We start from the raw sequence: 220974 nt of genomic DNA on the forward strand, positions 1-220974 counted from the left end.
AATGATATGCGGAGAGAGATGGGATCTGTGAAACACACGAACGCGTCAGCACCAACTGCAGTTTAGTTTTAACTCATAAGTAGTAAAGGCACCAAGAAAGTATTTCAGCTAAAGTTAAAAGTTCAAGTTCAAAGAGGATTTTATTGTCATTTCAGCTATAAGTACACAACAAAAACGAGACAGTGTTCCTCCAGGACCATGGTGCAACACAAAACAACAGTGCAACAGACAACATGCTACACAAGTGCAAAAAAGCTTCAATAAACTATCTTTTGTAGATGCTATTTTCTTATTCCCATTGTACTGTGGGTAATCCAGAAAAAGCAGGCAAACCTGATCCACTGCTGTTATAATAACCGAAGGCAACTTTTAATTATAGTGTCATAGTCATAGAGTCATAGTGAGATGGCACAATTACACGGTATGGGAAGATGTCGGTGGCTTGTCACAGGTAAAAGTTAAAAGCTACCTGCTGCTGCAAAACTTGTCAAAATTTACATTTATGACATTTAGCAGATCAACTTTCTTTGTCATGTGACTATTCCTTATATAGAAAGGAAATTAGTTTAAACCAAGACACAGGTAATATACATATTAACATTGCAATTGTCAGTTGATTAATAAACTGACATTTTATGGAAATCAAAAACAGATTTTGCTTATTGCAAAACATAAACTGCACCAGAAAATAAAACATTGTATACACAAAATACATTATAGATATGAACATTCATTCTGATGCAGCCAAGTATATTCAATAATTTAAGAATGGACTTGGGGTTTATTCTAGGCGTAAATTTAATTTGTGTTTAAAAAATGGTTTTATATTTTTGAGCATATTTAAAAAGTGATTAATCTTCACTGTGATTGTGCAAAGATGAGGGAGTGTGAAATGATGGTGCTATCAGTGAACAATAGAAATTCAGTTGTATGAACTTATTCAAAAACAATTTCTCCTGACATTATTTTCTTGATTTATAAGACTTGTGCATAGTTTCATCTCATCTCTTCTGTTACAGTAAAACCAGTCTCAAGCTATCATCCAAAAACCATGTAGGCATGTTATCATAGTTACAAACCCCGTGACACAGGCCGGCGGAAAACAGTAACTGCTGAGTCATAGTGACAAAGCACAATGTGAAGACAGTGTTTCCAGTGTGTAACTAAAGCATTCATACAAGTATTCTTAAGAGATTAGAACCTTTCATACATAACTATTCAAAGTTATCACCTCAGAAAAGACATACCAACTGATCACTATTAAAGAACAAAATCTAGGCTCAGAATTAAAGAAGTTAACATGTAAACAGACCTGTCTTATGAAATACCAATGCAATATTTACTCTGCTGCCTCTATCAGACTGGATTTAGAATTACATTTGATTAAAAGTACTCAGAACTTTGCAGATTTGCCAATATCATACGTTTTTGTATAGAATTGTTAGCTTTTTGTGTAGAATTGTCAGCTGTTTCCGGTACGTTTTAACATTATTAGATATTCTTAACAGCAGACATGTGACAGTTCTTTATGGATTTTGTTGACTAATGATGCGGTTGTAAACCCCCCCCCCCCCTTTAATATAAAAGCATATGAATCATGAATTGTAAATTCGCTCACATATATCGTTTTTCATGTGGGAAAACATAATGTGAAGTTTACCTAGACATACAATACTGTTTCCCCTCTACAAACTAAGCAAGTGATCTTTTTCTGTGGATATATTGGCAGACGACATGGACCAAAGATCAGCTCCAGCGAAAGTTTATGATTCAGAGTGGTTCAATGTGTCCCGTTGTTTTTATTGAGGTGGCTTAAGAACAAAGTCCAAAGTCTGATATATTAGACTAGGTATGTGAAGGGTAATGTGAGACTTGGAACGAGAATGAGTTTATGGATGCCTGGCAGTAGGTTAATGTTTTATGTGTCTGTTTTCCGCTCCACCATTTATACAGTTACACTGTTACCCTGTAGTGCACGTGATATTAATTTACCAGTAACTGAAATCTGTTTAAAATGATCTGAATTATAACGTTTGCATCGACCTGAAAGAGATCACGTTTCAAACCTAACAAAAGCTCCGTCACCGTCCCATCCATTCCGCTTGGACAGTTATGTGGATTTCCAAATTATCCCAGGTTTGAATTTAGATCTATTAAAATTACAATTTACCACACTCATCTGGTGAAGGTTAATTAAATTTCAATATATGACATTTTTTATATTTTCATTTTCTTGCCATTTGTAATCGAAAACACGTTGTTTTGGAATACCTTTTACTTCGTGTTATCGGTAAACGTGCCACGTTCATGACTGGCCACTTCAGTTTGTGCCCGCCTCTTCTTCTTCATTCCTAAATGCGATTGGCTGTTCTCAGAGCTGTCGTTTTGCATTTTGATTATAAATACTGAGAACAAACGCCACCATTTCAGAAGATTCAGAGGAGTTCTTGCTTCAACAGTGCTTGAACGGAGCTTCTTTATTCAGCATTGTCTCGTTCCAGATTGTCTACGAAGTTAATCTAGATTCTATTTTTGTACGTTTTGATAATAAAAAAAAAGAAAATCCGCCGAAATGGAGACTTCTCAGATTCGTCAGAACTACCACCGCGACTGCGAGGCGGCCATCAACAAGATGATAAACATGGAGCTTTACGCCTCCTACACCTACAGCTCGATGGTGAGTGTTAAAAAAAAATCTTAATTTCACGCAATTGGGTAACGTCTAAGTAACACGTTACTTACTATTAGCTACATTACGTAGCTAATACGTAGACGTAGGCAACATTTAAACTTGCTAGGGGGCATTTAACTATGATTCATTTTTTACTACTGCCTTACTTTGTTTTCCACATTAAACAGGGTTTCTACTTCTCTCGCGATGACGTCGCCCTCGAGGGTTTCTCCCATTTCTTCAAGGAGAACAGTCACGAGGAACGTGAGCACGCGGAGAAGTTCATGTCCTTCCAGAACAAGAGGGGCGGCCGCATTTTCCTCCAGGATGTCAAGGTACCGTTGTAATGAGTTTTAACCCCGTAATGGTGACACACAGTTTGACAGCTCGTTGATATGATTAGCGCCATTGTTTGTCTGCCCCATCAGAAACCTGAGCGAGATGAGTGGGGCACCGGACTGGAGGCTATGCAGTGTGCTCTGCAGCTGGAGAAGAACGTGAACCAGGCTCTGCTGGACCTGCACAAGATTGCCACTGAGAAGGCTGACCCTCATGTGAGTTGTTTATGCTTAAGCATATGCCCACACCCATGTCTGTGTTGACTCAGATATACAAGTCATGCTGGTTATGCAACAAGAGAACCCTCCTTCACATTAATATTAAATGTCAGTATTTTGGTGTGTTGGCTTGTATAGAATGGGGTATTTGTTTTATGGATTTTTTTTTTTCTTTAAGCTGTGTGACTTCCTGGAGTCTGAGTACCTGAATGAGCAGGTGGAGATGATCAAGAAGCTGGGTGACCACATCACCAACCTCAGCAAGATGGACGCTGGCAACAACAGGATGGCCGAGTACCTGTTTGACAAGCACACCCTGGGCAGCAAGAGCTAAATCCAGCACCAGGCTTTGAGGGCCCCAAACTCCATCAGCTTTTACTGTGTAGTGCAAAATTGAACTTGCGGTCATGGCTAAATAGCTTCACTAAAACTCTGCACAACTTGATATAAATTGTGCCTGAATCTGTTGAATAAACATTTGTGCTGGACATGTGACTTCTGTCTCTTATTCCTGCCTCAACCCTTTGTATGTGGTACTCTGTGTGGCACTGGAATTGGACAAAAAAAAGACAAATATTCCATCTGAAGCTTGTCAAATGGGCTCTTCAAAGTAGTTTATATAGTACATAAACCAAACACAAGTTGGGTACTAGAAACCTATGGTGTCCTTGGGCAGGGATGCTGTTTCTGTAATGGAAATAGGCTCCTTCTCTTATCTCATGATGGATCATGTGGCTGCCAGAGGTCTGGTAATGTGACTTAGCAGCACAGTGTAAAAGGGGAACTGGGGGAAATCCACTTCACAAGTTCCTGAAATGAAACATATAACCATTCCTGGTGGTAGTGTCAGGAGGTTAGGCTGAGGTTTAGCCATGTAGGCAGACTCTATAAAGCAGCCATTATTTTTGATCTGTTATATTTATAAATGGAGTGGAATGGTTTTACCTTAGCTCTGAGTACCATTAAACATAAACTGTTCAAAATGTATTTTTCAATATTTTGTCAGCAAGTTCTTGAGTAAGCCATAATGTAGGTTAAAGACATTTGTGTGTTAACACTATGGGGCTTGTCCCACTGGGTGTGTAATGCTGCAACATTATGTACCTTCTTGAGCTTGGATCATGTATTTTGGTGATTTTGGATCTGCACATTTGGTGCAACAAAAGAATTTAATGTAAATTTGTTAGCGCCAGATGATAGTCCTAGAGAATCATAGTTATGTTACTGTCAGTGGATGATATGATTACTGACAGTTACAGAACAGAAAAGGAAGCCTTTAGATATTCTGCAAATCTATTTAATTGCAACGACAGAGTCTTAGCTAGCTCAACCCTTAAACATTGTATAAGAAGGAAACAACAGAGTGTAAACCTAGTTATAACTCAGTATATCATTTTCGTTGCTGCAAGAAACTATAAGGCAAAGATTTTCATGATGTGTCATTCTGCTTATTGACTCTGTTCAGTAGGTCTGAGATAAATACTGTTTGGCAGATAGCATACTAAGCACCACACCTCCTCACAACATCTGCCACTTCACCCAACCTCTTTGCAGCCAGCACACGTGGTCTGGCCCTTACATGAGTGAAAAAAAAATGCCTTGCTTGCTATGTGTAGCAGCGATTGGGCAAGTCATGATAATTTCCTAACAAAAAATCCAGCTTGGTGACTCACAGATCATATAACGCTTCAGTGGTTTGTTAAACACCTGACTGTGCTGCAGAGACAGACTACATTAATTGAGTTTCTGTCTGGCATAATACCATTCAGGTCAAAAGAGCAATCCTTAAAAAACTAAGCTAACATCTTTTTAAAAGCCTATTTTATCCAATAGAAATAGGTTATATTACAAATCCATGAAAATGGACAGGACAAAATTCATAGGATAAAGTAGAAATGTAAATATATAATAAATATAAAATAATATGTGCATTTGTTATAGTAGTAATAATTGAAATTGTTTTGGGAAAGCCATTCTCCTATGAATAGACAATGCTGATTCAGAATACCTCATCAAATCCAGCTCAGCACATGAATGCGGGGGTTCTACACTGTGTAAGTCTGCTAGGCCAAGGGTTTTGGATGTCATTCGTTGTCCCCAAGATACTCACAACTCTGTGTAATGTGACTATTTATTTATTATTGAGTAGTTCATGAGTCAGAGCTCATCAAATACAAAGTGGTACACAGAATTTAAAATAGCTATGTTGTACACATATGCGGCACTCTTACTGGATAATCTGGTAATATATAGGGTCTGCATAAGCAAATGATAAAATAAATATTCACAAATAAATAGTTATTCACAAGTTAACCTGATTTTGCATACTTTCCATACATACAGAACTTGATTTTGCATATTTTGCATAGATATAGATCTGCATAGTACAAAGACAGTTGTGAGGACAGGCAGAACCACACATAACACATAAAATAAAAGCCAGCACCTTGAGACTACACTGACTACTTGATCCTGGCAAATTAATGTGCAGCAAAGAATACACTTTTGCTATTTGCCCAAAAATGTTTGTAATACAAAGTTGTTTCATTAATGTTGACCCCTTGTTTCAGGGTCCATGAACACTCACACTCAGCAGTTTATTATTACTGATAAGGTTATTCTTGGTTATAAAGTTTTAGTCTATTTTGGCTCTTTTCCCATATATGCATGTTTAATCTGTTTAGGTTTTGAGGGTATTGAAGATGATCCTTTTTTATCTTGTCAATTCAATCAATCAAAATAAGAAAAAGCAGTAAAATTACACTGGGACAGCTTTTTTGATCAATAAACACTTACTGCACTGATAAATGGCTTTAAACATAATTTATATTGGTGGCCTTGGACATTTTAGATCATCTTTTATTCTGTCATACTAAATACAGTCTGAGAGGTCATGTTGACTGCCTTTGGATTCCCTGACGCAACAAACCTGATGAATGGTGTTTTTCCATCTAAGAAAATCTGTAATGTCCTCCAGGACCAATAAAATGTTAACTCTTATCTCTCTGACCAACAGGTTACCTCTGCTTGTAAAACAGCCCAGGTCACGTACATACTGAATACATGTCGTGCTAATATAATTATGTTTAGTTTTTGACTATGCACTAATGATGCATATTTAAATCATAATTCCATGTAATCAAACTATTTCATATTTGCATTCCAACGTCCACGAAATGCTTCTTAAAAACCGATTTTGGCAATGACAACTTTAAAACTGGTCCACGAAGACATGTGGGTCTCAGTTTTTATAAAGATTATTTGAGAAACTTTGGAACCAACATTTTGTTCGATTTTTGATCAGTCATTACAAATTAAAGTGTTCGATCAAATACAATTATTTTTTTTATTAATTAATGTGTCATGCTGATGAGATCACTTTTACCATGACAAGGCAACTTCTCTTGTCGCCTTAGCGCGTCATTAAATTCTTGTGCCTGATTGGCAGTTTACAGCCACCGCACCTTTCCGTAGAGACAATAAATACTGAGACCGAACACATCCATCTCACATCCTTGGGAAGACTTGGGAAGTTCTTGCTTCAACAGTGATTGAACGGAGCTTCTTCTTCGTCTCGCTCTATTATCTTCGATTTTCATTTTTGTATTTTAATAAGAAACAAATAAAAATCAGCTGAAATGGAGACTTCTCAGATTCGTCAGAACTACCACCGCGACTGCGAGGCGGCCATCAACAAGATGATAAACATGGAGCTTTACGCCTCCTACACCTACAGCTCGATGGTGAATAATTAAGAAATGCAAGTGGTTGGTTTGCTAAAATGTATAACTGATATTGCGAAGAAGTGTGTTCCTTCCATTTAGCCTATAAACTGAATACTTTGAAATACAGGTTCACCTACCTAAAACACAAGGAAATTAGGTCGTGTATGTTCATTCACTAACTACACCTTAACTACTTACATTTGTTAGCGCTGTAGCCTGCTTTATCCCCCAGAACTGGTTAAATCGGATTTTATCTCGCATGTTAGTCAGCTGTCACATTTTAGAATGAACTGTAACTGTAAAATATTGTTTTAAGCTCTGGAAAAATTACAAGCCCAAGGAATTAAAAAAAATAAATATAAATAAATTATATATAATATGCCTATGCGACTCCAATCAAGTTCTGAACAGAATACACCTAAAATGTTTAACATAATTGACATCTTGGCCAACAGGGTTTCTACTTCTCTCGCGATGACGTCGCCCTCGAGGGTTTCGCCCATTTCTTCAAGGAGAACAGCCACGAGGAACGTGAGCACGCGGAGAAGTTCATGTCCTTCCAGAACAAGAGGGGCGGCCGCATTTTCCTCCAGGATGTCAAGGTACCGTTGTAATGAGTTTTAACCCCGTAATGGTGACACACAGTTTGACAGCTCGTTGATATGATTAGCGCCATTGTTTGTCTGCCCCATCAGAAACCTGAGCGAGATGAGTGGGGCACCGGACTGGAGGCTATGCAGTGTGCTCTGCAGCTGGAGAAGAAGGTGAACCAGGCTCTGCTGGACCTGCACAAGCTCGGCTCTGAGAAGGCTGACCCTCATGTGAGTCCACGTCCCTACAGCACTTCCTGTTTTTATCGCTCCATATAGAAAACACATTGAGGGCCTGCATACAATAAGCTTTTAATTTAGCTGTAGTTTGGTTTTCACACTGGTGGCTTTGAGGCATTAGGCACTGGTCAGTGTTCAGTTTTTATTTATTTATTTATTTATTTATTTATTTATTTATTTATTTATTTATTTATTTATTTATTCCTTCTTGCTCGGTTTGACTTCCACAGCTGTGTGACTTCCTGGAGTCCGAGTACCTGAATGAGCAGGTGGAGATGATCAAGAAGCTGGGTGACCACATCACCAACCTCAGCAAGATGGACGCTGGCAACAACAGGATGGCCGAGTACCTGTTTGACAAGCACACCCTGGGCAGCAAGAGCTAAATCCAGCTTTGAACAGGGTCTACAGTGTTCAAACTCTACTAAGAAATCAGCTCTTGCTATGTAGTTCATGCAAAACTGAGTGTAAAACTGTCGAATGGAAATCTTGCAGAGGATCACACTGAATATCTGGCTAAGACTACTTTTTCTAAACATGTGCACTAATGAATTTTAACTGAGTCTGGTGAAGAATAAACATTTTGAGCTGGACATGTTGCTTGTCTTGTTTCTTTACAAAAAGGTTTGGGAGGGCTGGTATGTTTTCATGTATAGAGACAGGGTTGTGTGCCTTTTTAAGGTGACTTTAAATCCATAAGGTTCTCACAGGATCTTTCAGGATATTCATGTAAAGGCTCTTCTGACAGGAGGTTAGGTGTGTGGTTGTGTGTGGGTTTTTTTTTTTTACACAAACCAACCTTTTCATATTCCTGAACTTTACTAAACCAACCAGGCCACAGGGAGGCTATTTGAGATTGAATATTGTAAAACGGGCCTGATTAACTCTACACAAAGCTTAAAAATATACCTTTCAAAACCAGAGCATGAAAGCATGAGCCCTTAATTCTCATTTTTTGATGCCATTTTCTTCAGATGTTCTTTTACTATTCATCCTTACTACAGTCCATTTCTGACAATGTAGCATTTGCCCTTGTGATGACCCAGTCTAGGCTCAGTCTGTAACTGAATGGGGGTGTGGGAGAAATGGAAGGGAAAAGGATGAAATATATACACACACTGCCAGAAATGGTGATATTTATGATGTTCACATATGGGTTTCAACTTCATGTAGAACCCTGGCCAAAGCAGAACTAGAACTGCCTGTAATATTGTGCCACACAAACAAAATCACAGCGCTACCTTTACTCCCTAATTTACGTCAGAAACAAGCCCACACTCAGACAAGGGAAACAATGAACCAGAATACCTGGTGGCTGGAATGGAATGGTATCTTGACAACATCGAACAGACAACAACTTACAAAACACTAGCAGACGTGACACAAAACAGCTTCACCCCTGCCTGGAACGCTGTCATATGAGTCCTGAGTGGTGTGAAGCATTTTCTGAGCTGTTATTGCTGACTAAGTGTTCATATAAGCAGAGAAAAGTCTATATATCCACGGAAGCCAGTAACAGAAACAGCAATACAGACAAGAATGTCTCAGAAATGCTTACTGTGGAAATGGCAAGACTTTGCCACTACAAGCAGACCAACGCTGGGTTAAATGGACACCATATATTGAGTCCAACAGTCCATAGGTGAGCATGGGGAATTGTTATGGCGACTGATCATTATTCAGGTGAGGGCGACCCCTGGCGGTGAGGACTGATACTACAACTAAGTGGTTGGGTAAGGACAGACCTGACAAAAACACAAAGAAGCTGCAAATTTGATTTGACTATATTTATTGATGGACTAAATGTATCTAATAAGGTCTATTAAAAATACATACATTTTTGAATGTGTGTGTGCAAACCCAGTAAACAAGCATGGCCAGTCTTAGTGGTCTGAGTGAACGCTGACAGAATGTCTCAGCACATCTCTGACCATGAGGGTACATCTGACACTCTCCAACATCATCATGTCCCTTGCACAGTATACACAACTCTTTGTAACAGTTATTCAGTATTTTAAGTGGGAAGAGGTCATGTAAGAGTTAAACTTATGTAGGCATCTTAAATACATAAATACTGACTAAATGATATATTTCAAAAATGATTGGATATTTGAGGACATTGTTTTTTTACATTAACTAAATGAGTGTTTTGCTATATCCAGCTTTGCAGAACAATTGTTCAACAACATTGTGAGTCATTAATGGTGGCCTCATTCAAGCTTATTTGGTTTGTGCACATGAAAGCTCTACTTACAGATTTAAGCAGTCAAAGTTGTTTACCTTCGCTTACTTTTTTCTTGTCATTTGCCCACTAAAGTTTCCACGGCACAGTTTGTCTTACAGGTGCTGACCCCTTGCTTCGATGCTTGGTCATGACTACTTTTACAAGGCTGTAGAGCACACCTGATCAAGTTTCCTTCATGACACAGCTATTATAAAGTCTGTGCGATATATATGCATGTTTAGTACAGGTTTCAAGGTCTGCCGTCTAAGAAATGACACCTGCTGCACTATTTTGTCTAGCGAATAATTGTTTATTGGCATGTAAATATATTACACATACACAAATGCTAATACATTCATAATAGGTCATAATAAATGCAGACTGAGCAGTTATGTGTTTGGCTTCCCCAACAGAACAAAACTGCTTAATGTTGCTTTTCCATGTAAGGAAAATCATGACCATCAGATAGACAATAGGTTGCCTGGACTTATTAAAACAGCTGAGTCACAGTGCATGCTGAAAACTGCCCCTACAAGCCTTTGTTGACAATATGATATTACACAAACATGAATGCTAATACATTAAAAATTCTAAAGATAAGCATTAATTTAATGAAAAGTAACAAGGCCTTTCTGTGATTTTTCATAGGCTATTGATATAAAGAATAATGTACAGCATAAAACTGCCTTATATTATGTAATCTATCATATATCTTATGTAATAGTACATCCCATTATAAAGTTCCAAATACCTGTCTTTCATCATGATAAACTCAAACACATTGAAACCCATTAAACACCTACTGAGAAAACAATCACAAATCAACGGAACAGAGACCCACCATCGACATAAGCGATGCCATGGGAGATCAGAAACAAACAGGAAATAATAAAAAGAAGCATTAAACTTTTTTTTTTTTTTTTTCGGGGGGGGGGGGGGGGGGTCACATACACTTACTGCTCTGATAAATTACTTTAAACATAATTTGTATCGGTAGCCACATTTGCACAGTTCTGTGGGTTTTGAAGACACTGAAATAGATCCTCTCTCATTCTGTCATAATAAATGCAGACTGAGCAGTTATTTTGACTGTCTTTGGTTTCCTCAACAGAACAAACTGCTTAATGGTTCTTCTCCATGTAAGGAAGATCATGAACATCAGCGGGACAATAGGTTACCTGGACTTATAAAAACAGCTGAGTCACAGTGCATGCTGAAAATATTTGCACCTACAAGCCTTTGTTGATCTGTGAATCATGTTCACATTTTGACCATCAACTTATAAATACTACTGTTTAAGTGTCACTGAATAAAAATCTTTCAAAGGATATTTGCATTTCAATGTGCACTGTTCCAAAAGAGCAGTTTTGCAAGACATATAGGCTTACATATAATGTTTAATGTTGCTTTTCACGAAGACATGTGGGTCTCAGTTTTTATAAAGATTATTTGAGAAACTTTGGAACCAACATTTTGTTCAATTTTTGATCAGTCATTACAAATTAAAGTGTTCGATCAAATACAATTAATTTTTTTAATAATTAATGTGTCATGCTGGTGAGATCACTTTTACCATGACAAGGCAACTTCTCTTGTCGCCTTAGCGCGTCATTAAATTCTTGTGCCTGATTGGCAGTTTACAGCCACCGCACCTTTCCGTAGAGACAATAAATACTGAGACCGAACACATCCATCTCACATCCTTGGGAAGACTTGGGAAGTTCTTGCTTCAACAGTGATTGAACGGAGCTTCTTCTTCGTCTCGCTCTATTATCTTCGATTTTCATTTTTGTATTTTAATAAGAAACAAATAAAAATCAGCTGAAATGGAGACTTCTCAGATTCGTCAGAACTACCACCGCGACTGCGAGGCGGCCATCAACAAGATGATAAACATGGAGCTTTACGCCTCCTACACCTACAGCTCGATGGTGAATAATTAAGAAATGCAAGTGGTTGGTTTGCTAAAATGTATAACTGATATTGCGAAGAAGTGTGTTCCTTCCATTTAGCCTATAAACTGAATACTTTGAAATACAGGTTCACCTACCTAAAACACAAGGAAATTAGGTCGTGTATGTTCATTCACTAACTACACCTTAACTACTTACATTTGTTAGCGCTGTAGCCTGCTTTATCCCCCAGAACTGGTTAAATCGGATTTTATCTCGCATGTTAGTCAGCTGTCACATTTTAGAATGAACTGTAACTGTAAAATATTGTTTTAAGCTCTGGAAAAATTACAAGCCCAAGGAATTAAAAAAAATAAATATAAATAAATTATATATAATATGCCTATGCGACTCCAATCAAGTTCTGAACAGAATACACCTAAAATGTTTAACATAATTGACATCTTGGCCAACAGGGTTTCTACTTCTCTCGCGATGACGTCGCCCTCGAGGGTTTCGCCCATTTCTTCAAGGAGAACAGCCACGAGGAACGTGAGCACGCGGAGAAGTTCATGTCCTTCCAGAACAAGAGGGGCGGCCGCATTTTCCTCCAGGATGTCAAGGTACCGTTGTAATGAGTTTTAACCCCGTAATGGTGACACACAGTTTGACAGCTCGTTGATATGATTAGCGCCATTGTTTGTCTGCCCCATCAGAAACCTGAGCGAGATGAGTGGGGCACCGGACTGGAGGCTATGCAGTGTGCTCTGCAGCTGGAGAAGAAGGTGAACCAGGCTCTGCTGGACCTGCACAAGCTCGGCTCTGAGAAGGCTGACCCTCATGTGAGTCCACGTCCCTACAGCACTTCCTGTTTTTATCGCTCCATATAGAAAACACATTGAGGGCCTGCATACAATAAGCTTTTAATTTAGCTGTAGTTTGGTTTTCACACTGGTGGCTTTGAGGCATTAGGCACTGGTCAGTGTTCAGTTTTTATTTATTTATTTATTTATTCCTTCTTGCTCGGTTTGACTTCCACAGCTGTGTGACTTCCTGGAGTCCGAGTACCTGAATGAGCAGGTGGAGATGATCAAGAAGCTGGGTGACCACATCACCAACCTCAGCAAGATGGACGCTGGCAACAACAGGATGGCCGAGTACCTGTTTGACAAGCACACCCTGGGCAGCAAGAGCTAAATCCAGCTTTGAACAGGGTCTACAGTGTTCAAACTCTACTAAGAAATCAGCTCTTGCTATGTAGTTCATGCAAAACTGAGTGTAAAACTGTCGAATGGAAATCTTGCAGAGGATCACACTGAATATCTGGCTAAGACTACTTTTTCTAAACATGTGCACTAATGAATTTTAACTGAGTCTGGTGAAGAATAAACATTTTGAGCTGGACATGTTGCTTGTCTTGTTTCTTTACAAAAAGGTTTGGGAGGGCTGGTATGTTTTCATGTATAGAGACAGGGTTGTGTGCCTTTTTAAGGTGACTTTAAATCCATAAGGTTCTCACAGGATCTTTCAGGATATTCATGTAAAGGCTCTTCTGACAGGAGGTTAGGTGTGTGGTTGTGTGTGGGTTTTTTTTTTTTACACAAACCAACCTTTTCATATTCCTGAACTTTACTAAACCAACCAGGCCACAGGGAGGCTATTTGAGATTGAATATTGTAAAACGGGCCTGATTAACTCTACACAAAGCTTAAAAATATACCTTTCAAAACCAGAGCATGAAAGCATGAGCCCTTAATTCTCATTTTTTGATGCCATTTTCTTCAGATGTTCTTTTACTATTCATCCTTACTACAGTCCATTTCTGACAATGTAGCATTTGCCCTTGTGATGACCCAGTCTAGGCTCAGTCTGTAACTGAATGGGGGTGTGGGAGAAATGGAAGGGAAAAGGATGAAATATATACACACACTGCCAGAAATGGTGATATTTATGATGTTCACATATGGGTTTCAACTTCATGTAGAACCCTGGCCAAAGCAGAACTAGAACTGCCTGTAATATTGTGCCACACAAACAAAATCACAGCGCTACCTTTACTCCCTAATTTACGTCAGAAACAAGCCCACACTCAGACAAGGGAAACAATGAACCAGAATACCTGGTGGCTGGAATGGAATGGTATCTTGACAACATCGAACAGACAACAACTTACAAAACACTAGCAGACGTGACACAAAACAGCTTCACCCCTGCCTGGAACGCTGTCATATGAGTCCTGAGTGGTGTGAAGCATTTTCTGAGCTGTTATTGCTGACTAAGTGTTCATATAAGCAGAGAAAAGTCTATATATCCACGGAAGCCAGTAACAGAAACAGCAATACAGACAAGAATGTCTCAGAAATGCTTACTGTGGAAATGGCAAGACTTTGCCACTACAAGCAGACCAACGCTGGGTTAAATGGACACCATATATTGAGTCCAACAGTCCATAGGTGAGCATGGGGAATTGTTATGGCGACTGATCATTATTCAGGTGAGGGCGACCCCTGGCGGTGAGGACTGATACTACAACTAAGTGGTTGGGTAAGGACAGACCTGACAAAAACACAAAGAAGCTGCAAATTTGATTTGACTATATTTATTGATGGACTAAATGTATCTAATAAGGTCTATTAAAAATACATACATTTTTGAATGTGTGTGTGCAAACCATTCTCCCAGTAAACAAGCATGGCCAGTCTTAGTGGTCTGAGTGAACGCTGACAGAATGTCTCAGCACATCTCTGACCATGAGGGTACATCTGACACTCTCCAACATCATCATGTCCCTTGCACAGTATACACAACTCTTTGTAACAGTTATTCAGTATTTTAAGTGGGAAGAGGTCATGTAAGAGTTAAACTTATGTAGGCATCTTAAATACATAAATACTGACTAAATGATATATTTCAAAAATGATTGGATATTTGAGGACATTGTTTTTTTACATTAACTAAATGAGTGTTTTGCTATATCCAGCTTTGCAGAACAATTGTTCAACAACATTGTGAGTCATTAATGGTGGCCTCATTCAAGCTTATTTGGTTTGTGCACATGAAAGCTCTACTTACAGATTTAAGCAGTCAAAGTTGTTTACCTTCGCTTACTTTTTTCTTGTCATTTGCCCACTAAAGTTTCCACGGCACAGTTTGTCTTACAGGTGCTGACCCCTTGCTTCGATGCTTGGTCATGACTACTTTTACAAGGCTGTAGAGCACACCTGATCAAGTTTCCTTCATGACACAGCTATTATAAAGTCTGTGCGATATATATGCATGTTTAGTACAGGTTTCAAGGTCTGCCGTCTAAGAAATGACACCTGCTGCACTATTTTGTCTAGCGAATAATTGTTTATTGGCATGTAAATATATTACACATACACAAATGCTAATACATTCATAATAGGTCATAATAAATGCAGACTGAGCAGTTATGTGTTTGGCTTCCCCAACAGAACAAAACTGCTTAATGTTGCTTTTCCATGTAAGGAAAATCATGACCATCAGATAGACAATAGGTTGCCTGGACTTATTAAAACAGCTGAGTCACAGTGCATGCTGAAAACTGCCCCTACAAGCCTTTGTTGACAATATGATATTACACAAACATGAATGCTAATACATTAAAAATTCTAAAGATAAGCATTAATTTAATGAAAAGTAACAAGGCCTTTCTGTGATTTTTCATAGGCTATTGATATAAAGAATAATGTACAGCATAAAACTGCCTTATATTATGTAGTCTATCATATATCTTATGTAATAGTACATCCCATTATAAAGTTCCAAATACCTGTCTTTCATCATGATAAACTCAAACACATTGAAACCCATTAAACACCTACTGAGAAAACAATCACAAATCAACGGAACAGAGACCCACCATCGACATAAGCGATGCCATGGGAGATCAGAAACAAACAGGAAATAATAAAAAGAAGCATTAAACTTTTTTTTTTTTTTTTCGGGGGGGGGGGGGGGGGGGTCACATACACTTACTGCTCTGATAAATTACTTTAAACATAATTTGTATCGGTAGCCACATTTGCACAGTTCTGTGGGTTTTGAAGACACTGAAATAGATCCTCTCTCATTCTGTCATAATAAATGCAGACTGAGCAGTTATTTTGACTGTCTTTGGTTTCCCCAACAGAACAAACTGCTTAATGGTTCTTCTCCATGTAAGGAAGATCATGAACATCAGCTGGACAATAGGTTACCTGGACTTATAAAAACAGCTGAGTCACAGTGCATGCTGAAAATATTTGCACCTACAAGCCTTTGTTGATCTGTGAATCATGTTCACATTTTGACCATCAACTTATAAATAAACTGTTTAAGTGTCACTGAATAAAAATGTCTTTCAAAGGATATTTGCATTTCAATGTGCACTATTCCAAAAGAGTAGTTTTGCAAGACATATAGGCTTACATATTTAAGAGATGATCCATTTTTTAAACTAGATATGATGTTCGTTTACACGGAGTTGAATCAGTCATTACTGTTTGATATTTGACATTTTAAATGAAATTTAAAAAATACAATAAAAATTTTAAGAATCCTCTTTTATCATGACAGGGCACTTTCTCCGGTCGCCTTAATTTTTCATTAAATTCTGGCATCTGATTGGCTGCAAACAGCCGCGTCATCTTGCGGTACAGACAATAAATACTAAGACTGAAGCCACCTGTTGCACAGTCTTGGGAAAACGCACAAGAAGCTTTTGCTTCAACAGCGATTGAACGGAGCTACGTCTTTGTCCTGTGATTTGCTATTTTTGAATTTAGTGTTTGTTTTTTGATAAGAAAAACAACGAACATCTGCTGAAATGGAGACTTCCCAGATTCGTCAGAACTACCACCGCGACTGCGAAGCGGCCATCAACAAGATGATAAACATGGAGCTTTACGCCTCCTACACCTACAGCTCGATGGTGCGTATGAGATGTAAACGGTCGCTTTGCTAGAATATAACTATTGTTAAGAAAGCACTGTCTGTCCAATTAACTAATTTAAAGTACGGATTACATCTTCGTAAAAAGGGGAATGGGTCCTACATAATAGTTTACCAACTACATCTTATTTACTATTTGAGTCTATGACCGTAACATAGTTGGTTAAAAATGGTTCGTCATTAATTGGTAATCATTTGGTTGTTGTCAGTACATATCGGCATCACATCCAGAGCATGAAATACTTTTGAAGGTAATCATTTGGCTTAAGCTCAGCTGAGGAGTGGTAATTCAATTTAAATTAATATTTAGGCAAGCTGCTGGGAAAAATCAGCCATCTCCTGCTGCTGATATTCAGAACACTAACAACGTGTAATTAAAGTACCTTAGTCTACCAGGCACCTCCAGAAGCTCTGGAGCTGGTGTGTGGTGGCTTTTTTTATTTATTTTTTTAAACTTCATATTGGCATCGTCATCTAAACTGGACCAGCAACCTGGAGAATGTAAACACTTTGGTGAGTTTTGATTAGAATCAAACCTGATTGGGCAATAAATTGACACTTATTGTGGCCAACAGGCCTTCTACTTCTCTCGCGATGATGTTGCCCTCGAGGGTTTTGCGCATTTCTTCAAGGAGAACAGCCACGAGGAACGTGAGCACGCGGAGAAGTTCATGTCCTTCCAGAACAAGAGGGGCGGCCGCATTTTCCTCCAGGATGTCAAGGTACCTTGTCATTATTAAATATAGTTGTGTATATTTCCCTCAGTCTTCAGCAACAGATATCTGCTTTATTATTTCTAGTATTCCATGTTTGTGGTTGCCCCATCAGAAACCTGAGCGAGATGAGTGGGGCACCGGACTGGAGGCTATGCAGTGTGCTCTGCAGCTGGAGAAGAACGTGAACCAGGCTCTGCTGGACCTGCACAAGCTCGCCACTGAGAAGGCTGACCCTCATGTGAGTCCACATACTCCCAGAGTTTATATTGTTCCATGTACCAGACACATTGCTGAAAGCCTGTTTTTAAAAGTCTGACTTTTGCTGTGGTTTGGTTCTCATTCACTGCTTTGAGGCACTAGGCATTTGCAGTTTACTTGTGGTGTTCTCTACAGCTGTATGACTTCCTGGAGTCCGAGTACCTGAATGAGCAGGTGGAGATGATCAAGAAGCTGGGTGACCACATCACCAACCTCAGCAAGATGGATGCTGGCAACAACAGAATGGCCGAGTACCTGTTTGACAAGCACACCCTGGGCAGCAAGAGCTAAATCCAGCACCAGGCTTTGACCCAGAGTGTGTTCAGACTCTACTTGGAAATGAACTGTGGTGTTCATGCAAAATTATAGTGTGAAATGGTCCCATTCTCACTTTCTAGCCAAGACCAGCTTCTCTAAATGTGTACAACTTGATTGTGACCATGATGTTAATCTTGAAAATAAATGTTTTCTTCAGCATATGGCTCATCTTGTAAACTGAAAATTGCAGTTTAATGGTGCAAAAGATCTGTGGCAGCTGAGGTGTGTGCTGCCCCTTGAACTTAATAAATCTCTAGCTTCAATAAGCTAGATGCAAGTATTGTGACCTACTTACACTTGAGCAACAGCATGAGGACTAAATCTAAAAGAACTCTAGCAAGTGCTTAAAGAAACCTAGCATAATACCAGAAGATTTTCAGGACAGTCTCCCCAAAAGAAGTTGAGATGGAACACAATGGTTTCAAAAACTAAATTGGTGTGTGTAGTCATTAAACCAACAAATCTAATGGTGGCTTAAGACTTGCACAATAATGTAGTTTGATGGTACATGCAGAGGTTTAATTATCGGAGTACACAATTCTCAGCACATTGTGCATAAATGAACCATTTGGACTTTAGATTTTACTACACAATACAAGTCAATCTATAGTCCAGTCAGTGGGATTGACTGGTATTGGGGAACTGAACAGTGTTTAAAACAAGGAAATGAGCCCTTGTCACAATTGGCTCTCTGCAAAGAGTATGTCTTTTAAGAACTTTTCATGAGGGATGTTGCAGCAAAAGTTTAATTCTGCACAAAATACTTTGGTCTTATTCCCCAATGTCTGTTGAAAACAGACAGTGGGTCACAAAGGGGTCCCTAATCAGTTACAAAACTAAATGTCAAAAGGAAGGATCTAGTTTCTAGCAATAGAAATTTGCAGAATCTTGGATAAGAATATTGTTTTAATTCCAATCATGATTTGACAAAGAACTATCCAATAGAGAATATATATATGGAAGAGAAGAGCATCTAACTAAATTTGATCAGGTTCTCTTGTAGATCTAAGTGGCACAAAAAGAGAAAATGTTTGTCTTCCTGTTTAAATGCTTTTTCCTTCTTAATTTTGTGAAGAGTATTGATGAGGTATATATCATACTTGCCAGTTATATTTAAAGATAGACTTCAATATAACTACCAGCTGTTAACTTCAGTAACTGTTTCTGACAACAGGAGCTGGTGTTAGCTAAATATTCTCTATATGCACATGTACAAAACACCAAATATATTCACATCAATCTAACGATATATTCATATCAAGTACTTGCTAATAAGCAAGGTCAGTCTTCATAACAACTTCACCCCTGCCTGAAATGCTTTAATACAAAACCTGAACTATTTTTAAAAACAGTTAATTTCAAATTCACTCTCAGGGCAGAAATCGCTGACTAAGTGGTCTCTCAGAAAAAACATTAAAATGAAAAGTCAGAAGAAGTGATTGAAGGAACAATAGTGTTTTTGAAAATTCAAAATACAAATAAGCAGCAATTTTGATTTAGCTACATATGTTGAGGGAGGATTTGCCATTTCTAATAAGATATGTTTAAAAAATACATTCATATTTTTGGACACACGAGTACGTGCTATTCTCCCAGTAAACAAGTATGGACAGTCTTAGTGGTCTGAGTAAACGCTGACTCAGAGTGCCTCAGTACATCTCTGAACATGAGAGTTTCCACTGGGTACATCTGACAGTCCCAAACAAAATCATGTCCCTTACATGCTACAGCCCTTTGTAACATGACTATGTAGTAACTATTTATAGGAGTCCATCTGTTTTAGCAAGAAAAAAGCCTTTGAAGACAATTAGCAACAACAAACAACAAACAAACACCCCCCACCCCCCATACCTGTGTTTATGGTGATAGCACATAATGCACCACAAGAAAACTCCTCACGTATGTATTATTATTTTTACTTTTACACCTGACTCAAATGAGTTACACCTGCTGACGTGTTAGGATACTTATCCTATAAGAAATCCCTCCATGAAGACATGTTAAATCATTAAAATGATACAAAAATAATGTTGTTTATTTATTTTAGATACAAAAATTAACGCTGTCGTTAGAGCTTGTATAGGTTCAGTCATTATGATTTGATATTGAAGTTTCACATCAAATAAATAAATAAATAAATAAAACGAATCTTTAATAAGTCCAGTCACACCTCGTTCTGGCTTCAGTATTTTAATACTATAGGGTATCCTCTCATGTGGACCAACATTCTTCAATCTAATTGGCTGTTTGTCATCGCGTCGTTCTGTGTTAGCGCTCATAAATACCGAAGCCAAGCGCGCATATCTCATATCGTGGGAAGGATTCTTGCTTCTACAGTGATTGAACGAAGTCTTTTAGATTTGTTATAGTCGCACTTCGTCATTTTCATCTTAGGTGTGCACTGTGTATTAGTTGCGTAATATATATATATTTTTAAAAATCGCCAAAATGAATTCTCAAATTCGTCAGAACTATCACCGCGACTGCGAGGACGCTATTAACAGGACGATTAACATGAAACTTTATGCGTCCTACACATACACTTCGATGGTGAGTAATTCATAAAACTGAATTACTACTATTGAATTATTAGTAACTCATAAAAATATACATTCTTTGCTGAGGAAAGCTGTTAGTTGCATCGAAGCTACTGTGTTTTCCAGTTAAAATGCATATATTTTTTATTACTGGTGTAACCCACAAACTAGTCCTACTTAGGTGTCATGTTATATCCAAATTATATTCCATCTATAAGAATAACAGACTTTATAAGAGCTGGTTACAATGCTTTGAGTGTGTGTTCAACATACCTGCTAAATTCTCTGGTGGCTTGAGGTTAATTGCAGTTAAATAAAACTTTACCAGAAAAAATAGCACCCTGTAAACCTCTGGCAGTAACTAAAAGTCTCATGCATAACGTAGTACCTAGAAGGTTGGATGGCAAGCCTGTTGAGCCATTCTGTTAGCATAGCAGCAGACCTTTTGTAGTTTACTTTCTCTTCCCAAATGACCTGCATACTTTGTTTGTTTATTTTAGCAATACCAAATGACACCAGAACGCTATTCTGCTCACAAAATCCACAATATACAGGAGACTATGCTCTGCCTGTTAGCAATTATGGATAAATAATTGAGGATAATTTAAAATTAATAAATGAATGCAACATTCTTCCATATGAATTTGGCAACAATTTTATTTGAACTTTACAGACTACAAACAAGAGAGGTTAAAGCCCTGGTCAAAACTCACCTGACCAGGCAATAAGGTATATGTGATGTTAAATTGTAATTATAAATATAACTGAGATCTTGCACAGAATGTGTCTTAAATGCTTAACCAATGCCATTCATCTCTATGCTTCTGTTGCGCACAGGCCTTCTACTTCTCTCGCGATGACATCGCCCTCGAGGGTTTCTCCCATTTCTTCAAGGAGAAGCGCCACGAGGAACGTGAGCACGCGGAGAAGTTGATGTCCTTCCAGAACAAGAGGGGCGGCCAAATTTCCCTTCAGGACGTCAAGGTACGTCATGAACCAACTTAGAATAGTTACTTATCCTTTTGTCTGTGTAATCACACATTTGGTTGGATGTAAAAACTGGATATTTATACACTACTGGAACTGAATTACTCAAAAAAAGTTTCCATCAGAAACCTGAACGTAATGAGTGGGGCACTGGCCTGGAGGCTATGCAGTGTGCTCTGCAGCTGGAGAAGAAGGTGAACCAGGCCCTGCTGGACCTGCACAAGATCACCACCGAGAAGGCTGACCCTCATGTGAGTCTTTATGGGCTTGATGTGCTGAGACACCCTAGTAATGTGCCGATTGCTCAACTGGTGTACACACTGTTTTCTGTGTTGATTTGGCCATTTTGGTTATGGTGCCGGCCTTGTTTCAGTACATTCACATCCATCTAAGATCATAAGTCTCTAAACAACTCTAATATTTAAGAATTTAGTGAATAGGGATCTGGTGAATTTGTGTTGCTGATGGTCAACTGTTTTGTCAATTTGTCCAACAGCTGTGTGACTTCCTGGAGTCCGAGTACCTGAATGAGCAGGTGGAGATGATCAAGAAGTTGGGTGACCACATCACCAACCTCAGCAAGATGGATGCTGGCAACAACAGGATGGCCGAGTACCTGTTTGACAAGCACACCCTGGGCAGCAAGAGCTAAATCCATTGCATTACTTGTTTCATGACATGTATATCAAACATGTTTACAAATTCTATATCTAAATTAAATATACCTCTCATACTTTTAGTTTTGAATTAGAAGTTGGACAGTAGAAACAAGACCCCACATATTTTGTGACCATTAGCCTTGCTTTTTCTCTTCAGTCATTTATCACTTTGTGCAGACAGCTGTTTTCTGAATGTGAACACTAGAATTAAGACAAATTAATCTGATTAAGATCAATCTGATTAATAAACCTTTTGTGGTGGATGGATATCTGATTCAGATTTTTTTTTTTTTTGTACTCACTGCAGCAATTCCAAAACTTCATGCTCTTACATCTCATTGTTTTGCAAGTAACAAGTTCAGATCGAGTCCCTAGTCAAGACAAGTGTGAATTGTTAATGGTAGTAAAAATACTGCAACAATCATGAATGATTTTGAATGAAAATGTGTTTACTTCTTTTTGATCTGAGTGCTGTAATTAAAGCTGATCTTTGGGAGCGTTTCTAGAACTCTCCATCATGGATGGCCCCCTAAAAAAAGTACTATCTGGCAGGAGAACTGAACTAATTGTTAGGTGATACAAGTCGGTTATTTTGACCTTTTAGAAATAAATCATTGTCAAAATTACTGCCTATGTTTTCTTGTGATTGTGATGTGACTTTCAAGTTAATCGGTTAATTAACTATCGATATATATGTATGTCTTTATAACTACAGTCAATGCAGTTCCGGTGGAGCTATGTAGTTGACTGTGCAGAGAGTCCAAACTGTAGCCAGACAAGCTTACAAAGTTTCTTCTGTTTTGGGCATGTGGAGGGACAAGTCCTTGAGTCATGAGGCCCAAGACCTAGTCATGCAAATTGTGGACTTAAGACCAACTAAACTTGGTCTTGAGTCGAATACATGCCACTGAGTCAAGAACACACTTCTGCTGTTTGTTGCAAGAGGCTTATGATGAACACAATGCAGCTTAAATTGAAATGAATGTTCTGTATGCATCTATAATGATTCTTACCTCTGTATAAACTGAATTTTATCTATGAATTATAAAAAAAAGTGGGTAGCTAAAACCCATTCTGTCATCCATGTATGGGTGTGCTCATTTGAAAAGTGGAGTCACTCTGTTTATGTTCGATTTTTGTTATATATAGTGTGTATATATATATTTGGTGAGTGGGGAGTACATCATCCTACTGGTGATCTTTTTCCTTCAAGTTTGGGTCCTGTGTAGAATCTTGGCTGTTCCCAGGACTGCACTCTTCTGGATGGAGATCTTAGATGTTGTTTCTGAGATCTGGTGGAGCCGTTCTCCCAGTTTGGGGGTCACAGGCCCTAGTGCTCTGATTACTACAGGGACCCCTGTTGCCTTCACCCTCCACAACTTTTACAGCGCTTTTCTCAGCCCTTGGTGTTTCTTGAGCTTTTTGTGTTCCTTGTTCTTGATGTTGCTGTCTCTTAGGATTACTACATCCATCACCACGGTCCTCTTCTGCTATTTGTCCATCACTACTATTTTGTCAGTCTCTGGAAGTCCCACAGGACCTTAGTTTGGTCATTCTCAACCACCTTTGGGATTTGTACTGGATTTAGGAAGAAACTTTCCATGCACTGTGAAGAGTTTCCTTGTCTTGATGTCAGTGACTTCTATCTCCTCCTTTGGCCAGCTGATTAAGCCAAAGGGGTATCTGATGACTGGTAGAGCATAGGTGTTGATAGCCCAGATCTTGTTCTTCCCATTCAGACTTCTAAGGACTTGCTTCACTCTTTGCACATATTTGGCTGTAGCTGCTTTCCTTGTAGCTCCTTCATGATTCCCATTTACCCGTTGAATTCCAAGGTACTTGTAGCCACCCTCAATATCTGCTATGTTGCGTTCTGGTAGTACAATTCCCTCAGTTATAGCGTTCCCTCTCCTTGTAACCATCCGACCACACTTATTCAGTATGAATGATATTCTAATGTCATTGCTGTACATCCTGGTGAGACGGATTAGTGATGTCTCATTCACTTCTGGCATACAGTTTGATGTCATCCATGTAGAGGAGGTGGCTGATGATTGCTCCATTTTTTAGCCAGTATTGATATCCACTCTTGGTGTTGATTTCACTGATGGGTGAACCGAGGGGGTTCACTCTGAGACTGTACACTAAGCAGAAGGAAGGGGGCTGAGGACTAGTAAGCATCAGAGCCACTGTCCAGGATGAAACAACCAAGATCCAGGAGTACACCAGCGTGATAGCCCCAAGTGATGAAATGCTTAGTGAGTACCTTTTGGGGGCTATGACACCCAAACAAGGAGAATGGCTACAGCAGATTCCAGGAACATCCATCCACGAGAGTGCAGTCCTGGGAACTGCTAAGATACTCTACAGGGCCGAGCTTGAAGCAAAGAGACTGCCTGGAGGAGGGCTGTCACGGAACGCCCCCCCCCGCCACTGGTCACGTGGTACGGCCTGCCATGTGCAGTGGGATTCACATTGTCTAATTTGTAACCACACCCTCCTTGATAGCACACACCTGCACATGGTTTAGTGTTGTGTGTTTGTATATATTTAAACCCCTGTTGGTGTGTGCATCATTGTTGTTCATGGTTCATGTAACCTTTGTTAACGTTCACGTTGTTTAAGCTAGTTATATGTGTAGTCTTGTTCACCGTTTATGTTATGTGTGAGCGCCACCATTGTCTGCGTTGTATGCTAATAAACATCTGTCTCTGTCAAGGGAGTCTGTGCATTGTGCTCTGCGTCCTGCAGCACTCGGGCTGGTAAAGTCATGGTAAAGTCTAATAAAGAGTCAGAGTCACCCTTACGTGTTCAAAGAAGATTTACAAAAGAGAAGAGGTGAAAGCATCAGGAAAGCAATGAGAGTGCACTCTGCACTGTGAATGAGGTGCACCTTAAAAAGATGTAGAAAAACCTGGATCTAACTGGTTTATCTACTGGTTTATCTACTGGCATGTAGCTTCACTACCAGTAACACTTTTGTTCTATATCAAGGACAAATACCTGCAGACAGCTTCAGGGTGTGATTTTCAAGTTCTGAAAATAAGTTTCTACTTACTGGCACATTTAAACACAATTCACAAACTACGACAGTACATGTTAAAATCAATCTCTACATATTTGACTCATTATATATGAATTTCTTCCACAGCTGTTACAAGGGCAGTGGGGAATTGAGCCATTCTTCCAGTTTGTGGACCACAGCCCCCAAAAAGTGTAGCTTATATAAAAGCAGAGAAAATTTGTAAATATAGCTTTTTATGCTGGGCAATGTGGTATATCACAATTACAATTATAGGAACAAGTGGACTAAATAATTTAGTGGCTGTAGCACTATAGTGGTTGTTGTGTTTTTTGAACACTGGCATAGAAGGATTAACTACTGAAAATGGTCCATTTAAAAAACCTGATTGGTTTACACAATTAGAATTTATCTAAATGTTAATTTCTAAATGAAAATGGAATGAATTAATCTAATTCAGGCCATGGTTCAGTGGAATAATTTCTTTAAAAAACATGCTTTCATATCCCATTGTAACTATGCAACTTAAACCTAAATATGTCTCTTGTGAGGTAAGTGGAGATATATTGGATCTCTTTTCAGCACACAGAGATCATTAATAAGAGAAGAAGGGGATTGTACCCTGAGACCTCATTAGTGTTACTGACACCTGAGCACGGGCAAGTGTTTGATAAATAAACAGAGAGCTTATGTACTTCCAGGAAACCAAGGTGCCTTTCCTAGAATGAGGATACAGTGCACATACAGTGTCACCTATTGGACAGTTACTTCAAATACAACCTATTATCCAGAATTTAATTTAATTTTAAGAAAATGTATAATATTTATTATATATAAATGTTAAGGGTCATTCATCATCTGTGCAGCCTATATATGTATGTGTGTGTATTTGTATATTTATTTGTCTTTAGAAATTGTGCTGTAACCAATTTACCATTTTGAGGATAAAGACATTACATTGTAATTAAATAATCTGGAAGTTATTTGCAACTAAATTTGGCAGCATTATTATTTTTAACAACAATTGTATAATTTATTATCTTTAATATAATTCCAGTCTAATTTCCTCACTGATGTTGATGTGAGTCACTGTGACAGTGCAAATGTCCATGTCATCATGAGTTTCTGCTAAGTACCTTTCATGACAACTGAGCCCTTTGGTCCCAGATGTTCCTGTCACATGGTTGAATGTGAAGTAAGACATCACAAATCAAGCATCATTCAAAGTGAAGGCATCCAGCTCAGTCAGTCACACTTAGTTCATTTTGAATTGTAGCTGGAAGCTAGATTGTAATTAGCATTGATTTGCATTTCAAGGTAGTGGCCTGTAAACTTACTGTCCCGAAAATTAACACATAATCTCTTTGCACATCTTCTCTTTGTAACATGACTATTCATCAATTATTTAGAAGGGACAAATATCTCAAGTCCATCAGCTAAAGAGAATCAGCAATGAGCTGAGTCATGTACAGTTTTCTGACATTGTTACATATTCTTTTTGCCCAATGTAACTTTCAGTTAACATATACTGTTGAAGTGCAAAGACATAAACAATACATGCCATTGAGGCTAATGTAGTAACATAATACTAAGACTCATCACATATGTTAGTAGTTTAAAGCAAGTGTCAAGGGTTTGTGTGTGAAGGCTAGGGTAATGGTAGCTCATTGGTTAAGCTACTTGACTTATAATTGAGAAGGTTGCTGGTTCAAGCTCTGCCACTTTTGGGCCCCTGAGCAAGGCCCTAAACCCACAAGTGCTCAAGTTGTACTCAGTCATAATTGTAAGTCGCTTTGGATAAAAGCATTAGCTAAATGATGTATAGATTTTACAGGGTATTTTTTAAAAATATATTTTTTACAGAAGAGTATTCTTGTTATTTGAGACTTTGTATTTCTTCAGTCATGCAATGAAGATGTAGATGTTGTAGTAACAGCAAATAATACATGGCACAGACAAAGATTAAAAAATGAACATTTTAGAAGTGTCAAAATTCATTCTTTCTTTGCATATATTACACTTTTTATTTTTGGAATTCACCAAAGCAATAACAATGACACTTAAATGGAAATAGATACAAAACAGTCACAGAGAGGAATGTTACACATTGGGAATGTTACTGTGGAATGTTACACACTCGAACATTACCCAGTGAATGTTACCCAGTGAATATTACCCTGTGAATATTACCCTGTGAGGAATACTAAAAGATTATGACAATATTTTAGCTGGGAAAACATCTTTTCTGTAGTTGATGAGGCTGGTGTTGTAGTACGATGTGTGAATTTGATATCATACCTGTCACCCACAAGTTCAAAGGGAAATTTATTACTTAATGAATGTTTAACCATAACTCATTGGTAATGGTAAGGCTGTGAGATATCTGAAATACCAAAACATTAATTATTCTATACCCGTATATCCTTGACATGTCTAATAAACAGATTTACAAATATTTTATGACTTCCTTAGTATGTTCTGTGGAATAATTTGAAATAACATTTTTATTTTACTACAAGTTTAATTCTTAATGTTAATTTGTCATCTTCACAGAGTAATTGCATATTTTATTCTTCTTTACTAATATACATTGTGTTTATACAGTGAGTAAGAAAAATGAGTAAATACAGATTCAGTAATTTAAATATTAGAAGCCTCGTACATATTATTTACACATTTTGAAATAATCAAATACGACAAAAACCTTTAAAAATATTTCAGATATTGTACTGTATTGCAAAATGTAAAATGGGGTTTTTGATTTATAAATCTGATTAACTGTAGGTTGTAGCCGAAAATATGACAAGAATTAGTTTGAATTTGCTCGTTTAAAACCTCAGTTCTAAATAAAAACACTTTCGGCAGCATGAACAATGCAAACTTCCTTTTCTAGATATTTAGTGTCATCCGTGGTGTAATTTTACCCATGTTGCATTGATACCTTTAAAATGATCATTTTGCACTTTATATTTGCACTGTGTACATGTTCATGACTGTGAAACAGTTAATGGAATTTTTTGGACTAACGAGTTTTGGTTGATTGGTCGCATCTATGTCACGCCCACGTCGTTAACTATCTTTTGCATGTGGTTGGCTGGAGATGCCACCGTAGAGTTGCCCGGTGCAATAATAAATACTGAGCCCCACCACTTTTGGGAACTCATAAGAGGGTTTATCGTTAGCAGTGCTTGAACGGAACTCTGTCTCGTGCCGTCCAGTCCAAAAATATATTTTGTACTTTCGTGTCGGTAAGAAAAGGAGCTAAGTTGCTGAAATGGAGACTTCTCAAATTCGTCAGAACTACCACCGCGACTGCGAAGCGGCCATCAACAGGATGATAAACATGGAGCTTTACGCCTCCTACACCTACAGCTCGATGGTGAGTGGAACTGCAGTTATCGTCTATGGCTATGGTGAGCGAAATCGTTGCTACGAAATCCCGCGTTCGCTGTTTGAGTAAGAGTAGGACCGTAGCAAAATTAAACCGAGGCTGTAAATTAGCCCCTCAGTTAGTGGAAAGCTGTAACCAGATGTCTTGATGATAATTGTTGCGGGCGTTTGAAAATGCATCGTTGTAACTCCATGCTGGCTATACTTTCAACAGGCTTACTACTTCTCTAGGGATGATGTTGCCCTGGAGAACTTTGCCCATTTTTTCAAGGAGAACAGCCATGAGGAACGTGAGCATGCAGAGAAGTTTATGTCCTTCCAGAACAAGAGGGGTGGCCGCATTTTCCTCCAGGATGTCAAGGTAGGCTCAAAATTCAGAAGTACTTATCATGGCTTATATTGACTAAGAGACTCTGCTTTGTTGCATCCTTGTTTCCTGCCATCAGAAACCTGAGCGAGATGAATGGGGTACTGGACTGGAGGCTATGCAGTGTGCTCTGCAGCTGGAGAAGAAGGTGAACGAGGCTTTGCTGGACCTGCACAAGCTTGCCACTGAGAAGGCTGACCCTCATGTGAGTCATAATGGGTTTGGTGCACTCTGGTCTGGACAACATTATGGCATGGAAATGTTTTTTGCAAACTGTCAGTAAATGAAGTGTTTTCTTATAACAGCAGTAGACATGAACTTGTGGAATTGGAGTGCTGCTTTTGACCTCTGCCTCATGCATCTCCACAGCTGTGTGATCACCTAGAGTCCCACTGCTTGAAGGAGCAGGTGGAGATGATCAAGAAGCTGGGTGACCACATCACCAACCTCAGCAAGATGGACGCTGGCAACAACAGGATGGCCGAGTACCTGTTTGACAAGCACACCCTGGGGAGCAAGAGTTAAATCTGACCGTGGGCTTCAACCAAGGCCTGTGATTTTTGTTCAGATTTGTTAGGGATGTCCTAATTTATATCAAGTCCAAACAAGTTGAGTGGTTCTGTATTTTGTGCATGCTGCTCTCTGGTCAATAGGATCTCCCAACCTAATCATGGGGATTTCTGGATGTGAGCACTTCATCTCAACTGAATCTGAATAAACATTTGAGCTGGATACGTCTGTCGTCCTTTTTTTTTTTAAAGGAATCTTGAGCTTGGGGCATATGTACAATATTGTAACTGAGCACTAAGCGAAGCATGATGCTTGAAGTAATGATTTACTTAGAAATAGTCATGCAGCTGCCATGTCTGTGGATAAATCTATTTTATGACCATTTCCAAGTGTCTTCAAAATATTGAGGTGCAACTCGTAAAGTGTCTACAGAAGGATCCTATTTCTCTCGCTCTCGCTCTCTCTCTCTCTCTCCTTCCCTCTCGTTGAATCCTGACCTGATTCAGCTTATGTCAGTATATTGTTATATTTATCAAGTCACAAATTTGCATCTTTGTGTCCATGATGTAAATGCTTCATTTATAAATGTACAATGAGCTGTTTGGCATGCTTTAGAGTATTGACTTCTGAACCAGTAGAAGAATTGAACTTGTCAATGACCTACAGAAGGACAGTGAGGTTAAAGTGTGATGTACGCGTCTATTATACAAAAATATGACTGGTGACTAAAGGCAAACCTTTGAGACATATTGTAGAGTTATTTAGTGTAGTGGATATGTTTAAATTTCAACTTCATATACACAACTTATAGATTTATAATTAGCTGTTTTGTACATTTTAGAGATTGATGTATTTGATTTTTAATTTGGTATTCATATAACAGAGCCGAAGTTCTAGAACTGATCAAAAGTAACTCTAAACCCTTTTTGACTTTATCAGATGGCATCACATGATTGATACCTCACTTGAACATGTGATTTCCTACCATTTGTACAATTACTCCAATTAGTTTCAGACATGATATACACAATTTAAATTGAAAAAGTGATTAAAGTTGTTTATGGTTCATTTATTTTTTCTTTTAACTGCAAAAAATCATTAGGTCAGTTTGTTTTGGTTTGAATAGTAAAGAAATTGTAAAGTAAATGTTTTTTAAACATTTGCTTTATAAAAAAGTGTATATATTTAAATATCCCAAGGTTTCAGACAAAAAAAACAAAACAGCTTTGTCACTGTGAATGATGAAGAATCTTCCTATTCTTTAGGATCTTTGAGTCCTATTTAGGCTGTTGATTAGGTTTGTTTAAAATGAATTCTATTTTGGATTTACTATTAATGTCTAAAATACTGTTTAAACATTTTGGCATTTGAATGCTATCATTGAAATACATTTTAAAATATTCTAATAGTGTTTCTATAGACTTGATAGTGATGGCAATTTGAATTTAAAACAGTTTCTCCTCCTTCCTTCTTCTACATGCCATGTGGTTGGCTGGCGATACCATCTGTAGTGATAATAAATACTGAGCTTGGATGCATCCATCTCACAACCTTGAGAAGACTCACAAGAGGTTCTTGCATCAACAGTGATTGAACGGAACTTCTTTGTCTTGTGCGATTCCAGACTTTATTTCTGTACATTTCTACTTGTACGAGAAGGAGAAGTTTAGTTAAAATGTCTCAGATTCGTCATAACTACCATCGCGACTCTGAAGCCGCTATCAACAGGATGATAAACATGGAACTTTATGCCTCCTACACCTACTCTTCGATGGTGTGTTATGTTTAAATGGCTATTAGGCTGTCATCTACTAAATAGTGAGCTAAATCTTAGCTATGACATACAGCGTTAACTTTTTAAATGAACAATATTGAAAATTGGAAGTTTAACTTCCATTTAAATAAAAAAGATGTATATCATATTTCATGTTCTGTACAGAAGAGTCCATTTAATATGTATAACTCATTTGTACAATTTCTTTCCTATCATGTAATTTTAAACAGGCCTTCTACTTCTCTCGCGATGACGTCGCCCTCGAGGGTTTCTCCCATTTCTTCAAGGAGAACAGCCACGAGGAACGTGAGCACGCGGAGAAGTTCATGTCCTTCCAGAACAAGAGGGGTGGTCGCATTTTCCTCCAGGATGTCAAGGTACCTTGTTATTATTAAATATAGTTATGTATATTATTTCCCTCAAACTTCAGCAACAGATATCTGCTTTATTATTATTTCTAATATTCCATGTTTGTGGTTATCAACATGGAATCCAGTCGCAGAGCTTAAAATCAGCTTTACCTTTAACATGTTGAAGGTAAAGTTTGCAACATGTTGAAGGTAAAGTTGATTTTAAGCTCTTTACAATACAAACAACTTGCAGATAGACAATAATGAAGAACCTTAGTGAAAAAACTAGGTTAGATTGTATCTTGCTTATGAAGTTTGGGTAATTGGCTAAGGTCCATTGTGGTTTCCTCCATCAGAAACCTGAGCGAGATGAGTGGGGCACTGGACTGGAGGCTATGCAGTGTGCTCTGCAGCTGGAGAAGAATGTGAACCAGGCTCTGCTGGATGTGCATAAGATCGCCACTGAGAACGGCGACTCTCATGTGAGTTACAATCAGGCTCAGCCGTGTACGCACTTGAGTTTCAGCTGATAACAAACGTTAAGTAGATTGCCCATAGGAACAGTCGACTCAGAACAGCAGATAACTTATGAGGCTGGTGATTCTTCTGATAAATTGTCTTATCATATTTTCCCCCAGCTGTGTGACTTCTTGGAGTCCCACTACCTGGATGAGCAGGTGGAGATGATCAAGAAGCTGGGTGACCACATCACCAACCTCAGCAAGATGGACGCTGGCAACAACAGGATGGCCAAGTACCTGTTTGACAAGCACACCCTGGGGAGCAAGAGCTAAATCCAGCACCAGGCTCAACCAGGGCCCGCAGAAGCTCATGTGTGTTCAGATTTTGGTTATGGATATAGGAATACTCCTACATAAATTAAAGGCTTTATGTAAAAATATAAGCGTGACAAATCATTAAATTATCATGTGTGGATACACATGGAGGTTGCATTATCTTGGTAACAATAATAATTCAAAATGAAGGATTTCTGTTTGACAACATTAAATTTGAATGTCTGCTGAATCTGAATAAACATTTTGAGCTGTACATGTCACTGCATTTTTTTTCAACACTAATATGAGCCTAGTGCAAGTATATGTAAAGATTAAGCTTAAGAAACCAGACAAGAAAAATGTAAGAAACTACACAAACATAATATTAAAATTAATATAAATGAAATCATCACTTTAAAAAAATTCTTAGATAGTGCAGCTGAACAGCTAAAATTAGTGCAAAATCAAGTTGTTGAAAGCTGGAAAGAGCACGGATAGTGAAGAAATGAATGTGACAAAGTGATTAATCATAATCTTAATGTATCACATGGATTTTACATTTACAGCTTTTAACTGACATTTCTGTCCAAAGTGAATTACAATTATGATTGAATGAGCAATAGAGGGTTAAGGGCCTTGCTCAAGAGCCCAACAGTGGCATCTTGGCAGCGGTGGGGCTTGAACTGGCAACCTTCTGATTACTAGTCAAGCACCTTAACCAGGGTTGCAAAAGTCCAGTGGCAAAAAAATGAAATCCAGAAGTTCCCATTACAACTTAAAACATGTCTAAACATTTTTCATGGAGCAGCTAATGGATGCTGGTGGAATGGAACCATATGCTGCGAGCCCAGGTTTTCCTTCCAGTGTACACTGTCCACAGATGAGGGCAATGCAGAATTTGAACTAGAAGAGGAGAGTTTAACCTGTTATGACATGCTGATGAAGGACAGGTCAAGGTGTGGATTCTGCAGTGTGCAGCTGTGGGCATTTGCAGTTTATTCGTATCCTTTTACACTGTACTCAAACATGAATGTGAGAGGGTGTTTTGGAAAAGTTCACATTTTATAAAAGTACATATTCAAGTTTAAATTAAAAGTATTTGTAATTCAAAACAAACAATCGGTGTTAAAAGATTAGGTTTAATGATGTGTACTACATTAGATGAGTTGTGTGCTGTAATACACACTTTTGGCTTCCACTGTTGTTCTAGCAGACTAACTGCAACATATCTTAGATATTTCACAAGTCACATCAGCTTCATGGTTCATGGACAGCTATAAGGTGCTAGTGTACACAATAGGCAAATGAAATAAATATAAATATATATAGTTTTTTTAATGAAATGTGAGTGGATTGCTTATGAGCACATTTAAAATGCTGTTCTTATCAAAGAAAATGATCTTTGCTTCTCCTTTTCAATATCTATCATGACCTGTTTAGTGCACATGCAGGATAGGGGCCATTTTTGTGGACTCAGTGTGAATATTTGATGATCTTTCTTGTTCCCATGTGCTAACCCTTGACCCTGTTACCAGATACTTGACAGCGATGCGGGGGAGCGAGTGAATGCTAAGCCATAAGGCCTCAGCATAACTTCATGTCATGAGAGTTTCTATCAAAGGACCTTCATGAATTTTTTTAAAACTTATTTACTTAATTTTATTCTCTACAGATACTAAATATATATTCACAGCTTATTTGCAACAGAAAAAAGACCTCATCAACATAATTATGATGAAAGGAAACGGAACTTGCGGTCAGAACAGATATCATCACTTTTTTCCACTCTTGTGGTGCTTCAAAAGTTAATAAGCTCTACCCAATAGAAAAGACAATAATTATTTAATTTCAGAGTACAGTGAATGATGAAGCCACACAGAGATGCATCTCAAATGGTAATACATTTTAACATTGATTTATAATTTAATATAAACATATATAAATATTAATGGGCTGCTTTCATATCAGTAGCATTTTTACTTTAGAAATGGCACAATCAGAGCCCCTTTTCAAGGATTCAAACAATAATCAAGAAGGAACAGACAAGGAAATAAATCATTCCTCTTTTTGCCTTAAATACTTCCAATGATATGAAACAAACCCAGCAGTGATTCAATAGAACTTCTTTGTTTTGTGCAATTTCAGAAAATACAGTTTTGTTGCCAAAACCATTTACATTTACATTTGTGGCATTTAGCAGATGCGTTTATACAGAGTGATTTATAAATGTGACCAGATTAGAAGTTATTACATAATACATTCAGTTTTAATATTAGTTTTAATGGACATATTAAAGCAATAACAAAGTAAGTCTTTCATTATCTTGAAAGGTGTAGCCAAATTTAGAAGCCTCCTGTCCAAACTAGACAAACTTATCCATATCTTAATTTCCTCCTAACAGACTTCCAAACATATTTTTAGAATTGCAGTTCATTCAAAATGCAGCTACAAAATTAACCAGGACCAAAATAAATGATTCCATTACTCCAGTCCTTCACTAAACAACAACAAGACAGGATCGGTAAGTGGCTTATTTAGTCACAGCATAACTAAACAGCCATTTTTTTTTATTTTTTTAAAAATTTATTTATTTATTTTTTTTTACATCTGAAGAACACAAATCGAACAGGTTCTCCTATTAGGTACAAGTCAGCTAGTTGTGTCTAGAATTACAGCCAACCATAGGCAAAAAAGCTACTATGAATTTAGCTACTATGCTACTGACAGCCATCTAGAAATTCAGATTTAAAATAATTCTCAGTCAATTCCCAGGATGACCACTGCATTCCACTTTTCTTTTCATGTTTTTCAGTTAAGATTTTTGAGATTTTTAAAAAACTTTGTGTTTTCTCCTTGACTCAGCAAAGAAATAAGGATAAAATAAAAAATTGAAAAATGAGAAAAAAATTAAATGATTAAAAAAATGAAAAAATGAAATTAAAAATGATAAAAAAAACTTTTACCTTATTATTATCACTTATTATCTCTGAATTTCTTGTGTGTATTCAAATTGCATACAGATAATGTTTTGCTGAGTCACTTTTAGTCTACATCAGCCCGAGTCCGGAGTGAATGTGATATGCCCTTTTTTCAGCATTTTCTTTGAAGTGTCTCGTAACAGCTTCATAATCACTGGAGGACAGTTTTTAGTGTGCACCTTTTTGACCTTTTCACAGTTTAAAATTAAACATTTGGATACTGAATTGCACTCAAATCCTAAACAATTTTTAATTCGTTCACAGCTATGTTCGCTGATACTTTACATTAAATGGTTAGAAAATGATTTATTATCAATTCAATTTTGAATCGTGTGGTTTGGACCAAGTCCAGTCGAATCCAGCATTTTGTTATCGTCTTGACGTAGGCTTAAATGGCTTTATTCTCTAAAGAGCCCCTTGAAATATCGCAACTTATAAAGTTCTACAGGGTAACAACAAACAAGGTGCTTTGTTTGTTTTTTATTGGTGGTACCAAGACACTATATCCAGTGATACTTTTGTCTTTCAGTGGCAATAAGTAAGTAAATAAATATAGTAGTAAATATACCAGTGATAGTATGAATAATACACCTCTCTTTATGTTTTCGACTCAAAGGAGGCCATTGGGTTATTGGGGATTAATGCCTACGCGCAGTTAACAAGCTCTGGAATATAGACAACCAAAATTGTTCAAAGGTTTAACGATTTAACTTTAAATATAATATTAATGTTAAACTATTATTGCCTTTTGTAACTTGCCTAATAACCACTTAATGAGTCTTTTTGTCAGCAGGTTTTTTTTTTTTTTTTTTTTTTTTTTTTTTTGCCCCTCCACCTGCCCGCGTGGGTCCTCATTGTTTTCTGGCATTTCACTGGTTGGCTACAGCCGCATGGTTTTCCATTGTGATAATAAAAACGGACCAGGCGCTCTTCTATCTTAACCTTCGGAAGACTTGTAAGAGGTTCTTGCTTCAACAGTGCTTGAACGGAACTTATTTCTTTCGCTGTATTATTAACTCTTTCAAATTTAAACAGAATAATAGTTTATTTTTGTACTGTTTCTTGATAAGAAAAAAACAAACAAACAAAATCGGTCGAAATGGAGACATCTCAGATTCGTCAGAACTATCACCGCGACTCTGAAGCCGCTATTAACCGGATTGTTAACATGGAGCTTTACGCCTCCTACACCTACAGCTCGATGGTGAGTGTTAAAAAATATCTTAATTTCACGCAATTGGGTAACGTCTAAGTAACACGTTACTTACTATTAGCTACATTACGTAGCTAATACGTAGACGTAGGCAACATTTAAACTTGCTAGGGGGCATTTAACTATGATTCATTTTTTACTACTGCCTTACTTTGTTTTCCACATTAAACAGGGTTTCTACTTCTCTCGCGATGACGTCGCCCTCGAGGGTTTCTCCCATTTCTTCAAGGAGAACAGTCACGAGGAACGTGAGCACGCGGAGAAGTTCATGTCCTTCCAGAACAAGAGGGGCGGCCGCATTTTCCTCCAGGATGTCAAGGTACTTGACAAATTGTCAATATGGAATCCAATCGCAGATCGTAAAATCAACTTTACCTTCAACCTATTGCAACTTTTTGCAATGTGTTGAAGGTAAAGTTGATTTTAAGCTCTTGTACAATACAAAAAGCTTGCAGATGGACAATAATGAAGAACCTTAGTGAAAAAAAATGAGGTTAGATTGTATCTTGCTTATGAAGTTTGGGTAATGGGGTAAGGTCCATTGTGGCTTCCTCCATCAGAAACCTGAGCGAGATGAGTGGGGCACTGGACTGGAAGCTCTCCAGTGTGCTCTGCAGCTGGAGAAGAAGGTGAACCAGGCTCTGCTGGACCTGCACAAGCTTGCCTCTGAAAAGGGTGATGCTCATGTGAGTCGTTTCCCCCCCTTGCCTCCCTTTCGTGTGCGTGTGTTTCCCTCCAAATAGGCCAACTCTATTTTAGAAATTTGGATTTATTAAAAATGTAGATAATGAAGAATTCTCTCCATTTGACTTGTATGCTTTTATCCATTGTAATTTTCAACCTGGTTAAAAAATGTAATGCAGTATTTGTAGCAATTCATGCAGCTTGCAGTAGACACTACTGCATGTGATCATCAAATGGGGAAAGGTGTCTGTTCTACTTCTGAGACAAAATGTCTGCTTCTCAGTGTGCCACTGATTGCATAGTGCCTCTTTATTTGCCACAAATATGTACTTTTTATGTCTGACTTATTTGCTGTCCTCCAGCTGTGTGACTTCCTGGAGTCCGAGTACCTGAATGAGCAGGTGGAGATGATCAAGAAGCTGGGTGACCACATCACCAACCTCAGCAAGATGGACGCTGGCAACAACAGGATGGCCGAGTACCTGTTTGACAAGCACACCCTGGGCAGCAAGAGCTAAATCCAGCACCAGGCTTTGATCAGGGCCTGCAGAAATCAAATTGGAAGTCTACCAAAAATGTACAAACTAATACAAAATGGCAGAAGTTACAGAAGTCTTTGAGCACTTGTGTCTTATTGTCACATTGCCTGGTTGGCTTTCTAAGTATAATGTATGATTCTGAATAAAACATTTGAGCTGAGATCTTGTCCGACTTAGTATTTTAAAGACTTGATGTTCTCTAGATGTACCTGTATTGGACTGTAGGATGCCATTCAGATAACTGGGATTTGACTGTCTCTAAAAGGTAATCCAATCCACCCCCCCCCCCCTAGATGGAAGAGAGGTCTGGGATCCATTGGCTTCATAAGATGGTATTCCTATAATGCATTCCCATTAATAGTTTACCCTTTTCAGACAGAAAAAGCTTTAGAAGAATGGTTAACATTTATACCCTGTTCAAAAGGCCATGATTTTGCAGTACAGTATGCCTTGGCCAGGATGCAAGAGCTTTTTAATCTCAGTGAAATTATACTAGGTAAATAAAGGTTAGTGTGTTGAAAATCTGATTTAGGGTGACTCGGGAGGGCTTCTGTACACATGACAACCAGGTTGCAGTTAAAATGTGTAGTTATAGCATACATTTAACACTAGAATGCCCAAGGTTGAGGCATACAAAATAATCTGTCTTTCTAGCTATTGTTTATGGGTGCAATAACCATGTATGCAGTTGGGGGACCTACACAGCTTTACTGGCAACTGAATGAGAGAAAAAGGAATCTGTGTGTGAGGGAGAGATTATAGGATGGATAATAAGTCTGTCATGGAAGGGCATGGCACGGAGATTAAGGGACGAGCGTGGGTGGCGTGGAAAAATCCTCTTCGGTGAAAGCAGAGATGTCCAGTATCCATCTGTAAAAGACAGAGAGCGACAGGAGGCCATCATCAGGTAAAATGTTGTGCTTGAGAATTAATAACTTATAGAGTATCTCTATAATATTATGTAAGTATTGCATAGGCCTATAAATGGAGATCTAATTGCAGAGCTTACTAGGAGTGCAGACATGTCGCTTGTGAGATCAGTCATGATATGTTGATCTGAATATAGAGAAATCTCACAGTAACAGCCACCAAATTATCCCTTATAAAACTGGGATAAAAAAAAAAAGATAGTTTAATAAGTCTTTAATACGTCTGACTAAGTCTTTGTCATATAATGGGACAAGATACAAATTATGTTCCTTTTACATGTTTTTGAATATTAGATCACGCAATACCTGCAGCGCCTGTGTAAAGTTTTACCAAGGAAAAAAAAGTCATATGCATGTGCATAAAACGTGTGCGTAAACGTTTGTCGTGGTAACGCGTTATTCCTGCGATGAGCAGCATCTGCATGTTACGCCTCTTTGCCTTCTTCCCTCCATTTCCTTCTTTACACTTTTGGGGCTTACAAGTACTTTGCATTGTTTTAGCCAAGGGTGGACTAAGCATGGAAAACAAACAACAGAAACAAGCTCTGTGGATTCATCTGCTGTTGTGAGGCTACTGTTTCCATTAGAAACAGCTGCACATGATACATGATCATCCCTACAGTTGGGGATTCTGTGAGAGCTGGGGCTTGCTGGAACCTGTACTAGTTTTGTCTCTACATGGGAAGTTAGTCAGAAGCAGTGAACTCTCATGAGTTCCGTTTTGCGAATGTCCTTAATGTTCAGCATCTGCATCAGCATGGGTCATGAATAGGTTGACCTTGACTGCTACAATCAGCATTTCATCTATTTCCAATGAACAATCCTTTTATACTTTAACTGCAGGCTCACTTTTGCAGTCTTCACAGTTACAGGGTTTGCATAGAAGATCACTGTGGATGAGGCAAACTCAGGCAGAGCATGTTGCTACGATTCAGACTGATTAGCAATTTGGTGGTGGCCAGAGTGCTTAGCTTGGTATGTAGAAACATAGCCGGAGCCAAAAAGGGACCGAGCTATTCTTCATTGACTTAATCCTGGGATTTTTGGATTACCTTGAGCAATTAATCTCATTATGTGTCTGTTGGAAGTGAAAGAAGGATAGTGTGGTGTGGTGGGACATTGCCTAAGTTTGTGTGTGAGAGAAAGAATACACATTCATGCATAGTTACTGTATTTTTGCTTATGTTATTATCAAATGTCTTACCAAATGTTCTTTTGTGCTAATGTGCTTGTTATATGTGTGTCCTGTGTTCATCTACCATGGTTGGATTACTAGCATCTGGGTGTGTATGTGGACTTCATAGTGTGTCTCTGAGAATTGACAGTAGGACTATTTGTACCAGCATTGTTGGGTGAGATAGGTAGAGAGGAGAGAGGGGCTGAAATATGAGGAAAGCAATATCAGGAGGGATGGAGAGAAAGAGACAGGGCAGAGAATAGAAGGATAGAGACAATAACTTTGGGCTAATATGAAAAAAGGGGTCAAGTTAAAACAGATGGGTAGAATTTTGGGTCAGAAGTAGAAAATGCAGTGTGTAATCTGTGTAATCTTTTGCTTTGTGACTGGGACTTTGAATGTGCTCTGTTTTTCTTCCACGTCTGATCAGCCATGCAACTGGTCATCCCGCACCACCGCATGCAGCGGGCAGCTGAGCATGAGGGGGAGCTTGAGGAAGAGTTCACCCTTCCCCCATTTCACCATCTCCCTGCTCACCATTCCCACAACTTCATGGAAATGAAGAACAGGTTTTTCAATGAGCTTGGGCACCTTCCAAGTGAGTAACATGCCTAGATAACATAACTTCTTTAAATAAAGAAGTTTTTCCATTTACCATTTGCAAAAAGGGATATACCATATTTTACCATACCATATAAAGAAAACCTTTGATTCCAAATGAAATATTCTTGATTATTTTGTATATCATTTAAAATTATGCGTGAGTTTCTGTCTTCATGATAACTCTCACTTATTTCTTTATTCCAATAATTGCATGTATTCTATCCATCATCACAGATCACAAGATTAGATGTAAGTCCTGATAACTATTTCTTTTCATTTTTTTCCATTTTCCTTTGCCATTTCATACTTATCCATCCATCATCCATGTATGCATGCGTGCAATCAATCACTTCTTTATTTTTTTCCTTTCTCAGTGCCCATGTGGGCCGTTGGGGCTATAGTGGTTCTGGTCCTTGCCCTGGTTGGCTGCTTTGCCTTTTGCATGTATAAGAAGGGCTTAGGAGGGAAAAACCCCCCCAAGAAAGCAAGAAAGAGAAAAGCTGGGCATGTGCAGAGGAAAAACGAGGGAGGTGGTAAGCCAGCTCAGGTGAGATAGTGAACAAAGTATAAATTAGTGCTTTGTGGGAAATTCTGGCATAAATCAAGTCTGTGAAGGTTTTAGGATTCTTTTAGACATGCAGGATAAAATCTACAAGCCAGGAATAAAAACTATAACCTGGGAAATGTCATCGACCAGGGGTACCATCTCTGGTCCTTAAGCATCCAAGCCCAGCGGAGTATGATCATTTCTCTGCTCCCCTGAATCTCTGACTTAAATGTTTTAAATGATAATAATGCAATCTTTTCAGGAGGAGACTAAGAAGGAAGCGGGGGAGGAAAAAGAGCATGCATACTTTGGAAAACTGGAATACACACTGGACTACAACTTCACAGAGAATCAGGTGTGTGAGTGCATGAGGAGAAAGAGAGAGAGGTGATTTTTTTTTTTTTTAATGGCACTGACTTAGCAGTAAGTAATCTATTTTAAGTACATGGCTTGTCATACTCTTTATTCTAGCAAATAAAATCTGGATAATTTCAATTTAACCATGATGTTGACTTGAAAAATGGAATGTGATTGGTTCAGGGATAAAGAATCTGTCTGAAAATGTGTGGCACTTCTGAGTGATGTCTGATTTATTGTATTTATATTTCTGTTTTACATATTAATGTTGTATATTTTGCCATCCTAAACATTCACTTTTCACCCTGTTTTATTCAGTTTATCGTTGGCATCCTTCAAGCCCAGGACCTTGCTGCTATGGATATAGGTGGAACCTCTGATCCTTACGTCAAAGTGTACATGCTCCCTGACAAAAAGAAGAAGTTTGAGACAAAAATTCAACGCAAGAACCTGTGTCCTGTTTTCAATGAGACTTTCAGTTTCAAGGTGTGGGCTCCATTCACTCATTTCATTTGTCTGACTGTCTGGCTGGCAAGTTATCATTTATCATTTAGACTCTTGAAAACAGAGAAGTATATGAAGAAATATAAACCACAGATGTCCAGCTCCAGTCTAGAAGAAAAATTATATTACCAGTAAAACACACCCAATCCAGATACTGTAATTTAAACCTTCAGCATCAGTATATGAATATAAGAGTCAGATTAATATTCTAATGTCAATACAAAATTTAATACACTTATATTCCCATGAATGTTATGATATCAACATTTGTGAATATAAAATAGTTTAATCTGCTAGAGCTTCAGAATCACACCCACACAACCCACACAACATATACATTATATATATATATATATATATATATATATATATATATATATATATATAAAAAACCAGCCATGTGGCTGACAACAGCTACATGCCGGTTCTAAGCCCAGATAAATGAGGAGGGGTGGAGAAAACAATGGCAAACTACTCCACTATTATTGCCAATATACTTTATGGAACAAAATCGAAGATACTCAGATATGCTGCCGGAAGGTGGGCCCCCTGGGCTGGAAAGCACCCAACAATCGACCAGGGAAGAAGAAGAACAAGGACGAATTTCAAGTATCCTGGGATTTAATGATGTGAGCTGGACAAAGCGTTTTGGACTCCAGTCTGCTGATGCTACCCCAGGTGAAAGAAATTGCTTGCATTTAACGAAGACTCACAACTTTGGAATGTCCATAGCCTGAATACAGGCAAACTGGAAATAGTCAAAGCTGAAATGGAACGACTCAGCATTGATATTCTTGGTATTAGCGAGCTACACTGGAAAGGCACTGACTATCTCAACAGCGATAATTACAGAGTTTACTACTCTGGAAATTATAACATCAAACACAATGGAGTAGCCCTTATAGCAAATAGGAAAATCAGTAAGGCCATCCAATGTTTTAACGCCATCAGGGACAGAGTAATTTCTGTTTACTTCAATGCAAAGCCTCACTCACTTACGATCCTGCAGGTTTATGTGCCACCATGGATGCAGAAGAAGAAGATGTAGAAAAATTCTATGGGGATCTCCAGCAAGCAATTGACCAAGTCCCTGCCAAGGACACCATCTTCATTGCTAGGTATTTCAATGCAAAAGTAGGTACGGGACAGGAAAAACGAGTTTATAGGAAAATTCAGACTAGGAGAATGGAATGAGGCTAGTGACCATTTGATTCAATGCTGTCAGGAAAATCATCTGATTGCAAATGTGATTTGAGCAACCAAAACGCCATCTATATACATGGACAGGTCCAAATGGACAACCCCACAACCAGATTGACTACTTTCTGTGTCAACAATGATGGAAGAGCTCATTGCAAGCAGTCAAAACACTCCCTAGTGAAGATTGTGGTTCTGACCATCAGCTGCTTGTTGCACGAATCAAACTACGATTTAACATCATCAAACGGTCTCCTGAAATGCGACATTTTGACGCAAATAACATCCCAGTTCAATATGCAGTTGAAATAAAAAATAGATTTCAGATACTGGACACAAACGCAAAAGATCCAGATGAACTGTGGGAAAGAATGAAATCAATTATAACAGACACAGCAAAGCAAACTGTTCCACAAAAAACCCCCCAAAAAACAGCAATGGCTCTCAGATGCGACGACTGAAATTGCCAACAAAAGATGTGCAGCCAAATCCACAGGAAAGAGCATTGAATTCAGATTGCTGAATGTGGAATTTCAAAGGGAAGTCAGGCGTGATATAGAGCACTACTGGAATACTCGGTGCACTAAATTGGAAGATACTAACAAGCATGGCCACACTTGGGAGCTCTTTGTATATATTAAACAGGCACGGGCACCCTTTGCACCTCACAAAGCAGCGGCGATCAAAGATTTGAATGGCAAAGTATTGCAGAATGAAGATGAAATAAAGCAAAGGTAGCAAGAATATACAATAGAATTATTTGCGGGCAATCAAGCAAATCAAAAAGCTGTTCAGGAAGACATAATTGAGCAAGAGCCAGATATTTTGTAGGAAGAAGTAACCTGGGCTCTGAAACAACTATCAAACATGAAGGCACCAGGCACTGATAACATACAAGCTGAATTACTCAAACTAGTGCCAACCAAAGTGTTAACAACACTCTGCCAACAGATCTGGAAGACTAAATCATAGCCCAAATATTGGACAAGATCTCTTTGTTTCATTAGACAAAAAAAGATGATATGCAAGAATGCGGCAACTATTGGACCATCGCACTCATATCACATGCAAGTAAAATTCTCCTGAAGAGTATTCAGAAATACATGGCTACATTAACTGAAAGGGAGCTCCCAGACGTCCAAGCTTGATTTCGTAAGGGACACGTAACTAGAGATCAAATTGCAAACTTGCTCTGGATTATGGAGAAGACCTGTGAATATCAAAAGGATATGTACATGTGTTTTATTGACTATAGCAAAGCTTTTGACTGTGTTGAACAGAGTCAAGCTGTGAAAATGTCTGAAGGAAATGGGCATCCCAGGACATCTGGTAAAACTAATTCAGTTGCTCTATACAAGACAAGAAGCTAGAGTCAGAACAGCTTTTGGTAACACTGACTGGTTTGAGATCAAGAAAGGTGTGCAACAAGGCTGCATTCTATCGCCAGTCCTGTTCAATCTGTATGCCAAAAAGATTATGAGGAGATGCCATTTGGATGAATTATCAATTGGAATGAAAATTGGTGGGAGAAATATCAATAATCTTCAATATGCTGATGACACAACTTTGCTTGCAGAAAGCATAAAAGTCCTAAAATATTTGATCTGACTTGTCAAAGAAGAAAGTGAACGCATGGGACTGTACCTGAATATCAAGAAAACAAAAGTAATGATGACAACAGGCAATGGTAGAGTCAACATAAAAATCGACAATGAAAAAATGGAATCAGTTCAAGACTTCATCTTCCTAGGATCCAAGATCAACTGCATTGACGAATCAGGGCCAGAAATCAAACGAAGAATCGCACTTGGCCACAGTGCAATGCAAGGGATGGCAAAGATATGGAAGAGTAAAGATATTACCATCGCACCAAAGATCCGCATGGTCAATGCAATCATATTTCCAATTTTCATGTATGCATGTGAAAGCTGGACCCTGAAAAAGGCAGACAGAAGGAAAATTGATGCTTTTGAGCTATGGTGTTGGAGGCGAATGCTGTGCATCTCGTGGACGGACATGGTCACAAACAGAACGGTTCTAGAGCATCTCAAACCAAGAACATCATTAGAGGGCAAAATCACCAAGCAGCGGCTCTTCTATTTCGGACATGTCATGCGAGCCAATTCCTGGGGAACATCATTAATGCTCGGCATTGCCAGTGGGTCCAGAAGAAGAGGACGCCAAAGAACACGTTGGTTAGATACAATCAAGGATGACATGAACATGCAAATGAAAGAACCGATAGAAGCTCTCAGACATAGGAAAGCTTGGAAAATTATGTCTCAAAGTGTCCGAAAGTCGGGTCCGACTGAACGGATAATCATCATATATATATATATATATATATATATATATATATATATATATATATATATATATATATATATATATATATATATATATATGTGTGTGTGTATGTGTGTGTGTGTGTGTGTGTGTGTGTGTGTGTGTGTGTGTTTAAAACAAGAAAGCAGGAAAAAACGGACAAACATAAGGATCCGAGTGACTTTGTCATGGGCCACACTGCAAAAATTGTTCAGGAATGGTTTAAGGAATGTGATAAAGAGTTGAAGGTGTTGACTTGGTCTCCAAGTTCCAAATATTTTAATCTGATTGACCCTCTGTGTGATGTGCTGAAAAAACAAGTATGATCTCACAACTTCTGGTTCACAAGGCCTCAGCTCACAACTTACACGATCTGCTTCTAACATCTTGGTCCCTGATACCACATGACACTTATAGAGTCCATGCCTTGATGGGTTAGATCTGTTTTGGTGGCACGAGGGGGAACTACACAATATTAGGCAGTTGGTTTAAATGATATGGCCTACTTGTACTAGAATAAAGATTTGAAGGTGACAGCTGATTTGGACAAGACTGCCTACTAAATGCTGTAAATGTGTGAATAAAGTACACATAAATATCTTATTGACTCTCATTATCTGTTTTCAGGTCCCATTCAATGACCTGGCTGGACAGATTCTGGTCTTGCAAGTCTTTGACTTTGATCGCTTTGGTAAGCATGATGTGATTGGAGAGATCAAAATACCCATGAACAGCATAGACTTGGCTCAGCCTATCCATGAGTGGAGAGACCTGATTGGAGGAGACAAAGAACAGGTAAGTCATCTTTTTTCCCCCCCATCAGTGCAAAGCTGTCACTCTGGTGGAGCAGAGTTCTTAGTCCAGTCCATAGTGTTCATCATCCAGACCAGGGTTTTCAGCACAGCCAGGTGGTCAAGGACAGTAGAACTACTGATCAACTAGCTGAGGGAGGGTGGGAGCTGGGGGAGGAAAGAATGTGGCCTGACTGCTGATCCTTGAGTTTTGGACTAGTAAAAGTAGTAAAAGCATGAAAATGTGCAGAGCAAGGGGTCAAGGGCATTTGCAAACCAATGGTTTGGAACATTCATTCACCTACTTTCCTGCTTTCTTAACAGCAAGAAAAACTAGGTGATATTTGCATCTCCCTGCGATACGTTCCTACCTCTGGAAAGCTGACTGTCTGTGTGATGGAGGCCAAGAACCTGAAGAAGATGGATGTGGGTGGTTTATCAGGTCTGTGATGCATTTATTTCCTCTGGATGTGCCTGGTGCAGCTCATGAGTTAAATCTGAAGCACTTGGTAGAGTTAAATATGTTAGAGTGGGGAAAAGCCACAAATACAAAGTCTGTGGCAGGGGTCTCCAACTCTGACTCTGGAGATCTGATCCTTTGCAATGTTGCTCTTAAACATGTCTTGCTCTAAAATCCAAATTGTACTGAATACTTTAACTAACTGGATGTTTTTTTTTAGATAAGAGAACTAAACTTTGCAGAATAGTAAGATGGTGGTAAGATCTACAGGACAAGAGGTTGCAATCCATGTTATATGGGGTCCTTAACACAGGGATGATGAACCACAGATATGTCTAAAGCATGCTGTGCTTTGTGACTGTAACGTGTACTATTGCTCTAATTAGGCCTTGAATCATTTAATGGCACTTACATTTCCTTTTCTTAGATCCTTTTGTGAAGATCATCCTGCAACACAATGGAAAACGTCTAAAGAAGAAGAAGACTACAGTTAAACAGAACACGCTGAACCCGTATTTCAATGAGAGCTTCAGTTTTGAGGTCCCCTTTGCTCAGATACAAGTAAGAACACCATGAATCTTCCGTACGAACTTAAAGCACTGAACCTAACAAATGTACTAATGATATACACAAAAATATTTCACATGCCCAGAGACATGCCAAAATGGTACAATTTTTAGTTAAATTATTATTACTAGAAAATAATTTTGAAACAGGTTAATAAGTAGATAATCAGCCCTAATAGTTCTAACCCACTGTCTCTATCATGTCTATTGCAGAAGGTCCAGGTGATGATCACTGTGTATGACTATGATAAACTGGGCAGCAATGATCCCATTGGGAAGTGCTGGATTGGCTATGGGGCCAGTGGCGTGGGCTTGCGTCAGTGGTCCGACATGCTGGCCAATCCAAGACGTCCTGTGGCCCAATGGCACACCCTCCTGCCGGAAGAGGAGGTGGATGTCGCCCTGAAGGCACCTGTCCACTAGACAAACAACTACAGGACACAAATCCTTACACCAATTTACTTATTCATTACCCCCCCACCACATGCATGTGCAAAACAATTTAGAGCTGTAAATTGTTGCAAAAACATCCACACATAGATAAAGAATATACACTTACAAAATCACATCAACTTGTATTGCTATCCTTTCCATTCAAGTATATATGCAGTCTAATAGCTGCTTGCTAAACACAAACCTGAGGACCTAGCAAATGGAGTTAGACACCTGTGCAGAGATTTACATTTACGGCTTTTAGATGATGCTTTTATCCAAAGCGACTTACAATTATGATTGAGTACAACTTGAGCAAGGGTTAAGGGCCTTGCCCAGAGGCCAAACAATGGTAGGGCTTGAACTGGCAACCTTTTGATTAATAGTCAAAGACATTAACCACTGACCTACCACTGCATCTCACCCAGCAGACATCTTCAACTGGACTCAGAACTACAATTTTAGCAGTGCATGTCTCTGTCCCTTCATTAAACCCTTTGTGAAGATTCTGCTTGTCACATTCCACTGTGTCCATCTGTGTCTCTTACTACCCAGAACAGAAATGTCCACACATAAGGAGCTTTCTTAATTTCTATTTCTATTGTGTTGGGGTTTATTTAGGGCATTTTCTTGTTTGAGTATGTCTATGTATGAGTGATGTATGCGTACATATAGTTAAGGGAAAAAAATGATACATACACTTGGACAAAAGACATTCAAGCCTAATTTTCTCACACATTTCATGTTGCCATAAAATCTCTTTTGAGAAGTCAGTTGTGACAACTTTCTTGTGGGTAACTTTAAAACTTTAAAAATTGAAATAGCTTGGCCATGTTGAGCTGCTGAGCAATTGAACTGTTATAAGCAGTGATGTGTATGGAGGAAAAACACACAGGTGCAGCATTGTGTTGTTGGGTTAGGGTTAGGGCTATTGTTAGTGTTGGTGTTGTACCAAAATGAGACTAGTCACACTTTTGAAAATAGAGGGCCTGATCAGGAAAGGAAAAATTGCATTAAAGTACCATGAAAAGCTTATGGAAGGTAACCCTGAATGTTTGAGTCAAGTTCCATTATTAAAATGCAATGCCACAAAACAATAATCAAATGCATGTAAACACAGCATATGTATTGTATTGTGTGTTGTAAAAAAAAGAGTTTAATCATATTTAGCCTAGATGTAGGCAATTGTTTTCAATTGTCTGTTGTATATAAGTGTGCTGGAAGGGTGTATGTTGGCATCTTGTCTATAAATGTATTGCATTGAAAGAACACCATGCTGTTTTATGTCCTTGTACTGTACTCTGAAAATATTGTAAGTACAAAAACAGGACCAAAACATTACAACAAGTATTGATATCTCTGGTGCTTTGTGATGCACTCACCGCCAAGGCCTGTAGAGAGCAGTGGTACACTGTAAAGGGGCATCTGTCTGGATACAATGGCTCTGCCAGATGGAGATGGTGGGGCTTAATAACATGTTCCGTTTATGTGGCTGTCTAGGGACTTATCTAGGGAAAATTAGACAGAGGTGAGGGTGGGGATATGGGAGCACAGCAGTAATACTGTCCTTTCAGAGAGCCAAGTAAAAGGAAAATATTACTTTTAGGAATTACTCACACAGGGGGTTTGGAAAGACTGGAAAATTCCAGTAAAAGGTTGGGACAGTAAAAAGTAAAAAGTTGGGGCAGGAAAAGAGAGGAGGGAGAGAAACTTCACTGTAAATCGAATGCCGTTATTTCAACTTTATGTTTTGAGTCTTCATGTTTTCATCAAAAGATGGGTATAGGAATATGAACCCGTACTTCAATGAGAGCTTCAGTTTTGAGGTCCCCTTTGCTCAGATACAAGTAAGAACACCATGAATCTTCTGTATGAACTTGAAGCACTGAACCTAACAAATGTACTAATGATATACACAAAAATATTTCATATGCCCAGACACATGCTCAAAATGGTACAATTTTTAGTTAAATTATTATTACTAGAAAATAATTTTGAAACAGGTTAATAAGTAGATAATCAGCCCTAATAGTTCTAACCCACTGTCTCCATCATGTCTTTTGCAGAAGGTCCAGGTGATGATCACTGTGTATGACTATGATAAACTGGGCAGCAATGATCCCATTGGGAAGTGCTGGATTGGCTATGGAGCCACTGGCGTGGACCTGTGTCAGTGGTCCGACATGCTGGCCAGACCCCCCGCCCCCCGACCACATGCATGTGCAAAACAATTTAGAGCTGTAAATTGTTGCAAAAACAGCCACACAGACAAATAATATACACTTACGAAATCACTTCAAAGATTACATCAACTTGTATTGTTATCCTTTTCATTCAAGTAGGATATATGTAGTCTAATAGCTGCTTGCTAAATATGAAGCTGAGGACCTAACAAATGTAGTTAGACACCTGTGCAGAGATTTACATTTACATTTATGGCTTTTAGCTTATGCTTTTATCCAAAGCACCAACAATTTTGACTGAGTAAATTTTTTCCATTTCAGTAGGTCACTAGAAGCTTGTCACCAACTGTTTATGAGAGACGTGATGAAATAAAGCACAAGACTATGCAAGGAACTCGAACACTAGCAGGGAACATTGTGTAGCAATAAAGAGGCAGATGAGGGGTTATAATTGACAGGTATTCAGAGAAGTGGGCACTTCTCTGTTGACATTGTTTTAGGACATTATTGTTCTGATGTAAAATTTGCCATAGGTAAAGCAGAGGGTGTCAGGCTCATCCTTCAGAACCACATGCAAATTAAAACACTTTGTGGGTATGTTTGAAAGGACAGTAGAAGAAGTGCAGGCATTTACACTCATGAGCCATGCTATGACAAATCACCTACTATGGGCCCTTGCTCACTAACACCTACCTACATTTACCCACTTTATCAGGTACACCTCTCTTATAAATGCAATTTTAAGTGTACAATTTTGACTCATCCATTGCCATGCACTATCAACCTTCTTGCCATGTCCATCACCGGTCAGACCATTCTTGACAAGGATATGACATAGTAGGTCCTTAGATAGTACAAGTTGTGTGAGGAACTGTGTGTTTTTTGTATTTGTGTCAGTGTTACTACTGAGTTAAGTGCACTAACTGTACATGAAGAAGGAAGGTTTTTCTATTGAAGTGGCTGTTTGGTGTGTAAGCAACTATATACACTTGCTTTGTGACCTATTCTTCTGAGAGCCTGTGTGCCATCAGTAAGCTCACATAGCTCAGGAGAAGAAATGTGTACTTATATGCCTGTTACAGTGCTGAAGTGCCCCTGCTAGATTTTTGAGTAGTGAAAAGTGTGTGTAAATACAGCAGATGACCGAAGGGGCTGGAAAAACCACAAAGAGAGGGTATTTTTGGTTTCTTGTCTGTTTTCATTTATTTCTTTATGTCATTGATTTTTCTCTTTTCTTTTTAGTGAAATGGTTCATTTCCACCGACCCCCGACTTTTCCTTTTCCATGACCCTTTTTGCTGCACAAAGAAAGTGTGTTATGAAACACTGCCTCAAAGAGGCAATATTTTAAAATAAACAATGTGTACTGGTTCATATTATAGGATGAGGTAGTTAGGGACTTACAATTTCTGGGCATGTGAAATCCTATTGAGCAGGACAACAATCTGACAACATGAAATAAAGTAATTAGAGATGTACATATGCCAACATGTACATGTTCACACGCATACCCTTACGCATGCAGGCACACGTATACTCAGGCATGCACGTGCACTCTCAACACATATTTGTCAGTATATAACAATATTAATTTCATTAAAATTCAATAAGGCTCTCAATGTTCCAAGGTTCTGTGAAAAAGAGCTTTAGGAAAAGTAAGAAGTTGAGTAAGTTTTCCATGTGGTAAATTTCATCACACAAGCTATTGAAGCCTTGGCAAATTTCCTGATCTCTGCTCACTTGCCCACAAAACATGCCAGCACACATTTTGCAATGACTTCTATGTCACTATCAGATGGCACCCAATCATGTCCTGTCTGAAAAGGAGAGTAAAGTTGGCCCACCTCATACTTCTGCTTCTTCATCTGATCCATGAAGTCAAACTTCTCAGATTCCAGCTGATAGATCCAGTCCCACATCTCCTGAGCTCTCTGCCTGTTTGTCACAGTTCAAGTTCAAGTTCAAAGAGGTTTTATTGTCATTTCAGCTATATACAAGTACACAACAAAAACGAGACAATGTTCCTCCAGGACCATGGTGCAACACAAAACAACAGTGCAACAGACAACATGCTACACAAGTGTAAACAGTCCAGTCATAAGACAGAGGGCAATAATCACAGTATAATAACAGTGTGTGTGTGTATATATATATATATATATATATATATATATATATATATATATATATATATATATATATATATATATATATATATATATATATATATATATATATAAAACCACTGTTATTATACTGTTATTATATACGTATGACTCCATGTTACCGGACAATGCAAAAATATGTATGTGTGTATGTGCATGTGTGTGCGTTGTGAAAGAAATGTCGGTCTGCCTTACCTCAGACCATCTTCTCGCATGTTTTCCATGCCAAGTGGAGTGCGTCTCTCAGCTAAAGTTTTCCTTTTGATTTCTCTCCCGGTTAAACGCTTCCCTCGCCTCTGCTCTGCCTATGCAAAATATCCACAAATATAGCAAAAACTCCTCACTCACTGCACAAACACATGGAAAAAATCTTTCACTCACTGCAAAAACACTAGAACTTTAATTATATCTCACTCGCTTCTTCTCGTGTGTACAACTGAATGAATCACACACACACACAAACACATCTAATTCTGCCCACGGGGAATTCAGCATTTCACCTTAGCGAGGAATCCACCAAAGTTGGCCCCCATGTTGGACAACACCTTTTTCTTCTTGGCTTCATCGTCAGCTCTCTTCTTGGCCTCTTCGTCCTCCTTCCTCTGGCGTTCCTCCTGATGGTCAATAGGATAAGAGGAGAGAGTGACCTTCGAAATCTTCATGACAGAAACAGACACAGTGCACACAGGCTGGGTTCTCTCCACTGAGTCCCTTTAACATCAGTGACTCAGTCAGGTGTCTGGCTGGTCATTTACTTGACATTTCATGGGGGCTTCTAGAAAATCTGATACACTATTTAATACTCCTCAATGGAAACTTTATGGGGTAGTACAAACAAGGTAAAAGATTCCAGTAGAATCTTTATAGCTTTAATACAGCCGGTCAAAAAATTCAGACAAATACCAGATTTTGTGATATCCAAAAAACTGAATGTTCAGTATTCCTGAATATTTTTGAATAGAAGAACACTTTCAGATAGCAGCACGTGTAAATACTGTTGTTCCTGATAGAGGAGTAGAGAATGGCACAAACACAAAACCACAAAGGATCTGTAAACAAAGGCTTGTAATGGAGTGGATGATGAGGGTGAAGAGGGTGATGAAGGTGATGAGGGTATACGATGCTAATCTGGGTTGGCGAGGGGCTCTGGGTATTGATCTTACTGCGATCCTTGTTTGCCGGTCTCTCTCTTTCTCTGCTCGCACGCGCTGCTGCTCCGCCCGTTCTGAGCGACGTCGCTCCTGACCAGTGGGAGAAGAGGGAAGAGGAAGTGAGGCAGAGGCTGGGAAGATGGGTGAGGGACATGTGAGTAGCAACCCCATCGAACAAACAGAACAGGAGGTTATTAATGATCACAGATGTTTGTTATTATAGAAGCTTATTTAAGCGACTCTTTTAAACGAACACGTTGTGTAAGCTGTTTTTACATGACATCTGTCACTGAAATGGATCCTTTGAGGTAAACATCTGTGATTGTCTTCAGCAACTCAAAGTTTGAATAAGGTCCAGTTGTATTAACCAACTGGGAAACGTTTCACCGAAGAGGCTGTCCACCCTCTTGAGTCAGTTATTTTGCACCCGCTTAGACAGAACAAATGTAATGATACACTAAGGGGCACATCCAAAGGGAATGGATGGACTTTGGCTAAATTTGGTAAACGTCAGAGAGGCGTACACACACCATCGCTTACAGCAGCTTTGTGCGTGTGCATGTGGTGGTAAGACTGACTATTCGCTCTTTCAGGCCAATCAGCTCCTCCTCTTCTTTCTTTCTCTGCTCAAAATGGGCCTCGATGAGTGTGTGCAACTCGAGCAGATCCTTCTCCATCCTCTTCCTATGAATGTCCTGAAAGGACAAGAGAGAAAGACAGAGCGATCAAACTGAAAGAATGCTGTAAGCTTCTGTAAGTTACAGACAAATGTCTGAGCTGATGTGTAAAACTGCTGATGGGTGTAGTCATTTGAGCGTGGAGCATTATAAATTGTATTTATAATAATAATATTACAATATTATATATAATAATATTATTGTTATATTATTATTATTATTATTATTATTATTATTATTATTATTATTATTAATAAAGAATGTAGTCACACTTACGTCAAAGTCGACCCTCTCTCCCTCTGGGATTTTAGGAGGTGCCAGCTGAGGTACCATGGGCCTGAATTCAAACCAGGTAGACAAAATGGAAACATCGACGGAGGCAACTTGGAGACATTGCTAAAACGGTCTCTGTCCAATAAGAGTGAAGTGGAGTTGGTATAGTGTAGTAGGTCACAATGCTGCCTCTCCTGTGGGGAGGACATTGGTCCCCTGTCTGGGAAAGTGCACCATGCTATACCAGTAAGAGTCGTTGGGAAGGGCTCCAAGCATAATATTTGCCCACCTCTGTAGCATGGTTGAAATTGTAGGCCAACGGATAACAGTGTCTGCCAATTATGTAAATGAAGCCTAGAACATACTTGGGACGTGGGCGTTCCTCCTCTAAGTTAAAGAGAGTTGACGGCATATGAAAAGAGAGAGAGTAGAAACACATTAAGAAGTTATGGTGCAACTACATATTACATCATACTTATGCAGTAAAGGTCTTATCTTAACACGAGAAACGTAACTCTATAAATAAGTAATGGAGCAGGGTGCAAAGAACCTGATGTGCTTAGTGTTCAGGTTTAATCATGTCATGCTTCTAAACACTTACAAACCCCCCCCCCCAAACAACCCATTCCAGTCTTTTCTACATGACGAATGATAAATAGGAATGCAGACCCTGAGGTAAAAAGTATAGAAAAAGGTGTATGAAGGTGTATGAGGAAATGTGTGAGACAATCCTTACTCACCTTCTTCCTGGTTGTCCTCTGGGGAAAGAGGGAGACAGAAAAGGGATGTGTGGCGAAAGATGAGCAAAACAAACAAAATGCCAGAGAGTTGGAGATAAGACAGGCTTACATTACAGACGGATAGTCATAACATCACCTCCAAATGCTTCCAGTGCAGCAACCCTGCTCCCACTCCCCAAATTTTCCATATAGGTGGCAATATCTAACTAAATTCTGCAGCTGGAAAATATTAACATTTTGTATAAAGAAACTTAAAAATATGTATAAAAAAGTATGTATAAAGGCACTTTTCACATTCCTAGGCATGCAGAGCTGGTGGAAAGTCATAAAGAAGCCTGTTGCTTTGCTCTCCACATTATATGTTAATACCTGAACTTTCTTAATTCAATCTGTCATAGGGTTTCCACCAAGAATACGCAAACCTTTCATCAGTCATGTATGCTGTATGTGGAGATTCAATATCAGCCATAAAATATAGATTTTTAATAAATTATTCTCAATCATTCCTAATATTTTATAGATACAAAAATGCATCACACAAACTGAAAACTTCCTCATATCCTGCATGTGAGTGTACACTTTAATAAACAGCTCCTCCAGGTCATATGAAAATACCTTGATACTCTGTGTACTCTTGCTGTTCTGTAATGTGGACCCAGCCAGAAACCATCCAATGGGGAAGAAGGAAAAAAGGCATATTTACATATTAGATAGTTATGCAGACTTCTCAGATTCAGGGTAAATGACCAGCCAGGGATTTTTTTTTGCCTGCAAGGAACCAAATGGCCAAACTATCCAAGGACACATGTTTTGTTTATTGTTAACTTTTCATCGTGTTTTAATTTTAGGCACGTGCTTGGTACTCAATTCTTTTTCTACAGGCAGGGCTGTCAGGGCCTGTGACAAATGTGGACTGCTTAAATCCTGTTGCAATGTAGGAATTTAGGAATGGAGTTTGGTCCCCTCACCTCCATCTTCCTGGCATGTAGCCTCCTGCTCCTCTTGTTCCTCATCTGAGAGGGTTGGTACACAAAAGAGGGATGTTTAAAGTTAGGAGGAAAATGTAATGCATCTAATAAAAATTACTTAACATCTAAAATTCAGATCAGTACACATGGGCCTTTTTTAAATAAAAACATTCAACCCTAGCCTTCATGCAAGGCTAGGGTTGCAGCGTATATTTTCCACAAGACAGATGCACACAGAAGGCCTACAATGAACAAATGAAAGTCCTTACCCTCTACCTGTTCCCTAACCGGTGGAAAGTGGAGACAGGCAACAGATTGCGGAGAAAGTTTTTGAAGATACAAATGCATTATAACAACTGAAAACATCATCATATCAGTTTATAGCAAAAATATTTTTATACTTCTAGCAAAATAAATAAATAAATAAAAATCTTCGAGTGTTCCAATGTTAAAGACGCAGAGGTCGCTAAAATTAATATTGAGATTATAGAAAAGTGAAATTGTTGAGCAATGTGCACATTAGCATTCACATATTAGCAATTACTTACTCGTACTCTTCCTCTACATCAGACATGATTACACTTGCCTCTGGATTAATCAGAAGAAGAAAGAAATGATGTTAGTATAAAGCATTTAACCTGTTACCGCAGTCAAACTAGGAACAGGAAGTTTAAACCCAATTTTTCTTTTTTGGCCCATGAAAATGAAAGTGAGACAAAAATGGAGGAGAACATTAGAGGGGACACCGTACAAGCCATTAGCTAGAGGTATTTAATGCAGCTATTGTCAATGGCTCTTGCAGGATCCTGTCACATAGACCAGCCGTTCAACATACCTCATCAATTATGATAGCAAATACACATGGACTGGTAAAAAATAAAATGGACTGGTACTATCATTGAAAAACAAAGAAATAAACAATAAGAAAATAAAAGAAAAAGAAATAAAACAATAGTAAAAAAAAAAAAATACACTGAGCACATTTCACTAAACAAGGGAGCAGCCCGGCTGCTAGGTCATAGCCAGTTTTTACAGAGTCAAGGTAATATTATACAGGATTATTTTAATAAATCTTGAGACAAGGATAATTTGTCTTCCTGTCTGTTCCTTCAAAACCCTAGTGGTCATCTGTGGGGCATTCTAAATTCTGTCACACAGTACAACAGTAGCCTCCAACAATTAAAACAGCATTGTTTGCCCTCACAAAGATATACACTCATAAGGAACAGATTGGTTTCATTAACAGAGAAAAAAATGAAACAAAAACTTCACTGCTACGTGCTGCAGTATGAGTGCTGGTGTTGTAAGCGGGCATCTGTAGCGTACTGCATTACAGCAGGAAAAGAATGTTGAAGGGCCATAAGACTTGACAGAGATCAGCTGCAGGTCGGCCATCATGGGCAGTAGCAGCCACTAGAAACGGATATCCTGGCTGCTTCACGGTAAGACTGATTAGGTGGGAACAGGTGTCAATGTGTAGATAAAGGGGACACAGATCCCTCTGTCACTTTGTTTAGTGCTCCTCTTCCATCTGTTTCCTTTGTTTTATGTCTGAGTTCGGAGTGTTTGCACCTCTTTTTAAAAGCACTTGTATTTGTTTTTTTGCAGGGGGGTTGTTCTTGTGCTGTTGGAAGATTAATTGTTTCCCCGTTTTAAATGTACACATATGACGCTCTGTGGTATTATTTTTGCAAATATAACACAGAACGCTGTCTGAATGTTCGGGTTTTCTGCCTTATTCCCCTAAACAAATCGCACAAAAGGTATTTCCTGCTCTTGTGCATTCTTGATGTATCATGGTCATTTGCATCAGTTAAGTACAGAAACTTTCATTGCCCTTGCTACAAATTATACACCCTTCAGCAAAGCACTGATTGTCCCCTACTCTTGCCAGCTGCCTATCAGCAATGTAGCCCTCTATCACAGCCCTAATGGGTTTCACAGCCAGTGAGGTCATAGGGTTGCATGTATTTTTACCCAGACATCTATAGGCACGGTGGAGTCCAATTACTCCACCATAAGATGCGTATGTGTCCATTGGGCATGATGAAATATATGACTTATTGGTGACATATGAGAAATGGGCCCAGATCTCAAAGATGCAACAGGAAACAGGTGTGCATAGGTCACACTGATCATTGTGTTTGGGGAAGCTAATAACCAATGAAACAGTGAACTTTTAAATAGGGGTTATCACATGAAAAATGCAATCCACTACCAATTACAATGCAGAGCTACTCTAAGTAAGCCCTAGGATAATGACCAGGTCTGCCAGTTAGAAGCATGATGAAGTAGTCAGGCAGGATAATGTGCGCTAGTTGTTAGGAGACGATCTGATGAGTAGCATCTTTGAGGGTGTAGTCTCAGTACCAGAAGCCTTGAATTCAAGGGTAGTTGAAGTGTACAGTTACTTTGGGAGAGGGCGAAGCATTAGTCAGAAATTTCTAAAGGGGTAATTTTAGTCAAGGGCACAAGGGGAGATTATGCATGTCAGAACGAGTCATTATCGCTGGGAGTAGATTTTATTAATAGTTCAGACTCCAGAGACACAGTGGTAGTGGAATATGAAACCATTACAACTGGGGCCACACCTTTGCTCAGAAAGCCATCAGGTCTAACAAACACACAGCTGACTCGTTTCATTATCTCATTAGCATGTTTAAATGAAGAGCAATTATTGGCACAGGGCTCCTAAAGCAGTTGTCTACCCCTCATATAAAACACATTGAAGAAGGCCCAGAGAATCCCCACAAATGAACACAAACACAGGCACACACACACACAAACACACACACACATTTGAAAGACAAACTACAAAGACACTAGAGTTATACAAAATCATAATGCAGGAAACTTCCTTTAGGTTTAGGACACTTCAACACTGGCACAACAGTGCCAATACACAGAACCATATATAGAAAATGCAAGGTTAGTACAAAAGAACAGGGTAACTAAAAACTTCAATACAGAGCACGTAAGCAGAAAGGGCTGTTTTACCTCAGCAACAAGAGGATGTGTCTGCTGTGAAGGGGGATCCCAGAGATTGCGGTGGGTAACAACAGGGAGCTTTTTATACAGAGCGGGGGGACAGAGAGTGCGACAGCAGTTACGGCACACGGCCACAGACGGATTAGCAATGAACCCTGGGACAGAAAGATGACTACCACTGGGGATTAAGAGACAGAAGAGCTGACCTCACTCGACAAACGGAGGGATAAAGAGAGAGAGACAAACAACAAAGGGTGAGAGGAGGACAAAAATAACAGGGATTTAATGGCAACTGTTCTCAGAACCTATACCTTCAATTTCCACAGTGACAAAAAATAGAAGACCTTGTTCAAAAAGTCATATAATTCTACAAACCAATACAGTTCAGTGGTGTTTAAGGGCGTTGCATCAGTATTCTCACAATTCAGATTTCTCAACTCTTCTAAATGCTTTCTTTAACCTGTGCAGGTAAGCTTCAACAGCACTTGGTTAGGTATTGATCTTGCTGTTAAAATTCCAGTGAAATATTACAAGACATTCAGGTTAGGGAAAGGCATGAAGCTCCCTAATCCAAAACCAGAAAACCAGCATAACGTGTGCCTGTGCTTCAGTATGTGGCAAGTTAGTTAGGGTTGAGATGTGAAATCCCAGAGAGCTTTCACTAAATACTGGTTCACTGAAATACTGAGTGAGGGATCGATCCAGGGCTGCTGCAATGGAAAAAATATTCCATTGGCTAATGGATACTTATACTAATCCTTGTGTTAATGTTTTCTATTGATCAATAAATTCATGTAAAGAAGATTGCATACCACATGCTCTTGGTAGAAAGTACATTTTTTATTAGAAATAAATATAATTGCAAATGTTTTATGAAGACATCACGGGCATGGTCACTGTGAGAACCTGGAAGGGAAGAGGGGATAAACAATGTGGGTTAGAAACAGTGCAGAAACTTCCACAGTCAAACCCCATCATGTGGAAGGCAGGGTAAAAGAAGAGAATATGGTCAGGATTAAAGGAACACGCAGCGTGGGTGACGTGAGTCAGCAAAGCATTGCAAAGAAATGGGAGTGGGTAATGATTAACACTTAGTAAATGAAAACTAGAAAATATGAGCCCGAGAGAGGCTATGGGGGTTTATGAAATTACCTGTGTTTTGGTGCTGTACTGGGCTGAACTGTTTTCCTGATCAACAAAGAAAGGGAAGTAAATATCCAGATGGAAGCGGGAGGGCCGAGCATTTAGCAGCAGCCTGTCTTCTCCAAGGTCCAAGACAAGGGAGCATGCGGATGACTAGGGATGAGGGGGCGAATGAGGGGATATAGGAGGGAATGTAGAGAAACCGAAAGCAGAAAACTGATTGGCAGCAGGTCCTATTTCAGACAACTTGGGTATTAGAAAAATGCTAGATAAATGAAGTGTCATCGTCTTCTTCTTCTTATTTCACTTGTGCCATTTGAAACACTTCACATAAAAAGGTATGTCTCATATATCTGAGTTACAACTTGATCAAGGGTTGCAGTCACTCACCACACCAGGAAGCTGGATCTCAGCAACCAAATACTCTGGATCTCCAAAAGGCGGCTCCACCAACAAACAGTACTGTGGCCTAAATGACATGGGAATTAAGATGGAAAGTTGGGAGGCAACAGCAAAGCAAACAGCCTCAAATGTATACTCCGTGGTTTACTCACACTGACAGATACCACTTGACAGAACTCTTGAGTGAGTACTCACGTTTTGGCTTGTGAGGGCTGTAACTGTGTATCCCTGTTTAGAAAATAGACGAATTTGGAACTGTGTAAAACATTCTAAAGTAAACACAACTGTGAGGCCTGGCCAGCAATGATTTGCACACAAACCAACTGCACGTATCATACCACTATCTATTAAAGTAATTAGGCTATAGTGTTCTCGGTATCGCTGGGTTCAGCAACCTTGCCGAAAATACCCATCAACATGTTTCCAAAATATGTCCAACAAATACAGAAAGTCAGTGGCCTAAAACACATTTACAGTACCAGATCAGCATAAGCTGGACCATGCTGCGTTTTCTTTGATTTAAAAAGACTGATTCAGTTACTATGCCAAGCACACTGTAAGCTGAACTGAGTGTTTCCTGCATGTGGGGTAAACAATCCACTCTGGTGACCCTGCCCTTCTACACCCTGGTCTGACCATCCCGCTCTCTCCAGACTAGGAGTGAGAAAAGCAGTAGGAAACTACATAATAGAGTAAACTGTTTTTTCATCAACACTGATTACACAGTCAAGCGCCAGACATCTGAATCTCTTAAATCACTAACTTATCTTCTCCACTGGCACTTAATAGCTGGCAAGAAAGAGGGGTCATATCCTCAGGACTGAGAAATTTCATGTCATTCTAGTGAGAACTTTTTTGCTTAGGTTGTATGAAGTGATTTCTTGTATACTTCTGTACACTGATTTATTTGGTCTATTAATGTACGTTTTATGTGTTTTTATTAATGTAGTTTGCTTATTTTTCCAATGTAAAGCATGTTGAAATTTTGTGTTATCATTATGATTATTAATCCAGAACACACATTTGAGATATATACATTTATATATAAATAAAAAAGACATACTTTGAGTCGATCTCCTGAATGACTGGTTTGCTCTTTGTGCGAATGTTCTGCTCTGTCAAAGAGCCCATGAACTTACGGTTCTTCAAAATCTTTATATCTAAAAAAAGATTTAAAGAATTAAAAATGATCTCAGTCAGTATTATAACTCATAAACCCCTTTAAGAAACACCCTTTTGCAGCGTTACCTGTAAATGGTTAGTTAGTCAGAAGTTACTCTAAAGTACCTAATTTTAGAATTAATACTATTATTACAGGACTGAAAGAGTACAGGACTGAAAGACAGAGCTGGCAAAAGAAACAAAATGCCAAAAGCACAAATGTTAGCGCTTGCTAGCATAATTTATTAGACAGTATATAGTCCCTGTACAACCACTCACTGTATACCATATTGAACAAACCTTCCCTGTACAAACATAATGGCCCACTGTCCTAACATTCATTTGGCAGTGTTATGGCAGTGGGTGTTTTTATAAGTGCAAGAGTTCTAGCTGTGTTGCTGGAATTTCTAGATGCTTACACCAGCCCTGTGGTCAAAACCATACAACTAATGAAAATAATGGCTATAATCTCCAATTGGACGTCTTGCTGATTCTAATAAGTATATGATAAGTCCAATAAAGTGAGTGGTGATGTGGTATCCATGATATGCGAATTCCTAAAAAAACGTGAGCACTCCTGTGTCTCACATTAGTGTGGGAAGACCAAGGTGTTAGAACATATGCCAAAAGTTGACAGTGTAGAGAAAAGAAAATGGAATCTGACCTCTGCTTAACTCCAATCTGTATTTGTTCTCAAGCCCTTCAAGGCATACGGCCATGATAAACTGCTGGAACAATGCATCCTTCTGTAAAAACGAAAACACATAACCCTCGACAATCACAGGCACCGATGTAGGAAATCACTTTGTGCTATTGCACACACATACTTGCACAAACCTCACATTTCTGGAAGAATGCTCCATTGATGACCACATCATACACTGTGCATCTGTTTGAGCCTGGGAAAGAAAGAAGAAAATCTGTGAGGGAAACCAAGCCCTCTACTGCAATACTATTGTGAAGAATGCTGTTTATCAGCCATCACAGACACTTTTACTGAATATTGTCCATTTTCAGTTATCTTGTCCCATCTTCTGAACAATGCACTAGCACACAATGGTGGTCTTAAAGGATGTAGTTAAATGATGCTGTTGTGCACATGGATGCACATATCTCACCTTGGCTTTGATTTTGCATTTATGGCTCACAGATAAATGTGCACATTAGCATTCACATATTAACATATATCCTCCCATGAGGAAATATACACTGGGTGAATGCGTAATTCTGGGCAGACACGTAATTCTTAGTACTAGGGCTGTAGCACCATAATATAACATTTCTGTATCAAATTTGTTTTTTCCAAAAGGTTTATCATATTCATTCTCTATAGCTTTGTAAAATAAAATATTTTATTCTCTGTGTACTTAACCTCTGTGGTAGAATGTTTACACTAACTTTTTTGGGATACTATGAATGAAGTTTATATTTATATAGCGCATTTCAAGGAACCCAAATTCGCTTTACAATTAACACACACAGCTTTTACATCCAGTCACACGCCCATGCGAAGTGGCAGCCAGTTGTACTAAGTGTACCCTCAACCAGAAACCTCAGCCCCCTGGGGGAATGGATCAGGTGCAGGGAGGGCAGAGAGGACAACACCCAGGACAAAGCACCATCCACCACTGCACATGCTGACACACAATCAATCATTCACACACAAACTCAAACTAGGACAACTTTATTGGCGTAGCCATCGCTGGGCATTCAGACACACTCCAGGACAATTTTTATTAAGATAGCCAATTAAGCTAACCCCCATGTTTTTGGGCTGTGGGAGGAAACCCACACAGACATAGGGAGAACATAGCACCTCCACCCAGATAGAGACTCAAACCAGAGACCTTAGCACTGAGAGGCAAATGTGCTAACCACCTAAGCCACCTGTGCTAGTTAGAATTTTCAGGATTTTTGAAGGAAGGAGAAACACTGTTCTACATTTAGAATTTAATTCTGCACTTGCTGGTGTTTGACAATGTAGTATAGTCCATTGTGATAAAGTCTAGACTCCAACAGAATGCTGTTACACACATGGGTTATGTCATTTTCTTTTCTTTGTTAATGACATCTGAAACCTGGACTTTCTACACAGAAAACAAGGGTAATTAAGAATCCCAGCTGGGGCAAAACATCCTCTCTACTGCTCACCCAGTAGCTCAATTCAATTTATTTAGCCACTAACAGGCTTTTACCATGAAAGTCTCACAGACCGACATGCTAGTATAAAGGGGACACAGAGGCAGAGGTCTGGAAGAGTACACCATATTAGCATGGTGCATTTTGAATCTGTAGGCATGATGTCATCATTTTGTCTACTGCTTCCCCTGGCACGCTAAATGATACTTGCAGTTCTGGTAATTAACACTCCAGCAATTTGGGCAGTGACCATGTGACCTCTCTGGAACTCTAGTAGTTGCTTCATGTTACTCTGAAACCTCATTTATCAAGGTGCTGAGTGCTAGCTCTTGTTTATATAGCTTATATATACACTGCTATGAACTGGAATATACCCATTATGGCTGAAGTGTGGCTGCATTTGTAACTCTGATGTTACTTCAATCCATTTCTATGTAGTATTTCTATAAATTTGCTCATGCTCTATATGATGTTAAAATTCACCATCTGAATGTATTAAATTATTACTTAATTAGAATTACTAAATTGATTATTGATGATTACTAAATATAATTAATTGTATCTATTGGGGCCATGATGAAAATTCCTAAATTAAACATTAAAAAACTTGGCTAAAGATGGCTAAAAAGGAAATAAATTCATTAATTAATGAACAAATTCATTTAAAAATATGAGTGAAAATAATAAAGGAAGGAGAAATATTTCAGAATGAAAAGAAAAAAAGAAGAGTCCAGAATAAAAGAGCAGGCAGAAATAAGCAGGGCTCACTATTGTCCATTTCGGTGTGGGCCTCCCCCAGGCTCATGGGGACTTTGTATCCCGTGGGGTCATCCGAGTCCAAGAGTTCCACCAATTTCTCATGTGAAAGCTCAGGAGGTGGTGGTACCTCTGGTGACTGACAGATATTCACAAATACTTTCTGCTTGTCTCTTAGGGAGAAGGTCTTCACACACATGCCTGGAAGGAGGGAAGAAATAATGCACAGGCGACCCCACAAATAAATTAACATTAACTACTTAATCTTAGTTAACTCAACATGACACACCTTCACTGTATATTGCAATGTCCATGTTTTTATTTTTGCAGTCCAAATACAAATGGCCTTTGTCAATTTAACACTATCCTTGCCTGATCCATAGATAGGCTCTGAGAACAAACCACAGTAATGCAGGTATTCTGTAAATTCCACAACAATTCATATAAACCATCTCAAAGCTTTCTAAATAGAATAAGGAGTAATAGACAAGTAACACTTCTCCCAAGCAGTACAGGACTGCAGTAGTCTCATTAACCACTCATTCTTGTGTCTACATACACGTTATAGAATCTTAAATGTAGACATTTCAGAGCCTTTGCAGGAATTGCAAAGGTACATTCCTCCAAGCAAAACAAAAGCCTTCAAAACAGATGTGTGATGAGGAAACAGCTTCAAACACAGATTAGAAACTAACCAGGATGTGGGCGGATGAATTTAGAAGAATTTCCATCACTCGGCATTTTTCCCATGGTCTAAAAATAAGACAGACAAAAATGAATAAACACAATAAAAAGTCCAGTATGCTTAACCATTATGGTTCTGATTTAAAGAAACCAAGACAGACGTGTTCTGATAATTTTACAATTTTCACCCACGACTGCAGTATAAAAATAAAAGTACATCTTTTTCAGACCTGCCCTAGATCAAGGGCCATCTTCACTTGCCTTCACATAACTTTCTGTGTGCAGACAATCTGATAAATGTGTGCAGTTACACCTCACTGATCTACTGTGCTCATAAGCTGCAGGTTTCTTCCTCAATGTGTTGCATTGCAAACAAGCTCTGGATGTCTCAACCAAGGCTTGGTATCTGCATTCACAAAAGCACTAAACAGTAAGGATGTGAGGGTGTCTGTTCTTCTTGTTATGGCATTCTCCACATGCACCAGAAGTTCTCAATGGGGAGAATTACAACTGGAATGGTATGAAAACTTCCTAATATATAAATCAAGGTTTTGGTACTATCATGTTCTGTATAAAAATATACAATAAACTACAAAGGTACATGACAATTATACCATGAGCACAGAACATACTCATTTCTGATTGTCTGGTGGAGTGATTCATGCCCCAAGAGAAAAACAAATGGGGAAGACAGAGGCAACACACAAACAAAAAAAAACAATTACCTACAGAGATAATGTGTTCTGTCCCTGTCAGTGATGACTGACACAGACTTAACTTCCTGGCAATTAAGAACAGAATAGACTTAACTTCCTGGCCGAGAGTATTCCGGGAATGTACGTGAGCAGTGAATAACAAGTTCTTATTTTGATCTTTATTAATTGGCTGAGCTCTGAGATCATATTAGATTGCTGTTGCAAGTAGAAAAACAGGTGAAAGCACACAACACGTGTCACTGGAGGAAACAAGTCAGGCTTCTCTGCTGGAATGCATCACTGTGCTTTCTGCTGTCTGGCCAGCTACAGCAGAGTTGAACCCAGAACAGGCAGTTACTTATGAGATAACCATCTTTCATAGCTGCATGTCTGGGTGCACCACACATCCAAATACTGAGACACATGTATCTGTATACATGACAAAAGTAAAACCTTGCAGTGAAACTGGGTTGTCCACCAGTTTCTGATAATATGGAATGATGACCTCCCCCATCAATACAATAAAAAGTAATAGACTGAAGACTCTGCTTTCAGTCTTATCCCCTTTCTCCATTTTATATCAAGCGCACCTTATATTTCGATTTAATGGAAAAAATAAAAATTATGTATTTTCCCTAAAGTGTCCTGTCGTAGTAACGACAGGCCACCCCAAAGTGGCTGACGAATTGCACATGCCCACAGACGACAACTTACAAAACAGCATCTACAAACAGGTGACCAGTTCGTGGAGATTAACGTTAGTTGTTTGAGTGTATAAGGTAAATTGCAAGTGGCTACCTTAATTAAGAGTTGTTGATAAAGCTCGTCTTGCCTTTGCTGGTCCAGTTCACTACTGAGAAGAGAAGAGTCTGTTTCCATGGCTACCCTGGTGGAAAGCAAACAGGTTAGCTAGTTAGCTAACATTACTGGCTGAATAAGACATCCAACTGCGAAATAATACACATCAGAATAACTCTAATAAAAAAAATCACATTAAGTATTAAAATCATTATTTAGCTAAGGTTAATGTTAGCTCGCTAAGTAACCTAGGCAGATAGCTAGTTAAAATAAAAAAAGTTAGCCAACGCTAGTTAGCTAGCAAGAATGACACACGAGGTTATTGAAGCCTCGACACAAGTACAGATTTAGCGATTAAACAGCCTATGCGAGATTGACTAACTACTTTTGAGTAAAATCCAAAGTTACCGAATGAACGTTAGCTTTAAGGTTTTTTATGGATATATTTTTATCAGAGCTTTCAACCGCAACGTAACGCTAAATACATTCACGGCTGGAGCACCCTTACACTTCCTGTAATTATATCATTAGCCTTTCAAAATAAAAGTGGTTCTGTAAATGGTTGATTTGGCATGTGTTTGATTTAGCCTTGTTGTGTCATTTGTGAATTTAATTTGTGTTTCAAGATATCCACCATAATCACGATGCGTTTTTCTGTTGATAAACCTTCCCTTTACCTTTGACCACCAAGCTCAGGCAGAGAGATGGGGACACTGACAATGTCAGTGGCTCTTGAGACATTGATCACACACATTGAGCACACTGAGCACATTGAGCACACACATTGAGCACACTGAGCACATTGAGCACACACATTGAGCACACTGAGCACATTGAGCACACACATTGAGCACACTGAGCACATTGAGCACACACCTTGAGCACATTGAGCACACACATTGAGCACACTGAGCACATTGAGCACACAGCATTAGAGCCAGTTGGTGGATATCCGATGGTGGGGCAACCTGTCAGGTTGAAGGCACCGTGGTTTTTTGCATGTGAACATGCCATTCCTGAAAAAGCTGAAAGTGCCGCACCAGTGTGAGTTGGTGGATTTCTGAATGTGCAGCATGTCTGTGCCAGTGGCTCAACAGCCAACATAAAAAAGTGAAAAGAACAAAAGGCAGCAGTGGCAAGTAAATATTGGATATTTGACAGGAGAGCCTCCTTGACAGGAGGCTCTGCATGAACTGTTGCAACGTTTGCATGTCACACTGTATTAGATTTTATTTTACAGGACCACCAGTGCTGTCCAAGGACTGTTCAACAGCTGGATAACTCCCACATCTGCCGTCTCCCTTGCTTTCTGTTTTGCAGTCTTTCTTTTAGCCATTGGGAGCTGGTGGGGACAGAGCTGAATGGGTGCAGTGTTGCTGGTGTTGATGCTGTACTGAACCAGGTTAGCCTGTGTACAGTATTTGTCTGTGGCCGCAGTGATGTTGCCATTATGGCACACACAATTATGCTCCATCACTTCAGCACAGTACCAGAGGATTGTAGAATATATTCAAAGACTTCTTAATTATGGAGAATACCACTTGAGTGCATAGCCCCTATGAAGAATAAATCACCACCTGGGATTACCTCCAAAACTAAAAGAGGCAAAATAACAAAGCAAACTAACAACTAGTGTTTCAGTGGAAGAGACAGCAACACAAATCGGCAACTAACACAGTTTTTAACACAGTTAGTTAAAATTCAGTCAAAACAGCCTTTTACAGAAAAAAGATCAATGAAAAAAAAAAAAACCCTGCCAATCCCACTCCCTGGAAAAGGCTCCAGGTTATGTTCTCAGCACAACTGATTGCACTCTTAATCCTCTACCAATTAATTTTTTCAAACAATTATTCAACATACGCTTGAGTGATATTTGGGCACTGTCAATCAGTTACTTCAAGAAGGAATTTATCCATTTAATAAAGTTTTTATAAAGCTTTCATAAGACTTCTTCTGAAAAAAGTAATCTTGGTCCCACTATTCTTCTTTTAGATCTTAGTACTACTTTTGATACAGCTGACCACAAGATGTTATTTCATCAGCTACAAAACCAGGTTGGCCATCAAATCATAAACAGTGAATACAAAAAAAATAAATACAATAAATATAAATCTCTTAAGACTGAGAGAACTTGTGTTAACTCTGAAAAAGCTTTGGTGGAATGGAATGTAGTACACCCTGTCAAGACAATAACCTTTTTAGATGTTTCAGTGATGTTTGCAAATTCTTGTTTAATACTACTGTCCTGTCTATTATAAACCTACAAAGTCTCATGAGAAAAAGACATTCCACATGCTTGTCAAGAGTGACATAAATGACCATTCAGAGAGTAACTGTGATGCAGCACATCTAGTGCAGTTGCAGTATGTACATTTACTACCACAGCCACTAAAACAACTGGCATTAACGAATCAGCTGTCATCACACATTCCTCCTCATGCACTACTGCAGGAGTTGTCTATTGTATTACTTGCAAGAGATGTTATCAGCTTTAGATTGAAGAAACCAAGATTACAGTTACTCATCTGTAATCGTCTTTGCCTACAAATAAAGTGATATGTATTGTATGAGTATAAACACACACACACGCACACACACACACACACACACACACACACACACACACACACACACACACAGTATGTGTGTGTGTGTGTGTGTGTTTATACTCATACAATACATATCACTTTATTTGTAGTTTATATATATATATATATATATATATATATATATATATATATATATATATATATATATATATATATATATATATTAGCATGTAAGCATTTTAGCTTACATGCTAATATATATGCTAATATATATTGTATATTACATGCTACTATATAATGCTTACATTTTAGCATGTAAGCATTTTAGCTTACATGCTACACAAAAGTTCTAATTGTGGCCTGTACTTTGTCACAAATCCACACACTCACATGTATATGCACAAACAATATAAAATAATACCAATAGCATGAATGCATGTGAGAAAGTAGGTGACTAACAACAAATTAAATAAAAAATGTTTAAATCTGTCTAGAGCCTTGTGAGTTGTTATAGAACCTTGTGAGCTTGTAAATCAGACATTCTCTTCCTAGGCCATAAGCTCACCATGACAACGTCTTCTTTGGGTTATAGTTCACGACCAATAAAATTGTTGCAAAAATATGCTGGGGGCACTGAGGGTCAACTGAAAAACAATAATAATTGCAATAATTGCAAATTCTAATTCATCTACTATACACAATATTACAAACAATTATGGGGTGGTTTAGTGGTTAGCATATTTGTCTCTCAATGTTAGGGTCACTGTGGACATACACTGTGGACATACAATCACTGCGGACATACTTGTTAACAACACTATAACAAAGAGATGACTAAAAAAACAAACTCACCTGCGGTAGCTTCAGGACTCTAGATAACATTTCTGTTGTCCTAATGGTAAGTGAAGCACAGAGAAAAAGAGGCAGGGAACAATAAAGCTATAGATTCATAGGAAGAACTGGATACTATGTAAAGGAACTGGATCCTAAAGCCCTGCAATTCATGGACTGGGATGTTTTAACAATTCCAGCTCCAACCTCAGGTAAAATTTACATAATCTCATCCTTCTATGTATCCAAACATTATGTAATCTAAATGTAACTATGTTAGTATTTTTATGACACTATTTGTAAGATGCAAGAAATAAAAAGCAGCATTCCTATATCTGTAAACCTTGAAAAGATTAACAGATACAGAAATTGTTTAAAATGGTGCTACCTGGTCCTCGTCTACCTCCGAAGGTTCTATGGTAGAAGCTATCTGAAAAAGAGCAGATCAGTTATATTAAAAAAGCAGCTTTACTTTAACCAACAGTTGCAAACAAATCAATAGACCTCATTTACATCCCACATGGCTTCAATTATGCTCTGGGTGAGGCTATATTATGCTGAAACTATAGATGGATAGATATCACTCTTAATTGTGTTTTTATATGTTTAAAGTCAATGGCACTGAAAGATTTTACTTTAGCATGTTAGTCTGCAATAGTGTTTCTGTGTTTTCCTGTTTGTTTTTTTTTGTGTTTTTACAACCCCAATTCAGAGTTCAGACAGTCAGATGAAATGCTAACAAAGACAAAAAAGCAGCAATTTGTTAATTTACTTTTATTTGCATTCAAAATGCAGTATAAAGACATTTCATGTTTTACCTAATCAAATTCATTGTTTTTTAAAGATATGTTTATTCTGAGGTGGGCTGACCCCCTTTAAAATGTCAATACTGGGACAGCCTGCTGTACTGTACTGTTAATCATTAAAGTGCTTCAAGTGGCAATGAATGAGCATATTAAGCCCCTTTGCTGGTCATTGGTATCTACCTTTCATGAACATACAGCTCTTCTCAGCTGCTAAGATTTAAGTATAGCAACCTTTCAGTAACAGAACCGTTTAAGCAAAAGCCTCAGCTTATATTGTTTCAGAGGCTACACAATGACACAAAACCAGAGTGTGTCAAGCATTCAATTTTCACTGCAACAGTTTTGTGTTGTTGGTACGAACTAGCAGTGTAGGGTAGTTAGGAAGTAAACCTAACAACCCCACCCATACATTCCCACTCCAGTTAATATACTACTTCTGCTGGGTTAATTCTCTGTTTTAAAATCCTGACATTATTACTTCCTCTAAAACTACCACTTTTCTTTTTTTTTACACTTCTTTGGCCTTCCTGTTCTGTTCTTATCTGTCTTCCTGTGGTCTTCCTGTTCTGTTCTTATCTTACAGTCTTTTTAACCAGTCTTTCTTGCTTTATGTCATGCCATCCACTGATTGTAAGATCATGCCTCATCAACCTGTGTGAATGTTTCTAATGTGATTTGGTTTGTAATCGCTCTACAACATGGATACCTACCCTGGTTCAATTTATGTATGACTTACATCTGCTAACTCTGGGGCTCTTAACATTTTTGATTTGATATAATATGAGTATAGACTTTGAACACAACATGACACTAACCTTTTACAAAGGCTGCATGAATTGGGGATTGCACCACACTGCACTTTACCTCTTATCTGCATACAGAAAACATTGCATTACTCTACACTTCCACCATCAACACTGAATGGATTTGCTGAGGTCAAATACACAAATTTATCAAAGTAAAAAAAAAAAAGCCCAAAAGCCTGTTCATGGCAGTTCAATAAGTGCGCACTGCCATTATTTCCTGAATGTTGTGCATACCTCTCTACTGTCAAAAAGATATTTGGGGAAATTTTTAATGATTCCTATTTTGGTCTCACATATGAATGTATTGACAGTGTATACAGGTCTATGTAGAGTTTAAAATTATAGCTTGCTTGGATGCAGAACACAAAATGCTAATAACACATGACTAGTTTATTATAATGATGTCATCGAGATATTAAAGAGTGACAGGGTGCTACAGTGATTAGTACTAGAATAGATATGTCCTGGTTTCTTGGTAACTTTGTAAATCTGCTTATCTGCTGAAATTCTTTCATTTCTACATGCTTATCAATGAATCTTCTATGCCCTCTCTCCTCTAGACCTGCAGTCCTCCCCACCTGCCCCCTGGCTAACAGAAACACTTTGCTGCCACAGGAGAGAACTATAGACTGCAGAGAGGAGGTGGAGGAAATCTCACCTAGATTCAGACCTCAGCTCATACCAGTCTCTCCTTTCCAAGTTCTCACTGGAAGTAACATCCGCAAAGGCATCCTTTGAATCATCAGCATCTGAGCCACGCAAGCTCTTCACTATTTTTCTTCTCTCCTTAATCTTTCCCCTCCTTCCTCATCTCTTACTCATGAAGATTTCATCACCTTCTTTGAGGAGAAGGTTGCAGCAATCCACCAGTCCTTTTCCTCTGTTCCCACTCTTCCAACCAGTGTGCATTCCCCAATATCCAACTCTTTGACTTCTTTTTCTCCTCTTCTCAGATAAAATTCTTCAACCCCTGACTTCCAGCAATCTGACTACATATCTACTGGATCCAATTCCTTCCACTCTGTTCCACACAATCTCAAAATATCTGCTTCCTTTCATCTCTGTCATCATCAACAACTCCTTATCTTATGGATACGTGCCAGATGCATTAAAAACCACCAGGGTGGTACCAATCCTCAAGAAAGCTACACCTGATTTCTCCAGTGTTACCAACTACAGACCGATATCATTTTTCTCTTTCCTCTCAAAACCCCTTGAATGAGCAGTTTGCAATCATTTGTCTCTTTTCCTCACCCAGAATCAGCTGCATGATCCCAATCAGTCTGGCTACAAAACAGCCCTCATAGCAATTATGGAGAAACTTCATGCTGCTAAAGCTGCCAAACTGTCATCTGTTTTAATTTCTCTAGACCTTTTGGAAGCATTTGACACAGTGAACCATAACATTCTCCCCTCTGTTCTCTCCAGGCTTGGTGTGACTGGCTCTGCATTCGGCCCTTTCTCTCGTAGTAAGCTACCCAGGTGCTTGTGTAGTCTCTTGTGATCTCAGAGCTAGACTACTGCAACTCGCTACTTCCTGGTCTTCCTCTAAGAGTCATCAAACCTCTACAACTTGTCCAGAATTCAGCAGCACGACTGGTCTTCAGTCTTCCTAAGTTCACACGTTACTCTGCTGCTGCGCTCCCTTCATTGGCTCCCAGTAGCTGCATGCATCAGATTTAAAACCTATATGCTTGCCTACAAAGCCAAAAATGGACCAGCCCCTTCATACATGAGGTCAATGGTCAAAGCCCGATATGTGCCCAATCTCGAGTACGTCAAACCTCAAGTACGGCTTGGCTTGAAATGCCTTGCTTCAGGTCTCATGGAAGACAAGCATCGAGATTATTTTCTGTCCTGGCTCCAAGATGGTGGAATGAGCTCCCACATCCTGTCTGGACAGCAGAGTCCCTTGCAGTTTTCAAACGCAGACTGAAGACCCATTCATGGAATATTTAAATGACAACTGACCCTGCTCTCATATTGACTGACTAAATTAGTACTTAACTTAGGGTATTTTTTATTACACTGATGTTGTTTGACAAACTCTAGTGCTTATTGTTTATTACACTTATCATTGTTTAAAAGAGAAAATGTATTTTGTACTTCTAGACATCAGCAGTGATCCCTGTATTTCTACAGTATTCTAGATCATCTGTATATTGGACTCTAACCTGCTGTACTGTACTAGGATGTATTCTATGAGTAAATAACAAAGCACTTTTGTAAGTTGCTCTGGATAAGAGCGTATGCTAAACGCCGTAAATGTAAATGTAAATCTAGAAACAAACAGGCCCTCTCTGGCTATCTGAGAGGAAGAGGAAGTGTGGTGTATGCTCCGCTGCTGAAGTGTATAAAATTTAAAATGTAAAATTTCTCTAAAAAATTACATTTTTCCCCATATCTGCCTGTGACAAAATACTCATTAAAAGTATCATTTTACAGTTGGATATGGACAACTGTTGGGATAAGTTAATTATTTTGTAAAATTAAAAAATATTTTTGTAGACTATATATGTTGATGCTTTTTATGAGTGAACTTTTAACAGGACTGTAGACACTGCATGGGCACTATACAGTATGTACCAAACTATCTACTCAAGTTACCTGGTAATTATGGTTATGACGTCTACTCCTTTGTAGGCAGCATAGAACAAAGGATAAGATTACATTGGCCATCATGGACAAAGCAAAGAGCACATGAACCAGAGCTGGAAAAAAGAGAGGAAAACGTGTTCATGAGTGAAGAACTGGGGCCATGAGCCATGAGCCAATGCAATATTTATTGAAGTTTCATACTTACTTTGTAATTTTGTGCAATAATCCATACTTTTATCATCTGTGAAAATGAAAAGGCATCAATAAAATGGAATATTTCCATAACTCCCACAAAATCAAGATGTGTATAACACGGGAGGGGGTAGAGAGTGAACACACATGCGAAGTGACGACGCCAAAACGAACCAAACTGATTGAATAGAATAAACAAATAATAAGTTTAATAATCGACACAGACTAACAATACAGAATAGAATGAAGAACAAACAGGCTAATAGAAGAATAATATGATAACAGGGTGATGGCGAGAAATGGGCAACAAGGGAATAAAACATTAAGGAAAGTCTAACGGGGAACAACAATAATCAAACATAACGGTGAGCATAAAGACAGACAAACGGGAACAACACAGAACCGGGATACGTAAGATGAACAAACGATATTGACAGAGATACAGAACTAAACAAGGAAAGAAACATGCAGCAAGTAACCAAACACAGAAAACAAACGAGATCGGGCTAAACACAGAGAACAAACGAGAACGGACCAGAAACACAATGATAGAGACACTCTAAGACAAAGACAATGACCAACAAACAAGATACATAGGGATGGGTTTTTTATAACACTACAATTAGGGACAAACTCAAAACAGCGGGAGACTAAGGGGAGGAGACAGGTAACCACAGGGATTCTTTTTTTTTAAAAAAATTACCTGTTTTTAAACTGCTGAGAATGGCCAACCAGGCCATGTCTTTACTTTTAAAACATTCCACACACAGAATTACTTACATATGAACATTTACAGTATATAAAGAAATATATGAAGTATATGAAAAGATATAACTGTGACGTTATGAGGCAAACAGGACGTGGAGAAGGGGCACATTCAAACATACGTTTTATTCCACACACAGGCGACACATCGAACACAGCACACCTCACTAAGCACATTTCAAACACCAACAACACGCACTACAACACAGGAGACATATATACACTCAAGACAATTACACATAACGCAGAACAGGTGAACGACATGAGAGGGCGTGGCAACACAGACAAACACACGCATGATGTTTGAGGAGGGGGCGGGGCCGTATCATAACAATAACATCAGAACTCTAATGAGTTTTTCCTCCTTTTTTCCCTTTAAGTTATTTTTTACTAAATTAAAATTGCCAGTCTATTTACTGGAGGGCATAAAGTCATCTTTTTTCACACTGCTCACATTGCCTAAGCTGTCTGGAACACCAGCAAAATTTCAATTTGTGAGTATGTTTTATACTGCTAGTTTAAAAGGAGTGTGATAGAGGACACTTACTCTTGGGAGTATCAGATGACGAGCTTGGAGACTCTGAAAATATAGAAATCTTTTTTTTTAAAGAGACTCTGGGATACAGTTGGACACAGACAGACATAGTGGAACACAGAGAGACGCATTGGGACTCAGAGAGATGCATTGGGACATAGTGGGACATAGATAAAAATATGATAAAATATGGAAACAAATGTTTTGTACTATTAGAGTGAATGCCAAGATCAATACTTAATTAATTGCCTTAACCTATACCTCATGGTAAGCCAAAACGCACATGGCCATGCTAACTAGCACGAGCATTTCTTTTATGTTTTTAGAACTACATTTAATACATTGGCATTAAAGATTGTACAGAACGTACATACTAAATATTTCAAATGATAACTTTTTTGTAAGTTATTTTTTCACAGACTACAATTAGACTGTTTACATTTCAGTGCAGTGTAAACACATACATACTCTGTTGTCTAACACTCATTTTGAATTTGCTCACCTTCATGAATCAGTGAAGAACATAGCAAGACTGAAGATAACTGAAAATGTTTTCATTTAAACTGAGTTCATTAGGTAAACCTGTGACCTTCTTGGAACAGCATGAATTTGTCATGGCATGGATTCTAGCACATGGTGGTTGTGTTGTAAAGAAATGTTGTACTATGCTGCAATGTACAAGTTGTGCTACTGCTGCAAAATCAAAAAGGTCTGTCTGCAATCATCCACTTCTATCTCATCACAAAGATGCATGATAGGGTCGAAAGTGAATATAAATCTTGGTCATGTTCTTGGAACCATTCGGTGATGGTATGTGCCTTTCCATCATGCTAGAAGCATTTGTTTCACTCTGGGTAAACTTCAGCTATGAAAGGAAAAACTTGGCACCATTGTTCAGATGCACACTGCCATTCAGGTATATCCATGCTGGATATCAGTGGCATTAATGTGGGCAAGGAAAACATTCCTTGCATGATCCTCCTGCCAGCAGCGGCCTGTAATTTTGACACAAATAGGACGGCTTCATGGACTCATCTTACTTGTACAAAATTCTGATACTTATTTTAGCATGATGCAAAAAAATTTGGATTCCTCCAACCAGGCAATTTTTCCCACTCCTTATGGTGCAGTTTCTTCCTCTTTCCTGAAAATAAATCAACATCCCACATTCTCCTGATTGGACTTCAGCTTCCAGTGACCAGTGGCCTATCTGTTTGCCTGTATAAGTTCAAGTTCAAGTTTGGTTTATTCGTCACATACATAGTCATACACAGTATAACTTGCAGTGAAATGGTGGAGAGTGCTCTGTCCAAACTGAGTCCTAACTCTTTGCATTCACCTTTGCCCCTTTCTGGTCCAGAAGCTGTTCATTTCCATGGGATAATTTTCAATAAACAAAAATGTAGTATAGCATATGACTCATTGGAAAGTACACCAGGAATGCATGGTCAGGTGTACTTAATAAACTACCAACTCATGCTGCTACAAGTGTCAGTGCATAGAATGTGGTGGAGGGCACTTACTCAGAAGTTGGAATAGAAGTCTTATTTGTAGGTAGCGTTGTGCTATTGGTGTCTTCTGGTGATGAAGTGCCTAGATCGTATGAGAAAAAATCTTTATATATTACCATTAATTTACGGTATTACATGTACATTAGTTTCAGACTAAATTCATATTCACTAAATTCAACTTTGCACGTCTCCTTTGAATACAAAAGCAGAGCAAAGATGAAATTTCTCACATAAAGACAGAGAGATAAAAAAAAAAATTCACAGAGAGGTCAAACAAATATTCACACATTGAATAATGTAATAAATGATTGTAACCAGGATGCTCGCAGATTAGGATGTTGAATATTGATTTACTCGTAGAAAGACAGTGGCTAGACAATCCATAATCAGGCAGTAGTCAGAGTTCATACAGAGGCTGAGTAAATAGGCAAAGTAGCAGTAGGAATAGGAGAGTTAGCTGATGCATCTAAAAAAAGTCACATATTTAGTACTATAGCATGATGGAATGTGTAGAAAAAGAACTGTAAAAAACACTGAAAAAGTACTTATACTGATGGATCACAGTGCTTTAATCATATAAATACATCGGTCCGGTTACAATCCTCCATATTAACCATACCACTTTTAACCATAATAATAATAATACAATAAACGTATTTCTGTTACATTACTATTATTGTTACTACTACTACTAATAATAATAATGACAATATTATGCATATATAATTTTAACGTGGAGCGATCACGTAGCGGATGCATGCGCTGAGAAGATTTATTAAAGGGCAAATCGGCAACGGTCCAGGGTCAGTGAGCCCAACAGGGAGAGTCCGGGAAAACATAGCAAACGAAAAATACACAAGAGGTTACAGTGAGGGACACAACAGAAAACAGGTTATGTGCAAAATAACAGGCAGCATGAAAATGTAACGCGAGGGTGTCGGCGCCTTAGACATGAGACGGAAGTGAATTACATAGGGAATCCATAATAGAAGGGACGGACGGGATAGAATAACTAAATATGTTTAATTACAGACACAGACTAACAATACAGAATATAACAAGGAACAAACAGGATAAGATAAGAGTAACAGGCTAACAGGGTGAGGGCGAGAACTAGGGAAGCAGGGAAGTAAACATTAAGGAAACATGAACGGAGAACAGCGAAGATGTATTAAAGTAGGACACGCAGGGAGAACACTGATCTGGACTGCATACTTTAGACAAACAACAACCAAGACAAAAAACATAATTAATAAAACTCAAAGAAAACCAAATAACACTTGCATATATATTAAGAGGAAACAAACAGAAGCGAAGCGATGGAGGAACACCGGACGAGGAAAGAGCGGAATCAAACAAGCAAATATTAACGGGGAAAGCAGCGTAGACGAAAACACAGAGAGACAGTAGAACAGACGAGCGAACAGCAGACAACTAGCAAACATGAACAGGTAAAGCAACACAGACAGAAAGGATAACTTAGCAGGGAGCGCAGGGAATCCTGGAGACAGACCCCTGGTTGCTAGGGAAACGGGGAACGTGACAGACAACAGAGGCTGGAACAATGTAGACCAGTGAGAGGGGAGCGTTCCGTGACACTTATTCAATTAACTGCTTTTTTGCCCCTCTATGATAATAAAAAATGACACCTTTAAGTGTATTTGTGAAATCCCTGGAAATCTGAGCTTCACAAAGAAATCACTTAAGGGTTGAACCTGCAGAGATAACTGACATAATACACTGAAAAGGGTGTTGAAAAGTTTTTTTTCTCCTCTCCTACAGAAACCAGTGGTCTTAGTTATTTGGCTATACCATTTCTTCACCCATCCATGTTCTTTACCAAGGCACACAGGACCATGAGGACATGAGCTTTCATGGTTGCCACATCGCCGTAATGAGCAGCAAAGCCTTCTGCACTGTGTTAATTGTGAGTTTATATGATGCTTACGCATTTTTTATGTCACAGCTCACATGTATCTTAACCTTCTGATCTGATGTCCTGGTGATCTCGTCCTGATCATCTAAAGGTCTAAATGTGTTTGATTAAAAAGTAGCTCCTTAGCTCTAAGTTCTCTCATGTTATGAAGATGCAAATGCAGTGCATGCATTTTTGCTTTTATAAGGACATGGGTCTTAATGCTGAACAAAACTCTTCCTTGTACTAAAGATACATGTTATGTGCACTTTTTGTAAATATGGTTAGTTAATTGAAAGTGTATTAGCCAAGACAATGTAAGTTTAATAGTACAGCACATTCAAAAGTAATAATTCAAAATTGTTTTATGTAAACATGAATAAGAGCATATAGAGCATAAAATGATACAGTTAATTTAAAGTAAATGGGCATGAGAAGAAAGGCATAAATCAGATTAGCATTAGAATTCCAGTGTCTACAGGTTTTAGTCTAAACGTGATCTCCTCTCCTTTTTCACAGGGACTTATTTTAAGACTCATGGTCTGTGATGCAGAATGTGAAAATAATTTTCGTAAAGACACAGTAAGTATTTCATTATTAATCATTTTTGTTAAATTATTATTAAATTTTTAAGTCATAAATGTAATATATATTGACAAAAATATCAGTAGGTATACTAATACTTATAACACGTATTGCTATATGTATTAGTCAGATATACAAGACAAAAAGCAACAATATTAAGTCTAGGGAAATGGAATTTTTATTTTTTAATGTGACAGTACAGTATTTAAGTAATTCATCAGAGAGGTTTATGTTGCGCAGTGATAGTTAGATTTATCTATTTTGTGCAGAATAAGCACATCCACACCAAAAGGTGTATGATGGTGCTGATATTAAGTCTTTGACATAGTCTGGGTTCCCTAAAATGTACAAGGACTCTTAAATTAAGATTATTTTAAGATCAGGACTTTTTACATCCAGATGATATTCATTAATTAGTTATTTGTGTGTTTTATATTTACACACTTGGTTAACATTTGTATTGTTTTTTAATATATATGGACAACATGTTTATTAAAAGACCATTGGATTGCGGTCAAGAACTTCACACCTCCCGCTGAATCTGAAAAGGTAGGATGAAGCAGCCATGTTTACATAATACATTTATATTCTATGTATAATAACAAAATAATATGTAATTTTAGTTTATTGTACTCAAACAACTCTAGTGCATTACCAAGAGTAACATACAATACAATGTGTGGAAAACACAAAAAATGATTACATTTATGGATACATTATCATTTATACAGACTTTTATAGTTGTCATGCATATTAAAATAAAAGTAAAATTTGATTGCTGGCCCCCAAAAAATATAAATGAGTTATATTACATTACCAAACCTTTATGAGTGAATTCCACAATAAAAATGCATCTTATATACACATTTATATTTATTACTTTCATTATTATGAATTAGTTTTGGTAATGGAGAGACACATAAAGAGAATTACTGTTATTTATAAGAAAACGTAGATATAACAGAAACAATAGTGTCTAGTCAAAAAAAAAAGTTGCCAACCTGATTTTACCTCAACTGCAAGAACAATGATATGATTAAATATGATCATGACCTGTATTCTTCTTCCTGAACCACTAGGGGTGATGGATTACATTTTCACCATTGTTTCTTGATTCCTTCTAAGCTTTTAAAACTTAATTTGAAAAGCTGGCTCAAGGTTTGCACAACATTTTGTCATGAGAAGTTAATAATTTTTCTTTCTTCTTGGGTTTCTTTTTTAGGAGGAGCATATTTTACTCTCTGTCATAAATACACTTTGTTCCACCTGGAAGCAGAATGAAGAAAGACTTCAGGGTGGATGTAGGGACAATATAAATAAATGTACTGATTGCATTGGACAATTTCTATGGACATATGAAAAAATTCTGAAAGACTTTGCAAGGGTACTGCTAGTTATATTTGCATATTTGATGCTAGATTTGTGCTCAAGGACACCACACATAAAATTCTAGGACTGCAGGTGATATGGGCTTGTGTCGTAGACTGTGTGTTCACTGTAAAGTCTAACCATTGTGTCCTTTCTTCTGCTTTTTCTAGCTGAACCACACATACAAAACAGAAAATATTACCAAGTTTTGTGAGAATCATACCTGCAAAGGTTCCTATACAACATATTTTATCAGACCAATTGACTTTGTGGACATGTATTATAAAATATGCAACTGGAATAAAACATTGCCAGGTATGGATCTCAAATTGTCTAGAGGTGAATGAGCATTTTGTTTTTTTATATCTAAAGCTCTCTTTAAAATGACAATGTTCTAAAGCTCAGTTAAATGCTCGTTTTGACTACTTTGGATCCCAGAGTGCCCCAAAATACAAAGTAAGTAACAGTATATTTATTACTTTATTAATTTTATTTTTTCATACAAGTCATGTGCCACATTGTTTTGAAAATTCTACATAGGTGGTGTAACATGAAGTGATTATGAGGTGGATGCATACGCTGAGAAGACAAGGCTTTTTAAGGGCAAATCCATAATCAGAGTCATAGTCAAGGTCCAGGGTCATAGACTTGTAGAGTCCGGGAATACGTCTTAATCAAACAAACAATGAGAAAAAGGGAGCAGGTTATAACAATGAAACAAGTTAACGATAATAACTAACACTAAAGATCAGAAAACAGGCAGAGAAATCACGATGCTGAATTACAGAAGGAGGCTAGGCTTAACACAATGACCAGCAAACATACAGGCAACACGGCAGTGTTTACATACACATGCTACGGAGGACTAACAATGCACAGATTATGCAAATGATGTGAAAACCAAGACAAGTACTGGAGAATGGAGAAAATGAACCAATGACATGAGACAGGGAAACCATGGTGATGGGATGCTAGGGAGGGCCAATCTGGACAGGTGGTCTGTTAGTGTTCAGGTTTTTGTTGTCAGAATGTCTCAACAAGCTGCCAATTTAAAATGTTGTCTTCCTAGACAGCTGCCTATATAAGTAATGTGGAGTTAGACAGCCCATTAGATTTTGAGTCATTCCCATTGACTAGAGGAATTCAACCTCTTCAGTGGCATTCAGTTGCACTATATGTCTGGGGACCTGAGTCATCTAAGACCACTGAGAGCACAAGTAATCCATACCATAGCGTACCATTCCAGGATATTTTACAGGATGTATAGTGGACCTCTGTCCAAAGCATGAGTATCTTTTAACCCCCTTATGCACCAACGCTCCCTAGTGGGCCCATGGGTGGGCCCAAACTAGTATATTCAAATAAATTATTGATAACATCGAATATTCTTAAAAGATTATACCTAGAGCAATTTTTAAAAATTCTTTACAACCTGATAGCTCATAGCAAAATACAAAATGTTTGTGAGGACCATGGGCATTTTTGATTGGTTGGTTGTCAGGAGCAAATATTTCATTATGGCCCAGATAAATGACATGGAGAAAACTTTGTCATGCCCAAACAGATTTCCAAAGACTAGTGTGTTCACAGTATGACCACTTGTTCATTGTAACTGCTTTCTGATTTATTGCTTATAATTACTGGATAATGAATGACAATGCATGTATATCTGCTGTGTTATGAAATGCACTGCACCCTCTCTCCATAGTAAGAAAGGCTCTATAATAATATGAGGAATACAAGGAGTCCAAAACAGTGTGTTTCAGAAGGAACTTACCATTTGTAGCATGCAGACCAGGGGGAGCTATTGAATCTAAAATAACAAAAAACACCACACACACACACACACACACACACACACACACACACACACACACACACACAGAGTTTCTAAGAAGTGAAGGAGTGTGGTGAGATTTACTAGAAGTATCTGCTGAAAATGGAGAGGGAATTGAAGAGTCTAACAAACCAATACACATAAGTTATGTTATTAAATGCAATACCAGACACCAATTGGTGAAGCTACAACTGTTTTTTTTTTCAGTCTCTCTTTACATCCTGATACACATCCTGCTCTTATTAAAAAATGAAACGTTTCTGTGACTGTCTTTTCTGATTGGTTGGTTGTCAGGAGCAAACATTTAATCATGGTTCAGCTATTAACTCATAAAGCAATAATTGAGAGGTGTGTTCAGGTCCATCACAAATTCTAGAAATATCCTGGACTAATGTGGAATGGTATGGGATGACATTTGACTTGTGCTCTCGGAGGTCTTGGATGACTTGGGTTAACAGACAGACTGAATGCCATTTAAGAGGATTAACCTCCCTCATGGAACCTGACCATTGTATCATCTCCTGTGAGGAAGAGACTGGAGCAGTCTTCAACAAACTATATACTACAACTTAGGGTTACATTAAATATCAAATGCACTGTACCCTCTCTGCAGAGTACGAAAGTCTCTCTAATAAGCTACAATACGAGGCATCCAAAACAGTGTGTTGCAGAAGGTACTTACCCTTGATAATGCATGAACAAGTTGTAGAACCTAAAATAAACAAACAAGCAAGCAAATAAAATTATATTGTGATGGTCAGACATTTTTAGGATATAAGAATATGACTCCTAAGAGGAAACATCAAGCAAAAAAGATTGTAATACATTATAAGTTAAGGCAAAGAGAAATCTTTAAAATGCCTTTTTTTCCTGCAACACTTGAGGGTCACACTGGAGTTTGGGCAGATATGACAAGCAGGAAGTCACTAAAATGTATCACTACATGGTATTCCTTAAGTGAACACCCGAACAACGTTCACTCTCTTTGTTCTCTCCACATTAATTAGTTGCATAGTTCGAAAGCCGGACTGAAACAACACATACGGACTTAATCACGTTTGAATACATTAACTATATTTTCGGATGCTAGTAGGACAAGTTTAAAAAAGACCTTACCTTCAGTCAGAATTACGATGCTGAACGTACAGATGAATTTCTGGCTTTTGTTTTTAAAAGCTTTTGGTCGGATACTAAAACTCTCAATGGACATTTCTGCCCTCACTCAAATCTCAGTTCCCTTTTCTATAGGCTTTGAAGTCTCCCCTGGACGTAGCGATTTACTTTCGATCTTGAAACCGCTCGACGTTTTATCAAGCTCGGCCTTGGGAAGCCCCCATGTGTTCAGAGATGTCACATTAAAATCCCCCAGAATGTGCCAGGCGGAAGCTTTCGAGGACAGGTCATAATTTTTCACACTTACCCAAACGAGAAGCGTAAGTTGTTGGACCACATTATAATGGCTCGCATGCCATTTGGCGTACACACAGTCTATGATCCGCGCACGTCCTGTCCTCTCTGTCGGGGTACAGATACCACCCAGCACCCAGTCGTCTGCCCAGTGCTGCGCTATTAATTAGTGCCGCCTCATGCTGCTGACTAGCCTGACATTCAGTGTCCGATTGTGGCTCAGTCAAACCTGTAGCTCCAGTGGACTCAAACACATTGACCCTCTCCAGCCACTCCAACATCAGCAGTCTTGTTCTGTCCCAAGGGTAACACAGAGCACAGTATGTTCAGTTAGCACTAATGATAGCAGCGGCAGACTACAGATCACTGATAGACAGTGGGCCGAGCATGCCAGTGACTCCCCTATTTCTGTTTGGACAAGTAATCTCTACCACTCCAGTATTTCTTACAAGTACAAAAAATTGTTTATACATCAAAAATACTAAACTCCTCTATCATATGTGCAGTGTATATCACAGCTTTTGGAGCCAAGAATGCAGATTATTAAGTTAGCTCTTTTCAATCTCAGATCTCCTTCTAATAAGTTATTCTTAATTTATTACTTCATTACATGTCAGAGACTTCATTTTATGCTTTTAACAGAGATCTGTCTAAACGAATGTAACAGTTCAGCGGTGTTAATTTGTAACGTGGGGAGGCTTGGCAGGACACACAATGACGTTTATTAATTAACATGAAAGACAATGTAGCGCTTACGATATAGCAAGGTTAAACACCGACACATCCACAATTAAACGAGAGAATTATATACATGCACACTGACGCGGCAAAACGAGGAGCAGGTGTGAAACATGGGGAGGGCGTGGCCCTACGGACGAACGAATACACACACACACACAGGGAGACGTTTGGGCGGAAGGACCGTACCGTGACATAATTTAATTTTCTCCATCAAACTTCAATTTTGTAACTGCCCCACGAGCATAAAGAGAAGGTGCTGGATTAGCTATCATATTTAAATTATCGTGGAGCAGGACGCACAGAATCCCTCGATACGGTGAAACATTTATTAATGAAAGACACAAACAACAATGGCGGCACTCGAACAATAATAACAAAAGACATGTCCCCGGCCTCATCAGACACGCGGGGGTTCACTTCTGCCCCGGTTCCGGACATGCTCTTCCCCTGAACGATCCTCCTCATTCCTTCCGCTTGAGGAGCGTCCCAGAGGTGATTTGCCTCCGAGGCTTTGGGCAGACCCCTCCAGTCTCGCTGGCGAGTCCGCTGATGGGAAGGAACTCGGGCTACAGCTCTGCCCTCCGGGGATCCCACTAGCTTCACACCACCAACCTCGATACAGTGAAACATTTATTAATGAAAGTCACAAACAACACTGGTGGCACTCATAAACAATACTAAGAAAAGACATGACTTCCATAGTTAACACAACACATTACACAATAACACTTAACAATGACTACATACGTGTTTAACATGTAACAGCAGACTAACAATGACCAACACCATACACACACTAGCAGAGATTTAAATAGACACGATATTAAGCCCCGTGCAGGTGCACTTAATCACAAAAGGCATGGCCACAAACAAGGTGAAACCCCCTTGCACCCGTACCACGTGACTCGTGGGGGGGAGCGTCCAGTGACAGTTTGTTATTCAATATACACACCTGACATCCCCAAGGACTATAATGCCAAGGAACCCTAAAATGCCAAGAACCATTCTGCACGCTTTCCTTTCTATACGCTTTTCTTTTGTGCCACTCAATAACTAAGATCACTGTTCTTGAGCATAAATGGCATTTTCTGATTCTTCTCTGCCAATGCTACATTGGTGTCAGTAGTGGGTCGCCAGTGTCAAAATGGAAGAAATTGAGAGGCACATCAACAAACTGAAAAGCAGGCAGTAAAGAAGATGTAACCCGGCTGAAGGGGGTATTGAGCATGATGCCTGATCTCTGCCAGACAGTTACAGTTTTATTTACTGGAGCGTGATTATTAAAGGAAAGACAGGGTCATTATCTAGACAAACCTAACAAGCAAGCAGCTTGCTATTGAGCTGCAAGTACAACCTCCAATCCCATGACAGACCCCCTTTTGTTCTCACCTCTCTTTCCTGCCATAAAATTAAGCCGGTCAGATTCTAGCCAGGGTCTGACAACAGTACCAAACTAAATATACCCAAACTATACTCAGGCCCTCTCTACCAAGCTTTCCAGTGGTATGGAATTTGAGAAAGTAAAATGATATTGTAAGCAGAAAAGGTGTGGATGGTTTAAAATAAACTGGGTTCATATAGAAAAGGCCTCTGTAGGCTTCAGTGTAAGGCCTCCGACGGCCTCTGTGTCAGGCCTCCAAGGGCCTCAGTCAAAGGCCTCGGTATCTCAGCCTGGCACTGGAACAATCAATATTATCACGATGGGCACCAGGTGATTTGAATGAGATCACTTTTTAAAAAATAAAACAGTTTACGATTCAATATAATGGTACCAAACTCTAACCGGTGTTGAATATGTTAAATAATGCATGATTTGGATATAGTGGTGGAAACCCTGAAAAGTACTAAGTAAAAAAGAAAAAAAAGTGGTAATATAACTGTCCTTGAAGAAATTGTATAAAGATCTTGCGCTCCTGGGACTGTATAACAGTGAGCGGTAAGGAGGCGGATGCATGTGCGGAGAAGAGCGAGATTTATTAGGGGCAAATCCAGAATCATAGTCATTAGGGTAGTCCAGGGTCACAGAGCCAGTACGGAGAATTTCAGAATACATGATAACAAAAACAATGGCTAGGATAAATGAGGACTAGGTGTAACGGTGAGCGGTAGGGAGGCGGACGCATGTGCGGAGAGGAGCGAGATTTATTATAGGCAAATCCAAAATCAGAGTTGTTAAGGCAGTTCAGGGGCAAAGAGCTCACACGGAGAGTACGGGAATACATGAGTAACAAAATAAACACACACGAAGACAAACGGGGAAGCAGGCTATAACTAAGGCTAGGGAAAACGCAGGGCTAGGAAACACGGAGTACAAACCAACACAACCATGCGAAATAAACATACAACCATTCAATGAACTAAACACATTCAAAAATTCAAATGAACATCAACAACCAAGGCACACAACAGTGCTTAAATACGTGAACTTCGCAAAACTAGAAACGAGGGACAGGTGTAAGCAATCAAACAAGGTGAGAACAAAATGAAACTATGGAACGGAACTAAACACCACGGCACGTATCTCGTACAGCAGAGATGCCCTTATTTCTCTTAATCTACATAGCACTCACCTCAAGCCGTCTGTAACCCCGGACCCAAGATGGCCGACGGAGATCCTCAGGGAAAACAGAAGACGCGGCGCGAGGAAAAGGCCGCGAGGGAAGCGAGCCGGCGTCAGGAACAGGCTGAGGGCTCGGGCACACCGAGCTCCCTTACCTAGCATCCTGCTAGCTAACGTCCAGTCTCTGGATAACAAGCTAGATGACCTCCGGGCCAGGATAAAGTTCCAGAGGGACATTCGGGACTGCAATCTCCTCTGCTTCACCGAGTCGTGGCTGAACCCAGCGGTACCAAACCACGCTATCGAGCCGGCCGAGTTCTTCTCGGTTCAGCGCATGGACAGGACGGCAGATTCGGGGAAGTCGAGAGGCGGCGGAGTGTGTGTGATGGTAAACAACAGCTGGTGCAACAATGCCAACGTTGTTACTCTCGCCTGCTCCTGCTCACCCAACCTGGAGCTGCTCGCCCTCAAGCTTCGTCCTTTCTACCTTCCCCGGGAGTTCACTTCGGTCATCATCAACACCGTGTACATCCCACCTCAGGCTAACATGGACACTGCACTGTGTGAACTTCATGAGGCTCTCACACAGTTTCAGGTACAGCACCGGGACGCTGCACTTATTGTGGTTGGGGATTTCAACAGCGCTAACCTCAAGCGTGCAGTGCCCAACCTTTACCAGCACGTAACCTTCCCCACCAGGGGAAATAAGACACTAGACCACTGCTACACCCCATACAAGGACAGTTACAAGGCACTAGCTCATCCACCGTTTGGTAAGTCAAACCACGCCGCCATCTTCCTCATACCAAAATATAAACAAAGGCTGAAACGGGAAGCTCCGGTTCAGAGGGAGGTCGCGCGCTGGACAGACCAATCGGTGGCTGCTCTGCAGGACGCTCTGGATGACGCGGACTGGGACATGTTCCGGCGCAGCACTGATGATGTCAGCGAGTTTACGGAGGCAGTAGTAGGATTTATTGGGAAACTGGTGGACGACACGATCCCAAGAATTACCATCAAGAAATTTTCCAACCAGAAGCCCTGGGTGGACAGAACCATCCGCGAGGCTCTGAACTCTCGAACTGCTGCCTACAATGCGGGGATCATCAGCGGGAACATGGACGAGTACAAGTCCGCAGCATATGGAGTGCGCAGGGCGGTGAGGGAGGCGAAGCGGCGCTACGGGAAGAAACTAGAGACACAGTTCCAGCAGAGTGGCTCTAGATCCCTGTGGCAGGGACTACGGATGATCACAGACTACAGGAGCCCACCCTCCGGACTGATGAGTGCGGATGAGTCTCTGGCGAACGAGCTGAATACATTCTTTGCTCGCTTCGAGGCTACATCTAGCAGCGCTAATGCTAGCAGCACAAATGCTAACGGCGCTAGTGCTAACAGCGCCAATGCTAACGGCGCTAGTGCTAACGGCACTATCGGCGCAGCCAATGGCACATGCGCGGGGCCCACCATAGAACAGCGCCCTCTCATCATCACGGAGAGTGACGTGAGGAGAGTGTTTAAAAGGGTGAATACCAGGAAGGCGATGGGACCAGACGGTATCTGCGGGAGGGTCCTCAAAGCCTGCGCAGATCAGCTAGCCCCGGTATTCACCGACATCTTCAATCTCTCCCTGACGCTCGGTATTGTCCCGTCCAGCTTCAAGCGGTCCACCATCGTCCCCGTCCAGAAGAAACCTCGACCCTCCGACCTCATTGACTACCGCCCTGTCGCCCTCACATAAGTCGTGATGAAGTGCTTTGAAAAGCTAGTCAGAGACTTCATCACATCTTCACTGCCAGCCTCCATGGACCCACTGCAGTTTGCATACCGCCACAACCGCTCCACTGACGATGCGATTGCACATCTGCTCCACACTACACTGACTCACCTGGACGAAGGGAGGGGAAATTATGTTAAAATGCTATTTGTCGACTACAGTTCAGCATTTAACACCATCATTCCCTCCCTACTCACGACTAAGTTGGGAGATCTAGGACTGCATACATCCCTGTGCGACTGGATCTCCAACTTCCTAACAGACAGACCACAATCAGTACGGGTGGGCAACTGTGCCTCATCCACCCTCACCCTCAGCACTGGAGCTCCTCAGGGTTGTGTCCTAAGCCCCCTGCTCTACTCACTGTACACCTACGACTGCACAGCCACTTCCAGCTCTAACATCATTGTCAAGTTTGCTGACGACACCGTTGTCGTGGGTCTGATCTTGGACAACGACGAGAGGGCCTACCTGGAGGAGATTAAACACCTGGAAAACTGGTGCCAGGAAAATAATCTCCTCCTAAACGTCAGTAAGACAAAGGAGCTGATCGTGGATTGCAGCAAGAAGCAGGAGCGGCACTACCAACCTGTGAGGATCAGTGGAACCACGGTGGAGAGAGTAGATAGTTTCAGGTACCTTGGTGTTCACATCTCGCAGGACCTGTCCTGGTCCCGCCATACCAGCTCCCTGGCAAAGAAGGCTCGTCAGCGTCTTTACCACCTCAGATGCCTAAGGGACTTCAGACTGCCCTTCAAGGTACTGCGGAACTTCTACACCTGCACTATCGAGAGCATCCTCGCGGGGAACATCACAGTCTGGTTTGGGAATAGCACCAAGCAGGACAGACAAGCACTCCAAAGGGTAGTGCGTTCAGCAGAGCGCATCACTCACTCGGAACTTCCTGACCTGCAGACCACCTACTACAAGTGGTGCCAAACCAAGGCCAGGAAAATTGTGAAGGACCCCACCCATCCCAACAATAGACTCTTCTCTCCGTTGAGGTCAGGGAGACGCTTCCGCTCCCTGAAGGCCAAGACAGAGAGGCTGAAGAGGAGCTTCTTCCCACAGGCCATTCGGGCCTTGAATCAGGGAAACTGATAAAATGTGGGAACCACCACCACCACCACCACGTAACATGACTGTATATCTGTACATCTGTGTATATATAGATTTAGATTTATACTCAATTAACCTGTTACACAACAACTGTAGATATGGTATTATACAAAATGGATCTGTACATTCTGTAGATTGTGTACATATATACCCAACCATATACATTGTACATTGTGTATATAATCATAATATACATATATTGTACATGCATTGTTAATATATTTTTGTACATACATAGAAGATATATATTTATCTGTATATATATTTTTTTCTCTATGCACCCCTGGTTCTCTTCCTCAGTTTGGACAGAGCACTCTCCACCATTTCACTGCGTGTTATACTGTGTATGACTATGTATGTGACGAATAAACCGAACTTGAACTTGAACTGAACAGAAGACAAGGAAAACACGGAAGGTGGAAGGGACTGATCATGACACTAGGAAACACGAACCATAAGCATACTAAGGCAAACAGGGAAAGCAGGCTATAACAGAAACTAAGAAGTAACATACAGAGGTAAGGAAAAACAAAACAGCTAGAATCAAACAGGCGAACAGACACAAAGGCTTCGAAACAAAGATGGGCTTACATATATCCAGTATATTCAAACTTTCAATATATTCCACACAAACAGAACTTAACAAGACTAGAAACAAGGGACAGGTGTGGAAAATCAAATGAGGGGTGGAGAAATCGAAACTATGGCATCGAAGTAAAATACACAAGACAGGGAAAACATGAAACATGGAAGCCGGGAGGGACTAATCATGACAGACTGTTAGACATATTCCCAATTATGCGTCATTTGTATGTTATATTGAACAGCAAAATAAACACAGGACCTGCTATTCAATTAATTATTGAGTCTGCATCTTTTTTGATTTAAAATGTACTTAATAATACAATTGAAATTTAGGAAATAATAAGGAACCACATTAATTGGTGGTCCATACCACGGGTATGAATTGGATTTATTGAACACACCCATACCATCAGCAAGATGACTCGATAATCATCAAGGCAGAACAAAGTGAAAGTAAAGATGAAGAAGACCAATCATACAGAGATAAAGAACAACAACTACCCAGAAGATCCAATCACTTACTAAACAAGCAACAAGTCAGAAAATGTCCACTGCTTCACATAGGGTTCATATGTGCTATGGTCATTCATGGATTTGAAAGGATTGATAGTACAACTGCCAAACATAAATAGTGGTGGTAAAAGATGGATAACAGCCTTTGAAGAATGCACAGCAGGACATCAGTTAGCCAAAGGAGACATCAAGGCTATTCTTTCACAGACTGTGGGAAGGCAAAAATGGAAAACATTCTCAATGGCTAAGACAGAAAGACATGCAAAGCCAAAATGGGATGCTATACCATCGGATCCTCAGAGAAACAATATATGGGATGCCATCAGGCAAGAATTTCCAACAAAAATGGATCCATGTCAATTACACATCTTAGAGCTGAAACCTGGAGAATGTGTCCATGAATACATCACCACCTTCCAAAGAAAATGGCTAGAAGAGACTGGGTGATCTTGGAATCAGAATGAAACCGACCAGAGACTCTTCCACATGATGTTCAAGAAAAGCCTGCCACAAGAAGTACAAGGTACACTTGAAGAGGTAGTGGGCCTAAGTAACATGGAATGGTCAGTCTTCAAGGAACATGTAGAGAGATGCAGGAAAAAGAAGGAACAAGAGAAAGAAACCATGGAGAAGTTGACAATGCAGTTACAGAAGGCTCAGTTAACAGAGCTGAAAAAAGAAGAAAAAAGAATATGTGGTAAATCAAGCAGCAGTGGTGATTAAAAAGCTTAGTGATGCATCTATTGATATAACCATGCTCTAAACATAAGAAGCTATCATATAGGCAGCAGTAGTTACTCAACCTACTCTTGCTCCAAACATTAATCCACAGAATGCACAAGCAGTTCCAGTCGCTGTTCCAGCTACAGCTCCAGTAAGACCTCCAATCAATTTCTATGTGCATGGAGGTGAAAGAGGAAAAGGCAGAGAAAGAGGAAGAGGATGAGGAGGAATGCAAAGACCAGTTAATGTCCCAACCATAGGTGCCTATCAACAAGAAGAAAGTCATAACCTACAACAAGCACCAGAACAACAACAGGGCCAGAGAATAATATACTGCTGGACATGTGGATAACTGGGACACATAAGCCATGACTTTCCTGGTGGACATGGGAGCCACCCACTCAGCAGTTGGACCAGAAGGTTCTCACTTACCCCTTTCTAATTCAAAGAATTCGAACACAAGGTTCCTCTGGGAAAACACAAAAATTAAAATTCACAGAACTCTTAGAGCTGACCATATAAGAATGCCACTGTTGTTTTCAGAGTCCTATCCAATTTATCTACTAGGAAGAGATAATTGTGTAGATTAAAAGCAGATAAGCCAAAGATCTAGGACCAATGATGAAAGCCAGCAAAGAAATAAACTAGATAAAAACAGACAAAAAATAAATTCATAGACCATCAGACAGGTCATATTATAAAATAGCTATGAAATCAGATGACAGGGCAATGGCAGAAAAAGTTATGGTAGATAGGTTGAAAGCAGCTACACAATACATCCTAAGTGCAGAACATGAAGAATTATTAAAACAGTGTCATAATGCCAGATCCCATAGCAGACTACAACACCCAGCAACCCGTTGTTCTGCCTGGCAACAACTCCACCAATCAGAGACATTTAATCATCACCGGTGTATTGAACTCACCTGTACATCATTAGTATCTGTGTCTGGTTTTTGACTCAGACTGTTATGCTCCCTACGACTTGGATTATCCCTTTATATTCTCTATTTGTCGTCACACTGGATTATTGTACAACCCCTGAACAACAATTAAACCAACCTGCTGTTTCATATCCACAAGCGTCTGATTTTGCCCGACCCGTCACAGGCTTGTTGGAAGGGTAGCTCAGATATACCATACTTCAGAAAAACTGTGGGAAGAGGAAAAAAATGAAAGCTTCTGCATGGTTTTTTGAGGGGCAGCATGAAATTAGAAAATGGGATTTTTGCTATGCTGTGAAAAAAAAAAACCATTGTATAAAATACCAAGACCTAATCGAGAGCTAGAGGCTGTTACGACATACACGCATAATGCTTATGAAGTGATTCATGAACATGAACGCCAATTGTAAGGCATTACAAATATGATGTATCATGCTTATACTTGCCCCAGAACTAACAAGATCAAACTAGAGGTTTACTCATAATGGACCCCATGTAGACACAGCAAGGGAGGAGCATAAGTGAGTGATTTAAATGTATGCAGCACACAGAGGAGTGAGATGGAGCCCTTAGTGAAAAGAAGTACAAGTGGGAGGGAGTCTGAGAGCCCCCCCCCACACACACACACACACAACCCCCTCCTAATTCAGGGGTAGGAGCTGCAAGGTCACCCACACACACATACACACATACACATGCCGTTGTTGTAATAAAGAGATAGACTTGCTCACTATACACACACTGATTTATTAGTGTTGATTTATTTTTGTGCTTAATCTATAACTGAACAATAGAAACAGATTGTATATTACTTCATTAAAAGTAGTGATAAGAAATAATGGATTTAAAAATAGATTGTCACTATACACAATGGGGACCAAGCTAAGTGAAATGACACCACTTAATATGGTCCTATTAGAAGGGATAGGGACAGAAAGAGAACGAATGACTTATGAAAAAAATGGAACAAGATGACTAAAAAAAGAGTGTCCATTGAGAGGATATTTTGATGAAGAAACCTGCCAAATAGTTAAAGACTTTATTATACAAAGGAAAAGGAAAAAGAAAGCTGAAGTGGCGAACCAACAAAGTGAACTGACAATACTGCAAGCATTTGAAAAACATGCAAGACAAGTAAAAGAAAAAGAATTGGATTACAAGAAGAAAAGTGAAACAAAGGAAAGCTGTGGACAACATCTTTAAACAGCGACAGAGAGACCACCACCCTATGCCCCAAAACAAAAGAAGACAGCAAAAATGTATCCACTGCTAGCAACAACAGAATGGACATAGGTGGACTTTCCAGGCCAGTGAGTCGAAGTGTCACTCGTCAGACATCACCTGAGAGGCCACCTACAGTGAGGATTCTGAACAAGAGTCTTGACTACGGCTGGTAAACAGTCATTCAGACTCCAATGCAGAAAACACAGTAAAGGTGTGAGCCTAGCGCTGCCAATACCGTCACCATTGAACATCCTGCGACAATTGGATTACAGGTACATCAAGAACTAACGAGTCAATCATGAAGTTTCAAAGGGACATTAATGGACTGAATTGGGTGAGAAGAATGAACTGCATATTGTTTCTTTTGATTTTTACTTGTTTCTACTATTTGGTTTTCACACAGAAGGAACCCAGTTGATTGTAATAACATGTCAGGTTGTGATAATCTCACTGTTAAAGTGGGTTTAAATCAAATGAATGCTCTTAACTCCACCAACCATTCAGGTATCCAGAGGTATATACGTCGTAAACGCAGTGTTGCTTCCTCTATGCAAAATCTGCTCATAACTTTGCGGGAGCAAAAGATGTATACTGCATTTATGCATCCAGATAATATACGTTTATCATATGTTAGTTACACTGCTCGTACCTTTACAAAAGATAGTTGCATTGCATGCACTAAAGGGAAAATCAAGCCAGTCACTTGGTCTCTTCCCTGCAACTTCTCCACATGTGTTAGTGGAACGCCGCGTGCCTTCTGGTGTCTGATGTATAAAAGCTGCACTCGTTATGATCCAATAAGTAGGCTGTAATGCAGATAGTTCTTGAATAGGTATAATAGTATCCTTTCACCCATCCCACAACGTATTGTAGGAGGTAATGAAACTGACATATAGGCAGAGTGGATACCAGATTTTTCAGGGAAGTGTGAAAAAATTTGGATTTCAGACCATGCCCCAAGCCATGCGAATAGTATAATTGGTACCCTCGAGTACTTTGATAGTGCAACTGGTGAAATTACATACTTGAACATTTCGCCTAGTCATGCCCAAATCACCACTTATTGGGACAGTGCAGTGGTTCCTGATTTTTATTGAGTATGTGGACATAAGGGATTATATGTGACCCTAGCAGCCAAATGGACAGGTTTATGCGCCCGAGTTATGCTAATAGTGCCATTCTCTATGATTCCAGTACCAGAATCAGCATTAATGGAAACTCATCATTATGCATAACAAACACATAATCAAATTGAAAAAAGTGCTGTAGTAAGTTTCGATAACAAAGTTCACCTTGATGCTATCGGAGCTCCTAGGGCGGTTCCATATGAATTCAAGGCCAGGGACCAAATTGTAGCAGGATTTGAATCAGCACCTTTTTGGTGGGTTACAATAAATAAAAATGTAGATTGAATGAATTACACACATTATAACCTGCAGCATTTTATTAATTACACTCATGATGCACTAATAATCATAGCAGAGCAATTAGAGGCCACTTCACTAATGACCTGGCAAAATCATATGGCTTTGGATATGTCTACTGCATTCAAAACCACCAGTGTGATACCAATCCTCAAGAAGGCCACACTGGACAGCTCCAGCGTTACCAACTACAGACCAGTATCACTTCTCTCTTTCCTCTGAAAAGCCCTTGGACGATCAGTTTATAATCAATTGTCTCTTTTTCTCACACAGAACCAGCTGCATGAGCCCAATCAGTCTGGCTACAAACTGATACATTCTATAGAAACAGCTCGGATAGCAGTGACTGAGAAACTTCATGCCGCTAAAGTTGCCAAACAGTCATCTGTTTTGATTCTTCTAGACCTTTCAGCAGACTTTGACACAGTGAACCACAACATTCTTCTCTCTGTTCTTTCCAGGCTTGATGTGACTGGCTCTGCTTGGAGATGGTTTCAGTCCTATCTGGATGGATGGTCCTATCAGGTGACATGGAGAGGCTCCACATCCAAACCATGTAGACTCTCCGCTGGTGTTCCACAAGGCTCAGTATTAGGCCCCCTTCTCTTCTCTTTGTATACTCGTTCTCTTGGTGATGTAATATCTTCTCATGGTTTCTCCTATCACTGCTATGCCAATGACACTCAATTATTTCTTTCTTTTCCACCCTCTGACACGCAGGTCTCCAGACGTATCTCAGCATGCTTGACTGACATCACATCATGGATGACAGCCCACCACTTGAAGCTCAACCCCAGTAAAACCGAGCTTCGGTTCATCCCAGGTACTCCCAACCCTTACCATGACCTCACAGTTTCCTTTGAGAACTCCCTGGTATCACCATCCGAAGCTGCCCGTAGCCTGGGCGCAAATTTGGACAACCAGTTGTCGTTCTCAACTCGTGTTTCTAATCTAACCCAAAGATAGAATACTGCAACTCGCTACTTGCTGGTCTTCCCCTAAAAGCCATTAAACCTCTACAACTTGTCCAGAATGCAGCAGCACGACTGGTCTTCAATCTTCCGAAGTTCACACATGTTACTCCACTGCTGCGCTCCCTTCATTGGCTCCCTGTAGCTGCACACATCAGATTTAAAAGCTTGATGCTTTCCTAAAAAGCCAAAAATGGACCAGCCCCTTCATACATGAGGTCAATGGTCAAAGCCCGATCCATACCTCAAGCACTTCGAACCTCAAGTACGGCTCAGCTTGAAATACCTTGCTTCAGGTCTCACGGATGACAAGCATCGAGACTATTTTCTGTCCTGGCTCCAAGATGGTGGAATGAACTCCCACTTGCTGTCCGGACAGCAGTCTTCAAATGCAGACTGAAGACCCATCTATTTGCAGAATATTTAAAGGACAACTGCCACTGCTCCATTATTGACTGACTAATTTCGTACTTATTGTAGGGTACTGTTTATGTTGTTTAACAAACTCTAGCACTTATTGTTTATAGCACTTATCACTGTTTAAGATAGACCTTATGTATTTTGCACTTCTAGGTATCAGCATTCATCCCTGCATTCTACAGTATTCTAGTTCATTGGTTTAATTCTAACCTACTGTACTGTACTTGGATATATTCTATGAGTAAATGACAAAGCACTTTTGTAAGTCGTTCTGGATAAGAGCGTCTGCTAAATGCCGTAAATGTAAATGTTATTGTCACGGAACGCTTGCCTCTCTCACATCACGTGCTTTGGCCCACCACGTGCAGTGGGAGGGTTTTGTTTGTAACCACGCCTGCACACACCTGCACCTTGATTGTCTTTGTGTATTTAATCCCTCATCATTGTGTGCAGTGCTGTTGGTCATTATTGATGTATCCTGTTGTTTGTTTTTTAGCGTCTAAATGTAACATTAGTGAATATGTTTGTCTACCTCGTGTTGATGTTAAAAAGTATTAAATGTGCCTATGTTCATTATTTGTGTTACATGTGAGTTCCACTATAGTCTTTATGTTTTATGTAAATAAATGTTTGTCCATGTCGAGAGAGTCTGTGCGTCCTGCTCCACACCCTTCGGTACCCAAACCACTCATTATAGTTATTAGCAGAAAAGGAGGTATTTTTGTTCTGCTAGGTGAATCCTGCTGTACAGACATTCCAAATAAGACAGCCCAAATAACACATGATTCTATTACTATAGCACTGTCGAAACTGGAACCCTTGAGATATGAAGTCGGCAGGAACTCTGGGGTCGATACAAATGTCACTGGATGGTTTGATAGCTTGCTTGAAAAATGGTAGGCTATAATTATGTTTGGTAGGAAGTGTTTTGCTAGCATTCTGTGGGAGTTGCCTCATTCCTTGTATTGATTGATTGTATGTAAAGTGGATAAATCAGAGTCAACTCAAATGTTTGTTGGTTATCAGCAGTTCACCATCTCAGCCACAACTTATTTGCCATGACATTTTGTTTCAGTTAGATATTTGGTCTTCATGTGGTTTGCCTTGCTACTCCATTCTTCCGTCTGCTTTGATAATTTGATTGATGTATTGTCTAATTCGTTATCAGAATTTTACAGGGCTTCAGTTGCTTCAATTTAGTGTTGAGGCTGTTTGGACTGTTATAACACGCCATTTTGGGGTGGTGTATGACAAGTGGCAGATAATTCAGCAGATGGGCTTTCATGTAACGCTTAACTATCCTGCCTTGCTGTGCCAGCCGTATGACGTCAGCTCCTGCTTCCTCCGGAGGGACTGGAAGTCGTGGTGCAAGTCCAAAGGTAGACTGGACAGCCAATGACAGGTAAGATCCTGCCCAAAGTACAGGATAACCTAAGGCAGGCGCATTCACAGGACTTCGTGTCACCACTTACCAAATTATGTCTTTAAATTTGTGCATTTGGGGGAATTGAGGAGGAGCCTTGAGGCTACATGATGGCAGTTTTGCTTTTTCTTGTTTTTTGTTTTATTTCTTTTTCTTGTTTTTTGTTTTGATATTATTTCTTTACTCTTTGAATGCATGATGACTTTTTCTTTGTTTTAGTCTTCTTCTATTTGATTGACATTAGGTTGTTTTTGTTTAAGGTAGGGGCTGGATAAAATGTTTAGCATGACCATTCATGGTGCTGCAGTAGATTTCATTCTAAATTAGAGCGATAGTAATACTGTCTTGTCTTGCTGTGTCAGTATATAAATTCAGCTCCTATCTGATGGGGGTTCATGTACTTTGATGGTGGTTTATGTTTTTATTTTATTTTATCTGTAGTTTTTTTGTTCCTATTTACCTTGCATTTCCCAGTTACTTTTGTTTTCTTTTACTCTGCTTTATACATTATCTCTAATCATCCAGTGTATCAAATCATCAGTCTTTCAGTATATTTACTATAGTTGTAACTGCATACAGCAAGAGATCCTTCCTGATTTCATAGATGGTCAGAGATGTATTAAGCTTGCATAGAGTAGGTCATATCAATATGTTAGTTACTCACAGTATTAGTAATAATATGAAGTTTAATAACTTGGTAGAAGTAACAACTAAACTATCCTGCCCCATGTCTGATGATTAGAGATGGGCTCTGCTGGAGGAGACAGCCACCTTGGATACAAGGTATAGGTAAGAAGGAATGAAAGGTTGGGGCTAGTCAATTAACCCACACTATTAAGTATATAAACAAACTATTAAACACTACATCATTAAAAAGTATATCGTAGATAGCTTGCAAACAAAAAGGTAAGAATAACAAATAGGTTAGGAATGATATAAACAGACTTGGATAAACAAAACAACGGTTCTACTTGCATGCAAATACGGGCTTTCATAAACATTAACAAGGCTAGAAATTAGTAACAGGTGAAAGTAATGACAGGTGTAGAAAACCAAACGAGGGGCAGAGAAAAAGAAAATAAGGAATGGAACCAAAACAATACACGAAGGAAACCATGAAAAAAATGGAGGGACTAACTGTGACAAATTGAAGAAAGGGGGGGGCAGTTCAGATTCATGGTTTTTGATAAGAGACAAATGGCCTATATATACCTCCATTAACTTTGTTGAACATTTTAGGAAGGAAGTGATAATGATAATTAAGCAAGAATGGTGGTCTCCTTATTTAGTTCGTACAATAGATCATTGTTATGTGTAGAGTACAATTACTGAAAATAATTAACTGCACCATTGGGGCATATTCCTGTCCCAGGTGGACCATTTAGACACATAGTGATGCAATATGTAGATATGGTGAAACCCACTGGAAAGTTTAAATACATTCCGGTTAGGTAGAAGCATAAGCAATGGCAAAAGAAGATACAGGTTGAGCAGCCAAGTTTTTAATACAAGAGATTATACCTAGATTATACCTAGATTTGTTTTTAATACAAGAGATTATACTTAGACACTTTGTTAACAGAGTAATCAATATCATAGCACAAGCACTAAGAGTTAGATGTAGACTGGGATATGTTTATCATCCTCAATCACAAGGTATAGTTCAATGTCAAAATGGAGTCCTAAAAGCTAAAATTGTTATGTGCAGATAGCAAACAGAAAATGAATTGGTTAAATGCCTTACCCCTAGCTTTAATGAGCATGAGAATGACATCTAATTGTAATACCCATCTGACTCCACATGAGATGCTCATGGGATGCCCGATGCCTGTTACTTATTTTAGGGGACCAACTAAAGGGCCTAATCTAGAACAACTGCAAGGAAAACTGGGGGAATATGTTAAGTGCCTGACAAAGATGCATAAAGAGATCTTTACACAAGTAATGGGTGCAACTGAAGGATGTAAGCGAAACATTGAAGAAGGAGATTTCCAGGGGATTATGTGTATGTGAAGACTTTCAAAAGAGGTTGGCGAGGACCCGGACATGAAGGACTTTTAAAGTTGCTTTATCAACAACCACTGCTGTAAGAAAGTGTCGGCTCATCTTGTTCTCGGGAACTGGATTTATTGAAGCCAGTGCAGCACACAGAGCAACAATCACAAGTTCCAATGACTGAAAGTAAACTAGACAATCAAGCTGCTGAGGCAGGACCTAGTGGAACTTCCAGACCAGTGACTCCGTGTTACTCAACAAACACCACCTGTGAGACCACTCAGACAGTGAGGATTTTGAACAAGTCTTGACAACGGCGTGTAAACATTCAGTCTCCAACGCAGATAACACAGTAAGGGTGTGAACTGAGTGTGGCCCATACTGTGTTCATTGAACATCCAGTTGCAGTTGGATTACAGGATCATCAAGAACAGCGAGTCAACCATGAGGTATCAAGTGGACATTGATGGACTGAATGGGGTGAGGAGAATGAACTGTATATTGTACCTACTAGTTCTTTTTTGTATTGTCATTGTTACTACTATTTGGTTCTCACACTGAGGGAATTCAATTTGATTGAGAACATGTTTTGCTGTGCTAATCACATTGATGCAGAGGGCTTGAACCACACACGTGCTCTTACCTACACCAACCAGACTGGTGTCCCAAAGTATGTACATTGTAAACACAGTGTTGCATCCTCAACGCAAAAGCTGCTCAAAACATTGCAAGAACAATAGGTGTACACTGCGTCCAAGCATCCCGATACTGCCCGACCTCCTATCACACTACATTACCCAGCAGACTGTTCATTATCGGCCGATGACTCAGCCAATCAGGGACATTCAATCAGATCGTTGTCACTTTTGGTTTTGACCCTGGTTTATTCAGCTACCACTAAGTTGAACGCTAATAAAGCTTCTATTTTATATCCGCGAGCATCTGATTTTTACCCATTCTGGCCACAAACCTCCTCAAGGCCATCAGGAATGCATCTATATCAATACTTTCCAGGTTATAGAGATGCACGCAACTTGTCATACATTTGATTGGTATGTTGGACTCTAACCTACTGTACTAGAATATTCTATGAGTAAATGAAAAAGCACTTTTGTAAGTCACTCTGGATAAGAGCGTCTGCTAGATGCCATAAATGTAAATGTAAATGTAAATGAATTTGACTCCCCAGCGCTTTTAAATATGCCGTCCAATCTTTACATTATAAGGGCCAAACCAGTCCACTCCACTTGACCAGAAGGGTGGCTTATACAGGCAAATTCGGGCAGGTGGTAAATCAGCTGAGGAGTCAGTGATTTAAATTTAGCATACATTCTCAGATAGTGTTCTCTGGTGTCACAGTAAGGACATTAATGTTTTGGTTGCTCTTTAGTCTTTGAGAAGGCTGCCTTAGGGTTGGAGGATTTGGTGGCGTTTCTTACTGCTGTAACGCTTCTGGTCTGAGTGCCGCAGAGCGCGGGGCAAGACGCGCAGACTCCCTCGACTGTGAAGGACATTTATTGACATTAAACATATACGACAAAGGTGGCACTCACACATAACACTAATGGTAAACATGACTCTACACTTAACATTAAACGAAGAACACATATACATTAATATGGGACTACACAAACCAACGTTACAGTTACAATGATTGAAATTATCACACACATAGTGACAATGACCAACAAGGGAGCACACGCTGACAGGGGTTTAAATACCTACAAACACTTAACATTAATCCCCATGCAGGTGTGTGCTATCCCAGGGGAGGCATGGTTATGAATAATACACATGTGAGTCCCCCTACACGTGGCGGGCCATACCACGTGACTCGTGGGGGGAGGATCCTTCCGTGACAACCGCTGTACTTTCTTCCCCGTAGTAGATAGTGGTTGCCAGACTCTGAGATTTCTTCTGTCATGCTCATGGAACAAAGCAGCTGCTCCACTAGAACGGTGTTTTGCCTGCGATCTGAGCTGTAGCTATGCAGAGAACTCTTATAATGTGTCTTGTTCACCCCATTAATACTGATATATTATTCATATGCGTTGTTCACTGTTAGTTTGCTGGTCATTGTTAATCCTAGCCTCTGTTCATATTCCAAATTATTGCTAGTGTTAGTTGAGTATTCTTATTGTTGCTTATGTTATTGTTATAGACTTCTTCTCCTGTTTGTCACTGTGTGTTTTGTTTCCCTTTTGTTTTTCATGTATTCGCATACTCTATGCATTGATTCTATGGCCCTGGACTGTTCTAATGATTACGAGTCTGGATTTGCCCATAATAAATCTCGCTTTTCTCCTAGTATGTGTCTGCCTCCTAACCTAAGGTGTCTGTATTACTAACTGTTACAAACAGGTTCAAAATGACCAGTCCTTCAGATTCGATCTCCTCTAAGCTACCCTCTGCCCTCCATCCTCTGTAGCTGGATCCGGGGAAGTCAAGAGACACTCACACCAGCGTAGTGAATCAAGAGAGTTCCACTTTATTGAGGAAAGTATAGAGTATATATGTGTCCCATCTAAATCTACAGGACGACGGGGAAAAGCGAAGCATGTTCTAAGGGTCAGAAGTGGGATCACAGTCTGGGTCAGAATTGGGATACTGCACAGGTAAGTGACACCCTAGTATTTAATGTGTCTTTTTCCTGCTCAGTGTCTCTGTGCTTAAATTTAGTTTAAATTTAGTTTAGGTGCGTTTTTGTCTCAAATAAGTTGGAAGAAGTCTTGCTTGTCCTTTGGTATGAACTGAATGTTGAATTTTGTACTTGTTATCCTGCCTGTCGAAAAGGTGGAAGAAGTCTCATCTATTGACACGAGCTGAATTTTGTGTACACTGTGCAAAAATTTGTTATCCTGCCTGAGACTTATTGAAATGCAACTTATTGTTTATTAGTCTGAAATAGCTGTTTTTGTCTGAAATATCTGCCACACAGCTGAAAGGATCCCCTCCTCTGCTTGTGAAGCATACACTAATAAGACAGGCTCCTCGTCGGGCAGATGTTTCTGTGCCAAATGATACAGACACATCTGAGCTGAATCAGAAAGCTGAGAGCTTCTGGAGGAGGAGTGGACGGCAAGCCCACACCCACCCTCTATCCTAACCTGGCCTCTCTGGCAGGGTGAGACTTTGGGGCATGCCTCCAGCCCGTCCGTGAACATTTCTGCTCCATTCATGATGCTGGGTGAGAAACTGTGTAGAGTTATGCCTCCTAGCATGACTGGTATTAAAAATATTTGTGACAGTTTACCTGATCCAACTAATGTTCATGCATTTGTGGATGCTTCAAAGGGATGCATCAAATATGCTCAATTAACAGGACCTGATTTCAAGACCATTCTGATGCATTGTTTAAAGCTCAGGTTTACTGAGGAGGAGCTGATTAATGACATTAAGTCACTGTCATTTAGCAACGACACCCTCCCAAATTTGAATAGCGATGGAGCCAATGTCTATTACTGGGCACAGCACAATAACATTGACACCTTTTATCAGGAACTGAGGGAATTCCTACTTAAACTACAGGCTTCTCGGAGCTGCAGATATGACCCTGAAGAGCCGTGATTCGTGTTTGTCTCCAGTTTTACTAGGGCCTGGACTGAGCATGCAGGCCTTGGATCAACCTTAGAGTCAGACAGGAACCTGTTCATATGAACTTGTCTGCAAAATATGAATCCTCAACATGCACAATCTCTGCGGTGTAACCTCTTTAGTAAGTCTCCAACTGAGTTTGCTTCTAGGGTGCATGAATTAGAGGCTGCAGGCGCCCTTGCCATTACAATACAGAAACCAGTCCCCGCCATGGCTAGCACCCAGTTTAAGAAGAACTTGGAGTGCCACTAATGTCACAAAAAGGGTAATTTTGCTCGTGAATGCCATAAGAAATGGTGGGATGAGTCAAAGTGAAAGAATGATGACAGAAAGGGTCAGCAGCCCAAGGACGAATTTCAATATCCTGGTAATTGGCAGGCTGTGCCAGCTTTCCCACCGGCACCAGCACCTAATCAATAGGAGTGCCCACAGGACAGGACCCTCACGGACACTGATCCGAACCAGTTTGCAGATTTAAGTGTCACCCTAGCTAATGATTTTTGTTCGCTTCCTGTTATTGATCTGCTGATCGATAATCGTTCTTATTAATTTCTGGTGGACTCTGGTGCCACCTATTCATCCTTTAGCTCACACTGTTACACTGGTCCAGTGTCTGGTTAGTTCTGTGGGAATTTCGGGGATCCCTGTGGACTGTCCTAAAACACACTCTCTGCCCGTTAGAAGTCCGGATGACCCCTCAATTTTTTTGATGCATCGGTTTGTAGTTATTCCTGGTTCTCCATGTAACCTGTTGGGTCACGATTTAATGTTTAAAATCAATCTCTCTCTCTCTTTTGAGCAGGGCAAAATGACGATCCATTCTGGACCAAATATCTCTATGTTTACAGACGTGCTGGGCCAACCTAGCAACACAGCAGACCACTCAATACTTCCTGAGCTGGAAGACATCCCTAAATCACTGTGGGCCACCCATAATAACGATGTGAGATTTAACGATGTGGGATTTATATTTATATTGTCCTCCCTACAAGTGTTGACTCAAGCACAGTACCCCTGTTTACTGTAAACAGTATCCGCTATCTCCTGAAAAAGAAACAGGTCTGTCACCTATCATTGACTCACTGCTCGCCCAAGGCGTAATCATTCCCACTGTGTCATCCTCCAATACACCTTAAGCCCGGTGCATAAACCAGGTGGTAAGGGATGGAGATTTACTCAAGATCTCAGACGCATTAATGACATAGTAGTTCCTATAGCCCGGTTGGTGCCTGATGTGTCTGCCATTCTAACCATTCCTAACTATTACTGCACACCATCACTATTTCACTGTTGTCGGTAGGCAATACACATGGTGCCAGCTCTCCCAGGGCTTCCTGGACTCCCCGGCTGTGTTCTCTACTGTTGTAAGAGATGCATTGGCATCTTGAGTCCCTCCAGAGGACTGTGTTGTTATCAGTTATGCAGACGACATCCTCTTGTCATCAACAATGCAGGAGCGCTGCGTGATGGGGCCCGGCTCACTACTGGAACATCTAGCCCATCATTTGGGTTTAAGGTTTCACCATCTAAGCTCCAGTGGTGCAAGCCATCTGTCACGTATCTGAGGCTCCTGCTGTCCACTCAGATGACTGTCAGGCAGTCATATATAACATCCCTCCGCCCAGCACAAAACAAGCCATGCTGAGTTTCCTGTGTCTGGTTAACTATTGTCACCAATGAGTGCCGGATTGTTCCTTTCATGATAAAGTCCTCAGGCAGGGCTGTAGAAAAGACTGGAAAAGACTGCACTGAGCCCATATTTCACTCATTTAGGACTCTGAAATTGGCCTTGTGCTTGGCCTGCCGAATTATAATCTGCCCTTCCACCTTTACCATTTCTGAAAACAGCTCCACAGCCGTAGGTGTCCTGCCCCAGGAGCACAGTGGCAGTTATTGCCCTGTGGCCTACCTTTCCAAAACTTTTGATTCGGTAGTTCAAGGCATGCCGGCCTGCTTACACGCTGTGGCTGCCTCGGCCCTGCTGATCACTGATCCAGAGAAATTGTCACTGTCTCATCCTATGGTTCTACACACTTCACATCAAGTTATTAATATTATGAATAACATTCAAACACAGCACATGACTACACAGCGGCGTTCAGGCTATGAAGCCATCCTCTGCACCACTCAGAATTTAACCATTAAATCACACACAACCCTGAGCTCACCTACTAATGTGTTGCGATCACTTTTGACAGCGCTAGATCATTCTGATGACTCTGTGCCCCACCACTGCATGGAGGCTATCCTTGAGTCCTCAAACATGCGCTCTGATCTGTCTAGCATGCCGCTCAAAGGTGGCTATCACATTTTTGTAGATGGCTCATGTTTTAACCCATCTGACTCCGAATTTTCCTGTGGTTATTCTGTCTGACTTACAAAAGTGCTTTGTCATTTACTCATAGAATATATCCAAGTACAGTATAGTAGGTTAGAATTAAACATACCAATGAACTAGAATACTGTAGAATACAGGGATGAATGCTGATAACTAGAAGTGCAAAATACATAAGGTCTATCTTAAACAATGATAAGTGCTATAAACAATAAGGGCTAGAGTTTGTTAAAAAACATAAACAATACCCTACAATAAGTATTAAATTAGTCAGTCAATATGGGAGCCATGTCAGTTATGCTTTATACATTCTGCAAATAGATGGGTCTTCAGTCTGTGTTTGAAGACTGCAAGGGACTCTGCTGTCCAGACAGCAAGTGGGAGTTCATTCCGCCATCTTGGAGCCAGGACAGAAAATAGTCTCGATGCTTGTCGTCCATGAGACCTGAAGCAAGGTATTTCAAGCCGAGCCATACTTGATGTTTGAAGTACTCGAGGTACGGATCAGGCTTTGACCATTGACCCATGTATGAAAGGGCTGGTCCAATTTTTGGCTTTGTAGGCAAGCATCAAGGTTTTATATCTGATGTGTGCAGCTACAGGAAGCCAATGAAGGGAGCGCAGCAATGGAGTAACATGTGAACTTCGAAAGATTGAAGACCAGTTGTGTTGCTGCATTTTGGACAAGTTGTAGAGGTTTGATGGCTCTTAGAGGAAGACCAGAAAGTAGCGAGTTGCAGTAGTCTAGCTTTGAGATCACAAGAGACTGCACAAGCTTCCTGTGCACAGGGTAGCTTCCTGTGAAAGAAAGGGTCGAATCCTTCATCTAGAGGAGAGAGGGCACAGAAAATTCCTTGATGAGGAGAGTGTGGAAATGAAAGTATTTGTAACTGTATCCAAAGAGAGAGAGGATAGAAAGTCAGGGTGAGGAAGGGTGGACAAAATAGTAGAAGTAAAGGAAGAGGGAGTTATGAACTGCAGATTGCGACAGAGGGAGGAGGAACATTTTGGAGAGGACTGGATGGAAAGAGAAGGAAGGGAGAGAGAAAGATAGAAAGTGATGGTCTGAGAGTTGGAGGGGGGTAACTGCGATGTCTGATGTTGTGGTGGTATGGGTAAAGATCAGGTCCAGAACATTGCCCGCTTTGTGAGTCGGAGGAGAGTGGTTGAGGGTGAGGTCAAATGCTGTCAACAGTGGAAGGATGCAGGAGGAATGCAGCTTGTCTGATGGAAGGTTGAAGTCACCAAGGAGAATGACTGGATTTCCTTCAATGGGGAATTGACTCAGAAGGATGTCGAGCTCATCAATGAAGTGATCTAGGGAACCTGCAGGGTGGTAGATGACAATGATAAGAAGTTTGGTGGGGAAACACACTGTAATGGCATGAAATTCAAAAGAGGAGATGGAAAGTGTAGAGAAGGAAAGTGGAGTGAAACGCCACTCTCGAGACAGTCCGAAATTTGTTATATGATTTCATGCTGAGGGACTGCCCCTCGGCTGCACCACATACCAATGAAGTACTCCTTGGCCCTGTATGTCAATACACTTTAGCATTGGTATTATAACTTGATAGATATCCTATCTGCCTATTAACATCCTTTTGCAGACTCTTTGCTCCTTTCTCTCCTTGTTTTCCTGATAAGCGCATGCAAAACCTTACTATAGGAATAATGGGCCCCATTCGTGTGATAATATTGGCATTGTTTTCAGTCTCAAAAGGTACAAAAGGGGGGATAGTGGGCTTTCAGATTCATTAACAACAGTGTAATGGTAAATTAGCTTGTGTGGTCTCCCTGGTAGCAGCAGGAGAGGTGGAGCCAGGGAGGGACTGTCTGCTGTGTCAAGCATTCCATACACCCTGGGTACCAGTCCTGGTAGATGATGTTATGGCAACAGCACTTAATCATAATTCATCTGACTGTCAAATCAATATGGGAGTAGAGTTTTTACTAAATGTATCTAAGGCAGTAGCTGCCAGTGGTAATCTCCCCGCATGGGCCTTTGATGGTGGTTCATGGCCGGACCACAGGACAGACTGCGACATTGGCATTAGTAAACGGTATTACCCCAAATTCAGAAACATGACCCTAGCAGTATTACCTGTGACATGTACCACCTGTCTATGTTCTGCAGGCTTACCTGATGGTCCTTTTTAGGCCACACACTATGTAAAAATGAGGTATGGGCATTAGGCACGGGACTGGGCAGATGCACAATAAATAATATAACAGGCACACCGTCTCTTTGCTCTGCAATCCTGGGCACTGGAGCATCTGCAGCTATCATGTGGGTAGGCTGGAGTATGCCATCCTACCCACTTTAATTGTTAGTCATATCCATCATCAAATTCCCTGGAAAGGATGTTGTACCCCAGGATTAACTATCCCATCTGTGGTCATATATACACGTTCGCAGTCGACATCTAACAGGGCTAAAAGGTCTGTAATTACTGGCACCCCTAATAGGTATGGTGGGTATGTACTGGCCAACCCATGGACTAACCCTGGAGCGAACGTGGGTTGGAGTTTGTTCCTGGGAGGAGGAACTACTGCAGCCCTAAATAAAATTAATGGATTGAAAACACCCTGGCATTGCTCAATGATGAGGTAGATAAGATCTGTACCACTGTCTTGCACATGAAGACCACTATTGCTAAACCTCCAACCACCCATGATTCTTGGTTCAGTTGGTTAACTGACCTTGTCGGCCCTTGGGGATCTAGGCTCATAAACATATGTTTTTCTGTACTCCTGATTATTTTGTTGATTCTTGTTTGTGGACCTTGCTTATTGTTACTGCTGTCTTCTTTCATAACTCACATTTCTACCTCTGTGATTAATCATGCTAATGTTGCTTTGGTGCCTGCATATGAGAAAGGTCTATATACTGATATGTGAGTCCTTTGGAATCAAAGGGGGGAGTGTTAGATACTGGAGCCTTTATGTCTTCAGGCACCCAGAGCAAGATCTCTGCCTATCAGCCATGACATGGCGGCTTGACCGCGAGCTGGTCACCCGAGGTCATCCGCTCCCTCTTCTTGTCTCCTTTACCCCTCCCTTTCTCTATCTCTCTCTCCTTGTCTCTCTTTAAGCACAGGAGTGGCTCATGGTGGGCACGGGAACAGCTCGTGGCTCGTTCATGCAGAGAACATCTAATCTTTACTAACCTTGTCTCTTTCCTTTCTACGTAGACCCTTAGAACATGCCTCACTTTTCCCCGTCGTCCTGTAGATTTAGATAGTAAATATAGGATACATATATATTCTGTGCTTTCCTCTAGATAGTGCCCTGTAAGGGAAAAATGCTTGCTTAAAAGAAGAAATCAGAAAATATGTGACCTTTATGTGACCCTTGCCCCTTTCTTTGACCAGTCTGTAAGGAAGGGAGAATAAAGAAGTGAATAGAGAAGTGATGATGCAGCTGATGAAAAAGCAGAAGAATGACAGTTATTGCTTAGCTGTTGTCGAGCAGATTTAAAATACCAAGAGCTAACAGCAATGAAGAGCTAACAGCAATGAAGCACGGGGATGTTTCGCAACCCCCCTGGGCTGCACTCATGAGATTAGCACATGAGAAAACAGCAGGAAGTGGCAGGGTGATATATACTCATGTAAGAGAGAAGTCAGGGGCTTCTCTCCATCGATGCATAAGAGTCATAACCAATACACATCTGGCTTGAGTCCTATTGATTTTTCCTCCACAATTTGGCATAGTTGGTAGGATTGCACAGCTCCAATACTTTCCAATATTGATATGAAATTGATTGTTTGATGCCTCTGATTGTGTAAAAAAAGAGATTTTTGTAACCCTAATGGGTTAATAACGCATTTTATTGATATCTTGATTTTGATTTTATTACTGATGCAGTGATGGGTAACAATAAAAGTAAGAAACAAAAAGCTGAAACAACTGCCTCGAAAATGGAACTCGCAGTTATGTACAGACGTGGAGAATAAATATGGGCCAGATGTAATGGCTCAAATAACATTATGGATTAAAGATGGATTTCCACTGGGAGGTTCTATGGGGATAAATAAACTATGACGTATACAGTATAATCTGATGGAGGCAAAAAATAAAAAACTGATTACAGTTGATTGGGGAGCATGGGAGAATTGGATGGGGGAGGCAAAAGAGAGCGAGAGAAAAAAGATGGAGGGGGATGTTAACCGCAAGTTTCAGGTGCTTCAGTCTGTGCAGGTGTCCAAGGTTGACCCTGATACCGTCTCCTGCCCACTAATGCCTCGCATTCCGCCGGTAACAGCGGCCCCTGCAGTGCCAGCTGAGAACTGTATCAGGGAAAAAACAAACAAGGAAAGAGAATGAGGCACATCAAGCAGCCCTCACAATGTATCAAGCTGTTGCAGGACAAAGAGGCAGAGGCCGTGGTCAAGGACGAGGCCATGGAAGAGGAAGAGGAAGAGAGGGCTACGAGCAGGACGATGGCAAAAGAGATGACTGATGCTACATGTGTGGAAAGAAAGGTATACAAAATCCAGACAAGCCATTCACCCAGACAGTTGACGAACGAAATGGGTGTATGGCGTCAGTTCTCCTGCAGAAGCATGGAGACAGAAATAGGCCAGTTGCTTACTATTTCTGCAAACTAGATCCGGTGGCCGCACGCCTGCCACCATGCCTAAGGGCAGCGGCGGCGGCTGAAAAGGCCTTGGCTGCATCATGAGACATCGTGGGGTACACCCCACTAACCCTGCTGGTTCCACATGCTGTACATGCACTTCTTAACAACCACAAGACATCACACCTCACTGCACAGCGATGGCTAAAATATCAAACCGCATTGCTGGAAATGCCTAATGTAATGGTTCAGCAGTGTACAACGCTGAACCCATCATCCCTCCTTTCTACACCGTAGGACAGGGAGCCACATGACCAGGATGAGCCCCTCGAGAATCCTGAATCAGGGAACACAGGGAAGCTGCAGGTCGGGTATGCAGTAGTCACTGCACATAGTACTGTTAAGGGAGAACTACTCCCCTCACATTATTCAGCCCAGGCAGCTGAACTGATCGCGCTAACAGAGGCCTGTAAAATTGCTAAAGATAAAACCATCACCATTTATACAGACTATTGCTACGCCTTTGGGGTAGTGCATGATTTTGGCATGATTTGGAAACAGCTGAAATTCCTCACTAATTCAGGGCAACATATTCAGCACCATCACCTTGTTGCGGCCTTGCTCGATGCGATCAGCTTACCAACTGCTATAGCTGTGTGTAAGTGCACAGCCCATACTAAAGGCATAGACGAAGTGTCAAAGTGCATCCCATTTGCAGTATATTTGACACACTAAATGACATATAACTGAATTGGGATTTTCATCCCATTTGCAGTATATTTGATACACTAAATGACATACTTGTATTGGGATTTTCATCCCATTTGCAATATATTTGACATCACTGAAATACATATATTTATAATTTATTATGTATGTATATAATTTGTCATTTTATATATACAATTGATAATTTTATATATATTCAAAATATTTGAATCACCACTCTACATTGAATATATAGAAATCTACAACTCATTGTCACTAAATTTCAAAGATTTATTAATATAACACACACACACACCAAGGATGAAGTTTAAATGGAAAAAAAACACACACAAATATAAATTATTTTAGCATCTGCAATATATTTGACACGCTACATGACATATACCTGAATTGGGATTTTCATCCCATTTGCAGTATATTTGACACACTAAATAATATATATTTGAATTGGGATTTTCATCCCATTAGCAATATATTTGACACACTACATGACATATTTGAATTGGGATTTTCATCCCATTTGTTTATATATTTATAATTTTTTATGTATGTATATAATTTGTCATATATATATATAATATTTTATACATATTCAATATATTGGACAGTATATTTGACTCACCACTCTCCACTGAATATATAGACATCTGCAACAACTCACTGTTACTAAATTTGGAAAAGTTTATTCATATATTATCAATACTATACAAATGCACATCTAAAATGTAGAAAATTTATAAAAACAGAAGTGAACAAGCTCAAACACACAACACACAAGTGAACAAGTTTACATGTAAAAACACACATACATAAATACTTTTACAACAAATAGGGCTCTCCTCACAGCTTTTCTTGACACCATCCCACGAATGGTATATTTTCCATGCCATATGTCATAATTCAAATATACTTGAATCGGACATCATCCCACATATGGTATATTTTCCATCCCACTTGCAGTATATTTTTCATAATTCAAATATACTGGAATTTGACAGCATCCAAATATGGTATATTTACCATCCCAGACGCAATATATTTGACAAACCAATTAAATGTAATTTAATTGTGATTTTCATTCCATCTGCAATATATTTGATTTATTATGACTCACCAATAATCTATTTCTGTCTTTGTCTAAAGCCATACTGCTGGTTACTGCTGATCTTTAATAAGTTGGGCACCAACTGTCTTCCATCAGTTCATCTCACCAGTAATCTATTTCTGTCTAAGGTCATATTGTGGTTAATGCTGGTCTTTAATAATTTGAGCACCAATTGTCTTCCATCAGTTCTTCTCACCAGTAATCTATTTCTGTCTAAGGTCATACTGCTGATCTTTAATAAGTTGGGCATCAACTGTCTTCCATCAGTTCATCTCACCAATAATATGTTTTCTGTCTTTGTTTAAGGCCAAACTACTGGTCTTTAATAAGGGGGACCCAGATTTAGGCAGTGGCGGTGTTAGTTTCAACATATCTCCAACAAATGCAGAGATCAAATCTATTTTGGAAACCTTGGAACATCCCACATGCAGTATATTTGACACAACTAAAATAGATTTTGATTGGGATCCCACTTGCAATATATTTGACTTGTTAAAATATAGTGGAATTTGACACCATCCCACTTGCAGTATATTTGACAATTAAAATAGATTTCGATTGGGATCCCACTAGAGCCCTAAAAGATACACATCAAGGGTTAGGGTTATCATTTCAGGAACAGGACCATATAGGGTCACAAGACTTCATAGGTGGGATGTATGAGGCCTCATGGATGACCTATTGGAGCAGTGTCCCCGTAGCTCATCAGAAACAACAAAAATGAACTGTTTTATAGGGTGTCCAAAACAAGTATATGAGATATGAATGGAAATATGCTTGGAGTGGGATGTTTACAAACACTATTTAGGGAGGTGCCCAGACTTTGCCATGTCAAAGGGTGGCTCATCTGGGTGCCCTGAGTAATATATCAGAAGGTCGGGTTGCTATACCCCTTCCCAAGCCAAGAAAAAGAAATCAACAAATTTATTCTTGAAAAATGTTTGCTGCCTGCTCCTGAGTTTCTGTGTCCTTTCAAATCTGCACACGATATAGGGAGAAATCTTCTGGGCTTTTGTAATAGAAAACAACACACTATGGTCTGCACCTTTCACACACTGTCTCATGGGTTATCCCTTGCAAACATAAATCATTTTTGTGTCAATCTGACCTTTGTAAAGGGTGTCCAAAACAAGTATATGACATTTGAATGGGAATATACTTGGAGTGGGATGTTTACAAACTGTGTTTAGGGAGGGGCCCAGACTTTGTCATCTGCGTGTCCCGCATAACATATCGGAAGGCCGGGTTTCCACATCTTAGGGAAAACTACTTCCTGTTACATAAACTCTAGGCATCTGGCACTTTAATATGTTGTCTCTGGAGCCTCCCTTACACCCCCCCCCTCCCCCCGTGAAATCATGTGACTCTACAAGTGAGGGAAAGCTACTTCCTGTTCCTTAACATCTAGGGGTCAGGCACTAGTGGACCAATGAACGGACCATCCCACTCCAAGTATATATGACACCATTCAATATGTTTGATTTGGGATTATAGGTTTCTCTTTGCTCAGACTGTTTCAGGGTGTTCAATCTATATGTGGAAGTAGGGTCTGGGAGGGGTGAGGGGTAAGAAAGCGCAAGAGCTCCCATAGTGAGTCCCAAAAACCTGTATATTGATCATGGTAATCAAATCAGTTAAGGGCAGTAAACATTGTCCAGACATTTACTTAACCTACCGCGTATTGGGATCCAAAATGAGCTCACAATCCCTTTGTGCATATATGTGTCCAATGGCAGTATATAAGAGTGGGGCCCAATCCCAAAAAGTGTATATAGGGACTTACTATATACAATCACATAGTTTTGATTAATTTACAATTTTCTGTGTATGTCTAATTATCATCAGGTCTACTAATAATCTCCTATATTCAAGTTCCTGCTTTTATAGGAATTCCACTTTTCAGTACCTGCACAGAAACTTTGTGACCACCACTGACCATCCCAGAACTCGACTGGGCTTTTAAAACTCAAGCAGGAAAACACACAGATAGTCTTCCGTAGACTTCTGCAAGTGTTTTAAACTGTTTAAATTTTGCTGTGATTTTTTAACATGGGTAATGAAAAAACAAGGGTTACTTCTTTTTTACCCACAGATAAAATCAAGCATACTTTTTACAGGAACCAATGAATAAACTTTAATTTTTCCAAACCCTAATGACCCATGGACTGCAGTGAGGACATCGACACGCTGCTTTCTAGTCATAAAGAATAAATGCGCATGTTGAGCTGTATGGATAGCTTTTGCTGCCAAGCTGCTGTTCATAGAACTGAATTGAGAAAAACAAAGAATAAAAATATCTTTTTTATTCTCATGTTGATAACATTGTATACCAACAATGAATGACATGAAGCTCCTCCACCATATCAAACATCTTTCACGTAGTTTCTCTTGCTCGTGCATACTTTCACTCACTCGCTCTCGCACGCCTTTCCAGTCGCTCGTGCGTACTTTCACTCTCTCACGTGCATTTCCACCCCCTTTTGCAGTTTCACTCTCACGCATACACACACAGCTTTTTTCATAAACGGTGCTTCATACCTGAAGCTCACCATGACACTGTCTTCTTTGGGTTATATTTTAAGACCAACATCATCTATTATACACAATATTACGAAAAGGTGTGGATGTAAAAGCAGTGTTGATTGTAATGCATCATTGGGTATGGGAAAGATGCTTTATAAGTGTAAATAATAATAAAGACAATGTGAGTAATAATTCATTAAGTATATATACACACATTAAGAAAAATATATTAATAAATGATTCATTTGTTATTATGTGGGAAAAGAAATCCTCATTTCAGTATCTGACTGTCTTCTTTTTCTTTCTTCTTATGTCTTTAAGAGTGTAGCTTCTTACAACTTAACCGTTGCTTCCTCAGTGAAATGTACTGATAGTATCTCCCAAATGAAGCAAATGTGGCCCAGTTCTACATCATATGATGCAGGTTCATAATTTTCTGTCCAATCCCAGTCCACATATCACTTTGCCTCAGTTTCATGTTCCCAGTGGATCTGCTTGTTCAATGCTGTAGACACAGTTCATGATGTGTGAGGACACTCACAGCTGTCAGTGGAGCTCTTTCTACAGATTGCTTGACTTCTATCCATGCTGCTTTTATCTGAGTCTGATGATGCCTGTAATGGACAATACAAGGAGATATCTTTGGAGAGATAAAAATCAAAAAGGATTAGTGCTTTGATGCATTAAAATGCATTCACAATCAATGTGCACAGACTCATTAACAACGCTATAGCAAAGAGATGACTAAAAAAATGGAATCTCACCTGCGGTAGCTTCATGACTGTGGAAACTGTTTCTGTTGTTCTAACGGTACGTGAAGCACAGAAAAACAGGCAGGGAACAATAAGGCTATAGATTCATAGGAAGAACTGGATACTATGTAAAGGAACTGGATCCTAATGCATGAGATTTTTAACAATTCCAGCTCCAACTTCAGGGAAAATTTCCATGATGCTCAGCCATGTATGTACCCAAACATTATGTCATTTATGTAATGTAACAGATTATGTAACATTATGTATCAGATGCAGAAATTGTTTAAAAGGGTGGTACCTGGTCCTACCTGCAGAAGTTCTATGGTAGGAGCTGGCTGAAAAAGAGCAGATGAGTCATATTACAAAATCAGCTTTACATTATGCAATGTTCTGAGCACGAACAGAGACAGAGTCCAATGCAGTATGGTGAATGCAGTTTAATAGAGAACATGGTTACTCCACAATTGTAATCTAAATAGACTTACATAGGTCACGATACAGAAGAACAGTCAATGATGCAACCAAAACAGACAGCGAACAGGCAAAGAGGGTAATCCAACAACATATGCAGAAATCCAATAAACCAGAAGAAATTCACAATAACAGACTACAGCTCAGAAACATAACACAGGTTGACGACTTCACAAAGACACAGTGAACAAATAGGGCATAAATACAACTAATGAGGACTAACAAGATACAGATGATACAATAATAGGCATAGATACTAACAAGGGGGCGGAACAGAATGAAACCAAAATTAGGAAGCATGAGGAAACAAAACCAGGAAGTAAACAAACTCTGTAAGCACTACTCTGTACTTTAGAGTTACTATTACTGATTATTGCAGTCTATGTTGCTGTTAATATCTTTATCCCTGTTCCTGTTTAAACAATACCTTACCATGTCCTTTTTGTTTTCATGCCATATCTTTTGGGTTTTAGCTGTTCTTTGATTTATATTTTGTATTTGTTTTTCTTATCTTTGCTTTGCCTTTTAGCTCCCTCATTCCCACATTTCACGTCTGGTTTAGTTTGTTACATTAACTTCCTTGTTTGTTTTGTCTTTTCCTTTCCATCTGATTACATGCCTGCTAGCTCATGCATCCGACCTGTTACCCAATCACTTAAAACGTTACAAAGAGTGATGGACATCTTCTCACATTACCTGGCAATTATGGTTATGAGGCCTCCTCCTTTGTTGGACCCACAGAACAAAGAATATTATGTTGGCCAGTAAGGACAAAGACAAGGTTACAGAAACCAGACCTGGAAAAAAGACAGGAAATTGTGTTCATCAGTGAAGAACTGGAGCCATTGGGCAGTCCAACATATTATGAAGCTTCATACTTTGTAATTTTGTGCAATAATCCATACTTTTATCATCTGTGAAAATGAAAAGGCATCAATATAATGGAATATTTCCATAACTCCTACAAAATCAAGATGTTGAAAAAACAGATTCATGTGGTAAAATCATACCAACAATATGGATGGAAAAACAAATCTGGATTATGGTGTGAATTCTATAAAAATATAGTTATCATCAAATTTTTTAATATTCATGTTACATTGTTACCACAGGGAATTTGCATAAAGCCCCACTGTGAAGGGAAGTTAAAAGGCTGCTGCCAAACTGCTAGTTATAAATTTTAATTTTTTTTTTTCTATTTAGGGAATTTTGTGCGTGTGTCTAAAGAGTAGAACAAACTCTTATCAGTATGATTGTCACGGTTACTCCCTCCTTGCTTCCATGTTCCATGGTTTCCGTTTTGTGTTTTTTTGGTTCCTTTCTGGAGTTTCGTTTCTCTGCCCCTCATTTGGTTTTCCACACCTGTTCCTCATTTTTAGTCTTGTTAAGTTCATGTATTTAAACCCTGCCTTGTTCCTATTGTCTTGACTGTTGAATATATGTATGTTTGGATGTTTTTGAAAGCCCTTCATGGACTTCATGGACTCAACTTGCTTGGTCCAAATTCTGATCCTTCTTTTAGCATGATACAAATGAAACATGGATTCTGCCAATCAGGCAATCATTCATTGGAATATAGATTAAAATATAGGTCAAGTGTACTTAATAAAATGCTGACTCAGCTCTCATACTGCTACAAGTGTTAGTTCCTAGAATGTGATGGAAGACACTTACTCATAGTAGTAGGAACAGGAACAGAAAAGTGAGCTGACAAATCTAAAAAAAACCAACAACAACCCAAAGCACATAAGTGATGTATTTACTACTATAGCATGTTGGAAGAGGTAGAAAAGCACTGCAAAGTTAAAGGTATCTAACATAACATCCCAAAGCACAGAAGTGACATATTTACTACTATAGCATGATGGAAGGTGTAGAAGAGCACAGCAACATTAGAAGTATCTAACATATCATCTTGAGAGGTATGTAGTACATAGACAAGAATTATAGCAGTTCTTAATGTGGGAATAAGCTTAAATTAATAATTTGATGCAGCATTTTATAAAGTAGATGATTATCAACTATTTGTGTACTTATAAAGTTAGCATAAATGACATTTAAGATTGTCATTAAAATATTTTGATGGATAACTTACTTTCATTTGTAGATGGTATGGTGGTATGGGGGGCTTCTGATGATAAAGTGCCTGGATCAAACGAGAAAAAAAAGTCTTTAGGTATTCACACTAATCTTATGGTACTATATATATACACATGTTCTACATACAGCTATTGCCTTTTCTAGGTGTCAATCACTGGCAGAGCCGAGTCACAATGAAATCCCCAAGATAAAGAAAAATAGTGTGTGCTCAGGTCCATCACACATTCTATAAACTTCCTGGACTGGTATAGAACGGATATGACATTTGACTAGTTGTGCTCTTAGAGGACTTGGACGACTTGGGTATGACTTTTGGTTCCTATGGGCTAATATTCTGGGGGGAACCTCTTATAGAGTACATAGAAAGATAGGCAAAAAATACAAAGAAATTGTGTAAATAACACTTATGCCAAGCGGAGGTGTGTAGAGTAGAAATTCATAAAAAGAGGTTTTACATTATACTGTACACATGTTCATTTATATAAACGCAATAACATGATACCAAAAACATGCCATAGTAATTGATTTTCACATTTGAACACAGTAAATATAACCACGGTATGTGTTTAAGGTACGTGCCTTTCCATCATCCTGGAAGTGTTCGTTTGACTGGCTAAACTGCCGCTATTAAAGGATAAAATTGGCCAGCAACAGAGTTCAGATACACAATGGCATTCATGTTTTTCATACTAGATATCAGAAGCCTTAAATGTGCAAAGAAAACATTCTCTGCACAATCCCACTGCCATCACTGATTTGAAGTGTTGACAAAAAAAACAGGAAAACTTCATGGACTCAACTTGCTTGGTCCAAATTCTGATCCTTCTTTTAGCATGATACAAATGAAACATGGATTCTGCCAATCAGGCAATCATTCATTGGAATATATATTAAGAATTTAAGGTCAAGTGTACTTAATAAAATGCTGACTCAGCTCTCATGCTGCTACAAGTTTTAGTTTATAGAATGTGGTGGAGGACACTTACTCATAGTAGTAGGAACAGGAACAGAAAAGTGAGCTGACACATCTAAAAAAAAACAACAACAACAAACCAAAGCACATAAGTGACGTATTTACTACTATAGCATGTTGGAAGAGGTAGAAAAGCACTGCAAAGTTACAGGTATCTACCATAAAATCCTAAACCACATAATTGACATAATTACTCCTATAGCATGAAGGAAGGTGTAGAAGAGCACTGCCACATTAGAAGTATCTAACATATCATCTTGAGAGGTATGTAGTACATAGACAAGAATTATAGCAGTTCTTAATGTGGGAATAAGCTTAAACTAATAATTCTCTGCAGCATTTCATAAAGTAGATGATTATCAGCTATTTGTCTACTTATAAAGTTGGCCTAAATGACATTTAAGAGTGTCATTAAAATATTTTGATGGATAACTTACTTTCATTTGTAGATGGTATGGTGGTATGGGTGGCTTCTGATGACAAAGTGCCCGGATCATACGAGAAAAAAAAGTCTTTAGCTATTCACACTAATCTTATGGTACTATATATATACACATGTTCTACATGCAGCTATTGCCTTTTCTAGGTGTCAATCACTGGCAGACCCGAGTCACAATGAAATCCCCAAGAGAAAGAAAAATAGTGTGTGCTCAGGTCCATCACACATTCTATAAACTTCCTGGACTGGTATAGAACGGATATGACATTTGACTAGTTGTGCTCTTAGAGGACTTGGACGACTTGGGTATGACTTTTGGTTCCTATGGGCTAATATTCTGGGGGGAACCTCTTACAGAGTACATAGAAAGATAGGCAAAAAATACAAAGAAATTGTGTAAATAACACTTATGCCAAGCGGAGGTGTGTAGAGTAGAAATTCATAAAAAGAGGTTTTACATTATACTGTACACATGTTCATTTATATAAACGCAATAACATGATACCAAAAACATGCCATAGTAATTGATTTTCACATTTGAACACAGTAAATATAACCACGGTACGTGTTTAAGGTACGTGCCTTTCCATCATCCTGGAAGTGTTCGTTTGACTGGCTAAACTGCCGCTATTAAAGGATAAAATTGGCCAGCAACAGAGTTCAGATACACAGTGGCATTCATGTTTTTCATACTGGATATCAGAGGCCTTAAATGTGCAAAGAAAACATTCTCTGCACAATCCCACTGCCATCACTGATTTGAAGTGTTGACAAGAAAACAGGACAACTTCATGGATTCAACTTGCTTGGTCCAAATTCTGATCTTTCTTTTAGCATGATACAAATGAAACATGGATTCTGCCAATCAGGCAATCATTCATTGGAATATATATTAAGAATTTAAGGTCAAGTGTACTTAATAAAATGCTGACTCAGCTCTCATGCTGCTACAAGTTTTAGTTTATAGAATGTGGTGGAGGACACTTACTCATAGTAGTAGGAACAGGAACAGAAAAGTGAGCTGACACATCTAAAAAAAAACCAACAACAACAACCCAAAGCACATAAGTGAAGTATTTACTACTATAGCATGTTGGAAGAGGTAGAAAAGCACTGCAAAGTTACAGGTATCTAACATAACATCCCAAAGCACATAATTGACATAATTACTACTATAGCATGATGGAAGGTGTAGAAGAGCACTGCCACATTACAGGTATCTAACATATCATCTTGAGAGGTATATAGTACATAGACAAGAATAACAGCAGATCTTAATGAGGGAACAAGCTTTAACTACTAATTTGCTGCAGCATTTCATAAAGTAGATGATTGTCAGCTATTTTTGTACTTATAAAGTTGGCCTAAATGACATTTAAGAGTGTCATTAAAATATTTTGATGGATAACTTACTTTCATTTGCAGATGGTATGGTGGTATGGGTGGCTTCTGATGATAAAGTGCCCGGATCATACGAGAAAAAAAAGTCTTTAGGTATTCACACTAATCTTATGGTACTATATATATACACATGTTCTACATGCAGCTATTGGCTTTTCTAGGTGTCAATCACTGGCAGAGCCGAGTCACAATGAAATCCCCAAGATAAAGAAAAATAGTGTGTGCTCAGGTCCATCACACATTCTATAAACTTCCTGGACTGGTATAGAACGGATATGACATTTGACTAGTTGTGCTCTTAGAGGACTTGGACGACTTGGGTATGACTTTTGGTTCCTATGGGCTAATATTCTGGGGGGAACCTCTTACAGAGTACAAAGAAAGATAGGCAAAAAATACAAAGAAATTGTGTAAATAACACTTATGCCAAGCGGAGGTGTGTAGAGTAGAAATTCATAAAAAGAGGTTTTACATTATACTGTACACATGTTCATTTATATAAACGCAATAACATGATACCAAAAACATGCCATAGTAATTGATTTTCACATTTGAACACAGTAAATATAACCACGGTACGTGTTTAAGGTACGTGCCTTTCCATCATCCTGGAAGTGTTCGTTTGACTGGCTAAACTGCCGCTATTAAAGGATAAAATTGGCCAGCAACAGAGTTCAGATACACAGTGGCATTCATGTTTTTCATACTGGATATCAGAGGCCTTAAATGTGCAAAGAAAACATTCTCTGCACAATCCCACTGCCATCACTGATTTGAAGTGTTGACAAGAAAACAGGACAACTTCATGGATTCAACTTGCTTGGTCCAAATTCTGATCTTTCTTTTAGCATGATACAAATGAAACATGGATTCTGCCAATCAGGCAATCATTCATTGGAATATATATTAAGAATTTAAGGTCAAGTGTACTTAATAAAATGCTGACTCAGCTCTCATGCTGCTACAAGTTTTAGTTTATAGAATGTGGTGGAGGACACTTACTCATAGTAGTAGGAACAGGAACAGAAAAGTGAGCTGACACATCTAAAAAAAAAACAACAACAACAAACCAAAGCACATAAGTGAAGTATTTACTACTATAGCATGTTGGAAGAGGTAGAAAAGCACTGCAAAGTTACAGGTATCTAACATAACATCCCAAAGCACATAATTGACATAATTACTACTATAGCATGATGGAAGGTGTAGAAGAGCACTGCCACATTACAGGTATCTAACATATCATCTTGAGAGGTATATAGTACATAGACAAGAATAACAGCAGATCTTAATGAGGGAACAAGCTTTAACTACTAATTTGCTGCAGCATTTCATAAAGTAGATGATTGTCAGCTATTTTTGTACTTATAAAGTTGGCCTAAATGACATTTAAGAGTGTCATTAAAATATTTTGATGGATAACTTACTTTCATTTGCAGATGGTATGGTGGTATGGGTGGCTTCTGATGATAAAGTGCCCGGATCATACGAGAAAAAAAAGTCTTTAGGTATTCACACTAATCTTATGGTACTATATATATACACATGTTCTACATGCAGCTATTGGCTTTTCTAGGTGTCAATCACTGGCAGAGCCGAGTCACAATGAAATCCCCAAGATAAAGAAAAATAGTGTGTGCTCAGGTCCATCACACATTCTATAAACTTCCTGGACTGGTATAGAACGGATATGACATTTGACTAGTTGTGCTCTTAGAGGACTTGGACGACTTGGGTATGACTTTTGGTTCCTATGGGCTAATATTCTGGGGGGAACCTCTTACAGAGTACAAAGAAAGATAGGCAAAAAATACAAAGAAATTGTGTAAATAACACTTATGCCAAGCGGAGGTGTGTAGAGTAGAAATTCATAAAAAGAGGTTTTACATTATACTGTACACATGTTCATTTATATAAACGCAATAACATGATACCAAAAACATGCCATAGTAATTGATTTTCACATTTGAACACAGTAAATATAACCACGGTACGTGTTTAAGGTACGTGCCTTTCCATCATCCTGGAAGTGTTCGTTTGACTGGCTAAACTGCCGCTATTAAAGGATAAAATTGGCCAGCAACAGAGTTCAGATACACAGTGGCATTCATGTTTTTCATACTGGATATCAGAGGCCTTAAATGTGCAAAGAAAACATTCTCTGCACAATCCCACTGCCATCACTGATTTGAAGTGTTGACAAGAAAACAGGACAACTTCATGGATTCAACTTGCTTGGTCCAAATTCTGATCTTTCTTTTAGCATGATACAAATGAAACATGGATTCTGCCAATCAGGCAATCATTCATTGGAATATATATTAAGAATTTAAGGTCAAGTGTACTTAATAAAATGCTGACTCAGCTCTCATGCTGCTACAAGTTTTAGTTTATAGAATGTGGTGGAGGACACTTACTCATAGTAGTAGGAACAGGAACAGAAAAGTGAGCTGACACATCTAAAAAAAAACCAACAACAACAACCCAAAGCACATAAGTGAAGTATTTACTACTATAGCATGTTGGAAGAGGTAGAAAAGCACTGCAAAGTTACAGGTATCTAACATAACATCCCAAAGCACATAATTGACATAATTACTACTATAGCATGATGGAAGGTGTAGAAGAGCACTGCCACATTACAGGTATCTAACATATCATCTTGAGAGGTATATAGTACATAGACAAGAATAACAGCAGATCTTAATGAGGGAACAAGCTTTAACTACTAATTTGCTGCAGCATTTCATAAAGTAGATGATTGTCAGCTATTTTTGTACTTATAAAGTTGGCCTAAATGACATTTAAGAGTGTCATTAAAATATTTTGATGGATAACTTACTTTCATTTGCAGATGGTATGGTGGTATGGGTGGCTTCTGATGATAAAGTGCCCGGATCATACGAGAAAAAAAAGTCTTTAGGTATTCACACTAATCTTATGGTACTATATATATACACATGTTCTACATGCAGCTATTGGCTTTTCTAGGTGTCAATCACTGGCAGAGCCGAGTCACAATGAAATCCCCAAGATAAAGAAAAATAGTGTGTGCTCAGGTCCATCACACATTCTATAAACTTCCTGGACTGGTATAGAACGGATATGACATTTGACTAGTTGTGCTCTTAGAGGACTTGGACGACTTGGGTATGACTTTTGGTTCCTATGGGCTAATATTCTGGGGGGAACCTCTTACAGAGTACAAAGAAAGATAGGCAAAAAATACAAAGAAATTGTGTAAATAACACTTATGCCAAGCGGAGGTGTGTAGAGTAGAAATTCATAAAAAGAGGTTTTACATTATACTGTACACATGTTCATTTATATAAACGCAATAACATGATACCAAAAACATGCCATAGTAATTGATTTTCACATTTGAACACAGTAAATATAACCACGGTACGTGTTTAAGGTACGTGCCTTTCCATCATCCTGGAAGTGTTCGTTTGACTGGCTAAACTGCCGCTATTAAAGGATAAAATTGGCCAGCAACAGAGTTCAGATACACAGTGGCATTCATGTTTTTCATACTGGATATCAGAGGCCTTAAATGTGCAAAGAAAACATTCTCTGCACAATCCCACTGCCATCACTGATTTGAAGTGTTGACAAGAAAACAGGACAACTTCATGGATTCAACTTGCTTGGTCCAAATTCTGATCTTTCTTTTAGCATGATACAAATGAAACATGGATTCTGCCAATCAGGCAATCATTCATTGGAATATATATTAAGAATTTAAGGTCAAGTGTACTTAATAAAATGCTGACTCAGCTCTCATGCTGCTACAAGTTTTAGTTTATAGAATGTGGTGGAGGACACTTACTCATAGTAGTAGGAACAGGAACAGAAAAGTGAGCTGACACATCTAAAAAAAAACCAACAACAACAACCCAAAGCACATAAGTGAAGTATTTACTACTATAGCATGTTGGAAGAGGTAGAAAAGCACTGCAAAGTTACAGGTATCTAACATAACATCCCAAAGCACATAATTGACATAATTACTACTATAGCATGATGGAAGGTGTAGAAGAGCACTGCCACATTACAGGTATCTAACATATCATCTTGAGAGGTATATAGTACATAGACAAGAATAACAGCAGATCTTAATGAGGGAACAAGCTTTAATTACTAATTTGCTGCAGCATTTCATAAAGTAGATGATTGTCAGCTATTTTTGTACTTATAAAGTTGGCCTAAATGACATTTAAGAGTGTCATTAAAATATTTTGATGGATAACTTACTTTCATTTGCAGATGGTATGGTGGTATGGGTGGCTTCTGATGATAAAGTGCCCGGATCATACGAGAAAAAAAAGTCTTTAGGTATTCACACTAATCTTATGGTACTATATATATACACATGTTCTACATGCAGCTATTGGCTTTTCTAGGTGTCAATCACTGGCAGAGCCGAGTCACAATGAAATCCCCAAGATAAAGAAAAATAGTGTGTGCTCAGGTCCATCACACATTCTATAAACTTCCTGGACTGGTATAGAACGGATATGACATTTGACTAGTTGTGCTCTTAGAGGACTTGGACGACTTGGGTATGACTTTTGGTTCCTATGGGCTAATATTCTGGGGGGAACCTCTTACAGAGTACAAAGAAAGATAGGCAAAAAATACAAAGAAATTGTGTAAATAACACTTATGCCAAGCGGAGGTGTGTAGAGTAGAAATTCATAAAAAGAGGTTTTACATTATACTGTACACATGTTCATTTATATAAACGCAATAACATGATACCAAAAACATGCCATAGTAATTGATTTTCACATTTGAACACAGTAAATATAACCACGGTACGTGTTTAAGGTACGTGCCTTTCCATCATCCTGGAAGTGTTCGTTTGACTGGCTAAACTGCCGCTATTAAAGGATAAAATTGGCCAGCAACAGAGTTCAGATACACAGTGGCATTCATGTTTTTCATACTGGATATCAGAGGCCTTAAATGTGCAAAGAAAACATTCTCTGCACAATCCCACTGCCATCACTGATTTGAAGTGTTGACAAGAAAACAGGACAACTTCATGGATTCAACTTGCTTGGTCCAAATTCTGATCTTTCTTTTAGCATGATACAAATGAAACATGGATTCTGCCAATCAGGCAATCATTCATTGGAATATATATTAAGAATTTAAGGTCAAGTGTACTTAATAAAATGCTGACTCAGCTCTCATGCTGCTACAAGTTTTAGTTTATAGAATGTGGTGGAGGACACTTACTCATAGTAGTAGGAACAGGAACAGAAAAGTGAGCTGACACATCTAAAAAAAAACCAACAACAACAACCCAAAGCACATAAGTGAAGTATTTACTACTATAGCATGTTGGAAGAGGTAGAAAAGCACTGCAAAGTTACAGGTATCTAACATAACATCCCAAAGCACATAATTGACATAATTACTACTATAGCATGATGGAAGGTGTAGAAGAGCACTGCCACATTACAGGTATCTAACATATCATCTTGAGAGGTATATAGTACATAGACAAGAATAACAGCAGATCTTAATGAGGGAACAAGCTTTAACTACTAATTTGCTGCAGCATTTCATAAAGTAGATGATTGTCAGCTATTTTTGTACTTATAAAGTTGGCCTAAATGACATTTAAGAGTGTCATTAAAATATTTTGATGGATAACTTACTTTCATTTGCAGATGGTATGGTGGTATGGGTGGCTTCTGATGATAAAGTGCCCGGATCATACGAGAAAAAAAAGTCTTTAGGTATTCACACTAATCTTATGGTACTATATATATACACATGTTCTACATGCAGCTATTGGCTTTTCTAGGTGTCAATCACTGGCAGAGCTGAGTCACAATGAAATCCCCAAGATAAAGAAAAATAGTGTGTGCTCAGGTCCATCACACATTCTATAAACTTCCTGGACTGGTATAGAACGGATATGACATTTGACTAGTTGTGCTCTTAGAGGACTTGGACGACTTGGGTATGACTTTTGGTTCCTATGGGCTAATATTCTGGGGGGAACCTCTTACAGAGTACAAAGAAAGATAGGCAAAAAATACAAAGAAATTGTGTAAATAACACTTATGCCAAGCGGAGGTGTGTAGAGTAGAAATTCATAAAAAGAGGTTTTACATTATACTGTACACATGTTCATTTATATAAACGCAATAACATGATACCAAAAACATGCCATAGTAATTGATTTTCACATTTGAACACAGTAAATATAACCACGGTACGTGTTTAAGGTACGTGCCTTTCCATCATCCTGGAAGTGTTCGTTTGACTGGCTAAACTGCCGCTATTAAAGGATAAAATTGGCCAGCAACAGAGTTCAGATACACAGTGGCATTCATGTTTTTCATACTGGATATCAGAGGCCTTAAATGTGCAAAGAAAACATTCTCTGCACAATCCCACTGCCATCACTGATTTGAAGTGTTGACAAGAAAACAGGACAACTTCATGGATTCAACTTGCTTGGTCCAAATTCTGATCTTTCTTTTAGCATGATACAAATGAAACATGGATTCTGCCAATCAGGCAATCATTCATTGGAATATATATTAAGAATTTAAGGTCAAGTGTACTTAATAAAATGCTGACTCAGCTCTCATGCTGCTACAAGTTTTAGTTTATAGAATGTGGTGGAGGACACTTACTCATAGTAGTAGGAACAGGAACAGAAAAGTGAGCTGACACATCTAAAAAAAAACCAACAACAACAACCCAAAGCACATAAGTGAAGTATTTACTACTATAGCATGTTGGAAGAGGTAGAAAAGCACTGCAAAGTTACAGGTATCTAACATAACATCCCAAAGCACATAATTGACATAATTACTACTATAGCATGATGGAAGGTGTAGAAGAGCACTGCCACATTACAGGTATCTAACATATCATCTTGAGAGGTATATAGTACATAGACAAGAATAACAGCAGATCTTAATGAGGGAACAAGCTTTAACTACTAATTTGCTGCAGCATTTCATAAAGTAGATGATTGTCAGCTATTTTTGTACTTATAAAGTTGGCCTAAATGACATTTAAGAGTGTCATTAAAATATTTTGATGGATAACTTACTTTCATTTGCAGATGGTATGGTGGTATGGGTGGCTTCTGATGATAAAGTGCCCGGATCATACGAGAAAAAAAAGTCTTTAGGTATTCACACTAATCTTATGGTACTATATATATACACATGTTCTACATGCAGCTATTGGCTTTTCTAGGTGTCAATCACTGGCAGAGCCGAGTCACAATGAAATCCCCAAGATAAAGAAAAATAGTGTGTGCTCAGGTCCATCACACATTCTATAAACTTCCTGGACTGGTATAGAACGGATATGACATTTGACTAGTTGTGCTCTTAGAGGACTTGGACGACTTGGGTATGACTTTTGGTTCCTATGGGCTAATATTCTGGGGGGAACCTCTTACAGAGTACAAAGAAAGATAGGCAAAAAATACAAAGAAATTGTGTAAATAACACTTATGCCAAGCGGAGGTGTGTAGAGTAGAAATTCATAAAAAGAGGTTTTACATTATACTGTACACATGTTCATTTATATAAACGCAATAACATGATACCAAAAACATGCCATAGTAATTGATTTTCACATTTGAACACAGTAAATATAACCACGGTACGTGTTTAAGGTACGTGCCTTTCCATCATCCTGGAAGTGTTCGTTTGACTGGCTAAACTGCCGCTATTAAAGGATAAAATTGGCCAGCAACAGAGTTCAGATACACAGTGGCATTCATGTTTTTCATACTGGATATCAGAGGCCTTAAATGTGCAAAGAAAACATTCTCTGCACAATCCCACTGCCATCACTGATTTGAAGTGTTGACAAGAAAACAGGACAACTTCATGGATTCAACTTGCTTGGTCCAAATTCTGATCTTTCTTTTAGCATGATACAAATGAAACATGGATTCTGCCAATCAGGCAATCATTCATTGGAATATATATTAAGAATTTAAGGTCAAGTGTACTTAATAAAATGCTGACTCAGCTCTCATGCTGCTACAAGTTTTAGTTTATAGAATGTGGTGGAGGACACTTACTCATAGTAGTAGGAACAGGAACAGAAAAGTGAGCTGACACATCTAAAAAAAAAACAACAACAACAACCCAAAGCACATAAGTGAAGTATTTACTACTATAGCATGTTGGAAGAGGTAGAAAAGCACTGCAAAGTTACAGGTATCTAACATAACATCCCAAAGCACATAATTGACATAATTACTACTATAGCATGATGGAAGGTGTAGAAGAGCACTGCCACATTACAGGTATCTAACATATCATCTTGAGAGGTATATAGTACATAGACAAGAATAACAGCAGATCTTAATGAGGGAACAAGCTTTAACTACTAATTTGCTGCAGCATTTCATAAAGTAGATGATTGTCAGCTATTTTTGTACTTATAAAGTTGGCCTAAATGACATTTAAGAGTGTCATTAAAATATTTTGATGGATAACTTACTTTCATTTGCAGATGGTATGGTGGTATGGGTGGCTTCTGATGATAAAGTGCCCGGATCATACGAGAAAAAAAAGTCTTTAGGTATTCACACTAATCTTATGGTACTATATATATACACATGTTCTACATGCAGCTATTGGCTTTTCTAGGTGTCAATCACTGGCAGAGCCGAGTCACAATGAAATCCCCAAGATAAAGAAAAATAGTGTGTGCTCAGGTCCATCACACATTCTATAAACTTCCTGGACTGGTATAGAACGGATATGACATTTGACTAGTTGTGCTCTTAGAGGACTTGGACGACTTGGGTATGACTTTTGGTTCCTATGGGCTAATATTCTGGGGGGAACCTCTTACAGAGTACAAAGAAAGATAGGCAAAAAATACAAAGAAATTGTGTAAATAACACTTATGCCAAGCGGAGGTGTGTAGAGTAGAAATTCATAAAAAGAGGTTTTACATTATACTGTACACATGTTCATTTATATAAACGCAATAACATGATACCAAAAACATGCCATAGTAATTGATTTTCACATTTGAACACAGTAAATATAACCACGGTACGTGTTTAAGGTACGTGCCTTTCCATCATCCTGGAAGTGTTCGTTTGACTGGCTAAACTGCCGCTATTAAAGGATAAAATTGGCCAGCAACAGAGTTCAGATACACAGTGGCATTCATGTTTTTCATACTGGATATCAGAGGCCTTAAATGTGCAAAGAAAACATTCTCTGCACAATCCCACTGCCATCACTGATTTGAAGTGTTGACAAGAAAACAGGACAACTTCATGGATTCAACTTGCTTGGTCCAAATTCTGATCTTTCTTTTAGCATGATACAAATGAAACATGGATTCTGCCAATCAGGCAATCATTCATTGGAATATATATTAAGAATTTAAGGTCAAGTGTACTTAATAAAATGCTGACTCAGCTCTCATGCTGCTACAAGTTTTAGTTTATAGAATGTGGTGGAGGACACTTACTCATAGTAGTAGGAACAGGAACAGAAAAGTGAGCTGACACATCTAAAAAAAAACCAACAACAACAACCCAAAGCACATAAGTGAAGTATTTACTACTATAGCATGTTGGAAGAGGTAGAAAAGCACTGCAAAGTTACAGGTATCTAACATAACATCCCAAAGCACATAATTGACATAATTACTACTATAGCATGATGGAAGGTGTAGAAGAGCACTGCCACATTACAGATATCTAACATATCATCTTGAGAGGTATATAGTACATAGACAAGAATAACAGCAGATCTTAATGAGGGAACAAGCTTTAACTACTAATTTGCTGCAGCATTTCATAAAGTAGATGATTGTCAGCTATTTTTGTACTTATAAAGTTGGCCTAAATGACATTTAAGAGTGTCATTAAAATATTTTGATGGATAACTTACTTTCATTTGCAGATGGTATGGTGGTATGGGTGGCTTCTGATGATAAAGTGCCCGGATCATACGGGAAAAAAAAGTCTTTAGGTATTCACACTAATCTTATGGTACTATATGTATACACATGTTCTACATGCAGCTATTGGCTATTCTAGGTGTCAATCACTGGCAGACCCGAGTCACAATGAAATCCCCAAGAGAAAGAAAAATAGTGTGTGCTCAGGTCCATCACACATTCTATAAACTTCCTGGACTGGTATAGAACGGATATGACATTTGACTAGTTGTGCTCTTAGAGGACTTGGATGACTTGGGTATGACTTTTGGTTCCTATGGGCTAATATTCTGGGGGGAACCTCTTACAGAGTACATAGAAAGATAGGCAAAAAATACAAAGAAATTGTGTAAATAACACTTATGCCAAGCGGAGGTGTGTAGAGTAGAAATTCATAAAAAGAGGTTTTACATTATACTGTACACATGTTCATTTATATAAATGCAATAACATGATACCAAAAACATGCCATAGTAATTGATTTTCACATTTGAACACAGTAAATATAACCACGGTATGTGTTTACGGTACGCGCCTTTCCATCATGCTGGAAGTGTTCATTTGACTGGCTAAACTGCAGCTATGAAAGAATAAAATTGGCCAGCAACAGAGTTCAGATACACAGTGGCATTCATGTTTTTCATACTGGATATCAAAGGCCTCACGTGTGCAAAGAAAACATTCCCTGCACAATGCCACTGCCATCACTGGCTTAAAGTGTTGACAAAAAAAACCAGGACAACTTCATGGTCTCAACCTTCTTGTTCCAAATTTTGATCTTACACAGTGGCATTCATGTTTTTCATACTGGATATCAGAGGCCTTACGTGTGCAAAGAAAATATTCTCTGTACAATTCCACTTTCAACACTGGCTTGAATTGTTGCCAAAAAGCAGGATGGCTTCATGGAGTCAAGCTTCTTGTTCCAAATTCTGATCCTTCTTTTTTTGCATGATACAAATGAAACATAGATTCTTCCATTCAGGCGATCATTCATTGGAATATATTTTAAGAATGTAAGGTCAAGTGTATTTAATAAAATGCTGACTCAGCTCTCATGCTGCTACAAGTGTCAGTTTATAGAATGTGGTGGAGGACACTTACTCATAGTAGTAGGAACAGGAACAGAAAAGTGAGATGACACATCTAAAAAAAACAACAACAACCCAAAGCACATAAGTGACGTATTTACTACTATAGTATGATGGAAGGTGTAGAAGAGCACTGCCACATTAGAGATATCTAACATATCATCTTGAGAGGTATGTAGTACCTAAAGAGGTACACGCCTTTCCATCATGCTGGAAATGTTCGTTTGATTGGCTAAACTGCAGCTACGAAAGGATAAAAGTGGCAAGCAACAGAGTTCAGATACACAGTGGCATTCATGTTTTTCATACTGGATATCAGAGGCCTTACATGTGCAAAGAAAACATTCCCTGCACAATCCCTATTGTATCATCTCCTGTGAGGAAGAGACTGGAGCAGTCTTCAGCGAACTGTACGCTAGAACTTATGGTTACATTAAATATCAAATTGCACCCTCTCTGCAGAGTAAGAAAGTCTCTCTAATAACCTCCAATACGAAGCTACCAAAACAGTGTGTTTTAGATGGCACTTACCCTTGATAATGCAGGAACAAGTTGTAGAATCTAAAATAAATAAACAAGCAAACAAATAAAATGACATTGTGATGGTCAGACATTTTTAGGATTTAAGAATAGAGGAAACATCAAGCAAAAAAGATTGTAATACATTATAAGAAATACATTGGTTTTCACCTAATTTGTATAATCTGTGCATTGTTAGTCCTCAGTAGCATGTGTAAGTAAACACTGCCGTGTTGCCTGTGTGTTTGCTGGTCATTGTGTTAAGCCTAGCCTCCATCTGTAATTCAGCATCGTGATTTCTCTGCCTGTTTTCTGATCTTTAGTGTTAGTTATTATCGTTAACTTGTGTCATTGTTATAACCTGCTCCCTTTTCTCATTGTTTGTTTGTTTTGTTTGTTTAAGATGCAGTCCCGGACTCTACATGTTGGATCTATGACCCTGGAACTTAACTACAACTCTGATTATGGATTTTCCTCTCAATAAATCTTGGTCTTTTCAGGGTCTGCATCTACCTCATAATCGTTCCATGTAACTCCACCTATGTAGAATTTTCAAAACAATGTGGCACGGGTCTTGTATGAAAAAATAAAATTAACAAAGTAATAAATATACTGTTACTTACTCTGTACGTTTGGGCACTTTGGGATGCCAGCTAATCAAAAAAGAGCAATTAACTTAGCTTTAGAACATTGTCATTTTAAAGAGAGCTTTAGATATAAAAAACAAAATGCTCATTCACCTCTAGACAGATTGAGATCCATACCTTTCAATGTTTTTATCCAGTTGCATATTTTATAATAGATTTCCACAAAGTCATTTGTTCTGATAAAATATGTTGTATAGGAATCTTTGCAGGTATAATTCTCACAAAAATTAGTAATATTTTCTGTTTTCTTTGTGTTGTTCAGCTAGAAAAAGCAGAAGAGACGACACAATGATTTTAGACTTTACAGTGAACACACAGTCTATGACGCAAGCCCATATGACCTGCAGTCCTAGAATTTTATGTGTAGTGTCCTTGAGCATGAATCTAGCATCAAATATGCAAATATAACTAGCAGTACCTTTGCAAAGCGTTTCAGGATATTTCCATATGTCCACATAACTTTTTCAGGGCAATCATTGCAGTTCCTTGTATCATTCATACATTCTTTCTTAAGTTTTTCTCCATTCTGCTTCCAGGTGGAACAAAGAGTATTTATGACAGAGAGTAAAATATGCTCCTTCTAAAAAAAAGAAACCCAAGAAGAAAGAAAAATGATTAACTTCTCATGACAAAATGTTGTGCAAACCTTGAGCCAGCTTTTCAAATTAAGTTTTAAAAGCTTGGAAGGAATCAAGAAACAATGGTGAAAATGTAAGCCATCACCCCTAGTGGTTCAGGAAGAATAATACAGTTCATGATCATATTTAATCATAATTGTTTTTGCAGTTGAGGTGAAATCAGTGTGGCAACGTTTTATTTGACTAGACACTATTGTTTCTGTTATATCTAGGTTTTCTTATAAATAAGAGTAATTCTCTAAGTGTCTCTCCATTACCTAAACTAATTCCTAATAATGAAAGTAATAATTATATAAGTGGATATAAAATGCAATTTTATTGTGGAATTCACTCATAACAGTTTTGTAATGTACTGTAACTCATTCATATTCTTTGGGGGCCAGCAATCAAATTTTACTTTTATTTTAATAAGGTACTTCTATGCATGACAACTATACAAAGTCTGTATAAATGATAATGTATCCATAAATGTAATTGTTTTTTGTGTTTTCCACACATTGTACTGTATGTTACTCTTGGTAATGCACTAGAGCTGTTTGAGTATATTAAACTAAAATTACATAATATTATTTTGTCATTATCCATAGAATATAAATGTATTATGTAAACATGGCTGCTTCATCCTACCTTTTGAGATTCAGCAGGAGGTGTGAAGTTCTTGACCGCAATCCAATGGTCTTCAAATAAACATGTTGTCTATATATATTAAAAAACAATACAAATGTTAACCAAGTGTGTAAATATAAAACACACAAATAACTAATTAATGAATATCATCTGGATGTAAAAAGTCCTGATCTTAAAATAATCTTAATTTAAGAGTCCTTGTACATTTTAGGGAACCCAGACTATGTCAAAGACTTAATATCAGCACCATCATACACCTTTTGGTGTGGATGTGCTTATTCTGCACAAAATGGATAAATCTAACTATCACTGCCCAATATAAACCTCTCTGATGAATTACTTAAATACTGTACTGTCACATTAAAAAATAAAAATTCCATTTCCTTAGACTTAATATTGTTGCTTTTTGTCTTGTATATTTGACTAATACATATAGCAATACATGAGTTATAAGTATTAGTATACCTACTGATATTTTTGTCAATATATATTACATTTATGACTTAAAAATTTAATAATAATTTAACAAAAATGATTAATAATGAAATACTTACTATGTCTTTACGAAAATTATTTTCACATTCTGCATCACAGACCATGAGTCTTAAAATAAGTCCCTGTGAAAAAGGAGAGGAGATCATGTTTAGACTAAAACCTGTAGACACTGGAATTCTAATGCTAATCTGATTTATGCCTTTCTTCTCATGCCCATTTACTTTAAATTAACTGTATCATTTTATGCTCTATATGCTCTTATTCATGTTTACATAAAACAATTTTGAATTATTACTTTTGAATGTGCTATACTATTAAACTTACATTGTCTTGGCTAATACACTTTCAATTAACTAACCATATTTGCAAAAAGTGCACATAACATGTATCTTTAGTAAAAGGAAGAGTTTTGTTCAGCATTAAGACCCATGTCCTTATAAAAGCAAAAATGTATGCACTGCATTTGCATCTTCATAACATGAGAGAACTTAGAGCTAAGGAGCTACTTTTTAATCAAACACATTCAGACCTTTAGATGATCAGGACGAGATCACCAGGACATCAGATCAGAAGGTTAAGATACATGTGAGCTGTGACATAAAAAGATGCGTAAGCATCATATAAACTCACAATTAACACAGTGCAGAAGGCTTTGTTGCTCATTACGGCGATGTGGCAACCATGAAAGCTCATGTCCTCATGGTCCTGTGTGCCTTGGTAAAGAACATGGATGGGTGAAGAAATGGTATAGCCAAATAACTAAGACCACTGGTTTCTGTAGGAGAGGAGAAAAGAAACCTTTTCAACGCCCTTTTCAGTGTATTATGTCAGTTATCTCTGCAGGTTCAACCCTTAAGAGATTTCTTTGTGAAGCTCAGATTTCCAGAGATTTCACAAATCCACTTAAAGGTGTCATTTTTTTTATTATCATAGAGGGGCAAAAAAGCAGTTAATTGAATAAGCGTCACGGAACGCTCCCCTCTCACTGGTCTACATTGTTCCAGCCTCTGTTGTCTGTCACGTTCCCCGTTTCCCTAGCAACTAGGGGTCTGTCTCCAGGATTCCCTGCGCTCCCTGCTAAGTTATCCTTTCTGTCTGTGTTGCTTTACCTGTTCATGTTTGCTAGTTGTCTGCTGTTCGCTCGCCTGTTCTACTGTCTCTCTGTGTTTTCGTCTACGCTGCTTTCCCCGTTAATATTTGCTTGTTTGATTCCGCTCTCTTTCCTCGTCCGGTGTTCCTCCATCGCTTCGCTTCTGTTTGTTTCCTCTTAATATATATGCAAGTGTTATTTGGTTTTCTTTGAGTTTTATTAATTATGTTTTTTGTCTTGGTTGTTGTTTGTCTAAAGTATGCAGTCCAGATCAGTGTTCTCCCTGCGTGTCCTACTTTAATACATCTTCGCTGTTCTCAGTTCATGTTTCCTTAATGTTTACTTCCCTGCTTCCCTAGTTCTCGCCCTCACCCTGTTAGCCTGTTACTCTTATCTTATCCTGTTTGTTCCTTGTTATATTCTGTATTGTTAGTCTGTGTCTGTAATTAAACATATTTAGTTATTCTATCCCGTCCGTCCCTTCTATTATGGATTCCCTATGTAATTCACTTCCGTCTCATGTCTAAGGCGCCGACACCCTCGCGTTACATTTTCATGCTGCCTGTTATTTTGCACATAACCTGTTTTCTGTTGTGTCCCTCACTGTAACCTCTTGTGTATTTTTCGTTTGCTATGTTTTCCCGGACTCTCCCTGTTGGGCTCACTGACCCTGCACCGTTGCCGATTTGCCCTTTAATAAATCTTCTCAGCGCATGCATCCGCTACGTGATCGCTCCACGTTAAAATTATATATGCATAATATTGTCATTATTATTATTAGTAGTAGTAACAATAATAGTAATGTAACAGAAATACGTTTATTGTATTATTATTATTATTATTATTATTATTATTATTATTATTATTATTATTATTATGGTTAAAAGTGGTATGGTTAATATGGAGGATTGTAACCGGACCGATGTATTTATATGATTAAGTGAACACCCGAATAACGTTAACTCTCTTTGTTCTCTCCACATTAGTTAGTTGCATAGTTCGAAAGCCTGACTGAAACAACACATACGGACCTAATCACGTTTGAATACATTAACTATATTTTCGGATGCTAGTAGGACAAGTTTAAAAAAGACCTTACCTTCAGTCAGAATTACGATGCTGAACGTACAGCTGAATTTCTGGCTTTTGTTTTTAAAAGTAAGACAGTCCTGCTTTTGGTCGGATGCTAAAACTCTCAATGGACATTTCTGCCCTCACTCAAATCTCAGTTCCCTTTTCTATAGGCTTTGAAGTCTCCCCTGGACGTAGCGATTTACTTTCGATCTTGAAACCGCTCGACGTTTTATCAAGCTCGGCCTTGGGAAGCCCCCATGTGTTCAGAGATGTGACATTAAAATCCCCCAGAATGTGCCAGACGGAAGCTTTCGAGGACAGGTCATAATTTTTCACACTTACCCAAACGAGAAGCGTAAGTTGTTGGACCACATTATAATGGCTCGCATGTCATTTGGCGTACACACAGTCTATGACCCGCGCACGTCCTGTCCTCTCTGTCGGGGTACAGAGACCATCCAGCACCCAGTCGTCTGCCCAGTGCTGCGCTATTAATTAGTGCCCGCTCATGCTGCTAACTAGCCTGACATTCAGTGTCCGCATGTGGCTCAGTCAAACCTGTAGCTCCAGTGGACTCATTGACCCTCTCCAGCTACTCCAACATCAGCAGTCTTGTTCTGTCCCAAGGGTAACACAGAGCACAGTATGTTCAGTTAGCACTAATGATAGCAGCGGCAGACTACAGATCACTGATAGACAGTAGGCGAGCATGCCAGTAATTCCCCTATTCCTGTTTGGACAGGTAATCTCTACCACTCCAGTATTTCGCAGAAGTACAAAAAATTGTTTATACATCAAACACACTAAACTCCTCTATCATATGTGCAGTGTATATCACAGCTTTTGGAGCCAAGAATGCAGATTATTAAGTTAGCTCTTTTCAATCTCAGATCTCCTTCTAATAAGTCATTCTTAATTTATTAGTTCATTACATGTCAGAGACTTCATTTTAAGCTTTTAAAAGAGATCTGTCTAAACGAATGTAACAGTTCAGCGGTGTTAATTTATAACGTGGGGAGGCTTGACAAGACACACAACGACGTTTATTGATTAACATTAAAGACAATGTAGCGTTTACGATATCGCAAGGTTAAACACCGACACATCCACAATTAAACGAGAGAATTATATACATGCACACTGACGCGGCAAAACGAGGAGCAGGTGTGAAACACGGGGAAGGCGTGGCCCTACGGACAAACGAATACACACACACACACACACACACACACACGCATACACACACGTTTGGGAGGAAGGGCCGTACCGTGACATAATTTAATTTGCTCCATCAAACTTCAATTTTATAACTGCCCCACGAGCATAAAGAGAATGTGCTGGAATAGCTATATTTAAATTATCGTGCAGCAGGACGCACAGAATCCCTCGATACAGTGAAACATTTATTAATGAAAGAAACAAACAACACTGGCGGCACTCAAACAATACTAACAAAAGACATGTCCCCGGCCTCATTAGAGGTTCACTTCCGCCCCGGTTCCGGACGTGCTCCTCCCCTGAACGATCCTCCTCATTCCTTCCGCTTTAGGAGCGTCACAGAGGTGATTTGCCTCCGAGGCTTTGGGCAAACTCCTCCAGTCTCGCTGGCGAGTCTGCTGATCGGAAGGAACTCGGGCTACAGCTCTGCCCTCCAGGGATCCCACTAGCTCCACACAACCAACCTCTTTCTGATTGATGTGGGGCACATCCATCCTCCTTAGGCTTCAGCTAAGAAATTCCTGGGGGTGTTCCCCTCCACCTCCGGAGTGGACCCGGATACCAGTCGTGGTCCTCTCCCCAATCTCCTGGGATCCAGGCGCCAGTGATCCAGTGCAGGGGGTGGCCATGCACCTCCCGCTAGGAAGTCAGTTCTTCACCAAAAGAGCTGGCATCCTGTGGTGGTTGGTCATTCTGTAACGGATCTGCTGGCTCGAGTGCCGATTGGCATGGAGCAGGACGCACAGAATCCCTCGATACTGTGAAACATTTATTAATGAAAGTCACAAACAACACTGGTGGCACTCATAAACAATACTAACAAAAGACATGACTTCCATAGTTAACACAACACATTACACAATAACACTTAACAAGGACTACATACGTATTTAACATATAACAGCAGACTAACAATGACCAACACCATACACACACTAGCGGAGATTTAAATAGACACGACATTAAGCCCCATGCAGGTGCACGTAATCACAAAAGGCGTGGCCACAAACAAGGTGAAACCCCCTGGCACCCGTACCACGTGACTCGTGGGGAGGAACGTCCCGTGACAGTTTGTTATTCAATATACACACCTGACATCCCCAAGGACTATAATGCCAAGGAACCCTAAAATGCCAAGGACCATTCTGGACTCTTTTCCTTTTCCATTCTATACGCTTTTCTTTTTTGCCACTCAATAACAAAGATCACTGTTCTTGAGCATAAATGGCATTTTCTGATTCTTCTCTGCCAATGCTACATTGGTGTCAGTAGTGGGTCACCAGTGTCAAAATGGAAGAAATTGAGAGGCACATCAATAAACTGAAAAGCAGGCAGTAAAGAAGATGTAACCCGGTTGAAGGGGGTATTGAGCATGATGTCTGATCTCTGCCAGACAGTTACAGTTTTATTTACTGGAGCGTGATTATTAAAGGAAAGACAGGGTCATTATCTAGACAAACCTAACAAGCTTGCTATTGAGCTCCAAGTACAACCTCCAATCCCATGACAGACCTCCTATTGTTCTCACCTCTCTTTCCTGCCATAAAATTAAGCCGGTCAGATTCTAGCCAGGGTCTGACAACAGTACCAAACTAAATATACCCAAACTATACTCAGGCCCTCTCTACCAAGCTTTCCAGTGGTATGGAATTTGAGAAAGTAAAATGATATTGTAAGCAGAAAAGGTGTGGATGGTTTAAAATAAACTGGGTTCACATAGAAAAGGCCTCTGTAGGCTTCAGTGTAAGGCCTCTGAGGGCCTCTGTGTCAGGCCTCCAAGGGCCTCAGTCAAAGGCCTCAGTATCTCAGCCTGGCACTGGAACAAACAATATTATCACGATGGGCACCAGGTGATTTGAATGAGATCACTTTTTAAAAAATAAAACAGTTTGAATATAACGATTGAATATAATGGTACCAAACTCTAACTGGTGTTGAATATGTTAAATAATGCATGATTTGGATATAGTGGTGGAAACCCTGAAAAGTACTAAGTAAAAAAGACAAAAAGTGGTAATATAACTGTCCTTGAAGAAATTGTATAAAGATCTTGAGCTCCTGGGACTGTATAACAGTGAGCGGTAAGGAGGCGGATGCATGTGCGGAGAAGAGCGAGATTTATTAGGGGCAAATCCAGAATCATAGTCATTAGGGTAGTCCAGGGTCACAGAGCCAATACGGAGAATTTTAGAATACATGATAACAAAAACAATGGCTAGGATAAATGAGGGCTAGGTGTAACGGTGAGCGGTAGGGAGGCGGACGCATGTGCAGAGAGGAGCGAGATTTATTATAGGCAAATCCAAAATCAGAGTTGTTAAGGCAGTTCAGGGGCAAAGAGCTCACACGGAGAGTACGGGAATACAAGAGTAACAAAATAAACACACACGAAGACAAACGGGGAAGCAGGCTATAACTAAGGCTAGGGAAAACGCAGGGCTAGGAAACACGGAGTACAAACCAACACAACCATACGAAATAAACATACAACCATTCAATGAACTAAACACATTCAAAAATTCAAATGAACATCAACAACCAAGGCACACAACAGTGCTTAAATACGTGAACTTCGCAAAACTAGAAACGAGGGACAGGTGTAAGCAATCAAACAAGGTGAGAACAAAATGAAACTATGGAACGGAACTGAACAGAAGACAAGGAAAACACGGAAGGTGGAAGGGACTGATCGTGACACTAGGAAACACGAACCATAAGCATACTAAGGCAAACAGGGAAATCAGGCTATAACAGAAACTAAGAAGTAACATACAGAGGTAAGGAAAAACAAAACAGCTAGAATCAAACAGGCGAACAGACACAAAGGCTTCGAAACAAAGATGGGCTTACATATATCCAGTATATTCAAACTTTCAATATATTCCACACAAACAGAACTTAACAAGACTAGAAACAAGGGACAGGTGTGGAAAATCAAATGAGGGGCGGAGAAATCGAAACTATGGCATGGAACTAAAATACACAAGACAGGGAAAACATGAAACATGGAAGCCGGGAGGGACTAATCATGACAGACTGTTAGACATATTCCCAATTATGCTTCATTTGTATGTTATATTGAACAGCAAAATAAACACAGGACCTGCTATTCAATTAATTATTGAGTCTGCATCTTTTTCGATTTAAAATGTACTTAATAATACAATTGAAATTTAGGAAATAATAAGGAACCACATTAATTGGTGGTCCATACCACGGGTATGAATTGGATTTATTGAACACACCCATACCGTCAGCAAGATGACTCGATAATCATCAAGGCAGAACAAAGTGAAAGTAAAGATGAAGAAGACCAATCATACAGAGATAAAGAACAACAACTACCCAGAAGATCCAATCACTTACTAAACAAGCAACAAGTCAGAAAATGTCCACTGCTTCACATAGGGCTCATATGTGCTATGGTCATTCATGGATTTGAAAGGATTGATAGTACAACTGCCAAACATAAATAGTGCTGCTAAAAGATGGATAACAGCCTTTGAAGAATGCACAGCAGGACATCAGTTAGCCAAAGGAGACATCAAGGCTATTCTTTCACAGACTGTGGGAAGGCAAAAATGGAAAACATTCTCATTGGCTAAGACAGAAAGACATGCAAAGCCAAAATGGGATGCTATACCATTGGATCCTCAGAGAAACAATATATGGGATGCCATCAGGCAAGAATTTCCAACAAAAATGGATCCAAGTCAATTACACATCTTAGAGCTGAAACCTGGAGAATGTGTCCATGAATACATCACCACCTTCCAAAGAAAATGGCTAGAAGAGACTGGGTGATCTTGGAATCAGAATGAAACCGACCAGAGACTCTTCCACATGATGTTCAAGAAAAGCCTGCCACAAGAAGTACAAGGTACACTTGAAGAGGTAGTGGGCCTAAGTAACATGGAATGGTCAGTCTTCAAGGAACATGTAGAGAGATGCAAGTAAAAGAAGGAACAAGAGAAAGAAACCATGGAGAAGTTGACAATGCAGTTACAGAAGGCTCAGTTAACAGAGCTGAAAAAAGAAGAAAAAAGAATATGTGGTAAATCAAGCAGCAGTGGTGATTAAAAAGCTTAGTGATGCATCTATTGATATAACCATGCTCTAAACATAAGAAGCTATCATATAGGCAGCAGTAGTTACTCAACCTACTCTTGCTCCAAACATTAATCCACAGATTGCACAAGCAGTTCCAGTCACTGTTCCAGCTACAGCTCCAGTAAGACCTCCAATCAATTTCTATGTGCATGGAGGTGAAAGAGGAAAAGGCAGAGAAAGAGGAAGAGGATGAGGAGGAATGCAAAGACCAGTTAATGTCCCTACCATAGGTGCCTATCAACAAGAAGAAAGTCATAACCTACAACAAGCACCAGAACAACAACAGGGCCAGAGAATAATATACTGCTGGACATGTGGATAACTGGGACACATAAGCCATGACTTTCCTGGTGGACATGGGAGCCACCCACTCAGCAGTTGGACCAGAAGGTTCTCACTTACCCCTTTCTAATTCAAAGAATTCGAACACAAGGTTCCTCTGGGAAAATACAAAAATTAAAATTCACAGAACTCTTAGAGCTGACCATATAAGAATGCCACTGTTGTTTTCAGAGTCCTATCCAATTAATCTACTAGGAAGAGATAATTATGTAGATTAAAAGCAGATAAGCCAAAGATCTAGGACCAATGATGAAAGCCAGCAAAGAAATAAACTAGATAAAAACAGACAAAAAATAAATTCATAGATCATCAGACAGGTCATATTATAAAATAGCTATGAAATCAGATGACAGGGCAATGGCAGAAAAAGTTATGGTAGATAGGTTGAAAGCAGCTACACAATACATCCTAAGTGCAGAACATGAAGAATTATTAAAACAGTGTCATAATGCCAGATCCCATAGCAGACTACAACACCCAGCAACCCGTTGTTCTGCCTGGCAACAACTCCACCAATCAGAGACATTTAATCATCACCGGTGTATTCAACTCACCTGTACATCATTAGTATCTGTGTCTGGTTTTTGACTCAGACTGTTATGCTCTCTATGACTTGGATTATCCCTTTATAATCTCTATTTGTCGTCACACTGGATTATTGTACAACCCCTGAACAACAATTAAACCAACCTGCTGTTTCATATCCACAAGCGTCTGATTTTGCCCGACCCGTCACAGGCTTGTTGGAAGGGTAGCTCAGATATACCATACTTCAGAAAAACTGTGGGAAGAGGAAAAAAATGAAAGCTTCTGCATGGTTTTTTGAGGGGCAGCATGAAATTAGAAAATGGGATTTTTGCTATGCTGTGAAAAAAAAAAACCATTGTATAAAATACCAAGACCTAATCGAGAGCTAGAGGCTGTTACGACATACACGCATAATGCTTATGAAGTGATTCATGAACATGAACACCAATTGTAAGGCATTACAAATATGATGTATCATGCTTATACTTGCCCCAGAACTAACAAGATCAAACTAGAGGTTTACTCATAATGGACCCCATGTAGACACAGCAAGGGAGGAGCATAAGTGAGTGATTTAAATGTATGCAGCACACAGAGGAGTGAGATGGAGCCCTTAGTGAAAAGAAGTACAAGTGGGAGGGAGTCTGAGAGCCCCCCCCCACACACACACACACACAACCCCCTCCTAATTCAGGGGTAGGAGCTGCAAGGTCACCCACACACACATACACACATACACATGCCGTTGTTGTAATAAAGAGATAGACTTGCTCACTATACACACACTGATTTATTAGTGTTGATTTATTTTTGTGCTTAATCTATAACTGAACAATAGAAACAGATTGTATATTACTTCATTAAAAGTAGTGATAAGAAATAATGGATTTAAAAATAGATTGTCACTATACACAATGGGGACCAAGCTAAGTGAAATGACACCACTTAATATGGTCCTATTAGAAGGGATAGGGACAGAAAGAGAACGAATGACTTATGAAAAAAATGGAACAAGATGACTAAAAAAAGAGTGTCCATTGAGAGGATATTTTGATGAAGAAACCTGCCAAATAGTTAAAGACTTTATTATACAAAGGAAAAGGAAAAAGAAAGCTGAAGTGGCGAACCAACAAAGTGAACTGACAATACTGCAAGCATTTGAAAAACATGCAAGACAAGTAAAAGAAAAAGAATTGGATTACAAGAAGAAAAGTGAAACAAAGGAAAGCTGTGGACAACATCTTTAAACAGCGACAGAGAGACCACCACCCTATGCCCCAAAACAAAAGAAGACAGCAAAAATGTATCCACTGCTAGCAACAACAGAATGGACATAGGTGGACTTTCCAGGCCAGTGAGTCGAAGTGTCACTCGTCAGACATCACCTGAGAGGCCACCTACAGTGAGGATTCTGAACAAGAGTCTTGACTACGGCTGGTAAACAGTCATTCAGACTCCAATGCAGAAAACACAGTAAAGGTGTGAGCCTAGCGCTGCCAATACCGTCACCATTGAACATCCTGCGACAATTGGATTACAGGTACATCAAGAACTAACGAGTCAATCATGAAGTTTCAAAGGGACATTAATGGACTGAATTGGGTGAGAAGAATGAACTGCATATTGTTTCTTTTGATTTTTACTTGTTTCTACTATTTGGTTTTCACACAGAAGGAACCCAGTTGATTGTAATAACATGTCAGGTTGTGATAATCTCACTGTTAAAGTGGGTTTAAATCAAATGAATGCTCTTAACTCCACCAACCATTCAGGTATCCAGAGGTATATACGTCGTAAACGCAGTGTTGCTTCCTCTATGCAAAATCTGCTCATAACTTTGCGGGAGCAAAAGATGTATACTGCATTTATGCATCCAGATAATATACGTTTATCATATGTTAGTTACACTGCTCGTACCTTTACAAAAGATAGTTGCATTGCATGCACTAAAGGGAAAATCAAGCCAGTCACTTGGTCTCTTCCCTGCAACTTCTCCACATGTGTTAGTGGAACGCCGCGTGCCTTCTGGTGTCTGATGTATAAAAGCTGCACTCGTTATGATCCAATAAGTAGGCTGTAATGCAGATAGTTCTTGAATAGGTATAATAGTATCCTTTCACCCATCCCACAACGTATTGTAGGAGGTAATGAAACTGACATATAGGCAGAGTGGATACCAGATTTTTCAGGGAAGTGTGAAAAAATTTGGATTTCAGACCATGCCCCAAGCCATGCGAATAGTATAATTGGTACCCTCGAGTACTTTGATAGTGCAACTGGTGAAATTACATACTTGAACATTTCGCCTAGTCATGCCCAAATCACCACTTATTGGGACAGTGCAGTGGTTCCTGATTTTTATTGAGTATGTGGACATAAGGGATTATATGTGACCCTAGCAGCCAAATGGACAGGTTTATGCGCCCGAGTTATGCTAATAGTGCCATTCTCTATGATTCCAGTACCAGAATCAGCATTAATGGAAACTCATCATTATGCATAACAAACACATAATCAAATTGAAAAAAGTGCTGTAGTAAGTTTCGATAACAAAGTTCACCTTGATGCTATCGGAGCTCCTAGGGCGGTTCCATATGAATTCAAGGCCAGGGACCAAATTGTAGCAGGATTTGAATCAGCACCTTTTTGGTGGGTTACAATAAATAAAAATGTAGATTGAATGAATTACACACATTATAACCTGCAGCATTTTATTAATTACACTCATGATGCACTAATAATCATAGCAGAGCAATTAGAGGCCACTTCACTAATGACCTGGCAAAATCATATGGCTTTGGATATGTCTACTGCATTCAAAACCACCAGTGTGATACCAATCCTCAAGAAGGCCACACTGGACAGCTCCAGCGTTACCAACTACAGACCAGTATCACTTCTCTCTTTCCTCTGAAAAGCCCTTGGACGATCAGTTTATAATCAATTGTCTCTTTTTCTCACACAGAACCAGCTGCATGAGCCCAATCAGTCTGGCTACAAACTGATACATTCTATAGAAACAGCTCGGATAGCAGTGACTGAGAAACTTCATGCCGCTAAAGTTGCCAAACAGTCATCTGTTTTGATTCTTCTAGACCTTTCAGCAGACTTTGACACAGTGAACCACAACATTCTTCTCTCTGTTCTTTCCAGGCTTGATGTGACTGGCTCTGCTTGGAGATGGTTTCAGTCCTATCTGGATGGATGGTCCTATCAGGTGACATGGAGAGGCTCCACATCCAAACCATGTAGACTCTCCGCTGGTGTTCCACAAGGCTCAGTATTAGGCCCCCTTCTCTTCTCTTTGTATACTCGTTCTCTTGGTGATGTAATATCTTCTCATGGTTTCTCCTATCACTGCTATGCCAATGACACTCAATTATTTCTTTCTTTTCCACCCTCTGACACGCAGGTCTCCAGACGTATCTCAGCATGCTTGACTGACATCACATCATGGATGACAGCCCACCACTTGAAGCTCAACCCCAGTAAAACCGAGCTTCGGTTCATCCCAGGTACTCCCAACCCTTACCATGACCTCACAGTTTCCTTTGAGAACTCCCTGGTATCACCATCCGAAGCTGCCCGTAGCCTGGGCGCAAATTTGGACAACCAGTTGTCGTTCTCAACTCGTGTTTCTAATCTAACCCAAAGATAGAATACTGCAACTCGCTACTTGCTGGTCTTCCCCTAAAAGCCATTAAACCTCTACAACTTGTCCAGAATGCAGCAGCACGACTGGTCTTCAATCTTCCGAAGTTCACACATGTTACTCCACTGCTGCGCTCCCTTCATTGGCTCCCTGTAGCTGCACACATCAGATTTAAAAGCTTGATGCTTTCCTAAAAAGCCAAAAATGGACCAGCCCCTTCATACATGAGGTCAATGGTCAAAGCCCGATCCATACCTCAAGCACTTCGAACCTCAAGTACGGCTCAGCTTGAAATACCTTGCTTCAGGTCTCACGGATGACAAGCATCGAGACTATTTTCTGTCCTGGCTCCAAGATGGTGGAATGAACTCCCACTTGCTGTCCGGACAGCAGTCTTCAAATGCAGACTGAAGACCCATCTATTTGCAGAATATTTAAAGGACAACTGCCACTGCTCCATTATTGACTGACTAATTTCGTACTTATTGTAGGGTACTGTTTATGTTGTTTAACAAACTCTAGCACTTATTGTTTATAGCACTTATCACTGTTTAAGATAGACCTTATGTATTTTGCACTTCTAGGTATCAGCATTCATCCCTGCATTCTACAGTATTCTAGTTCATTGGTTTAATTCTAACCTACTGTACTGTACTTGGATATATTCTATGAGTAAATGACAAAGCACTTTTGTAAGTCGTTCTGGATAAGAGCGTCTGCTAAATGCCGTAAATGTAAATGTTATTGTCACGGAACGCTTGCCTCTCTCACATCACGTGCTTTGGCCCACCACGTGCAGTGGGAGGGTTTTGTTTGTAACCACGCCTGCACACACCTGCACCTTGATTGTCTTTGTGTATTTAATCCCTCATCATTGTGTGCAGTGCTGTTGGTCATTATTGATGTATCCTGTTGTTTGTTTTTTAGCGTCTAAATGTAACATTAGTGAATATGTTTGTCTACCTCGTGTTGATGTTAAAAAGTATTAAATGTGCCTATGTTCATTATTTGTGTTACATGTGAGTTCCACTATAGTCTTTATGTTTTATGTAAATAAATGTTTGTCCATGTCGAGAGAGTCTGTGCGTCCTGCTCCACACCCTTCGGTACCCGAGCCACTCATTATAGTTATTAGCAGAAAAGGAGGTATTTTTGTTCTGCTAGGTGAATCCTGCTGTACAGACATTCCAAATAAGACAGCCCAAATAACACATGATTCTATTACTATAGCACTGTCGAAACTGGAACCCTTGAGATATGAAGTCGGCAGGAACTCTGGGGTCGATACAAATGTCACTGGATGGTTTGATAGCTTGCTTGAAAAATGGTAGGCTATAATTATGTCTGGTAGGAAGTGTTTTGCTAGCATTCTGTGGGAGTTGCCTCATTCCTTGTATTGATTGATTGTATGTAAAGTGGATAAATCAGAGTCAACTCAAATGTTTGTTGGTTATCAGCAGTTCACCATCTCAGCCACAACTTATTTGCCATGACATTTTGTTTCAGTTAGATATTTGGTCTTCATGTGGTTTGCCTTGCTACTCCATTCTTCCGTCTGCTTTGATAATTTGATTGATGTATTGTCTAATTCGTTATCAGAATTTTACAGGGCTTCAGTTGCTTCAATTTAGTGTTGAGGCTGTTTGGACTGTTATAACACGCCATTTTGGGGTGGTGTATGACAAGTGGCAGATAATTCAGCAGATGGGCTTTCATGTAACGCTTAACTATCCTGCCTTGCTGTGCCAGCCGTATGACGTCAGCTCCTGCTTCCTCCGGAGGGACTGGAAGTCGTGGTGCAAGTCCAAAGGTAGACTGGACAGCCAATGACAGGTAAGATCCTGCCCAAAGTACAGGATAACCTAAGGCAGGCGCATTCACAGGACTTCGTGTCACCACTTACCAAATTATGTCTTTAAATTTGTGCATTTGGGGGAATTGAGGAGGAGCCTTGAGGCTACATGATGGCAGTTTTGCTTTTTCTTGTTTTTTGTTTTATTTCTTTTTCTTGTTTTTTGTTTTGATATTATTTCTTTACTCTTTGAATGCATGATGACTTTTTCTTTGTTTTAGTCTTCTTCTATTTGATTGACATTAGGTTGTTTTTGTTTAAGGTAGGGGCTGGATAAAATGTTTAGCATGACCATTCATGGTGCTGCAGTAGATTTCATTCTAAATTAGAGCGATAGTAATACTGTCTTGTCTTGCTGTGTCAGTATATAAATTCAGCTCCTATCTGATGGGGGTTCATGTACTTTGATGGTGGTTTATGTTTTTATTTTATTTTATCTGTAGTTTTTTTGTTCCTATTTACCTTGCATTTCCCAGTTACTTTTGTTTTCTTTTACTCTGCTTTATACATTATCTCTAATCATCCAGTGTATCAAATCATCAGTCTTTCAGTATATTTACTATAGTTGTAACTGCATACAGCAAGAGATCCTTCCTGATTTCATAGATGGTCAGAGATGTATTAAGCTTGCATAGAGTAGGTCATATCAATATGTTAGTTACTCACAGTATTAGTAATAATATGAAGTTTAATAACTTGGTAGAAGTAACAACTAAACTATCCTGCCCCATGTCTGATGATTAGAGATGGGCTCTGCTGGAGGAGACAGCCACCTTGGATACAAGGTATAGGTAAGAAGGAATGAAAGGTTGGGGCTAGTCAATTAACCCACACTATTAAGTATATAAACAAACTATTAAACACTACATCATTAAAAAGTATATCGTAGATAGCTTGCAAACAAAAAGGTAAGAATAACAAATAGGTTAGGAATGATATAAACAGACTTGGATAAACAAAACAACGGTTCTACTTGCATGCAAATACGGGCTTTCATAAACATTAACAAGGCTAGAAATTAGTAACAGGTGAAAGTAATGACAGGTGTAGAAAACCAAACGAGGGGCAGAGAAAAAGAAAATAAGGAATGGAACCAAAACAATACACGAAGGAAACCATGAAAAAAATGGAGGGACTAACTGTGACAAATTGAAGAAAGGGGGGGGGGGGCAGTTCAGATTCATGGTTTTTGATAAGAGACAAATGGCCTATATATACCTCCATTAACTTTGTTGAACATTTTAGGAAGGAAGTGATAATGATAATTAAGCAAGAATGGTGGTCTCCTTATTTAGTTCGTACAATAGATCATTGTTATGTGTAGAGTACAATTACTGAAAATAATTAACTGCACCATTGGGGCATATTCCTGTCCCAGGTGGACCATTTAGACACATAGTGATGCAATATGTAGATATGGTGAAACCCACTGGAAAGTTTAAATACATTCCGGTTAGGTAGAAGCATAAGCAATGGCAAAAGAAGATACAGGTTGAGCAGCCAAGTTTTTAATACAAGAGATTATACCTAGATTATACCTAGATTTGTTTTTAATACAAGAGATTATACTTAGACACTTTGTTAACAGAGTAATCAATATCATAGCACAAGCACTAAGAGTTAGATGTAGACTGGGATATGTTTATCATCCTCAATCACAAGGTATAGTTCAATGTCAAAATGGAGTCCTAAAAGCTAAAATTGTTATGTGCAGATAGCAAACAGAAAATGAATTGGTTAAATGCCTTACCCCTAGCTTTAATGAGCATGAGAATGACATCTAATTGTAATACCCATCTGACTCCACATGAGATGCTCATGGGATGCCCGATGCCTGTTACTTATTTTAGGGGACCAACTAAAGGGCCTAATCTAGAACAACTGCAAGGAAAACTGGGGGAATATGTTAAGTGCCTGACAAAGATTCATAAAGAGATCTTTACACAAGTAATGGGTGCAACTGAAGGATGTAAGCGAAACATTGAAGAAGGAGATTTCCAGGGGATTATGTGTATGTGAAGACTTTCAAAAGAGGTTGGCGAGGACCCGGACATGAAGGACTTTTAAAGTTGCTTTATCAACAACCACTGCTGTAAGAAAGTGTCGGCTCATCTTGTTCTCGGGAACTGGATTTATTGAAGCCAGTGCAGCACACAGAGCAACAATCACAAGTTCCAATGACTGAAAGTAAACTAGACAATCAAGCTGCTGAGGCAGGACCTAGTGGAACTTCCAGACCAGTGACTCCGTGTTACTCAACAAACACCACCTGTGAGACCACTCAGACAGTGAGGATTTTGAACAAGTCTTGACAACGGCGTGTAAACATTCAGTCTCCAACGCAGATAACACAGTAAGGGTGTGAACTGAGTGTGGCCCATACTGTGTTCATTGAACATCCAGTTGCAGTTGGATTACAGGATCATCAAGAACAGCGAGTCAACCATGAGGTATCAAGTGGACATTGATGGACTGAATGGGGTGAGGAGAATGAACTGTATATTGTACCTACTAGTTCTTTTTTGTATTGTCATTGTTACTACTATTTGGTTCTCACACTGAGGGAATTCAATTTGATTGAGAACATGTTTTGCTGTGCTAATCACATTGATGCAGAGGGCTTGAACCACACACGTGCTCTTACCTACACCAACCAGACTGGTGTCCCAAAGTATGTACATTGTAAACACAGTGTTGCATCCTCAACGCAAAAGCTGCTCAAAACATTGCAAGAACAATAGGTGTACACTGCGTCCAAGCATCCCGATACTGCCCGACCTCCTATCACACTACATTACCCAGCAGACTGTTCATTATCGGCCGATGACTCAGCCAATCAGGGACATTCAATCAGATCGTTGTCACTTTTGGTTTTGACCCTGGTTTATTCAGCTACCACTAAGTTGAACGCTAATAAAGCTTCTATTTTATATCCGCGAGCATCTGATTTTTACCCATTCTGGCCACAAACCTCCTCAAGGCCATCAGGAATGCATCTATATCAATACTTTCCAGGTTATAGAGATGCACGCAACTTGTCATACATTTGATTGGTATGTTGGACTCTAACCTACTGTACTAGAATATTCTATGAGTAAATGAAAAAGCACTTTTGTAAGTCACTCTGGATAAGAGCGTCTGCTAGATGCCATAAATGTAAATGTAAATGTAAATGAATTTGACTCCCCAGCGCTTTTAAATATGCCGTCCAATCTTTACATTATAAGGGCCAAACCAGTCCACTCCACTTGACCAGAAGGGTGGCTTATACAGGCAAATTCGGGCAGGTGGTAAATCAGCTGAGGAGTCAGTGATTTAAATTTAGCATACATTCTCAGATAGTGTTCTCTGGTGTCACAGTAAGGACATTAATGTTTTGGTTGCTCTTTAGTCTTTGAGAAGGCTGCCTTAGGGTTGGAGGATTTGGTGGCGTTTCTTACTGCTGTAACGCTTCTGGTCTGAGTGCCGCAGAGCGCGGGGCAAGACGCGCAGACTCCCTCGACTGTGAAGGACATTTATTGACATTAAACATATACGACAAAGGTGGCACTCACACATAACACTAATGGTAAACATGACTCTACACTTAACATTAAACGAAGAACACATATACATTAATATGGGACTACACAAACCAACGTTACAGTTACAATGATTGAAATGATCACACACATAGTGACAATGACCAACAAGGGAGCACACGCTGACAGGGGTTTAAATACCTACAAACACTTAACATTAATCCCCATGCAGGTGTGTGCTATCCCAGGGGAGGCATGGTTATGAATAATACACATGTGAGTCCCCCTACACGTGGCGGGCCATACCACGTGACTCGTGGGGGGAGGATCCTTCCGTGACAACCGCTGTACTTTCTTCCCCGTAGTAGATAGTGGTTGCCAGACTCTGAGATTTCTTCTGTCATGCTCATGGAACAAAGCAGCTGCTCCACTAGAACGGTGTTTTGCCTGCGATCTGAGCTGTAGCTATGCAGAGAACTCTTATAATGTGTCTTGTTCACCCCATTAATACTGATATATTATTCATATGCGTTGTTCACTGTTAGTTTGCTGGTCATTGTTAATCCTAGCCTCTGTTCATATTCCAAATTATTGCTAGTGTTAGTTGAGTATTCTTATTGTTGCTTATGTTATTGTTATAGACTTCTTCTCCTGTTTGTCACTGTGTGTTTTGTTTCCCTTTTGTTTTTCATGTATTCGCATACTCTATGCATTGATTCTATGGCCCTGGACTGTTCTAATGATTACGAGTCTGGATTTGCCCATAATAAATCTCGCTTTTCTCCTAGTATGTGTCTGCCTCCTAACCTAAGGTGTCTGTATTACTAACTGTTACAAACAGGTTCAAAATGACCAGTCCTTCAGATTCGATCTCCTCTAAGCTACTCTCTGCCCTCCATCCTCTGTAGCTGGATCCGGGGAAGTCAAGAGACACTCACACCAGCGTAGTGAATCAAGAGAGTTCCACTTTATTGAGGAAAGTATAGAGTATATATGTGTCCCATCTAAATCTACAGGACGACGGGGAAAAGCGAAGCATGTTCTAAGGGTCAGAAGTGGGATCACAGTCTGGGTCAGAATTGGGATACTGCACAGGTAAGTGACACCCTAGTATTTAATGTGTCTTTTTCCTGCTCAGTGTCTCTGTGCTTAAATTTAGTTTAAATTTAGTTTAGGTGCGTTTTTGTCTCAAATAAGTTGGAAGAAGTCTTGCTTGTCCTTTGGTATGAACTGAATGTTGAATTTTGTACTTGTTATCCTGCCTGTCGAAAAGGTGGAAGAAGTCTCATCTATTGACACGAGCTGAATTTTGTGTACACTGTGCAAAAATTTGTTATCCTGCCTGAGACTTATTGAAATGCAACTTATTGTTTATTAGTCTGAAATAGCTGTTTTTGTCTGAAATATCTGCCACACAGCTGAAAGGATCCCCTCCTCTGCTTGTGAAGCATACACTAATAAGACAGGCTCCTCGTCGGGCAGATGTTTCTGTGCCAAATGATACAGACACATCTGAGCTGAATCAGAAAGCTGAGAGCTTCTGGAGGAGGCGTGGACGGCAAGCCCACACCCGCCTTCTATCCTAACCTGGCCTCTCTGGCAGGGTGAGACTTTGGGGCATGCCTCCAGCCCGTCCGTAAACATTTCTACTCCATTCATGATGCTGGGTGAGAAACTGTGTAGAGTTATGCCTCCTAGCATGACTGGTATTAAAAATATTTGTGACAGTTTACCTGATCCAACTAATGTTCATGCATTTGTGGATGCTTTAAAGGGATGCATCAAATATGCTCAATTAACAGGACCTGATTTCAAGACCATTCTGATGCATTGTTTAAAGCTCAGGTTTACTGAGGAGGAGCTGATTAATGACATTAAGTCACTGTCATTTAGCAACGACACCCTCCCAAATTTGAATAGCGATGGAGCCAATGTCTATTACTGGGCACAGCACAATAACATTGACACCTTTTATCAGGAACTGAGGGAATTCCTACTTAAACTACAGGCTTCTCGGAGCTGCAGATATGACCCTGAAGAGCCGTGATTCGTGTTTGTCTCCAGTTTTACTAGGGCCTGGACTGAGCATGCAGGCCTTGGATCAACCTTAGAGTCAGACAGGAACCTGTTCATATGAACTTGTCTGCAAAATATGAATCCTCAACATGCACAATCTCTGCGGTGTAACCTCTTTAGTAAGTCTCCAACTGAGTTTGCTTCTAGGGTGCATGAATTAGAGGCTGCAGGCGCCCTTGCCATTACAATACAGAAACCAGTCCCCGCCATGGCTAGCACCCAGTTTAAGAAGAACTTGGAGTGCCACTATTGTCACAAAAAGGGTAATTTTGCTCGTGAATGCCATAAGAAATGGTGGGATGAGTCAAAGTGAAAGAATGATGACAGAAAGGGTCAGCAGCCCAAGGACGAATTTCAATATCCTGGTAATTGGCAGGCTGTGCCAGCTTTCCCACCGGCACCAGCACCTAATCAATAGGAGTGCCCACAGGACAGGACCCTCACGGACACTGATCCGAACCAGTTTGCAGATTTAAGTGTCACCCTAGCTAATGATTTTTGTTCGCTTCCTGTTATTGATCTGCTGATCGATAATCGTTCTTATTAATTTCTGGTGGACTCTGGTGCCACCTATTCATCCTTTAGCTCACACTGTTACACTGGTCCAGTGTCTGGTTAGTTCTGTGGGAATTTCGGGGATCCCTGTGGACTGTCCTAAAACACACTCTCTGCCCGTTAGAAGTCCGGATGACCCCTCAATTTTTTTGATGCATCGGTTTGTAGTTATTCCTGGTTCTCCATGTAACCTGTTGGGTCACGATTTAATGTTTAAAATCAATCTCTCTCTCTCTTTTGAGCAGGGCAAAATGACGATCCATTCTGGACCAAATATCTCTATGTTTACAGACGTGCTGGGCCAACCTAGCAACACAGCAGACCACTCAATACTTCCTGAGCTGGAAGACATCCCTAAATCACTGTGGGCCACCCATAATAACGATGTGAGATTTAACGATGTGGGATTTATATTTATATTGTCCTCCCTACAAGTGTTGACTCAAGCACAGTACCCCTGTTTACTGTAAACAGTATCCGCTATCTCCTGAAAAAGAAACAGGTCTGTCACCTATCATTGACTCACTGCTCGCCCAAGGCGTAATCATTCCCACTGTGTCATCCTCCAATACACCTTAAGCCCGGTGCATAAACCAGGTGGTAAGGGATGGAGATTTACTCAAGATCTCAGACGCATTAATGACATAGTAGTTCCTATAGCCCGGTTGGTGCCTGATGTGTCTGCCATTCTAACCATTCCTAACTATTACTGCACACCATCACTATTTCACTGTTGTCGGTAGGCAATACACGTGGTGCCAGCTCTCCCAGGGCTTCCTGGACTCCCCGGCTGTGTTCTCTACTGTTGTAAGAGATGCATTGGCATCTTGAGTCCCTCCAGAGGACTGTGTTGCTATCAGTTATGCAGACGACATCCTCTTGTCATCAACAATGCAGGAGCGCTGCGTGATGGGGCCCGGCTCACTACTGGAACATCTAGCCCATCATTTGGGTTTAAGGTTTCACCATCTAAGCTCCAGTGGTGCAAGCCATCTGTCACGTATCTGAGGCTCCTGCTGTCCACTCAGATGACTGTCAGGCAGTCATATGTAACATCCCTCCGCCCAGCACAAAACAAGCCATGCTGAGTTTCCTGTGTCTGGTTAACTATTGTCACCAATGAGTGCCGGATTGTTCCTTTCATGATAAAGTCCTCAGGCAGGGCTGTAGAAAAGACTGGAAAAGACTGCACTGAGCCCATATTTCACTCATTTAGGACTCTGAAATTGGCCTTGTGCTTGGCCTGCCGAATTATAATCTGCACTTCCACCTTTACCATTTCTGAAAACGGCTCCACAGCCGTAGGTGTCCTGCCCCAGGAGCACAGTGGCAGTTATTGCCCTGTGGCCTACCTTTCCAAAACTTTTGATTCGGTAGTTCAAGGCATGCCGGCCTGCTTACACGCTGTGGCTGCCTCGGCCCTGCTGATCACTGATCCAGAGAAATTGTCACTGTCTCATCCTATGGTTCTACACACTTCACATCAAGTTATTAATATTATGAATAACATTCAAACACAGCACATGACTACACAGCGGCGTTCAGGCTATGAAGCCATCCTCTGCACCACTCAGAATTTAACCATTAAATCACACACAACCCTGAGCTCACCTACTAATGTGTTGCGATCACTTTTGACAGCGCTAGATCATTCTGATGACTCTGTGCCCCACCACTGCATGGAGGCTATCCTTGAGTCCTCAAACATGCGCTCTGATCTGTCTAGCATGCCGCTCAAAGGTGGCTATCACATTTTTGTAGATGGCTCATGTTTTAACCCATCTGACTCCGAATTTTCCTGTGGTTATTCTGTCTGCTCTCTGCCCAACCTCATTTGGGAGGCTTACTCTCTCCCTTACAGGTCTGCTCAAATAGCTGAACTGATGGCATTGACCAGGGCCTGTCATCTATTCCTGGATCAGGTTGTCACCATCTATACTGATCAGGATCAGGGACCCTGTTTCATTTCCAAGGTAACTCAGAAACTATGCACCTACCTAACTATTGACTGGAAGTTTCACATCCCTTATCATCCTTAGTCATCTGGCATTGTTGACAGAATGAATCATACCTTGAATGAAAGGTTAACAAAGGCTATGATGGAAACAGGAAAGAAGTGGGTATATGTACTGCCAGTGGTTTGTGTGAGATCAGAATGACACCCAGTGCCACCACCAAATTGTCAGCATTTGAGGTAATTTCTGGTAGACCATTTACCACCGTATGGGTTACCCATGTTTCTCATTCATGTGACATGGACGTGATCTTGGCGGACTACACCCAAATGTTGATTGAGAAATTGAACAGTGTGTACTGATCGCAGTGACCTGAACCATTGTGCTAACAGTGAGATCAGCACAGTGGATACAGACCAGCTGGCTGAAGAAATCACCAGTAGCTGACGCATCCGACAAGCTAAATGCACCCTAACACTTATAGTACATTTACATTTATGGCATCTAGCAGATGCTCTTATCCAGAGCGACTTACAAAAGTGCTTTGTCATTTACTCATAGAATATATCCAAGTACAGTATAGTAGGTTAGAATTAAACATACCAATGAACTAGAATACTGTAGAATACAGGGATGAATGCTGATAACTAGAAGTGCAAAATACATAAGGTCTATCTTAAACAATGATAAGTGCTATAAACAATAAGGGCTAGAGTTTGTTAAAAAACATAAACAATACCCTACAATAAGTATTAAATTAGTCAGTCAATATGGGAGCCATGTCAGTTATGCTTTATACATTCTGCAAATAGATGGGTCTTCAGTCTGTGTTTGAAGACTGCAAGGGACTCTGCTGTCCAGACAGCAAGTGGGAGTTCATTCCGCCATCTTGGAGCCAGGACAGAAAATAGTCTCGATGCTTGTCGTCCATGAGACCTGAAGCAAGGTATTTCAAGCCGAGCCATACTTGATGTTTGAAGTACTCGAGGTACGGATCAGGCTTTGACCATTGACCCATGTATGAAAGGGCTGGTCCAATTTTTGGCTTTGTAGGCAAGCATCAAGGTTTTATATCTGATGTGTGCAGCTACAGGAAGCCAATGAAGGGAGCGCAGCAATGGAGTAACATGTGAACTTCGAAAGATTGAAGACCAGTTGTGTTGCTGCATTTTGGACAAGTTGTAGAGGTTTGATGGCTCTTAGAGGAAGACCAGAAAGTAGCGAGTTGCAGTAGTCTAGCTTTGAGATCACAAGAGACTGCACAAGCTTCCTGTGCACAGGGTAGCTTCCTGTGAAAGAAAGGGTCGAATCCTTCATCTAGAGGAGAGAGGGCACAGAAAATTCCTTGATGAGGAGAGTGTGGAAATGAAAGTATTTGTAACTGTATCCAAAGAGAGAGAGGATAGAAAGTCTGGGTGAGGAAGGGTGGACAAAATAGTAGAAGTAAAGGAAGAGGGAGTTATGAACTGCAGATTGCGACAGAGGGAGGAGGAACATTTTGGAGAGGACTGGATGGAAAGAGAAGGAAGGGAGAGAGAAAGATAGAAAGTGATGGTCTGAGAGTTGGAGGGGGGTAACTGCGATGTCTGATGTTGTGGTGGTATGGGTAAAGATCAGGTCCAGAACATTGCCCGCTTTGTGAGTCGGAGGAGAGTGGTTGAGGGTGAGGTCAAATGCTGTCAACAGTGGAAGGATGCAGGAGGAATGCAGCTTGTCTGATGGAAGGTTGAAGTCACCAAGGAGAATGAGTGGATTTCCTTCAATGGGGAATTGACTCAGAAGGATGTCGAGCTCATCAATGAAGTGATCTAGGGAACCTGCAGGGTGGTAGATGACAATGATAAGAAGTTTGGTGGGGAAACACACTGTAATGGCATGAAATTCAAAAGAGGAGATGGAAAGTGTAGAGAAGGAAAGTGGAGTGAAACGCCACTCTCGAGACAGTACGAAATTTGTTATATGATTTCATGCTGAGGGACTGCCCCTCGGCTGCACCACACACCAATGAAGTACTCCTTGGCCCTGTATGTCAATACACTTTAGCATTGGTATTATAACTTGATAGATATCCTATCTGCCTATTAACATCCTTTTGCAGACTCTTTGCTCCTTTCTCTCCTTGTTTTCCTGATAAGCGCATGCAAAACCTTACTATAGGAATAATGGGCCCCATTCGTGTGATAATATTGGCATTGTTTTCAGTCTCAAAAGGTACAAAAGGGGGGATAGTGGGCTTTCAGATTCATTAACAACAGTGTAATGGTAAATTAGCTTGTGTGGTCTCCCTGGTAGCAGCAGGAGAGGTGGAGCCAGGGAGGGACTGTCTGCTGTGTCAAGCATTCCATACACCTTGGGTACCAGTCCTGGTAGATGATGTTATGGCAACAGCACTTAATCATAATTCATCTGACTGTCAAATCAATATGGGAGTAGGGTTTTTACTAAATGTATCTAAGGCAGTAGCTGCCAGTGGTAATCTCCCCGCATGGGCCTTTGATGGTGGTTCATGGCCGGACCACAGGACAGACTGCGACATTGGCATTAGTAAACGGTATTACCCCAAATTCAGAAACATGACCCTAGCAGTATTACCTGTGACATGTACCACCTGTCTATGTTCTGCAGGCTTACCTGATGGTCCTTTTTAGGCCACACACTATGTAAAAATGAGGTATGGGCATTAGGCACGGGACTGGGCAGATGCACAATAAATAATATAACAGGCACACCGTCTCTTTGCTCTGCAATCCTGGGCACTGGAGCATCTGCAGCTATCATGTGGGTAGGCTGGAGTATGCCATCCTACCCACTTTAATTGTTAGTCATATCCATCATCAAATTCCCTGGAAAGGATGTTGTACCCCAGGATTAACTATCCCATCTGTGGTCATATATACACGTTCGCAGTCGACATCTGACAGGGCTAAAAGGTCTGTAATTACTGGCACCCCTAATAGGTATGGTGGGTATGTACTGGCCAACCCATGGACTAACCCTGGAGCGAACGTGGGTTGGAGTTTGTTCCTGGGAGGAGGAACTACTGCAGCCCTAAATAAAATTAATGGATTGAAAACACCCTGGCATTGCTCAATGATGAGGTAGATAAGATCTGTACCACTGTCTTGCAGAACTGCCTAGCCCTAGATCTCCTCTTGGCAAAGGAGGGAGGCGTCTGCAAAGTCCCTAATGAAACGTGTTGCTTTGACATCCTTAGTTACTATAACAACATTACTGACATCATTTCGCACATGAAGACCACTATTGCTAAACCTCCACCCGCCCATGATTCTCGGTTCAGTTGGTTAACTGACCTTGTCGGCCCTTGGGGTTCTAGGCTCATAAACATATGTTTTTCTGTACTCCTGATTATTTTGTTGATTCTTGTTTGTGGACCTTGCTTATTGTTACTGCTGTCTTCTTTCATAACTCACATTTCTACCTCTGTGATTAATCATGCTAATGTTGCTTTGGTGCCTGCGTATGAGAAAGGTCTATATACTGATATGTGAGTCCTTTGGAATCAAAGGGGGGAGTATTAGATACTGGAGCCTTTATGTCTTCAGGCACCCAACGCAAGATCTCTGCCTATCAGCCATGACATGGCGGCTTGACCGCGAGCTGGTCACCCGAGGTCATCCGCTCCCTCTTCTTGTCTCCTTTACCCCTCCCTTTCTCTTTCTCTCTCTCCCTGTCTCTCTCTAAGCACAGAAGTGGCTCATGGTGGGCACGGGAACGGCTAGTGGCTCCTTCATGCAGAGAACATCTAATCTTTACTAACCTTGTCTCTTTCCTTTCTATGTAGACCCTTAGAACATGCCTCACTTTTCCCCGTCGTCCTGTAGATTTAGATAGTAAATAAAGGACACATATATACTCTGTGCTTTCCTCTAGATAGTTCCCTGTAAGGGAAAATTGCTTGTTTAAAAGAAGAAATCAGAAAATATGTGACCTTTATGTGACCCTCGCCCCTTCCTTTGACCAGTCTGTAAGGAAGGGAGAATAAAGAAGTGAATAGAGAAGTGATGATGCAGCTGATGAAAAAGCAGAAGAATGACAGTTATTGCTTAGCTGTTGTCGAGCAGATTTAAAATACCAAGAGCTAACAGCAATGAAGAGCTAACAGCAATGAAGCACGGGGATGTTTCGCAACCCCCCTTAGCTGCACTCATGAGATTAGCACATGAGAAAACAGCAGGAAGTGGCAGGGTGATATATACTCATGTAAGAGAGAAGTCAGGGGCTTCTCTCCCTCGATGCATAAGAGACATAACCAATACACATCTGGCTTGAGTCCTATTGATTTTTCCTCCACAATTTGGCGTAGTTGGTAGGATTGCACAGCTCCGTACCCCACAACTGAGAGAGAGATGTCCGTGAGGAAAAAAAAGATAAATATCCCCATATAAACCCCGTATTTGAAGGGAGAAAGGAGTTCCAGAGGCAGGATCCGGACTGCTGCAATCGACCGTAGAGTGAACCAAGGGTAAGGCGGATCCGGCGGCTGTTGTAGGGAGGTCTGGTACCTCGAGGGTCTGGGACCCGGTGCAGTGTGACGACACTGGGGCAAAAAGTGTAGACTCCAAAAGGTGGACTATAAGGAAACAGTGGCACCGGAGTCCCCGCCCATCGACGGATGCGAGTGGTAGAGAGTCGACTCTGACGAGCTGCGATCAGGGCCACTCGGGAAAAGTTTGTTTTAGTATGGAGGACGACAGTGTCAGCGTTGTGCAGATGACTGAAGCCAACTGATGTAGAGTAAGTAATAAATAACTTTCCAATATTGATATGAAATTGATTGTTTGATGCCTCTGATTGTGTAAAAAAAAGAGATTTTTGTAACCCTAACGGGTTAATAACGCATTTTATTGATATCTTGATTTTGATTTTATTACTGATGCAGTGATGGGTAACAATAAAAGTAAGAAACAAAAAGCTGAAACAACTGCCTCGAAAATGAAACTCGCAGTTATGTACAGACATGGAGAATAAATATGGGCCAGATGTAATGGCTCAAATAACATTATGCAGTAAATACGGGTTTCCACCGGGAGGTTCTATGGGGATAAATAAACTATACAGTATAATCTGAGGGAGGCAAAAAATAAAAAACTGATTACAGTTGATTGGGGAGCATGGGATAATTGGATGGGGGAGGCAGAAGAGAGAGAGAGAAAAAAGATGGAGGGGGATGTTAACCGCAAGTTTCAGGTGCTTCAGTCTGTGCAGGTGTCCAAGGTTGGCCCTGATACCGTCTCCTGCCCACTAATGCCTCGCATTCCGCCAGTAACAGCGGCCCCTGCAGTGCCTGCCTCGCCAGGTCAACCACCGGCTGAAGAGGAACAAGGGGCTGTGACAGGAGCTGCAGCATCGGGACCGAGCCAAGAGCCGAGGCAACTCAGGCCGAGGCCAAAGCAAGACACTCCGGCGACGGTGGTGCAAGACCATTCCAAAGTCTCTCCCCCAGCCTACCCAGGATGACCCGGCCCTGCAACCATGGGCGGGCAACCATAGCATTCCCAATACGAGTTAACACTGCGATCATAGCTGGCTGCAGACGAGGGCTGGAGGAGAATGTAGCAGAATACTGTGGCAGACTCATAGAAATCCACACTACCCACTGTGGAATAGAAAGACCGGACAGGATGGCAGCCGGACCATCTGAGGTCTCAGCATGGGAATCCCACCTCCGCAATAGCTTCATGAACGGTCTGTGAGATTAAATTAGAAAAGAGGCATGCAAGCTATGCGTTGGGTAGGGAAACGGCCCCCATGAGCACTATCGAGCAGTATGCCATCCACTCTAGAAAAACAGCTGAGAACTGTATCAGGGAAAAAACAAACAAGGAAAGAGAATGAGGCACATCAAGCAGCCCTCACAATGTATCAAACTGTCGCAGGACAAAGAGGCAGAGGCCGTGGTCAAGGACGAGGCCATGGAAGAGGAAGAGGAAGAGAGGGCTACGAGCAGGATGATGGCAAAAGAAATGACTGATGCTACATGTGTGGAAAGAAAGGTATACAAAATCCAGACAAGCCATTCACCCAGACAGTTGACGAACGAAATGGGTGTATGGCGTCAGTTCTCCTGCAGAAGCATGGAGACAGAAACAGGCCAGTTGCTTACTATTCCTGCAAACTAGATCCGGTGGCCGCAGGCCTGCCACCATGCCTAAGGGCAGCGGCGGCGGCTGAAAAGGCCTTGGCTGCATCATGAGACATCGTGGGGTACACCCCACTAACCCTGCTGGTTCCACATGCTGTACATGCACTTCTTAACAACCACAAGACATCACACCTCACTGCACAGCGATGGCTAAAATATCAAACTGCATTGCTGGAAATGCCTAATGCAATGGTTCAGCAGTGTACAACGCTGAACCCATCATCCGTCCTTTCTACACCGTAGGACAGGGAGCCACATGACCTCCAGGATGAGCCCCTCGAGAATCCTGATTCAGGGAAGACAGGGAAGCTGCAGGTCGGGTATGCAGTAGTCACTGCACATAGTACTGTTAAGGGAGAACTACTCCCCTCACATTATTCAGCCCAGGCAGCTGAACTGATCACGCTAACAGAGGCCTGTAAAATTGCTAAAGATAAAACCATCACCATTTATAGACTATTGCTACGCCTTTGGGGTAGTGCATGATTTTGGCATGATTCACTAATTCAGGGCAACATATTCAGCACCATCACCTTGTTGCGGCCTTGCTAGATGCGATCACCTTACCAACTGCTATAGCTGTGTGTAAGTGCACAGCCCATACTAAAGGCATAGACGAAGTGTCAAATTGCATTCCATTTGCAGTATATTTGACACACTAAATGACATATATTTGTACTGGGATTTTCATCCTATTTGGGTATATTTGACACACTAAATGAAATATACCTGAATTGGGATTTTCATCCCATTTGCAGTATATTTAACATGCTAAATGACATATATTTGAATTGGGATTTTCATCCCATTTGCAATATATTTGACACACTAAATGACATATATTTGAAAAGGGATTTTCATCCCACTTGCAATATATTTGTTATCACTGAAATACATATATTTATAATTTTTTATGTATGTATATAATTTGTCATTTTATATATACAATTTATCATTTTATATATATTCAATATATTGGACAGTATATTTGACTCACCACTCTACACTGAATATATAGACATCTGCAACAACTCACTGTTACTAAATTTGGAAAAGTTTATTAATATATTATCAATACTATACAAATGCACATCTAAAATGTAGAAAATTTATAAAAACAGAAGTGAACAAGCTCAAACACACAACACACAAGTGAACAAGTTTACATGTAAAAACACACATACATAAATACTTTTACAACAAATAGGGCTCTCCTCACAGCTTTTCTTGACACCATCCCACGAATGGTATATTTTCCATGCCATATGTCATAATTCAAATATACTTGAATCAGACATCATCCCACATATGGTATATTTTCCATCCCACTTGCAGTATATTTTTCATAATTCAAATATACTGGAATTTGACAGCATCCAAATATGGTATATTTACCATCCCACACGCAGTATATTTGACAAACCAATTAAATGTAATTTAATTGTGATTTTCATTCCATCTGCAATATATTTGATTTATTATGACTCACCAATAATCTATTTCTGTCTTTGTCTAAAGCCATACTGCTGGTTACTGCTGATCTTTAATAAGTTGGGCACCAACTGTCTTCCATTAGTTCATCTCACCAGTAATCTATTTCTGTCTAAGGTCATATTGTGGTTAATGCTGGTCTTTAATAAGTTGAGCACCAATTGTCTTCCATCAGTTCTTCTCACCAGTAATCTATTTCTGTCTAAGGTCATACTGCTGGTTACTGCTGATCTTTAATAAGTTGGGCATCAACTGTCTTCCATCAGTTCATCTCACCAATAATATGTTTTCTGTCTTTGTTTAAGGCCAAACTACTGGTCTTTAATAAGGGGGACCCAGATTTAGGCAGTGGCGGTGTTAGTTTCAACATATCTCCAACAAATGCAGAGATCAAATCTATTTTGGAGACCTTGGAACATCCCACATGCAGTATATTTGACACAACTAAAATAGATTTTGATTGGGATCCCACTTGCAATATATTTGACAATTAAAATAGATTTCGATTAGGATCCCACTAGAGCCCTAAAACATACACATCAAGGGTTAGGGTTATCATTTCAGGAACAGGACCACATAGGGTCACAAGACTTCATAGGTGGGATGTATGAGGCCTCATGGATGACATATTGGAGCAGTGTCCCCGTAGCTCATCAGAAACAACAAAAATGAACTGTTTTATAGGGTGTCCAAAACAAGTATATGAGATATGAATGGAAATATGCTTGGAGTGGGATGTTTACAAACACTATTTAGGGAGGTGCCCAGACTTTGCCGCGTCAACCGGTGGCTCATCTGGGTGCCCTGAGTAACATATCAGAAGGCCGGGTTGCTATGCCCTTCCCAAGCCAAGAAAAAAAATCAACACATTCTTGAAAAATGTTTTCTGCCTGCTCCTGAGTTTCTGTGTCCTTTCAAATCTGCACACAATGTAGGGAGAAATCTTCTGGGCTTTTGTAATAGAAAACAACACACTAGGGTGTGCTCCTTTCACACACTGTCTCATGGGTTATCCCTTGCAAACATAAATCATTTTTGTGTCAATCTGACCTTTGTAAAGGGTGTCCAAAACAAGTATATGACATTTGAATGGGAATATACTTGGAGTGGGATGTTTACAAACTATGTTTAGGGAGGGGCACGGTGGCTCATCTGCGTGTCTCCGCATAACATATCGGAAGGCCAGGTTGCCACATCTTAGGGAAAACTACTTCCTGTTCCATAAACTCTAGGCGTCTGGCACTTTAATATGTTGTCTCTGGAGCCTCCCTTACACCCCCCCCCCCCCCCGAGAAATCATGTGACTCTACAAGTGAGGGAAAGCTACTTCCTGTTCCTTAACATCTAGGGGTCAGGCACTAGTGGACCAATGAACGGACCATCCCACTCCAAGTATATATGACACCATTCAAAATGTTTGATTTGGGATTATAGGTTTCTCTGTGCTCAGACTGCTTTCAGGGTGTTCAATCCATATGTGGAAGTAGGGTCTGGGGGGGGGGGGGGTGAGGGGTAAGAAAGCGCAAGAGCTCCCATAGTGAGTCCCAAAACCTGTATATTGATCATGGTAATCAAGTCAGTTAAGGGCAGTAAACATTGTTCGGACATTTACTTAACCTACCGCGTATTGGGATCCAAAATGAGCTCACAATCCCTTTGTGCATATATGTGTCCAATGGCAGTATATAAGAGTGGGGCCCAATCCCAAAAAATGTATATCGGGACTTACTATATACAATCACATAGTTTTGATTAATTTACATTTTTCTTTGTATATCTAATTATCATCAGGTTTAGTAATAATCTCCTACATTCAAGTTCCTGCTTTTATAGGAATTCCACTTTTCAGTACCTGCACAGAAACTTTGTGACCACCACTGACCATCCCAGAACTCGACTGGGCTTTTAAAACTCAAGCAGGAAAGCACACAGATAGTCATTTGTAGACTTCTGCGAGTGTTTTAAACTGTTTAAATTTTGCTGTGATTTTTTAACATGGGTAATGAAAAAACAAGGTTTACTTCTTTTTTACCCACAGATAAAAATAGAGCATACTTTTTACAGGAACCAATGAATAAACCTTAACATTTTTTCAAAGCCTAATGACCCATGGACTGCAGTGAGGACATCGACACGCTGCTTTCCAGTCATAAAGAATAAATGCGCATGTTGAGCTGTATGGATAGCTTTTGCTGCCAAGCTGCTGTTCATAGAACTGAACTGAGAAAAACAAAGAATAAAAATATCTTTTTTATTCTCATGTTGATAACAATGTATACCAACAATGGATGACATGAAGCTCGTCCACCATATCAAACATCTTTCACGTAGTTTTTCTTGCTCGCGCATACTTTCACTCACTCGCTCTCGCATGCCTTTCCAGTCGCTCGTGCGTACTTTCACTCTCTCATGTGCATTTCCACCCCCTTTTGCAGTTTCACTCTCACGCATACAAACACAGCTTTTTTCATCAACGGTGCTTCATACCTGAAGCTCACCATGACACTGTCTTCTTTGGGTTATATTTTAAGACCAACAACATCTATTATACACAATACTATGAAAAGGTGTGGATGTAAAAGCAGTGTTGATTGTAATGCATCATTGGGTACGGGAAAGGTGCTTTATAAGTGTAAATAATAATAAAGACACTGTGAATAATACTTCATTAAGTATATATACACACATTAAGAAACAAATATTAATAAATGATTCATTTCTTATTATGTGGGAAAAGAAATCCTCATTTCAGTATCTGACTGTCTTCTATTTCTTTCTTCTTATTTCTTTAAGAGTGTAGCTTCTTACAACTTAACCGTTGCTTCCTCAGTGAAATTTACTGATAGTATCTCACAAATGAAGCAAATGTGGCCCAGTCCTACATCATATTATGCAGGTCCATAATCTTCTGTCCAATCCCAGTCCACATATAACTTTGCCTCATTTTCATGTTCCCAGTGGATCTGCTTGTTCAGTGCTGTAGACACAGTTCATGATGTGTGAGGACACTCACAGCTGTCAGTGGAGCTCTTTCTAAAGAGTACAAATCTATCCATGCTGCTTTTATCTGAGTCTGATGATGAATGTAATGGACAATACAAGGAGATATCTTTGGAGAGATAAAAATCAAAACGGATTAGTGCTTCATAAATGCATTCACAATCACTGTGCACAGACTCATTAACAACGCTATACCAAAGAGATGACTAAAAAAATAGAATCTCACCTGCGGTAGCTTCATGACTGTGGAAACTGTTTCTGTTGTTCTAACGGTACGTGAAGCACACAGAAAAACAGGCAGGGAACAATAAGGCTATAGATTCATAGGAAGAACTGGATACTATGTAAAGGAACTGGATCCTAATGCATGTGATTTTTAACAATTCCAGCTCCAACTTCAGGGAAAATTTCCATGATGCTCAGCCATGTATGTACCCAAACATTATGTCATTTATGTAATGTAACAGATTATGTAACATTATGTATCAGATGCAGAAATCCAATAAACCAGAAGAAATTCACAATGACAGACTACAGCTCAGAAACATAACACAGGTGGACGACTTCACAAAGACACAGTGAACAAATAGGGCATAAATACAACTAATGAGGACTAACAAGATACAGATGATACAATAATAGGCATAGATACTAACAAGGGGGCGGAACAGAATGAAACCAAAATTAGGAAGCATGAGGAAACAAAACCAGGAAGTAAACAAACTCTGTAAGCACTACTCTGTACGTTAGAGTTACTATTACTGATTATTGCAGTCTATGTTGCTGTTGATATCTTTATCCCTGTTCCTGTTTAAACAATACCTTACCGTGTCCTTTTTGTTTTCATGCCATTTCTTTTGGGTTTTAGCTGTTCTTTGATTTATATTTTGTATTTGTTTTTCTTATCTTTGCTTTGCCTTTTAGCTCCCTCATTCTCACATTTCACGTCTGGTTTAGTTTGTTACATTAGCTTCCTTGTTTGTTTTGTTTTTTCCTTTCCATCTGATTGCATGCCTGCTAGCTCATGCATCCGACCTGTTACCCAATCACTTAAAACGTTACAAAGAGTGATGGACATCTTCTCACATTACCTGGCAATTATGGTTATGAGGCCTCCTCCTTTGTTGGACCCACAGAACAAAGAATATTATGTTGGCCAGTAAGGACAAAGACAAGATTACAGAAACCAGACCTGGAAAAAAGACAGGAAATTGTGTTCATCAGTGAAGAACTGGAGCCATTGGGCAGTCCAACATATTATGAAGCTTCATACTTTGTAATTTTGTGCAATAATCCATACTTTTATCATCTGTGAAAATGAAAAGGCATCAATATAATGGAATATTTCCATAACTCCTACAAAATCAAGATGTTGAAAAAACAGATTCATGTGGTAAAATCATACCAACAATATGGATGGAAAAACAAATCTGGATTATGGTGTGAATTCTATAAAAATATAGTTATCATCAAATTTTTTAATATTCATGTTACATTGTTACCACAGGGAATTTGCATAAAGCCCCACTGTGAAGGGAAGTTAAAAGGCTGCTGCCAAACTGCTAGTTATAATTTTTTTTTTTTTTTATATTTAGGGAATTTTGTGCGTGTGTCTAAAGAGTAGAACAAACTCTTATCAGTATGATTGTCACGGTTACTCCCTCCTTGATTCCATGTTCCATGGTTTCCGTCTTGTGTTTTTTTGGTTCCTTTCTGGAGTTTCGTTTTCTCTGCCCCTCATTTGGTTTTCCACACCTGTTCCTCATTTTTAGTCTTGTTAAGTTCATGTATTTAATCCCTGTCTTGTTCCTGTTGTCTTGACTGTTGAATATATGTATGTTTGGATGTTTTTGAAAGCCCGTATCTGTATGCCCGGACGTTTTGTACTCCGTGCCTGTTTGTATGTTTATCCTAGCCTATTCTTGTTTCTTAGCCTCTGTTAAAGCCTGCTTTCTCTGTTTTGCCTTCATGTGCTTTTGTTTGCTTGTTTATTATTTATCCTAGTAATCTCCGCCTCAGTAAACCGACCCTGGACTACTCTAACGATTACGATTTTAGATTTGCCCCTAATAAATCAAACTCTTCTCCGCACTTGCATCCACCTTCTTAGCACTCACGGTTACAATGAACTAAATGTCTAACACTTTTCTGTATTCATCTTACACAAATGTATGGTCAAGTGTACTTAATAAAATGCCGATTCAGTGCTCATGATGCTAGAAGTGTAAGTTTATAGAATGTGGTGGAGGGCAGTTACAGCAACAGAGTTCAGATACACAGTGGCATTCATGTTTTTCACACTGGATATCAGAGGCCTTACATGTGCAAAGAAAACATTCCCTGCACACTGGCTTGAAGTGTTGACAAAAAAACAGGACGACTTCATTGACTCAACTTGCTTGGTCCAAATTCTGATCCTACTTTTAGCATGATACAAATGAAACATGGATTCTGCCAATCAGGCAATGATTCATTGGAATATAGATAAAAAATATAGGTCAAGTGTACTTAATAAAATGCTGACTCAGCTCTCATACTGCTACAAGTGTTATAGTTAATAGAATGTGGTGGAGGACACTTACTCATAATAGTAGGAACAGGAACAGAAAAGTGAACTGACACATCTAAAAAAAAAACAACAACAACAACCCAAAGCACATAAGTGACGCATTTACTACTATAGCATGTTGGAAGAGGTAGAAGAGCACTGCCATATTAGATATATCTAACATATCATCTTGATAGGTATGTAGTACATAGACAAGAATAATAGCAGTTCTTAATTTGGGAACAAGCTTAAACTAATAATTTTCTGCAGCATTTCATAAAGTAGATGATTATCAGCTATTTTTCTACTTATAAAGTTGGCCTAAATGACATTTAAGAGTGTCATTAAAATATTTTGATGGATAACTTACTTTCATTTGTAGATGGTATGGTGGTATGGGTGGCTTCTGATGATAAAGTGCCCGGATCATACGAGAAAAAAAAGTCTTTAGCTATTCACACTAATCTTATGGTACTATATATATACACATGTTCTACATGCAGCTATTGCCTATTCTAGGTGTCAATCACTGGCAGACCCGAGTCACAATGAAATCCCCAAGAGAAAGAAAAATAGTGTGTGCTCAGGTCCATCACACATTCTATAAACTTCCTGGACTGGTATAGAATGGATATGACATTTGACTAGTTGTGCTCTTAGAGGACTTGGATGACTTGGGTATGACTTTTGGTTCCTATGGGCTAATATTCTGGGGGGAACCTCTTACAGAGTACATAGAAAGATAGGCAAAAAATACAAAGAAATTGTGTAAATAACACTTATGCCAAGCGGAGGTGTGTAGAGTAGAAATTCATAAAAAGAGGTTTTACATTATACTGTACACATGTTCATTTATATAAATGCAATAACATGATACCAAAAACATGCCATAGTAATTGATTTTCACATTTGAACACAGTAAATATAACCACGGTATGTGTTTAAGGTACGTGCCTTTCCATCATCCTGGAAGTGTTCGTTTGACTGGCTAAACTGCCGCTATGAAAGGATAAAATTGGCCAGCAACAGAGTTCAGATACACAGTGGCATTCATGTTTTTCATACTGGATATCAGAGGCCTTAAATGTGCAAAGAAAACATTCTCTGCACAATCCCACTGCCATCACTGATTTGAAGTGTTGACAAAAAAACAGGACAACTTCATGGACTCAACTTGCTTGGTCCAAATTCTGATCCTTCTTTTAGCATGATACAAATGAAACATGGATTCTGCCAATCAGGCAATCATTCATTGGAATATATATTAAGAATTTAAGGTCAAGTGTACTTAATAAAATGCTGACTCAGCTCTCATGCTGCTACAAGTTTTAGTTTATAGAATGTGGTGGAGGACACTTACTCATAGTAGTAGGAACAGGAACAGAAAAGTGAGATGACACATCTAAAAAAAAACAACAACAACAACCCAAAGCACATAAGTGAAGTATTTACTACTATAGCATGTTGGAAGAGGTAGAAAAGCACTGCAAAGTTACAAGTATCTAACATAACATCCCAAAGCACATAACTGACATAATTACTACTATAGCATGATGGAAGGTGTAGAAGAGCACTGCCACATTACAGGTATCTAACATATCATCTTGAGAGGTATATAGTACATAGACAAGAATAACAGCAGTTCTTAATGTGGGAATAAGCTTTAACTACTAATTTGCTGCAGCATTTCATAAAGTAGATGATTATCAGCTATTTTTGTACTTATAAAGTTGGCCTAAATGACATTTAAGAGTGTCATTAAAATATTTTGATGGATAACTTACTTTCATTTGTAGATGGTATGGTGGTGTGGGTGGCTTCTGATAATAAAGTGCCTGGATCATACGAGAAAAAAAAGTCTTTAGGTATTCACACTAATCTTATGGTACTATATATATACACATGTTCTACATGCAGCTATTGGCTTTTCTAGGCGTCAATCACTGGCAGACCCGAGTCACAATGAAATCCCCAAGAGAAAGAAAAATAGTGTGTGCTCAGGTCCATCACACATTCTATAAACTTCCTGGACTGGTATAGAACGGATATGACATTTGACTAGTTGTGCTCTTAGAGGACTTGGACGACTTGGGTATGACTTTTGGTTCCTATGGGCTAATATTCTGGGGGGAACCTCTTACAGAGTACATAGAAAGATAGGCAAAAAATACAAAGAAATTGTGTAAATAACACTTATGCCAAAGAGAGTTGTGTAGAGTAGAAATTCATAAAAAAAGGTTTTACATTATACTATATACATTTTAATTTATATAAAGGCAATAACATGATACCAAAAACATGCCATAGTAATTGATTTTCACATTTGAACACAATAAATATAACCACGGTATGTGTTTACGGTACGCGCCTTTCCATCATGCTGGAAGTGTTCGTTTGACTGGCTAAACTGCAGCTATGAAAGGATAAAATTGGCCAGCAACAGAGTTCAGATACACAGTGGCATTCATGTTTTTCATACTGGATATCAAAGGCCTCATGTGTGCAAAGAAAACATTCCCTGCACAATGCCACTGCCATCACTGGCTTAAAGTGTTGACAAAAAAAAACAGGACAACTTCATGGTCTCAACCTTCTTGTTCCAAATTTTGATCTTACACAGTGGCATTCATGTTTTTCATACTGGATATCAGAGGCCTTACGTGTGCAAAGAAAATATTCTCTGTACAATTCCACTTTCAGCACTGGCTTGAATTGTTGCCAAAAAGCAGGATGGCTTCATGGAGTCAAGCTTCTTGTTCCAAATTCTGATCCTTCTTTTTTTGCATGATACAAATGAAACATAGATTCTTCCATTCAGGCGATCATTCATTGGAATATATTTTAAGAATGTAAGGTCAAGTGTATTTAATAAAATGCTGACTCAGCTCTCATGCTGCTACAAGTGTCAGTTTATAGAATGTGGTGGAGGACACTTACTCATAGTAGTAGGAACAGGAACAGAAAAGTGAGATGACACATCTAAAAAAACAACAACCCAAAGCACATAAGTGACGTATTTACTACTATAGCATGTTGGAAGATGTAGAAAAGCACTGCAAAGTTACAGGTATCTAACATAAAATTCCAAACCACATAATTGACATAATTACTCCTATAGCATGATGGAAGGTGTAGAAGAGTACTGCCACAATACAGGTATCTAACATATCATCTTGAGAGGTATATAGTACATAGACAAGAATAACAGCAGTTCTTAATGTGGGAATAAGCTTTAACTACTAATTTGCTGCAGCATTTCATAAAGTAGATGATTATCAGCTATTTTTGTACTTATAAAGTTGGCCTAAATGACATTTAAGAGTGTCATTAAAATATTTTGATGGATAACTTACTTTCATTTGTAGATGGTATAGTGGTATGGGTGGCTTCTGATGATAAAGTGCCCGGATCATACGAGAAAAAAAAGTCTTTAGGTATTCACACTAATCTTATGGTACTATATATATACACACATGTTCTACATGCAGCTATTGGCTATTCTAGGTGTCAATCACTGGCAGACCCGAGTCACAATGAAATCCCCAAGAGAAAGAAAAATAGTGTGTGCTCAGGTCCATCACACATTCTATAAACTTCCTGGACTGGTATAGAACGGATATGACATTTGACTAGTTGTGTTCTCAGAGGACTTGGATGACTTGGGTATGACTTTTGACAGTCTTCAGCGAACGGTACGCTAGAGCTTAGGGTTATAATAAATATCAAATTGCACCCTCTCTGCAGAGTAAGAAAGTCTCTCTAATAACCTACAATACGAGGCAACCAAAACAGTGTGTTTTAGATGGCACTTACCCTTGATAATGCACGAACAAGTTGTAGAATCTAAAATAAATAAACAAGCAAACAAATAAAATGACATTGTGATGGTCAGACATTTTTAGGATTTAAGAATAGAGGAAACATCAAGCAAAAAAGATTGTAATACATTATAAGAAATACATTGGTTTTCACCTAATTTGTATAATCTGTGCAGTGTTAGTCCTCAATAGCATGTGTATGTAAACACTGCCGTGTTGCCTGTGTGTTTGCTGGTCATTGTGTTAAGCCTAGCCTCCATCTGTAATTCAGCATCGTGATTTCTCTGCCTGTTTTCTGATCTTTAGTGTTAGTTATTATCGTTAACTTGTTTCATTGTTATAACCTGCTCCCTTTTCTCATTGTTTGCTTGTTTTGTTTGTTTAAGATGCATTCCCGGACTCTACGTGTTGGATCTATGACCCTGGAACTTAACTACGACTCTGATTATGGATTTTCCTCTCAATGAATCTTGGTATTTTCAGGGTCTGCATCTACCTCATAATCATTCCATGTAACTCCACCTATGTAGAATATTCAAAACAATGTGGCACATGTCTTGTATGAAAAAATAAAATTAACAAAGTAATAAATATACTGTTACTTACTCTGTATGTTTGGGCACTTTGGGATGCCAGCTAGTAAAAAAAGAGCAATTAACTCTTTAGAACATTGTCATTTTAAAGAGAGCTTTAGATATAAAAAACAAAATGCTCATTTACCTCTAGACAGTTTGAGATCCATACCTGACAATGATTCATTCCAGTTGCATATTTTATAACAGATGTCCACAAAGTCAATTGTTCTGATAAAATATGTTGTATAGGAATCTTTGCAGGTATAGTTCTCACAAAACTTGGTAATATTATCTGTTTCGTTTGAGTTGTTCAGCTAGAAAAAGCAGAAGAGACGACACAATGACTTTAGACTTTACAGTGAACACACAGTCTATGACACAAGCCCATATGACCTGCAGTCCTAGAATTTTATGTGTAGTGTCCTTGAGCATGAATCAAGCATCAAATATGCAAATATAACTTGCAGTACCCTTGCAAAGCGTTTCAGGATATTTCCATATGTCCACATAACTTTTTCAAGGCAATCAGTGCAGTTCCTTGCATCATTCCTACATTCATTCTTAAGTCTTTCTCCATTCTGCTTCCAGGTGGAACAAAGAGTATTTATGACAGAGAGTAAAATATGCTCGTCCTAAAAAAGAAACCCAAGAAGAAAGAAAAATGATTAACTTCTCATGACAAAATGTTGTGCAAACCTTGAGCCAGCTTTTCAAATTAAGTTTTAAAAGCTTAGAAGGAATCAAGAAACAATGGTGAAAATGTAAGCCATCACCCCTAGTGGTTCAGGAAGAATAATACAGGTCATGATCATATTTAATCATAATTGTTTTTGCAGTTGAGGTGAAATCAGTGTGGCAACGTTTTATTTGACTAGACACTATTGTTTCTGTTATATCTAGGTTTTCTTATAAATAAGAGTAATTCTCTAAGTGTCTCTCCATTACCTAAACTAATTCCTAATAATGAAAGTAATAATTATATAAGTGGATATAAAATGCAATTTTATTGTGGAATTCACTCATAACAGTTTTGTAATGTACTGTAACTCATTCATATTCTTTGGGGGCCAGCAATCAAATTTTACTTTTATTTTAATAAGGTACTTCTATGCATGACAACTATACAAAGTCTGTATAAATGATAATGTATCCATAAATGTAATTGTTTTTTGTGTTTTCCACACATTGTACTGTATGTTACTCTTGGTAATGCACTAGAGCTGTTTGAGTATATTAAACTAAAATTACATAATATTATTTTGTCATTATCCATAGAATATAAATGTATTATGTAAACATGGCTGCTTCATCCTACCTTTTCAGATTCAGCAGGAGGTGTGAAGTTCTTGACCGCAATCCAATGGTCTTTAAATAAACATCTTGTCTATATATATTAAAAAACAATACAAATGTTAACCAAGTGTGTAAATATAAAACACACAAATAACTAATTAATGAATATAATCTGGTTGTAAAAAGTCCTGATCTCAAAATAATCTTAATTTAAGAGTCCTTGTACATTTTAGGGAACCCAGACTATGTCAAAGACTTAATATCAGCACCATCATACACCTTTTGGTGAGGATGTGCTTATTCTGCACAAAATGGATAAATCTAACTATCACTGGGCAATATAAACCTCTCTGATGAATTACTTAAATACTGTACTGTCACATTAAAAAATAAAAATTCCATTTCCCTAGACTTAATATTGTTGCTTTTTGTCTTGTATATTTGACTAATACATATAGCAATACATGAGTTATAAGTATTAGTATACCTACTGATATTTTTGTCAATATATATTACATTTATGATTTAAAAATTTAATAATAATTTAACAAAAATGATTAATAATGAAATACTTACTATGTTTTTACGAAAATTATTTTCACATTCTGCATCACAGACCATGAGTCTTAAAATAAGTCCCTGTGAAAAAGGAGAGGAGATCATGTTTAGACTAAAACCTGTAGACACTGGAATTCTAATGCTAATCTGATTTATGCCTTTCTTCTCATGCCCATTTACTTTAAATTAATGCTATCATTTTATGCTCTATATGCTCTTATTCATGTTTACATAAAACAATTTTGAATTATTACTTTTGAATGTGCTGTACTATTAAACTTACATTGTCTTGGCTAATACACTTTCAATTAACTAACCATATTTACAAAAAGTGCACATAACATGTATCTTTAGTACAAGGAAGAGTTTTATTCAGCATTAAGACCCATGTCCTTATAAAAGCAAAAATGCATGCACTGCATTTGCATCTTCATAACATGAGAGAACTTAGAGCTAAGGAGCTACTTTTTAATCAAACACATTCAGACCTTTAGATGATCAGGACGAGATCACCAGGACATCAGATCAGAAGGTTAAGATACATGTGAGCTGTGACATAAAAAGATGCGTAAGCATCATATAAACTCACAATTAACACAGTGCAGAAGGCTTTGCTGCTCATTACGGCGTTGTTGTAACCATGAAAGCTCATGTCCTTATGGTCCTGTGTGCCTTGGTAAAGAACATGGATGGGTGAAGAAATGGTATAGCCAAATAACTAAGACCACTGGTTTCTGTAGGAGAGGAGAAAAGAAACCTTTTCAACGCCCTTTTCAGTGTATTATGTCAGTTATCTCTGCAGATTCAACCCTTAAGTGATTTCTTTGTGAAGCTCAGATTTCCAGGGATTTCACAAATCCACTTAAAGGTGTCATTTTTTATTATCATAGAGGGGCAAAAAAGCAGTTAATTGAATAAGTGTCACGGAACGCTCCCCTCTCACTGGTCTACATTGTTCCAGCCTCTGTTCTCTGTCACGTTCCCCGTTTCCCTAGCAACCAGGGGTCTGTCTCCAGGATTCCCTGCGCTCCCTGCTAAGTTATCCTTTCTGTCTGTTTTGCTTTACCTGTTCATGTTTGCTAGTTGTCTGCTGTTCGCTCGTCTGTTCTACTGTCTCTCTGTGTTTTCGTCTACGCTGCTTTCCCCGTTAATATTTGCTTGTTTGATTCCGCTCTCTTTCCTCGTCCGGTGTTCCTCCATCGCATCGCTTGTTTGTTTCGTCTTAATATATATGCAAGTGTTATTTGGTTTTCTTTGAGTTTTATTAATTATGTTTTTTGTCTTGGTTGTTGTTTGGCTAAAGTATGCAGTCCAGATCAGTGTTCTCCCTGCGTGTCCTACTTTAATACATCTTCGCTGTTCTCCGTTCATGTTTCCTTAATGTTTACTTCCCTGCTTCCCTAGTTCTCGCCCTCACCCTGTTAGCCTGTTACTCTTATCTTATCCTGTTTGTTCCTTGTTATATTCTGTATTGTTAGTCTGTGTCTGTAATTAAACATATTTAGTTATTCTATCCCGTCCGTCCCTTCTATTATGGATTCCCTATGTAATTCACTTCCGTCTCATGTCCAAGGCGCCGACACCCTCGCGTTACATTTTCATGCTGCCTGTTATTTTGCACATAACCTGTTTTCTGTTGTGTCCCTCACTGTAACCTCTTGTGTATTTTTCGTTTGCTATGTTTTCCCGGACTCTCCCTGTTGGGCTCACTGACCCTGGACCGTTGCCGATTTGTCCTTTAATAAATCTTCTCAGCGCATGCATCCGCTACGTGATCGCTCCACGTTAAAATTATATATGCATAATATTGTCATTATTATTAGTAGTAGTAGTAGTAACAATTATAGTAATGTAACAGAAATACGTTTATTGTATTATTATTATTATTATTATTATTATTATTATTATTATGGTTAAAAGTGGTATGGTTAATATGGAGGATTGTAACCGGACCGATGTATTTATATGATTAAGTGAACACCCGAACAACGTTCACTCTCTTTGTTCTCTCCACATTAGTTAGTTGCATAGTTCGAAAGCCGGACTGAAACAACACATACGGACTTAATCACGTTTGAATACATTAACTATATTTTCGGATGCTAGTAGGACAAGTTTAAAAAAGACCTTACCTTCAGTCAAAATTACGATGCTGAACGTACAGCTGAATTTCTGGCTTTTGTTTTTAAAAGTAAGACAGTCCTGCTTTTGGTCGGATGCTAAAACTCTCAATTGACATTTCTGCCCTCACTCAAATCTCAGTTCCCTTTTCTATAGGCTTTGAAGTCTCCCCTGGACGTAGCGATTTACTTTCGATCTTGAAACCGCTCGACGTTTTATCAAGCTCGGCCTTGGGAAGCCCCCATGTGTTCAGAGATGTCACATTAAAAGCCCCCAGAATGTGCCAGGCGGAAGCTTTCGAGGACAGGTCATAATTTTTCACACTTACCCAAACGAGAAGCGTAAGTTGTTGGACCACATTATAATGGCTCGCATGTCATTTGGCGTACACACAGTCTATGACCCGCGCACGTCCTGTCCTCTCTGTCGGGGTACAGAGACCATCCAGCACCCAGTCGTCTGCCCAGTGCTGCGCTATTAATTAGTGCCGCCTCATGCTGCTGACTAGCCTGACATTCAGTGTCCGCATGTGGCTCAGTCAAACCTGTAGCTCCAGTGGACTCAAACACATTGACCCTCTCCAGCTACTCCAACATCAGCAGTCTTGTTCTGTCCCAAGGGTAACACAGAGCACAGTATGTTCAGTTAGCACTACTGATAGCAGCGGCAGACTACAGTGACTCCCCTATTCCTGTTTGGACAAGTAATCTCTACCACTCCAGTATTTCTCACAAGTACAAAAAATTGTTTATACATCAAAAATACTAAACTCCTCTAAAATATGTGCAGTGTATATCACAGCTTTTGGAGCCAAGAATGCAGATTATTAAGTTAGCTCTTTCAATCTCAGATCTCCTTCTAATAAGTTATTCTTAATTTATTACTTCATTACATGTCAGAGACTTCATTTTATGCTTTTAACAGAGATCTGTCTAAACGAATGTAACAGTTCAGCGGTGTTAATTTGTAACGTGGGGAGGCTTGGCAGGACACAATGACGTTTATTAATTAACATGAAAGACAATGTAGCGCTTACGATATAGCAAGGTTAAACACCGACACATCCACAATTAAACGAGAGAATTATATACATGCACACTGACGCGGCAAAACGAGGAGCAGGTGTGAAACACGGGGAGGGCGTGGCCCTACGGACGAACGAATACACACACAGGGAGACGTTTGGGCGGAAGGACCGTACCGTGACATAATTTAATTTTCTCCATAAAACTTCAATTTTGTAACTGCCCCACGAGCATAAAGAGAAGGTGCTGGATTAGCTATCATATTTAAATTATCGTGGAGCAGGACGCACAGAATTCCTCGATACGGTGAAACATTTATTAATGAAAGACACAAACAACAATGGCGGCACTCAAACAATACTAACAAAAGACATGTCCCTGGCCTCGTCAGACACGCGGGGGTTCACTTCTGCCCCGGTTCTGGACATGCTCTTCCCCTGAACGATCCTCCTCATTCCTTCCGCTTTAGGAGCGTCCCAGAGGTGATTTGCCTCCGAGGCTTTGGGCAGACCCCTCCAGTCTCGCTGGCGAGTCCGCTCATGGGAAGGAACTCGGGCTACAGCTCTAGATCCCAATAGCTCCACACCACCAACCTCGATACAGTGAAACATTTATTAATGAAAGTCACAAACAACACTGGTGGCACTCAAACAATACTAACAAAAGACATGATTTCCATAGTTAACACAACATATTACACAATAACACTTAACAATGACTACATACATGTTTAACATATAACAGCAGACTAACAATGACCCAACACCATACACACACTAGCAGAGATTTAAATAGACACGACATTAAACCCCATGCAGGTGCACGTAAACACAAAAAGCGTGGCCACAAACAAGGTGAAACCCCCTTGCACCCGTACCACGTGACTCGTGGGGGGGAGCGTCCAGTGACAGTTTGTTATTCAATATACACACCTGACATCCCCAAGGACTATAATGCCAAGGAACCCTAAAATGCCAAGAACCATTCTGCACGCTTTCCTTTCTATACGCTTTTCTTTTGTGCCACTCAATAACTAAGATCACTGTTCTTGAGCATAAATGGCATTTTCTGATTCTTCTCTGCCAATGCTACATTGGTGTCAGTAGTGGGTCGCCAGTGTCAAAATGGAAGAAATTGAGAGGCACATCAACAAACTGAAAAGCAGGCAGTAAAGAAGATGTAACCCGGCTGAAGGGGGTATTGAGCATGATGCCTGATCTCTGCCAGACAGTTACAGTTTTATTTACTGGAGCGTGATTATTAAAGGAAAGACAGGGTCATTATCTAGACAAACCTAACAAGCAAGCAGCTTGCTATTGAGCTGCAAGTACAACCTCCAATCCCATGACAGACCCCCTTTTGTTCTCACCTCTCTTTCCTGCCATAAAATTAAGCCGGTCAGATTCTAGCCAGGGTCTGACAACAGTACCAAACTAAATATACCCAAACTATACTCAGGCCCTCTCTACCAAGCTTTCCAGTGGTATGGAATTTGAGAAAGTAAAATGATATTGTAAGCAGAAAAGGTGTGGATGGTTTAAAATAAACTGGGTTCATATAGAAAAGGCCTCTGTAGGCCTCTGTGTCAGGCCTCCAGGGACCTCAGTCAAAGGCCTCGGTATCTCAGCCTGGCACTGGAACAAACAATATTATCACGATGGGCACCAGGTGATTTGAATGAGATCACTTTTTAAAAAATAAAACAGTTTACGATTGAATATAATGGTACCAAACTCTAACCGGTGTTGAATATGTTAAATAATGCATGATTTGGATATAGTGGTGGAAACCCTGAAAAGTACTAAGTAAAAAAGAAAAAAAAGTGGTAATATAACTGTCCTTGAAGAAATTGTATAAAGATCTTGAGCTCCTGGGACTGTATAACAGTGAGCGGTAAGGAGGCGGATGCATGTGCGGAGCAGAGCGAGATTTATTAGGGGCAAATCCAGAATCATAGTCATTAGGGTAGTCCAGGGTCACAGAGCCAGTACGGAGAATTTCAGAATACATGATAACAAAAACAATGGCTAGGATAAATGAGGACTAGGTGTAACGGTGAGCGGTAGGGAGGCGGACGCATGTGCGGAGAGGAGCGAGATTTATTATAGGCAAATCCAAAATCAGAGTTGTTAAGGCAGTTCAGGGGCAAAGAGCTCACACGGAGAGTACGGGAATACATGAGTAACAAAATAAACACACACGAAGACAAACGGGGAAGCAGGCTATAACTAAGGCTAGGGAAAACGCAGGGCTAGGAAACACGGAGTACAAACCAACACAACCATACGAAATAAACATACAACCATTCAATGAACTAAACACATTCAAAAATTCAAATGAACATCAACAACCAAGGCACACAACAGTGCTTAAATACGTGAACTTCGCAAAACTAGAAACGAGGGACAGGTGTAAGCAATCAAACAAGGTGAGAACAAAATGAAACTATGGAACGGAACTGAACAGAAGACAAGGAAAACACGGAAGGTGGAAGGGACTGATCGTGACACTAGGAAACACGAACCATAAGCATACTAAGGCAAACAGGGAAATCAGGCTATAACAGAAACTAAGAAGTAACATACAGAGGTAAGGAAAAACAAAACAGCTAGAATCAAACAGGCGAACAGACACAAAGGCTTCGAAACAAAGATGGGCTTACATATATCCAGTATATTCAAACTTTCAATATATTCCACACAAACAGAACTTAAGACTAGAAACAAGGGACAGGTGTGGAAAATCAAATGAGGGGCGGAGAAATCGAAACTATGGCATGGAACTAAAATACACAAGACAGGGAAAACATGAAACATGGAAGCCGGGAGGGACTAATCATGACAGACTGTTAGACATATTCCCAATTATGCTTCATTTGTATGTTATATTGAACAGCAAAATAAACACAGGACCTGCTATTCAATTAATTATTGAGTCTGCATCTTTTTCGATTTAAAATGTACTTAATAATACAATTGAAATTTAGGAAATAATAAGGAACCACATTAATTGGTGGTCCATACCACGGGTATGAATTGGATTTATTGAACACACCCATACCATCAGCAAGATGACTCGATAATCATCAAGGCAGAACAAAGTGAAAGTAAAGATGAAGAAGACCAATCATACAGAGATAAAGAACAACAACTACCCAGAAGATCCAATCACTTACTAAACAAGCAACAAGTCAGAAAATGTCCACTGCTTCACATAGGGCTCATATGTGCTATGGTCATTCATGGATTTGAAAGGATTGATAGTACAACTGCCAAACAAAAATAGTGGTGGTAAAAGATGGATAACAGCCTTTGAAGAATGCACAGCAGGACATCAGTTAGCCAAAGGAGACATCAAGGCTATTCTTTCACAGACTGTGGGAAGGCAAAAATGGAAAACATTCTCATTGGCTAAGACAGAAAGACATGCAAAGCCAAAATGGGATGCTATACCATTGGATCCTCAGAGAAACAATATATGGGATGCCATCAGGCAAGAATTTCCAACAAAAATGGATCCATGTCAATTACACATCTTAGAGCTGAAACCTGGAGAATGTGTCCATGAATACATCACCACCTTCCAAAGAAAATGGCTAGAAGGGACTGGGTGATCTTGGAATCAGAATGAAACCGACCAGAGACTCTTCCACATGATGTTCAAGAAAAGCCTGCCACAAGAAGTACAAGGTACACTTGAAGAGGTAGTGGGCCTAAGTAACATGGAATGGTCAGTCTTCAAGGAACATGTAGAGAGATGCAGAAAAAAGAAGGAACAAGAGAAAGAAACCATGGAGAAGTTGACAATGCAGTTACAGAAGGCTCAGTTAACAGAGCTGAAAAAAGAAGAAAAAAGAATATGTGGTAAATCAAGCAGCAGTGGTGATTAAAAAGCTTAGTGATGCATCTATTGATATAACCATGCTCTAAACATAAGAAGCTATCATATAGGCAGCAGTAGTTACTCAACCTACTCTTGCTCCAAACATTAATCCACAGAATGCACAAGCAGTTCCAGTCGCTGTTCCAGCTACAGCTGCAGTAAGACCTCCAATCAATTTCTATGTGCATGGAGGTGAAAGAGGAAAAGGCAGAGAAAGAGGAAGAGGATGAGGAGGAATGCAAAGACCAGTTAATGTCCCAACCATAGGTGCCTATCAACAAGAAGAAAGTCATAACCTACAACAAGCACCAGAACAACAACAGGGCCAGAGAATAATATACTGCTGGACATGTGGATAACTGGGACACATAAGCCATGACTTTCCTGGTGGACATGGGAGCCACCCACTCAGCAGTTGGACCAGAAGGTTCTCACTTACCCCTTTCTAATTCAAAGAATTCGAACACAAGGTTCCTCTGGGAAAATACAAAAATTAAAATTCACAGAACTCTTAGAGCTGACCATATAAGAATGCCACTGTTGTTTTCAGAGTCCTATCCAATTAATCTACTAGGAAGAGATAATTGTGTAGATTAAAAGCAGATAAGCCAAAGATCTAGGACCAATGATGAAAGCCAGCAAAGAAATAAACTAGATAAAAACAGACAAAAAATAAATTCATAGACCATCAGACAGGTCATATTATAAAATAGCTATGAAATCAGATGACAGGGCAATGGCAGAAAAAGTTATGGTAGATAGGTTGAAAGCAGCTACACAATACATCCTAAGTGCAGATCATGAAGAATTATTAAAACAGTGTCATAATGCCAGATCCCATAGCAGACTACAACACCCAGCAACCCGTTGTTCTGCCTGGCAACAACTCCACCAATCAGAGACATTTAATCATCACCGGTGTATTCAACTCACCTGTACATCATTAGTATCTGTGTCTGGTTTTTGACTCAGACTGGTATGCTCTCTACGATTTGGATTATCCCTTTATAATCTTTATTTGTCGTCACACTGGATTATTGTACAACCCCTGAACAACAATTAAACCAACCTGCTGTTTCATATCCACAAGCGTCTGATTTTGCCCGACCCGTCACAGGCTTGTTGGAAGGGTAGCTCAGATATACCATACTTCAGAAAAACTGTGGGAAGAGGAAAAAAATGAAAGCTTCTGCATGGTTTTTTGAGGGGCAGCATGAAATTAGAAAATGGGATTTTTGCTATGCTGTGAAAAAAAAAAACCATTGTATAAAATACCAAGACCTAATCGAGAGCTAGAGGCTGTTACGACATACACGCATAATGCTTATGAAGTGATTCATGAACATGAACGCCAATTGTAAGGCATTACAAATATGATGTATCATGCTTATACTTGCCCCAGAACTAACAAGATCAAACTAGAGGTTTACTCATAATGGACCCCATGTAGACACAGCAAGGGAGGAGCATAAGTGAGTGATTTAAATGTATGCAGCACACAGAGGAGTGAGATGGAGCCCTTAGTGAAAAGAAGTACAAGTGGGAGGGAGTCTGAGAGCCCCCCCCCACACACACACACACACAACCCCCTCCTACTTCAGGGGTAGGAGCTGCAAGGTCACCCACACACACATACACACATACACATGCCGTTGTTGTAATAAAGAGATAGACTTGCTCACTATACACACACTGATTTATTAGTGTTGATTTATTTTTGTGCTTAATCTATAACTGAACAATAGAAACAGATTGTATATTACTTCATTAAAAGTAGTGATAAGAAATAATGGATTTAAAAATAGATTGTCACTATACACAATGGGGACCAAGCTAAGTGAAATGACACCACTTAATATGGTCCTATTAGAAGGGATAGGGACAGAAAGAGAACGAATGACTTATGAAAAAAATGGAACAAGATGACTAAAAAAAGAGTGTCCATTGAGAGGATATTTTGATGAAGAAACCTGCCAAATAGTTAAAGACTTTATTATACAAAGGAAAAGGAAAAAGAAAGCTGAAGTGGCGAACCAACAAAGTGAACTGACAATACTGCAAGCATTTGAAAAACATGCAAGACAAGTAAAAGAAAAAGAATTGGATTACAAGAAGAAAAGTGAAACAAAGGAAAGCTGTGGACAACATCTTTAAACAGCGACAGAGAGACCACCACCCTATGCCCCAAAACAAAAGAAGACAGCAAAAATGTATCCACTGCTAGCAACAACAGAATGGACATAGGTGGACTTTCCAGGCCAGTGAGTCGAAGTGTCACTCGTCAGACATCACCTGAGAGGCCACCTACAGTGAGGATTCTGAACAAGAGTCTTGACTACGGCTGGTAAACAGTCATTCAGACTCCAATGCAGAAAACACAGTAAAGGTGTGAGCCTAGCGCTGCCAATACCGTCACCATTGAACATCCTGCGACAATTGGATTACAGGTACATCAAGAACTAACGAGTCAATCATGAAGTTTCAAAGGGACATTAATGGACTGAATTGGGTGAGAAGAATGAACTGCATATTGTTTCTTTTGATTTTTACTTGTTTCTACTATTTGGTTTTCACACAGAAGGAACCCAGTTGATTGTAATAACATGTCAGGTTGTGATAATCTCACTGTTAAAGTGGGTTTAAATCAAATGAATGCTCTTAACTCCACCAACCATTCAGGTATCCAGAGGTATATACGTCGTAAACGCAGTGTTGCTTCCTCTATGCAAAATCTGCTCATAACTTTGCGGGAGCAAAAGATGTATACTGCATTTATGCATCCAGATAATATACGTTTATCATATGTTAGTTACACTGCTCGTACCTTTACAAAAGATAGTTGCATTGCATGCACTAAAGGGAAAATCAAGCCAGTCACTTGGTCTCTTCCCTGCAACTTCTCCACATGTGTTAGTGGAACGCCGCGTGCCTTCTGGTGTCTGATGTATAAAAGCTGCACTCGTTATGATCCAATAAGTAGGCTGTAATGCAGATAGTTCTTGAATAGGTATAATAGTATCCTTTCACCCATCCCACAACGTATTGTAGGAGGTAATGAAACTGACATATAGGCAGAGTGGATACCAGATTTTTCAGGGAAGTGTGAAAAAATTTGGATTTCAGACCATGCCCCAAGCCATGCGAATAGTATAATTGGTACCCTCGAGTACTTTGATAGTGCAACTGGTGAAATTACATACTTGAACATTTCGCCTAGTCATGCCCAAATCACCACTTATTGGGACAGTGCAGTGGTTCCTGATTTTTATTGAGTATGTGGACATAAGGGATTATATGTGACCCTAGCAGCCAAATGGACAGGTTTATGCGCCCGAGTTATGCTAATAGTGCCATTCTCTATGATTCCAGTACCAGAATCAGCATTAATGGAAACTCATCATTATGCATAACAAACACATAATCAAATTGAAAAAAGTGCTGTAGTAAGTTTCGATAACAAAGTTCACCTTGATGCTATCGGAGCTCCTAGGGCGGTTCCATATGAATTCAAGGCCAGGGACCAAATTGTAGCAGGATTTGAATCAGCACCTTTTTGGTGGGTTACAATAAATAAAAATGTAGATTGAATGAATTACACACATTATAACCTGCAGCATTTTATTAATTACACTCATGATGCACTAATAATCATAGCAGAGCAATTAGAGGCCACTTCACTAATGACCTGGCAAAATCATATGGCTTTGGATATGTCTACTGCATTCAAAACCACCAGTGTGATACCAATCCTCAAGAAGGCCACACTGGACAGCTCCAGCGTTACCAACTACAGACCAGTATCACTTCTCTCTTTCCTCTGAAAAGCCCTTGGACGATCAGTTTATAATCAATTGTCTCTTTTTCTCACACAGAACCAGCTGCATGAGCCCAATCAGTCTGGCTACAAACTGATACATTCTATAGAAACAGCTCGGATAGCAGTGACTGAGAAACTTCATGCCGCTAAAGTTGCCAAACAGTCATCTGTTTTGATTCTTCTAGACCTTTCAGCAGACTTTGACACAGTGAACCACAACATTCTTCTCTCTGTTCTTTCCAGGCTTGATGTGACTGGCTCTGCTTGGAGATGGTTTCAGTCCTATCTGGATGGATGGTCCTATCAGGTGACATGGAGAGGCTCCACATCCAAACCATGTAGACTCTCCGCTGGTGTTCCACAAGGCTCAGTATTAGGCCCCCTTCTCTTCTCTTTGTATACTCGTTCTCTTGGTGATGTAATATCTTCTCATGGTTTCTCCTATCACTGCTATGCCAATGACACTCAATTATTTCTTTCTTTTCCACCCTCTGACACGCAGGTCTCCAGACGTATCTCAGCATGCTTGACTGACATCACATCATGGATGACAGCCCACCACTTGAAGCTCAACCCCAGTAAAACCGAGCTTCGGTTCATCCCAGGTACTCCCAACCCTTACCATGACCTCACAGTTTCCTTTGAGAACTCCCTGGTATCACCATCCGAAGCTGCCCGTAGCCTGGGCGCAAATTTGGACAACCAGTTGTCGTTCTCAACTCGTGTTTCTAATCTAACCCAAAGATAGAATACTGCAACTCGCTACTTGCTGGTCTTCCCCTAAAAGCCATTAAACCTCTACAACTTGTCCAGAATGCAGCAGCACGACTGGTCTTCAATCTTCCGAAGTTCACACATGTTACTCCACTGCTGCGCTCCCTTCATTGGCTCCCTGTAGCTGCACACATCAGATTTAAAAGCTTGATGCTTTCCTAAAAAGCCAAAAATGGACCAGCCCCTTCATACATGAGGTCAATGGTCAAAGCCCGATCCATACCTCAAGCACTTCGAACCTCAAGTACGGCTCAGCTTGAAATACCTTGCTTCAGGTCTCATGGATGACAAGCATCGAGACTATTTTCTGTCCTGGCTCCAAGATGGTGGAATGAACTCCCACTTGCTGTCCGGACAGCAGTCTTCAAATGCAGACTGAAGACCCATCTATTTGCAGAATATTTAAAGGACAACTGCCACTGCTCCATTATTGACTGACTAATTTCGTACTTATTGTAGGGTACTGTTTATGTTGTTTAACAAACTCTAGCACTTATTGTTTATAGCACTTATCACTGTTTAAGATAGACCTTATGTATTTTGCACTTCTAGGTATCAGCATTCATCCCTGCATTCTACAGTATTCTAGTTCATTGGTTTAATTCTAACCTACTGTACTGTACTTGGATATATTCTATGAGTAAATGACAAAGCACTTTTGTAAGTCGTTCTGGATAAGAGCGTCTGCTAAATGCCGTAAATGTAAATGTTATTGTCACGGAACGCTTGCCTCTCTCACATCACGTGCTTTGGCCCACCACGTGCAGTGGGAGGGTTTTGTTTGTAACCACGCCTGCACACACCTGCACCTTGATTGTCTTTGTGTATTTAATCCCTCATCATTGTGTGCAGTGCTGTTGGTCATTATTGATGTATCCTGTTGTTTGTTTTTTAGCGTCTAAATGTAACATTAGTGAATATGTTTGTCTACCCTGTGTTGATGTTAAAAAGTATTAAATGTGCCTATGTTCATTGTTTGTGTTACACGTGAGTGCCACTATAGTCTTTATGTTTTATGTAAATAAATGTTTGTCCATGTCGAGAGAGTCTGTGCGTCCTGCTCCACACCCTTCGGTACCCGAGCCACTCATTATAGTTATTAGCAGAAAAGGTGGTATTTTTGTTCTGCTAGGTGAATCCTGCTGTACAGACATTCCAAATAAGACAGCCCAAATAACACATGATTCTATTGCTATAGCACTGTCGAAACTAGAACCCTTGAGATATGAAGTCGGCAGGAACTCTGGGGTCGATACAAATGTCACTGGATGGTTTGATAGCTTGCTTGAAAAATGGAAGGCTATAATTATGTCTGGTAGGAAGTGTTTTGCTAGCATTCTGTGGGAGTTGCCTCATTCCTTGTATTGATTGATTGTATGTAGAGTGGATAAATCAGAGTCAACTCAAATGTTTGTTGGTTATCAGCAGTTCACCATCTCAGCCACACCTTATTTGCCATGACATTTTGTTTCAGTTAGATATTTGGTCTTCATGTGGTTTGCCTTGCTACTCCATTCTTCCGTCTGCTTTGATAATTTGATTCATGTATTGTCTAATTCGTTACCAGAATTTTACAGGGCTTCAGTTGCTTCGATTTAGTGTTGAGGCTGTTTGGACTGTTATAACACGCCATTTTGGGGTGGTGTATGACAAGTGGCAGATAATTCAGCAGATGGGCTTTCATGTAACGCTTAACTATCCTGCCTTGCTGTGCCAGCCGTATGACGTCAGCTCCTGCTTCCTCCGGAGGGACTGGAAGTCATGGTGCAAGTCCAAAGGTAGACTGGTCAGCCAATGACAGGTAAGATCCTGCCCAAAGTACAGGACAACCTAAGGCAGGCGCATTCACGGGACTTTGTGTCACCACTTACCAAATTATATCTTTAAATTTGTGCATTTGAGGGAATTGAGGAGGAGCCTTGAGGCTACATGATGGCTGTTTTGCTTTTTCTTGTTTTTTGTTTTATTTCTTTTTCTTGTTTTTTGTTTTGATATTATTTCTTTACTCTTTGACTGCATGATGACTTTTTCTTTGTTTTAGTCTTCTTCTATTTGACTGACATTAGGTTGTTTTTGTTTAAGGTAGGGGCTGGATAAAATGTTTAGCATGACCATTCATGGTGCTGCAGTAGATTTCATTCTAAATTCGAGCGATGGTAATACTGTCTTGTCTTGCTGTGTCCGTATATAAATTCAGGTCCTATCTGATGGGGGTTCATGTTCTTTGATGGTGGTTTATGTTTTTATTTTATTTTATCTTTTGTTTTTTTGTTCCTACTTACCTTGCATTTCCCAGTTACTTTTGTTTTCTTTTACTCTGCTTTATACATTATCTCTAATCATCCAGTGTACCAAATCATCAGTCTTTCAGTATATTTACTATAGTTGTAACTGCATACAGCAAGAGATCCTTCCTGATTTCATAGATGGTCAGGTATGTATTAAGCTTGGATAGAATAGGTCATATCAATATGTTAGTTACTCACAGTATTAGTAATAATATGAAGTTTAATAACTTGGTAGAAGTAACAACTCAACTATCCTGCCCCATGTCTGATGATTAGATATGGGCTCTGCTGGAGGAGACAGCCACCTTGGATACAAGGTATAGGTAAGAAGGAATGAAAGGTTGGGGCTAGTCAATTAACCCACACTATTAAGTATATAAACAAACTATTAAACACTACATCATTAAAAAGTATATCATAGATAGCTTGCAAACAAAAAGGTAAGAATAACAAATAGGTTAGGAATGATATAAACAGACTTTGATAAACAAAACAACGGTTCTACTTGCATGCAAATACGGGCTTTCATAAACATTAACAAGGCTAGAAATTAGTAACAGGTGAAAGTAATGACAGGTGTAGAAAACCAAACGAGGGGCAGAGAAAAAGAAACTAAGGAATGGAACCAAAATAATACACGAAGGAAACCATGAAAAAAATGGAGGGACTAACTGTGACAAATTGAAGAAAGGGGGGGGGGGGCAGTTCAGATTCATGGTTTTTGATAAGAGACAAATGGCCTATATGTACCTCCATTAACTTTGTTGAACATTTTAGGAAGGAAGTGCTAATGATAATTAAGCAAGAATGGTGGTCTCCTTATTTAGTTCGTACAATAGATCATTGTTATGTGTAGAGTACAATTACTGAAAATCATTAACTGTCCCAGGTGGACCATTTAGACCCATACTGATGCAATATGTAGATATGGTGAAACCCACTGGAAAGTTTAAATACATTCCGGTTAGGTAGCATAAGCAATGGCAAAAGAAGATACAGGTTGAGCAGCCAAGTTTTTAATACAAGAGATTATACCTAGATTATACCTAGATTTGTTTTTAATACAAGAGATTATACTTAGACACTTTGTTAACAGAGTAATCAATATCATAGCACAAGCACTAAGAGTTAGATGTAGACTGGGATATGTTTATCATCCTCAATCACAAGGTATAGTTCAATGTCAAAATGGAGTCCTAAAAGCTAAAATTGTTATGTGCAGATAGCAAACAGAAAATGAATTGGTTAAATGCCTTACCCCTAGCTTTAATGAGCATGAGAATGACATCTAATTGTAATACCCATCTGACTCCACATGAGATGCTCATGGGATGCCCGATGCCTGTTACTTATTTTAGGGGACCAACTAAAGGGCCTAATCTAGAACAACTGCAAGGAAAACTGGGGGAATATGTTAAGTGCCTAACAAAGATTCATAAAGAGATCTTTACACAAGTAATGGGTGCAACTGAAGGATGTAAGCGAAACATTGAAGAAGGAGATTTCCAGGGGATTATGTGTATGTGAAGACTTTCAAAAGAGGTTGGCGAGGACCCGGACATGAAGGACTTTTAAAGTTGCTTTATCAACAACCACTGCTGTAAGAAAGTGTCGGCTCATCTTGTTCTCGGGAACTGGATTTATTGAAGCCAGTGCAGCACACAGAGCAACAATCACAAGTTCCAATGACTGAAAGTAAACTAGACAATCAAGCTGCTGAGGCAGGACCTAGTGCAACTTCCAGACCAGTGACTCCGTGTTACTCAACAAACACCACCTGTGAGACCACTCAGACAGTGAGGATTTTGAACAAGTCTTGACAACGGCGTGTAAACATTCAGACTCCAACGCAGATAACACAGTAAGGGTGTGAGCTGAGTGTGGCCCATACTGTGTTCATTGAACATCCAGTTGCAATTGGATTACAGGATCATCAAGAACAGCGAGTCAACCATGAGGTATCAAGTGGACATTGATGGACTGAATGGGGTAAGGAGAATGAACTGTATATTGTACCTACTAGTTCTTTTTTGTATTGTCATTGTTACTACTATTTGGTTCTCACACTGAGGGAATTCAATTTGATTGAGAACATGTTTTGCTGTGCTAATCACATTGATGCAGAGGGCTTGAACCACACACGTGCTCTTACCTACACCAACCAGACTGGTGTCCCAAAGTATGTACATTGTAAACACAGTGTTGCATCCTCAACGCAAAAGCTGCTCAAAACATTGCAAGAACAATAGGTGTACACTGCGTCCAAGCATCCCGATACTGCCCGACCTCCTATCACACTACATTACCCAGCAGACTGTTCATTATCGGCCGATGACTCAGCCAATCAGGGACATTCAATCAGATCGTTGTCACTTTTGGTTTTGACCCTGGTTTATTCAGCTACCACTAAGTTGAACGCTAATAAAGCTTCTATTTTATATCCGCGAGCATCTGATTTTTACCCATTCTGGCCACAAACCTCCTCAAGGCCATCAGGAATGCATCTATATCAATACTTTCCAGGTTATAGAGATGCACGCAACTTGTCATACATTTGATTGGTATGTTGGACTGTAACCTACTGTACTAGAATATTCTATGAGTAAATGAAAAAGCACTTTTGTAAGTCACTCTGGATAAGAGCGTCTGCTAAATGCCATACATGTAAATGTAAATGTAAATGAATTTGACTCCCCAGCGCTTTTAAATATGCCGTCCAATCTTTACATTATAAGGGCCAAACCAGTCCACTCCACTTGACCAGAAGGGTGGCTTATACAGGCAAATTCGGGCAGGTGGTAAGTCAGCTGAGGAGTCAGTGATTTAAATTTAGCATACATTCTCAGATAGTGTTCTCTGGTGTCACAGTAAGGACATTAATGTTTTGGTTGCTCTTTAGTCTTTGAGAAGGCTGCCTTAGGGTTGGAGGATTTGGTGGCGTTTCTTACTGCTGTAACGCTTCTGGTCTGAGTGCCGCAGAGCACGGGGCAAGACGCGCAGACTCCCTCGACTGTGAAGGACATTTATTGACATTAAACATATACGACAAAGGTGGCACTCACACATAACACTAATGGTAAACATGACTCTACACTTAACATTAAACAAAGAACACATATACATTAATATGGGACTACACAAACCAACGTTACAGTTACAATGATTGAAATGATCACACACATAGTGACAATGACCAACAAGGGAGCACACGCTGACAGGGGTTTAAATACCTACAAACACTTAACATTAATCCCCATGCAGGTGTGTGCTATCCCAGGGGAGGCATGGTTATGAATAATACACATTTGAGTCCCCCTACACGTGGCGGGCCATACCACGTGACTCGTGGGGGGAGGATCCTTCCGTGACAACCGCTGTACTTTCTTCCCCGTAGTAGATAGTGGTTGCCAGACTCTGAGATTTCTTCTGTCATGCTCATGGAACAAAGCAGCTGCTCCACTAGAACGGTGTTTTGCCTGCGATCTGAGCTGTAGCTATGCAGAGAACTCTTATAATGTGTCTTGTTCACCCCATTAATACTGATATATTATTCATATGCGTTGTTCACTGTTAGTTTGCTGGTCATTGTTAATCCTAGCCTCTGTTCATATTCCAAATTATTGCTAGTGTTAGTTGAGTATTCTTATTGTTGCTTATGTTATTGTTATAGACTTCTTCTCCTGTTTGTCACTGTGTGTTTTGCTTCCTTTTTGTTTTTCATGTATTCGCATACTCTATGCATTGATTCTATGGCCCTGGACTGTTCTAATGATTACGAGTCTGGATTTGCCCATAATAAATCTCGCTTTTCTCCTAGTATGTGTCTGCCTCCTAACCTAAGGTGTCTGTATTACTAACTGTTACAAACAGGTTCAAAATGACCAGTCCTTTAGATTCGATCTCCTCTAAGCTACCCTCTGCCCTCCATCCTCTGTAGCCGGATCCGGGGAAGTCAAGAGACACTCACACCAGCGTAGTGAATCAAGAGAGTTCCACTTTATTGAGGAAAGTATAGAGTATATATGTGTCCCATCTAAATCTACAGGACGACGGGGAAAAGCGAAGCATGTTCTAAGGGTCAGAAGTGGGATCACAGTCTGGGTCAGAATTGGGATACTGCACAGGTAAGTGACACCCTAGTATTTAATGTGTCTTTTTCCTGCTCAGTGTCTCTGTGCTTAAATTTAGTTTAAATTTAGTTTAGGTGCGTTTTTGTCTCAAATAAGTTGGAAGAAGTCTTGCTTGTCCTTTGGTATGAACTGAATGTTGAATATTGTACTTGTTATCCTGCCTGTCGAAAAGGTGGAAGAAGTCTCATCTATTGACACGAGCTGAATTTTGTGTACACTGTGCAAAAATTTGTTATCCTGCCTGAGACTTATTGAAATGCAACTTATTGTTTATTAGTCTGAAATAGCTGTTTTTGTCTGAAATATCTGCCACACAGCTGAAAGGATCCCCTCCTCTGCTTGTGAAGCATACACTAATAAGACAGGCTCCTCGTCGGGCAGATGTTTCTGTGCCAAATGATACAGACACATCTGAGCTGAATCAGAAAGCTGAGAGCTTCTGGAGGAGGAGTGGACGGCAAGCCCACACCCGCCTTCTATCCTAACCTGGCCTCTCTGGCAGGGTGAGACTTTGGGGCATGCCTCCAGCCCGTCCGTGAACATTTCTGCTCCATTCATGATACTGGGTGAGAAACTGTGTAGAGTTATGCCTCCTAGCATGACTGGTATTAAAAATATTTGTGACAGTTTACCTGATCCAACTAATGTTCATGCATTTGTGGATGCTTTAAAGGGATGCACCAAATATGCTCAATTAACAGGACCTGATTTCAAGACCATTCTGATGCATTGTTTAAAGCTCAGGTTTACTGAGGAGGAGCTGATTAATGACATTAAGTCACTGTCATTTAGCAACGACACCCTCCCAAATTTGAATAGCGATGGAGCCAATGTCTATTACTGGGCACAGCACAATAACATTGACACCTTTTATCAGGAACTGAGGGAATTCCTACTTAAACTACAGGCCTCTCGGAGCTGCAGATATGACCCTGAAGAGCCGTGATTAGTGTTTGTCTCCAGTTTTACTAGGGCCTGGACTGAGCATGCAGGCCTTGGATCAACCTTAGAGTCAGACAGGAACCTGTTCATATGAACTTGTCTGCAAAATATGAATCCTCAACATGCACAATCTCTGCGGTGTAACCTCTTTAGTAAGTCTCCAACTGAGTTTGCTTCTAGGGTGCATGAATTAGAGGCTGCAGGTGCCCTTGCCATTACAATACAGAAACCAGTCCCCGCCATGGCTAGCACCCAGTTTAAGAAGAACTTGGAGTGCCACTATTGTCACAAAAAGGGTAATTTTGCTCGTGAATGCCATAAGAAATGGTGGGATGAGTCAAAGTGAAAGAATGATGACAGAAAGGGTCAGCAGCCCAAGGACGAATTTCAATATCCTGGTAATTGGCAGGCTGTGCCAGCTTTCCCACCGGCACCAGCACCTAATCAATAGGAGTGCCCACAGGACAGGACCCTCACGGACACTGATCCGAACCAGTTTGCAGATTTAAGTGTCACCCTAGCTAATGATTTTTGTTCGCTTCCTGTTATTGATCTGCTGATCGATAATCGTTCTTATTAATTTCTGGTGGACTCTGGTGCCACCTATTCATCCTTTAGCTCACACTGTTACACTGGTCCAGTGTCTGGTTAGTTCTGTGGGAATTTCGGGGATCCCTGTGGACTGTCCTAAAACACACTCTCTGCCCGTTAGAAGTCCGGATGACCCCTCAAATTTTTTGATGCATCGGTTTGTAGTTATTCCTGGTTCTCCATTTAACCTGTTGGGTCACGATTTAATGTTTAAAATCAATCTCTCTCTCTCTTTTGAGCAGGGCAAAATGACGATCCATTCTGGACCAAATATCTCTATGTTTACAGACGTGCTGGGCCAACCTAGCAACACAGCAGACCACTCAATACTTCCTGAGCTGGAAGACATCCCTAAATCACTGTGGGCCACCCATAATAACGATGTGAGATTTAACGATGTGGGATTTATATTTATATTGTCCTCCCTACAAGTGTTGACTCAAGCACAGTACCCCTGTTTAGTGTAAACAGTATCCGCTATCTCCTGAAAAAGAAACAGGTCTGTCACCTATCATTGACTCACTGCTCGCCCAAGGCGTAATCATTCCCACTGTGTCATCCTCCAATACACCTTAAACCCGGTGCATAAACCAGGTGGTAAGGGATGGAGATTTACTCAAGATCTCAGACGCATTAATGACATAGTAGTTCCTATAGCCCGGTTGGTGCCTGATGTGTCTGCCATTCTAACCATTCCTAACTATTACTGCACACCATCACTATTTCACTGTTGTCGGTAGGCAATACACGTGGTGCCAGCTCTCCCAGGGCTTCCTGGACTCCCCGGCTGTGTTCTCTACTGTTGTAAGAGATGCATTGGCATCTTGAGTCCCTCCAGAGGACTGTGTTGCTATCAGTTATGCAGACGACATCCTCTTGTCATCAACAATGCAGGAGCGCTGCGTGATGGGGCCCGGCTCACTACTGGAACATCTGGCCCATCATTTGGGTTTAAGGTTTCACCATCTAAGCTCCAGTGGTGCAAGCCATCTGTCACGTATCTGAGGCTCCTGCTGTCCACTCAGATGACTGTCAGGCAGTCATATGTAACATCCCTCTGCCCAGCACAAAACAAGCCATGCTGAGTTTCCTGTGTCTGGTTAACTATTGTCACCAATGAGTGCCGGATTGTTCCTTTCATGATAAAGTCCTCAGGCAGGGCTGTAGAAAAGACTGGAAAAGACTGCACTGAGCCCATATTTCACTCATTTAGGACTCTGAAATTGGCCTTGTGCTTGGCCTGCCGAATTATAATCTGCCCTTCCACCTTTACCATTTCTGAAAACAGCTCCACAGCCGTAGGTGTCCTGCCCCAGGAGCACAGTGGCAGTTATTGCCCTGTGGCCTACCTTTCCAAAACTTTTGATTCGGTAGTTCAAGGCATGACGGCCTGCTTACACGCTGTGGCTGCCTCGGCCCTGCTGATCACTGATCCAGAGAAATTGTCACTGTCTCATCCTATGGTTCTACACACTTCACATCAAGTTATTAATATTATGAATAACATTCAAACACAGCACATGACTACACAGCGGCGTTCAGGCTATGAAGCCATCCTCTGCACCACTCAGAATTTAACCATTAAATCACACACAACCCTGAGCTCACCTACTAATGTGTTGCGATCGCTTTTGACAGCGCTAGATCATTCTGATGACTCTGTGCCCCACCACTGCATGGAGGCTATCCTTGAGTCCTCAAACATGCGCTCTGATCTGTCTAGCATGCCGCTCAAAGGTGGCTATCACATTTTTGTAGATGGCTCATGTTTTAACCCATCTGACTCCGAATTTTCCTGTGGTTATTCTGTCTGCTCTCTGCCCAACCTCATTTGGGAGGCTTACTCTCTCCCTTACAGGTCTGCTCAAATAGCTGAACTGATGGCATTGACCAGGGCCTGTCATCTATTCCTGGATCAGGTTGTCACCATCTATACTGATCAGGATCAGGGACCCTGTTTCATTTCCAAGGTAACTCAGAAACTATGCACCTACCTAACTATTGACTGGAAGTTTCACATCCCTTATCATCCTTAGTCATCTGGCATTGTTGACAGAATGAATCATACCTTGAATGAAAGGTTAACAAAGGCTATGATGGAAACAGGAAAGAAGTGGGTATATGTACTGCCAGTGGTTTGTGTGAGATCAGGATGACACCCAGTGCCACCACCAAATTGTCAGCATTTGAGGTAATTTCTGGTAGACCATTTACCACCGTATGGGTTACCCATGTTTCTCATTCATGTGACATGGACGTGATCTTGGCGGACTACACCCATATGTTGATTGAGAAATTGAACAGTGTGTATTGATCGCAGTGACCTGAACCACTGTGCTAACAGTGAGATCAGCACAGTGGATACAGACCAGCTGGCTGAAGAAATCACCAGTAGCTGACGCATCCGACAAGCTAAATGCACCCTAACACTTATAGTACATTTACATTTATGGCATCTAGCAGATGCTCTTATCCAGAGCGACTTACAAAAGTGCTTTGTCATTTACTCATAGAATATATCCAAGTACAGTATAGTAGGTTAGAATTAAACATACCAATGAACTAGAATACTGTAGAATACAGGGATGAATGCTGATAACTAGAAGTGCAAAATACATAAGGTCTATCTTAAACAATGATAAGTGCTATAAACAATAAGGGCTAGAGTTTGTTAAAAACCATAAACAATACCCTACAATAAGTATTAAATTAGTCAGTCAATATGGGAGCCATGTCAGTTATGCTTTAAACATTCTGCAAATAGATGGGTCTTCAGTCTGTGTTTGAAGACTGCAAGGGACTCTGCTGTCCAGACAGCAAGTGGGAGTTCATTCCGCCATCTTGGAGCCAGGACAGAAAATAGTCTCGATGCTTGTCGTCCATAAGACCTGAAGCAAGGTATTTCAAGCCGAGCCATACTTGATGTTTGAAGTACTCGAGGTACGGATCAAGCTTTGACCATTGACCCATGTATGAAAGGGCTGGTCCAATTTTTGGCTTTGTAGGCAAGCATCAAGGTTTTATATCTGATGTGTGCAGCTACAGGAAGCCAATGAAGGGAGCACAGCAATGGAGTAACATGTGAACTTCGAAAGATTGAAGACCAGTTGTGTTGCTGCATTTTGGACAAGTTGTAGAGGTTTGATGGCTCTTAGAGGAAGACCAGAAAGTAGCGAGTTGCAGTAGTCTAGCTTTGAGATCACAAGAGACTACACAAGCTTCCTGTGCACAGGGTAGCTTCCTGTGAAAGAAAGGGTCGAATCCTTCATCTAGAGGAGAGAGGGCACAGAAAATTCCTTGATGAGGAGAGTGTGGAAATGAAAGTATTTGTAACTGTATCCAAAGAGAGAGAGGATAGAAAGTCAGGGTGAGGAAGGGTGGACAAAATAGAAGTAAGGGAAGAGGGAGTTATGAAGTGCAGATTGCGACAGAGGGAGGAGGAACATTTTGGAGAGGACTGGATGGAAAGAGAAGGAAGGGAGAGAGAAAGATAGAAAGTGATGGTCTGAGAGTTGGAGGGGGGTAACTGCGATGTCTGATGTTGTGGTGGTATGGGTAAAGATCAGGTCCAGAACATTGCCCGCTTTGTGAGTCGGAGGAGAGTGGTTGAGGGTGAGGTCAAATGCTGTCAACAGTGGAAGGATGCAGGAGGAATGCAGCTTGTCTGATGGAAGGTTGAAGTCACCAAGGAGAATGAGTGGATTTCCTTCAATGGGGAATTGACTCAGAAGGATGTCGAGCTCATCAATGAAGTGATCTAGGGAACCTGCAGGGTGGTAGATGACAATGATAAGAAGTTTGGTGGGGAAACACACTGTAATGGCATGAAATTCAAAAGAGGAGATGGAAAGTGTAGAGAAGGAAAGTGGAATGAAACGCCACTCTCGAGACAGTACGAAATTTGTTATATGATTTCATGCTGAGGGACTGCCCCTCGGCTGCACCACACACCAATGAAGTACTCCTTGGCCCTGTATGTCAATACACTTTAGCATTGGTATTATAACTTGATAGATATCCTATCTGCCTATTAACATCCTTTTGCAGACTCTTTGCTCCTTTCTCTCCTTGTTTTCCTGATAAGCGCATGCAAAACCTTACTATAGGAATAATGGGCCCCATTCGTGTGATAATATTGGCATTGTTTTCAGTCTCGAAAGGTACAAAAGGGGGGATAGTGGGCTTTCAGATTCATTAACAACAGTGTAATGGTAAATTAGCTTGTGTGGTCTCCCTGGTAGCAGCAGGAGAGGTGGAGCCAGGGGGGACTGTCTGCTGTGTCAAGCATTCCATACACCCTGGGTACCAGTCCTGGTAGATGATGTTATGGCAACAGCACTTAATCATAATTCATCTGACTGTCAAATCAATATGGGAGTAGGGTTTTTATTAAATGTATCTAAGGCAGTAGCTGCCAGTGGTAATCTCCCCGCATGGGCCTTTGATGGTGGTTCATGGCCGGACCACAGGACAGACTGCAACATTGGCATTAGTAAACGGTATTACCCCAAATTCAGAAACATGACCCTAGCAGTATTACCTGTGACATGTACCACCTGTCTATGTTCTGCAGGCTTACCTGATGGTCCTTTTTAGGCCACACACTATGTAAAAATGAGGTATGGGCATTAGGCACGGGACTGGGCAGATGCACAATAAATAATATAACAGGCACACCGTCTCTTTGCTCTGCAATCCTGGGCACTGGAGCATCTGCAGCTATCATGTGGGTAGGCTGGAGTATGCCATCCTACCCACTTTAATTGTTAGTCATATCCATCATCAAATTCCCTGGAAAGGATGTTGTACCCCAGGATTAACTATCCCATCTGTGGTCATATATACACGTTCGCAGTCGACATCTGACAGGGCTAAAAGGTCTGTAATTACTGGCACCCCTAATAGGTATGGTGGGTATGTACTGGCCAACCCATGGACTAACCCTGGAGCGAACATGGGTTGGAGTTTGTTCCTGGGAGGAGGAACTACTGCAGCCCTAAATAAAATTAATGGATTGAAAACACCCTGGCATTGCTCAATGATGAGGTAGATAAGATCTGTACCACTGTCTTGCAGAACTGCCTAGCCCTAGATCTCCTCTTGGCAAAGGAGGGAGGCGTCTGCAAAGTCCCTAATGAAACGTGTTGCTTTGACATCCTTAGTTACTATAACAACATTACTGACATCATTTCGCACATGAAGACCACTATTGCTAAACCTCCAACCACCCATGATTCTTGGTTCAGTTGGTTAACTGACCTTGTCGGCCCTTGGGGATCTAGGCTCATAAACAAATGTTTTTCTGTACTCCTGATTATTTTGTTGATTCTTGTTTGTGGACCTTGCTTATTGTTACTGCTGTCTTCTTTCATAACTCACATTTCTACCTCTGTGATTAATCATGCTAATGTTGCTTTGGTGCCTGCATATGAGAAAGGTCTATATACTGATATGTGAGTCCTTTGGAATCAAAGGGGGGAGTGTTAGATACTGGAGCCTTTATGTCTTCAGGCACCCAGAGCAAGATCTCTGCCTATCAGCCATGACATGGCGGCTTGACCGCGAGCTGGTCACCCGAGGTCATCCGCTCCCTCTTCTTGTCTCCTTCACCCCTCCCTTTCTCTATCTCTCTCTCCTTGTCTCTCTTTAAGCACAGGAGTGGCTCATGGTGGGCACGGGAACAGCTCGTGGCTCGTTCATGCAGAGAACATCTAATCTTTACTAACCTTGTCTCTTTCCTTTCTACGTAGACCCTTAGAACATGCCTCACTTTTCCCCGTCGTCCTGTAGATTTAGATAGTAAATATAGGATACATATATATTCTGTGCTTTCCTCTAGATAGTGCCCTGTAAGGGAAAAATGCTTGCTTAAAAGAAGAAATCAGAAAATATGTGACCTTTATGTGACCCTTGCCCCTTTCTTTGACCAGTCTGTAAGGAAGGGCGAATAAAGAAGTGAATAGAGAAGTGATGATGCAGCTGATGAAAAAGCAGAAGTATGACAATTATTGCTTAGCTGTTGTTGAGCAGATTTAAAATACCAAGAGCTAACAACAATGAAGAGCTAACAGCAATGAAGCACGGGGATGTTTCGCAACCCCCCTGGGCTGCACTCATGAGATTAGCACATGAGAAAACAGCAGGAAGTGGCAGGGTGATATATACTCATGTAAGAGAGAAGTCAGGGGCTTCTCTCCCTCGATGCATAAGAGTCATAACCAATACACATCTGGCTTGAGTCCTATTGATTTTTCCTCCACAATTTGGCATAGTTTGTAGGATTGCACAGCTCCAATACTTTCCAATATTGATATGAAATTGATTGTTTGATGTCTCTGATTGTGTAAAAAAAGAGATTTTTGTAACCCTAATGGGTTAATAACGCATTTTATTGATATCTTGATTTTGATTTTATTACTGATGCAGTGATGGGTAACAATAAAAGTAAGAAACAAAAAGCTGAAACAACTGCCTCGAAAATGGAACTCGCAGTTATGTACAGACGTGGAGAATAAATATGGGCCAGATGTAATGGCTCAAATAACATTATGGATTAAATACGGATTTCCACCGGGAGGTTCTATGGGGATAAATAAACTATGACGTATACAGTATAATCTGATGGAGGCAAAAAATAAAAAACTGATTACAGTTGATTGGGGAGCATGGGAGAATTGGATGGGGGAGGCAAAAGAGAGCGAGAGAAAAAAGATGGAGGGGGATGTTAACCGCAAGTTTCAGGTGCTTCAGTCTGTGCAGGTGTCCAAGGTTGACCCTGATACCGTCTCCTGCCCACTAATGCCTCGCATTCCGCCGGTAACAGCGGCCCCTGCAGTGCCAGCTGAGAACTGTATCAGGGAAAAAACAAACAAGGAAAGAGAATGAGGCACATCAAGCAGCCCTCACAATGTATCAAGCTGTCGCAGGACAAAGAGGCAGAGGCCGTGGTCAAGGACGAGGCCATGGAAGAGGAAGAGGAAGAGAGGGCTACGAGCAGGACGATGGCAAAAGAGATGACTGATGCTACATGTGTGGAAAGAAAGGTATACAAAATCCAGACAAGCCATTCACCCAGACAGTTGACGAACGAAATGGGTGTATGGCGTCAGTTCTCCTGCAGAAGCATGGAGACAGAAACAGGCCAGTTGCTTACTATTTCTGCAAACTAGATCCGGTGGCCGCACGCCTGCCACCATGCCTAAGGGCAGCGGTGGCGGCTGAAAAGGCCTTGGCTGCATCATGAGACATCGTGGGGTACACCCCACTAACCCTGCTGGTTCCACATGCTGTACATGCACTTCTTAACAACCACAAGACATCACACCTCACTGCACAGCGATGGCTAAAATATCAAACCGCATTGCTGGAAATGCCTAATGTAATGGTTCAGCAGTGTACAACGCTGAACCCATCATCCCTCCTTTCTACACCGTAGGACAGGGAGCCACATGACCAGGATGAGCCCCTCGAGAATCCTGAATCAGGGAAGACAGGGAAGCTGCAGGTCGGGTATGCAGTAGTCACTGCACATAGTACTGTTAAGGGAGAACTACTCCCCTCACATTATTCAGCCCAGGCAGCTGAACTGATCACGCTAACAGAGGCCTGTAAAATTGCTAAAGATAAAACCATCACCATTTATACAGACTATTGCTACGCCTTTGGGGTAGTGCATGATTTTGGCATGATTTGGAAACAGCTGAAATTCCTCACTAATTCAGGGCAACATATTCAGCACCATCACCTTGTTGCGGCCTTGCTCGATGCGATCAGCTTACCAACTGCTATAGCTGTGTGTAAGTGCACAGCCCATACTAAAGGCATAGACGAAGTGTCAAAGTGCATCCCATTTGCAGTATATTTGACACACTAAATGACATATAACTGAATTGGGATTTTCATCCCATTTGCAGTATATTTGATACACTAAATGACATACTTGTATTGGGATTTTCATCCCATTTGCAATATATTTGACATCACTGAAATACATATATTTATAATTTATTATGTATGTATATAATTTGTCATTTTATATATACAATTGATAATTTTATATATATTCAAAATATTTGAATCACCACTCTACATTGAATATATAGAAATCTACAACTCATTGTCACTAAATTTCAAAGATTTATTAATATAACACACACACACACCAAGGATGAAGTTTAAATGTAAAAAAACCACACACAAATATAAATTATTTTAGCATCTGCAATATATTTGACACGCTACATGACATATACCTGAATTGGGATTTTCATCCCATTTGCAGTATATTTGACACACTAAATAATATATATTTGAATTGGGATTTTCATCCCATTTGCAATATATTTGACACACTACATGACATATTTGAATTGGGATTTTCATCCCATTTGTTTATATATTTATAATTTTTTATGTATGTATATAATTTGTCATATATATATATATATATATATATATATATATATATATATATATATATATATATATATATATATATATATATATAATATTTTATACATATTCAATATATTGGACAGTATATTTGACTCACCACTCTCCATTGAATATATAGACATCTGCAACAACTCACTGTTACTAAATTTGGAAAAGTTTATTCATATATTATCAATACTATACAAATGCACATCTAAAATGTAGAAAATTTATAAAAACAGAAGTGAACAAGCTCAAACACACAACACACAAGTGAACAAGTTTACATGTAACAACACACATACATAAATAATTTTACAACAAATAGGGCTCTCCTCACAGCTTTTCTTGACACCATCCCACGAATGGTATATTTTCCATGCCATATGTCATAATTCAAATATACTTGAATCGGACATCATCCCACATATGGTATATTTTCCATCCCACTTGCAGTATATTTTTCATAATTCAAATATACTGGAATTTGACAGCATCCAAATATGGTATATTTACCATCCCAGACGCAGTATATTTGACAAACCAATTAAATGTAATTTAATTGTGATTTTCATTCCATCTGCAATATATTTGATTTATTATGACTCACCAATAATCTATTTCTGTCTTTGTCTAAAGCCATACTGCTGGTTACTGCTGATCTTTAATAAGTTGGGCACCAACTGTCTTCCATCAGTTCATCTCACCAGTGATCTATTTCTGTCTAAGGTCATATTGTGGTTAATGCTGGTCTTTAATAATTTGAGCACCAATTGTCTTCCATCAGTTCTTCTCACCAGTAATCTATTTCTGTCTAAGGTCATACTGCTGATCTTTAATAAGTTGGTCATCAACTGTCTTCCATCAGTTCATCTCACCAATAATATGTTTTCTGTCTTTGTTTAAGGCCAAACTACTGGTCTTTAATAAGGGGGACCCAGATTTAGGCAGTGGCGGTGTTAGTTTCAACATATCTCCAACAAATGCAGAGATCAAATCTATTTTGGAAACCTTGGAACATCCCACATGCAGTATATTTGACACAACTAAAATAGATTTTGATTGGGATCCCACTTGCAATATATTTGACTTGTTAAAATATAGTGGAATTTGACACCATCCCACTTGCAGTATATTTGACAATTAAAATAGATTTCGATTGGGATCCCACTAGAGACCTAAAAGATACACATCAAGGGTTAGGGTTATCATTTCAGGAACAGGACCATATAGGGTCACAAGACTTCATAGGTGGGATGTATGAGGCCTCATGGATGACCTATTGGAGCAGTGTCCCCGTAGCTCATCAGAAACAACAAAAATGAACTGTTTTATAGGGTGTCCAAAACAAGTATATGAGATATGAATGGAAATATGCTTGGAGTGGGATGTTTACAAACACTATTTAGGGCGGTGCCCAGACTTTGCCATGTCAAACGGTGGCTCATCTGGGTGCCCTGAGTAATATATCAGAAGGTCGGGTTGCTATACCCCTTCCCAAGCCAAGAAAAAGAAATCAACAAATTTATTCTTGAAAAATGTTTGCTGCCTGCTCCTGAGTTTCTGTGTCCTTTCAAATCTGCACACGATATAGGGAGAAATCTTCTGGGCTTTTGTAATAGAAAACAACACACTATGGTCTGCACCTTTCACACACTGTCTCATGGGTTATCCCTTGCAAACATAAATCATTTTTGTGTCAATCTGACCTTTGTAAAGGGTGTCCAAAACAAGTATATGACATTTGAATGGGAATATACTTGGAGTGGGATGTTTACAAACTGTGTTTAGGGAGGAGCCCAGACTTTGTCATCTGCGTGTCCCGCATAACATATCGGAAGGCCGGGTTTCCACATCTTAGGGAAAACTACTTCCTGTTACATAAACTCTAGGCGTCTGGCACTTTAATATGTTGTCTCTGGAGCCTCCCTTACACCCCCCCCCCCCCTCCCCCCGTGAAATCATGTGACTCTACAAGTGAGGGAAAGCTACTTCCTGTTCCTTAACATCTAGGGGTCAGGCACTAGTGGACCAATGAACGGACCATCCCACTCCAAGTATATATGACACCATTCAATATGTTTGATTTGGGATTATAGGTTTCTCTTTGCTCAGACTGTTTCAGGGTGTTCAATCTATATGTGGAAGTAGGGTCTGGGAGGGGTGAGGGGTAAGAAAGCGCAAGAGCTCCCATAGTGAGTCCCAAAACCTGTATATTGATCATGGTAATCAAATCAGTTAAGGGCAGTAAACATTGTCCAGACATTTACTTAACCTACCGCGTATTGGGATCCAAAATGAGCTCACAATCCCTTTGTGCATATATGTGTCCAATGGCAGTATATAAGAGTGGGGCCCAATCCCAAAAAGTGTATATAGGGACTTACTATATACAATCACATAGTTTTGATTAATTTACAATTTTCTGTGTATGTCTAATTATCATCAGGTCTACTAATAATCTCCTATATTCAAGTTCCTGCTTTTATAGGAATTCCACTTTTCAGTACCTGCACAGAAACTTTGTGACCACCACTGACCATCCCAGAACTCGACTGGGCTTTTAAAACTCAAGCAGGAAAACACACAGATAGTCTTCCGTAGACTTCTGCAAGTGTTTTAAACTGTTTAAATTTTGCTGTGATTTTTTAACATGGGTAATGAAAAAACAAGGTTTACTTCTTTTTTACCCACAGATAAAATCAAGCATACTTTTTACAGGAACCAATGAATAAACTTTAATTTTTCCAAACCCTAATGACCCATGGACTGCAGTGAGGACATCGACACGCTGCTTTCTAGTCATAAAGAATAAATGCGCATGTTGAGCTGTATGGATAGCTTTTGCTGCCAAGCTGCTGTTCATAGAACTGAATTGAGAAAAACAAAGAATAAAAATATCTTTTTTATTCTCATGTTGATAACATTGTATACCAACAATGAATGACATGAAGCTCCTCCACCATATCAAACATCTTTCACGTAGTTTCTCTTGCTCGTGCATACTTTCACTCACTCGCTCTCGCACGCCTTTCCAGTCGCTCGTGCGTACTTTCACTCTCTCACGTGCATTTCCACCCCCTTTTGCAGTTTCACTCTCACGCATACACACACAGCTTTTTTCATAAACGGTGCTTCATACCTGAAGCTCACCATGACACTGTCTTCTTTGGGTTATATTTTAAGACCAACATCATCTATTATACACAATATTACGAAAAGGTGTGGATGTAAAAGCAGTGTTGATTGTAATGCATCATTGGGTATGGGAAAGATGCTTTATAAGTGTAAATAATAATAAAGACAATGTGAGTAATAATTCATTAAGTATATATACACACATTAAGAAAAATATATTAATAAATGATTCATTTGTTATTATGTGGGAAAAGAAATCCTCATTTCAGTATCTGACTGTCTTCTTTTTCTTTCTTCTTATGTCTTTAAGAGTGTAGCTTCTTACAACTTAACCGTTGCTTCCTCAGTGAAATGTACTGATAGTATCTCCCAAATGAAGCAAATGTGGCCCAGTTCTACATCATATGATGCAGGTTCATAATTTTCTGTCCAATCCCAGTCCACATATCACTTTGCCTCAGTTTCATGTTCCCAGTGGATCTGCTTGTTCAATGCTGTAGACACAGTTCATGATGTGTGAGGACACTCACAGCTGTCAGTGGAGCTCTTTCTACAGATTGCTTGACTTCTATCCATGCTGCTTTTATCTGAGTCTGATGATGCCTGTAATGGACAATACAAGGAGATATCTTTGGAGAGATAAAAATCAAAAAGGATTAGTGCTTTGATGCATTAAAATGCATTCACAATCAATGTGCACAGACTCATTAACAACGCTATAGCAAAGAGATGACTAAAAAAATGGAATCTCACCTGCGGTAGCTTCATGACTGTGGAAACTGTTTCTGTTGTTCTAACGGTACGTGAAGCACAGAAAAACAGGCAGGGAACAATAAGGCTATAGATTCATAGGAAGAACTGGATACTATGTAAAGGAACTGGATCCTAATGCATGAGATTTTTAACAATTCCAGCTCCAACTTCAGGGAAAATTTCCATGATGCTCAGCCATGTATGTACCCAAACATTATGTCATTTATGTAATGTAACAGATTATGTAACATTATGTATCAGATGCAGAAATTGTTTAAAAGGGTGGTACCTGGTCCTACCTGCAGAAGTTCTATGGTAGGAGCTGGCTGAAAAAGAGCAGATGAGTCATATTACAAAATCAGCTTTACATTATGCAATGTTCTGAGCACGAACAGAGACAGAGTCCAATGCAGTATGGTGAATGCAGTTTAATAGAGAACATGGTTACTCCACAATTGTAATCTAAATAGACTTACACAGGTCACGATACAGAAGAACAGTCAATGAGGCAACCAAAACAGACAGCGAACAGGCAAAGAGGGTAATCCAACAACATATGCAGAAATCCAATAAACCAGAAGAAATTCACAATAACAGACTACAGCTCAGAAACATAACACAGGTTGACGACTTCACAAAGACACAGTGAACAAATAGGGCATAAATACAACTAATGAGGACTAACAAGATACAGATGATACAATAATAGGCATAGATACTAACAAGGGGGCGGAACAGAATGAAACCAAAATTAGGAAGCATGAGGAAACAAAACCAGGAAGTAAACAAACTCTGTAAGCACTACTCTGTACTTTAGAGTTACTATTACTGATTATTGCAGTCTATGTTGCTGTTAATATCTTTATCCCTGTTCCTGTTTAAACAATACCTTACCATGTCCTTTTTGTTTTCATGCCATATCTTTTGGGTTTTAGCTGTTCTTTGATTTATATTTTGTATTTGTTTTTCTTATCTTTGCTTTGCCTTTTAGCTCCCTCATTCCCACATTTCACGTCTGGTTTAGTTTGTTACATTAACTTCCTTGTTTGTTTTGTCTTTTCCTTTCCATCTGATTACATGCCTGCTAGCTCATGCATCCGACCTGTTACCCAATCACTTAAAACGTTACAAAGAGTGATGGACATCTTCTCACATTACCTGGCAATTATGGTTATGAGGCCTCCTCCTTTGTTGGACCCACAGAACAAAGAATATTATGTTGGCCAGTAAGGACAAAGACAAGGTTACAGAAACCAGACCTGGAAAAAAGACAGGAAATTGTGTTCATCAGTGAAGAACTGGAGCCATTGGGCAGTCCAACATATTATGAAGCTTCATACTTTGTAATTTTGTGCAATAATCCATACTTTTATCATCTGTGAAAATGAAAAGGCATCAATATAATGGAATATTTCCATAACTCCTACAAAATCAAGATGTTGAAAAAACAGATTCATGTGGTAAAATCATACCAACAATATGGATGGAAAAACAAATCTGGATTATGGTGTGAATTCTATAAAAATATAGTTATCATCAAATTTTTTAATATTCATGTTACATTGTTACCACAGGGAATTTGCATAAAGCCCCACTGTGAAGGGAAGTTAAAAGGCTGCTGCCAAACTGCTAGTTATAAATTTTATTTTATTTTTTCTATTTAGGGAATTTTGTGCGTGTGTCTAAAGAGTAGAACAAACTCTTATCAGTATGATTGTCACGGTTACTCCCTCCTTGCTTCCATGTTCCATGGTTTCCGTCTTGTGTTTTTTTGGTTCCTTTCTGGAGTTTCGTTTTCTCTGCCCCTCATTTCGTTTTCCACACCTGTTCCTCATTTTTAGTCTTGTTAAGTTCATGTATTTAAACCCTGCCTTGTTCCTATTGTCTTGACTGTTGAATATATGTATGTTTGGATGTTTTTGAAAGCCCTTCATGGACTTCATGGACTCAACTTGCTTGGTCCAAATTCTGATCCTTCTTTTAGCATGATACAAATGAAACATGGATTCTACCAATCAGGCAATCATTCATTGGAATATAGATTACAATATAGGTCAAGTGTACTTAATAAAATGCTGACTCAGCTCTCATACTGCTACAAGTGTTAGTTCCTAGAATGTGATGGAAGACACTTACTCATAGTAGTAGGAACAGGAACAGAAAAGTGAGCTGACAAATCTAAAAAAAAACAACAACAACCCAAAGCACATAAGTGATGTATTTACTACTATAGCATGTTGGAAGAGGTAGAAAAGCACTGCAAAGTTAAAGGTAGCTAACATAACATCCCAAAGCAAAGAAGTGACATATTTACTACTATAGCATAATGGAAGGTGTAGAAGAGCACAGCAACATTAGAAGTATCTAACATATCATCTTGAGAGGTATGTAGTACATAGACAAGAATTATAGCAGTTCTTAATGTGGGAATAAGCTTAAACTAATAATTCTCTGCAGCATTTCATAAAGTAGATGATTATCAGCTATTTGTGTACTTATAAAGTTGGTCTAAATGACATTTAAGAGTGTCATTAAAATATTTTGATGGATAACTTACTTTCCTTTGTAGATGGAATTGTGGTATGGGTGGCTTCTGATGATAAAGTGCCTGGATCATACGAGAAAAAAAAGTCTTTAGGTATTCACACTAATCTTATGGTACTATATATATACACATGTTCTACATGCAGCTATTGGCTATTCTAGGTGTCAATCACTGGCAGGCCCGAGTCACAATGAAATCCCCAAGAGAAAGAAAAATAGTGTGTGCTCAGGTCCATCACACATTCTATAAACTTCCTGGACTGGTATAGAACGGATATGACATTTGACTAGTTGTGCTCTCAGAGGACTTGGATGACTTTGGTAGGACTTTTGGTTCCTATGGGCTAATGTTCTGGGGGGAACCTCTTACAGAGTACACAGAAAGATAGGAAAAAAATACAAAGAAATTATGTAAATAACACTTATGCCAAGCAGAGATGTGTAGAATAGAAATTCATAAAAAAAAAGGTTTTACATTATACTGTACACATGTTCATTTATATAAAGGCAATAACATGATACCAAAAACATGCCATAGTAAATGATTTTCACATTTGAACACAGTAAATATAACCACGGAATGTGTTTAAGGTACGCGCCTTTCCATCATGCTGGAAGTGTTCATTTGACTGGCTAAACTGCAGCTATGAAAGGATAAAATTGGCCAGCAACAGAGTTCAGATACACAGTGGCATTCATGTTTTTCATACTGGATATCAGAGGCCTTACATGTGCAAAGAAAACATTCCCTGCACACTGGCTTGAAGTGTTGACAAAAAAACAGGACGACTTCATTGACTCAACTTGCTTGGTCCAAATTCTGATCCTACTTTTAGCATGATACAAATGAAACATGGATTCTGCCAATCAGGCAATCATTCATTGGAATATATATTAAGAATATAAGGTCAAGTGTATTTAATAAAATGCTGACTCAGCTCTCATACTGCTACAAGTCTTATTTTTTAGAATGTGGTGGAAGACACTTACTTATAGTAGTAGCAACAGGAACAGAAAAGTGGGCTAACACATTTAAAAAAAAACAACAACAACCCAAAGCACATAAGTGACGTATTTACTACTATAGCATGTTGGAAGAGGTAGAAGAGCACTGCCACATTAGATATATCTAACATATCATCTTGATAGGGATGTAGTACATAGACAAGAATAATAGCAGTTCTTAATTTGGGAATAAGCTTAAACTAATAATTTGCTGCAGCATTTCATAAAGTAGATGATTATCAGCTATTTGTGTACTTATAAAGTTGGCCTAAATGACATTTAAGAGTGTCATTAAAATATTTTGATGGATAACTTACTTTATATATATATATATATATACACATGTGCTACAATGAAATCCCCAAGAGAAAGAAAAAATAGTGTGTGCTCAGGTCCATCACACATTCTATAACCTTCCTGGACTGGTATAGAATGGATATGACATTTGACTAGTTGTGCTCTCAGAGGACTTGGATGACTTAGGTATGACTTTTGGTTCCTATAGGCTAATGTTCTGGGGGGAACCTCTTACAGAGTACACAGAAAGATATGAAAAAATACAAAGAAATTATGTAAATAACACTTATGCCAAGCAGAGGTGTGTAGAGTAGAAATTCATAAAAAAATAGGTTTTACATGTGTACATTTGTACACATGTTCATTTGTGTAGGTGTGTAGAGTAGAAATTCATAAAAAAAAAGTTTTACATTATACTGTACACATGTTCATTTGTATAAAGGCAATAACATGATACCAAAAACATGCCATAGTAATTGATTTTCACATTTGAACACAGTAAATATAACCACGGTATGTGTTTAAGGTACGCGCCTTTCCATCATGCTGGAAGTGTTCATTTGACTGGATAAACTGCAGCTATGAAACGATAAAATTGGCAAGCAACAGAGTTCAGATACACAGTGGCATTATGTTTTTCATACTGGATATGAGAGGCCTTACATGTGCAAAGAAAACATTCCCTGCACAATCCTTATTGTATCATCTCCTGTGAGGAAGAGACTGGTGCAGTCTTCTGCGAACTGTACGCTAGAACTTAGGGTTACATTAAATTTCAAATTGCACCCTCTCTGCAGAGTAAGAAAGTCTCTCTAATAACCTACAATACGAGGCAACCAAAACAGTTTGTTTTAGATGGCACTTACCCTTGATAATGCAGGAACAAGTTGTAGAATCTAAAATAAATAAACAAGCAAACAAATAAAATGACATTGTGATGGTCAGACATTTTTAGGATTTAAGAATAGAGGAAACATCAAGCAAAATAGATTGTAATACATTATAAGAAATACATTGGTTTTCACCTAATTTGTATAATCTGTGCATTGTTAGTCCTCAGTAGCATGTGTATGTAAACACTGCCGTGTTGCCTGTGTGTTTGCTGGTCATTGTGTTAAGCCTAGCCTCCATCTGTTATTCAGCATCATGATTTCTCTGCCTGTTTTCTGATCTTTAGTGTTAGTTATTATCGTTAACTTGTTTCATTGTTATAACCTGCTCCCTTTTCTCATTGTTTGTTTGTTTTTTTTGTTTAAGATGTATTCCCGGACTCTACGTGTTGGATCTATGACTCTGGACCTTAACTACGACTCTGATTATGGATTTTCCTCTCAATGAATCTTGGTCTTTTCAGGGTCTGCATCTACCTCATAATCGCTCCATGTAACTCCACCTATGTAGAATGTTCAAAACAATGTGGCACATGTCTTGTATGAAAAAATAACATTAACAAAGCAATAAATATACTGTTACTTACTCTGTATTTTTGGGCACTCTGGGATGCTACCTAGTCAAAAAAGAGCAATTAACTGAGCTTTAGAACATTGTCATTTTAAAGAGAGCTTTAGATATAAAAAACAAAGTGCTCATTCACCTCTAGACAGTTTTAGATCCATACCTGCCAATGATTTATTCCCGTTGCATATTTTATTATACATGATCACAAAGTCAGTTGGTCTCATAAAATATGTTGTATAGGAATCTTTGCAGGTATAATTCTCACAAAAATTGGTAATATTTTCTGTTTCCTTTGTGTTGTTCAGCTAGAAAAAGCAGAAGAGACGACACAATGACTTTAGACTTTACAGTGAACACACAGTCTATGACACAAGCCCATATGACCTGCAGTCCTAGAATTTTATGTGTGGTGTCCTTGAGCACGAATCAAGCATCAAATATGCAAATATAACTAGCAGTACCCTTGCAAAGCCTTTCAGGATATTTCCATATGTCCACATAACTTTTTCAAGGCAATCAATGCAGTTCCTTGCATCATTCCTACATTCATTCTTAAGTCTTTCTCCATTCTGCTTCCAGGTGGAACAAAGAGTATTTATGACAGAGAGTAAAATATGCTCGTCCTAAAAAAAGAAACCCAAGAAGAAAGAAAAATGATTAACTTCTCATGACAAAATGTTGTGCAAACCTTGAGCCAGCTTTTCAAATTAAGTTTTAAAAGCTTAGAAGGAATCAAGAAACAATGGTGAAAATGTAAGCCATCACCCCTAGTGGTTCAGGAAGAATAATACAGGTCATGATCATATTTAATCATAATTGTTTTTGCAGTTGAGGTGAAATCAGTGTGGCAACGTTTTATTTGACTAGACACTATTGTTTCTGTTATATCTAGGTTTTCTTATAAATAAGAGTAATTCTCTAAGTGTCTCTCCATTACCTAAACTAATTCCTAATAATGAAAGTAATAATTATATAAGTGGATATAAAATGCAATTTTATTGTGGAATTCACTCATAACAGTTTTGTAATGTACTGTAACTCATTCATATTCTTTGGGGGCCAGCAATCAAATTTTACTTTTATTTTAATAAGGTACTTCTATGCATGACAACTATACAAAGTCTGTATAAATGATAATGTATCCATAAATGTAATTGTTTTTTGTGTTTTCCACACATTGTACTGTATGTTACTCTTGGTAATGCACTAGAGCTGTTTGAGTATATTAAACTAAAATTACATAATATTATTTTGTCATTATCCATAGAATATAAATGTATTATGTAAACATGGCTGCTTCATTCTACCTTTTCAGATTCAGCAGGAGGTGTGAAGTTCTTGACCGCAATCCAATGGTCTTTAAATAAACATGTTGTCTATATATATTAAAAAACAATACAAATGTTAACCAAGTGTGTAAATATAAAACACACAAATAACTAATTAATGAATATCATCTGGATGTAAAAAGTCCTGATCTTAAAATAATCTTAATTTAAGAGTCCTTGTACATTTTAGGGAACCCAGACTATGTCAAAGACTTAATATCAGCACCATCATACACCTTTTGGTGTGGATGTGCTTATTCTGCACAAAATGGATAAATCTAACTATCACTGCCCAATATAAACCTCTCTGATGAATTACTTAAATACTGTACTGTCACATTAAAAAATAAAAATTCCATTTCCCTAGACTTAATATTGTTGCTTTTTGTCTTGTATATTTGACTAATACATATAGCAATACATGAGTTATAAGTATTAGTATACCTACTGATATTTTTGTCAATATATATTACATTTATGACTTAAAAATTTAATAATAATTTAACAAAAATGATTAATAATGAAATACTTACTATGTCTTTATGAAAATTATTTTCACATTCTGCATCACAGACCATGAGTCTTAAAATAAGTCCCTGTGAAAAAGGAGAGGAGATCATGTTTAGACTAAAACCTGTAGACACTGGAATTCTAATGCTAATCTGATTTATGCCTTTCTTGTCATGCCCATTTACTTTAAATTAACTGTATCATTTTATGCTCTATATGCTCTTATTCATGTTTACATAAAACAATTTTGAATTATTACTTTTGAATGTGCTATACTATTAAACTTACATTGTCTTGGCTAATACACTTTCAATTAACTAACCATATTTGCAAAAAGTGCACATAACATGTATCTTTAGTACAAGGAAGAGTTTTGTTCAGCATTAAGACCCATGTCCTTATAAAAGCAAAAATGTATGCACTGCATTTGCATCTTCATAACATGAGAGAACTTAGAGCTAAGGAGCTACTTTTTAATCAAACACATTCAGACCTTTAGATGATCAGGACGAGATCACCAGGACATCAGATCAGAAGGTTAAGATACATGTGAGCTGTGACATAAAAAGATGCGTAAGCATCATATAAACTCACAATTAACACAGTGCAGAAGGCTTTGTTGCTCATTACGGCGATGTGGCAACCATGAAAGCTCATGTCCTTATGGTCCTGTGTGCCTTGGTAAAGAACATGGATGGGTGAAGAAATGGTATATCCAAATAACTAAGACCACTGGTTTCTGTAGGAGAGGAGAAAAGAAACCTTTTCAACGCCCTTTTCAGTGTATTATGTCAGTTATCTCTGCAGGTTCAACCCTTAAGAGATTTCTTTGTGAAGCTCAGATTTCCAGAGATTTCACAAATCCACTTAAAGGTGTCATTTTTTTATTATCATAGAGGGGCAAAAAAGCAGTTAATTGAATAAGTGTCACGGAACGCTCCCCTCTCACTGGTCTACATTGTTCCAGCCTCTGTTGTCTGTCACGTTCCCCGTTTCCCTAGCAACCAGGGGTCTGTCTCCAGGATTCCCTGCGTTCCCTGCTAAGTTATCCTTTCTGTCTGTGTTGCTTTACCTGTTCATGTTTGCTAGTTGTCTACTGTCTCTCTGTGTTTTCGTCTACGCTGCTTTCCCCGTTAATATTTGCTTGTTTGATTCCGCTCTCTTTCCTCGTCCGGTGTTCCTCCATCGCTTCGCTTCTGTTTGTTTCCTCTTAATATATATGCAAGTGTTATTTGGTTTTCTTTGAGTTTTATTAATTATGTTTTTTGTCTTGGTTGTTGTTTGTCTAAAGTATGCAGTCCAGATCAGTGTTCTCCCTGCGTGTCCTACTTTAATACATCTTCGCTGTTCTCAGTTCATGTTTCCTTAATGTTTACTTCCCTGCTTCCCTAGTTCTCGCCCTCACCCTGTTAGCCTGTTACTCTTATCTTATCCTGTTTGTTCCTTGTTATATTCTGTATTGTTAGTCTGTGTCTGTAATTAAACATATTTAGTTATTCTATCCCGTCCGTCCCTTCTATTATGGATTCCCTATGTAATTCACTTCCGTCTCATGTCTAAGGCGCCGACACCCTCGCGTTACATTTTCATGCTGCCTGTTATTTTGCACATAACCTGTTTTCTGTTGTGTCCCTCACTGTAACCTCTTGTGTATTTTTCGTTTGCTATGTTTTCCCGGACTCTCCCTGTTGGGCTCACTGACCCTGGACCGTTGCCGATTTGCCCTTTAATAAATCTTCTCAGCGCTTGCATCCGCTACGTGATCGCTCCACGTTAAAATTATATATGCATAATATTGTCATTATTATTATTAGTAGTAGTAGTAACAATAATAGTAATGTAACAGAAATACGTTTATTGTATCATTATTATTATTATTATTATTATTATTATTATTATTATTATTATGGTTAAAAGTGGTATGGTTAATATGGAGGATTGTAACCGGACCGATGTATTTATATGATTAAGTGAACACCCGAACAACGTTCACTCTCTTTGTTCTCTCCACATTAGTTAGTTGCATAGTTCGAAAGCCTGACTGAAACAACACATACGGACTTAATCACGTTTGAATACATTAACTATATTTTCGGATGCTAGTAGGACAAGTTTAAAAAAGACCTTACCTTCAGTCAGAATTACGATGCCGAACGTACAGCTGAATTTCTAGCTTTTGTTTTTAAAAGTAAGACAGTCCTGCTTTTGGTCGGATGCTAAAACTCTCAATGGACATTTCTGCCCTCACTCAAATCTCAGTTTCCTTTTCTATAGGCTTTGAAGTCTCCCCTGGACGTAGCGATTTACTTTCGATCTTGAAACCGCTCGACGTTTTATCAAGCTCGGCCTTGGGAAGCCCCCATGTGTTCAGAGATGTCACATTAAAATCCCCCAGAATGTGCCAGACGGAAGCTTTCGAGGACAGGTCATAATTTTTCACACTTACCCAAACGAAAAGCGTAAGTTGTTGGACCACATTATAATGGCTCGCATGTCATTTGGCGTACACACAGTCTATGACCCGCGCACGTCCTGTCCTCTCTGTCGGGGTACAGAGACCATCCAGCACCCAGTCGTCTGCCCAGTGCTGCGCTATTAATTAGTGCCCGCTCATGCTGCTAACTAGCCTGACATTCAGTGTCCGCATGTGGCTCAGTCAAACCTGTAGCTCCAGTGGACTCATTGACCCTCTCCAGCTACTCCAACATCAGCAGTCTTGTTCTGTCCCAAGGGTAACACAGAGCACAGTATGTTCAGTTAGCACTACTGATAGCAGCGGCAGACTACAGTGACTCCCCTATTCCTGTTTGGACAAGTAATCTCTACCACTCCAGTATTTCTCACAAGTACAAAAAATTGTTTATACATCAAAAATACTAAACTCCTCTAAAATATGTGCAGTGTATATCACAGCTTTTGGAGCCAAGAATGCAGATTATTAAGTTAGCTCTTTCAATCTCAGATCTCCTTCTAATAAGTTATTCTTAATTTATTACTTCATTACATGTCAGAGACTTCATTTTAAGCTTTTAAAAGAGATCTGTCTAAACGAATGTAACAGTTCAGCGGTGTTAATTTATAACGTGGGGAGGCTTGACAAGACACACAACGACGTTTATTGATTAACATTAAAGACAATGTAGCGTTTACGATATCGCAAGGTTAAACACCGACACATCCACAATTAAACGAGAGAATTATATACATGCACACTGACGCGGCAAAACGAGGAGCAGGTGTGAAACACGGGGAAGGCGTGGCCCTACGGACAAACGAATACACACACACACACACACACACACACACACACACACACACACACGCATACACACACGTTTGGGAGGAAGGGCCGTACCGTGACATAATTTAATTTGCTCCATCAAACTTCAATTTTATAACTGCCCCACGAGCATAAAGAGAATGTGCTGGAATAGCTATATTTAAATTATCGTGCAGCAGGACGCACAGAATCCCTCGATACAGTGAAACATTTATTAATGAAAGAAACAAACAACACTGGCGGCACTCAAACAATACTAACAAAAGACATGTCCCCGGCCTCATTAGAGGTTCACTTCCGCCCCGGTTCCGGACGTGCTCCTCCCCTGAACGATCCTCCTCATTCTGCTGATCGGAAGGAACTCGGGCTACAGCTCTGCCCTCCAGGGATCCCACTAGCTCCACACAACCAACCTCTTTCTGATTGATGTGGGGCACATCCATCCTCCTTAGGCTTCAGCTAAGAAATTCCTGGGGGTGTTCCCCTCCACCTCCGGAGTGGACCCGGATACCAGTCGTGGTCCTCTCCCCAATCTCCTGGGATCCAGGCGGCAGTGCAGGGGGTGGCCATGCACCTCCCGCTAGGAAGTCAGTTCTTCACCAAAAGAGCTGGCATCCTGTGGTGGTTGGTCATTCTGTAACGGATCTGCTGGCTCGAGTGCCGATTGGCATGGAGCAGGACGCACAGAATCCCTCGATACTGTGAAACATTTATTAATGAAAGTCACAAACAACACTGGTGGCACTCATAAACAATACTAACAAAAGACATGACTTCCATAGTTAACACAACACATTACACAATAACACTTAACAAGGACTACATACGTATTTAACATATAACAGCAGACTAACAATGACCAACACCATACACACACTAGCGGAGATTTAAATAGACACGACATTAAGCCCCATGCAGGTGCACGTAATCACAAAAGGCGTGGCCACAAACAAGGTGAAACCCCCTGGCACCCGTACCACGTGACTCGTGGGGAGGAACGTCCCGTGACAGTTTGTTATTCAATATACACACCTGACATCCCCAAGGACTATAATGCCAAGGAACCCTAAAATGCCAAGGACCATTCTGGACTCTTTTCCTTTTCCATTCTATACGCTTTTCTTTTTTGCCACTCAATAACAAAGATCACTGTTCTTGAGCATAAATGGCATTTTCTGATTCTTCTCTGCCAATGCTACATTGGTGTCAGTAGTGGGTCACCAGTGTCAAAATGGAAGAAATTGAGAGGCACATCAATAAACTGAAAAGCAGGCAGTAAAGAAGATGTAACCCGGTTGAAGGGGGTATTGAGCATGATGTCTGATCTCTGCCAGACAGTTACAGTTTTATTTACTGGAGCGTGATTATTAAAGGAAAGACAGGGTCAT

The 220974-nt window shown here is 39.5% G+C and overlaps 14 protein-coding genes and 2 long non-coding RNA genes across 35 annotated transcripts; 9 read left to right on the plus strand and 7 right to left on the minus strand.

Annotated features, from left to right (window-relative positions):
• The first annotated feature begins 2417 nt into the window (after window positions 1–2417).
• On the plus strand, window positions 2418–3716 carry LOC113580272 (ferritin, middle subunit-like). Its single transcript, XM_027014716.3, has 4 exons — window positions 2418–2677; window positions 2860–3006; window positions 3100–3225; window positions 3407–3716. The coding sequence occupies exons 1-4, from the start codon at window positions 2573–2575 to the stop codon at window positions 3560–3562; spliced, it is 534 nt and encodes a 177-aa protein (XP_026870517.2). The 5' UTR covers window positions 2418–2572; the 3' UTR covers window positions 3563–3716.
• A 3013-nt stretch (window positions 3717–6729) lies between these two features.
• LOC113580250 (ferritin, middle subunit-like) lies at window positions 6730–8376 on the plus strand. The gene is made up of 4 exons (XM_027014680.3): window positions 6730–6971; window positions 7409–7555; window positions 7649–7774; window positions 8014–8376. The coding sequence occupies exons 1-4, from the start codon at window positions 6867–6869 to the stop codon at window positions 8167–8169; spliced, it is 534 nt and encodes a 177-aa protein (XP_026870481.2). The 5' UTR covers window positions 6730–6866; the 3' UTR covers window positions 8170–8376.
• A 3320-nt stretch (window positions 8377–11696) lies between these two features.
• LOC145657056 (ferritin, middle subunit-like) lies at window positions 11697–13303 on the plus strand. Its single transcript, XM_081711482.1, has 4 exons — window positions 11697–11938; window positions 12376–12522; window positions 12616–12741; window positions 12941–13303. The coding sequence occupies exons 1-4, from the start codon at window positions 11834–11836 to the stop codon at window positions 13094–13096; spliced, it is 534 nt and encodes a 177-aa protein (XP_081567608.1). The 5' UTR covers window positions 11697–11833; the 3' UTR covers window positions 13097–13303.
• A 3281-nt stretch (window positions 13304–16584) lies between these two features.
• Window positions 16585–18305, plus strand: LOC113580251 (ferritin, middle subunit-like). Its single transcript, XM_027014682.3, has 4 exons — window positions 16585–16832; window positions 17428–17574; window positions 17681–17806; window positions 17962–18305. Exons 1-4 carry the CDS (start codon window positions 16728–16730, stop codon window positions 18115–18117), a joined length of 534 nt encoding a protein of 177 aa, XP_026870483.1. The 5' UTR covers window positions 16585–16727; the 3' UTR covers window positions 18118–18305.
• A 2161-nt stretch (window positions 18306–20466) lies between these two features.
• On the plus strand, window positions 20467–25029 carry LOC113580255 (ferritin, middle subunit-like). Its single transcript, XM_027014687.3, has 4 exons — window positions 20467–20694; window positions 21519–21665; window positions 21794–21919; window positions 22165–25029. The coding sequence occupies exons 1-4, from the start codon at window positions 20593–20595 to the stop codon at window positions 22318–22320; spliced, it is 531 nt and encodes a 176-aa protein (XP_026870488.2). The 5' UTR covers window positions 20467–20592; the 3' UTR covers window positions 22321–25029.
• A 3453-nt stretch (window positions 25030–28482) lies between these two features.
• On the plus strand, window positions 28483–29838 carry LOC145643273 (ferritin, middle subunit-like). Its single transcript, XM_027014688.3, has 4 exons — window positions 28483–28728; window positions 28954–29100; window positions 29186–29311; window positions 29476–29838. The coding sequence occupies exons 1-4, from the start codon at window positions 28624–28626 to the stop codon at window positions 29629–29631; spliced, it is 534 nt and encodes a 177-aa protein (XP_026870489.1). The 5' UTR covers window positions 28483–28623; the 3' UTR covers window positions 29632–29838.
• Window positions 29839–29970: 132 nt separating this feature from the next.
• On the plus strand, window positions 29971–32790 carry LOC118240057 (ferritin, middle subunit-like). Its single transcript, XM_035520033.2, has 4 exons — window positions 29971–31390; window positions 31621–31767; window positions 32097–32222; window positions 32379–32790. The coding sequence occupies exons 1-4, from the start codon at window positions 31292–31294 to the stop codon at window positions 32532–32534; spliced, it is 528 nt and encodes a 175-aa protein (XP_035375926.1). The 5' UTR covers window positions 29971–31291; the 3' UTR covers window positions 32535–32790.
• A 3632-nt stretch (window positions 32791–36422) lies between these two features.
• LOC113580254 (ferritin, middle subunit-like) lies at window positions 36423–38090 on the plus strand. The gene is made up of 4 exons (XM_027014685.3): window positions 36423–36698; window positions 36880–37026; window positions 37268–37393; window positions 37754–38090. Exons 1-4 carry the CDS (start codon window positions 36594–36596, stop codon window positions 37907–37909), a joined length of 534 nt encoding a protein of 177 aa, XP_026870486.2. The 5' UTR covers window positions 36423–36593; the 3' UTR covers window positions 37910–38090.
• Window positions 37816–47371, minus strand: LOC145657058 (uncharacterized). The gene is made up of 2 exons (XR_014122882.1): window positions 47233–47371; window positions 37816–38800 (listed from the first exon to the last, which is right to left on the minus strand). It is a non-coding gene; the product is annotated as an uncharacterized LOC145657058 (long non-coding RNA).
• On the plus strand, window positions 38722–49086 carry syt5a (synaptotagmin Va). Of its 2 annotated transcripts, none has more exons than XM_081711483.1 (10): window positions 38722–38837; window positions 40467–40634; window positions 40874–40888; window positions 41014–41186; window positions 41449–41541; window positions 41862–42029; window positions 46197–46364; window positions 46685–46802; window positions 47248–47381; window positions 47600–49086. In XM_081711483.1, exons 2-10 carry the CDS (start codon window positions 40469–40471, stop codon window positions 47807–47809), a joined length of 1245 nt encoding a protein of 414 aa, XP_081567609.1. In that variant the 5' UTR covers window positions 38722–38837; window positions 40467–40468; the 3' UTR covers window positions 47810–49086. The 2 variants fall into 2 exon arrangements, with proteins under 2 accessions (XP_081567609.1, XP_081567610.1); XM_081711484.1 differs by lacking the exon at window positions 38722–38837 and adding an exon at window positions 40008–40142.
• A 2092-nt stretch (window positions 49087–51178) lies between these two features.
• tnnt1 (troponin T type 1 (skeletal, slow)) lies at window positions 51179–56337 on the minus strand. 2 transcript variants are annotated; one of them, XM_027014741.3, is made up of 13 exons: window positions 56244–56337; window positions 55975–56019; window positions 55622–55648; window positions 55007–55024; window positions 54632–54653; window positions 54270–54330; window positions 53895–54011; window positions 53329–53406; window positions 52666–52779; window positions 52361–52470; window positions 51845–51935; window positions 51405–51445; window positions 51179–51298 (listed from the first exon to the last, which is right to left on the minus strand). In XM_027014741.3, the coding sequence occupies exons 1-13, from the start codon at window positions 56320–56322 to the stop codon at window positions 51253–51255; spliced, it is 849 nt and encodes a 282-aa protein (XP_026870542.2). In that variant the 5' UTR covers window positions 56323–56337; the 3' UTR covers window positions 51179–51252. The 2 variants fall into 2 exon arrangements, with proteins under 2 accessions (XP_026870542.2, XP_081567612.1); XM_081711486.1 differs by lacking the exons at window positions 54632–54653; window positions 55007–55024; window positions 55622–55648; window positions 55975–56019; window positions 56244–56337 and adding an exon at window positions 54556–54608.
• A 3444-nt stretch (window positions 56338–59781) lies between these two features.
• pih1d1 (PIH1 domain containing 1) lies at window positions 59782–77481 on the minus strand. Of its 3 annotated transcripts, XM_081711487.1 has the most exons (16): window positions 77346–77481; window positions 75835–75867; window positions 74340–74443; window positions 71742–71797; window positions 70509–70550; window positions 70142–70181; window positions 66741–66828; window positions 65259–65316; window positions 64576–64764; window positions 62506–62567; window positions 62333–62414; window positions 61571–61667; window positions 60703–60735; window positions 60496–60574; window positions 60115–60258; window positions 59782–59868 (listed from the first exon to the last, which is right to left on the minus strand). In XM_081711487.1, exons 7-16 carry the CDS (start codon window positions 66819–66821, stop codon window positions 59833–59835), a joined length of 861 nt encoding a protein of 286 aa, XP_081567613.1. In that variant the 5' UTR covers window positions 66822–66828; window positions 70142–70181; window positions 70509–70550; window positions 71742–71797; window positions 74340–74443; window positions 75835–75867; window positions 77346–77481; the 3' UTR covers window positions 59782–59832. The 3 variants fall into 3 exon arrangements, with proteins under 3 accessions (XP_081567613.1, XP_026870479.1, XP_026870478.1); XM_027014678.2 differs by lacking the exons at window positions 70142–70181; window positions 70509–70550; window positions 71742–71797; ... (1 more) ...; window positions 75835–75867; window positions 77346–77481 and adding an exon at window positions 67149–67257 and having other exon boundaries at window positions 60115–60150; XM_027014677.2 differs by lacking the exons at window positions 70142–70181; window positions 70509–70550; window positions 71742–71797; ... (1 more) ...; window positions 75835–75867; window positions 77346–77481 and adding an exon at window positions 67149–67257.
• Window positions 77482–81668: 4187 nt separating this feature from the next.
• On the minus strand, window positions 81669–138362 carry LOC118242836 (uncharacterized). Its single transcript, XR_014122883.1, has 4 exons — window positions 138041–138362; window positions 83721–83750; window positions 82979–83014; window positions 81669–81870 (listed from the first exon to the last, which is right to left on the minus strand). It is a non-coding gene; the product is annotated as an uncharacterized LOC118242836 (long non-coding RNA).
• On the minus strand, window positions 115490–138497 carry LOC145657098 (uncharacterized). Its single transcript, XM_081711679.1, has 16 exons — window positions 138358–138497; window positions 136482–136626; window positions 135911–135973; window positions 135357–135425; window positions 134510–134671; window positions 134209–134353; window positions 134068–134097; window positions 133457–133486; window positions 132939–132980; window positions 131786–131821; window positions 119051–119101; window positions 118630–118671; window positions 117652–117752; window positions 116793–116819; window positions 116494–116533; window positions 115490–116369 (listed from the first exon to the last, which is right to left on the minus strand). The coding sequence occupies exons 2-16, from the start codon at window positions 136542–136544 to the stop codon at window positions 116248–116250; spliced, it is 1023 nt and encodes a 340-aa protein (XP_081567805.1). The 5' UTR covers window positions 136545–136626; window positions 138358–138497; the 3' UTR covers window positions 115490–116247.
• A 26522-nt stretch (window positions 138498–165019) lies between these two features.
• LOC118241059 (uncharacterized) lies at window positions 165020–179713 on the minus strand. Of its 2 annotated transcripts, none has more exons than XM_081711489.1 (17): window positions 179403–179713; window positions 177860–178004; window positions 177289–177351; window positions 176735–176803; window positions 175890–176051; window positions 175589–175733; window positions 175451–175480; window positions 174840–174869; window positions 174380–174415; window positions 173964–174005; window positions 172811–172861; window positions 172387–172428; window positions 171397–171432; window positions 171061–171102; window positions 169570–169670; window positions 168705–168744; window positions 165020–168587 (listed from the first exon to the last, which is right to left on the minus strand). In XM_081711489.1, the coding sequence occupies exons 2-17, from the start codon at window positions 177920–177922 to the stop codon at window positions 168469–168471; spliced, it is 1071 nt and encodes a 356-aa protein (XP_081567615.1). In that variant the 5' UTR covers window positions 177923–178004; window positions 179403–179713; the 3' UTR covers window positions 165020–168468. The 2 variants fall into 2 exon arrangements, with proteins under 2 accessions (XP_081567615.1, XP_081567616.1); XM_081711490.1 differs by having other exon boundaries at window positions 165020–168455; window positions 175565–175733.
• Window positions 179714–208160: 28447 nt separating this feature from the next.
• LOC145657059 (uncharacterized) lies at window positions 208161–219058 on the minus strand. 15 transcript variants are annotated; one of them, XM_081711492.1, is made up of 14 exons: window positions 218753–219058; window positions 216901–217045; window positions 216330–216392; window positions 215776–215844; window positions 214930–215091; window positions 214629–214773; window positions 214488–214517; window positions 213877–213906; window positions 211722–211772; window positions 211301–211342; window positions 210323–210423; window positions 209454–209490; window positions 209165–209196; window positions 208161–209040 (listed from the first exon to the last, which is right to left on the minus strand). In XM_081711492.1, the coding sequence occupies exons 2-14, from the start codon at window positions 216961–216963 to the stop codon at window positions 208900–208902; spliced, it is 966 nt and encodes a 321-aa protein (XP_081567618.1). In that variant the 5' UTR covers window positions 216964–217045; window positions 218753–219058; the 3' UTR covers window positions 208161–208899. The 15 variants fall into 15 exon arrangements, 11 of the variants coding, with proteins under 11 accessions (XP_081567618.1, XP_081567622.1, XP_081567619.1 ...); XM_081711496.1 differs by having other exon boundaries at window positions 208161–209014; window positions 209165–209204; window positions 209464–209490; window positions 218436–219058; XM_081711493.1 differs by having other exon boundaries at window positions 209165–209204; window positions 209464–209490; window positions 218436–219058.
• Between the last annotated feature and the right edge of the window lie 1916 nt (window positions 219059–220974).

The sequence above is a fragment of the Electrophorus electricus genome, chromosome 3 (assembly GCF_041902795.1).
Source record: "Electrophorus electricus isolate QZ-2024a chromosome 3, ASM4190279v1, whole genome shotgun sequence".
In the NCBI taxonomy this organism is placed as follows: domain Eukaryota; kingdom Metazoa; phylum Chordata; class Actinopteri; order Gymnotiformes; family Gymnotidae; genus Electrophorus; species Electrophorus electricus.

Bases quoted from the DNA above. Each gene is read 5' to 3' on its own strand.
- LOC113580272 (XM_027014716.3), top strand. From the start codon at position 2,573: ATGGAGACTTCTCAGATTCGTCAGAACTACCACCGCGACTGCGAGGCG. The intron at 2,678-2,859 runs GTGAGTGTTAAA...CACATTAAACAG, and splicing joins CCTACACCTACAGCTCGATG to GGTTTCTACTTCTCTCGCGA. The intron at 3,226-3,406 runs GTGAGTTGTTTA...TTTTTCTTTAAG, and splicing joins CTGAGAAGGCTGACCCTCAT to CTGTGTGACTTCCTGGAGTC.
- LOC113580250 (XM_027014680.3), top strand. From the start codon at position 6,867: ATGGAGACTTCTCAGATTCGTCAGAACTACCACCGCGACTGCGAGGCG. The intron at 7,556-7,648 runs GTACCGTTGTAA...CTGCCCCATCAG, and splicing joins TTTTCCTCCAGGATGTCAAG to AAACCTGAGCGAGATGAGTG. The intron at 7,775-8,013 runs GTGAGTCCACGT...TGACTTCCACAG, and splicing joins CTGAGAAGGCTGACCCTCAT to CTGTGTGACTTCCTGGAGTC.
- LOC145657056 (XM_081711482.1), top strand. From the start codon at position 11,834: ATGGAGACTTCTCAGATTCGTCAGAACTACCACCGCGACTGCGAGGCG. The intron at 12,523-12,615 runs GTACCGTTGTAA...CTGCCCCATCAG, and splicing joins TTTTCCTCCAGGATGTCAAG to AAACCTGAGCGAGATGAGTG. The intron at 12,742-12,940 runs GTGAGTCCACGT...TGACTTCCACAG, and splicing joins CTGAGAAGGCTGACCCTCAT to CTGTGTGACTTCCTGGAGTC.
- LOC113580251 (XM_027014682.3), top strand. From the start codon at position 16,728: ATGGAGACTTCCCAGATTCGTCAGAACTACCACCGCGACTGCGAAGCG. The intron at 17,575-17,680 runs GTACCTTGTCAT...TTGCCCCATCAG, and splicing joins TTTTCCTCCAGGATGTCAAG to AAACCTGAGCGAGATGAGTG. The intron at 17,807-17,961 runs GTGAGTCCACAT...TGTTCTCTACAG, and splicing joins CTGAGAAGGCTGACCCTCAT to CTGTATGACTTCCTGGAGTC.
- LOC113580255 (XM_027014687.3), top strand. From the start codon at position 20,593: ATGAATTCTCAAATTCGTCAGAACTATCACCGCGACTGCGAGGACGCT. The intron at 21,666-21,793 runs GTACGTCATGAA...AGTTTCCATCAG, and splicing joins TTTCCCTTCAGGACGTCAAG to AAACCTGAACGTAATGAGTG. The intron at 21,920-22,164 runs GTGAGTCTTTAT...TTTGTCCAACAG, and splicing joins CCGAGAAGGCTGACCCTCAT to CTGTGTGACTTCCTGGAGTC.
- LOC145643273 (XM_027014688.3), top strand. From the start codon at position 28,624: ATGGAGACTTCTCAAATTCGTCAGAACTACCACCGCGACTGCGAAGCG. The intron at 29,101-29,185 runs GTAGGCTCAAAA...TCCTGCCATCAG, and splicing joins TTTTCCTCCAGGATGTCAAG to AAACCTGAGCGAGATGAATG. The intron at 29,312-29,475 runs GTGAGTCATAAT...GCATCTCCACAG, and splicing joins CTGAGAAGGCTGACCCTCAT to CTGTGTGATCACCTAGAGTC.
- LOC118240057 (XM_035520033.2), top strand. From the start codon at position 31,292: ATGTCTCAGATTCGTCATAACTACCATCGCGACTCTGAAGCCGCTATC. The intron at 31,391-31,620 runs GTGTGTTATGTT...AATTTTAAACAG, and splicing joins CCTACACCTACTCTTCGATG to GCCTTCTACTTCTCTCGCGA. The intron at 31,768-32,096 runs GTACCTTGTTAT...TTCCTCCATCAG, and splicing joins TTTTCCTCCAGGATGTCAAG to AAACCTGAGCGAGATGAGTG.
- LOC113580254 (XM_027014685.3), top strand. From the start codon at position 36,594: ATGGAGACATCTCAGATTCGTCAGAACTATCACCGCGACTCTGAAGCC. The intron at 36,699-36,879 runs GTGAGTGTTAAA...CACATTAAACAG, and splicing joins CCTACACCTACAGCTCGATG to GGTTTCTACTTCTCTCGCGA. The intron at 37,027-37,267 runs GTACTTGACAAA...TTCCTCCATCAG, and splicing joins TTTTCCTCCAGGATGTCAAG to AAACCTGAGCGAGATGAGTG.
- syt5a (XM_081711483.1), top strand. From the start codon at position 40,469: ATGCAACTGGTCATCCCGCACCACCGCATGCAGCGGGCAGCTGAGCAT. The intron at 41,187-41,448 runs GTGAGATAGTGA...CAATCTTTTCAG, and splicing joins GAGGTGGTAAGCCAGCTCAG to GAGGAGACTAAGAAGGAAGC. The intron at 41,542-41,861 runs GTGTGTGAGTGC...TGTTTTATTCAG, and splicing joins ACAACTTCACAGAGAATCAG to TTTATCGTTGGCATCCTTCA.
- tnnt1 (XM_027014741.3), bottom strand. From the start codon at position 56,322: ATGCATTTGTATCTTCAAAAACTTTCTCCGCAATCTGTTGCCTGTCTC. The intron at 56,020-56,243 runs GTAAGGACTTTC...CAACCCTCTCAG, and splicing joins GGTTAGGGAACAGGTAGAGG to ATGAGGAACAAGAGGAGCAG. The intron at 51,936-52,360 runs GTAAGGCAGACC...TGTGACAAACAG, and splicing joins ATGCGAGAAGATGGTCTGAG to GCAGAGAGCTCAGGAGATGT.
- pih1d1 (XM_081711487.1), bottom strand. From the start codon at position 66,821: ATGGAAACAGACTCTTCTCTTCTCAGTAGTGAACTGGACCAGCAAAGG. The intron at 65,317-66,740 runs GTAGCCACTTGC...TCTTATTTTTAG, and splicing joins ATCAACAACTCTTAATTAAG to ACCATGGGAAAAATGCCGAG. The intron at 62,568-64,575 runs GTGAGCCCTGCT...TTTCTTTCCCAG, and splicing joins CCACACCGAAATGGACAATA to GCTCAAACAGATGCACAGTG.
- LOC145657098 (XM_081711679.1), bottom strand. From the start codon at position 136,544: ATGAGCTTTCATGGTTGCCACATCGCCGTAATGAGCAACAAAGCCTTC. The intron at 135,974-136,481 runs GTGAGTTTATAT...CCTTTTTCACAG, and splicing joins CCTTCTGCACTGTGTTAATT to GGACTTATTTTAAGACTCAT. The intron at 131,822-132,938 runs GTAAGTGTCCTC...CTTTATCATCAG, and splicing joins TCCTGTTCCTACTACTATGA to AAGCCACCCATACCACCATA.
- LOC118241059 (XM_081711489.1), bottom strand. From the start codon at position 177,922: ATGAGCTTTCATGGTTACAACAACGCCGTAATGAGCAGCAAAGCCTTC. The intron at 177,352-177,859 runs GTGAGTTTATAT...CCTTTTTCACAG, and splicing joins CCTTCTGCACTGTGTTAATT to GGACTTATTTTAAGACTCAT. The intron at 171,433-172,386 runs GTAAGTGTCCTC...CTTTATCATCAG, and splicing joins TCCTGTTCCTACTACTATGA to AAGCCACCCATACCACCATA.
- LOC145657059 (XM_081711492.1), bottom strand. From the start codon at position 216,963: ATGAGCTTTCATGGTTGCCACATCGCCGTAATGAGCAACAAAGCCTTC. The intron at 209,197-209,453 runs GTACCACCCTTT...TTAGAACAACAG, and splicing joins ACTTCTGCAGGTAGGACCAG to AAACAGTTTCCACAGTCATG. The intron at 209,041-209,164 runs GTGAGATTCCAT...ATCTCTCCAAAG, and splicing joins CAGTCATGAAGCTACCGCAG to ATATCTCCTTGTATTGTCCA.